Source organism: Ambystoma mexicanum, chromosome 6p (assembly GCF_040938575.1).
Source record: "Ambystoma mexicanum isolate Mex_15411 chromosome 6p, UKY_AmexF1_1, whole genome shotgun sequence".
Lineage (NCBI taxonomy): Eukaryota > Metazoa > Chordata > Amphibia > Caudata > Ambystomatidae > Ambystoma > Ambystoma mexicanum.
The window spans coordinates 24,853,974-25,142,331 of NC_090935.1; the positions used below are offsets into that span (position 1 = coordinate 24,853,974).

At 47.4% G+C, this 288,358-nt stretch overlaps 1 protein-coding gene across 1 annotated transcript; it reads right to left on the reverse strand.

Moving 5' to 3' along the window:
• Positions 1 to 16,249: 16,249 nt before the first annotated feature.
• LOC138511164 (sphingomyelin phosphodiesterase 5-like) lies at positions 16,250 to 213,725 on the reverse strand. Its single transcript, XM_069626670.1, has 8 exons — positions 213,614 to 213,725; positions 125,151 to 126,578; positions 94,649 to 94,721; positions 92,582 to 92,722; positions 49,603 to 49,692; positions 34,851 to 34,914; positions 33,434 to 33,587; positions 16,250 to 16,847 (listed from the first exon to the last, which is right to left on the reverse strand). The coding sequence occupies exons 2-8, from the start codon at positions 126,345 to 126,347 to the stop codon at positions 16,746 to 16,748; spliced, it is 1,821 nt and encodes a 606-aa protein (XP_069482771.1). The 5' UTR covers positions 126,348 to 126,578; positions 213,614 to 213,725; the 3' UTR covers positions 16,250 to 16,745.
• Between the last annotated feature and the right edge of the window lie 74,633 nt (positions 213,726 to 288,358).

The window sequence follows — 288,358 nt, forward strand, 5'->3', positions numbered from 1 at the left end:
TCTGCAATCCCAGATGGTCATCCTTTGGGGCCTCTAGAGTGACGTTATGCGCCATTTACTGCCTGCAGCCTGGCTAGCTGCAATCCCAGACGGTCATCCTTCGGGTCATCTTGGGTGATGCGGGCTATCTGCAATCCCAGACAATCATCCTTCGGGTCTTCTTGGGTGATGTTGTGCGCCCTTTACTGCCTGCAGCTGGGCTATCTGCAGTCCTAGACAGTCATCCTTCAGGTCTTCTTGGGCGATGTATGCGCCCTTTACTGCTTGCAGCTGGGCTATCTACAATTCCAGATGGTCATCCTTCAGGTCTTCTTGGGAATGTAATGCTCCTTTTACTGCTTGCAGCCTGGCTATCTACAATGACAGACGGTCATCCTTCGGGTCTTCTTGAGTGATGTTATGCGCCCTTTACTGTTTGCAGCTGGGCTATCTGCAATCCTAGACGGTCATCCTTTGGGTCTTCCTGGGTGATCTTATGCACCCTTTACTGCTTGCAGCTGGGCTACCTGCAATCCCAGATGGTCATCCTTTGGGTCTTCCTGGGTGATCTTATGCGCCCTTTACTGCCTGCAGATGGGCTATCTGCAATCCTAGACGGTCATCCTTCAGGTCTTCTTGGGTGATGTATGCGCCCTTTATTGCTTGCAGCTGGGCTATCTGCAATTCCAGACGGTCATCCTTCGGGTCTTCTTTAGTGACGTTATGCACCCTTTACAGCTTGCAGCCTGGCTATCTCCAATCCCAGATGGTCATCCTTTGGGTCTTCCTGGGTGATCTTATGCGCCCTTTACTGCTTGCATCTGGGCTATCTGCAATCCCTGTTGGTCATCCTTCGGGTCTTCTTGAGTGATGTTACGCGCCCTTTACTGCTTGCAGCTGGGCTACCTGCAATCCTAGGTGGTCATCCTTCGGGTTTTCTTGGGTGATGTTATGCACCCTTCACTACTTGCAGCTGGGATATCTGCAATCCCAGACGGTCATCCTTCGGGTCTTCTTGGGAGACGATATGCCCCTTTACTACTTGCAGCTGGGATATCTGCAATCCCAGATGGTCATCCTTCGGGTCTTCTTTGGTGATGTATGTGCCCTTCACTGCTTGCAGCTGGGCTATCTGCAATCCCAGACGGTCATCCTTCGGGTCTTCTTGCGTTATGTTATGCGCCCTTTACTGCTTGCAGCTGGGCTACCTGTAATCCCAGACGGTCATCCTTTGGGTCTTCCTGGGTGATCTTATGCACCCTTTACTGCTTGCAGCTGGGCTATCTTCAATCCCAGACAGTCATCCTTCAGGTCTTCTCGAGTGATGTTATGCACCCTTCACTGCTTGCAGCCTGGCTATCTGCAATCCCAGATGGTCATCCTTCCGGTCTTCTTGGGTGATGTTGTGCACCCTTTACTGCTTAGAGCTGGGATATCTGCAATCCCAGATGGTCATTCTTCGGGTCTTCTTGGGTGATGTATGTGCCCTTTACTGCTTGCAGCTGGGCTATCTACAATCCCAGACGGGCATCCTTCCGGTCTTCTTGGGTGATGTTATGCGCCCTTTACTGCTTGCAGCCTGGCTATCTGCAATCCCAGATGGTCATCCTTTGGGGCCTCTAGAGTGACGTTATGCGCCATTTACTGCCTGCAGCCTGGCTAGCTGCAATCCCAGACGGTCATCCTTCGGTTCATCTTGGGTGATGCGGGCTATCTGCAATCCCAGACAATCATCCTTCGGGTCTTCTTGGGTGATGTTGTGCGCCCTTTACTGCCTGCAGCTGGGCTATCTGCAGTCCTAGACAGTCATCCTTCAGGTCTTCTTGGGCGATGTATGCGCCCTTTACTGCTTGCAGCTGGGCTATCTACAATTCCAGACGGTCATCCTTCAGGTCTTCTTGGGAATGTAATGCTCCTTTTACTGCTTGCAGCCTGGCTATCTACAATGACAGACGGTCATCCTTCGGGTCTTCTTGAGTGATGTTATGCGCCCTTTACTGTTTGCAGCTGGGCTATCTGCAATCCTAGACGGTCATCCTTTGGGTCTTCCTGGGTGATCTTATGCACCCTTTACTGCTTGCAGCTGGGCTACCTGCAATCCCAGATGGTCATCCTTCGGGTCTTCTTGAGTGATGTTATGCGCCCTTTACTGCTTGCAGCCTAGCTATCTGCAATCCCACATGGTCATCCTTCGGGTCTTCTTGGGTGATGGTATGCACCCTTTACTGCTTGCAACCTGGCTATCTGCAATCACAGACGGTCATTCTTCGGGTCTTCTTGGGTGATGTTATGTGCCCTTTACTGCTTGCAGCTGGGCTATCTGCAATCCCAGGCGGTCATCCTTCGGCCCTTCCTGGGTGATGTTATGTGCCCTTTACTGCTTGCAGCCTGGCTATCTGCAATCCCAGACGGTCATCCTTCGGGTCTTCTTGGCTGATGTTATGCAGCGGGCTATCTGCAATCGCAGACGGTCATTCTTCGGGTCTTCTTGGGTGATGTTATGTGCCCTTTACTGCTTGCAGCTGGGCTATCTGCAATCCCAGGCGGTCATCCTTCGGCCCTTCCTGGGTGATGTTATGCACCCTTTTACTGCTTGCATCTGGGCTATCTGCAATCCCAGACGGTTATCCTTCGGGTCTTCTTGGGTGATGTTATGCACCCTTTACTGCTTGCAGCCTGGCTATCTGCAATCCCAGACGGTTATCCTTCGGGTCTTCTTGGGTGATGTTATGCGCCCTTTACTGCTTGCAGCTGGGCTATCTGCAATCCCAGACAGTCATCCTACGGATCTTCTTGGGTGATGTATGCGCCCCTTACTACTTGCAGCTGGGCTATCTGCAATCCTAGACGGTCATCCTTCAGGTCTTCTTGGGTGATGTATGCGCCCTTTATTGCTTGCAGCTGGGCTATCTGCAATTCCAGACGGTCATCCTTCGGGTCTTCCTGGTGATCTTATGCGCCCTTTACTGCTTGCATCTGGGCTATCTGCAATCCCTGTTGGTCATCCTTCGGGTCTTCTTGAGTGATGTTACGCGCCCTTTACTGCTTGCAACTGGGCTACCTGCAATCCTAGGTGGTCATCCTTCGGGTTTTCTTGGGTGATGTTATGCACCCTTCACTACTTGCAGCTGGGATATCTGCAATCCCAGATGGTCATCCTTCGGGTCTTCTTGGGTGATGTATGTGCCCTTCACTGCTTGCAGCTGGGCTATCTGCAATCCCAGACGGTCATCCTTCGGGCCTTCTTGTGTGATGTTATGCTCCTTTTGCTGCTTGCAGCTGGGCTATCTGCAATCCCAGATGGTCATCCTTCCGGTCTTCTTGGGGAATGCTATGTTCCTTTTAATGCTTGCAACCTGGCTATCTGCAATGACAGACGGTCATCCTTCGGGTCTTCTTGAGTGATGTTATGCGCCCTTTACTGCTTGCAGCTGGGCTACCTGCAATCCTAGGTGGTCATCCTTCGGGCTTTCTTGGGTGATGTTATGCACCCTTCACTACTTGCAGCTGGGATATCTGCAATCCCAGACTGTCATCCTTCGGGTCTTCTTGGGAGATGATATGCCCCTTTACTACTTGCAGCTGGGATATCTGCAATCCCAGATGGTCATCCTTCGGGTCTTCTTGGGTGATGTATGTGCCCTTCACTGCTTGCAGCTGGGCTATCTGCAATCCCACACGGTCATCCTTCGGGTTTCTTGCGTTATGTTATGCGCCCTTTACTGCTTGCAGCTGGGCTACCTGTAATCCCAGACGGTCATCCTTTGGGTCTTCCTGGGTGATCTTATGCACCCTTTACTGCTTGCAGCTGGGCTATCTCCAATCCCAGACAGTCATCCTTCAGGTCTTCTTGGGTGATGTTATGCGGGCTATCTACAATCCCAGACGGTCATCCTTCGGGTCTTCTTGGGTGATGTATGTGCCCTTTACTGCTTGCAGCTGGGCTATCTACAATCCCAGAAGGGCATCCTTCCGGTCTTCTTGGGTGATGTTATGCGCCCTTTACTGCTTGCAGGCTGGCTATCTGCAATCCCAGATCCAGATGGTCATCCTTTGGGGCTTCTAGAGTGATGTTATGCGCCATTTACTGCCTGCAGCCTGGCTAGCTGCAATCCCAGACGGTCATCCTTCGGGTCTTCTTGGGTGATGTTGTGCGCCCTTTACTGCCTGCAGCTGGGCTATCTGCAGTCCTAGACAGTCATCCTTCAGGTCTTCTTGGGCGATGTATGCGCCCTTTACTGCTTGCAGCTGGCCTATCTACAATTCCAGACGGTCATCCTTCGGGTCTTCTTGAGGGATGTTATGCGCCCTTTACTGCTTGCAGCTTGGCTATCTGCAATCCCTGGTGGTCATCCGTCCGGTCTTCTTCGGTGATGTTATGCTCCTTTTGCTGCTTGCACGAGGGCTATCTGCAATCCAAGACGGTCATCCGCCCGGTCTTCTTGGGGAATGTTATGCTCCTTTTACAGCTTGCAACCTGGCTATCTGCAATGACAGAGGGTCATCCTTCAGGTCTTCTTGGGAGATGATATGCCCCTTTACTACTTGCAGCTGGGATATCTGCAATCCCAGACGGTCATACTTCGGGTCTTCTTGGGTGATCTTATGCACCCTTTAGTGCTTGCATCTGGGCTATCTGCAATCCCAGACGGTCATCCTTCAGGTTTTCTTGAGTGATGTTATGCACCCTTTACTACTTGCAGCCCGGCTATCTGCAATCCCAGACTGTCATCCTTCGGGTCTTCTTGGGAGATGATATGCCCCTTTACTGCTTGCAGCTGGGCTATCTGCTATCCCAGACGGTCATCCTTCGGGTCTTCTTGGGTGATGTTATGCACCCTTTACTACTTGCAGCCCGGCTATCTGCAATCCCAGACTGTCATCCTTTGGGTCTTCTTGGGCAATGTTGTGCTCCTTTTACTGCTTGCAGCCTGGCTATCTACAATGAGAGACGGTCATCCTACGGGTCTTCTTGAGTGATGTTATGCGCCCTTTACTGCTTGCAGCTGGGCTACCTGCAATCCCAGACGGTCATCCTTTGGGTCTTCCTGGGTGACGTTATGCGCCCTTCACTGCTTGCAGCCTGTCTATCTGCAATCCCAGATGGTCATCCTTCCGGTCTTCCTGGGTGATCTTATGCACCCTTTACTACTTGAAGCTGGGATATCTGCAATCCCAGATGGTCATTCTTCGGGTCTTCTTGGGTGATGTACGCACCCGTTACTGCTTGCAGCTGGGCTATCTGTATTTCCAGACGGTAATCCTTCGGGTCTTCTTGGGAATGTAATGCTCCTTTTACTGCTTGAAGCCTGGCTATCTGCACTCCCAGACGGTCATCCTTCGGGTCTTCGTGTGATCTTATGCACCCTTTACTGCTTGCAGCTGGTCTATTTGCAATCCTAGACGGTCATCCTTCGGGTCTTCTTGAGTGATGTTATGCACCCTTTTCTGCTTGCAGCCTGGCTATCTGCAATCCCAGATGGTCATCCTTAGGGGCTTCTGAAGTGATGTTATGCACCATTTACTGCTTGCAGCCTGGCTATCTGCAATCCTAGACTGTCATCCTTCGGGTCTTCTTGGGTGATGTTATGCTCCTTTTGCTGCTTGCAGCTGGGCAATCTGCAATCCCAGATGGTCATCCTTTGGGTCTTCTTGGGTGATGTATGCACCCTTTACTGCTTGCAGCTGGGCTATCTGCAATCCCAGGCAGTCATCAATCGGGCCTTCTTGGGTGATGTTATGCGCCCTTTGCTTAGTTTCTTGAGGAAAGACTCTCTGGCCTCCTGATGATGGCTTAAGTCCCGGAGGAAATCCTGTCCAAATTCCTCGCTCAAGTCTTCACGCGTGCTTGTCGAGTACCGATGATGCACCCCGGGGCCCACAGGGACGATCCCTCAAGAATCATTTTCAAGAAAGAGGGCTGTCAACACCGGGGCAGATCCACTATTGGCATGGTGGGTATCCCCAGTGGGAGAGTGGTTCTTGGTTTTTTGGAGGGAAGAGCTTGATTAAAATCTACTTCAGTTTATTTTGAGAGACACTCAGTCCTCCTCGGACCTCCATAGAAGTCGTTGCAAGCTCCAGCTGTGTAGGGAGAGTAGCCAACTCGTTTGGCTGTGGGGCTCGATTTAAAGGGCCACTTTGGAGAAGGAGCAGAGAAGGGTCAAGATTTTCCAGAAGATCAGCATCAGATAAGTCCCCCCAACCATTAGTTGGGAGTTTGGCAGCTTTGTCACCAGAGATGATCTGACCCATAGGAGCCGAGTTGACCATATTCATCTTTTCTCCAGAGTAGCAGGTTGGAGACTTGTAAGCCCCCTTCACCAAGAAAAACACATTTTTCTCTCTGTGTCAAGTGTTTCCAAGTGCCAAAATGCTGAAATAGTTTGGAGAAAATGCACTAAATGCAAAGGAAAGACTGTGTTCAGTGGGTTCAGAGCAAGATGCATTGAATGCATATCTCCAAATGTTAAAAAAGAGCACAGGAACAAAGAATATTGTTTTTGCTTCATGTGTGTATCAGCTAATTTCCGGAAAGCAGCAGAGGTGTAACACAGATGTCACAAGTGTAACCCAAACTACACTCAGGGATAAAAGTTCAACCTAATAGCCTGACCTTCGACTCAAGCCCGGAAAAATAATTTGTGTTTTATAATGTTTTAGGACACTCCTGTTCATTTGAACCCCACTTTGTTGTAATAAGGGATTGACACTGCATTTTTTCAGAGAGCATCATATGTGAGGCTTGTGATCTAAAAAGCGATTTTGTTGATAGATGGAAAATCATAAAAACATACTGGGCAAAAGCCTAACATGATTCTGAGATTTAAAAAAACTAAGGGCCTCATCACAAGTTCAGTGGTACATCGGCACAATTACTGATAGGCGCAAATATCATTACCGTCGGGCCGTGCAACGCAATTAGCGCCATATTGCAAGCTGGCGCGCACACTCCCCTGACACCAATAGTAACGCTATCACTGCCCAGCGGTAATTGTACCAGAATAAGGGCTACCACCAAGGTAGCGGCACTACTAGCACTACCGTCGTCAAACCCGGTGCCATTAACCCTGGCAGAAATTGCGCCATTGCCAGAATGGGAAGCATCGCGGTGGCCATTTTTAAAACATACTCTATTGAATATCAAAACAACCAGCAGCCATCCGGTCCTGTAAACCTGCAGAAATGTCACAGAAGAGGCTAAGAGGCAAGGGGGTTGAAATGTAGTGAGGGGGAGCTTGTGATCCTCACAGATGAGGTGGTGGCCCACTGTGAGGAGCTGTATGGAATCAGGAGGAGGAAGACCAGTGGCCAGCGGCAGACATCAATCTGGAACACCATTGCCCTGAAGGTGTCAGCAGTTGCCAGTGTACCCCGTGATGGTGAAGACTGCAGCAAACTGTGGAACGACCTGAGGGTAAGGGTGCAGAGACTGCTGTCCTAACACCACTGTGAGTCCCTGGTGATAGGAGGAGTCACTGTCGAGCCAATGTCCCTCACGGCCTGGTAGGAGGTATGCAGCACAGTGCTGGACCTAGATGGGATTGAGGGAGTCGGAAGTGTGGCGGTGGGAGCCAGCAGCCAGGGGATCAGGGTCCCCCAACAATTGCATGCACAAATGACAACCCAGCATCAGAAGCCCCAGTGGAAATGGACACAAGTCATCAAACCCCGAAGTTCAGCCTGCCGACAGAGCAGGGTGACGGTGTGGTGTCACAGCAGCGGGAAGGCCATGCAAGAGAACAAGACAAATGCCATGCGCACCACACCCCTACTGGCGCATCCTGTACCAGTGAGATTGAGGCACGTGAATGACCATGCAGCTTTCACCCCAGCAAGAAGCCATCCCAGTAGGGCTGCCCCATGAGGGAATGGCTAACAAGCCACAGGAGAGTACACGTCCCACACACCGACATGTGCCCAGCCTGCCAATCACTGTGCAACACAATACAGCCATCAGCCCTGCTGGCAGCGCAGCACTGCCCCATGGAGCCATGACAGTGCCATGGAACAAGCCCCTCCCCCCACCCACCTTGTCAGTGCCACCCGTGGAGGGGATGTGGGGCCATGAAGGGCCACAAGCATGCATGTCAGACATAAGCTGGGCCATCATGGACACCCTGCCCTACACAAACAAGCCCAATGAAGGCGTACACACGATCATCGCCTAGGAGTACAGACTGCCATGCAACGCCTGCAACCAGCAAGGCCAAGCCTGCCTGTGGTACTGCAGGCTCTACGTAAACACCAGAAGTCACCAGGAGCAGTGCAGACCAAGCTGCACCCACACCTGCGGCTGTATGCATGGACACAGATCCAACAGCAGCTGCAAGTGCCACTGAGGAGTCACAGGGGGACACCAGCCAGACTCTATACCCGGCCAAGGCCTACACTTCCCAGGAAGCCCTTCACACTAACAGCCTATGGCAACACCAGAGTCAGATGAGGACACTCTTTACTATGGCTCATGCAGTCCGACTCACAACATGGTGCTGAAAAGGCTGGACGACATGGAGCGCAGGCAGCAGGAGATGGAGGCCATTGGGCACACTCACTCCGCCCACCTGCAGGCCATCAGAGAGCATCCAGGTGGCCACCCGCAGGGTTGTGCAGCAAATGCTGCAGAACAGGACAGATGAGTGCCAACACCTCTGGCCTGACACTATGCACAACGTGTCAGAGCGATGACGGAGGATGTCTCTGCCATAGATTAAGCCATCCAAGAGGGCAATGAGTTTCAGCGGCATCATAACCTGGTGACAAGCTCCATCCCATCTACCTCCACAACACCCACAGAGGGGTCACAGCAGGGTACGCGGCAGCAACAGTCCTAGTACCTTCTTCATTCAAAGTCACCAGGGGCTGGAAAGGGGGCGGGGAGGAGAAGAGGCCCTGACTGTAAATGACTCCGGCATACTGGCCGCCATGAGTGGCCATGCTGGGGAGTTGGTGGTGGGAGTGGGGATAGTGTGCTGGGGAGTTGGCAGTGGGAGCGGGGATAGTGTGCTGGGGAGTTGGTGGTGGGAGGGGAGGGGGATAGTTGGGGCACTTCATTCCATAATAAGCATAAACATTCATCAATGTGTGAACATTCATGATTATTTTTGTTGTTTTTATTGATTTGGTTGGTGTCACACAGTGGTGTATGGATTGTGCCATGTGAAGGTGTCAAAAAAAATTGTCCATCAGTCCCGGGCATGCCAATCTCCCATCCCTCACGTCATCCATGTCGATGCGTGCATTTGCCTCGGCTACAGGCACTGCATCCTCATTCTCTGGGGGTGGCATGTCCACGTCAGGGGGAAGCAAAACATTTCTCTTCAGGCAGATATTGTGCAACATTGCACACACAAGCACAATTTTGCCAACTTTTTCTGGAGCGTTCATCAAGGCTCCACTAGGGCGGTCGAGGCAGCGGAAACGTGCCTTCAGGAGGCCAGATGTACGCTCAATGCACACACAGGTCCGGGTGTGAGCGTGGTTGAAGGCATTCTCTTCTGCCGTTTGTGGCTCACGCACATGGTTCATTAGCCAGGGCAGCTGTGGGTATCCGGAGTCACCTGCATGGGTGGAGGCACAGTGTCAGGTGTAGGGCACGACTTACCCATTATCAGTTCATTGGAATACTTGTGCATGCAGATGGACCTTCTTTTCACAGCATGTGTCTATTCTATGTCTGTGCAAGCAGTGTCACTCATGCCATGCATAGTTTGTGCTTCACATTAACCCTGTTCCCTTGCAACATATGTTACATACAGTGTCTGTCGGGGACATGTACAGCAGACATGGTGGCTGTGTCCTTACACTGTGCATGTGGCATGCCTGGTTCCCCATGGCCCCTTCCTGGGCATCCGGCAGCAACGGGTGAGCATTGTCATCTGGCCGCACATGGGTGCATGGCTGTGGCACCGTCAGGGATGTTGTTCTGTGTGGTATTTTGACCATTTGTCTGCATTGCTTTGGTGGGTGCATGTGGCTTTGTGGTACATGTAGTCATGTTGCTATATTTGGTTGATACTGTATGTGTACTGCTGCTTCTTCATGCCAGTCCAACATGTGCATGCTCCCTGGTCTGTACTGTGACGATGGTGCGGAGGAGGTGCAGTTCAGATTTCACATTCACTTGTCATGCCAACCTTTGTGTAGTCATTCACACGCACCCCTTCCCCATTTGGGCATGTGCTTCTCGGTACAAGTATACCGACTTTTCCACTCATCCACTATTCAGGTCCATTGTCCTCTGTGCCTCTCCATGTATCCTTGCAGTGTGCTGTTCCATAAGACCATGGCATCGTGGGTGGAACCAGGATAGCGGGCACATCAGTGGGTGATTATGAGGTTGTGGTATCGGGCCACCTGCACCTTCAGGGATTGCTAGTGCTTGCCGTTTCGGTACACTGCTTTGTGGGTCTGGGGGCCCACCAGCGCAACATGGGTACAGTTCAGGGCAGCCATCACATATGGCATTTGAGCTGTGCCTTCATGGCATTAGGCTGGGCTGGAGTGGTAGGCAGTGGGATGTGGCATTGCACTTGCCGCAGGAGGGCTTTGAGCACCTGGCCCAGCACTGCCCAGAATGTGGGCTGTGCCGTGCCATGCCATGCAACATGGCCACAGAGTGCAGGAAGGTGCCAGTGCCTAGAAATTGTTGGACAGAGACTAGCTTCAGCAGTGGGGGCACAGCGGTCCAGATGTTGATCCTGTTCCCTATGTCGCCCTGTATTCTGGTGAGCATCTCTAGTAGGGTCTCCCTGTTGAGGCGGTACAGGGTGACCAACTGGCTGTCAGGGAGGGTCCAGGCTGAGGGCCTGACCCTGGGGATTGGTGCACGCCTGCATGGGCTCTACTCCTCCTCCTGCTCCTCCCTACCCCCCTGTACTCCCTGTGCCCTGTCCTGGTTGTTCTGCCTCCCTATTTCCAGGCACAGCATAGGCAGCTGCCTGTCCCAGCTCACAGTGGCTAGTGGCAGCATGGTGTTGGAAACAGTGTTTGGGGTACGGGGTGTGCCTTATGTAGCCCTCTGGGGTGGGTTGGGAGCACCTGTGGCTTCATTCCAGGCACCTGTGCTCATTTACCTCCGGCTGGAAGCTGGGGGTAACTGCGCGTGTTTTTGGCGGTATTAGCACCGGTTTTCAGCGCTAATACCACCAGACATGGACTTGTGATGCCGCTGTGTATGTGGTACGTGTGACCGGCTGTAATTGCGCTGACTGATTTTACAGTCTTCAGTATTTGCACCGGCTCATGATACGGCAGAGTGATATTGGTGGCACTAATTCCGTTACCGTCATTTTTAAGGGTTACTGCCAGACTTGTGCTGAGGCCCTAAATCTGGTGAAAAAATCATGTAAGCTCACTTTTTGTACTCAAAAATCACTATTTTTCACTTTTCAGTGAAAATAAAAGCTTGCAGTAAATTCATACATTTGACGATTTTTACAAAAAAGTTGTTTAAAAGCCCTAGACCTGAGGCCAGAGAAATAACGATGCTCTCTGAAAACATCCACCCCTCAATATTTTTAAACAAATTGAGGTTCAAGTGAACTGGGGTGTCAAAAAACATTGAAAAAGCAGATCTTTCTTTTTGGGCTTGATTCGAAGGTCAGGATGTTCGAGAGTCACCTTTTGTTTCTGAGTGATGTTTGTGCATCGCATGTGCTGCCGTACATTATAACTGAGACAAAAAAAATACACCCAGTGGTTAATAGCCATCGATAATCACGAGACTGAAGGCTAGCAGGGAGCTGAAACACTAAATACCCACCGATTATCATCTTGAAAGATTTATAGCTTTTCAGTGGACATTTAGTGTTTCAGCTCCCTGCTGGCTGGCCGTCAAAAAATTGTCGGCTATTAACCCACGAGTGCATTTCTTTGTTTTAAATGTGTTTTGCAGCACTGATGTTAAAAGTGTCATTTGCTGTAGCCTTTCAGGTTTTCAGAGACTATCGTATGTGATACTTGCTCCCCAGGAGTCGAGCATCATGTTTGAGAAAAGTGACATCTTGGCAAATGGGTCATGTATGGCACATTTGGCACAATATTGCTAATTTTCATGGCAAGGCAAAATATAGTTTTGTGCATTTCCGATGGTGTTAGTGCATCTCAGAACCCACCACCGGTGTAGATGGAGTGTCCTACTTATTTATCTAAACAATCTATACAACTTTCTTTCAAAACCTTACATTTCCAGTCTGAGGCCTTATTGCTCGGGTCACTGTTGACGACGGATTCTGAAACCGACATCTGTGGACACCAGTGCACCTGAATTTAGCATATTTGCAGCTTTACTGAAGATACTAGCCAATATATGCAGCACTTTGGAACTTATGAAGAAGATTTGACAAGCAAGGCAGCTTTTTGAAAGAAAAGTGACATCTTGGCAAATGTGCCAGTGTAGGTGCCCTCAGTGGACCACAACCAAATGACCAGTCTGACCGGGCAACCGAGACAGTCTCCAATGGGATCATATATTAAATAAGGGAGAGGCAGAGAGGGATTCTATAGGAGGGACATGCAAGTAGCTCCAAGGAATTGTACAGGTGTTGAGTGGGAGAGTTTGAAGGACCTATATAAGTACTGCATGAGTGCTCATATAGGAGCTACAAAGGAAGATGCATTGGAGACAGCTCAAGTAGGCTGCATGGGAGAGGCTTCCAAGAGACACAGGGGAGAAGTGCAAGCACATTCTATGGACGCTGCATGGGAGAGGCATACAGGAGCCACACGGGAGAGGTGCCAGCACATTCTATGGAGGCTGCATGGGAGAGGCTTACAGGAGCCACACGGGAGAGGTGCAAGCACATTCCATGGAAGCTGCATGGGAGAGGCATACAGGAGCCGCACAGGAGAGGTGCGAGCACATTCTATGGATCCTGCAAGGGAGAGGCATACAGGAACCACACGGGAGAGGTGCAAGCACATTCTATGGGGGCTGCATGGGAGAGGCTTACAGGAGCCACACGGGAGATGGGAGAGGCTTACAGGAGCCACACGGGAGAGGTGCCAGCACATTCTATGGGGGCTGCATGGGAGAGGCATACAGGAGCCACAGAGGAGAGGTGCGATCACATTCTATGGAAACTGCATGGGAGAGTCATACATGAGCCACGCGGGAGAGGTGCAAGGCTATTCTATGGAAGCTGCATGGGAGAGGCATACAGGAGCCACACGGCAGAGGTGCCAGCACATTCTATGGACGCTGCATGGGAGAGGCATACAGGAGCCACACAGGAGAGGTGCAAGTACATTCTATGGAGGCTGCATGGGAGAGGCAAAGAGGAGCCGCACGGGAGAGGTGCCAGCACATTCTATGGAGGCTGCATGGGAGAGGCAAAGAGGAACCGCACGGGAGAGGTGCCAGCACATTCTATGGAAGCTGCATGGGAGAGGCATACAGGAGCAACACGGGAGAGGTGCAAGCACTTTCCATGGAGGCTGCATGGGAGAGGCATACAGGAGCCACACGGGAGAGGTGCAAGTACATTCTATGGAAGCTGCATGGGAGAGGCAAAGAGGAGCCGCACGGGAGAGGTGCCAGCACATTCTATGGAGGCTGCATGGGAGAGGCTTACAGGAGCCACACGGGAGAGGTGCCAGCACATTCTATGGAAGCTGCATGGGAGAGGCATACAGGAGCCACACGGGAGAGGTGCCAGCACATTCTATGGAAGCTGCATGGGAGAGGCATACAGGAGCCACACGGGAGAGGTGCCAGCACATTCTATGGAAGCTGCATGGGAGAGGCATAGAGGAGCCACACGGGAGAGGTGCCAGCACATTCTATGGAAGCTGCATGGGAGAGGCATACAGGAGCCACATGGGAGAGGTGCCAGCACATTCTATGGAGGCTGCATGGGAGAGGCATACAGGAGCCACACGGGAGAGGTGCCAGCACATTCTATGGAAACTGCATGGGAGAGGCATACAGGAGCCACCCGGGAGAGGTACCAGCACATCCTATGGAAGCTGCATGGGAGAGGCATACAGGAGCCACACGGGAGAGTTGCAAGCACATTCTATGGATCCTGCATGGGAGAGGCATACAGGAGCCACACGGGAGATTTGCAAGCACATTCTGTGGAGGCTGCATGGGAGAGGCATACAGGAGCCACATGGGAGAGGTGCAAGCACATTCTATGGAGGCTGCATGGGAGAGGCATACAGGAGCCACACGGGAGCTGTGCCAGCACATTCTATGGAAGCTGCATGGGAGAGGCATACAGGAGCCACATGGGAGAGTTGCAAGCACATTCTGTGGAGGCTGCATGGGAGAGGCATACAGGAGCCACATGGGAGAGGTGCAAGCACATTCTGTGGAGGCTGCATGGGAGAGGCATACAGGAGCCACATGGGAGAGGTGCAAGCACATTCTATGGATCCTGCATGGGAGAGGCATACAGGAGCCACACGGGAGAGGTGCAAGCACATTCTATGGACGCTACATGGGAGAGGCATACAGGAGCCACACAGGAGAGGTGCGAGCACATTCTATGGACGCTGCATGGGAGAGGCATACAGGAGCCACACAGGAGAGGTGCGAGCACATTCTGTGGAGGCTGCATGGGAGAGGCATACGAGAGCCACATGGGAGAGGTGACAGAACATTCTGTGGAGGCTGCATGGAAGAGGCATACAGGAGCCACATGGGAGAGGTGCAAGCACATTCTGTGGAGGCTGCATGGGAGAGGCATACAGGAGCCACACGGGAGAGGTGCAAGCACATTCTATGGAGGCTGCATGGGAGAGGCATACAGGAGCCACACGGGAGAGGTGCAAGCACATTCTGTGGAGGCTGCATGGGAGAGGCATACAGGAGCCACATGGGAGAGGTGCAAGCACATTCTATGGAGGCTGCCTGGGAGAGGCTTACAGGAGCCACACGGTCGAGGTCAGAGCACATTCTATGGACGCTGCATGGGAGAGGCATACAGGAGCCACACAGGAGAGGTGCGAGCACATTCTATGGAGGCTGCATGGGAGAGGCTTACAGGAGCCACACAGGAGAGGTGTGAGCACATTCTATGGAGGCTGCCTGGGAGAGGCTTACAGGAGCCACACAGGAGAGATGCGAGCGCATTCTATGGAGGCTGCCTGGGAGAGGCATACAGGAGCCACACAGGAGAGGTGCGAGCACATTCTGTGGAGGCTGCATGGGAGAGGCATACAGGAGCCACACGGGAGAGGTGCCAGCACATTCTCTGGATGTTGCATGGGAGAGGCCTACAGGAGCCACACGGGAGAGGTGCCAGCACATTCTATGGGGGCTGCATGGGCGAGGCACACAGGAGAGGTGCAAGCACATTCTATGGAGGCTGCATGGGAGAGGCATACAGGAGCCACACGGGAGAGGTGCCAGCACATTCTATGGAGGCTGCATGGGAGAGGCATACAGGAGCCACACGGGAGAGGTGCCAGCACATTCTATAGAGGCTGCATGGGAGAGGCATACAGGAGCCACACGGGAGAGGTGCCAGCACATTCTATGGAGGCTGCATGGGGGAGGCATACAGGAGCCACACGGGAGAGGTGCCAGCACATTCTATGGAGGCTGCATGGGATAGGCATAGAGGAGCCACACGGGAGAGGTGCAAGCACATTCTGTGGAGGCTGCATGGGAGAGGCATACAGGAGCCGCACGGGAGAGGTGCCAGCACATTCTATGGAGGCTGCATGGGATAGGCATAGAGGAGCCACACGGGAGAGGTGCAAGCACATTCTGTGGAGGCTGCATGGGAGAGGCATACAGGAATTATGCAGATGATACATAGGAGAGGCTTAAAGCAATTAAGCAGGAGACCGAGCGACTCAAAGGAACTCTAAAGAAGACACATGAGAGAGGCTTGAAGGAATTTGTAAAGGAGACTCATGGGGAAAATTGTGGTGGCATTCTGTATAAGAGACATGGGGAGGCTCGAAGGAGCTCTATATGGGACCCACGAATGAGAGGGTGGAGGTGATAGGCCAGAGACCCAAAGGAGATCTATAGATCTAGCAAGGAGGCTCTGATTATCTGTGGGTGGCACTGCGGAGGCTCTGCTGGCATTCATTTGCAGCAGCTCGTCTCCAATATGGAGTTGCTTTTGGGAAGGCACATGTGGGAATCTACCAGAGACGTGGTCCATCAAATAGAATACATGCAAACCTCTGCACTGGGGGGAGGTGTAGTCGCAGCTCATCCAGTATTCCCAAATGGCAGGGCTTTGGGGCAGGAGGTTCCCCTCTGTGCTCCAGACATGAACGCCCCCGCTGTTAGTGATACAACACGTGATTTGCGCGATTAGTCACATTTTTTATTTTATTTTTTATTGTTGCATTTATGGTTTACAAAAAACCTTCCACTAAATAATCAGAAAAATACAAGACAAAAAAATTCACATAAATACATAGAATTAAAACAGCCACATTTGATAGCACCTCTTCATCGTCACCCCATAGTCAAAGATAGCAAAGTTAATGGCTCTACAATGTCAGATATGCAGACACCAGAACATGAACTGGAATGTACATTTTCCCCAAATTCCACCTGCACAGAACTGTGACCATAACACCATGTCTGGAGTTCCGCCCCTTTCCAACAGGGGGCACCCTTCACCAAATCACCCATCAAGTCCTCCCATCCAGCAAGGAGTCAGAAGGGCCTGGTGTCATCACAACACATGTATGACCGCTTCCACATAGACTCCTTTCTCGTCCTCCATTCTTCAGTGGGTCCCTTACCCAGGCAAAGACATGGAGTGGCTCTCTTATGCTCCTGCCGAAGACTCCTAGACCCCCTCAGGTGGACAGGATACGAACAAACGAAGCCCCACTGCCACATGGTCAGTCAGTCCAGCCAGGTGAGTGATGAAGGTGAATTCCTCAACCTCCTGCAGAGAGAAGGAGCAGTAGAACAGTGCTGAAAAAACACTTCATAAAGCAGGCGAATTAACATACAGCTCAGACCTAAGACAACGGTAAATGGACACGGGGAAGACAATATGGGGCAAACCAGATGCATAGGATACATAGAGCATAGCCAAGACCAGGGTATTTAGGAGCAAATAAAATCAGATGCAGGAGGATGAGTAGAGGGTTGCCATATGCAGGATGGGAGAAAGCATACCAGACCCATGAGGTGAGGTCAGACCAGATCAGGGGGAAAGGAAGAGGGCACACTAGATCCAGGAGGATGAGGTGAGTCAAGACCAGACCCATGAGGTGAGGTCAGACCAGATCAGGGGGAAAGGAAGAGGGCACACTAGATCCAGGAGGATGAGATGAGTCAAGACCAGACCCATGAGGTGAGGTCAGATCAGGGGAAAAAGGAGAGGCCAGGTTAGATCCAGGAGAAAAAGGAGAGAGCAGACCAGATCCAGGAGCAAAAGGAGAGAGCAGACCAGATCCAGGAGCAAAAGGAGAGGCCAGACCAGATCAAGGAGCAAAAGGAGAGGCCAGACCAGATCAAGGAGCAAATGAAGGAGGTAGAACCGATCCAGGAAGAAAAGGAGATGGCAGACAAGGACACAGGAGGAAAAAGAAAAGGGCAGGCCAGATCCATGAGGTGAGGTCAGACCAGATCAGGGGGAAAGGAAGGGAGCAGACTAGAGTCAGGAGGAAATGGAGAGAGCAGATCAGATCCAGGAGGAAAAGGAGTGGCCAGACCAGATCCAGGAGGAAAATGAGAGGCCAGACCAGATCCATGAGCAAAAGAAAGGGATACAACAGATCCAGGGGTAAAAAGAAAAGGGCAGACCAGATCCATGAGGTTGAGGTAAGGCAAGACCAGACCCATGTGGTGTGGTCAGACCAGATCCAGGAGGAAAATGAGAGGCCAGACAAGATCCAGGAGGAAAAGGAGAGAGCAGACCAGATCCAGGAGGAAAAGGAGAGAGCAGACCAGATCCAGGAGGAAAAGGAGTGGCCAGACCAGATCCAGGAGGAAAAGGAGAGAGCAGACCAGACCCAGGAGTAAAAGGAGAGAGCAGACCAGACCCAGGAGTAAAAGGAGTGGCCAGACCAGATCCAGGAGGAAAAGGAGAGAGCAGACCAGACCCAGGAGTAAAAGGAGAGGCCAGACCAGATCCAGGAGGAAAAGGAGAGAGCAGACCAGACCCAGGAGTAAAAGGAGAGGCCAGACCAGATCCAGGAGCAAAAGAAGGGGGTAGAACAGATCTAGGAGGAAAAAGAAAAGGGCAGACCAGATCCATGAGGATGAGGTAGGGCAAGACCAGAACCACGTGGTGAGGTCAGAACAGATCCAGGAGGAAAAGGAGAGGCCAGACCAATCCAGGAGCCAAAGGAGAGGAGAGGAAAATGAAAACAGACCAGATCTTGTAGGAGGATGTCTGGGCAGCCTGACCAAAGACAATGAGGAGTTGGCAGCCCAGATCCATGAGAATGAGGTGAGGACTGACCGTGGTCCTGGAGAATTCATAAAGTAGTTACTAAAGCAGAGGCTAGCGCATTGCAGTTGCAGTTTAGTAAGAACCCTGCATGATAATATTGCTCGAAACCAAGAGTAGATCCTGCCAGAGGAAGATACTCGTGTGTAAACTAACAAATGATTCATTAATGAGCCTCTCCTCTATAAACATAAAGGACGTACGTTAGAGCACAGGGGGAGGAAGTAAAACAGAAAGCAAACCAACTGCTGAGCTATTGCAACAAAAATACAAGCATAGGCCAATAAAAAAAAAAGATAGATGCAGATAAACTTACATTGCACCTGTTCTAGGTGCTTAAAACCCCAACTACAAACAAAGGCATCCATCTCACGTCATCTCAAGAACTCGGATACCATTCCATTAAATGCACCATTTTGAGCCTCAGGTGATGCTCGACCCATCAATGAACTGGTTATTACTGCAGCCTGAGCACTCCGGAAACTTGTTCCCTAACCGAGCCCAATTGCTTGATTTTACTCCTGCTTCCCACCATACCTGTGGAATGGGGGGCCCTCAGATTCATGGTTTGGGCCCCAGGTCACCGGCCTGCTAGGGCCCAAGAGGGGAAAGAGGAGTCACTCTGACCTAACCTGTGACCGCAGTGTTGGGTCTCTTCAGATCTATCAGGCCAGGGAGTCTCACCCAGTGGCGGACCCAAGGCTGGTCGTCCTGTGTTTTAGTAAGCACTCCTTTCCTGGTTTGTGACGTCCATTTGGCCCACCTTATATCCAATACCATGGCGTTTTAAAAGTCCATTCCACCACCTTCATGGCAAACGTGTTCGATCACTCAATGCTAGTGGCAAGACTAACTGAGCACGCACACCTTTCCAGTCCTTTAACACTCTGGATTTCCTCTTCTCTAGGTCCCAGGAGTATGAGGGTAGCAATGGGTGTTGCCAGGTCCACCGTGGCTAAAGTCACCTGTGTGGTCCCTAAGGGATCGTGCGTCTCCCCGACACTGTTCAACATTTACACCATGCCCCTACTTGCGCTCCTCAATGACCTGGGTGCCCAGTTCACCAACTATGCAGATGACACTCAGGTCATACTGAAATTGTCCAACTGTTACAATCGGGACTCTCATTCCATCAATCAAATGTATGAGTTTGTCAAGGAATGGATGGTGACAAACTCCCTTGCTCTTAACACTGAAAAACAGAGCTTTTCATGCTTGCTTCCAGACAGAGGCTAAACAAACTTGCCCCAGACTATGAAAGCTTCCCGATTGCTGGTAGTAACATCAGAGTAGCCAAAAGCATTAACACCCTGGGCGTTATCCTAGACGCAGAGCTCACCATGAAACCTCAGGTTGCTCAAATACGGGCATCATGTAGGTATGTCCCCAAACTTCTTAACCAGATCCGCCCTTTTCTCTCTTTGAGCAAAAGATCACTGTCGGCTACAGCCTTAGTTAACTCACTCCTTGATTACTGCAACAGTCTATTGTTGGGTACCTCAAAAAATAACATTAAGGCACTCCAGGCTACCTAAACTGGTGCTGTTCGGGCATTCCACAGCCTATTCAAGAGTGACCATATCACCAAGGCAAGAAGGGACTTGCACTGGTTACCTGTGAAACATTGTGTTACTCAAACTACTATCCCTCACGTTCAAGTGCCAGAATCGTGACGCACCTCAGTATCTAGTAAACCGGCTTCTCCCTCTCCCTTTGAGACGCAAATTACGATCTTACGACTCACAAACTGGTGCGACCAAGATTCATATTGACAGATTCAGTGGAACCAGCTTTGATGTTCAAGCCCCCTTAGCCTGGAATAAGCTTTCCCTGGATCCAAGGCTGGACATTTCTCTCAAGGACTTTAAGACATATATCAAGTCCCTCCTGTTTAACCTGAAACCTGACTAAAACATACTGTCCTCCGCCTTCCCCCATCTGTAACTCATTGTTTGTTCGTCTTGTTTCTTATCTTTTGTGTGCGACCTGAGGCCGCTGGGCGAGTGGCGCGGTACACACATTAAAATAAATAAATATGCTTAGAAATGCAGAATGCTGTCACTTTGTCACCAGAACTCCTCTTTCCTTATGAATAGTTTTGTTTAATATTTTTCCACACAATGAAAGAAATGGTGATCAGCATTTCCAGATAAAGCACGCACATGAAGAAAAGGTTATCAGCATTTCCAGATAAAGCACGCACATGAAGAAAAGGTGATCAGCATATCCGGATAAAGCACGCACATGAAGAGGGGATCAGCATATCCAGATAAAGCACGCACATGAAGAAAAGGTGATCAGCATATCCGGATAAAGCACGCACATGAAGAGGGGATCAGCATATCCAGATAAAGCACACACATGAAGAAAAGGTGCTCAGCATATCCAGATAAAGCACACAGTTGAAGAAAAAGTGATCTGCATATCCATATAAAGCACACACAGGAAGAAAAGGTGATCAGCATATCCAGATAAAGCACACACATGAAGAAAAGGTGATCAGCATATCCAGATAAAGCACACACATGAAGAAAAGGTGATCAATATATCCAAATAAAGCACGCACATGAAGAAAAGGTGATCAGCATATCCAGATAAAGCACATACATGAAGAAAAGGTGATCAGCATATCCAGATAAAGCACGCACATGCAGAAAAGGTGATCAGCACATCCAATTAAAGCACGCACATGAAGAAAAGGTGATCCGCATATCCAATTAAAGCACACACATGAAGAGGGGATCAGCATATCCAGATAAAGCACGCACATGCAGAAAAGGTGATCAGCACATCCAATTAAAGCACACACATGAAGAAAAGGTGATAAGCATATCCAGATAAAGCACGCATATGAAGAAAAGGTGATCAGCATATCCAAATAAAGCACGCACACGAAAAGGTGATCAGCATATCCAAATAAAGCACGCACACGAAAAGGTGATCAGCATATCCAGATAAAGCATATACATGAAGAAAAGGTGATCAGCATATCCAGATAAAGCACGCACATGAAGAAAAGGTGATCAGTATATCCAGATAAAGCACGCACATGAAGAAAAGGTGCTCAGCATATCCAGATAAAGCACATACATGAAGAAAAGGAGATCAGCATATCCAGATAAAGCACATACATGAAGAAAAGGAGATCAGCATATCCAGATAAAGCACATACATGAAGAAAAGGTGATCAGCATATCGAGATAAAGCACATACATGAAGAAAAGGTGATCAGCATATCCAGATAAAGCACGCACATGAAGAAAAGGTGATCAGCATATCCAATTAAAGCACGCACATGCAGAAAAGGTGATCAGCACATCCAATTAAAGCACACACATGAAGATAAGGTGATAAGCATATCCAAATAAAGCACGCACACGAAAAGGCGATCAGCATATCCAGATAAAGCACACACACAAAGAAAAGGTGATCAGCATATCCAAATAAAGCACGCACACGAAAAGGTGATCAGCATATCCAAATAAAGCACGCACACGAAAAGGTGATCAGCATATCCAGATAAAGCATATACATGAAGAAAAGGTGATCAGCATATCCAGATAAAGCACATACATGAAGAAAAGGAGATCAGCATATCCAGATAAAGCACATACATGAAGAAAAGGAGATCAGCATATCCAGATAAAGCACATACATGAAGAAAAGGTGATCAGCATATCCAGATAAAGCACATACATGAAGAAAAGGAGATCAGCATATCCAGATAAAGCACATACATGAAGAAAAGGTGATCAGCATATCCAGATAAAGCACACACATGAACTAAAGATGCAGGAACTACAATCCTTTTGTTGTAAATATACCAGCAGATTAACATGGGGATTATGGAGAGAAGGCCAACGACGAGCCTAATAAGAAGTGTGTTTCATATAGTTAACCAAGATTGAGGCTCTAGTATAAAAGGACAAGTTACTCTCTTACCTGGTAAGGTTCTTTCGATGTGATGGTCCGACGACGTATTCCATTTCTATGACCGTAATCACCACAGCTGTGCTGCATCGGAAAATCTTTCGGCGTCTGCATCCTGCGTCGATTACGTCGATACGCCATCCTCGAGGACCTCCTCCGACGGCCGACGTCACCCGATGTTATAAGTAGGACGCACGTAGCCTCAGTTATCGTTTTTTACCAGAACGTGTGGCACCAATCTTCTACCAGTATGCCCAGAGAAAGCCTTGCGGAAACGTAAACTGCAAATCGCATAAGAAATTCTGTAGCGGGGAGGGAAGGGAGGGAGCGATATGGAATACGTCGTCGGACCATAACATCGAAAGAACATTACCAGGTTTTTCGAGGGGATTGGGTCCTCCAACGTATTCCATATCTATGACAGACTCCCAAAGCAGTAACAACGTAAGGAGGTGGGAAAAAAATTTAGAATATACAAATTTAGAATGCCCAATCAAATTGCAGAGTAAAGGACCGCCTTGCCAAAGGCCACATCTGACCCATAGATGGAATCTAGGGAGTAGTGACGTACAAAAGTATGGACCGAAGCCCAAGTGGCTGCGTCACAGATGTTACGAATAGGAACACCCCTCTGCAGGGCAGTAGAGGCAGCCATGCCCCTAGTGTAATGGGCCCGTAAGCCTACCGGAGGATCCTTACCTGCCAAGCGGTAACATTCAGAAATTGCCAAGATAATCCATTAAGACAACGTCTGCTTAGTAACAGCTTGTCCCAAACGCCTTCCAGCGTAACCAATAAAGAGCCGATCGTCCACCCTGACCCGGGACATGCATGAAAAGTAGAAGCTTAAAGCTCTCCTAGGATCCAGCCTATGGAGCCTCTCCTCTTCCTTACCAGGATGTGGAGGAGGATAAAATGCCGGAAGAATAACCTTCTGGCTCAAATGAAATTCCAACACCACCTTCGGAAGAAAAGAAGGACGAACTCCAAGGACAACCCTGTCCTTATGAAACACAGTGAAGGGTGGCTTAACTGAAAGGGTCTGTAACTCACTCACTCTGCGAGCGGAAGTGACCGCAACTAAAAATAATGTTTTAAGAGTTAACAGTCTCAAAGGACAAGAATGTAAAGGCTCAAATGGAGCACCCATTAGAAACTTGAGAACAAGGTTCCGGTCCCAACCGGGCACCTGGAAAGGTGATGGAGGGAACACATTAGTGAGCCCTTTCAGAAACTGAGAAATTAAAGGGATTTTAAAATAAGAACACTCCTCAGACGAGGGCTTAAATATAGACACCGCCGCCAGGTAACCTTTAATGGTACCCACTTGCAGGCCCTTGTGGGCCAAAGAAAGCAACGACAGGAATGTTACATGAAAAAGGATCCACATTCTGAACCCTGCACCAGTAGCAGAACTTTCTCCAACGGCAACGGTACAGGGACTTCTTTGCCGGCCGTCTGGCCGAAAGCAACACCTCCATCACGTCTTCAGGGAGGTCCCAATCCACATACCTCAACCTTTCAGAAGCCAAGCGTGAAGGTTGAGGGATCTGACCTCTGGATGGAGAACCTGACCCCCCTCCCGTGAGAGCAGATCATCTCGGTAGGGAAGACGACGTGGAGGGCAGATGGACAAGTCGAGAAGGTCCACGTCTTCCCGGACCAAGCCGGAGCAATGAGGATCATCTGGGAACCGAACCTCCGCAGCACTTGCAGAATGACGGGGACTGGAGGAAACGCGTACAGCAGCGGGAAGGACCACTCCACCACAAACGCGTCTCCTAAGGCTCCTCTTGGAGGAAATTCCCGCGAGCAGAACCTTTCGCACTTCCGGTTGACACTGGAGGTGAAGAGATCCACTTGAGGGGTCCCCCAAAGGACAAAGATCTCCAGGAGAATCTCCTGAGCCAGCTCCCACCCGTGAGAGATCGCGCTCTGCCTGCTCAGAGCGTCCGCCGTCTCGTTTTCGTCTCCGGCCAGATGGACCGCCGAGATCGAAACTTCCTGCTGGATGGCCCAGAACCAGAGCTGCATCACCTCCCTGCACAGAGGAAGTGACCCTGCCCCCCCCCATTCTTGTTGAGGTAGTGCATGGCCACTGTGTTGTCCGTCAGAATCAGGACATTCTTTCCTCACACAGACGGCAGAAAAGCCTTCAGGGCAAGCCTGCCGGCCCTCAGCTCCAACAGATTGATATGGAGTCTGGACTCCGACGGAGACCAACGACTGCTGACTGTCAACTCGTTGGCATGAGCTCCCCATCCCGTGAGGATCACAAAGTTCCACAGGCTTCTCAGGATTTACTCGTCACAAGTTCACAGTACCTTAGTTCACAAAGCTCCTTCGGCTTATCCGAGTCCCCTTTCCCGAACTCATAGCCCTCTGGTTCACCTTCTTTAATGGGTTTCTCAGGTTACCTCTGCCCAAGTTCAAACTCTGCTAATTTCACACCAATGTTCAGCTTGTCAAGTTGCACTTTTCAAAACACAAATAGTTGGAACACGCGGGGCTACGGTACATTTAGATTACAAAAAATAAGAGACTACCTATTCAGGAAGATGGACATCCTGGTATTTCAGGAGACCTGGCGGGTAAAGCCAATTGAAATCAAGAGCTTCACCCCACACTGTTTACCAGCCAGCCAAAAATCACTGGGTAGACTGTCAGGAGGGCTTTTGTTAGCTTTTAAAAATAGCTCAATAAAAAGGTAGTCACCCCGATATTTAAAGATGAAGTGGGTATCCTGGCCTGTAAAATCCATCTTAACTTAGATATCTTCAATCCAGTAGTAGTATTAATAACTATTTACTGGAACCCCGCCTCTTCCACACTCAAAGCATTTCTGGCCATCCTAGAAATGCTATTGACAAAAGTAAAATCAGAAAGGGGAAGTGCCAACATAATAGTGGCTGGGGACTTCAACTCAGAGTGTGTTCAGCGATCAAACGGGAAAGAGAAACTTGTAACAAGGAAACTATCAAAAAGAGGACAAAAATGGTTGACCTTCATGAACTTTTGTGATTTAAAAATGTTAAACGGGAGCTGGGAGGGGGACACAGGTCCTATTATGACATGGCAGCGAGGTAACTCATCAGCCATTTTGGATTATATTTTTGTTAGTCCAGGCCTCTTATCTTGAGCATCCACATTGGAGGTAAAACAGGAGGGCGGCAGTGACCACTCTCGCCTTTTTTAGATCTATCAGTAGCCACTCAGGTGATGCACAAGCAAAAGCTGACTGGAGACAAGGGAAGAATCAGATTAGTAAAATATGGGTATGGAGGCATGAAGTTAAACAGAGAATTAAAAGGAATGTCAAGCTCTAACTTATTAGAACTGTGTCGGCCAGACAACTATGTTGACTTTATATGGTCAACCATCTCCCCCGAAATGCCATCTATGGGATTTAGGCAAAACATCTACACGGTTTTGATGAAGAATCGTGGTTAAAAAAACTAGCAGTAACAAGGGATTTACGCAGGTTAAAGTTGTTAGATGTGAGCCAAGAGACGTATAAAAAGGAAGCAAAAGCCATAAGAAATAATTATAAGCACTGGACCAGAAACCACAGGATGGTTCGGTCGCAAAAAGACTGGGAGTTAATGCTAAAGCTTTTAGCTGAGACGAACTCGAGAAGCTTCCAGACGGTCATGGGACACACTTCCTTGTGCAACCGAGTACCGTAAAATGAATGGGCAGAACATCTCTCCTGTATCTTTAAGAAGCCTCGAGATGACGTGACAATCATGCCATCGAATAGTGACTGGAAATTGAACCTGGATGAACCAATTGAACCTGGATGAAGAAGAGATTATGGACATATTCTTTAAATCTTCAACAACTAAATGTAACGCTCACCTGATTCTCGCAGAGGCGCCGGTCTTGACTGGGCGACTACCGTATCTTCAAAGGTGATGTGCAGCACCCGGTTGGCTCTTTGGGCTGGACCTCTGTGCACTGTATGCCTGACGTGTAGAGTAAGATGTCTGCAGATAGAAAATATGGGGGTTAATGAACTGGGGTTATTGGGGTGTCCCTATCTCTTTCCTCTTCTCCTCTCCTGTAGACCCCCAAAGGTTAACGCTCTCACCTTAGGTAAGTGAATGCCGAGCTCTCCATCTGCCTCGGGGCAGGGTGCTGTAACCAGTTTCCTCACTGGATAGGTAGCGCAGGCCTCTTGACTTCAGAGGACTGCTGTCCGTCGTTTACTGCACGAACGGTAAGTTTCGAGTAACTCAAATGTCTTTAAAGTCTTTAATAATGATGTCTCTTGTTTTGCAGGGTTCCGGCGATGGCGGATGACGGGCTGAAGTGAGTTGGAGATGGAGCCCGTGTGAGGAATAGAAGCGCCTGGAAGCACGTAAGTAAGCGCTTGTTGCCAGCTTCACGATGCGCTCTAACTGTCTTTTTATTTTGCAGGTACAAGTTCGGAGCGGCTGCAGGGTGCCGGAATACCCACTGGGTTAGATGTGGAAAGGAGTATTGGCACGTGAGTATTAAAGTTCCCCAATGTCTTTAAACGCACCTTGTTTTGTCTTTCAGATGCGGGATGCAGCGCCGACGGCCTCCGGAGCGTGCGAAGAGTTGGTAAGCTTTTGTCTTTCAGATGCCGGAATGCAGTGTGAAGACCTCCGGAGCGCACGAAGAGTAGGTAAGCCTTTGCCTTTCAGATGCCGGAATGCTAACCTGTTCTTTCTTGTCTTTATAGGTGTTGCTGAAGACTGGATTCAGGATGGTAAGCCTTTTCCTTTCAGATGCCGGAATGCTAACCTGTTCTTTCTTGTCTTTATAGGTGTTGCTGAAGACTGGAGTCAGGATGGTAAGCCTTTTTCCTTAGGCCCAGGACCGGATGCAGAAGACACGATGAGCGTTCTGCTGCAGAGGGTGCAGAATAACGCAAAGCAAGATTCATCCACCGGGTGTGGTTTAAATAGCCTCCTGTAGTGCTTAGGTGTCTCCTTCCACAGCCACGCCTAGGTAAGAAAAGAGTTCCTGGTAAGAAAAGAGTTCCTGCCTTCCAGAAGAGTTCCAGTGTTCTGAATCTAGGGAGTGGCTCCAGCCCCACCCAACAGGAAAAGTAGTTCCAAACAGAAGAGGATCAGAGGCTCAACTGGCAGGCAAGTAAGCAGCATGGTCTGCTGCAGGTAAGTCCACCCAAGCATTATGAGCCCGGCGCTTCCAGCGCTGGGACTGGGCATATTTATGAGCCTGGTGCCACTGGCGCCAGGACTGGGTCCAAAAGGTCCCAATTGGGACTGGTTGGCACTCGGAACCTGGGTTATGGATCTGCTTCCAAGGGAGTTGGGAAAACCCTGACCTTTTGGAAGCAGAGATCATGACACTAAAGCTGCTGGCCATAGTGGTCTTACATACCAGGTTCTCAAGAACGAAGCAGAGTTTTGGGCGAGGTTCTTGAAGCAACTATTTGAGGAGATTCTAAGGGTAAAACAATGTCCTCCCTCTTGGAAAATAGCTTTGGTTATGCCATTCTTCAAGGGGGGGCGATAGGATGATAATTCCTATCGCCCTCCGTGACATTGAGAGTAAGATCTTTATGAAGCTGTTAGTAAAAGAGCTCCTAACCTGGGTGGATCAGGTGGGAGCTATGTCCCGCTTTCAAACAGGGTTCAGGAGTGGGCTGTCCACCTCGCTAAATGGGTTGATCTTGAATTTGGTGAGTGAATCGACTACGGGAAAGCGAGTCATGCCATTATATGGCGCTTGGATTGATCTATCTAAAGCATTCGACCAGATTGATCGATCTAAATTGTGGACCAAGCTTAGGATAAAGGGCATTCCAGAAGTTTTGAAAACTGGTCTTTGAATGGTCAGGTCATACCACGAGTAGAAGATTTGATATACTTGGGTTAAAAGATCTACGCAAGCCCGGTAATGATTAATGTGGAGCTTGATATCTTAAACAAAGCTCAGATACGGATACCGCACATGAAAAAGATCAATACTAGGTATCCTGCCCGTGATAAAATATTATACAGCAACGATAGTGACGGTCCTTTTGTACGGCCTAGAGGCCAAAACACATAAATTGGTCCAAAATAGAAGGCAAAATATGGAAGAAGCCTTAAATCTGCCCTCGAGTACCCCGGATTGGAATTTGCAGTTCGAACTAGGCCTAAAATCATTAAGGTGTCTAGCGGATTGGAAATTAGTTTCACTCTACAGAGAGATTATAAGCCCAAGGCCAGGTTCTCTGTATAAGGATATAAGAGCGCATCTAACTACTGCAAAATCCCGAATCCTGGCGGAGTTAGAAGAGAGAGTAAGAACTACCTTAGCTAAAACAGTATTAGATACAGAAACCTTAATTACCAACCCTCTGAAGGTAAAACGTGATTTAGAACACTTGGATTGGATAGAAACTATAGCCAGAGTACGAAGTTCAATCCCACATAAAACATTCTTGATAGCTGAAGAAAATCTAGGCTATCTCCCTCGTTACTTGGAAAAATATCCTGATCACAAGATCAGGAATAATTTCCTATGGATAAGATTGAACCTCTTACCTACTGGCGAGATCCTAGATATACGTAAGCAGGGGGAGAAATTGTGTCACTCCAACAAACCAGTCGCTTCGTCACTTACTAATGGAGTACGAAGTGACTTGGGCCCTGAGATTGGACTAGCTAAGAAGATTTGTCTATAGGGAGGAAGGAATCTTATCAGCCCACCTTTGGTACAGAATGATTTCAGGACACGAAGTACTCCTTACATCAGCAGTGGTAGAAATACTTAAGGCACAGAATTTCCTTACTTAGACCTGTTGGGAAGAGGACAGCAGTTGGCTAAACTCAAGTTGTTTAATTAAACAAAAGGTAACACTTACCTGAGGCCGAGGAACCTTGGTACTAGCCCCAAAAGAAGAGATAGCATGATGTCAACAGGGGGATTAGTTACTAGATGGATATGAAAAATATGAACATTCTAGGATTGAAGTTGATATTTTTTTTTACACAAATTCGATGCATTGTATATATTGAAAGTTTTTATTTGGAAAGTCTTTATTTTTTAGTATGGAAGTTGTGAATGTTTAAAGATTTTGTAAAGGTTTAAACTTTTCTTTCTTTAAGCCAAATACAAATAAAAAAAACCCACAAAGAGTTCACCTTGCTTCTGTAGGGGTTCCATTCCCCATATTCAATGGAACACAAAAGTTCCACTTGCAAAACCATGACAGTTCAACGGGTTCCCTTCGGGGTCCCCTTCCCCATTCTCAGTAGCTCCCTCTTTGCTTATTTCACTTTAGTTTGTCATGCAGTTCACTTGTTCAATGGGGCTCTCTTAGTCGTGACGCAGTGGTCAGACCGCACGCTCCACACACTACAGGTAGCGCAACCAGGTGCCCAGGGCTTAAGCTGTGCCCTCTTGTTAAAGTATGTTAGCCAAAATAAGATTCTCTTTCAACATTTAACTTTCTTTATAAATAACTGTTTCTTCATATTTTCTTTACTGGGTTTCTGTGGTTCTCCTGGGTCACTCCCCTGCCTGGAAACCTTCCCAGTATATAAATCTTTATGGTGGGGTCTCTGCAGCCCTCCTGGATAACTCTCCCACCTGGGGTCCACCCCAATGCTTAATACATTTTTTGCTGGATCTCTATGGGTTCCCTGCGTCACTCCCCTGCATAGAAACCTTCCCAGTATAACATTCTTTATGGTTGGGTCTCTGCAGCCCTCCTGGATCACACTCCCACCTGGTGGTCACCCCAATGCTTAATTATTCTTTATAGTGTTTCTTGGGGATTTTGCTCACACTTCATCTCTTCATATAGCTCACCTTTTCTAAATGTCTTCCTCCTTGGCACAGAGGCAGTTTACTTTAAAGTACATTTCACATGGAGACTTTCGAAAAACGTCTCTTCCTTTCTTTGAAGGAACGCGACCACTTCCATACAATGTATACTTTCAACTGGATAGAATAGAAGTGTTCCCTTAGCACTCGCAATCCAAGTCCCACAGGGTTTTTTAACCTCTCACATGCACTGGCTCTCCTTTGAAGACTTTCCTTTCTATTGCGTTTGCCACAAACATTGTGACATGCCTCTAGGGGTTCTTCCTCTACCCCTCAGGCACTCCAGCACAGTCACAGTGCCCCAGGAGGCAGAGCACTCCTTTTGGCGGGTGGAAGAAAGGCCCCTCAGCTGGCTTTCTCCTTCTGCCTTGCCTCTGTCCAAAGGAGCTTCAGCTCCTAAACCACACCTGCCAGGACCAACAGCCTTCCTAGTGCCCAGGGTGTGGGAGCTTTACAGCCTGCAGCACTGCATTCACAGGCACCGGCTCCCGTCAGAGCCTCGCCTCCTTTCAGCTTCTCTTCTGGCTTCACAACCACATCTACTTCTGTCACTACCAGGACTGCTACGGATGTTTTCTCTCACCCTTTTATACACATTGGTGAGCATACTTACTTTCAATTGACTGACCTTGACTGCCCTTGTTATTGGGGCAGCTCCATTGAGTATGCTGGTGTGCCTCTGTTTGCATCTTCTTCGTCCCAGTACCATAGTGCTGTTTCACATAAGTAGTGTGTATTCCTCCTGACTCCCTCTTCTTCGTCACAGTACTATAGTGGTGTTTTCCAAAGGCAGTATGCATTACAGTATGCATTACTCTTGGCACCCTCTTCTTCTTCAAAGTACTTTGGGAAACCTCAGGGAAAACAACGGGATATGACCTTTTCTCGGTCATCTGAGAGAGGGTCCTATGGGGGGTGAATGGCAGAATGCTCTCAGAATTCTCACAAAGGTTACTTGCGCCTAGCCTTTTACATTTTTAGTTCACAAAAGAAATCTAGATTGGTGGTTGACTAATACATTTTTATTGGTTGAGTACCTAAAGTAGCGCCCTTAGTAAAAATGTGCCAACAAACTCCATTTGGAGGCATGTGAAATTGTGAAATTGTTTTGCCCTATCCCAGGCTTTTTCAAGGCACAGTTTTGAATAGGTGTACAATATTGTGTGTGCTATTCCATTAGCCCAGTCCTGCACATAATTCACACAATATCAACCAATCAACCACCAATCTAGATGTCTTTTGCGAACTAAACATTTAAAAGGCTAGGTGTAAGTAACCTTCCAAACCCTTTTTCCCTTGTTGCTCAGCTGACCTCAGATTGACAGGGCAGACACCCAATGCGCTCTGGTCAATCGATACTGTGGGAGGGCTTTGATAGCTCAGGGCAACCAATTAGAAACAGGGTGGATAAGGGGGCATGAACTATGGGGCGTCTTTTGTGATGGAGCATGGAGGATCAGAGAGGTCCCAAGTTTGAACATCTGTGATCTTAGAATATTTTTTAATGAAATCTTGTTTTCTAAGTTGCGTTGGGTCCAGTGCTGTCTTCTCAGATTGTGGCCTGAATGGCACACGAGTAGCGAGTGCCCTGGAACAGGGGACTAGGTGGTGGCTCATCCCACCCCCATGCAGACTGCAAACCGGGTGCAGAGGTGCCCACTCCTACGGGAAATGGCTTTGGCAAGTGTGATGCCATGCTGGGATACTAAACACCATTATGACAAAGCGTTTGATCAGTGCAGCCAAGAGAGAAAAATAGGCAGCTCCTAACAAGGAAATCACAGAGGCAGACCCTCGTGATTCACACTTTCTACGAGCACCCTGTTCCATGTTTTTAGGGAAACGGATACTGTGAGGGGTCAGAAGTGCGATGTGGGCAGGTAGAAAGTTTTTTCACAAGTAGCTATTGTATTAAATAATGAGGATGTGTTAAACTCCCCTCTTCCCCCTAAAGAGGATTTCCCTGCCTATTAAACTAAGAATAAAAGAAAACACTAATAAAAGGAATCTGTCGCTCACACTTTTACATACAACAAATTCATTCAGGTATCATCTGGCCATTCAAGTTCAACAAAATAACAGTTCTATTCAAACATAAACTTTGTAACCATGTATCCTTGTAACCAGGGGCAAATCCCCTTTACCGGGATAAATGCAGGATTCTCCACATCAAAGTTCCAATCAAGAAAGTTCTTTTCAATAGCCAAATTCTATTTCAAACACAACACAAAGTTCTTCTCACTCAAAAAGTCTTTCACTTGGCACTTGAATTGTCTTATGATTAAACACAATTTATCACTCTTTAAAAGGATTGTCTAAAGCTTCCACAAGTTCTTGCTCAATAAACCAAAAAGACTGTCTTCACACTTCCGGTAAATATCTCAATATAACTTATTTTCTCTGAAGAACAACTGCATTCATACTTCTCCTTCATAAACAACGTTTTATCAGGATGGTTTTTACCACAGTTCATCACAACACATTAGTGTACTTACCACTTTCTTTCCACCAGAACCTTCTACCACAATGTAGTACTTCAATATCGTCTTCCTGGTCCACTAATCTGCCAGGACTAACCACCAATAGGCCCTTACTTGGTATATTTCCAGGATAAAACTCCTACCACTACTACAAGTACTCTGTTCTGTGATGAGGCTTGCTTCCATCTTTAGAAAGGTCTTTCAATTTCAACAACATTGAAGGATTACTTGAGATATCCCCACTACCCTTAGTTTCCCAGCACCTGAAATGATTACTTGAGATATTCCCTCCACTCGTGGATTCTCAGTACCTGGAATAATTCCTTGAGATATCCCCTTAACCCCTAAACACCCAGTACCTACAGTGATTCCTAGACACACCCTACCTCCAAGCCCTGAATTCCCAGTATTTGGAATGATTCCTAGTACCTGGAATGATTCCTTGGGAGATCCTGTCCAACCCTGAATCCCCAGTACCTGAAATTATTCCTTGAGAGATCCCCTCCACCCCTGTCATCCCCCACGCCCCCCCAAGTGATTCCTCGAGACACACCCCAAACCCTGAACTCCTGGTACTTGGAATAATTCGAGAAATCCTCTCCACCCCTGGACTCCCAGTACCTGGAATAATTCCTTGAGATATCCCCTACACTCATGAATTCCCAGTACCTGGAATGATTCCTTGAGAGATCCCCTCCAACCCTGAATCCCCAGTACCTGAAATGATTCCTTGAGAGAACCCCTCCACTCATGCATTCCCAGTACCTGAAATGATTCTGTGAGACATCCCCTGGACTCACAGTACCTGGAATAATTCCTTGAGAGATCCTCCCTCTGTCTTTTATTACTTACAGATTTTAAACTCGACCGTTGACCACCTCGATGCAAGATGTAATCGATTCTTCGTCCTGTCCATGGAGCTCCAGTGTCTGACTCATCTGAGGTCCCATCAGGGTAAATGGGGGGTGCAATGCATTTCCTTCTGCCCTCTTCTTTCTCCAAAGTCCTAACCAACCGAATACAGAGAAAAGAAAGGACATGTGAAATAACTATGAGTGAGCCTCACTTGCAGAGCACGGAGGGCACGAAGCGACGGCAGGGTGACCACTGAAATGGAAAGGTCTGGAATGACTTGCATCCTCTGCAAATCCTTCATACCCCTCTCTGGGTCGGTTAGAGGCCACCCTCAATAAGAGCGCATATGCAAAATGCAGTCCTACATGCATCTTTCATAAGCAGAGCTGCTTTACCATGACTAGTAATCTGGTGGCATGTTCCAAGAAGATCATATTCAGGAACCAAACGGGCACTGTTAGGGTTCTCCGAGATACAGAGAACATTTTGCAGGCGCAGTGGGAGGTAGTTTTCAGATGAGATTGGATCTTTGAACATTAAGGCTTCCCACAGCCTCCCAGCCCCATCGGGTGGCATGAAGACACCCAGTCCAAGCCCTGCTTAATTACCCCCAATGCAATACCTATGGCTTGCACTGCAAAGCACCTGCGGCCTACGTACCATCACTCAATGGCCTAACGTCAAAAGCACCAGCAAGAGCTGAACCAGTCTCTGGCTTCCACCCCTCCCGGCAAGTCGCACGTGAGACATCATCAGGCGGACTTCTCCGCACTGTGGGCGCTTGTCTAATAATCCACAAATTCATGTTGGCTTCAACCTTTCCTTGATCAGGGATCCCCCCGTACACTTCATTTCTGACCTCGTCCCGTCTCCACCCGCTCAGACTGCTAAGTGTTGCTGTCAGCCCAATTTGGAAACAGGTTAATTAATGCCAGGTATGTGCATAGGCTTAACATGATTAGTCTACCACCCAGCAACGCCGACCAGTTGCTAATGTCGACCAGAAATTAACTATCAGTTGAACCGGTCTATACTTGCAGGCCGACCAGAAGACCCACCGATATCATTGCACAGAAGCAGTCGGAAGGTCTGACTGTCCAACTCCTTCACACATCCAGTCACTCACACACCGCAGAGCTAGGCGGCCACCAAACAGCAGACTTCCACCTAAACTAACCAACAGCACCAGGCTTCAGCCAGCTTCCGGCTGTGATTGAAGCCGAACAAAGTCCACCTGTAGACCGGCTCAGCACCAGCCATGCCCTAGTGCACGAGTATCAGCCTTCACACCTGAAATTTCTGACTGGCCTCATAAATCCTTTGCTTGACACCCTAAGAGTTGCTATGCAGCTACTTTCATTACAAGTTGACCACTGGTTTTCAATTGCAACCCCTGCTGTGAAGAATGAGTTACCTTTGGAGACTTTGCGCAGAGTTCACAGCATCGTCGTATAACATCTGTGGCTGGAGGAGAGTACCTGTGAGGAAAAAGCCAGAAGTCACATGTAGGAACAAGGTGACACATAACTGACCAGCCCTTCTCCAGAGCACAAACAACTCTTGCAACCCTTTCCTTTCTGCTTCTTTAATCCATGCAAAACCTGATGGCCTCCTTGAGGGTGCATGCGATCACAGTTGAGTGCAGCAGAAATTCAATGCTAAATGTGGCTATAATAGCATTATAGCTCACCACTGACGGCAGTAACTTTCAGTAATAGCCCCCCCCCCCCCCCCAAGTAATAAACGGGGGAGGTCATTAGCCATCAATGGAGCCAAAGACAGGAGGGCTATAATGCTATTAGAACATTCCACCAATTGGGGAAGAATGTTCTTTTTGAAAACAAGGAGCAACAAAGCAGGAATGCTAGAATAGTGAGAGGAACGACTTCCGCCAGGTTTCACGTGACTGTGGACCAGTCATACAACCTTGAGCTGTGCCTGAAGCTGTGAGCTGTGCCTAAAGAAGAGGCTTGTAGGTTTACCAGCTGCCTTCCCTTCCAGTTGAAATATTGCCACTCAGAGGGCATGGATATCCATCTCTCACTCTCTGCAACATAAAGCAGAGCTCTGCATACCAGCAACGAGTGTACTGCGATTACATTAACGCATACAACAAGGGTCCACAAATGCACTAGAGTTGAACGGCACCACACTGTCAAGACCCCTCAACCAGCAGTGCCACACAACAAGAGGGACAGGGGTACAAACAGTGACAATGATCCCAACAAACTGTAACAGGAATGACAAAGATCTGCACACAGGGATTAGGCAATGGCAGTCCCCGAACCCCACAGCACACCACACAGTAACTCACAGCTGCGACATGAAGACCATCAGCCAGCACAACCCTTGGGGGCAAAGATAAAAGAAAAAACAGGAACAGTAAAATGTACAGTGGAGCAATGAGAGGCACATTACTATCCCCAGAATCATAAATACTAGATAGAAAGCGCTTTGGCACCCTTGGTAGGCACTGTGCTGACTTTAGGCAGATTCATGCCCACCTGTACATTGCGTAGGCTGGCGTGTTCTGCTGGCAACTACCAATGGCAGGGGGCAGGAGGGAGAACTGAACAGCAGGTATAAGCAGACCCCTAGGGCCCTCTGGGGATCCTTGCTTATCGAGGAGATCCCCATGCCAAAGCCTAAGGCGGATAATGCTCCTACGGAAGGAGTTTGCCCCACAAATGACTGATCTCTTGATTAGGTGATGGACCATGAGCGATGGTGGGCGATGGGCACTGCAGCTTCCGACTCCAGTTGGCCCCGTTTACATGAACAGAAATGCTACTAGTTACTCCTTACCCATTGATAAACTGCCCTGTATGATGGGATGTGGTCTTCCATGCTGATGCATGGCCAGGTGCATAACCAGCGACCGATAGCCTGGCAGTTTGCATGGATTTGCGTCCACCATTTTGAGGCACCGCCCGATATGTCTGCACTCGTGCTACTGCGTTCAGTGGCCAGTAGTGGCTGGTCCAGAACATCCATTCTTCTGCTAAGAGTCTGCTCTTTTAGACACAACAACGAATAGTCAAACCCATGTTGGCTGCGGCCATTTAGAAAGTCCCATTTATACTGGATAAGGGGAGCGTCTCACCAGGTCTCTGCCCCCCTTGAAGGATCCAAATAGGGAGATACCCGGCCTGATCGCAACCACCTCATTGCACCATCACAAAGCCGCACAGCGGTGGGACATCTCACATGGGCTCTACAGACCTCAAGGCACATCATAGGGTGACATCTTGCTTAGTCATTACTACTCCCAAATACACGGGAGAATGCAACATCTCGTCTAGTCATTGGCCCATTGGTTTTTAGAGGTACGATAACATTAGTTGCTCTCAATGTGGTCTCATGATAGACTCTAACAATCGCATCAGCCGTCTCCAGCCTTGCTACCTCCCCCACAAAGGGGGGGGGGACCAGGCTGATTACCTAGGTTATGGCCCATTGAACACAATCACACCCTAACCTGCCCTAACCTCCCCCTTGTATTTTTATTATTATGTTATTTATCTTGCGTGGACTTAGCTTCACGAAGCAACGGAGTGCTTTACAGGGGTATACAACAATACAGGTACATAACAGAGCGCTTCACAGAGCAACAGTGCAGATACATAATGAAGTGCTTTTCAGAGGTAACAAAAGAACAGATATACAGCATGGGGTTAGATGCAGAGGGGAACAGAGGAGGGGTACAGATGCACCGGGTGGCAGGGAGGAGAGGGGTGAGTGGCATCTAGTGAGGCAGGTGGCGCGAGGGGAGATGTGATAGCCTAGGTGTTGAGGAGGAGAGATTCCTAGAAGAGATAGGAATGGAGTTATTTTCCGAATTGTAGGAGCCCGTCTGATACGGATGGGGAGGAGGTGCCATAGTCATTGGGCGTAGGCATAGAAGGCTTGATTTCTGGTCCTTTCCTTTTTGCAACAGCGGATTTCAAGTCTGCATGTGTCCTGGCTTCTGGTGGAGCGCTGTCCACTCGAGATGCTGAGTTTCTCAGCGAGGTAACTGGGTGACTTGAGGGCAACTGCCTTATAGATGATGCAGCAAGACTTGAATTTGTGTGCACAGTAGGAGCCAGTGAAGGTTGATGAGGGCCGGGGTGATCTGGTCGTATCTGCATAGACCCTTGATGAGGCATGCAGGCGCATGTATGACACTTCTCAAGAGCACAAGGGAGGATGAGGAGGCCTTCGAGGAGGGCATTGCCCCCATACAGGTGGCATAGTACCAGTGCATGAACTGTGGATTTAAAGCTGTCCAGAGGGAGGAAGGGCTTGGCTTTACGCAGGAGGGAGAGCGGATACCAGGCTGTCTGAGTTTTCTTAGGTGTGTTTGCCTTGAAGGAGAGGTGTTTGTCGATATATAACCCAAGGGACTTGGCGCAGGAAATTAGTTTAGGTGTGAAGCCCCCAGAGGTCATTGTTTATAGCCAGGTCTGTATGTCTTGGTGTTCGGTGTTGTTGGTGAGGAATAGGCATTTGGTCTTGGAGTGGTAGAGCTTCAAGTATGCAATGGACATCCAAGACTGGATCAGCGAGTGGCAGGTTTTGAGCCTATGGATGTCCTTGATCGAGTCGATCTTGAGATATAGCTGTGTCTCATCGGGGTATTGGTGGATGTGGATATTGTGTGTGGCTAGGAGGGCTCCCAGTGGCTCCATATTTATATTGAAGATCACTGGGGAGAGGATGGAACCCTGCAGGACTCCACAGGTGATGGGTAGCATTGACGATCTAGAGGAGTCCATCTGAAGTAACTGCTGGCGGTTGGTGAGGTAGAATTGAACCAGCGTAGGACAAGGTTGCTGATCCCTATGCGCCAATGTATGGTGTCTAAGCGCCTGGTGGTCTACTGTGTCGATGGCGGCTGAGAGGACAAGTACAACCAGAAGGCAGAGATGGGCGTGGTCAAGGATGTTGAGGGCGTAGTCGACCCCCTGTATGGTTACTGTCTCCGTGCTGCATTTGGGTCTGAACCCGGATTTATAGGTTTGGAAGAGATTGTTGGTGTCGATGTGTTGCTGCAGTTCTGCAGCTACCGCTTTCTCGATAATACCTACGAAAGAAAGATGGGTGATGGTGCGATAGTTACCGAGGTTGTCAGGATCCAGAGTGGGTTTATTTAGTAGAGGGAGGATTTGTCCGTCCTGTTTTTAGGTTACATGGGAAGGTGCTGTAAGGAACTCTTGGTGGCAACAGTAAAGACAGACACGTAATCACAGTTCAAGGGTATTTATTAAACTGTATATGCGGGTTGGAAAAATGCCTAATCTAAACCTAAATCTAAGATTGGAGCAAGCTAGGACCATCAGATAAAAAGGCAGTCCTAGTGGTTTCTTGTCAAATAAAAGGGCCTATACTAAGAAAAACCTATTGCCAATCCTTATGCAAAATACAAACAAAGAGTGTGGGATAGGGTTCACAGGAAAGAAAGAAATGATCACAAATAATGTCAGGATGCGGTAGTTGTGGGTCTCCCTTCCCCATGTTTTGAGCACAGGACAAGGCGGGACTCCGGAGCACAGCACACGCTCAAGCTTTCCCAGCACGAGCCAAAAGTTCCGCTCTCAAGTATCAGGACCTTCGGTGGTTAGTCTCTTTTCTACAAAAAGTCTCTTGCCTCTGAGGAGCTGATATACTCCAAAAATAAGAAACAAAAGTTCCTTTCTGCTTGCATGCTGAGTGATGTCTTTTCACCCCTGGATTCTCCTCTTCTGTGCTCATCCCTTCTCGACTGTTTGCCTCCCTCCGTCGGCTTTTCAACACAATCTTCTCTGTAATGTTCACGAATCTTAATATCTTTTTAAACAATTCTCTGTGGACATCCCTCTGCCGGGTTCACTCTTGTCAACACACTATTTACTGTGACTTCTGTCTCTGCCCCCTTTCCTCCGTCGGGTTCACTCTTGCCAGCTTTTGCAATTCACACAGTGCAGGATTCACTTTCCTTAGCTTTACCTTAATTTGCTGGTCAAAGACTTTCGATTGTATGGATGATTTTGCTAGACTCCCATATGACCACTTTCACCCTCTTCTCGTGCCGTTCCCAAGGACTTCTGGTAATGGTAGTTTCAACAATAAGGTAATCGCCCAGAGTTTCTCAAGTGAACACCCACGTGGTGTCTGACTCCTCTGTAGCTGGTTTTCCCCTCTCATATCAAAGCAACAGTTTTTGTACTTTCTTCAACGACCCGTTTGCTACTTTTGTTCAACACAGTTTGGTTTCTCATCGGCTCTCTCCTCGACTCACCGGCTGTGATGGACCGCTGGCTTTTCTCGTCTCTGCAGTCAAAGCAGGTACCACGGTGGCAAGCACCATCTCTCGGCTAGGTTATCACTGGAGGAGGGCCCTGTGTACTGTTGACATCTGCTGCAACACGTGCTGACTATTGTTCGCGGTCTTAGGATTCCTTCTGTGGAGGTTTCACAGGCCTTGATCAGAAAGGATAAGGTCACTTCTCTCCTCGTCACCCTCTCGGTTCACGCCGTCTTGCTCCTCTTGAACTACGGTGCTGAGTTAGCTCTCTCGTTGTGCGGTCTGCTTTGCTCATATCGTGCTCTCGTGCTCCACCTTTTATCCCTGTGGGGAAGGGTAAGGGACGTCAGGGTGTATGATTCTGGTCAATTGCCTGCCTTTGCCTGACCCTTGTGGTAGGACATGTCAGGTAAAAGGCTCTGGTGTTTGTCCGTCATCTTTCGTGGTGTGCGAAAATGTTTGTGCTAGAAAAGGGGTAGAGCGGAAAGTGTTCGAGTATCCTACGAGATAGGATGGGGACAAGGTATAAGAAGGGGGATACCGCATCTCACCCGTCGGTGTCCCACTTCCACTCCCCGAGGACCCCCCCATCCAGGTGATCCTCCCTCACTGGTCCACCCCCAGGAACTGGACCCAATAGCGATGGCTGTGTCCTGGCCACCTGGATGACAGATCCCCGGGGACTAGTCAAGGAGACACCTTCAGGTTTCTCACACCCCCTTCTTCCATGCGATGTAGCCACATTTGTTTCACAGGGGAACCAGGAAAGAAAATCTCCATTTCCCTGGTCTTTTCCTTTTCGGTGTTCCACGGTGAAACAACAGGTTTGTAGGTCTAGAAACCATTGCATGACTCGAGGGTTGGAGTCTTTGCGTTGGCTAATCCAAACTAGGGGTGAGTGAACTGTGATAAGTTTGAACTTTCGTCCTAATAGGGAGTATCTAAGATGGATTATGGCCCACTGGATGGCGAGGGCCTCTAATTCCATTGCGGAGTAATTTTTTTTCACATGTGAACAGTTTGCGGTTGGTGAATAATATGGGATGTTCCAATCCATCGCAAACGTGGGATAAGACTGCTCCTAACCCTGTAAATTAGGCATCGGATTGTAAGATGAATTTCATAGAAAAGTCGACTTCTTTAGGCTCGGGTTCCGATACAGAGTCTGTTTCAGGGTGTTATAGCATATCTCATTCTCGTCATTCCAATGAAGTCTCTGTGGTTCAGCATTTTTAAGTGTATCTGTTAGCCGGGCTGTTTTATCCGAAAAGTTGGGGATAAACCTACAGTACTATCCTATGTGCCCGACAAATGCGCTAAGATCTCCTTTGGTCTTGGGTGTTGGTGTATCTAAGACGGCTTTTACCTTGTCATGTTGAGGCTGCACATTCCCATTCCCTATGAAGAAGCCGGCTCACTGGGCCAATCTGCCCTAACTGGATTTGCAGTTAGGCCGGCAGTTGAGGACTCATGATGGTATAAAGATCTAGGACAGTGAGCACAATGTTTAGTTTTACGCTGGAAGAGGGAGGTCTGCTACACCCAATATAAGGCGAAGCCTCACCATTGGAGAAGGTCTTGGAAGGTTGCAGGTTCAGGCAGAGCTTCCGCATGTGTAGTGTTCATGTTTGCATTATCTTCCATTATTTCGTGACTCTTTCCAAGGGTCTACAAAAGACTGGAGCAGGCACTTCACCCATATGGGGAGTTGGGGTTTTGAAAGAAATCAGCACCAGCAAATCTGGGTTTTTAATTGCATAACCTACCCACCTATTCACATGCTTCTGCCTGGCATGCGGCTATCAAAGACACTGCAACTGCAGCACCATACGTGCAGCCACTGCATGTGTGCAACATGGTGCCTTTCTTAGAACAGCAAGGCTTTAAACTGGGCAGACCTCTCTGAAGGGTATTTCACAATTAGAGGTACATATCACTCCGTTTAAGGCTCTTTGGTGTGGTCTTGATGTGCTTTGGGAGTATTGAAGCCCGAAAGGTTCTTTCTATCAAATACTCTCAAACATATAGTGAGTAATGTGAATAAGGGCAGAAACCAAGTTGCATGTGAGCATCTGGACCTTCTGCTCCATCCTCAATAGCCTGAGCTTTTGTTCAAGAGATCTGCAAAGCCCCTCCGCCTCTCCCCCCTGCCCCAACCCCCAACTCCCTGGAGATGAACTCCAGTGCGGGACAGAGCGTAAAGAGCCCTCACCTGGATGACACCATCCTGGAGAACTTAAGGCACTGAAAAAGGTTGTCTAGTGTGACAAATCGAGAAAATCTGTCCCTCCCCCCAAACGGGAAGCCCCCCTGTGAGGCTTGGGAGGTGAGCCCGCTCCGCCACACCATACCTAGGGGTTATTGCAAGTGGGCCCTCACTGGGAGAGACTCCTCCTTTGGGGACAAGGATTCCCATTCCTGTGAGGAACTCCCTTCACCAGTAGACCTAATGGCATGCATGGGATTATAAAATCTGGTCAAACAAATTCTGCGTCCAAGAAGATTCTGAAGGGTATTATTCTTCGTGAGAAAAAGAAAATATCTTTCATGAAAACTGACCAACTTACTGAGAGGAAGAAACGTGTCATATACGGAAGGGGAACGAGCTCAGAGAGCAGTACGTCTCCACGCAGGGGAAGCACCTTGCTGATGTTAGTCTGAGAAGAGGTGGAGCAATCATGGGACGCGAAACCCACAAAATCCAAACTTGCTGTCAGGCAAGTGAACAAACACTTAACTGTCACTGTACTGTAAAGATGGAGAGAAGAATCATTAGTGGTGGCTTTACCCGGGAAGCGTCCGGGTGGGTAGCGGACCCGCGTAATAACACAGAAACATTTGTAGGGACGCTGCCGCAGAGGATGTGGCTCCCTGGTGAGATAACGAAGTGTATAGAAGAATTGCGAGGACTGCAGGCGAGGGACGCCAAGAATGCAGACTCACAAGCACTATGAAGAACTGGAACTGCTGCCATACCTGTAAGAAGTTGAGGTAGGTTTAGGCTCTAGGAATTAAACCTGCCTGTGCTAAGCTCCATTTGCATTGTGGGGACAGAAACACAACAAAATCTAATTATGAATTTGTCGCATAGAGAACTCACAAATCCTGAAATGAAAGTACTCAATAAGGGACATTCCTTCTCACCATCGAGCAAGAACAACTTTGTGGATATTCAGATTGATTTATTCAAATTCACAAGATGCCTTAAACTTAAGTAATTCTTTGCTACCAAGACATCGGTATACAAACCACCGTAAACACCACCAAAACCAAGCTCACTTACCATCAAAGATGTTGAAGATGCTTGCAGAAAACAACAAGAGCAAACAAGAATGTTTACAAGAACTGGGCATTCAGAATGTAGCAATGACAATTCCTGAACTAAAAACCAAATCGAAATTTACGCCGCAACTCTTCGCGGAAAACTATATAGACACCTTTCACCAAGCAGTAATCAATGACTTGCACAGATTGGAAGACCAACAAACCCATAGAACAGAGACCAAGGGCAATCTAACTAATGAAGAACAGACTGTACTCAGGAACTTACGAGAGGAAACAAACCTCATAATCAAAGAAGCCGATAAAGGCGGAAATATAGTTTTAATGGATAAAGAGGATTACCTCAAAATGGCCCTTAACCACCTGGAAACACCCGGAAACTACCTCAAATTGGACAGCAATCCACAGGCAAAGATTCTTAAAGAACATCAGGAACTGCTAACCAATTACAAAACAGCAGGGCTCATAACAGATGAAGAATACAACTACCTCAAGACAGATCACCCAATTATGCCAAACATTTATTTCCTGCCAAAAGTCCATAAAGCCTTCGATACCATTCCAGAGGGCAGACCAATCATGAGCTGTATTGGAGGGATCATGGAAACACTGGCAAGGTAAATTAACAATGTTATACAAGCACTGGTTACAAAAATACCAAGCTACTTGAGAGACACAATGCACGCTTTGGAGATACTTGCCAATATCAAATGGGAACCCCACTTCCTAATGGCCACTCTTGATGTTAAGGCCCTATATACATCAATCGATCATGAACTTGCCATAACTAGCATGGGGTTTCTCCTAAAACATGAGTCAGCCTCGCACCTAGATCAGGTGGAAATGACCAAAGCCTTCCTCAAATTCTCTCTCACAAACAATATATTCATTTTTAATGGTGAATACTTCAAGCAAACCAAGGGGATCGCAATGGGAGCCAGCTATGCTCCAGCTCTAGCTAACTGCTTTATGCACTCCTATGAACTTAAACATGCAATGAAAGAAGACAAGTACACTAAGCTCATTGTCAATTGGGCAAGATTCATTGATGACATTATCCTAATATGGAAAGGAACCAAAGACGAGCTGAAAGAATACATGGACTACCTCAACACCAATGGCTTTGGTATTGAGCTAACTAGCCACACCAGCAAGGTTCAAATTGACTTCCTGGATCTCACGATTAAGATAGAAGAGAACAAAATCACAACCAGAACCTACCGTAAACCAACGGAAGTGAACTCCACACTGCATGCACAGAGTTGTCACAGAAAAAGTGTTATACGCAACATTCCCAAAGGGGAATACATTCGGGCAAGAAGAAATTGCAATACAGATAAATCTTTCACAGAAGAATGCGACCTACTAGATCGAAGATTCAGATGTCGGGGCTACTCTCCCCAAAACCTGGCAGATGCAAGAAAACAAGCCTGCCAGCTAGAAAGATCACCTCTGCTCACACCCAAACCCAGAAGACAAGATGACAATCCCATGATCAGATTCGTAACGAGATATAACAAAGACAGCTATGCACTCCAAAAAATCTTGACCAAGCACTGGGGACTACTCCGCATGGATGAACATATCAAGCCACTACTAGAAACATATCCTAGTAAGTCATACAGCAGAGCACCAACTCTAAGGAACTTGCTGAGCCCCTCCTTCCTTTCAGACAAACGCATCATAGCACAGGATTGGCTCAGTAAACTTAAACCAATTGGTTTCACGAGATGCGGGACTTGCTCAATGTGCAAGTATGCAACCCAGACCAAATGTGCCAAATTTTCAGGCTGCCCAATGTTTAACATCACTGAGCACATCAACTGTAAAAGTACATGTGGGATATATGCAAAAATCTGTGTTTGCAATAAAATATACATAGGCAGCAACATCCGAGAAACACGCTTCAGGATAAGAGAACATATTAACAGCATATATTCACAAGATCCCAAACTACCATTGGCAAACCACTGGCAGAAGAATCATCAAATGGACAACAAGAGTGGCATTAGGTTCATCGGACTCAAGACTGTCCGGTTGGGCCCCAGAGGAGGAGACAGAATCCAAAAACGGAGACAAGAGGAAGCACGTTTGATTTGTCACTTCAGATGTGTTAAAAATGGCCTGAATAAAGAGCATGACCTGAATGTTTTTCTGTAACCTCCTATTCTCTCATCTCTCCCCATTCTTTTCCCCCCTGGGAACTATGACTTGATACTCTCTGGGCAACCCCTGCCTAGCACACGATTATGCTACACACACCGCGCATAGGTTCACACCCATCATTCAGAGATTAGACAAATGCCGCTTAGACATAACCACCAGAGTTGCATCACCCAACCACCATCATTAGTGGAAGCCATTCCATGGCACCTTGGGCCCTCATCGCGATCTTGGGACAACCATCCCAGCCAGGGATTCATCAACACAGGCTATATTTACACATAGCCTCACCACCCATGGTTCTCCCCATCACGATCCCCTTGTTCATCGCTACCTGCTCCACACAGGGCACTAGGGAAGCCATCAGCTTCCCACAATACACACATACCACTCAAACACTGTAGTGTCCCTCACTGATCCACGACGCATGCGCGATCCTTAATCCTGATGCACACGCGCTGCAATCAGCCCAGAGACACTACGCAATCGCGCATGCGCGATTAGCCACCATACGTGACTCAACGTTAACGCGGACTATTCTTAATTGCGGCTCCCTGAGTGGTATGGCAGATCAGCACAGTACCGCTCAGAACGCCGGACAGAACACACAGGTAAGCCCCACCGTCCGCCCGTATTGATAGCATGCGGCCGTATTCCATAGGACCGGCAGCTATTAACAGCTCCGTATTTCGCTATCCTTTTAACCCGGCAGAGAAACACACACGAGCTCTGCATAATGCCGGTGGTGTGATTTCAATGCCGCATTAGCAACAGCAGACACTGTAACGGCTGGAAACACACAAGAGCTCTTCAAGAAAAGCCCTTGATGTCTTTTCCACACCGCCAATGGGACTTGGCCCCAGCCAGCAACACCAGCCTGGGGCACCCTGTAGACACGCTACAATCACGCTAAGGGAGAGCCACTCGGGCACACCGATTTAGTGCCCAGCCATGCCTCTAAATGGAACTATCCAACCGATTCATCAAATCTTCTTTTCACCTCTCCCTCCAGGGCCCAACAGGAGCCAGGACTGCCATAAGGACAGTCCTTAATACAACAGAACCCCACTGAGGGCACACAGCAATCAGTACATGGTAAGAGGCAATCCACCTCATCCCTATTACCAAATACCATAATCCAACATTTTGCTGACTTTTCTCTCTTCTTCCTCCCCGCTTTTCTTTCAAATTGAAAACCAATTCCTCAATTTCAACACATCAATGTGTTTTGATGTTATGTACTTAACCTGCCACTATTTTTCCACATCACTTAAACACCACAAATGAATGTACTACTACTTGTCACCTAATTGTCACGAACCACATATCACTTGGCACTCTTGAACATTGCTCAGCCTTGAGAAAGACCCTTTGGGTCGAAACACGTGTCGGCTGACCAAACTTGCACAGCAAGTCTCAAACAGTGTTTCTTAAAACACAAATATTTCTTATGAATGAACCACACAAGAAAACACCAATAAAAAACGAATTTTTTCGTACTAACCGCAGTGTTGGAAATAATTATTTTGGATAATCCAAACAAGATACCCGGGAGTAAAAAGACCTTTTTTTCCGCCATACCTGTAAGAATCCCAGGACCATTCCCATAAAAGAGAGAAGGTAACGGGGGACCAGGCAGGCACGAGAAGAATCACGAGGAAAGTAACACAGAACAAATGACACATCCCAGTACCAAAGAAGAGTTACTATATGTGAGCTGTGATGAAATAAGTGTAATGCTGAGTGAAGGAGAAATGGATACAAAAGAATAACCATTGTCAAAGGTGAAGAGCGATAGTTGATGAAAGGAACTAGAGCATTCCTTGGAGGGGAGGAAAGTAGAGACAGTACATTTACCAAATGTGAACTTTGACAAAACAAAGAAGGAAAGATGAAAGTTCCCAGAAGGGACGCGCATGAAAGAGAGAAACCTTAAAAAGGTGAATACAAGAGAGATATAAATAGGTCCTCAAAGAAGGGGACAACCCATGGAACATATTCCTATCCGGAAAAGAAAGGAAAGCGGGTGGGATACCCAAAGCAAAAGGGACTGAAATAAAGAAAAGAGAAGATCAAGAGTTAAGGCATACATAGCCGATACAACCAAACACACACAGTAAGGACTTGCCTAAAGGGGATATAAGCAGTGTACAGTCAAAGAAAAGAGCTGCTAAAGAAAAGAAAATATAATCACGAGAACCGGTGCTGGGAGCACAATGCAACAGAAGGGAATCCTTCTCCTGACTTTATTTTGTTAGGTTAAGTGATGGGGTCAGATAATAATAGTTTTGGGCAGTGGACGTTGATAGTTATTCCTTAGGTAGGGAACATCCGAAAGCCATAGGGATAGCTATGCCTTTCTGACTATTATTTAATTCAACTTGGCTAAAATGTCCTTAAGGAGTCTGCGTCGTCCTTCTGACCAGTCACACTAGCTAAAGAGCTGTTCATGAGTATCAGCATGTCACACCCACGAGGTGTATATATTAAAACGAGCTTCCAGGCAAGGAGAACATTCATTAACTCAGAGGGTTGAATATGTGGACATTGGACTCTCAGAGTCGATAATCACCTTGGACAAGGGTCTGCAACCAGTGGCTTGCCAAACATTCGAGCCCATCATTTCAATGATCCTTCATCATGGACTAAGCTGGCTAGGGCGGCGTGCCAAATGTTAAAGACACTGGTCCAAGGAGGAGAGGTAACCCGGATAAACTTGATGGTAACTAGCTGCCACTGAAGCCGTCTCCTCAGCCCCCAACTCTACCAGACTTTTTCTCTTCAGATAACCATCAACTGTCTTCACAGTCCCCAAAATAGCCTCCTCAGTTATGGGCAATCAGCCCATGACTTGATCTCCTCCACTCCTAGCTCTGTCTTCTCAGGTCCCCACCCCTGGCTCGGTTGCCTCTGGCCACCCAGGGCTTGTACTTGTCAGGCAGCTTCATAGCCGGTTTCCTGTTGCAGTCTCTAATTCAGTCTCAGTCTGCACCATTTGGTATCCCTCCGTTCTGTGCAATTGGGTATGAAGTCCCTGGTCTCCTGGGTGGTACTTCAGCATCTCTCACCCTATAGGGAGACACTGTCTCCCAAGGCAGACACTGCTTGCTTGCATCAGTGTCTCCACACTCTAATTTGTCTGACCAGGAGGCCCATGGCTCCAACTCCTCCACCCCCCCTGCCAGGAGGCCCTTTGCTCCATGTCCCCTTACCCAGAGGCCCCTGGCTCCACCTCCCCATCCTGGAAGTGCTATAACTCTGACTTTTCCAAATGTTACTTAGATTGGACCCCTCCAGTGCCTCCAGTCCCCTCCATCACCATTCTGAAAGCTCCAGGCCCCATACACCATCGGAGGTCCATGGCTCTGCCCCCCCCATTCGAAGCCCCCGGCTCCATCTTGCCCCCAGGAGGCCCTTGGCTCTATCGTCCCTCCAGTAGGCCCTTTGTTCCACATCCCCTTACTTTGAGGCATCTGGCTCCACTTCCCCTTACCCAGAGGCCCCTGGCTCCCCGTCCCCTTACCCAGAGGCCCCTGGCTCCATATCCCCATCCTGGAAGTGCTATAACTCGGACTCTTCCCAATGTTACTTTGCTCGGTCCTCTCCAGTGCCTCACCCAACTCGATCAACATTCTGAAAGCCCCAGAGCCCCATACACCATTGGAGGCCCATGGCTCTGCCCCCCCCTCCATTTGATGCACCTGGCTATTTCTCCCCTGCGCCCCCGCTTTGGAGGCCCTTGGATGCAGCCCCGCTTCTGTTACCCCTGCCTCAGTCTCTGGCTTCCTCCCCTTGCCTAGAAGCCCCTGGTTCTGCAACCTCCTCTCCCTAGAAAAGCTTAGCTCTACCAACAACCCCCCCCCCTTAGAGGCCTGTGACTCCACCCCCCCCCCTTTTCCATGTCTCAGTGCCCCGCTCTCTGGCTTCATCACCCTGACTGGAGGCCCCCGCCTCAGCACCTTCCCTTTGGAGGCCACTGGCTCCACCCCTTAACCCCCGCTCTGCTATGTTTATGAATCGGCATCTATCATGTTATGGTATTTGATATTTGCACAGCACCTACTGCCATTATTATAGACTTGTAGGACCTGGTTTGTAGGTCTGAAACCCTATGTTATAATGTGAGCTTTTGCTCCAGCTGGGTGTGTGAATGTGATGTGTCATCATCTGTGGAATGTGAAAGCTGTGGAGTTCTGCGGGTGACTGTTGGGCTTATCAGGTGGTTAGAGTGTGAGTGGGGTGTGGGGAAGCCCAGTGTTTCTCCTTCCTGTCTTGTCTACCATGTTCCCCACGATCCTATTGTACTGGTGAAGGTGCAGGACCTGGTCAATAAAGTAGCAGTAAACTTATCAGGAGTCACTAGAGTCTTACTTTACCACACCCTACACTACTGACACAAGGTACAAATGCACTGACTATGACGCAAACCCCATGCACTAGACTGTGCTGGACTCACCAATGGCCCATTCCTTGTCCTTCTTGGGTCCCACGCGGCATGGGTCCTCGTAGCTGCTGAAGATCTCGTGCTTTTGCTCCAGGTGGTCATCTGTGAAGACAGAAGGGAAGAGACATGAGTGGGAAAAGATCAGGTGGAGAGATGGAGGATTAAGCGACGGCATCATGTACAAAGAAATAAACTGAATACCATTAAATGAGTTAATAACAGTCACTATTACACTGCTTAGAAGTGGGAGTAACCAGCAAGAAAGGCAACGTGTTTTATTATGACTATTGCAGAGAATGTGGAGACTGTGGGATAGTGTGGCAGACACTAGTGGAAGCACCCTAGGCATGCAGAAGGCACCCCAATGGATGGACACAGCACATAGTGAATCCACACTCATAAACCTCTTCACATAGGTTAGTTACAAGACCAGTAATAATCAGGCAGAGAGATGTGGAGCTCGGTGCACAGTCTGAGCCAGTGTTCCTCAGTAAAGAGCCAAGATCAGTAATAAGGCAGAGAGATGCGGAGCTCAGTGCACAGTCTGAGCCACAGTGTTCCTCAGTAAAGAGCCAAGACCCGTAATAATCAGGCAGAGAGATGCGGAGCTTGGTACGCAGTCTGAGCCAGAGTGTTCCTCAGTAAAGAGCCAAGACCAGTAATAATCAGGCAGAGAGATGTGGAGCTCAGTGCACAGTCTGAGCCACAGTGTTCCTCAGTAAAGAGCCATGACCCGTAATAATCAGGCAGAGAGATGTGGAGCTCGGTGCACAGTCTGAGCCAGAGTGTCCTCAGTAAAGAGCCAAGATGCATAATAATTGGGCAGAGAGATGGGGAGCTCAGTGCACAGTCTGAGCCAGAGTGTCCTCAGTAAAGAGCCAAGATGCATAATAATTGGGCGGAGAGATGGGGAGCTCAGTGCACAGTCTGAGCCAGAGTGTCCTCAGTAAAGAGCCAAGATGCATAATAATCAGGCAGAGAGATGTGGAGCTCGGTGCACAGTCTGAGCCAGAGTGTCCTCAGTAAAGAGCCAAGACCAGTAATCAGGCAGAGAGATGTGGAGCTCGGTGCACAGTCTGAGCCAGAGTGTCCTCAGTAAAGAGCCAAGATGCATAATAATCAGGCAGAGAGATGTGGAGCTCGGTGCACAGTCTGAGCCAGAGTGTTCCTCAGTAAAGAGCCAAGACCAGTAATCAGGCAGAGAGATGTGGAGCTCGGTGCACAGTCTGAGCCAGAGTGTCCTCAGTAAAGAGCCAAGATGCATAATAATTGGGCAGAGAGATGGGGAGCTCAGTGCACAGTCTGAGCCAGAGTGTTCCTCAGTAAAGAGCCAAGACCAGTAATCAGGCAGAGAGATGTGGAGCTCGGTGCACAGTCTGAGCCAGAGTGTTCCTCAGTAAAGTGCCATGACCCGTAATAATCATGCAGAGAGATGTGGAGCTCGGTGCACAGTCTGAGCTAGAGTGTTCCTCAGTAAAGAGCCAAGACAAGTAATCAGGTAGAGATGTGGAGCTCAGTCCAAAGTCCGAGCCAGTGTCCCTCTGCCGTTATCCGTGTGGGGAAGTGTGATGGAAGTCAGGTGTGTGTAGTTATCAGTAATTGCCCGACTCTGCCCGACCCTTGTGTTGAGACATGTCAGGTATATGGCTCTGGTGTTAGTCTGTTGTCGCTCACGATGAACTTTGTGAGAGAAAGTGTTTGCGGCAGCAAAGTGGCTGGGGGGTTTCATTTCAAGGTATGCTACCTGGTATGATGGGGAAAGTGTGTCATAAGGATACCGTGTCTGAAACTTCGTTGTGTCCCACTTCCACTCCCCGAAGACCCCTCATCCAGGTCATCATCCCGCACTGGGCACCCCCAGGAACTGGATCCAGTAGCGATGGCCGTGTCCTGGCCACCTGGATGACATATCCCCGGGGACTAGCCAGGAAGACAGTCAGATTTCTCACACCTCTCTCTCCTGATCCTTCACTTCACTCTTCCTTATCTCCTTCTGATTGTGACATATTCTTTACTGTTAAAGTTCTTCTTTACATTCCTCTCTTCATCCATCTATGTCCCCCCTTCTCTCATTCTTCCACTTGCTCTGCTTCCCCTCCCTTTACTTCTTTCATTTCTCTTACTAACCGTGATGTCACTAATCTCATCTATAGAGCTCATCCTTCTCCGTCCTCCTACATCCCACCCCTTCCTCACTTATTCGTATGGTCTTTCCTTGTCCTATATCTTACAACACTCTTCAATCTCTCTCTTTCTTACTCTTCTTTTCCCACCTCAAGCAGTCATTCTCCCAATTCTAAAGAAGCCAACACTTGACTCCTCAATCCAGTCTAACCACCGCCCTCTCTACCCCTAACCACCGCCCTCTCTCCCCCCAACCACCGCCCTCTCTCCCACTAACCTTTCCAAACTTCTTGAACGTGATGTCCACTCAACTTTCCATCTTATCATTGTGATGCTGGAAAGGCTGTGGTATGTTTGTGGAATCAGGTAATTGTGACACGTTTTTGTGAATGGGCATTTTATGGTGTGGAGGAGTTTGGTAGAAGTGCTGCTACGTATGTTACGTTTGTGCATAATGGTAGGTGCCCACATGGGCGCATGCATGCATCTATATGTTGTGGTGGGTGTGCAAAGGGCTGCAGTGTTGTGTGCATGGCCAAAGGTGTGCTGGGTGCGCCTCAGGAAGTTTGTGAATGCTGCAATCGTGCATTGAGTGGCAGAAGTTTGTGGTGGAGGGGCTTTGGATTGAAATGGAATGTGTAGTGAGAGTGTACCAGTAAATATGGAGTGCTGTACAGAAATGAAAGTGTGCAATGCAGAGGTTTTCTATGTGATTGTTGCATGCGCGTTTGAAAATATGACAGCACCCGATGGGGGAGTGCTGCAAACATGCCCTTGCAAAGGGAAGAATTATTGTGTGTGATTTACTGGGCCGTGGCACTCACTGCAGATGGGAAAGCGCACATGCCGCAGTCTGCCATTATGAACGTGGACACGGAAATGGAATTGTGGGAAATAGGCAACTAGGTGTTTAGGGTGTGGTTGACAGGAAGGGGCGGTACCACTTTGTCCCAATACTGTGTCGTGAAGTTGGGTGACATGGAGAGATGCAGTGCTCATCGTCGGTGACACCTTTGTGTGCCATCTGCACAGGTGGTGTAAGGCGTTGCTGGGAATTTCAGGTTGGAAGGAGTGGACGCTTTCAGGAGCTGTCAGGGTGACTGGAGTTTCGGCAGGATGGTTCGCCTTTGCAGATATGTGGCGTCCGTCACGAACATTGACTTTGTTGTGCTGCACTAAGGAAGTCTACTTTTGGGTCGTGTGGATGTTTAATCCGTCACTTGAAGAGGTTGCTGAACGCAGTGATGCGGTTATTTCCTACTGCCAAGGTCATTTTCTCATGCATAACACCAAGATGAGTTTGGGCCCATGACGGTGTAATTTGTCTGCAGCCAGAGGTCGGAAGGTGTGTTATAAACAGAATTATGCGTGAATTCATGCAGAATGCTGGCATGTTATCGACCCACTATGAGATTACGAGGTCGCAAAATATGCAGTGGTTCCGTAGAAATGGCATTTATTTGAGCGTCATTGGCAATGCCCTTTTCTTTTACACTGTGCAAGAAGCATTGACCAGATTGTGGTAAAATGTGAGTAGAGGGAAACAAAGTCATATAAAGAGAAAAAACAAAGTTACTCGCACGCATGTACAAAAACAAAAAAAGAAAAAAGAAAACCTTTAAACATTTACGCTGGAAGACACAATCGCCTACCCAGCTTCATATTGATTACTCCGACACCAACCCCCCCTGACCCCTCTATCACGAAAAGATAGCGGATTCTGCAGCAGTTTCAGGATAGCACGTGCCACATCCTGGGTGGCCACGTGAATGTATGCGGATGGAGAAATTGTGCATGCTTTTATGGAACTTTGTAGTGGACGTTTCTGTGGAATGGCACGACACTTGTGCTGTAAATGTGTAACGGTACATTTGAAGTGTTGTGACAGTGTCGGATGAGGGAGGCTTCGATGCAGTTGGTTGATGCGTGTGTGCCTATTTACGCATAACCCAATGAGGGAGTATTGCAGAGAACATAGTGCGAAGGCAAGAAGGAGTGCTCCAGCTTTTTCGGGGCGAGACCCTCGCAGTGCTTTGGGAGGCGCACGTGCCACAATGTGTCCTTCGCACCCTGTTGGCCAATTGACATGGCACTGTGGGGATTATCCAATTAGGTACTGTGGGTGTGGTTAACAGGAAGGGGCGGTGCAACTGTTGGAGATTGTACACCGGGTACGGAGGATGGCTGGCATGATGAAACGCATTGTGTTGAGTTTAGGTGATTTCTTTGTCATACCTTTGCGCAACTGTGCCCTGGAAAGACACTTGGACGGCAATTTTGGTTTGGAACGAGTGGCCGCATTTTCGAAAGCTGTATATGACTGCAATTTCGCCGATATGCATGCTCCTAGAGAAAACATAGCCACTTTGCAGCACTAGATGTGATCGTCATCGACTGATACGCCATGCATATGGGTTACCTGCCTTGCTTACATTTGTTGTGCACACTGAGGAGATTTCTGGATGCCGTGAAGATGCTTTTTCCCACCGTCAAGGTCCTTTAAATGCTCTATAATATCAGAAAGATTATGGCCCACTGCTCATGGCTGTTCTGAGCTAGACGCAGGAAGGAGTGTCATCAACAGAAGCATGTATACTTTTGTGTCCGCTCGTGCAATGTTCTTATGCAACACTGATGTCGTGAGCTCTGGAAATGCAGAGTTTTTCCAAATAAATTGCATTTTGTTGTCACCCATAGACAATGCAGTTTTGTTTGCCCGTCTACATGATGCGGTGAAGAGTTCAGTGTAGTAATGCGAAAACAGTACAGCAAATAACAACTGATGAAAAGGTGTTTCTCTAGAAGAATGAAAAACAAAAAATAAAGTAACAGGCTCTTTTAAGGGCCGCCCTTTGTCACAAACTCCCCCTCCCATGGTTGCAAGTTATTCGTCCACGCCTGCATGCAGCATGAAAGGCACATCCAGGGATTTTGTGGGTGGCGGCCATGGAAGTGGGTCTGTGGGGATTGTCCAATGAGGTGCGTAGGGTGCATGGCAATAGAAAGAAGGACTCCTGCTTCACTGGGGCCCGCCCATCACCGTACTTGGAGAACCGCACATGCCACAATCGGTGCTTCTGACCATGCTGGCCTATGTAAATGGGACTGTAGGGATTGTCCTATCACATGGTCATGGCGTGCGTCACAGGGAAGCGTGCCAATAGGAAGCAGGACTCCTCCACCTTTACTGGGGTGCGGCCCTCACGCAACTTGGAGAAAGGCACGTGTGACACTGTGTGCTTCTCACCATGCTGGCCAATGGAAATGGGACTATGGCCTTTGACCAATCAGATCATGAGGGTGAACGCCATAGGAAAGACCACGAATAGGGAGAAGGACCACTCCACGCAGTAATTGGGGAAAGGCACGTGCCGCATGCTGCACTTCTCACCATGGTGGCCAATGTAAATGGGACTGTGGGGAATGTCCAATCAGGTTCTCAGGGTGTGCGTCACAGGAAAGGGTGCCAAGCATTTCTCCCATTACTTTGGATACTGCGGCTGGCAAACATGGCAAGACACAGTTTTCATCGTGGGTGATGCCTTTGTGGAAGATCTATTCTTGTATGCCCTGAAAGGAGGTTTCAGTGGCAATTTCAGTGTGGAGGGAGTGGAAGCTTTGTGGTGCAGTGTCAAAGCGTGCTGTTTCGGCAGAGTGCTTGTAGAATGTCGGCGCTTGGTGTCTTCGGCAACTGTACATGTTGTGGTTGTGCACTTTGGAGCCTTCTTTTTGGGGTTGCTGCCTGTTCCAGTGTGTACCGTCAACTGAAGATTATGGTGAAAGCAGTGCAGCGCATTTTTCCTACAGCCAAGGGGCTTTTCTCATGCCTACCCCCCGAGAATAGTGTGGAAGTATTCCAATCAGTCCTGTCGCCAGCCAGAGGTCGGAAGGGGACTGAGCATGTCCGACTTCTTGAGTGCTGCTGGGATGTTCTCCTGTGAGAATGAGAATATTGGTTCTCGATATATACACCTTTTCAAGGCAAATGGCATGTCTTTGTCGACCAGTGGCAATGAAATTTTGTTTGACAATGTACGGGCTGCACTGAAGACCCTATTGTAAGAAAGTGATCTGACGCTGCAAACACAATTTTACCTGTAGAAACCGCAAAAAAAAAAGTGTTTGTTTGGAAGCACTTACAAAAAAACCCCCAAAGGTTCTTTTGAGAGCTGCCACAATTTACAACATCCCCTACCTTAGTTGACAGTTATTTCCAGACTCCTGCGCGCGCACAGCAGGAAAATGCTGCGAATATCGCGAAAGTTGCAGGGTGGCACGTGTCAGCTAAGGTTTCTGGGTGTGGTGTGTACGCACACTGTGGTATGTAGAGGGTGCAGTTATGGCTGTGTGTTTCACGAGGCACAGCGTGCGACTTGTAGGGGAGTTTGAAATACATTGCGTGAAAGTGAATGGAAAACACTGTGCAGTGGCAGCTCATTGTGGAATCTCTCATGTGGATGTGTAGTGCTATGGAGTGCCGACAATGAAGTGACAAATTTTGGTTTGGCTGTGTCTCACTTTGGTGAGATGCAAAAATGCAGTTTTTATTGCAGTTCATTGTGGAGGGAAAATTGCACAGCATGTGACACGAGTCACATGCTGTGCCGTTTGCGATGTAAGAGGCACTTGCCCAGGTGCTGCGTTTGTTTCCAATATCTTGCACAACTTTGTACCACATTATGCATACACTGATGTTGCTGCGTCATTTTTTATTTGGTCCGCAAATGGGAGAAAGCGCAGTACATTACGATGCAGTGCATTTGTGCCTTTGCACGACATGTGCCAATGGCGTTCTTCACACATGGGAATATCAAATTTCACAGCACGAATAGTTTTCCCCAGCTATACCGTTCATCTTACTATGCCTGCCATCCTGATTTCTGTACACCCAATCCAAATTGTGTGGTGCCCTTCTTGAAAGTACTGAAACACTTTGGAAGTAAGTGTTGTGCGCCGACACTCTTGAAAACGCTCTGCTACACGTAAAGAAATCTCTTTCTACAGCGACCTCCTTTCTAACACCTTGCACTACAGTGTTTTGCACAGTGGCACGTCTCCCGCCCTGCATCCGTTTGTTGCCACTTGCATTGTTCACCTGTAAAAGGTGCTTTCCTCATTTCTTTTTTCCCTTTCCCAGTTCATGTCCACTTATTATGGTCTTCTGACACATGCCACAGAAGGAACGGCAGGAAAAGCCTGGTACAGAAGGGGGAGCACCTGTATGGATACCATAAGGGACGTGACGAGAGACAGATTTATTGGGTGGCACTCACCTACATAGTGCCAGTAATTGCAATGCTCGTGGAAGGAGCCTTCCCATGCACTTCTAAGCTAAGTACCTTCCCTCTGTAGAGTAGCGCTGTGTAGTCCATGCACAATACAATGCCATTTGCCGGGTACAGGTCTGTAGCGCGCCATATGGTTTGCAAGGGTGCCTTAGAGCTCTGCTGCCCTACAGGAGTGCCCCTCTTGTTTCCCGCAGCACATGTGCCAAATTGTTTACATTAATCTACCCTACGTAGCTGTTGGAAGGGCGGTAGCTTGCCCACTGGTCCCTTGTGCTTTCATTTCAGGTGTCGTCACATGCAGTACAAACACTTCTTGCTACGCCATTACTCTTAAGGGTAGCATTCACGGAGCTGCATACATTGTGGAATACAAGAATGTTCACACCAACGCGAAACACAGTTCATTACGTGGAGCAGGAAGACATATAATCTGTCCAACCCATGCAGGTACCTTATTTTTCTAACCACTACTAGTTTGCGATCTGCATATTCTGCTGTTTGCTTATTTGCTTTTATATGCACTAGTATGTGCGTGACCAAGCTGCACCAGCTTTGCAAATTTTGCAGACTCACTACAAACTGTCCAAACTGCAGTTACTGGTTTCCTTCAACTGTACGGCCCCCAGGCGACCTTTTCACACTTTCCGTCACACTGCTCAATGCAGACAGGATGTGTGTTTTACGGGTGATGGAAAGGCAAGCAGCACATTCATCAAATGAATGCGACATTTAACACGCCCACGTGACACTGTTGGTGGTTGTTCTTTTTTTACCAGTGGCCGTCATACAGTCAGGCCTACTTTAGGCACACAATGGTAGGATTGCTAAGCCACCCACGTAGTCTGCAGCCGTACTTGCCATGCGGTAGCCTACTGTATGAATCAGTAGGGCTGGCCACAGGGGCGGTGTTATCAGCACACAGTGCAGTACCTATGCATGGGTATAGATGTGGAACGGATACACGCACGCTTTTACAACTATTTAAAAGTGCATTGGAAGATGCGGACACTAATGGAGTCCTACGAATACTTGCAGTGTGATTGCACCTGCTCGGCGTATGTGCAGTCTCCCTACGAAATGTACATATTGTTCATCTGTAGTCATCTCGGCCACTACTGTGCGGCACAGATTTATCATGCAATATTAACACAAAAAGAAAACTTACTGAAAGACTCACCAACATTTGTCATGTGCATCTGTAATTGGTAACATACACCAACACTATTCGGAAAAGGAAGGGGTAGCACAAATGGATACATACACCAGACAATTTGGCCTTTCCACACATTTACCGTGAGGGCAGCCAAGGTATCAGTAACAAACCATGGTTAACGGGACGCTATGGTTCGATTGCATTACCAAACAGCTATCATCTTTACAGAAAACACTATGCTAAAGCAACATTCCGGTTGCAGTGCCCTACTAAAAACCTATGAAATTCACAAACAAAAACATTGTTAAAGGGACGTTATGTTTAAGTTTCACTACTAAAAAAACCTATGGAATTCCATGGAAAAACGTTACTACAGGGACGTTAGGGTTACAGGTAAAACCGAAAAAACCACGAAATTCGCCTGTTATGGGGAGGTACACAATCATAACTCGCGCTACCAACGTGTACTGCTAAAACTAAGATGACATCACAAAAGAAAAATGTGCGAAACAAGCAAACGTATTACAATGGAGATGCAAGTGCATAATACATGGCAATTGTCAAATGTAAAATATATATATATATATATATATATATATATATATATATATATATATATATATATATATATATATATATATATATATATATATATGATACATTACTCACCGTAATCGTATTTCTGATGCTTGTATCTGCTTAGATTTACATGCTGTGCATAGGCCGACATCTAGTGGAAGCTGCGGAGTATTACAGTTTGTTTTTCGAAAGTTGAAAATGGGCGTCGACACAGGCGTGCCAGTAATACTATCCCTAGTGTGACGTCCACTGTACCCAAGATCCCTCACGCGTGTAGGATCCTCAGATTGTATTTTTTCTGACATGAGGAAGCATGAGGAGTAGCGTGAGTACAGATAATCCAAGCAGATAGACAGAAAGGTAAGACTACAAGTAATCATGCGCCTTCTCTCGGAGGGGAGGAAGGGTGGGTCGCATGTGAATCTAAGCAGATACAAGCATCAGAAATACGATTACGGTGAGTAATGTATCCCTTCTGAGGCTTGTGGAATCTGCTTAGATCACATGCTGTGCATAGATTAGCGAGCAGTACCAGAAGAAGGAGGTGGGATGTGAGAAGGGTCATGAGCAAACAGGTGTCTTAGAACCGCTTGTCCCACTTGTGTATCCGTCTTGGAATGAGTGTCAATGCAGTAATGCTGAGTAAAAGTGTGAATAGAGCTCCAAGTAGCTGCTTTGCAAATGGTGTCGAGGGGAACATTTGCAATGAAAGCCAGAGTGGCACCAATGCCTCTAGTAGAGTGGGCCCTTGGCGTAAAAGGCAGAGTCTTTTCAGAAAGAGAGTAACACAGCTGTATACAGTTGATAATCCACTTCGAGATAGCGCCCTTAGAGACGCGATCCCCCTCTCTGCCTGTAGCTACGGAGACAAACAGTTGATCTGTTTTCCTTAGCGGTCTGGTTTTATTTACATAGTATAGGACCGCCCTACGCACATCTAGGGTGTGTAGTTTCACCTCAGCCGAGCTTTGCGGGTTTTGGAAGAAAGCCGGAAGCTCGATGGACTGGTTTACATGGAACTTGGATATGAATTTAGGTGAGAACCTAGGGTGTGTGCGTAAAACCAGTTTGTCCTTGTGGATAGTAAAGAAAGGATCCTGCACTGACAGAGCCTGAATTTCACTGACCCTTCTTATGGAGGTAATGGCTACTAAGAAGGCCGTTTTATAAGTCAGGTGTTTGAGACTACTTTTATGCATGGGTTCGAATGGGGGTCCCATGAGCTTAGCTAGCACCACGTTGAGGTCCCATCCTGGCGGTGGGTTCGAAATAGGAGGGTGAAGTCTCTTTACTCCTTCCATGAAGGCTTTAACCACTGGTACTTTCCACCACGAGACCTTGTTATGGGATGTGGTGTAAGCCGAGAGGGCTGCCAGGTGTACTTTCAGCGAGTTAAAAACCAACCCTGCATCCAGCAGGTGGAGCATGTATGTCACAACGTTGGAAGGAGTGCAATCAACCGGGTTGATTTGTTTATTCTGGCACCAGATAACGAATCTTTTCCACTTATCAAAGTAACAGTGCCTTGTATTTGGTTTCCTGGATTCCTTTAGAATGTCCATACACCTCTGTGGTAATTTGAGATGTCCAAACTCTATGACCTCAGGAGCCATGCTGCTAGGTTCATAGAGTTGGGTTCCTGATGCACTGTTTGACCCTGTTGCTGGGACAGTAGGTTGTACCAGGCTGGGAGTCTGATGGGCTCGCACACCGCCATCCTGCGTAGGTGTGGAAACCATGGTTGTCTCGCCCACATGGGAGCAACTAGGATGAGCGTCATCGATTCCTTGTTCATCTTGTACACCACCTTCCTGATGAGAGGAGTTGGTGGAAAAGCGTACGCAAACATCCCTGACCAGTTCATCCACAGGGCATTCCCTTGGGAGTCCGGCTGGGGGAACCTGGATGCAAATCCTGGGCATTGTTTGTTTTTGCTTGTGGCGAATAGGTCTATAGTGGGGAAACCCCACTGAGAGAAGAGATCTTCTACTACGTCTCTGTGAAGGACCCATTCGTGTTCTTCTGGGAGGGAGTCTCTGCTTAGAGCATCCGCTAGGGAATTGAGCTCCCCTGGAACATGTTGTGATGACAGGAAGATGTTCCGTCTGAGTGCCCATATCCATATTTTCTGGGCAAGCTTGGACAGATTTGGCGAACGAGTCCCCCCTTGCTTGTTCAGATAGAACATGGCTGTCGTGCTGTCCGTCCTGATCTGCACCGACAAGTTCAGTAGATGGGGCTCGAACGCCTTTAGCGCTCGGAATACTGCCAGAAGCTCTAGCAGATTGATGTGGTTCTTGGCTACTGAGTGAGACCAGAGACCCTGAGCTGTGTGGTGGAGATGGTGAGCTCCCCACCCAGTCAGGCATGCATCTGTAGTCACCACGGCTTGTACTTCGGGATCGTAAAAGGGTTTCCCCTTTGCGAGATTCTCTCTTGTCCACCAGTGTAGGCTCTGTACGAGTGTTGGCGAAACGACCACTAGATCGTCCCAATGACCACTTGCCTGAGACCACTGTTTCGCCAACCATTCCTGCATGGGACGCATGCGCAGACGCGCGTGGGGGACCAGGTAAATGCATGACGCCATCATGCCCAGTAACCGCATAGCTTTGCGTACTGTTATCTGTTGACCTGACTGATAATGCGGAATTTGCAGAAGTATATTCCGAATTCTCTCTTCCGAAGGGAAGGTCAATCCTTTCCGAGTATCTAGGATAGCTCCTAGAAACTGTTTTGAGGTGCTTGGCACCAGACTTGACTTTTTCTCGTTGATAGAGAAGCCTAATTCGTGGAGGAGGTCGATAGTCCTCTGAATGTTTGACCTGCAAATTCCTGGGGTTTCCCCCGTTATGAGCCAGTCGTCCAGATAAGGGTACACCGGGATTGCCTCCCTGCGTAGGTGTGCAGCCGCCACCGCCAGTACCTTGGTGAATACCCTTGGTGCTGAAGCTATCCCGAAGGGCAGTACCTTGAATTGGTAGTGGCGACTGTCCACCTTGAAGCGCAAGTACTTTCTGTGCGCTGGGAGCATGGAAATATGAAAATAAGCATCTTTCATATCCAAGGTTGCCATGTAATCCCCCTTTTTTAGGAGGGGGATTACCTCTTGTAGCGTGGTCATACGGAATTTTTGGGGCTTGACATACTTGTTGGCAGGCCGTAAGTCCAATACTGGGCGCATTGTCAAATCTTTCTTTGGCACAAGGAAGTAAGTTGAATAGATACCCTTGTTTACCTGGTGTCCTGGGACGAGTTCTATCGCGTCCTTTTCTAGCAGAATGGCGATCTCCTCGAGAAGGATCCTTTGATGCTCTAGGGAGTGCCCTCTTTGTCGTGGAGGATGGTTCCGGGGACGCTGCAGTAGTTCTATACAATATCCTGCGGATACTGTTGACAGCACCCATCTGTCTGAGGTGATCCCTTCCCAAGCCTGGGTGAAGGTGGAAATGCGTCCCCCTACTGGGGTTGCGTGACAAGGGACCCTGAACTGAGCGTCACTGTTTTGGTGGAGGCGTGCCACCTCCCTTGTTGGGGCTGCCTCTGCCTCTTCCACGACCTCTCTTGTTACCCCTGCCGTAACTCTGGGTAGACTGCTGGTTGTTATTCCATTGTGTACCCTGTCCCTGGGCATAGTTGCCTCTTTGTGAATTTTGGCCGCGTGGGCGACGAAAATTACTGTTCCCCCTCTGGTTAGGGGGTTTGTTGGTAAGCTGGCCAAGGGATTTGAGAGTCTCATATTCATCTTTGGCATTTTTAAGTGCGTCTTCGACCGCTTTCCCAAACAATAGGTTGGGTTCCACTGGCTTGTCTATTAAAGAAGCCTGGGTTTCTGTCTTGAATCCCGACTGCCGTAACCACGCATGTCTCTTGATAACAGTACCTTCTGCTATCAATCTCCCTGCGTTGTCAGCGGCGTCGAAAGTTGCTTTTAAAATGCAACCAGACACGGCTCTCCCTTCTGCCGAGATCCGAGCCAGCTGGCCCTTTAACGGTTCTGGAGCAGAGGCAATGAGCGCCGCGACTTCTTCCCATTGATGGCAATTGTAACTAGCCAACAGGGTGGTGGAATTCACAATCCTTGCTTGGTAGGCGGACGTTGAGGCTACCTTCCTGCCAAACCCGTAAAGTTTTTTGCTCTCCTTGTCGGGAGGAGCTTCTGATGAAGATAAGGGCGTGCCAGCCCTTTTTCTAGTGTTGGTAACCACTAGGGAATCTGGTTTAAGATGTCCCCTTATATACAGAGGGTCAGACTGGGCTGCCCGGAAAATCTTTTCAATTCTGGGGTTGACAGCTCTGGTGAGGTTAGGATTCACCAGGGAAGGATCTATTCTTCGTTGGATGGATTTGAGGATAGGGATGGTCTGAGCGACCGGTCTCCTCTCTCCTACAAACTCCTCCGCGAAGTCCCTTTCCTCCTGTACACCGTGGGTGTCGATGTGGAAATGTTCCGCTGCTCGAGCGAGAACCTCGTTAAGGAGGGGCTGGTTATCAACTAGAGAGTCGGTAACTGGGGCTTCGCTTTGTACTGGGGAATCTACTCTGTAAATTTCCTGCTCATTTTCTCCCTCCTCCAGGTCCTCATCCTCTGCATAGTAATCTGTCCCGGTTTGTTCTTCCATAATTTCAAACTCCTGGTCCTCTTCAGGGAAAACTTGTCCCTGGTAACTGGGGAGTGGAGTAGAATATGGAGTGGAGTAAGGCTGAACCTCGAAGGGTTCAGGTCTTTCGAACCGGGGCTTTTTACTTAGCGGGATAGGATCGGAGGAGCCTGAGGGTGTGGCCCCTTGAGGGTTATATGAAAGAAAATGTTCTGGGTTCTTATCATAAAAATCAGCCAAGGAAGACATCCTAGACATAACCCTGTCTATATCTTCACTGGACCATTCCCTGGAACAGGGTATTACTTTAGTAGGTGATGATTTATGGGACTTTTCAAGGGTAGACTTGTGTTTGCTTGTCTGCCTAGGGTGAGAGGATGGCTTTACAGGAGTGGAAGGCTGTGCTTTCCGCCGTTTCCCCCCCTCCCCGTGCGTGGAAAAATGTTTTCCCTGTCCCTTGGAGGCCCCAGAGACTTTCGACGCCTGGCGCCGAGGGTCTGGAGAGGTATCTGTGTGCTTTGGGTGTGGGGCCTCACTGGTGTTAACCGCGGTCTCGGTATCTTGGAGCGCGGCCTGGGGGTGGAAGTCGTCTTCGTCTCCCGACGATCGAACTTCCGTTAATGTGTGTAGCGAGGCACTCTTGGCAAGAGTGGATGATTGCCTTGCGTCGTGAGGTGATCTCGATCGAGAGCGCCCAGAGGACACCGAGTCGGACCGTTCTTTTTGTGCCTCTTTCCGGGAAGTCGACGTCGTCGAGGTCCGGTTGGTCTTAGTGTGTTTAGTGTGTGTTAGGTGTGCAGCGCTTGCGTCGCCGGGGGTCTTCCCCATAGCCGCCCTGCCGGACGACCTTCCGAGGTCGGGGACCTGCGCTCGCCGGCTGTCTTTCGACGCCATAATGCCCTCGCCGTCCGAAAGTACGGCGTCGCTGCCATCGCTGAAGGCGCCCTCCGCTGCCATGGCCTCCTGCCTGGCGTGGTGGGCCCAACGCTTTGTCGAACGGTCCTTAAGTGTCTTAGGTTTAAACCTACTACACGCTCTGCAGTTCGTTTCGGGGTGATCCCTCGGCAAGCAGAGATTGCACGTGGCGTGCCTGTCGACCCAAGGGTATTTGCGATTGCACTTGGGGCAGGATTGAAAAGGGGTACCCTCCATACGCACCTTAAGGCAGCGGGCTGCTAAGTGTAGGAATATATAAAATGTAACTATATATCAAGAGTGAAGAGTATGTACCACCCCCCACTCTCCCTACTTGTAAGGGCCGAGGCCAGCGGCCTACTAGGCCCGGGCCGAGGCCAGCAGCCTTCCGAGGCCCAGATCCGTCGTGCAGCAGTCGACGGTCAATGACTTCTCCAGCCGTCGTCGAGGTCGAGGGTCGACGTTGGGGAGGGGAATGAATAAGAATTATAATTATAATAACAGCAAAAGTATGGCTAAGGCCAGGGAACTCCGCAAGATGCTTCCGACCAGTATGGCGGAAAAAAACAATCTGAGGATCCTACACGCGTGAGGGATCTTGGGTACAGTGGACGTCACACTAGGGATAGTATTACTGGCACGCCTGTGTCGACGCCCATTTTCAACTTTCGAAAAACAAACTGTAATACTCCGCAGCTTCCACTAGATGTCGGCCTATGCACAGCATGTGAATCTAAGCAGATTCCACAAGCCTCAGAAATATATATATATATATATATATATATTTTACATGGTTAAGTTGGTGTTTCCATAGGAAGAGCATTTTTTGGGTGGCTTATAACTTCGCACCCTATGGACGAATCCTCACCAAACTTTGCAAAAAAAGTATATGACCCACTCTGAATTATTTTGCAAAGTTTGGAGAGGTTTGGTCCAGGGGGGCAAAGTTATAGGGGAGGGCCCAAAACTTTTGTTTTTTCCCATAGACATAATGGGAAAAAACTTTGCGCACGTCTACAGCCCAAACCGCTGGACGGATTTACGCCAAATTTGTGGCAGGAGCGGGGTCTTGGTCCCTAAAGCGTGCTTTTGCAAATTTGGTGTAAATCCGTCCAGTAGTTTTTTTTAAATGACCAAAATGTAAGGCAACAATATTAGTGATATCTCCGTCCGCTTCGCGGACGGACTTCCCGGTTTGCTCCGCGGACAGCGCCCCGACTGGCCGAGCGGCTTGCGCGATGTCCGCGGACATGCGACGTGTTCGCTGATTCGACGGCGTGGAGCGCGTCAGATTTTCTGTGGCGCCCGCCATTTTGAATTCGCCGTCGACCGCGGACAGCGTGGTGAAAGTTGGATTAAAGATTGTATTTAGTGGAGTGTGTTGGTGTGTAAGAGGGTTTTTGGGAGGCTGGGGGAGTATGAGATAGGTGCAATGTTGTATTTTTTATGTGCTAGACGATTTAGTTGTGTTTGCTTTGTCTGCGGACAACACGACTGTTCTAAAATGTTTGTAAATAAACAGAATGGATTTGGTGTCAAGTTGAAAGTTTTCTAAGAAGACTCGTGGGGTCCTGGAATGTTCGCGGAGGGTGTCTTGAAGACGTTGTCTGTATTGTTCATTGTCAAGCTGAAAGTGTTCTAAGAACACTTGCGGTGTCCTGAAATGTTCGCACATAAAGAAAATGGGGGTGTCCTGAGGACGCTGTCCGTATCGTCTTCTGGCAAGTTGAATGTGTTCTAGGACCTTCCTTGTGTCCGCGGGCATTAAAATGGTTGCAATGCTTGAATCTATGGTTGTGATATGCTGCGGTGGTTGTGGCCAAGGTATAGAATGTTGGGTGCATGGCCATTTGGCCATGCACCCAAGACTCTATGCCCTGGCTACAACCGCCGCAGCATATCACAACCATATGCCATGCACCCAAGAGTCTATGCCCTGGCCAGAAGCACCGCAGCATTTCACACTCATACTGGCTTATAACTTTGACTCAAAAACAAATTTATAAGGAACAATGTTATAAGCCAGTAAGGGTGTGATATGTTGCGATGGTTGTATATACTTACTATTTGGTTTAGTAACGGGAGTCCATGTTTTTCTTGTTCATTTCTGTGATAAAAGAAAATAGCATGTTAGTATTAGTATTTTATAAAGACTAATTACGTTGTACAATCAACATTTTCTTCTTTTTTTTACCGTCATATTTAGTAGATGACAAACCAGAGTACTGTGCAATTTGCTCAGTTTCTGTGTTTGTTGCTAAAATCATTGGGTCTGTGGGAGAAAAAAAAATCCATGTTGGATTAAAAAAAAAAGCTTTTTCTTTTATGCTACAGTGTTTGTTTGTTTGTTTTCAGTGTTTACTTGTTGTTTCTGCCTAATGCTTTATACATTGGATTGTTTCAGTTTTTGGGAGCAGTAAGATATTAGGTATTTCTTTGGATATTGTAAAATTTTGGAGCTGTTAGATACCGGTAGGCATATTCTAACTGTTTATTTTTTGATATAATTTTGTGGTATTGATTTATCTGTGTGGATATTTCAAAATTTTTGGACAGTTAGATACCAATTGGTGTATTCTAACCGTCTATTTTTTGCTCTATTTGAGTGGTATTAATTTATCTGATTAGTTGTTGTAGCATCTTTTAGCAGTTAGATAGCTTTTGGAATATTGTGACAGTTTATATTTTTTTTACTACAAGTGTACTTAAGGTTCAAGTACAGTTTAGTTATCAAATTTGGGTTTTAAGAACATTAAATAAGCGTTTGTAAGATTTGCTGGTAATCTCTGCTATAGAGTAATGGTACTATCCTTACATTGAAACCATCCACATTTCTTTTTTTATATATGCAGTGTAGTGCCCTGAATTGGTTGTGGCTCCTGCGTGGTAGATTATACGTATTGTTGTGAAGGTTTTCCTACCAAGTGATATTTGAGCATGTGTGAATCTAGTCAGCTTGCAGTTGTTTTTGGTACCATCTGCATTGTAACGTAGAAGCATTAGTATTACGTATTTACTATGTGTTTGTATTAGTAACGTGGCGCGATTATCTGAATTGCAGGTCGAACATAATCTACCATGGTTTGCATTTTGTACAAGTTGCTGAAATGGAACGGATTCACAATTAGGTATTGGTATATACACAAAGCGCTCATTGGGGATTTGTTCTTCTGTCACATTGTTGCAGAGAGTGCATGTGTGTTTCCACATGTATGAAATCTGGAAGATTTCATTTATAGGTATGTTTTTGTTTTCCAGTACTAATAGTAAGTACATTAGAAATTCTTGTGGATCTTCCTGCGAGTTTATAGTGAATTTCACCATTCCAGCACAGTAGTGTAATTCTTGTCTTATTCCATGAACACTATACGGGTTGTCAGGATTGTTTTTTGCGTTTCTATGAAGTACTAACATTTGCATACACAATGGGTCTCTAAAGTGTAAGAAAATGTTGTCAACAATTGGTGGTAATTGAAATAGAATATTGATTGCTACATTTGCATAGCAACTTACACCAATTTCATTTATAAGTTGAAATGGACCAGGTAGTTCTGTATCGGAGTGATTTTTTTTTAGTTTGTCTTCCTTCTTTGACGAAGTACTTGGTTTACTTTCCCTAATTGGTTCTTTTTTGCTTGTGGTACTTGATGAAGTTTTAGTTTTTTAGTCTCTTTGGAGAATTTGCAGTGACATCCTGTTGCATTTTTGTTTGATTTAGTTTTCTTTTAGAACATTTTCCTTTTTGTGGAACAGGATATGTTTCTAGATGGGGGGTGTATAGTGAACGAAGTCTATTGTATTCTAAAATGCAAGGAATATCAGCGTTTATTTTACTTGCATCCAAGTTGATTAGTAATAGACCGTCAAGTGTACGGAAGCGTGATAGTGCTACGTAGCTCATGCCTTCTTTAAAGACTGTTACCAATATCTATCATTGCTTTGTCTAGGGTAAGACCTTGTGATTTATGAATGGTGACTGCGTATGCAAGAGTTAGAGAAAATTGTTCTCTGCGTACATACATGTCTTTGAAGAGAAGAAATCGAGCTGTTGAGAGTCTTATTCTTTTTACTTCTGAAAGTTTGTCAAAGAGAATATTGACAAATTGAATTTTGTTCTAACGTGGGTATGTTTGAAAGCCAACAACTGTACCCAGTGGTCCATTAACTAGTCCTTGGTCCACATCAAGGTTACGTTTCAGCATTACTCTGCAATTTAAGGATAATTTTAATATCTTTTCCAAGACTGCTGTGTTTGAGATTGATTTTTCTAAACTATTTAGTCTTGTTGTGGCTTGGTCACACATGGGTAGTGTCATTTCATGTACATCTAGTTTGTCTGTGGTGCTAATTTCCATTATTGGTTGCACTTCTTTACTTAACATTATTTCATTGAATTTGAAACAGCTTTCAAGAGTTGGCATTAAGGCCATACAATTGACATTTGTGTGGGCTAATTGTTCCATAACATCTGTAGCACATGCATTAACACCATAAAGTGCATGACTGTGCCGGGTTTTCAATATTGCTTCTGCTTCTTTAGAAAGTATACCAACTCTGATATTTTTTAAGATGTTGACATAAGTGAGATCTGCAGATTGGCGCATGTTTTCTGTTAATTCTCTGTATTGGAAATGTTGCCAAAGGTTGACAATTCCAGTGCTTCCAACAGTTTTATGGCAGAGTTTGTGTCCTAATGTTTTAAAAATAGGCTCACCTTTTACTGGTGTCAATTGAAGAAGATCTCCGAAAACAATAATGTGTTTTCCTGCAAAGAGCTCTTCATAGTTTGTTTTGAGTACTTCTTGTAATCTGAGGTGAATCAAAGCCACCATGCGGATTTCATCTATTAGTAGCATTTTCATTTGTTTCAATACTCTGCGTAGTTCCATTGCAGCTTCTGCAGAAAGTTTGTAATAATCTAATTTGTTTTGGTGTTCTACTGGCAGTAGTAGTAATCGGTGTAAAGTGACTCGACCTATGTTGTAGGCAGCTAAACCTGTGGGGGCAGTGACAACAGCTGACAGTTTGTTGTTTGTCAATTGTTGAAGGAACGTACTGATGATTTTGATTAGGAATGTTTTGCCAGAACCAGCTTCACCACTGACGTACAATAGTATAGGTTTGTAATTTTGACAGGTGCATTCTTTGTTTTCATGTTGTACACCATGTGTAATTTCTTTTGTTACTTCTTGAAAAATGCTACATTGCTCATTGTTTAGCTTTGATTGTAGTATAGTTAAGTCTTCTTTATCTTGATACTGACACATGGTGTTTTCTACTTCTATCATTGCTAATTCTGCCTCAATTGTTATTAGTGGTTCTCCCAGTGGTTCTTGGCTTCCTGTGACATAAGGTTGACTACTGTCAGGAGTGTCCTTATCTAGTTGAGCCTGGAGTTCTTCTTCGTGTTGCTGTTCATTGTGCAACATTGTTTTGTACTGTGCAAAGTTTACATCAGTTATACTGCTTTCATTTGCTTTGAAAGCGTCTTCATTTAAGTCATAGTTATCTAGTATTTCTTCTTCTTTTCTCCATGGTTTAAAGAGTTGTAGCAGGGACATGTAATATACTTCTTTACGTTGAGGAGTCTTAAATGACAATTTGATATGATTAATTAAATTTGGTTTGGTGAGTTTTACTAAGCTGCCTTCCCAGTTTGTCACTTTGTATTTACGGTTTTGTTAATCAGGTTTTACATTATTTTTGTATGTGTAGTTTTGGGCTATGTGGTATAGACACATGGTTTCCAAAGTGGTACCCCTGTTTGGGTAGTATGTGTCCAATAAATTGTTTTTTAAAATGTCTTGGCTGTTGGGATCATGTTTGGCTATTGTTTCTATATCTTCGTATGATTTTAGAACTCTTTCTAGATTTAGCTGGGCCAAGACTTGGCCATACTATATTTGCAGATTTACCATACAATTCAGTACCAGTTAATCGATCAGCTGCTTCATAGGATCCACATTCTCTATGGGAAAGCATTTTTATGCCCAAGCTGTACAATTTGAGACACTGTTTTATCTGATGACAGGTCATTCCAGAGGTCTTGGAGCTCTGTCTTTTCTGATTTGGTTAAGTATGCAAGTATGCTGTGACATATTGTGCAACTGCAGTAGAATTGTCTGCAATGTACTGCACATCTAGGTTTGCATTCCATAAGTGGGCAATGATTGCATTGTAATCATCGATATATTTTTCGTCTTTTCTTTTTATGCAATATGTATTCTTAGGTGATTTACCTTTAACACTATGTCTAACTGAAGACATGAGGTTTTTCGCACCTGTATTTGTAACTGGTCTAGGGAAACCAAATCGGCATTTGGTGTAGCATTTTCCTTTGTTTTTGTATTTGCAACGACAGTTTGCCACATTTGTGTCTTTGGATTTGTAAAATTTTTACATGAAGATCACTATTTGTGGATTCTGATGGAATTTCACAAGTGACATTTTTCAATAAACTGTAAAACAGTGGCACCACTGTCTTGACCAAATTTAGGAGCATCTTTAATCCATAAAAGCATGTGGACATGAGGTGCTCCTCTGGCTTGGTATTCTTTTATCCAAAAGAAGTGTTGCACTTCTCTAAGGTGAGGAAGAGTTTTATTACAAATAAAATGTGGCATAGCAATGAAGCGATGGTGAAAATATCTTGAAACATTAACAGGATCCTGAGAACAAAGTTCTCCAGGTGTTACTATATCTATGTTTGTTTTGCTTTCGTTTGATATGCGTAGCAAAGCATGTAAATCTTCCCATGCATATTCTGTGCAACTTAATGTAACAAACCAAGTGGGTGGGCCAAGGTTTCTGATCATACAACGTACATCTCCATGACGTCGAAACCAGTACTCTTTAGTACCACGCATATTTGCTAATAGATTTGTAAGATTTGCTTGTAAAACCTCATCTTTTTTTCGCACTTATTGTAATAATTGTGTAGCTGTCATATTTTGAAAGTGTGATCCTGATTTTAATATGTGTGCAACTCTGTAACAAAGTTGCTAGTTCACTTTCAAAGACTAGGTGGAATATGTATTCCACATTTTGTCGAAATCTGGGATCTTCAGAATACATTCGTAATGAGCGATATTCTGATGCTGATATTTGAACAGGTCTATCATCGTATCTTCCTCCTTTACCAGTAGGAAAGAGTAGAGGAAAAGCACATGCTTCTATACTTTTTTCCCATATGCTGATTGGTGATCCTTTAGTTTGACGCATTTGGTACGTTTCCAGTTTCTATGGTGTCATTAGAGTGCAATGGATGAATTGTAGAATTGTAGAATGGTCTAATGTGTTTGATATTGTAGCAGGATCTAGGAGCTCAAATTGACTAGCTTCTTGTGTCTCTTGAATTATTTCAGTTGTATCTTTCAAGTTTTCTTCAATATTAATTTCTTTGTAATATTCATTATTCTCTTTAAGATATTGCAGGGTTTCTCTAACTTTATGTAAATCTACCAGTTGTTAACAAATTTGTTTGTCTTTTGTAGGTACTCCATTTACCAAGATAATTAAACATTGTTGCATTGGACGTTGCACTCCTAGAGTGTGCACATTTTCTTTTAGATCTAAATGGTAAATACACTACTTTTCCACAAATACCTTTCACTAATTCAGAGGGAGGTAATTTTGCAGTTTTTGGTTGAAGGCGTATTATTGTTTGAAATGGGTGCACTGTTTGAATTATGATGCTCTCATAAATTAAGTTGTTGAAGGGGTTTTGGTAGTGGATATAATTCCAAGTTATTTGTGATAGCACGTGAAGGAGCTTGGTTGTTGTCAAGTTTTGTAGTGCAGTAACTGCAAAGTATTATGGGTCAGTTATTTCGTATTTGTTTTCTGCTATAAGGTAGAGAGCTAATTCAAACCATTTAGAATCTTCATTGTCTTCTATTTTGTATGATAGGTCTATAGTTTTTGTGTTACTTTTATAAAAAGTTCTGCGGCAACATACACACACGTGGTTTGGTACTTCAGCTGAAGTACTTTCAAATTTTAGTATTTCTTTTTTGTATGTGTGTAGTGAAAGGTTGCCATGTGCAGATGTGTTACGAAGTTGGTTTACAGCTAATTCATCTTGAAAGTGGGTTTCACTACCGAAATATTTTGTTTGGATATAGTCGATTTCTTTTAGTATGTCTTTTGCTGTACCATGTAGAAGAATGTTATTTAAATTGGCTAGTGCTAAAGCAGGACTTTTAGCATAGTACAGTTTATAAACTAGATTTCTTATACTTGCATGGTGTGTTGATATCCTTTTGATATCATGGAAGGTTGTTTTGCAAGTAGGTCCTGATATGCAGGCCAACGAATGTCCTTGCAGTCCTGTGAGCTTGCGTACTGGACAAGCATCCATGTTTTGCAGTAGTTTAATTTTGATTTTGTCTTTGCTTTTCACATATTGATTGAGGAATTGGCGTAAAGACTTGAACTTTTTTTGGGAATGTTACACATTGACGTGCATGGCCATTTGTAAACTAGATGTTCTGATTCAGTTGAATGGAGGGGTAAATCTATGTTTTCAGGGCATATTTTTGTAAGGAGTACTTCTTGTTCCATTATGGTATTGTTAACTTTTCCATAACCGCGACCACTGCTATGTATGGCAATTGTATTTGTTTGCTTTTGGTTGTACGCTTCTTCATTAAAGTATGGTTCTGTGCTTGTAGTGTGACTCCATTCACCTCCACAGATATTTAAGAAGTTATTTCTGTTGACATTTTGTTTATTGAGAAGTCTTTTTTGTAATTTAGTTATTAGTTTTGTTAGGGGTTTCATTCTGTTTAACACTAAAATAAATAACTCTTTTGAGAAGAATTGCACTGCACTGAGGAGGCAAAGTTTTTGTACTAGAAACTTCTTCTGTTTCATTACATGACTGTATTAGCTGTTGTGTTTCAACTTTTTTTTACGAATTCTGCTATAGATGGATGTTTATGTTGGAGACTTTTCTTTTCATTTGCTCTAATTCTGCGTTCCTTTCTACGGAGTTGCTTTTTGGTAGGCATTATTCACAGTCTGTTGAAAAAAATACAGAAGGTATGGGTTGGGCTATTCTGAAATGCATGTGTGTTGTGTGCATGAGTGTTTGAGATGATAAAGATGTATGTAATGGTGTGTGATTGTGCATTGGGAAGTACAACTACTGGGGATGGGTATTCTTGAATTAATGTGTTACTAAACTGGGGTTCAGATGACAGAAAAAAGTAAGCCAGTGGTGTGGAGAAGTGTAAATAGTATATCTAAAGCTATACAATTAAAACAGTTGTTTGTTCTATAACATCTAAATTCTAGCGGCTGAGTTGGGTAATTTGTGTGTCGAAAAATAGGAAGTTGTGGGCCATTCTGCCAGTAAATCACTGTTTAAAACGGGGGGATTTTTGGTCAGAATGGTGCAGAATCTCTATTTTTAGGCACAGAAATAGCATGATTTAACTTTACAGTGTGTTTGATTAATAATTCAAATATCATGGTAACATTCTACTTACTTTTTTTCTAAAATGAGCAGTTTGCTTCTTAGTTGTTCTTGTATTTCAAATTCGGCTGTTTCTTTTCTGGAGAATGGTCTTCACTGCAATTGTAAAAGAAAGAAATTTGTATTTTGGTTTGTATGTAGCACTGTTTTTAATTTGACAGATTTTTTTAAATTGAAATGTTCAGCGCCTTCTTTAAAACCATTAAAATTATCTCATGACTAACTGTAGGAAAGAAAATATCTTTAGTATGGCTTGTGAAATTCATAATGTACAATTGTATACCACTATTCTTGTAACTAAGCTTTTCCACGTAATAGTGAGTCAATGTCATAGCCTGCTTTTCCACGTAATAGTGAGTGAATGTCATAGCGTGCTTGTCCTATATAAATGTAAGTAATTATATAGATTAAAAAATTAAAACCAATGTGTTTGTACAAATGTTATTGAGATGTGATCATAGAGTGTGCATGTAATTTTGTTTGATTATATGTAGTCTATATATTTTATTTCAAAAATGTTAGTTTAATATTATTTGCGTTTGTGTGTGTGTGTGTGTGTATGAAGAAATTAAACGGTATAAAGGTTTGTAAGTCACAGTTCATTTTAGGACAATGAAAAAATGATCGTAGATTCATTTTACAGATTATACAAGGTAAAAGTCGGATAGGAAATGTGTTCATGTACTGTATAGAAAATATGCATACCTGTAGTTTGTGTTCATGCATATGGATATGGGAGAAGCTGCAAGTAGAAATCTTGGAGACTTGTATAGTATTTCTCGTAGATCGTGCTTGCCAATGGTATGAGACTTGTACTGCGAGAGATTCACCGTACATTTGCAGTGCTGATCTAGGATGATGCAGTTACATGTAGAGGTCTTGGATTTGATTGGTGGATGGTCATGTGATTTCTTAGGTACATCCAATGAGGGAATGGCACAGAGAGTGAAGTGGAAATGGTAGAAGGGCTGTCCATGTTACGATATGTTCACGGACATGGCGGTAGTTCTAGGACACCGCGTATTACATCCGGGGAATTTGGGGTGGGGAGGCATGCAAATGAGATTGAATGTAGCAAGGGATTGGTCAGTAAAGTTTAGTGAGTGTGTTGTGCTAGGAGAGGTTTTCTCAGAAATTGTTTTTGCTGAGAGAAGAACAGATAGCTATGGCTGAGTGTTTCAAAAAACAGATTGTGTGGATTTTGGGAGACTCGTGGATACATTGGTTGAAGGTGCATGCAGAAAGCTGTGGAGTATCTATAGATATTGGATTCCCACATGTGGAAGTGCACTGGCATGGAGTGCGTGGAATGAAGTGGTTGGACTTGCTACCTTTCTGTGCAACTTTGTAGATAGAGGAACATCCAGACATAATTGTAATTCATTGTGGAGGGAACAGTTTAGGACATGTGTCTGGAATTTCTTTGCAATTTGCAATGAAAGAAGGACTTCAGAAGATCATGGACATGTTTCCAAACTCCAAAGTAATTTTTTCACGGATTGCGCAGACACAAATGTGGCTTTGTTCTTTCTCACGTGGTCCACAAACGGAGAAAGCAAGGCGTAATGTCAATAAGGCTGTTTGTGCCTTCCTAAGAGATTTTGGCATGCCTCTTTTCACAATGAAAATATTATGTTTCATAGTGCATACATTTTTCGCAGAGACGGAGTCCATCTTACTTATGCTGGCAATCAGATTTTTCTGAGAAATATACAAAATGCATTGCGACCTTTTTTTTAGAAATACAGCATTCATTTTGAAGTAGGTGTTAAGTATTTGTAATTTTTGACATACAAACACCTCCCAAAGGCTCTTTTCAGAGCCACCACTTCCTCCCAGAGAAAAATGCAATGGTTACAGTAGGGAAGCACCCCAATTTTTTTTATGTTCGCGAACTGTCCGCGGACTTTTAAGAAATACAAAGGGCCCTGCTTTATTTATCTTCACTTCTATTTTTTAACTGTGAAAGGCGGCTCTAAAAAGAGCCTTATTTTATTTTTTATTTTTGTTATTTTGTATTTTTTTTGGTTTTTTATACACGACACTAGGAGAGGAGGGGTAAGGAGGGTAAAGGGGGGACACCAACCACAGGGATAAGAAAGGGCGAGCTGAGAGAGGAAGATGTAGTGTGGGTTTTATTTGGGTAGTGAGCAGGTCTTCTCGTGCTCTGAGACGATAGTCTCAAAATCACTCCGAAGTCGCTCCCCCCTGCAGAGTACTGTGTCACAGTACATACATACAACTGTGACCCTCGAAAGGTAAGGGTCATCAGAATTCTGTATGGCCTGTGAGGCAGCTTGAGGAAGACGCTGACCCACAGAGGTGTTCCTTGTGGTGACAGGATCAGAAACGCAGGATGAAGTAGAGGCAATCAACCTACTATGCTCTTCGCAAGGTACAACCTTGCGAATGGCCCCAGTGTGGAATGAGTTGAGGTGTCGCTTCATGGTAGTGGTCCCAAAGCTATACGAACGATGCCTCCCGCGACTGTGTACCATTTTGCACTCATTGCAGGTGACACGGTTCGCACGAGCCTTAGGACCATTCCCATGAACGGTAAACAACCGCCACACCCAAGAATCACGCCGAGTGCAGGTAGTAGGGTTTTCCTCTACCTCATCCTCGTCATCCTCTTCTTCCTCCACTGTATTCTCACTCCTGTTCCCCTCTTCAGGCCCTTGGGTAGATGGTGGTGGTGGACGGGGTGGGATTGGTGCTGAGGCAGATGTAGCACCAGGTGGCAATAGTGGAGCCATGGATGTCATCGGCTTGGAGATGGAAATCTCAAAATCTGCAAAGTATGCAGCAAAATGTAGTGTGCTCTGTGGAATAGCCAGAAACACAATGAGAATGAGCTCTAGGGCGTGGTCTTTTATAGGGGTGCTTGTACGCGGTTCGCGGACATGCGTGCCGTCCGAAAGACAGATCGAACACCAAAAAAGGTTAAAAAAGTCACAAAACTATGTGGAAACTTAGAATTAGTATGTGGGATTTGTGGTATGGTGAGTTTTTAATGAGAAATATTGTGGATTACTTGGAAAAAAGGCCTCAGGTATGGGAATATAATGAAGGGGTGAAGCTCGTCGAGTGCAAGTGCTCTCAGCAACGGCATGTGGTGCCTCCATCAACTATGCAGTATTAACATTTCACAAACACACCACAATCCCAATGGTCTGCAGTCACAGTGAACCGGAAAGAACGCACAGACCTGCTGGTGTGGTCAGGCAGTTGCATGCAGATAAAGTGCAAATGCCTGCCGATGCTAAAGAGTATTCGGAATCAGATGTAATAAGCTAAAGTGCAAGCGCGGGGAATTGGTAGATGGGAAGCAGCAAACTCTGTAAAGTGCAAATGCATATCCAAGAATAAAGCAGCATTCAATAAATCATGATGATAAAGTGCTGAAGTTATCAGCAATAGCTCAGGTCAATGCTTGAAGCGATGTGTAATGAAGGTGCTCATCACATACAGCAAATAAAGTGCAAGTGCTGGCAGCAATATCAGAACTGCGAGAGTAGTTCCATCTTCCTAGAACGCGACATAAGGTGGGCATTCATGAGGTTATAAGGATAAAGTGCTGAAGTTATCAGCAATAGCTCAGGTCAATGCTTGAAGCGATGTGTAATGAAGGTGCTCATCACATACAGCAAATAAAGTGCAAGTGCTGGCAGCAATATCAGAACTGCGAGAGTAGTTCCATCTTCCTAGAACACGACATAAGGTGGGCATTCATGAGGTTATAAGGATAAAGTGCTGAAGTTATCAGCAATAGCTCAGGTCAATGCTTGAAGCGATGTGTAATGAAGGTGCTCATCACATACAGCAAATAAAGTGCAAGTGCTGGCAGCAATATCAGAACTGCGAGAGTAGTTCCATCTTCCTAGAACACGACATAAGGTGGGCATTCATGAGGTTATAAGGATAAAGTGCTGAAGTTATCAGCAATAGCTCAGGTCAATGCTTGAAGCGATGTGCAATGAAGGTGCTCATCACATACAGCAAATAAAGTGCAAGTGCTGGCAGCAATATCAGAACTGCGAGAGTAGTTCCATCTTCCTAGAACGCGACATAAGGTGGGCATTCATGAGGTTATAAGGATAAAGTGCTGTTAGTCACAATATTACATGTCAATGCGTGAAATGACATGTAATGAACGTTTTCATAACATGACACACAATAATATATGAGTCCATCTACACCATGAGGCCCTGAACAATCCCAAGACACAGGGCTATTTGGGAAAATGGAAAATGATCAGAGTGCTTAGTGGGAAATGTATAGAAGGCCTGTAGTATTTAAAGTAGGCACATTTCACCAAGCTGTGGAGATGTTAGGAATGTAATCCATAGATGTGTTCCAGAGCCAGAGACCACAGAAGAAGCATGACCCGCCTGCTAGGATCTACAGCCCAGAAGCATTCCAGAGCCAGAGACCACAGAGAGGTGTGACTAGCCTGCAAGGAGCTACAGCCCAGAAGCATTCCAGAGCCAGAGACCACAGAGAGGTGTGACTAGCCTGCAAGGAGCTACAGCCCAGAAGCATTCCAGAGCCAGAGACCACAGATAAGTGTGACTAGCCTGCAAGGAGATACAGCGCAGAAGCATTCCAGAACAAGAGACCACAGAGAGGTGTGACTAGCCTGCAAGGAGCTACAGCCCAGAAGCATTCCAGAGCCAGAGACCACAGAGAGGTGTGACTAGCCTGCAAGGAGCTACAGCGCAGAAGCATGCCAGAGACCAGAGAGAGGTGTGACTAGCCTGCTAGGAGCTACAGCCCAAATGCATGCCAGAGCCAGAGACCACAGATAAGTGTGACTAGCCTGCAAGGAGCTACAGCCCAGAAGCATTCCAGAGCCAGAGAACACAGATAAGTGTGACTAGTCTGCAAGGAGCTACAGCCCAGAAGCATTCCAGAACCAAAGACCACAGAGAGGTGTGACTAGCCTGCAAGGAGCTACAGCGCAGAAGCATTCCAGAGCCAGAGACCACAGAGAGGTGTGACTAGCCTGCAAGGAGCTACAGCCCAGAAGCATTCCAGAGCCAGAGACCACAGAGAGGTGTGACTAGTCTGCAAGGAGCTACAGCCCAGAAGCATTCCAGAGCCAGAGACCACAGATAAGTGTGACTAGCCTGCAAGGAGCTACAGCCCAGAAGCATTCCAGAGCCAGAGACCACAGAGAGGTGTGACTAGCCTGCAAGGAGCTACAGCCCAGAAGCATTCCAGAGCCAGAGACCACAGAGAGGTGTGACTAGCCTGCAAGGAGCTACAGCGCAGAAGCATTCCAGAGCCAGAGACCAGAGAGAGGTGTGACTAGCCTGCTAGGAGCTACAGCCCAAATGCATTCCAGAGCCAGAGAACACAGATAAGTGTGACTAGTCTGCAAGGAGCTACAGCCCAGAAGCATTCCAGAACAAGAGACCACAGAGAGGTGTGACTAGCCTGCAAGGAGCTACAGCCCAGAAGCATTCCAGAGCCAGAGACCACAGAAGAAGCATGACCCGCCTGCTAGGATCTACAGCCCAGAAGCATTCCAGAGCCAGAGACCACAGATAAGTGTGACTAGCCTGCAAGGAGATACAGCGCAGAAGCATTCCAGAACAAGAGACCACAGAGAGGTGTGACTAGCCTGCAAGGAGCTACAGCCCAGAAGCATTCCAGAGCCAGAGACCACAGAGAGGTGTGACTAGTCTGCAAGGAGCTACAGCCCAGAAGCATTCCAGAGCCAGAGACCACAGAGAGGTGTGACTAGCCTGCAAGGAGCTACAGCCCAGAAGCATTCCAGAGCCAGAGACCACAGAGAGGTGCGACTAGTCTGCAAGGAGCTACAGCCCAGAAGCATTCCAGAGCCAGAGACCACAGATAAGTGTGACTAGCCTGCAAGGAGATACAGCGCAGAAGCATTCCAGAACAAGAGACCACAGAGAGGTGTGACTAGCCTGCAAGGAGCTACAGCCCAGAAGCATTCCAGAGCCAGAGACCACAGAGAGGTGCGACTAGCCTGCAAGGAGCTACAGCGCAGAAGCATTCCAGAGCCAGAGACCAGAGAGAGGTGTGACTAGCCTGCTAGGAGCTACAGCCCAAATGCATTCCAGAGCCAGAGAACACAGATAAGTGTGACTAGTCTGCAAGGAGCTACAGCCCAGAAGCATTCCAGAACCAAAGACCACAGAGAGGTGTGACTAGCCTGCAAGGAGCTACAGCGCAGAAGCATTCCAGAGCCAGAGACCACAGAGAGGTGTGACTAGCCTGCTAGGAGCTACAGCCCAGAAGCATTCCAGAGCCAGAGAGCACAGATAAGTGTGACTAGCCTGCAAGGAGCCACAGCCCAGAAGCATTCCAGAGCCAGAGAACACAGATAAGTTTGACTAGTCTGCAAGGAGCTACAGCCCAGAAGCATTCCAGAACAAGAGACCACAGATAAGTGTGACTAGCCTTCTAGGAGCTACAGCAAAGAAGTATGCCACCAGAGAGATGTGTGACTAGCCTGCTAGGATTTACAGCCGAGAAGCATGCCAGAGACCACAGATAAGAAGCGTGACTAGCCTGCAAGGAGCTACAGCTAAGAAGCATGCCAGAGCGAGAGACCACAGAGAGGTGTGCATAGCCTGCTAGATCTACAGTCCAGAAGCAGTCCAGAGCCACAGACCACAGAGAGGTGGGACTAGCTGTGATGCTGGAAACGCACTGGAGGGACAGGGCCTCTGTATTCTTGTCCTTTATTGCTTTTATTGTGTATTCTGTTGTGTTTTCCATGCAGGAGTTCATGTGGGACTCCTGGAGGTGCAGCAACAGACCCTTCAGATACCCTTATAGCACCCATGGCGAGTACAACCCTGTACTCCTAGTGTATGGGCCTCATTACGAGTTTGGAGGTAGCCACGCCCTTAGTAAGGGCATGGCTGTCTCCAAACTCGGGTCCGGGTTCCCTGAATGGGGAAATACCGGGCCATTCCGACTTTGGAGGGCCCGGTATTTCCCCATTCAGGGAACCCAGACCATCCCCACTCCCATTTGAGCCCCCATAGGGCTCAATGGGAATGGGGAACATGCTAACAACGGGCCCGTTAATGACGTCCAGAGCGGGTCCCGCAAGGGGACCTCGTAATAGGGCAGTATGGGGTTAACGGCTCTGGTGCCTTTACCAGCACCGTTAACCGCTTTCCGCCCACCTCGTAATGAGGCCCTATGTTTTTGGGCACCTGTGTGTGGCACACAGAGTAGGGTATGGGCTGGTGGCCGCTCCTTGCTGAATTGACAACAGTCATGAGCATCCTCCATTTTGGGATGCCCAGGCCCTGCCAATGGAATCCGTTGATTCCTGATGGAGACAAGAGGGCCCCATGGCCTCTTGCCGTCCATCGCCGGTTTCCTTGTTTTCCCGAAGTCCCGGGAAGCCCTGCCTCTGTCCCTTCCCCCTGACTCGCTGTTGGGTGGAAGTTCCATATATGGTAGTGTGGGGGAAGTGCCGACCAGATTGGCTGGAGCCTTCCCAATGACCGTATGTTGTGGGTACGCCCATGGGGTGGGACCTGGGTGAATGGAGTAAGTGATGAATATGCATTTCTTGTTGTGGATGTCTAGTATCTGGTGTGTGACACAGACTGAGACAGCCCTGCCCGAAACTGGTATGAATGCAGTGTGGAGTGTTGAATGGCTGGGTACGTGTCCCAGTACACATTACTTGTTGTGAGTGTCTGGAGAGAAGTGAATGGCCTAAATGCACTATGCACCCAATTGGCTGCATGCCTGCAAGAATGCCCTGAGTGATTGGCTGCCTGAGTGTGACCCAGCAGAATGAATGAAATACCAACTAGTAGATCTGGTGGCCTCTCACTGCTAGAATTCGTTCAGAAGCTGAAGTTGAAACTGATGATTAACCTTGAAGCCCTGCTGGAAGAGAAGAATTGCTGTTGCTCTACTTCGTCGATCTGAAAGCTGTTGTGTCTCCAACAACTGCTCCAAGAGAGGACCTGGCTAGGAGACCTCTCCCCGAGGTACGAGGGACCATCGTTCACCAGCTGATCTTTGCCAAAGCTCTGTGGTAGACAGACCTACGAAAGGCTGCCAACCGGAGACGGGGACCGCCGCAGAATAACGAAGAGAAGCGCCCGGACATTAAAGTCCATCATCGTCGACGACTGCCATCACCGACCGGAGCTGCAGTGCTCCCTTTGCCTAAGAACATTTGATCCAAGGACGCTCTCGCCTGCACCGTCGACCACTGCTGGGCCAAAGTTCTTCATAGACTCTTTGCGGTCCCGAACTATCGTCGCCGAGGTGGCCGCACGCTTCTTCACAGGACATCAACGACCGATCGTCAACGAGCACCGCCAGGAACAGAGCTGCCGCCTCTCCGACATTGTTCACCCTTTTCCTCGTGGGATCTTGATGATCCGTGGCTCCTGCCTTAAAGGGAGCTTGTCAAGAAGGATCCGTCGACGACCCGACATTGAACTCTGCTATTCCAGGTACATTGGGGTGGTAGAACTATTTAGAAGGAAATAAGACTCTTGTGAACAATATATATGGACTGGGCTTGTACGATATAGCTTTATTTACAGGTTGCCCAGGTGGGGGGGGATCTCCACACAGAACTGTGTCTAGGTAAACAGGGCCAGTATTCTGCCAATTGTTCTAAACCAACCTGCTTTCCTCCTAGGTCTATTGTTGGTTCCTTTTATAATTGATTTGTGTGACATTTGACCACCGTACAGTTGATGCACTTTAATGAAATCTGATAGTAAATGTAGTACCACGTAGAACTGTAGATATTTGCCATTGTAGATGAACTGAGCACAAAGTGAGTTATTGTGATTGTGTATATAACCTTAAGCCTTAATTATATAAAGACTGTGTTTTCACTAATACAGTGTGTGGACATTCCTTTGTGGGTGCTTGGGGGCTACACTGTACTTAAGAACCAGCCTGCATCACCTCCTGAGAAGCTAGGCCTTGATTGCTTGACCATAGCTACCCCATAGAGAATATCGGCTGGGGTCCTCTATGCCTCTCCTCTGCTATATAGAGAGATACCCACCTCCAGTCTTTACACTAGCCTGCTAGGATCTACAGCCAAGAAGCATGCCAGAGACAGAGACCACAGGGAAGTGTTAATAGCATGCAATGAGCTACAGCCAACAAGCTTTCCAGAGCCAGAGAAGTGTGACTAGCCTTCTAGGAGCTACAGCAAAGAAGAATGCCAGAGCCAGACACCAGAGAAATGTGTGGCTAGCCTGCTAGGATCTACAGCCCAAAAGCATTCCAGAGCCAGAGACCACAGAGAAGAATTGTGACTAGTCTGCTAGGTTCTACAGCCCAGGCAAATTCCAGAGCCAGAGACAACAAAGAAGTGGGACTACCTGCTATGAGCTACAGCCAAGGAGCATGCCAGAGACCACAGATAAGAAGTGTGACTACTCTGCCAGGAGCTATACCCCGGAGCATTCCAGAGTCAGAGACCAAATAGATGAAGCATGACTAGCCTGCTAGGAGTTACAGCCTCGAGGCATTCCAGAGCCAGAGCCTACAGAGAAGAAGTGTGACTAGACTGCTAGGAGCTTTAGCCCAGGGCATTCCAGAGACACAGAGATGAAATGTGACTAGACTGCTAAGAGCTAGAACCCAGATGCATTCCAGAGCCTGAGACCACAGAGAAGAAATGTGGCTAGCTTGCTAGGAGCTACAGCCCAGACACAGTCCAGAACCAGAGACCATAGAGAAAAAAAAAGAATAGCCTGCTAGGCGCTACAACCAAGAAGCATTGCAGAGCCAGAAACAACTGCGAAGTAGAGTGACTAGCCTGCTAAGAGCTATAGGCCAGAAGTATTCCAGAGGCAGACAACCAAGAAAAAGTGTGATTTGCATTCTAGGAGAAATAGCCCAGAAGTATTCTAAAGTCAGAGACCGCAGAGAAGGTGTGACTAGCCTGCTAGGAGCTACAGCCCAGAGGCATCCCAGAACCAGAGACCACAGAGAAGAAGTGTGACTAGCGTGCTCATCCGCCTCCAACTCCCTCAGTGTCAGCCGCTTCTCCAAGCAACGAGTTGGTGGTAGATCTCTCTCCTCGGCAGGAGCCTCCCTCTGGAACAGCCTTCCTTCCTCCCTGAACTTGAGGAGAACGATATCCGGTTCCGGAAGCACCTCAAAACCTTCCTCTTTGCTTCTGCGTTCTCTCCCCCCCTCCCCTGCTAATTCCTGGCTAAATCTTCACTGGCTACCTGGCCACTCTTTCTGACCTGGGCCCAGACACTGCCACTTGCACACCTGCACTGCCTCACTGGCAACCCTCGCATCTGAGGACGGTATTCTGTATCCCTACAGTCCCCCTACCAGCAGTTATGCCTGCTCTTACCTTGCACTTGCCACCATCCGGCTGTTGTATTCATCTACGTATTCTACTATCCCATGTACTGCACTGTCACCGCCCCTTCCCCCATGCACTTTTCCCCTTCCCATGCACTTTGCAATCTGAATGACAGTAGGATCGTTGTCTGTTCTTCCCACTGTTCCCCCCTCCCTGCCTCGTCACGCCTCGAAACACTTGTGTATAGGCATGTTATAAATGCCATATCATATATCATATCATATAGCCCAGATACATTCCAGAGACAGCGACAACAGAGATGTGTGACTAGCCTGCTAGGAGCTACAGCCCAGAAGCATTCCAGAGCCAGAGACCACAGAGAAAAGTGCGACTAGCGGGAAAGGAGCTACAGTCCAGAAGCATTCAAGAGCCAGAGACAACAGTGAAGTGTGATTAGCCTGCAAGGAGCTACAGCCAAGAGGCATCCCAGAACCAGAGAACACAGAGAAAAAGTGTGACTAGCGTGCTAAGAACTACAGCCCAGAAGCATTCCAGAGCCAGGGATCACAGAGAAGAAGTGGGACTCGCCTGCTAGGAGCTACATCCCAGAGACATCCTAGAACCAGAAAAGAAGTGTGACTAGAGTGCTTGGAGATACAGCCCAGAAACCTTCCAGACCTAGAGACCACTGAGAAGTAGCAGTGTGATCCTGGTGGTAGCTCTAAAATTGCTGCAGTTGAGGAAGAGAAAAGCTTTGCAGTCTTGTTGTCGATGGAATCTGGCCGATGCTGAAAACTTGAAGAGTTTGAAGAATGAAGAATGTGTGTCTGACTCGGGCTCAGAGAGAAGGCCTGCAGCCTGAAAAGGATACAGTTTTTGGGAAGAAAAGCCTATGCAAGGAGTCCCCTAAAGCAAACGGGCATCTTCTTGACAAAGCACGAGGCTTAGTAGACGCGTGATGGGGCACTGTAAATACCCCGACACAGAGATAACTGAAGGACACATCTAGGGTGTCACAACCCTCATTTCTGGTTGGTCAGGCTAGGGATTTGACCTTTGTCTAGATGGAGGATAAGATGAACTTGCTACGGTTTCTTGTGCGCTTTAGATGGAATCTCCCAGGTCCCGTAGGAAGTCTTCCAACCCTCTCCGGAGGTAAATAAAGTGCGAATTAAGGCTGGTGTCTCACGTCGTCTGTTGTGTCATCACCATGACACGGGTTACTTTGCTCTTTTGAAAGTTGTTTTTTTAAAAGGAGACATTTTCCCTCACACAATAATGTGATGAATCTGAGGTCGTCATCCTTTCTCCTCTGGGGGGAGGGTGGGAGGGCAGACCTTGCCCAGGGGGCAGAAGCGGTGAATACACAGTCCAATAATCCACTTTGGGGCAGTGCACAGTGGGAGGATCACCCGGGAAGGGAAGCCCCTTGTGGGATTAGGGCCGATCATCTTCAGGAGACGCGGTATAACCCCGCTGAAAGTCCTTCAACCCCTTTTCAGGAATTAAATTGCCCTCTTATCTGCCCTTAAGAAATCATACAGCCCATAAAACGCAGACCCAACATGAAGGTACGTGGGCTGGTGGGAACTAACAGGAGGTCTGGGGAAGATGGGACAAGCATGAAAAGGACCGAAGAAGGGTCCCAGAACATTTTGGTCTAACACACAGAGGTACAGAAAACCAAGGGGTAGTCACCCCAATCAATAATGAATCTATGGCAAATGAAAGCATGACAAGCAAAGGCAAGATAAAAGAAACGTTAGCTTGGCAGGAGAGTGAACCAGGCTATTGTGGACAGCAATTGCGAGTCTGGGACTAGCACCCAAATAGAAAGCTGGAACCAAGACTGAGAAAGGTGCTGTAGCATTGTTTTTTATGAGAAGAGACTAGAAAGACATTTGTCCTTTTTGAAGTCTAGTGGAATGGAGCAACCCCCTAATATTGGAACATTATTTCTTGAATATTGTTTTTGAATCCTTTGGAAGTCCTACTGCTGAGAACGTTTATGGTGCCTGATGAACACCATTTTCTTTAGAGTGCTATCATCCCTGCACCATTTTGTCAGTTTATAGAGTGAGGGACAGAAATAGGTTTTGGGAATAGAACTGGGACAGACCTTTTACTTTTGGACATCCTGACTGTGTTCATTAGTTTGTGTGGGGTATGGAACTCCATCTTAGATTTAGGGATAGAGAGGCTGCTAGGAATGGTATTCATATTACAAGCTTATTCTCCGCTCTATCCTCCCCACTGAATGCATGCCATGTGTCTGCAGGTGTAAGGTCATGAATGGAATGCATGCTGTGTCTCTGCAGGTGTGGGGTCATGAATGGAATGCATGCCGTGTGTCTGCAGGTGCGAGGTCATGAATGGAATGCATGCCGTGTGTCTGCAGGTGTGAGGTCATGAATGGAACGCATGCCGTGTGTCTGCAGGTGTGAGGTCATGAATGGAACGCATGCCGTGTGTCTGCAGGTGTGAGGTCATGAATGGAATGCATGCCGTGTGTCTGCAGGTGTGAGGTCATGAATGGAATGCATGCCGTGTGTCTGCAGGTGTGAGGTCATGAATGGAATGCATGCCGTGTGTCTGCAGGTGTGAGGTCATGAATGGAATGCATGCCATGTGTCTGCAGGTGTGAGGTCATGAATGGAATGCATGCCATGTGTCTGCAGGTGTGAGGTCATGAATGGAATGCCAGGAGAGTGACTGACTGGAATGCTGCGTGTATGAGATTCCATCCGGGGCAGTAGATGATGTAGCCTGGGTGGTGGAAGCCAGTGGGCTTCCCTAGTACTGTTCTTCCTATCTCCTTGTGATGAAACCTGATTAAAGTAACCTGAAGATCACAGCTGACTACATGAGTATGCTTAAGAAGTACCCTGACAACTGGACATAACAGAGGACCTTTTCACAACCTTTCTTGATCAATAAATGTATATACCCAAAAACATGCCACCATTGTGAGGTACCAGAAGGAATGCTAGGGCTCAATACTGTAAGAAACCTGAAGGGGTCTCCCTGGCTAATCCCCGGGGTCTGCCATCCAGGTGGCCAGGACACGGCCATCGCTGTTGGAGCCAGTTCCTGGGGGTGGACCAGTGAGGGAGGATCACCTGTTTTGAGCGAAAAGTAGTCAACGGCTAAGTTGAACTTTGAAAGGTTTAAAAGGAACTATTGATGAAAGAGGGGGGAAACAAGCAACAGAGGAGTCTGGCACCACAGTGATTACCCGATGGTAGAAACTACCATAACCATAAGCCCTAAAGAGGCGAAAAAGGTCAAAGTGGTCACACAGGGTCTTGTAAAATCCTCTGTACCCCCGAAAGTCTTTGACCTACAGATGATTGCGAAGCTAAGGGAAATGAATCCCACTTGGTGAAATGTGAAAGACAGGGAGATGAATCCTGATTGGTGAAACAAAGCGGATGAACAGTGTGTTACAAAGATTAGCAAGAGTGAACCCGGAGGACCGATGCCAATGAAAAGGGGCAAAGTCTAAAATCCCAAAGAACAGCGTGTTGACAAGAGTGAACCCAGCAGACTGATGTCCACAGTGAACTGTTTAGTAAAAGTTGGCCAAAGCGAACCCGGCAGAATGATGCTTACAAAAAGGAGCGAAGCCTGAAGTCCATATGAACAGTGTTGACAGGAGCGAGCCCGACCGAGGGACATCCACAGTGAATTTTTTTAAAAGACTTTAAGACTTGTGAAAGTGAGAAAAGCCGTAGTGAACCCGAAGGAGGGAGGCGAACGTCTGAAAGGGGTCCGAGCCCAAAAGAGGAAGATCCAGGGGTGGAAAGTTATCACCCAAAGTTCATTGGAAAAGGAAGTGTTTTGTTGATTTGTGGTATAGGATTTGTGAAGGGTCTGCGCCCGGAAGAGGAGGACAAAGGGGTGAAACCATCACCCAAAGTATATGTGGAACAGAACTTTGTGTTTGTTGAAGACATCAGGCCCTCAAAGGCAAATGACCCTTTACTTGAAAAGAGACTTAACCATCGAAGAACCCGATGGCTGGTCTGCAACTGTCGGCTCGTGCTGGGAAAGCTCAAGCGTGTGCTGTGCTCCAAAGTCCCACCTTCTCCCGTGCTGAAAACATGGGAAGGGAGACTCCTGGCAATCACATCCTGACTTCTTATTTGTGAACACTTCTTTCTTTATTTAAACCTCATCCCACACTTTTTCTGTAATTAGTTGTAAGGAATTGGCAATCATGTTTTTTTAGTATTGGCCTTTTTATTTTGACACAACGCCACTAGGGCTGCCTTATTTTTCATTTGATGGTCGAAGCTTGCTCCCATCTTAGATTTAGGTTTTTCCACCCTGCATTTACAGTTTAATATACACCCTTTAACTGTGATAACTTGTGTCTGTCTTTACTGTTGCCACCAGAGGTTCCTTACACTACCTAGACTTTAAATGTTGTTGTAAAGCCACTGTGTTTTATTGTTGGGTGGAGAACGGGATACACTTGTAAGGTGCAAATTACTTTGTTTGTGTATTTTTCATTTAAAGGCAGCAAAACGGTTATCTCACCATTTGAGTTGTGGTGAAACGTTGAGAAATCTGGTGTTCCTGAACTTATATGTGTCCTATCACTTTTGCTTTCATTTTTACAAAGCTGTGCTAAGAACCGCCACATATGAGATATTTCATGCCTCCACTTCCCTGATCATACACAGAGCAAGAGGAACTGAGAAGGAAAACTCCAGATGTTTTTATGGCCCAAGAGTGAGAACCTTGCAGGATAGTCTCTCCTCTTCAGCCCCTGAGGCTCATGGGTGGCGGTGCAGTAGCCCTTGACCATTCCTGGGGAGCGGCATGCCAGGCTCCTGAACACTGCCCTCTCGGAAATGCACATCTTCAGAGAAAGTGGTCTTACAGGCAAAAGAGTGGGCAGAGGAAAGGTAAATGGTTTAATATTTACTACAGTTTCACATATAAGGCGCTTGGCCGTGCTACAATCCATCATGCACCTTATACAGCAGGGATGAGGATACAGGAGCAGGCTATCCACTCTGTAGGGAAGGAATGGTATCAAAGCAAGACCGACAAGTGATCACAGTTCAAGAGAGTTTATTTAACTGTAAAATGGATCAGATAAATGCCTAATCTAAACCTAAATCTAAGATGGGAGCAAGCTACGACCATGAAATAATAATAATACAGTCCTAGTGGAGTCTAGTGAAATGGAAAGGGCCTATACATTTTTAGCACGGGACAAGGCGGGACTCTAGCACAGCAAACTCCTGGGTTTTTCTAGCACAAGCTTACAGTTCCCTTTCCCAATAGCAGGGCCTTCTGTGCCCAAGTCTCTTCTCATGCAAAGTCTCCTGCTTCAGAGGGCCCAATATGCCAACAAAACAAAAGTTCCTTCTGTTAATCTTCACGACAGGTGATAACCCTTCACCCTTCGATCGCCCTCAGCTGGGCTCCAGTCCTTCTCTCAGTTGTCAGCCTCCCTCAGTCGGGCTCAGACCAACCACTCACTGTGGACATCCCTCAGTCGGGTTCATACTTGTCGTTACAATGTAGTTCACTTTGCTTCTTCACAATGTGGGATTCACTTCCCTTAGCTTTTCTCTTGACGTCCCTCAGTCGGGCTCACTACCGCCTTTCAATAACAATCTCCTTATTTGTATATTGCAAAGTCTCAATGGGCCTCATTATGACTCCGGCAGTAGCTGTGCCAGGAAAAACGGCAATTGGGACTTACTGGGGCATTACAGCCCCGGCGGTCCTGTAAATTCCCCATTGCCGGGCGCCGAAAATAATTACTCCCCATTCCCATTCGAGTCTCATTGGACCGATGAGAACCATCGCACCATTCTCCAGCTGCGATTCCCAGTTTATGTTTCCTTTGTCGGAGGCTTTGCGGGTCTGGGTTGGCAAGGGCAACTCCCCCCTTGACATCCTTTCAGGTCTCGCCGCCTTTCTCCTCCGTTTGAACTGCCGTCCTGGAAAAGCAGCTTCCTCGTGCGTTTGGCCTTGCTCAGAGTGTGCTCTTGTGCTCCTCCTTTTATCCCTATGGGGAAGGGAAAGGGCAGTCAGGTGTGTGTAGTTGTCGGACTCTGCCTGACCCTTTTGCTGGGACATCTCAGGTAAACGGCTCTGGTATTAGTCAATTGTCGCTCATGGTGTGAGTAAGGGTTCGCGTTGGAAAGGGGGGGGCGGGAGATTTTCTAAGTATCCCACTAAGCAGGATGGGGAAAAGGTGTCATAAGGAAGGAAATCCCTTGTTTCACCCTCCAGTGTCCTATTTCCACTCCCCGAAGACCGCTCATCGAGGTGATCCTCGACGCTGGTACACCCCCAGGAACTGGATCCAATAGCGATGGCTGTGTCTTGCCCACCTGGATGACACATCCTCTGGGACTAGCGGGTGAAACACCTTCAGGTTTCTCCCAACTCTTACTACAGTTATTTGCTTTTAATTAGCACCCTGGGGAGAGGTGATGGGTAATGAGCCCATTGGCTGGAAGGTGGCCTGTATAACCCCAGGCTGCCATTTTTTCCACCGTGTCCTCTCGTTTTGTACGCCGTACCCCGGTCGTTGATGCCCCTTCCTACTCCCAAGTTGCCACCTCCTCAGGCCACACACCCCGCTCACCATGCCATCTGGGACTCCGGTCCTTCACTGCCACCTCCGTTGCCCCAAGATGACCGTCAAGAACAGACAAATAGGACCTATGCTGCCTTTTTCCATTTTACGTAGTGGCCAAATAGATTTGTATGCACTTGATTTCCATTGGCAACTGGGAGGGCGACCAAGGGTGCTAATAGTATTAAGGCCTTTGATGGTGGACGGACTTGGCTGCTATCGGCCCCGAGATCTCATTGAGACACTTTGCTTAGCTCAGACCTGCCAGGCCGATTACTAGCCAAGTTTGCTCACCTCTCAAGCCGTAACTCTTGAGCACCCAGAGTGGAAGTTTGACTCTCCAGATTCTAATCCGGATAAAAGGCATTTGAAGCATGGCTCTCTGGTGTAACTGTGGATTACGATGGCTCTTAGGGACTTGGAACCCATCCAAACTTCAACATATTGTAGACCGTCACCAGAAGGTCTCCATAACACTTGGAGTTTTGGGTGCAGCTGGGTGTTGTGAGAATACATTAACCCAGCCAGGGTGTCCCGGGCAGGAGAGGGCATGTATGGGCCCCGTATGCCATGGTGGGTACAGTGAAATGGGATGGTAAGAAAAATGTTTTAAGCCTTGTGCCATCAAAACCCATCAAATTCCCCAGTCAGTGTATTGAAATACAGTGATAAACCGGTGATTCACTGTATCCAAGTCCGTCGACTGGTCATTTAAGAACAATGGGACTAGTATGAAGCAGCTTCTTCTGACTGTTTAGGAGGATGGATTCTGCGCCCCGCCGGAGTCTAGGCTGGAATTAGTCATTTAACTCGAGACGGGCACAGCGTCGATGACTGGCAGCAGCTGCCAATACTGGTGTGCCGCACTTGGCAGAGGTTGGTCTGATGATTGCCAGATAATCTGGATTATTTATTATTAAGGAGGGGCGCGTCATCGGCATGCTTGAAGGTGCAACAGAGAAGCGCCCCCACCCCAAACCTATAGATGTTACACACACAAGGTGAATAACTGCTTTAACGCCATGAAGCTCACAGCAATTTCGACAAATCCATCATGCACCCAGTCCTCAGATGCCCTGGAGGTCCACAGACAGAGCCACTTGCATGATGTGCCCCAGGCAGACCGAGCAGGGATTGCTAGCGGCGGCTCGGGTTCCACAAAGGGAGGATACCTGTGTCTGTAGACCAGATAAAAATCCTCATGGCCAATAATGAAACAAAGAGGAGTGCTTACTCCCTAGCTCCCCTGAACGGAGCCCATCTCCCCTCAGTAACAGGTTGGGAAGCCTTCGCCTAGAGGACATCTTTCTCTGTTTATTGGCCCTCTTAAGACACATGACAAGGACTCGCCCTTCACAGATCTGCGACCACCACTCCACTGAAAGCCTATGGCAGGTTCTCAAGGCCCAGATTTGAATCACCTATACACAGCAAACATATGAAGGGTTACATCAAAGATCAGATACATTCCTGCAACAAAGACTTAAAATGGTAGGTTTAATCCCCACTACTGGACGGGCCAACGGTGGCTGTAGTAACGGCATAGCGCTCAAGCAGACCTCAACATGTACGTCTTGAGTTCAGGAGCTAGAAATACACACCTGCAAAGAAATCAAGGGGTCTCATGGGATTTGTTCTTCCCGTCCAGGATGCCCTTTCCAGTGTGGGACATCTAGTCTTGTAATTATAAAGCTAGAAGCAAAAGTACAAGTGCCAGACTATGAAGAAAAACCCTGAAATCGGTGGCCACTTAAGTTTTCCACACCTGCACACAGGATTGCAAGCCACAATCAGCCGGAATCAGGATGTGTAGAAGCACCATCTTCCTGGCTCCCTGTATACCAGGATCTTGGGAGGACTCCCCGAGTGCTAGTAAGGAAGCTTCTACTAAAGGCACAAACCACCAAACATCAGTATCCCAAGGAAGTTTAAAAGGAACTGACCTGGTGAACAGTTATCAAAGTTGAAGTCTCCACAAAGAACATCAAAGGCAACGAGATCACTACTGGCTGTATTCTTCTCTTGGAACTCGCTGATCCACGTCATCAGTGTGCTGAGCTGCGCGCAGCGGATATGGCCGTCAGCTGGGGGACAACAGCAAGCAATACAGTGATTGGTAAGGTAAGGAGCTGCACGCAGCGGATATGGCCATCAGCTGGGGGACAAGAGCAAGCAATACAGTGATTGGTAAGGTAAAGAGCTGCCCTGAATGGACATGTCCATCAGCTGGGGGACAAGAGCAAGAGATAGTGATTGGTAAGGTAAGGAGCTGCACGCAGATGATATGGCCATCAGCTGGGAGACTAGAGCATGCAAGACAGTGATTGTTAAGGAGCTGCACGCAGCGCATATGGCCATCAGCTGGGGGACAAGAGCATGCGATACAGCGATTGGTAAGGGCAGCTTGCAGTGGATAGGGCCATCAGCTGGGGGACAAGAGGAAGTGATACACCAATTGGTAAGGTAAGGATCTGCTCGCAGCAGATATGGCCATCAGCTGAGGGAGAAGAACAAGAAATACAGTGATTGGTAAGGAGCTGCCCTGAGCATATATGGCCATCAGCTGGGGGACAAGAGCAAGCGATCCAGCGATTGGTAAGATAAGGAGCTGCCCTGCATGGGAGCAAGAGATGCAGGGAACGGAAGTATACTACATTGCACGTAGCCGTTATTGCAGTCAGCTGGGAGACACTCAATGGATAGGTTGGTTACCTAGGCAACAAGATCAAGAGAAGCAAGGATTGGTCGGGTGCAGAGCTACGCATATTGGCTTCGGCCATGAACAGTGACACAGGAGCCAATAACCCCATGCTTGAGGCTTTCCACTCAAACCACCACTTCTTCCATTTCCTCCTTGGTGCCACCTGTGCTTCTCCTTTGCCCAACTACCCACTTCATGCTCCATTTGTTCACCCACTCAGTCTTACACTCCACCCACGTCTTGCACAACTCAACCACTCACCCCACACTCCCCTTCATTTAGTGAGCCTACAGATTCCACTTCAGTTTATTACTCGTTGTTGCCACCCACCCAATGGACCGCACTCACAGCACACCTCGAAGCTCACTCTCTACAGACTCCCCCCGCATCGCACTCTTCCATTCCACTAGCTGTACCGGATTCCATACTCACTCAAGATCTCACTGAAACCACTTCAGAAACATGGCCACCATCCAGACTGCTCAACCCATCTCACCTCTCTCTCCACCACAATCCAAACATCCAATTCCTTCCACTACTCATTCCTTAACCTTGTCTACCACTTACTCCACCAACCCACACCTCTCCCAACTCAATCTGCTCTCTCCTTCCTCCTGCGTAACCATTTATCCCACTCACTCAAACATCAGTCACTCACTGCCCATTCCACTTTTGCTTTCACACATTCTCATTCACTCTCAAAGTATCTTTCAGTTAATCCTTGCAAAATGACTATTTGAAACACTCACAAACATGCAACCGAATATGTGCCGTACCCAATGCCAGGCCAGCAAACCAAAACAAATGAAAAAAGCATGAATTCCTCTCATTTCAACCCTGACTGCTCTACACCGTAGCATCATGGCCCACACAGACCACATCACACGAGCTAGCACGCGAGAATCCCAAAACCCTACAGCAAGTCAATCTACCCACAGGCTGAGATGTGGTAAAAGTGAATGTGTGAAGATTCCAAGAGGCGGGGTTTGGAAACAGCTAGTCAGGAAGTGAAAGAGCCCTCTGCTGACTTCTCTGAGCACTTATCCAATCAACCAATAGAGTCATTCCAAGCACTAGAACATAGTTACAACGTGCATGTGATTCCAAGCCTTCGATTGGCCCGGCTGCCTTCATCTCCACCAGCTTGCTGGCTGATGCCGGGATGAAGAAGGAGAGGTGCACATAAGCACAGCTGGAACCCCCGAACATCAATTGGGGCATTACACCAGAACTTGCTGACCAAGAATAACCCTGTCCGATAAGAATAGGGGTGTAATGCTTTAAGACTTTCTCAGGGACAGACACATACCTTCAGGTGCATGCAGGTGGGTGCAGTTCATGTATCCCACAATTCTCTTTCCACAAATGACGCCAACAAGCACCTAATGAACAAAGAAAATGATTGAATGAATAGACTTGTGGTACAGCACAGCTCTACAAACTGAAATCACTGCAAGGCACTTGGTTGGGGAGTGGCTGTAACAGTCGGGCCAAAGGAATTCTTAGCTTTGGGCGGGGGGGTGGAGGGCTTCAGAGGGAACAACTTCATACAGAGGATGAGCCTTGGTTTATTCTGGGGGTGAGTCAAGTTCCATTTTCACTAACCAAGCAGCTGACTATACAAGCTTTGCATTTGAGTTCAGAGCTATGGTCCTAGCATCACCGATTAGGTCTGTGCGACTAGACATGTTTTGCGTGCGGGTTTAGGGCTGGTGTCCTAGCATCACTGATTAGGCCTGCGCAACTAGGCAAGCTTTGCGTTTGGGTTTAGGGCTAGGGTCCTAGCATCACTGATTAGGCCTGCGCGAATAGGCAAGCTTTGCGTTTGGGTTTAGGGCTAGGGTCCTAGCATCACTGATTAGGCCTGCGCGACTAGGCAAGCTTTGCGTTTGGGTTTAGGGCTGGGGTTCTAGCATCACTGATTAGGCCTGCGCGACTAGGCAAGCTTTGCGTTCGGGTGCAGGGCTGGGGTTCTAGCATCACTGATTAGGCCTGCGCAACTAGGCAAGCTTTGCATTTGGGTTTAGGGCTAGGGTCCTAGCATCACTGATTAGGCCTGCGCGACTAGGCAAGCTTTGCGTTCGGGTGCAGGGCTGGGGTTCTAGCATCACCGATTAGGCCTGCGAGACTAGGCAAGCTTTGCGTTCGGGTGCAGGGCTGGGGTCCTAGCATCGCCCATTAGGCACGCTTTGCATTCGGGTGCAGGGATGGGGGTCCTAGCATCGCCGATTAGGCCCTACGCTGTTCTAGTGGAAAACCAATAAATAGAGAAGTAAGTCCAAAAGTCCTTGAGCTAAACAGGGACCAGCCCCTCCACGGAGGGCGTACACTACCATCAGAGACTCAGGAACCAAACCTTAAATAAAGCAGAAACTAAAACTCCCCCATTCATAAAGTGTACTGTGCTAATTATTGCAATTATGTACTTGATGACTAGTGTAAGGGTGAAGAAATAGACTTGGGACAACAAAGTAGCACGCTTGTTGGTATAGACTTATATTGGACTGAAAATGAGCAAGAACCCTACCTGCCCCTATAACTAAGAGGGGTTTTCCCTGCCTCAACCAAAACTAAGGATAGCAACAGAATGTCCGTCCAAAACAAATAGACCACTGTCCTGCATCCCAAACAGATTTCCGTCCCTCGCACCTCAAAACAAAACTATAAAGCAGGCAACACCCTGACTCCAAAAGGGTGGCTCTCTTCAACGGGATGATTTTAGGGCAGCTCAGGAATGATGGGGGGATATCAGCTACAAGAACAAGATAATAGAGGCAAAAAAGTACTTCCGAGACCGCCAGGGGGCGCGGAACATGACGGACCTGTGAGCTCGTGCTCCGTCAGCACTGCGGGGCCTTGTGTGCTTCGAGGATCCCCGGCCGGGATTTTAAAGCAGCCCCACAGGAGACCTCTGTCCCCGGATAAAAGGGGAAGCCCCACTCGCCCAGCAGCCCGAGCCGCCAGCCTTCCTAGGCGCAACCACGGAGAGAGTCGCCTGGAGCGCGAAAGACACTGCCCGCCGAACGCGAGCAGCGCCTACAGCACAGGAACCGCCAGCGGCGTGGGAACTACCCCCCCCTACAATCACCACAATACCAGGGAAGCCGGGGCGCTGGGGGAGGCACCCCCTCGTCCACAGCCCGGAGAGAGACACCAGGGGCCAGATACCAGAACGCTGGGGGGAGAAAGACGAGGCCGCTCCGGACCCGTCCCTAACGAGAGAGGACGGGACTGCCCTGCGCCGATCCAGGCGCTCCCCAGCAGGCGCCCCGCGTGAAAGCCTGGGCGCCTGGACCACAGAGGACCCAGAGAAAGTCGGGCCGCACACGTGAGGGACCGCGCTCCCACTGCTCTCGAGCCCCACGGAGTGGCCCGGCCCGAAATCAGCCGCCGATACAAGGTGAGGAGCCGAAGAGGGGGGGGGGGAAGCAGGTTGGTGTTGGCATTGTGGCCGCGGCACCCTACAACAAGAAGGGGCCGTGATCCCCGTCCTGAGCTTCTAGAACATTCCAGGGGGACCCTGCATAGCGGTGCCATCTCCCGGGTGCCTGCCCTACTCCCGATCCTGGAGCAGACCCCACTCTCCGGTGCTATCAGTTCTCTCCAGCGGTTTCGCCGGAGAGGAAGGAACTCTCGGGATCTCCTCGGATCCAGCCATAACGGGGACAGGGCAGCTCCCGCCGAATCGGGAAGCCGATGAACACCATGCTTGGGAGTAATGGCAGACCATGAGAGAAAGGGCCGGGTCGAGATGATCAGAATTGGCTCACTCAACGTCAAAGGGCTTAACTCCCCAACTAAGCGCTCTCTTCTAGGGCGAGAAATGAAGAACGCGGGGACAGACATCCTCTTTGTGCAGGAGACCAGATTGGTGAAGGGTGAGGAGAGGGCCATCCCCGGATCGCATGTGGGCCAGGTATGTTGGGCATCCAGTGCCACTAAAAAGGCAGGGGTTGGAATCCTGATCCACAGGCACCAAAAACTAACAGAGGTTTCCCATGGGGAGAGGGAGGATCCTGATGGTATCCGGTAATCTCCACAACTCAGGAGTCTCCTTGGTATCCATTTACTGTCCCAATGTAGGCCACAAGGAATTCATCCACGAGGCCATGGGAGAGGTGATGCGCAGGGCGGAAGGTCTCCTGGTACTGGGTGGGGACCTCAACATGTGGGCGGACCGGGATTTGGACCATAGCGGGGGGGCCACCCAACCCCAGGCGGCGTGGGGGGAGGCCCGGAATGGGGGCTCAGAGACCTGATATGGGAAAGGGGACGTGGACATTTGGAGGGAACGTCACCCAAGAGCAAAGGGGTACACCTTTTACTCAGCAGCCCATGGGACAAGGACAAGAATAGATTATCTGTTCACAGGTCACCAGTTCATGAGTAGAATAGACGCGTGTGATATTCGCCCTGTCAGTTGGTCAGACCATGATATGGTCTGGGCCGGACCTAAGCATCTCTGGCTTAAAGACCAGGGAATCTTTGTGGAAATGCAACGACTTTCCGCTCAGGGAGGCAGTCTTTAGAGAAGAAATGTCCTCGGCTATCAGAGAATATTTCGAGCTAAATGACACGGGCGAAGTGGATCGGGATATCTTATGGGAGGCAGCGGAGGCAACTTGGAGGGGTAGGCTGATAAGTGAAGGAGCCTCCAAGAAAAGAGAAAGGAACCTTCTAGCTCACAGATTGAGGTCGGATATACTCTCCCTAGAAAGATCTGAGGGTAAGGGGGAAGGAGAAAAAGAGAGGGATCTAGGCCTGGCGAGGGAAAAGAGACAGGAACTCAGGGATCTAGAATTGGGCTAAATAGTAGCGGGACTCAACACCTGCGTCGGAGGTACTACGAGAGGGGGAACAAGGCCGATGCTATGCTGGCGGCCAAACTCAGAGGTCAGAGAGCGGACAGGTGGGTCCAACAAATCGGGGATGATGTAGAGGGGAAATGTAAGGATCCGGAAGACAGAGAAATGCTAGTTTTCACGAGAATCTATACGGAAGAGAGGGGGTAGTGGAGAGGGAAGATGGGAGGCATACCTCAATGGGGTCTCACTCCCGACCCTTGGAATGTTGGAATCCGCGGCCCTAGATGTCCCTATAACAGAGGAGGAGGTGCTGAAAGCAATATCAGGGCTGAAGCTGGGTAGGGCCCGGGGGAGGATGGATTCACCGCAGGCTTCTACAAGGCTTTCTCGGGTTTGCTGGCGGGTTTCCTAGCGGGTCTATTTTCAAACATAATGCAGACAGGGAAGGCACCACCGTCATTTGGCAAGGCACTAATCACGGTGATCCCGAAGGAGGGGAAGGACCCTACGGACTGCCGCTCCTATAGACCTATCTCCCTCCTTAACGTGGACGCGAAGCTGTTCACGAGAATTGTTGCCACGAGGCTGGACGGCCATCTGCCGAACCTAATCCACTCAGACCAGGTGGGGTTTATACAGGGAAGACAGGGAGCAGACACCCTGCGCAAAACTCTGCATCTCATGCGGGTCGCGGCTCCGATGGGTGAGAACCCAGTCTTTGTGTCCATAGATGCCGAGAAAGCATTTGATCGGGTCGACTGGGGGTTCCTACATGGTGTCCTAGAAAAGCTGGGCTTTGGAGTGGGGATCAGACGGGCCGTCAAAGCCCTATACACATCACCTTCGGCCAGAATGACTGTCAATGGTCGCCTGTCTCGCATATTTGGCCTCCAGAGGGGGGACGAGGCAGGGCTGTCCCCTTTCCCCACTCCCCTTTGCCATGACCATGGAGATTCTCGCAGAATACCTCAGAGGTTCTTCCATGGTGCGGGGCATAGTGGTGGGAGACTGTACCTTTAAACTCGGCCTGTACGCAGACGACATCCTGCTCCACCTGAGGGAACCCACGCGTTCAGTCCCGGCGGCCCTTCAGATCATCGACCAGTTTGGCAGGTTCTCAGGCTTTAAAGTTAATGTCGGCAAGTCCGTGATCTTCCCATTTGCCGCGGATGCCGATAGGTGCTTACCTGAATTGCCCCCTTTGGGCCTTCAGGTCTGCGTCGATGGGATAAAATACCTGGGGATCAACATCGTAAGACCCAATGAGGACCTGAGCCTGGCAAACTATCCCCCTCCGTTTGAGAAATTGTTCAGGGAGATGGAGGGTTGGGGGAAGGGACAAATCCCATGGATAGGTAGAATAAATGCGATAAAAATGAACCTGCTCCCCAGAGTGCTCTACCTCTTCCAGATGCTCCCATTGGAGGCCCCGGTGGCATACCTCGGAGAGGCCAAGAGGCACATGCTGAAGTTTATTTGGCATGGCCAGAAGCCCAGAATAGGGTACGAGACCCTCACCCATCCCAAAGAAAGGGGAGGTGTGATCTCGACACGTACCACAGGGCCGCCCAGCTCAGGGTTTTGGCCCCCCACCTTAGAGAAGACCCCAACAAACAGTGGGTCTACATTGAAAACTCGTTCCTGAGCCCAGTTACGGTGGGTGAATGGTTGTGGGTCCCACTTAAGAAACTTCCGAGAAGAATTTAAGACCACCCCATTATGGAAACTATGTGGAAGGCACTAGCAGGGATGGGACAGAAGGATGGAGTCACCACATGGCTCTCCCCACTCACTCACATATGGTCCACATCAGTACTGGAAGAGATTCCGGGACACGAACATTACCAGTCCTGGTTCGAAGCGGGGTTTTGTAGGGTTGGCCAACTGGTGAGGGTTAACTCTTTCATACCGATCCAGGAACTAGAGGAGGCGCTGGGTATCGGCAGACTTTCGCCACTCCTATACCTTAGACTCAAGGGCATTCTAATGAACCCAAAACTGAAGGAACGCTTACAGAGGGGCTCACCCCAGTGGAAAAAATACTGGACTCCCATGCAGAAACGAAGGGCCTCATCTCACTCCTGTACACTGCCCTCCTGGCTCCCCGAGAGGGAACCACTGGAGCCTCAGAAGAAAATGGGAGAGGGATCTAGGCTGCACCATAGGGGATTGTCTCTGGGGAAGCTCTGCACTAGGGCCTTCAAGATGTCGATTTCATGCCAATATAAGTCCCACGCTGTCAAGCTCCTCCACAGGTGGCAGTACGACCCGATTACTCTTCCCAGGATGTTCCCAGATGTAGCCCCAGTGTGCTGGCATGGGTGTGGGGAAAAAGCCATTTACTGGCATATGTGGTGGACCTGTCACAAAGTCCAGACTTATTGGTCCGAGGGGCTTAGTTGGATCAGGGATGCGGGGGAGGGGGGACTACCCGTTGGACCCCATACTGGTGATTTTTGGCCTGCAACATAGAGATGAGCACTGTGAAAAGGTACCGGCCTTGACACACGCCCTACTGCTGGCTGGTAGAGCGGCTCGGGCCAGGACCTGGAAAAGACAAACACTCCCAACGAAGAGGGAATGGGTTACAGTGGCCAACGACATTTACTTCATGGACAAACTAACGGCCGCAATACATGGCTCTAGTGTACAGATTGAAACCGACTGGCTGGCATTCATGGAGGTGTTTGTGAACTTGGAGGACAAGTCTCCAGGGTAATAGGACACCTCCACCCGGCCCATAACTACCTTGTGCATGGATCCCTATGCATGGGCATTTGAAGAGTCGATTATACATAGTTGGCCCCGGGCCTGGCTGGTGCTGCCCAGAGAGAAGAATCGCAAATTGTGGACTCTGAGTTCCCGAGGCGGGGGGAAGGGACGGGGGGGGGGGGGGGGGAGTGTTAAAGCCTTGTGTTTCTATCAAGTTTTGAAGTCATTATGGGCATGTGCCCAATGTATACTACATGCATAAGTTAGCTTTTTCTCGTTCTTGAAAAACCAAAATTGAATTAAAAAAAAAAAGTACTTCTATTATACACAGAGAATTCCACCAGTAACTCTTCAACATCCTAAAATCCATAGAGAAACCTAGTGTAATCACACCACCCTTCACACCGACCCAAGAAGAGTGTGACAATACACAGATAGCCTTCTTCAACAAAGTGTCCAAGGCTAGGGCCATAATAACCAAATATCCCAAACCAGCAAAAAGACACAAACTACCCTCCTGACTGAGGCAAATGCCAAAAGCAGGGAAGCCTTTAATTTCATGGAAATCACCCCCCGAGGACATGATAAAAGTACTCGCCACTATGAGACCAACAACCTGTACGGAGAATATTCTGCCACCCAAAATAATTCTGGAGTACCCAGACATCTTTTCACCTACTTTGACAAAAATCATCAATACATCTTTTAAAGATCAGGCACTACCAGTTGCCATTAAAGAGTTACGGTAACACCTCTGGTTAAGACACCCAACCTAGACTAAACAGACCCTAATAACCTCAGGCCCATTACCAACTGTAACTTCATCTTAAAGATCATGGACAAGATAGTTACTATGCAACTTCAGTCCCACGTAGAAGCATTTGAATCCTTACACCACCACCAATCAGCATTCCGTCCAGCCCATAGTACCATGACCGCCATGTTCGAGCTCCTAATAAGGCGAGGGCAGGCCTTTTCATTCTCTTGGATCTAAGTGCAGCATTCGATCTGCTGGACCACAATCTACTCTAAATAGCACTTGAAAAAACAGCCAACTGCTCGGCAGAAGCAATTGAGTGGATAACGTCCTTTTTATAAAATAGGTTCTCCCGGGTGCAATGTAGAGAAAAATTCCTGCTGGAAAAAGTACATTCTATGCAGCTGCCCACAAGGGGCCAGTATGTCACCTCTACTTTTCAATCTTTACCTAAGATACTTGTGCCTAGTCCTAGACCACATCAACACTTTCTTCACTAACTACGCTGATGATACTCAGCAGGTGATTGAACTTAGTGGGGACTACAAGAAAGACAGCCAACATCTATCCAGGATCTACAGCACTGTGGAACTGTGGATGGACACTAACTGGATGCGTCTGAACGGAAACAAACAGAGCTTATGCTACTTGGCTCACACTCTGCCAGAGCTAAATTATCTAAAGCATATAGCTCGTTCCAGATAAAAGAGACACAAATACAAGTTTTGAGCCAAGTCAAAACACTGGGCATGATGCTTGATCCGCCACTATAGACCGAAGCCCAAGCTCAATGCAAAAAGAAAACCTGTGCATATTACATTAGACTACTAAAAGCCAGTAGGCCCCATCTGAAGGTAATTGTGCCATCATAGCAAGGGCCACAATACCATCACGCCTGGACTACGGCAATGCACTATTGTCAGGGTCCAACAAACAATGCCTCCATAGTTATCAAGTCGTTAAGAATAACCAGTGAGGAAAATCAAGCAAAAAGCCCGATCAGAACATATCAGCAACTCCAGAAGAGAGTTACACGGGTTAAAGATTGAGAGTAGGATTCAATTTAAGGTGCTGACATTGGTGCACAGATGCATCAATGGGAAGGAACCAACCTACTTAAAATCCAAAATCTACCTGTAAGTACCTGGCAGAATACTTACCTCTTCTGACCAAGGCAAAATCGCAGTGGCCCCACACAAGCGCAAATCTGGTTCAGGGAAATCCTTCCCTGTTCTTGCGGCTGGCCTGTGGAACTCCCTCCCTGCACACATAAGAATGGAAGCAAACTACCCATGTTTCCGTAAACCTGCGAAAACCTACATCTTTAAATAACTTGCTCTCCCTCGGACGTCACTCTATACCTGTATGTCCTGTCTTGTGTTCATGACTTAATCTTTGTCTGTACCCGTGTCCATGTCTCTGCGCCATGAGGCTTGCGAGCTACCGGTGCAATATGAATAATTAAATAATAAATAAAATATCCTTCTTCCCCTGGCCGTCACTAGGCCCCTATTTGTTGTTCCACACAGATGGGGAGGAGGTCTCTCTTATCAAGACCTTCTCAAACGATTTACTTATATTCCAAACACAAGATTGGGAAGGTGTCTCCCCCTTCCCCAAGCCGTTCTCAGGCTCTCTTACAATAGTATCAATATTGTCTAGATTTCTACCAAAGGATTTATCTTCCTTCCTCTGATCTTCTCACAACTTGTGCCAAAGGATCTCTTCTTCCCCTGTCCTTTTCTCGACTTTGGTTAGAGTATCTTTCTCTCTGTTTGTTGTTCTTCTGTTTGCCAAAGGATACCTTTCTCACCCCTTGGTCTTCTCTTCTCGTTATGTGGATTCCAGACCCCATTCTCAGCATTGTAATGTCTCTTACTTAAGTCCGGTTCACTATCCTGCCAGGCATTATCTTGCATGTACAACTCCCTCAGCTTCTTAGTATTTGGGTGCCAGACCCCCTTCTTTGATTCATAGTGTCCTTTAATCAGGCCCAGTTCACTATCCTGCCAGGCCTCTCTTCGGGTCTGTCTGGGGTGTTCCCTCACCCAAAATGTCCTGGTTTGATCTCGGTTTAGTCCCACTGGGACGAGGAAGATGGTTCTACACTTCCTCCCAAACAGTCTCTGGGGTCTCCCAGTGCCTTCCCGGTCCCGATCTGCGTAACTTCCAACTTGGTCTGCAGGGGTTCCGTTCCTCGACAATATTGGTAAACTTCTCAGGCCTCTGGCTTCCCTTGGGGTCTCACGGTCTGCTCTCAGGGGCTCTGTCACTCTGGCTTCTCCCTGCACATTGGGTCTTGTCTTGACCACTCGGATGGCGTTCTTCCTGCCACCAGACATCGGGTTCCCCAGCCTTCGGGTAAGTCTTGGCTCTTCCTTACCTTCTTGGTCCCCGCCTTCCCCCTCCAGGCGTTCAGGTCTGCAGTGTGTCCTCTCTGCGTGGCTTCGCTCCACAGCTTAATGCTCTTCTGGGGCAGTACTGACACTGAGGGGAGACCGTCATCAGTTTGTATGGCAGATTGACTCTCGAGTCTCGGAGAGCGAGCATGTTTGTCTTGCTTTCGTGTAGGGCTCTTCATTACCCTGCTCTTCCTCCCGTCAGTAATTTTGTATTCATCCATCCTCACTCTTCCTCAACACAGTATTGGCTCCCTGATAGTTACCTCAGACATAGCAACCCTGTCTAAGAAAAGAAAGAGGAGACCGAGGGTGAGGGTGCTTGGTTCCTATCAATGTTGTTGGGTGAGCAGTGCAGGGCGGCATGGTAGTTAACATACTGCATTCTCCTCGGATTGCCTTCCCTTCTCCCGGGGATTGGGTCCCCTCGTATGGACTCCTTTTGGTATTGCTATTTTATTTCTATCGAGCTCGTACACAAGTGTTTCAGAGCGCGACAAGGCAAGGGAGGGGAACAGGGGAGAACAAAACAGTGATCTTACTAGGCCCTGTGACATTGAGAACGCGCATGTGCATGGGAGAGGGGGAGGGGGAAAAGTGCATGGAAGGGGGAGAAGTGGAAAGTGCGAAGCAGAGGAGAAACAGATAAGTAACAATAAATAAATAATAAAGGCAACAAACAGTGGTAGTGCAGCCAGCAATTTGCAACGGCTATGTTTAAGGCAGCAGATAGGGTAGGTCTGGTACGTGCAGGAAGAGAAAGGGGGGGGCTGTATGGGTACAGATCCAGACCCCAGTGCAAGGGGTGGCCCGGTGGCAAGGTGAGCAGGTACCTGGGCCCGGAGCACAGAGGGTGGCCATGTGCACGGTGCCAAGAGAGAACAGATCAGCAGGGGAGAGGGAGAGCAAAGGCAGAAGAAAAGAGGAAGGTCTTGAGGTGCTTCCAGGACTGGAGATGGTTCACCTCAAGTTTTAGAGTGGCAGGGAGGCTGTTACAGAGGGAGGCCCCAGCCGAAGACAGATCTACCCCCAGCTCGTTTCTTTGAAAAACGACTGACCCTGAGGGAGTTGGAGGTAGAGGAGAAAAGAGCTCCAGAGGGGAGGTATTTGCGGAGGGATAGCTGAAGGTATTTTGGACCCAGGCCCCAGAAAGCCTTGTGGACAATGCAGAGGGTTTTGAATTTAATCCTTGCATCCACTGGGACCCAATGGAGAGATTTCAGAGCTGGAGAGATACGATCCCAGGGCTTGAGGCCAAGGACAAGTCTTGCAGTCCTGTTCTGGATTAGTTGCAGAGGTCGGAGAATAGAGGCAGGTAGATTTAGAAAGAGGCTGTTACGATAGTCTAAGCTAGAGAGAACCAGAGCTTGGGATACCATGAGCTTCTGGGTGAAGGAGAGGAAAGGCAGAGTACCTCTGAGGAGGTGCAGTAGGAAATAGACTTTTTAAGAGACCTCAGAGATGTGGGCGGAGAAGGAAAGGCTGGAGTCAAAGATGACCCTGAGGTTCTTAGCCTCGCAGGTGGGGGTAGGAGGAGGGCCAAGGGAGGCCAACAAGAGAGTGAGGGGAAAGGATGGTGAAGGTGTGCCGATGAGGAGGATCTCCGTCTTGCTGGCATTCAGACAAAGATGATTGGCGGCACACCACTCTTGAATGGCAGTTAGGGAACCGGAGATGGGAGAGGAGGTGGCAGAGGGCAGCCTGAAAATGAGTTGAGTGTCATCGGCGTAGCACTGGAAATTTGAGCAGAAAGTGGCAATGCAGTGTTTGAGAGTTTCCAGGTATTGGCTGAAAAGCCAGGGCAAGAGGTTAGACCCCTGGGGAACACCACAGGTAAAGAGTAAGATAGATGAAAGGAAGGACCCAAGTTGGACCTGGGAGGGTCGATCTGAGAGGAAAGTACTCCTTCCGCTGAGTACCACCCCTAGGGGGACTATCGGGTAGTGGCGTCACCTCTCTAGCCCCACGTGAAGGGGCCCCCCTCCCGGGGGGAAGTGACAACACCAAAGGATTCATCACACTAGCTCAATTCTTGCTACGAATGTTTTGCTTCATCACTAACCACGCTAGGTTTGCAAATACATTTTTAAAAAATAACCATCAGGCAGTCAGATCTGCGAAAAACAAAGGAACCACATATTCAGATAAGAAGGAACCATACCATTATGGAAAATAGGACACTGCAAGATGAGGAGGGATAACCATGCGTTCAGGAGGAGGAGAAATAAAAAACACATATTTAGGAGAAGGAGATTAAACCACCACACCTTCAGGAGGGTGAGAAATACGCACACACCTTCAGGAGGGTGAGAAATACCCACACACTTTCAGGGGGGCGAGTAATACCCACACACCTTCAGGAGGCTGAACCACCACACCTTCAGGAGAGTTATGAAGAAGATCACTTTACTGGAGGAGTAAGAACTACCATATATTCAGCAGCAGCAGGTTAAACCACCACACCTTTAGGAGGGCGAGGAATAACCACATCTTCAGGAGGAGAAAGAACCACCACATATTATTGAGGAGGAGGAGGTTAAACCACCACACCTTCAGGAGGGTGAGGAAGAAGCATGCCTTCACAACAAGGAAGAATCACCACATATTCAGGAGGATGAGGTTCAACCACCACACGTTAAGGGGTGAGTAATAAGCCCATCATCAGGAGAAGGAAGAAGCAAACCTTCAAGAGGAGGAAGAGTCACCACACCATCAGTAGGAGAAGTTGAAAAAAGAACCACACCTTCAGCAGAAAGTGGAGATGGGAAGAGCCACCTCACTTTCAAGAGGAGCAGTGGGGGGAAGGAGGGACGGGATAGACACTGTGCCCTCAGAAGTTGGAACTGTCATGTATGTTAGCTGAGCTGGAAGAAAATAGATTCATGAGGCCTGAGCATTTCCACAAACCGTGCAGTCCTGTTAAATATTTAGGATTTCTATGGAACTTAGATAGGTATACAATATATTGCAGACAGCAATTCAGTAAAATGAGGCCAGTTTTTGTATTTGAATTGTATTTATGTGATGAGCTGTAAGGACCTCATGGTGGCAACAGTAAAGACAGACACAAGTAATCACAGTTCAAGGGTGTTTATTGAACTTTATAATGGGTGAGAAAAACGCCTAATCTAAACCTAAATCTAAGATGGGAGCAAGCATCGCACATCAAATAATAAGGGAGTCCTAGTGGTGTCTTGACAAATAAAAAGGGCCTATACTAAAATAACCTATTGCCAATTCTTACCTCCAAGTTACAGAATAGTGTGAGATAATGTACAAAATAGTGTGGGATAATGTTCACAAGAAAAGAAAGAAGTGTTCATATCCTCAGGAGGATAGCGTAGGGGCAACGTGCTCGCCTTGGAAGCAAGACGAGACAGAGCAACACAGGTTTGATCCCCAGGACCGCGTTTAGAACCTTCTGGGTATTAAGCGCGTTATAAATAACCTATCATAACATATATCATAAATTATAAGTCAGGATGGGATGGTTGGGATCTCCCTTCCCCACATTTTTAGCAGGGGACAAGGCGGGACACCTGAGCACAGCACTCTCCTGGAATTAAAGATATTCGTGCTTCAATCCTTCTCTCAGTGTTGGCTTCTCTCTGTTGGGTTAATTATGGCCTTTCATTTATAAAGTAACATTCAAGAGTCGCAATGTCTTTTCAACAATCCTTCTCTGCGGGCATCCCTTGGTCGGGTTCACTCTTGTCAACACAATGTTCTCAGGTGTATTATGCTTCACCCTGATTCGCAGGCATCAGTCCGCCAGGTTCACACTTGCCTTATTTCACAATATTAACAATCTTACCAAAAAGGGGGGGTTCCCTTCCCCTTGCTTTCTGTTGGAAACCCTCTACCTAAAACCAGATTTCAGTTCCCAGCCGGGCTACACACAGTTTACTAACACATTATTCTGCTCCTCAATGTGTCAAAACTTGCGCGTGTACAAAGGATTTTACTCGACCCTTGTATGGCTACTTTGACCTCTTGCATCGGCCCTCCTAGGGCTTTCTGGTATTGGTAGTTTCAACAAATCGGTCCAGATCAGAGTATTTCGAATGAACACCCATGTGGCGTCAGACCACTTTGCATCTGGACCTCAACTGGGCTTTCATTAAAGTTCAACTCGCACAAGTTCTTTGTTCAAATGTTGCCACTTGTAACCTTCGGCTCAACACAGTCCGGCTTACTATCAGTTCCCTCGAACTCACTGGCAGTGTTGAATTTGTTGTAGTTTCTTGTCTCGGGAGTCAAGGACGGCACCACGGTAGCAAGTGCTTCTCCCCACTTTGGCTATCAGCGCGGGTGGACCCCCTGTACCATTGACACCTGTCACACCACACTGCAGCTGTACTTCCCGGTCTTGTGATTCCCCTTTCGGAGGCTTCGTGGGTTGATTTGAAAAGGTCAAGGGCGATTCCCTTTCAGGTCTCGCCGCCTTTATCCTCCACTTGAACTGCCGGTCTGGAATAACTGCCTCCTCATGTGTTTGGCCTTGCTCATAGTGTTCTCTTGTGTCCCGCCTTTTATCCCTGTGGGGAAGATAATGGGCCGTCGGGTGTGCATGGTTACTGTCAATTGCCTGACCCTTGTGTTGGGACATGTCAGGTAAACAGCACAGGTGTTAATGCATTGTATGTCACAGTGTAAGTAAGTATTCTTGTTGGAAAAAGAAGGGGTAGAGTTTCTAGATATCCGATGGGGGAAGGATGGGGAAAAGTGTTACATGGAATGAAGTACAGTGACTCACCCGACAGTGTCCCACTTCCACTCCCCAAAGACCCCCATCCAGGTGATCCTCCCCTACTGGTCCACCCCCAGGAACTGGATCCAATAGCGATGGCCGTGTCCTGGCCACCTGGACGACAGATCTCCAGGGACTAGCGGGTGAGACACCTTCAGGTTTCTCACAGTGCACATATGAATGATTAATCCTTTCCTGTCTGGGATTTGAGTCAGGTTATCATTTGTTTATGGTGCACAAGAGAACACTGTAAATATAAGTTCTAGGCTGGGATCCAGTGGCTGTTTTGCAGTCCTGTAAAAGGGAGTGCTGTTCAAGATCATGGAGTTCAGGGAGTGTCTGTCAAGGGCATCACAGAATGCTATCAGGGGCCTAGATGAGGATCTAACTGAATAGCGGTCTCCTTTCTGGTCAATGGAGGAGAATGGAGGGGCTCTTTTTTGCTCCTCTTTCTGGCCTGGATTTTCGCAGAACTAAAATTGGATTTTTGATTCAGAGGCTCAAAATAATTCTCCCTTTAGCTTTTTGCGAGAACTATCCTTTTTCATTGCACTGTATGTGGAAGCACCAAGCACCTAACAGCAGCAACTGGAACCCATTGAACTATCGTATTTAGATTTGGCTTCTGTTTGCATCATGGTTAATTCAATTGACACCACATTTCTGATAAGGCTTTTGTTATAGCCATTAGAGAGCATGATGATTTTTGTAGGTGGCCTTTCAATTGGATTTCATCATTTGAGGACCTTTGGGGATTTCTTTTTTGGGATTGTAGAACTCCAGTTTCAGGGTGTCAGAGTTCAACTCTCTACTGTTACAGAGGAGTGCTGTGAGTAGCAGAGATATCATGTTGAGACAGGGAAGAGGTCTTAAAAAGGCAAAGAATCGTAAGAGAGAATTCAATTAACGGGTTATTATTATGCATGAGGCATTTCAGTGAGAGCCAATTAGTATTAAAATTGCCATTAAGAAGTTTTTCACTAAAGGAGGCATTCCTAATAAAGCTTTACATAGAGGACATTCTCCTTAAGGAGGACGCAGGAGTAATAACATGTTGTAGAGACATTATATTGTAACAGTAATATGAAAAGCTGCTTGAGAAACAGCCGTAGTGAATATCGCACCACGGACAAATTGAGAAGTCACTGGAGATGTGTTGCATGCCAGAAATGTGTAAGATTTGAATGTGTAAACAGCGGGTCACCAACTTAGTTTTGTCTCAAGGGCAGCTTAGTGTGTTGGAAAGTTGATTTGCCCAAAGAAGACTAATTTCTGTTTTGTGTCCATTTACTTCACCTTGGTTAAAAGAAAGGGTTCTGTGTTTGAATTGCAAGGCACGTTTGCTCTAAATAAAAAAAAAAAAAAATTGAGATTTGTTTTAACCCCCTATCCACCCGACCCAATATCATTTACATTTTGGTCCTGAGCAATTATTGACAGTCCATGTGAATAATAAGTGACATGAAGAACTTCCTGGAAGTACTGAACACAATGTGTGTATTAATGACATGTTCCTGGTTCATACAGACATCGGATTGGCCAAGGTATGAAGGCCCAATGGGATGTCCTGCATAGATACTCGCCAAACCTTGTTACATAAGCCAAAGTGAGAAGTGTTTACACTCTCAGGCCTGTGAATGGGAAATGTATTTGTATTGGCACAATGGAAAAAGGGGGGAAAAAGTATTTCTATTTATAGGTACAACGTCAGCTCAGTGTATTTTGCCATGAAGTTGAATGAAAAGTATAAAATGAAGGGGTAATGGATATCGCTTCACATGTACACATTGTGCTCTCTCAGTAGATCTCACCGGAGAAACCTTGGGCGTTTACTCCACCAAATATGTTGCAACGTTTATGAAAAGAGTGGTCTCACATTCAGGGGAAGAGTGATCACACTTACAGAAGTGGTAGCAACCATTTAGAAAAGGAAGGCCAGACCTGCAACATCAGAGAAAAGGGTAAACCCCTGCTCAGAGAAGGAGGAAGTGGAACCGAGGAGGAGGAGGAGGAGGAGGAAGGAGGAGGAGGAGGAGAGTGAACCACACCTTCAGACGAGGAGGAAGCTGGACCACATCTGCAGAGAGCTGCATCTCTAGCAATTTCTGGAACTTTCAGTAGCATTTGCTCTGCGTGGGAAAGCCTCACATTCGTACCCCCGATTACCGTGTGATGTTCAGGCACTTGTGGTGTCCCATGTTAATTCCGAGATCTCAGTTTAGGGTAGTTTGCCTGGCTCCCCCTTATCCCTTTTGAGCTGGTCCTCCGGGTCTCAGCCAGACCCATTGCAGGAGCCAGGAACTTTGAGATTTTAGATCCATTCCTATGCCAACTCCTTTGGTTACCATTAAAGCACTGCATGGACTCCAATCTGGCACGCTTCACTTACAAGGCAACGCGCCATGGTGCTATAGTTTATTTAGGCAATAAAAACATATTTGCAATTGTGATGGTGATCTGCGGAGAAGAGATCTACTCAAAAGATCTACTCAGTCTAGAGGTTCAAAAGTCTAAACAAATCTATTCCTCTTTCGTTTCTTTGTGGAATAACGTTCATTTTGATCCAGTCCTGATTTTCTCCTCTTTGTAAGAAGCTTAATGTCAGCTTTTGGACCCAGGGGGGTTTCACTTTCATGAGATCTATTGGAGGAAGATGGGGGATGGTGGGGCATCCTAAATGAGGTGAGGGGGCGGGGGGGGGGGGGGTAAAAGCCACTTTATTCACAGTTCTCTTCCCTACTTTTCTTTTTGATAATACTTTGCATTTTAAATTGTTGCAATGCTTGCACAGATTTTGTAATAGTGCTCTGGGGCTATTCCGATTGCACCCGATAAACAACGGTAGGAAAAGTAAAGAAAGGAGAAACCCCACCATCAGGGGAGGAGGAATAACCCGGTTTCAAAAGCTTTCAGAAAAGCCAAAACCATTCCTTCAGAGACAGACCAAATCCTCCGACAAGGGAGCACATTGTATCAGCAGAGCACGGAAACATGCAGACATCAGTATGTCACAAACCCTCAGCGCGCCACAGTCTCCATCTTAAATGCAGAATATGTGCCACCTCCATCCTTCATCAGTTTTACAATGGGTTATGATCGAATACAGCAGAGGAGACCAAAAGGCAAAAAGACAAATGAGGGGGGAGTTGTGAAAAACGTGCACAGAGTAGCAAATGACGAACACACACAGCAGTAGGAATACCAAGAAAATACCACCAGAACACAACCAAATACAGGGCAATGACTGTACTGCTAGTGTGGTCACCCACCAGCCCACATGCATAGAACACTGGGGGCAGGGGCCTGCAGCCAATCAACAAGTGATATGAAAGGCTGGGGAAAACTGGTTCCCAAGGTTCCACAGTTAGCCTTTGGTCAACTAAGCATGGTAGACCAAAGTCTGGAAGGTCAATCACGAAGGACAGTCTTGGCCAAGAGAACTAAGAGTAGCTCTTGGAAAATGGATAGTCTTGTGGCTGCCCCCCAACAGAGGCGTGCCTGCTGAGGGTCCACTTCGGTTACACTTTGCACCCAAAGTAAAGAGGCCTATCAAAGTACAGCAGACAGCGGGTCCGATTTAACGAACTCCACGGAAAGTGATCTGTGGGGAATCTTCCTCTCCCAATCAGAACTGATCAAAGTCAGAGCTTCAGTTTCTCCAGTCATGACTCACTAATCTACAGACTTCACTCTTCCGTCATTCACAGCTGGTTCTGGGCTCAACGATCTTCATGGGGTGGCAGGCACACCTGAAGACAGTCCTTCAGCACGCGCATAGTGCACAAACCCTCAGAAGCCTGTGAGATTATAAAATACCACATGACCAACTAGCATTTCTAGGTTGGTGAGATGGGGCAGGCTGTGGACAGCATTCCTGAGAAGAACACGTTGGTGCATAAGTGGTTAGTTCAAGCCAGGCTCTTCAATAGAGTACCAGAACATGCAAATCCAAATGGGAAGTCCATCACCCAACTTGCACCCCTAAATCCCAGACCTTCCTAACTTCAGCCCGTCTGGAGATGAAACGTGGGGCGCATGAATTAACCATCACCCCAAAAAGCCCCTCCTGTTCAAAACCAAATGATAAAGCGGCCTCTGCACACAGCATCATTTCCGCTTCCGGCAAGGAAGAGCTCGCCACTTGTAATGAAAGCGATCATTTCCGCTTCTGGGCAGGAAGAGCTCACTGCCACTTGTAATGAAAGGGATCATTTCAGCTTCCGGCAGGAAGAGCTCGCCACTTGTAATGAAAGCGATCATTTCCGCTTCCGGCCAGGAATAGCTCGCCACTTATGTTAATGTAAATGTTAAAGGACATTTGTACCGCACACTATCACCACCGGAGTGGTCCCCTGGCGCTCTGGCGGTTCTGAAAGAGGAGGGGAGGTTGAGTTAGTGTGAGGAAGCAGGAAAAGTGCAAGAGAGCAGTGATGTACTGTTGGCGGCCTCAGCCCGGTGGGTCCGTTGGCTGGGCCTGGGGTGTTTGCGGCCGGTAGTCGTTGTGTACTGTTGTGTAAGGCTATGTGTGTTTTTTGTTTTGTTGTTGCAGTGTAGTGAAGTTTGTGCGGTTTGCTGTGCTGTAGGTTTTGGCTGTGTCTGGTTTGCAGTTTGAGAGGTGTATGCAGAATGAAAGCGGATGCCTACGATGGCACTGCTTTTGGCCGTGCTCTATTGCAGGTGCAAGCAATCGCTACAAAGCATCAAGATTGCGTGTTCTTCAGAAAATAATTTTTAAAAACGCAGTTCTGCAAATGCATAATCCCACATTTAAGGGGTGGGGAAGCGGAGGTGATTATAAAAGGGAAATCCCTGAGGGAACGCACACACAGATGGATAGGGTGGGTTTAGGACCTTAGATGCTTCCAAATCTCACCAGAGTGCCCGCGTCCCCAGATCAGCCCGCAGGAAGCTTTCTTCTCCTCCTCATCCACCTTACCCTCCCCTCCTCATCCGCCTTACCCTCTCCTCCTCATCCGCCTTACCCTCCCCTCCTCATCCGCCTTGCCCTCCCCTCCCTCATCTGCCTTACCCTCCCCTCCCTCATCCGCCTTACCCTCTCCTCCTCATCCGCCTTACCCTCCCCTCCCTCATCCGCCTTACCCTCTCCTCCCTCATCCGCCTTACCCTCTCCTCCCTCATCCGCCTTACCCTCCCCTCCTCATCCGCCTTACCCTCCCCTCCTCATCCGCCTTACCCTCCCCTCCTCATCCGCCTTACCCTCCCCTCCTCATCCGCCTTACCCTCTCCTCCTCATCCGCCTTACCCTCCCCTCCTCATCCGCCTTACCCCCTCCTCCTCATCCGCCTTACCCTCCCCTCCTCATCCGCCTTACCCTCCCCTCCTCATCCGCCTTACCCTCCCCTCCTCATCCGCCTTACCCTCCCCTCCTCATCCGCCTTACCCTCCCCTCCTCATCCGCCTTACCCTCCCCTCCTCATCCGCCTTACCCTCCCCTCCTCATCCGCCTTACCCTCCCCTCCTCATCCGCCTTACCCTCCCCTCCTCATCCGCCTTACCCTCCCCTCCTCATCCGCCTTACCCTCCCCTCCTCATCCGCCTTACACTCCCCTCCTCATCCGCCTTACACTCCCCTCCTCATCCGCCTTACCCTCTCCTCCTCATCCGCCTTACCCTCTCCTCCTCATCCGCCTTACCCTCCCCTCCTCATCCGCCTTACCCTCCCCTCCTCATCCGCCTTACCCTCCCCTCCTCATCCGCCTTACCCTCCCCTCCTCATCCGCCTTACCCTCCCCTCCTCATCCGCCTTACCCTCCCCTCCTCATCCGCCTCACCCTCCCCTCCTCATCCGCCTCACCCTCCCCTCCTCATCCGCCTCACCCTCTCCTCCTCATCCGCCTCACCCTCCCCTCCTCATCCGCCTCACCCTCCCCTCCTCATCCGCCTCACCCTCCCCTCCTCATCCGCCTTACCCTCTCCTCCTCATCCGCCTTACCCTCCCCTCCTCATCCGCCTTACCCTCTCCTCCTCATCCGCCTTACCCTCCCCTCCTCATCCGCCTTACCCTCCCCTCCTCATCCGCCTTACCCTCCCCTCCTCATCCGCCTTACCCTCTCCTCCTCATCCGCCTCACCCTCCCCTCCTCATCCGCCTCACCCTCCCCTCCTCATCCGCCTCACCCTCCCCTCCTCATCCGCCTCACCCTCTCCTCCTCATCCGCCTTACCCTCCCCTCCTCATCCGCCTTACCCTCTCCTCCTCATCCGCCTTACCCTCCCCTCCTCATCCGCCTTACCCTCCCCTCCTCATCCGCCTTACCCCCTCCTCCTCATCCGCCTTACCCTCCCCTCCTCATCCGCCTTACCCTCCCCTCCTCATCCGCCTTACCCTCCCCTCCTCATCCGCCTTACCCTCTCCTCCGCCTTACCCTCTCCTCCTCATCCGCCTTACCCTCTCCTCCTCATCCGCCTTACAATGTAGAACGATTATTTTACAAACCCATATAGTGCCTAGAGGGCATGACGTGGCATTCGGGCATTCTTCAGCGACCCAGGTTGGTGGAGGGTGAGACACAGGTCATGACAGTATTTACCCTGTGACCCTGAACGCCACAATCCGCTCTCCAAACACATGTGGCGGTCAGGGTCACAGTTACCAGCTCGAGTGGGCAGAGAGCGGGATACAGGTCAGGGCAGACCTTACTAGCCCACGCGGGTGTAAGGCCGTGTGTGGAGGTCAGGGTCACAGTTACCAGCTCGAGTGGGCTACAGGTCAAGGCAGTCCTTACCAGCCCCCGCGGGTGGAAGGCCGTGTGTGGAGGTTAGGGCAGCGTGTATCCGGCAATGTGAGTGGAGGGCAAAGCATGGCGCTCAAGGCAGTCATTGCAAGCTACAACATTGAGAAGGGGCTGAACTTGTAGCATAGGGGATAAACACCAGCAGTAGTGCTTAGAGTAACTAATTATACAGGACACTTAAAAACCTAAATAACAAACATTGATGGGGTGCCTACAGGTTGTTATAGGCAGCTGTTCATGTTACACTTGGGAGGATGAATTGCTGGGTCGACCCTGCTAGGACTGAAGCTGGAGGCCTGCAAGTCTCTCAATGAGCGTTCTCAGTGGCTGCCACTGCGTGGAGGCCTGTGGATGAGTAGACAAGACCAGAGGGCAACGGTGAGAGGTATATACCGCTTGAACCAGGCATTGAACAGAAGGGTGCACTCAAACTGAAACAGAAAGCTGAACCTATTCTGAGAAAAATGTGCATGTCTGAAATCCACAGGCAACATCTGCAACCACAAGCAGCTTCTTAGTAAAGAGGAAGTCAGAAAACAGACCATTATAAACCTATGGGGCCCTCAGGATAGCCCTGGGGGCTGAGAAAAGAGGACCTTCCACCATACCCAAAGCCAGATAACCCATACCTGTGTGTACATTTCTTGTAACACTATTTTAATGTTAAAGGTTTTTATACCGCGCACAGTTGCCACCTGCGTGGGCTCTAGGCGCTCAGGCGGATCTGTAATGCAAGGAGGGAGGGAGGGAAGCTGGCACCATGTGTTGTTGTGCGAGAATATGTGTGGTTTGTTTTGTTGTTACAGTGTTGAGAAGTATGTGCGGGTTGTGGTGCTGTAGAGCAATGTTTGTGTTAGGTTCAGAGTTTGAAAGGTGTTTGAAGAAGAGTGAATTTGTAGTATGGACTATTGGTGAAGGTCCTCAAAATCCATCTAATTGCTTTACACCTCCTACCCCAGGAATCCATGATATGATATGGCATTTGTCACGCGCCTATACACAAGTGTTTCCATCCAGATGCGTCACCCTCACACCCCACAAGAATCGTCCTGGTGCATCACATTTCACATATGTGAAACATGGCCAGCCAACACAATCTGCCCATATGTGAAACATGGCTAGCTAAAAGAATTTGCCTAGATGTAAAATATGGCTAACTACACAATTGTCCTAGATGTGGAATATGCTAACTACCACAATTCCTCTAGATGTGAAATATACTAACACAGTTTGCCTAGATGTGAAATATGGCTAACTACACAATTGTCCTAGATGTGGAATATGCTAACTACCACAATTCCTCTAGATGTGAAATAAACTAACACAGTTCGCCTAGATGTAAAATATGGCTAACTGACACAATTGTCCTAGATGTGGAATATGCTAACTACCACAATTCCTCTAGATGTGAAATATACTAACACAGTTTGCCTAGATGTAAAATATGGCTAACTACACAATTGTCCTAGATGTGGAATATGCTAACTACCACAATTCCTCTAGATGTGAAATAAACTAACACAGTTCGCCTAGATGTAAAATATGGCTAACTGACACAATTGTCCTAGATGTGGAATATGCTAACTACCACAATTCCTCTAGATGTGAAATATACTAACACAGTTCGCCTAGATGTAAAATATGGCTAACTGACACAATATGCCTAGATGTGAAATATACTAACACAATTCGTCTAGATGGGAAATATGGCTAACTACACAATTTGCCTAGATGTGAAATATACTAACACAGTTCGCCTAGATGTGAGGCACTAACACAGTTGGGCAAGAAGAGGGATATGGTTACCATATGACTGTGGCTACATGCATGAGGCTATAAGCTAGTAGGTGGTGAGAGTAATAAGAGCGGTGGGGGTTGGTTTAGGGGGAGCAGCAATGACTGCGCCCTGCCCGAGCCACACTTACCTTGCCAGTCATTGTTGGCTGATGGCTGCAGGCTTCACCGGCGAACACTGGAAAACAGTGAACGGAGCTGCTCCTTCAGGAACAGCCCTTTGCCCTTGGGCTCTAACCCAACGGGGCTGCCCAGGCAGGAAGGCTGCCTTGAGAGGTGTGTCAGAAAGGGGCTGCAGGGAGTGAGGCTGCTAGAGAGCCCGTCTAGGATGGTCGCAAGTCTGTGAGCTCCCAAACACCCTTGAACACTCAGACAGAATCCTGATCAACGTGTACCGCTTAAGTCGTACATTGAGTGCCGCGTGGTGTAGTCAGCCCTGAGAGACATCCAAGAGCAATCTGAGGAGTCTGTGTGTGAAAATAGTGACGTCTGAACCGGTGGCGAGGAGTGTTGGAAGAGGCACTCCCACGAGTGCACTCGAGGCAACTTCATTGACCACGACTGCAGGATTTTCAGTGACGGCGGAACAGACCAGGTGGGACCCAGATGAGACACGCACAAGGACAGGCTGCATCTCCCTCTGGGGCTGAGAGAGGCCCCTTTTGGCCTGGGAGGCAACGCGTGAATAGACACTCGAGGCCAGGCTATCTGGATAGTGGTTGTTCTTTAAAAAAACAAATAATCAAAAAGCAACACAAACAGCCCCCAAACATTGTGATAAGGAAGAGTGCGGGCAGTGAGGGGCTACTAAATAACAACGGAGCACAAAATGGCTGAGAACTGGCAATTGGTCTGAAGGCATAAGCCACGGGAAAACTTGTTGGAAGCAATATTGAACGTTCTGGCTTCTTAACTCATTTTAGTAATTTGTGTGGAACAATTTAGTAATATTGACTCTAATTTAGAGCAGTTAATAACTAACCCAACGAAAGCTAAAAAGAAATTGCAGGACTATGATTGGCGTACTACTATTGACTGCTTTCACACATACAAATCTATGCTTTATTTAGCACACGAACACAAGAGAAGAGGGTCTCTTTCTCCAATACTTACCATCTTCCTGAATCGAAACCATCGGCATGTCCTGTTAAGATTGCGTTGGAATATTCTCCCAACAATGGACACTAAACTTCGTTGGAAACAAACTACGGTGGAAAATAGCCTTTGTAGATTTTGTCAGTCTGTTCCCGAAACGGCTAAACACCTTATTTTGTTTTGTTCGCAACTCAACACCCTTATAGACTCTTCTTTGAGTGCATTGAAGGTTTTGTACTTGGGTTTTCGTACTGAGTTGGTATGGCAACGTTGCTTGTGTATTCAAAGTACGCGAGAGGGATTGGCACGGTCTGGTTTTATATGCAACCTTCAATTGGATCATCCCAGATGAATTGTAAGAGGATATATATATATATGCCATTCTTGTTATGTGCCACTATCTTATTCTACCTTAGATTCAGCTTACCCTACATGATTATTGCTTATGGTTGTTTATTTATGTTTTGCTATATATCCTACTGTGTATAAGATATTTGTATGTATGTATTGTAAAACATTTTTTACTAATTCTTCTTTACTATTTGTAAAGATTTAATAAAACCATATACAATTAAAAAAATATTTTTTAAAAAAGCACTACATATGTTACAATTATTATAAGTGAAAAATTGATTCTCTCTTGTTTTGCAACACATTCCACCACACAACCACACAACCACACAACCACACAACCACACGTGGATTCAAATCATGTTGCTGTGAACACTGGCGAACAGTGCTCTCTTTTTAGAATTGAAAACAGCGCAATTTATTGTCCGTTTAGACACTTTTTCAACCGTGTAAAATGCAGAGCAAAGAAAGCAAATAAAACTAAAAGAAACTCCATAGGTGATTAGAATTAGATTGGGCAAGTCTTCTCTCTCTTTACCCTAACCCCAGATAAGCGGACCGCCAGCGCTACCTAGGCATACAAATTCCCAGGGTTTAGTTAGAAAGTTGGAGGGCAAGGTTTAATTAGACTACATATCTAGTAGAAATGTTGAAACCAGTTTTGAATTTTAAACCTGTGATAATTGTTGTGTGATACAACTGGATATTGGAGAACGAGGCATCCAGAGAGGGCCAAATATACGTTTTACTCCTCGGTTCACAATTCCGCCTCTCTCCTATACTATTTTTTTTTTTATATCGGATACGCTGGTGGGCGGGATTGTCGGATCGTGCACCGGTGTTGCTGGCTATGGAAATACCTGGTTGTGTGGGTGGGAGACCGCCTTGAATGAAGAGCGCAGGTCTAACTGATGGAGTCTTTCGTGATGGGCTCTCCAAAGTAATGAATACTTTTTGAGTTCTATATGGGGTCGGTAGAGTGGCATGTGGCACAGTGGGAGTCTTTTAAATGTGTGATCAGAAAAGAGAGAGTGCATATCGAGGGATGCAGGGATATTGAAGTTGATTCGTAGACAATTAGCCGGAGCTAAAGCACGCATGCACCATTTACAGAGGGCGGTGTCAACACCATCAATGACAGAGCAGGCTGAGATCAAGGTACAGCTACAGACGTATGTGGAGCTAGCACATAGGGAAGTGAAATTCCTGATGGGGGAAAAAAAAGCAGTGAGGCACTATGGGGAGGGGCAACGCCCTAGTAAGCTACTGGTGAAGGTCTCGGTAGGATAGCTTAAGGGAAATGTCCTTGCCTTGGAAGCCAGACGACATGGAGCAACACAGGTTCGATTCCCCCAGACCGCGCTTAGAAACCTCAGGGTATTAAGCATGTTATAAATAACCTATCATATCATATCTTATCAAGGCCGCAAAGATAGACAAACTTGGGGAAGATAAATATGGGGTTGAGATTATCCAGGATTTCTGTGCATTCTCTGGTCAATTGAATTCCTCTCAGTTACGCGTGCCACACAGGAGATTAATCAATATTTAGATCAAGTAGCACTATATGGTGCTCTGATTAGGAGACGGGGTGGCTAGGCCGCACCATAACACTGGAGGAGGCCAATCCCTACCATCAGGTAACGCCCCAGGCCCAGACGGGTATACGGCTGAATTTTACAAACACTTTGCTAAGGAATTGGCTCCCCACTTATTGGAGTTATACCATCAAAGTTTGAGGTACGGTCACCTGCCGGGCCCCCCGAGGGAGGCTGTAGTGGTGGTGCTGCTGAAACCAGACAAGGAAGAAAATAACTGCTCCTCGTACCGTCCCATATCCCTTATCAATCTGGATAATAAGATTCTGGCTAAGATACTAGCCTTTAGGTTGCCACCGTTGATGCTTGGATCAGTGAAGGTGGACCACTCAGGATTTGTATCAGGGCGCTCTACCTCCTATGGGCTTCGCAGGATGTTTGGGCTACTGTCCGCGGTGCAGCAAAATGACTATTGTGGGAGCATTGCTGGACGCCACGAAAGCATTTGATTTAGTGGAGTGGCCCTTCATGTTTACTATTTTGCGCAGAATGGGAATGGGGGAGCACTTTGTTTCCTTGGTGTCGCTGATTTACACATCTCCTAATGCCAGGATTTAGTGACTGGTCAATTCACTATAGCCATACCATTAGAGAGGGGCACGAGACAGGGGTTCCCCCTCTCACCTTTCTTATTTGCACTGGCTATAGAACCGCAGGCTGAAATAACCAGCGGAAGCCATCTCCACAGAGCAATACAGCTGTGTTCACACAGGCTAATGGTCTCCCTTTACGCGGATGACAGGGTGCTTTACACCATGGACCCACAGTGCAACCTGGATGTAATAATGGAAGATGTGATGCTGTTTGGGGACTTCTCTGGGTTACGGATTAGGGCTAAAAAAATTGGTTTCCTTTCCTCTAACAGACAGGACTGAGCACTTTATCGGCAGGTGGGGCTTTCAGTGGCACGGGACACTCACACGATACCCAGGGATAAACATAGCACAGACTCAAGGGGAGTTGTGTATCCGTAATTATCAGCACGTGATGGAGCCAGCAAAGGCAGCAATGGACAAATGGATGAACCTGTGAACCTGTGGTTCAACCTGTATGGGAGAATATCCCTGGTCAAAATGACGTTGCTACCACGTTTCCTATATGAGTTTCCCAATATCCCCCTGGAGCCACCCAGGGAGTATTTCAAGGAGGTAAAATCAGCAAGATTACGGTTTATATGGGCAGGAAAACAGGCTAGGGTATCATGGGAGAAATTCGTAGCGCCCCTAGATGAGTGTGGACTGGCGCTCCCACCACCTCGAAACATATCATATGGTTGCACAGGCGGGGCTTCTCCTTTACTGGTTCGGATAAGATAGACAGGAGACATGTGGAGATAGAAAGGGCTCTGGCGACTCCCTTCCTTTTGAGGTCAGTCATACGGACGGCACCCGACAGAGCCTATAGGATGACAAATATGGTGTAATTGAATGGCAGGGCATGGACTCGTATAGAACAAAAAACCAAAGGGGAAATAATATAGTCACCAGAGCTACCGGTCACTTACATACCAGGGAGCCCGCCGACCAGCGAGAGAAGCTATGTGTGCTGCATGAAACGTGTGAAGATAGCATGCTTTCGGGATCTTTTCCTAGATGGTCAGTTCCTAGCGTTAGAAGTGATGAAGACTAAAGGGGAACTCACACCCCTAGATATATTCTTATCTTTTAGGTTGAGAGTATCATTAAAACAGATGATCACAGCCTTCCTCGGGGAGCCCAACGTGGCCCCGTTTCTAGACAAAATGCTTAAAGGGGGTCAAAATGGTAAGGTGGTGTCTACTCTATATAGTATAAGCCTAGATTCCAGAAAGAAGTGGGTGGCCGCCCTCTAAGAAAAAATAGGAAAATTCATTGGGGTGCGCGATACCTGATGAAGCATGGAATTGCTGCTGTAGGGAAAGGAGGGGGATATCCCTCAACGCCAAAACGGATCCTCTTTAAGTAGTTACATCAGTTTTATTCAATGCCAGCCCTGCCACACTAAAGTTTCGCACATAATTCACAGAGCTGCGCAAGATGTGTTGCCACACCAGCTGACTTTATAGATCTGGCATGCGATTGCCTGGTGCCCTCGCTCGTCTGGGGGAGGTCTTTGAGGCACCAAGTGACATAATGGCTAAGAGAATAGATTCTGACCCGGTTACTAGGCCACACTAGGCACATTCCAGGGAGAGCGAGGAAGTTAACCGGATTACTTTTGCTTCTGGTCAAGAGGCGGGTGGCAATGATGTGGGGTGGTACCCGGCCCCTGAGTGCGAAAATGTGGTATATTGTAATGAAACGGAATATGGTAGATCAAAACATCCCCCAACAAAACCCAGGGATATCTGGGGACCACACGTTAACTATTTTATCACTCAAGCACCATGAGGAGGAGTAAAGGGACTATAGAATATTGAGAGAGGAGCAGCGTCACATTATCAAACTCTACGTCCTTGAGACTCTTAACACTAATTGGAACAAATAATTTGTTGTACTCTGTAAATAGCCACTGCATAACAAGAAGGGAGAGAGGGTTGAACTACTGTGACACCTGTGGAGTTGGGGTCTCTTTATTGTGGGTTGACTAGTTATGATTGTTATTGTAAAATGCTAATTATCAAAGTTTATACAAAAAAGCCACTGGTGGATGGAAGGTGGTCAAAAATAGAAAAGCTGCTAATAGCGGCCAAGATTTTAGCCTCAGTAAAAGGAAGTGTGTCTGCCTCTGCCATGGAGCCCGAAAACACCAGCGGAATAGACCAAGCCTCTCGTCAGGTTATTCACAGAAAGCACCAGCAGAATAGACCAGGCTTCTGGTCAGGTCATTCACAGAAAGCACCAGCGGAATAGACCAGGCCTCTATCGTCAGGTCATTCACAGAAAGCACCAGCGGAATAGAACAGGCCTCTCGTCAGGTTATTCACAGAAAGCACCGGCAGAATAGACCAGGCCTCTCTCTTCAGGTTATTCACAGAAAGCACCAGGTCTCTCGTCGAGTCATTCACAGAAAGCACCAGCGGAATAGAGAAGGCCTCATCAGGTTATTCACAGAAAGCACCAGCGGAATAGACTAGGCCTTTCGTCAGGTCATTCACAGAAAGCACCAGCGGAATAGACCAGGCCTCTCGTCAGGTCATTCACAGAAAGCCCCAGCGGAATAGACCAGGCCTCTCGTCAGGTCATTCACAGAAAGCACCAGTGGAATAGACCAGGCCTCTCGTCAGGTTATTCACAGAAAGCACCAGCGGAATAGACCAGGCCTCTCGTCAGATTATTCACAGAAAGCACCAGCGGAATAGACCAGGCCTCTCGTCAGGTTATTCACAGAAAGCACCAGCGGAATAGACCAGGCCTCTCGTCAGGTTATTCACAGAAAGCACCAGCGGAATAGACCAGGCCCCTCGTCAGGTTATTCACAGAAAGCACCAGCGGAATAGACCAGGCCTCTCGTCAGGTTATTCACAGAAAGCACCAGCGGAATAGACCAGGTCTCTCGTCAGATTATTCACAGAAAGCACCAGCGGAATAGACCAGGCCTCTCGCCAAGTTATTCACAGAAAGCACCAGCGGAATAGACCAGGCCTCTCGTCAGGTTATTCACAGAAAGCACCAGCGGAATAGACCAGGCCTCTCGTCAGGTTATTCACAGAAAGCACCAGCGGAATAGACCAGGCCTCTCGTCAGGTTATTCACAGAAAGCACCAGCGGAATAGACCAGGCCCCTCATCAGGTTATTCACAGAAAGTTAAAATCCAGAGAGATATTCCAAATGCCTCAGCAGCCATGGGCTGTATAGCAGGAACAACAAAAAACTGAGCAACCCACCTAAGATTGAAAAAGGTAGACAATGTGTAATACATGATCGATTTATAAGTCACAGTTATAGACTAATGGTATTTCTGATCAAATTATATACATCAACGCACAGACAATAAAATGACATTACATTTTTTTGTAAAAGAAATGGGCGGCAAGCCCAATCAGCGTCTCGCGGGGCGGGCGACAGCGAGATCAGGAAGGGATAATCGCAAGGCAAACAAAAGGCGATTTCCCTGCAGAAGATAACATTTTTACAAATAAACAGGGCCAATCACAAAGCTCTACGGGAGGGACAGGGGAGGGGGCACACTGGAAACGAGGAAGCAGCTACCGGGGGAAGCACACAAGTGCTCAAGAGAGCCCAAACTCAGAAAAATGCACACAAGTGCTTGCAAATTCGCTCGCTCAGCAACCTAAACTGGATTCAGCCGCAGCTAAAAAAAGGTTTGCACGTATAAGCCTAGTTTTCAAAACGTGTCAACTGAAGACTTTCCTCAGAAGGCACGTGCACACCCTTCTGGGATCCGGTTCAGGGGAGTCAAGAGGAAGTGGAACAGGAAGTAGACCCTCGGTGACCCGGTTAGGCCCGCCTGTAAGCCCGCCTCTTCGCAGGAGCAAGGCCTTCACATACAAGATTAGTGGAAAATCCCAAACATTCAGAAGTGCACCTAGCTATTAAAACAAAGAAAAATGAGAAAAATGTGAAAAACAGAATGTTTGCATGCAAAGGGACTCCTAATGTCTATAAAAAGTGTTTGCGGGCTGTCATATGTAGCGTGCTGTCACATTTAGCGTAGCCAACTCTTTCCAAGCCATACTGACCTTAACCAGAGCCTAACACTCCAAACCTTACCTGGCGTTCAGAGGCACAGCTCCAATGGGTCCGACACTGCCTAATCACCCATGGGTGAATAATCTGATTTCCCTTACAATTACCCCCCCTCTACACACTGGCAATGCCCCCACTGCAGCAACACCATCAGTGATCGTCCAGTACCTGCACACAGAGCAGTCCCTTGGCAGCCAAGGCATCCTCTCCACTTCCGTTGGGGAAATACCGGTACTTGACCGCCAGGATGGGATAGCGGCTGGCCAGAAAGAGGCCACTGTTGAAGAACTTGAAGTCTGAGCAGCAACCAAGAGGTCCATACACACCAACATCATAGAGGACGTGTTCGAAGACTGGGCTGAGCAGCGTGCACAGCCGTCGAGCTGCCCTTTTGTCAAACACTTCTTGGAGGCAGATGAAGTCGGCACCTTCTGGGATGAGCGAAGAGATCTCACAGCGGATACCACGGTCTGCACCAGCATTGCCAGTGCTCCATGCATCAACCATTGCGCGATTCTCAGTAGGAATGGCCGGCCTGGCAGACAGGTGGGTCCCCAAGCCACTGGGACTCCCGGGGGCAATCCTGGATGCACCAATGTTCTCCTCCAGTTGGTTAATGTCCTGTGTGGCCTTCCCTGCACTGGAATCACCCTCATCTGCCACATCAATAGTGATGACCAAAGGATCAACAGTTTGAGTCACTCCCTCACTCCCCATGAAGAACTGGTCCTTGGCACTCTCATCATTGCCGCGAGAGTGCACATCGGCATCTGGGATCCGCAGAGTACTGTCAGAGTAACTCTGGTTAAGGGTGCCATACAGAGCTGCGTGCGGCCTTTCATGGTTCAGTATGCCTTTCTTGAGTGATTCCGCGTTTGGTTGGGCCTTCTCCCTGGTGACCCCTTGTACAATGTTCTTGCCTATTGCAGCTGACCGCCTTTGGGTGTGGCACAGGTTGCTAAATCTGGCCAGACCATCTGGTAAGAGGCAGAGATTGGCACTGACAAAGATGAATGGCTTGCCCTTCTCCTGGCTGGACCATTCCTTCGGAATACCTTGGGTTTGGTTCTGTTGGTAAGTGAAAGGCCTGCGGATAGCCTGTAATGGAACCCACATAAGAAAGCCCAGCAGGGCGATAGGCATGGATAGAATAAGCAGTAAAAGGAACGCTGCTGAGCACAGAAAAGCCTGCAAGGGATGGAGGGAGCAGCACTGGGTCTGCCTCTGCTTCTTCTCCAGGGAGGTCTCCATGAAGGACGAAAGGAAGCGCTCCAGAAACCAATAACAAGGGAAGATGAGGGCCCAAGAAACACTGTGCAGGCCATGAAGACAACTGTTCTGAAACGCTGACTGTCTGAGAACCATGGCTTCAACCCCAAGCCTTGTTGAGCTTCTGAGCAAGATTCATCCAGAGAGTCCCGATGATGAGAGCCACTGCTGACTTCTAGGAACTCTGAGGGGGCAACAGAAGAACAGTCTCCTCTTCAATGCTCTCCGACAGTATAGTGCCACAGTCGCAGTGGTGGAATCGCCGCTATAGTTCTCGGAGAAGTCACACATCATGTTTAAGGTGGGGCACATGGACTGTTCTTTTTCCTATTTTCAAAGACAAAAGAGAAAAAAAATACAGTGAGCAATATCCTCATGCCATGGCAAACCACTCTATCCTTGCAGGAGGGAATTCAAACAGACACACACACATCTATTCAGGCTCCACACCTTTACTACGCATGCACAGATACAGCCTGTCCTACTACAGCAGAACCACCAAGTACACAAGCACAGGAACAGCCAGTCTTCTAGCTGCAGAACAACCCAACCACAAAAGAACAACCCAAGTACATAAGCACAGAAACAACCAGTCTTCCCACTGCAGAACAACACAACCACAAAAGAACAACCCAAGTACAGGAACAGACAGTCTTCCCACTGCAGAACAAACCAACCACAAAATAACAACCCAAGTACACAAGCACAGGAACAGCCAGTCTTCTGGCTGCAGAACATCCCAACCACAAAAGAACAACCCAAGTACACAAGCACAGAAAACAGCCAGTCTTCTGACTGCAGAACAACCCAACCACAAAAGAACAACCCAAGTACACAAGCACAGAAACAGCCAGTCTTCTGACTGCAGAACAACCCAACCACAAAAGAACAACCCATGTACATAAGCACAGAAACAGCCAGTCATCCCACTGCAGAACAACACAACCACAAAAGAACAACCCAAGTACACAAGCACAGGAACAGCCAGTTTTCTGGCTGCAGAACAACCCAACCAATAAAGAACAACCCAAGTACAGGAACAGACAGTCTTCCCACTGGAGAACAAACCAACCACAAAAGAACAACCCAAGTACACAAGCACAGGAACAACCAGTCTTCCCACTGCAGAACAACCCAACCAATAAAGAACAACCCAAGTACACAAGCACAGGAACAGCCAGTCTTCCCACTACATAACAACACAACCACAAAAGAACAACCCAAGTACACAAGCACAGGAACAGCCAGTCTTCCCACTGCAGAACAACCCAACCAATAAAGAACAACCCAAGTACAGGAACAGACAGTCTTCCCACTCCAGAACAAACCAACCACAAAAGAACAACCCAAGTACACAAGCACAGGAACAGCCAGTCTTCTGGCTGCAGAACAACCCAACCACAAAAGAACAACCCAAGTACACAAGCACAGAAACAGCCAGTCTTCCCACTACACAACAACACAACCACAAAAGAACAACCCAAGTACACAAGCACAGGAACAGCCAGTCTTCCCACTGCAGAACAACCCAACCAATAAAGAAAAACCCAAGTATAGGAACAGCCAGTCTTCTGACTGCAGAACAACCAAACAACAAAAGAACACCACAAGCACAGGAGCAGCTAGTCTTCCCACTGCAGAAAAACCCAACCACAAAAGAACAACCCAAGTACACAAGTACAGGACCAGCCAGTCTTACCACAATAAGATAACTGCCAATTGGGTTTATGGGCTGGTGAGGAAGAAAAAAGGGCCATCTACCAGGAAGAAGGGGTGAAAGGGCAGAAGTAGAGAAATTAGGTGTACTGCAAGCACTGCAACACTGCTTTGCAGTTTAGAATAATACAGTGTGGAGGTTTGAGACACCACGGAGGGCCAGTCCAGTGGCAAGTACCAAGTCAATAACATGCAATGGAGATCGGTGACCTACCTGGTGTGAGTGTTATGCAAGATCAGCTGTTAGAACTGTGGAGTGCAGATAGCGAAGGGGGAGCAAGACACTACATGCTCTTGACATTGCTTGTTAGTTTATTTTAATATTTGTAATGCGCACCAGACCCAGAGGTATCAGGGTGCAGGAAGCAAAAAGGATATTTTCAGCTCGGTTGCATTGCTGTGCAGTAGAAATATAAAGTAGTAATATACATGTAAATGCAGAGGTTCTTTTATGCAGAGAATGCACAAAAGATTATGATATATGAGTTATATACAAGTGTCAGATTTTTACAATATGAATACAAGAGAATGCTGGTGTCAGGTTTGCGCAATGTGTGTACAGGAATGGCCGGTTGCTGATTAGCAGTCATTTTCCTTAATCCAATGGATGTATTTGAGCCTGAAGTGTCGGTACGTTTGGGTGACTTAGGGCAGGTGGAAGGGAGTTCCAGTGTTGGGCGGCTTCACCTGAAAGCTGGAGCCGCCTCTAGTTTTGGGGCGTTTGCATCTGGGCCCTTTGAGGAGGTTAGAGTTAACAGACCTAGCGGGACAGCTGGGGGTGTATCTCTGACATCTGTCCATGAGGTATCGTGGGGCGGAATTATTAAGGCACTTGTGTGTAAGTGAGGCTACATTTAGTGATATTTTGTCTTTAGTGGTGAGCCAGTTATTGCCTCTCCTTATGTTGGAATTTTTGGGGCTGCTCTCAAGAGCGTCATTTTGTAAAATCTGGATTTAATCTGTAATATATTTGTTGGCTCCCAGGTAAAGGCATTAAAATAGTCCCGTTTTGACAAAACAAGGGCTCTGGCCAGGGTGGTGAATCTGTTGGTGGAGAGGAAGGGTTTGGCTGCTCTAATTAATTTACATGTGTAAGCTATAGATGAGGCCATAGAGCTGACCGGTTTGTGGAATGAGAGCGTGTGGTCTATCTAAAAGCCTAGCGTTTAAACTTCCTTGGCTACCTTGATGATGTTTCCGTCAATAATGAAGCTCGAGTAGTTATGACCGGGTTTATTGATGTTGGGGGCGGCGCCTAGGATGATGAGCTCAGTCTTGTCATCATTCAGGCATAGACCGTGGGAGGCCATCCATGCCTGGATGATGAGGTACACCCTGTCCACCAAGGCCAAATCCTTGTCATAATCTCCCGTCAGCGGTATGGGGATCTGGGTATCATCAGCATAGTTGGTGTGGGTGATACCAAGACCATCGAGATCATCGAAAAGGGGCTTTGTGAAGATGTTGTACAAAGTGGGGGAGACACAAGACCACTGGGGCACCCCGCAGATGATGGGTATGGGGTCGGCTGATGCAGAAGTGGAAAATAAACGCATAGTTCTGTTGTTAAGCAACGATTGTATCCAACCTATCGCTTCCTGTAAGTGGACTGCCGAGTCTAGGTGGTTGCAGTGTATTTTGTGATCTACCAGATCGAATGCCGCGGATAGATCGAGGAGTAGTAATAAGGCGGCCATTATCTCTGAGGGTGTCGATTTGTGCCTTGAGGTCAATCAGTGCTGTTTCAGTCCCATGTTGAGGTCTGAAGCCAGACTGGCGGACTCCCAAGAGGTGGTTCTGTTCTAGGTATTGTTGTATTTGAAAGTAGGCTACCTTGTCTAGGATTTTTAGAAGGAAGGGAACAGTGGTGATGGGTCTGTAGTTAGTCGGTATAGCGGGGTCCAGTGATTGTTTTTTGAGTAGTGGGAGAACCCAAGACTCTTTGAGGTTGCTGGGGATAGTTCCCGTGGAGAATGAAGAGTTGATGAGTTTGGAAATGAAGGGTGAGAAGTCTCTTGCTGCGTCTTCGATGATTTGCGAGGGGCAGGGATCACCTTGGCAGTTTAGGACTTTCTCGCCCTCAAGGGTAGATACTTTGGAGACGCTGAAGCGATGAGGGGGTTTGGGAGCAGGCGGGGGTTGGTAGTGTGGGGAAGATTTTCTTTTTTATTCGCCATCTTGATCTGTAGGGTTGCAACTTTAGGGTGTTTTGGATGCTAGTGCACCTTATCTTTCACGCAAGTCTCTGGGATTGGGATGGAAGTTTCCAGTTCTTTAAGGATGGTAAACAATTCTTTTATACTGGAGTTAGATTGGGAGATTCTCTGGTTATAGGAGTCTTGTTTGGCCAGTTTTATTTCTTTCTTGTAGCGGGTGGTTACCTCAATGAGATTCGTCTTATTGTTTTCTGACGGAGAGCGTCTCCATATCTGTTTTTCGATTCCGAGTGTTTTTAGGTGTGGGGAGAACCATGTGTTCAGGTTTACGTTTTCTTAGTTTCAGTGGGGCGATGGAGTCTAGTGCTGAAGTCATTATTTTGTTATATTTGTCTACGAAGGTATGGGGGTCAGTAGAGTCAGTAAGTGAATTCAGGGTGGAAAGAATGAGGGGGATGAGTTTTTCGGCTGCAATATTCTTTTTCTTTCTAGTGGGGATGGCTGGGGCTAGGATGTTATTGGGGGGAGTCGGAGTTAAGGCCTCAATGGAGAAGGTGAGGAGGTGGTGGTCTGACCATGGCAGAGGGGTGATGGCGGTGATGGAGGCCGAGCAGTTGTAGTCTGCCACCCAGTCGAGGGCCCTTCCTTTACTGTGTGTGGGAAGAGTCACTTTTTGGTTGAAGCCTTGTTCTGCCAGAGTATCGGCAATTAGTGCAGCATGTTGGTCTTTGGTGTCTTTAAACCCTAGGTTGAATTCTCCTAAGAGAATGCTCTGGATGGTATTTTTTAGGTTGTTGGCGAGGATGGTTGTAAGGTCCTCTTCGAAAGATCCCAGTGGACCGGGGGGTCTGTAGAGAAGGTGGATGGTGAGGGTTTGGGAGTTGGCAATGGGCATTTTGGCTGCGAGTGATTCGGAAGAGTCGGGTTTGTCGACTGGTGCGAATCTCATGTTGAGTTTTGGCTATGATGGCGAGGCCTCCGCCTCGGGATTCGGTTCTGTCAGCTCTAAGGATACTGAAGTCTTTTGGGACAGCTAGCATGAGGGCAGAGCCTGCAGCGGTGTGGAGCCAGGATTCGGTTATGGCTAGAAGTACAATTTTTCTGATTGAATGAGGTCAGCTACTTCGGTGGCATGGGCTACTATGGACCGGGCATTTATTAGGGCACCTCTGATGTGTGGAACGCTGGCCTTAAGGGCTGTTACCGGGGGAGCCGGGTTGTGGGTAGGGAGAGTTGTGGCTAGATTGTGCGTGAGGTCATTGTCGGGTGCGGCGATGGACCTTGGTAACCTATAGATTTTTGTTTTGGATTGGGAGGCGGAAGTTCGTATATTTTAGGGAGTCTGGCGCATAATCTGAGGTTTCTTGTGGTGAAGTTACACTGGCTAGCTGATTTGGGCAGATTTAAAATGTTGGTTTGAGGAAGCGTCAGCATAATAGGTGGAGTGAACGCTGTGAGGGTGGGTGTGGCGTATGAGCTTGTCAGGTGGAGTAGGTAAAGGATGGTTCTCAGTAGAGCTGTGTAAATGCATCATGTGGGGGTGCTAAGCTATTATGCGCTCGTGAATCTGGGGAGACTCGGGTTGAGCGATTAGGTGGGGCAGATGGTCATAGTCGTGGAGATGTACATGAATAGTATTTTCCAGGTGAGCAAGTGTAGATAGCAGTGGGTGTCAGGGGTCAGGTGTATGGTGTGACCACAACAGGGGTCACAAGTACGGAGGCAGTACGGAACTGGGCATGAGCAAAAGATGCAGATCAGCAGAGACTCGGGTAATGAATAGGCTAGTCAGGTCTCAGGTGACCAGCACAGACAGCACAATGGATCTGGAAGAGCCAGTCCGGTAATGCGATGAGCTGGTCTGAACAGGGGCACGCCGCGTGGTTTGGTGGGCTAATCAGGCATTGCAGTGTGATTCAGCGGCAGGTCAGGGCAGGCAGTATGAATACATGGCTGGATCCAGGCAATGTAGGAGGTTCAAGCAGACAGGATGATGCCGGGCAGTGTGAGTAAGTAAGCCAATCGGGCAGCACAGTATAATGCAGCAGGCAAATTAGTGCAATCGATACATATAACACGGCCAGTCGGGCAATGTGGGAGATTGGGCCAATAAATGCAGAGTGAGGAGATGGGCAGATCGGACAGTTTACTGCGATGCAACAGGCATGTTAATGCAGACAGTGTATATACAGCGGCAGGCGGCTATGGCAATCCAATATAGTGGAGCAGGCAGATTCAGTGCATCAGGCACAAACAAGTGATGGCATAGTTAGCGCGGCCAATCGGGCAGTGCTGGTAATCAAGACAGTCCAGTGCAGGTGAGCAGGCAGATATGTAGTTTAGTACAATGAAATGGGCACATTCAGCAGGCAGAACCAATAGGGCAGAGAGATACCTTATGGCGAGTAGGTTAAGTCAAGAGTACCGAGAGGTGCAAATTACCGTAACAATGGTAGTGTTCAGCTGGTCCACCAAGGGGTCATGGTGGGAGTTCGAGGAGCGGGACTCGACCACAGGCGACTGTAGTTCTCGTGTTGCATCAGTGATTACATTGCACAGTTAAGTTGGTTCCTTAATGGGACGGAGATGGGTATGAAATTGAGCAGGGGGACGTTGCCAAGCGCCGGTTGCACTCGGTCAGCTCAGTCAGAGCCTTCTTTCCAGGGCCTTACTTCCGTGGGCCGGCTCTCGCCTACCAGCGAATCAGGATGGCGTTAAGTGTGGAGCAGTGACCAATTTGCTCGCACCCAAGAGCCTTGTGCAATTGGATTGGATTGAAATTGGATCCTAAATAGGATTGGGCAAGATGATTGAAATGTGGTGGCCATCTTTGTGTGAGAAGCACCAATGTCTCGGAATGAGAGCATGACAGAGATTTATCTGTGCAAGTTCCACGAGATTATATCAAATGGACAAATTGCAGTGATAGCTGCATCGGTGTACAGGGGGCTTAGATGCATTGAGCCACCAGATAGAGAAGACTTAGAAAGAGGACATCAAAGGTAGAGTAGGGGTCCCAGAACAAGATGTGGGGAGGGACAAGATCATACAGAGAAGCATCAGAGCATGGCACGGTCTGAATGCAGAGCAGGCCTTAAGAAAGGTGAGAGGCAGAGACCATACAGTGGAGGATGGTCTACTGGAACGAGCAGCCTAGGAGTGCAAACCGTTGGGGGAACATAGAAAGAAGGTGGTCCAAGCCCCATTATAGAAGAAGGAGGAGGAGGAGGATAAAGCACGGAAGGGACCCGTAGACATGCAAAACACCAGTCCTTTGATGAAGAGGGTCACAAAGAGAGACTGTGATAAGTGCGGAAGTGTCAATAAGGGGAAAATTTACATTAACAACTTTCAAGGAAGGAAAGGGTTACGAGAAGTAGGAATGATGCACTTAGAAATGCCACCTAATTAAAAAGGAGCTTCAAGGAAAAGCATTCAGAAAAAGCAGCATTGAAATAAGATGAAGACCAGGGTGAAGAGTGTTCAAGATGAAAAGGAGACCTGTACCAGAGGCATTCCATGGAGTGTCAGCCACGAGTGTGATGACAAAACCAAGAGGCGGTGAATTAAGACTAATACATTGTGGGAGCAATAATCTGTGACGCCGATGACTTGTATATTGGGAACAGTTGTCATAACAGGCAAACCGTAATACGACCCAGAAGCCCTTAAAAAGCAGAAACCCAACTGTTTCTTGGGTATTATAGTCACAAGGAGATGGCAACGGAGTGGGAGATGCAACAAAAGCTTATAAGGCAATACAACCTTTTTTTTTTTTTAAACCTTTTTTTATTAATCTTGACAACTCACAGAAAATACACAGGGAGCCACATGACTCCAGCAGCAATAACAACAACAATACACATACATCATTACCAGTATGCCATGAACATCTTATGGAAGCGAGCCGGAGCTTCGGATAGCACATAGAACATTGGCACTTGAGACAAGGAGACCAAGGTCACAGAGTGGTCTCATTATGGGGAACAATCTGGAGAAGAATGAGCAGTGTTTGAAGGAGAAGCCATGGCAGTCATGTAATCACAAAACCTTCGCCAGATGTCTCTTGGCCTTGTGTGTGGGTGCTGCATTGCACACCAGGCTTCTTCCGTGTCGTGTGCCCATGTAGTTGTTCTAAGCCACTGTGCTTATGTGGGTGCCTTGGGCCGGAGCCAACATAATAATATACAGCGGACCGCCAGCAACATACAGAGCCCCGCCAGTTTCTTCGAGTCATGTCCCAACTGGGGGAAGTCATGGAAGAGACAATGCAGTGAGGTGGGGGTAATGGTGTGCTCCAATATATCCGATAACGTGGAGCAGATGTCAGACCAGAATTGGGTCAGGCACGGGCAGTGCCTGAGCATATGAATGTAGGTTGCCTGATCCGAGCGGCACCTGGGCAGTAGGGAGGGGATTCGCTGAATATACGATGTGGTCTCTCAGGTGTATGATGATACCTCTGCAGTACCTTGAATGGTATTAACTTAAATTTCGAGTTATAAGACTCATCATGGGTGCGAGCGCACATTCGGGACCATCTCTCGTCAGTGATCTCAACCTCCAGGTCCTCCTCCCAGCTGCGCCTCAATTTTGTAAAGGGTGGGGCCGCTCTAACCTGCAACTGGGAATAAAGCCTTGACACCTTGCCCCTGAAGGAGGAGTAGGAGCAAAGTTCTGCAACTATGGGTTCATCAGGAGGTAGTGTGGGGAAGTCCAGATATCTCGATTTGAGGTTCCTTCGGAGGGAGGAGTATTGCAGCCATGTGTTACGCTCACCTGGACCCCCCCACAGGGGTGTCGATCGGACCCGGACGGCTGCGGTCTCCTTCAACATGATGCGTAGTGCAGAGATGACGGTCTGGACTGGCCCGCCTAGTCTTGTCTGCTGGACCCGAAGAAGTATTTTCCTGCAAGTGGAGACACGGATTAACCACCTGTGGGTTTTAGTGATAGCCTCCCAACTGTTCTCGCTCTCCCCCACTAATCACCTCCGATATCCCCTTAGTAACCTCACCTTATGTTTGTAAAAGATGAGCTCTCCATCCTGCGTGTCTTGCAGGGGCGCGTAGATACCAGTTACTTCACTGGTTTGAAGGCGTTGGGAGAGTTCCGGTAAGTATTGACTCGAAGTCCCTGGCGGGATTGGTAAGTATCAAGTTCAAAGAGTTTAATGTGCCCGATGTTCACTCTTGTCCCCTTCCTTCCTTAAGTTGCAACTGAGTTCGTGAGAAGAAGGTCTCGTAGCTGCTGCTGGCGTTCAGGTAAGAGTCTGTGTTACCCAACGATGTCCGGTAACTATTGTATGCGTTAACGTGTTGTTTTTCTCCCTCTTTACAGATGCGGCATATGAAAATGTGGAGAGTTATGGAATAATACCGCCGGTGGTAAATCAGGTAAGTCTATGGTGGTAAGAGGTTGTATTTGTTGATTCCCTTGGCTCACCTTGTTTTTTCTTGTGTCCCCTAGGTGCCGGATTACGGCGAAGAAATGATGGAGACAGTGCCGGATCGAAAGATGCTGTGAGAACTGGTAAGTATGGCGCCGTGCTGGAGCTGGCGAAGCGACGCGTGCAGGACTGATGTACTTTCCAGGTCCGGAGATGAATTGGTTCCGGAATTAGGTGAGGAATTTGAAAGAAGTTTGTTTTCTAACCTTGTCCTTTTCCTTCTTTATTCTAGGAGCTCCGGATTCGAGGCGGGCGTGGCAGAAGACTGGATGCTGGCTGCAGGCACGCGGGCGTGGCAGAAGACTGGATGCAGGCACGGTGAGCGTCGTCACGCTGCTGGATGCAGAATAATGCGAAGCATGTGCTGCTGTTCGGGTGTGGTTTAATTAGCCTCCAAAGTAGTTCCAGGTAAGACGTTCCCTAGAGGCACGCCCAAGTAAAAAATAGTCCCTGAAACAAAATAGTCCCATCCAGGCCTCATGTGGGCTTGGACTCTTTTGCAGCATGGTCTGCATCAGGTATATAAAGTCTAGGAGCCTGGCGCCTATGGTGCCAGGACTGATTTCTATGATGAGCCTGGGCTGAACCCAGACAGCCCCTAGCTGGGGCTGCTGAGGTTTAAACAAAATGTCTGGATGCCTGCTCCCGGAGGTGAGGGTCTTGGTCCTGATGCCTGGGGGTAGGCATCATGACACCATGCTGTGGGCCGACGCCTGAGGGAAGGGGGGAGTTCAGTCCACTCAATAAAGTTGCCCTGTGTGTATATATCGTGGAGCGTCAGGAAGCCAGCATCTGACCAGCGGGTAACGATGGATTGTGGAACGGATGGGACAGCAGGGAGGAAATTCCATAACGGCAGGTCCCCATGGAATGGGTGATGTGCATAAACCACCAGGGCCCACAGCTTGGCTAATGCTAACAATGTACTAGCTACGGGTTCTGCAAAGTCGGGGTCGGGATGTAAGGGTTTAAGGAGAAGGGAGCCAATCACCCGGTCAGATACTGTCAGTTTCTCCAATCAAACATGCGGGTGGGTGGGGGGGGAGTCAGTGGTACTGAACCAATGAGATGCAAATTGGATTGAGTTCCACCCAGTATCTAGTGAAATCTGGGGCGTTAAACCCACCTATTTCCTTAGGGGTGGTCAGCGTAGAGAGTCTGATTCGGACTGCGCCCGAGTGCCAGAGGAAGGTGTTACAGATTTGACGTAGTGATTTGAAGAACGCGTCGCCTGGCCATATGGGCAGATTGCTAAAACAAAGAAGCTGAGGTAATACCACCATTTTAAGTATTCCAATCCTGCCTGCAAGCGAAATGAGGAGCCTAGTCCAGCTGGACATTTTTTTCGTGGCCAGGTTCTTCAGTTCTGGTAATTGTCCTTGCGCAGCTGTGACGTGTGTCGGGGGACCGCCACCCCCAGGTAAGTGATGCTAGATTGAGACCAGGTGAATCCTCACAGGTCAAATTGGGGTTGTGTGGAATTCGTAAGTGGGAACAACACAGATTTGGAGCAGTTAACCTTCAATCCAGAGATATCGCCAAATCGGGCAACATCCTCAAGGATAGGGGCAAGGTTGGTACCAGGAGAGCGGATGTACAGAAGAGCGTCATCTGCGTAGAGGGAAATTATATCGGATTGACGCCTGTGTGGTGGGGTTGACCCTGCTGATCACGTTAAAGAGACTCCTTAAATTTAGGGATGTGGATCTGCCCGGGACAAATCCTGCCTGGTCAGGGTGGATAATGTGGGGCATGATCGGGGCTAAGTGGTTGGCCAGAAGTTTAGCGAATACAATGAGAGGGGGGCGGTATGAGCCACACTGGGTAAGGGGCTTGCCAGGTTTGAGGAGGACTGTTAATGCCTCGCGAAGGGAAGGAGGAAGTATACCCCTATCACATGACTCCTCCCATAGGGCCAGGAGGTGCGGGAACAAGAGTAACTTGTATTGCTTGTAAAACTCCATGGGCAGCCCATCCGGGCCAGGTGCTTTTCCCGGACGCTAACGACTCAATGACCTCAGTGAGCTCGTTAGTGGTAATGGGGCGTTCCAGAGAGCAGCCAGCCTCCTCGGATAGGACTGAGAGAGGGAGATTATCCAGGTAGGCGTTGATTTCTGGTATAGGGGGGCCATCGACCTCCGGGTACAGAGAGGTGTAGAACGATAGAAACTCAGAATTAATATCCTGAGGGGAAGTGGCCAATGAGCCATCATATCTTGATATAGCTCGGATATTGGGGGCGCCAAGCTCACAACGGAGCAGTCTTGCCAGCATACGGCCCGGGCGCTCACCCTCACCATATTTTCTTACTGAATGGGGAGAGTCCACGAATTTGACCTCTCGTTCCGCCAAGCAGGGAAACTTGTCTAGTTCCGAGCCTAGTGCTGACAGAGTGGTTGGGGAGTGGTCTTGAGCATATTGGGTCTCGAGATTAGCTAGGGTTGATTCAGTAACAGATGTCTGCACGGATTCCCTTTAGGATGCCAAATCCCTTGGACATGGCGATACCTCTTGTATATGCTTTAAAGGATTCCCAGAGTACGGCTTGTGTTGGCACAGAGTCTGCGTTGACCTCAAAACTCCTCAATGGAGGATTCCAGTTCGGTGGTGAAAACCTGATCTAGAAGAGTATGGAGACCCAACCTCCATTGTCTCGTCCTTTCGGCATCCGGGCCCCAGTTCAGTGAAATAAGTATTGGCGACCGATCAACGTTCTGGGAAGGATAGCCTGGTGAGATATGGATTTGACTAGCATATCGGTTATGAGCCACCGGTCTATTTGAGAATGGGAATCATGGACTGAGGAATAAAATGAGTATGTGCGGGAGTTGGGGTACATTAGCCGCCATGCGTCTACTAATGCCAAACTCGGGAGCGCAGTGAGTATGGTATAGGCTGCTTTGGAGAGTTGGAGAGGTCGAGAGCCCGACTTGTCCAGGGTGACATCCAATATTGTATTAAAATCACCGCCCCATATAGTCGGGATTCGGGGGTAGCTTTCAGGACCGAGACTAGGTGTAGATAGAAATCGGGTTCGTCAACATTCGGGCCATAGATGTTCAGGATGGCTACCTCCTGGCGTTGTAGTGTACCAATGGTCAATACATACCTACCCAGAGGGTCAACAATTGAATGGCTACACACAAATTTCAGGCTTCTGTGAATTAAAGTGAGCATGCCGCGGCTCTGCGTGGAATAGTTAGTGTAATACCTATGGAGACCCCATTGTTTGGCAAATCGTTCACATTGTTTAGAGCGAGCATGGGTTTCTTGTAGGCATAATATTTTAACTCCATGGCGTTCTGCATGCAGTTGCATCTGCCGCATCTTTTTGTAGTTGCCCAGGCCGCGGACATTCCAGCTCATAAACATCAGGTCGTTATTCGCCATTTGTGTGGTGGTGTTGTCTGGGATTCTGGACAGAGACTTCCAAGCAACAGGAAGACGGTCATTCTGGGTGTAAGTGGAACCCTGCCAATGTATTCAAGATGTGCTACTGTAGCGGACGCGGCGTACCCGGTGGTTGTCAAGAGTTTTTTTTAAAAACATAACATTCCCCCCTCGACCCTCCACCTACATCCCTCCCCCAATCAGAGAGACGAAACCCCAACAAACCCATAACAACAACAATTCACTCGGCATCTGCGCCTGAGGGGCTGTTAGTTAGCCTGGCGATGGCGCGCCGGACTGGGGAGCGTGTAAGGAGGTTGTACAATACAGCAACATTTAACCAAAGTGTTCAATGCAGCGGGAGGACACAGAGCATCGGTCCAGGAGAAAGAGAGCAGCTGAAACAAGGATCTTTAACGGTGGACCCCAGAGCACTGATATAAGTGCATAATATCGGCCCGGGGTGGCTCAGGGCCATCCAGGATCACAGTGACAAATCACTGGGGGGAGGTCTGGGGACGGCTGTAGGATAGCTTCCCAACTGGGACTGCATCTGGGTGTCAAACCGCTCTAAGCGCCATGAGTCTGTGCGACACATGAGGCCACATTGCTGAGGATCAATGGAGCAACAAAACTAACTAGTAATCAAAACATTTCCATTGAAGTGTAAGGGTCAACCAGGAAAGTGTTCATCAACGAATTTCGATGCCTCCTCCAAGATAGTGAAGAAGTGTGTTTGATTCAAGTGTTAGATCCTCAACTCCTCAGGGAAGGGCATGGAGTATTTGACTCCTAAATCACGTTGTCTCTTTTTCACATCCATGAAGGTTCTGCGCTCCTGTTGCACAGCGACAGAGAAATCAGGGTAGAGATGTATCCTCGCCGAGCCCAGACGTAGTTCCCCCTTGGTCCTGGCCGCACGTAGGAGGGCATCTCGGTCCCGAAAGTTCAGGATCCTGGCTATGATGGGAGGAGGCGCCCCGGTCTAGGTTTGGCAGTAAGAGATCGGTGTGCCCTTTCAACAGCAAACTGTGCGGAGAGCTTCGGTGTATCCAGGAGTGTTAAAAGGATACGTTCTACATAGTCCTCCATGGGCTCTTTAATGTTGTCCTCGGGGACGCCAACAATATGTTACGTCTAGATCGGGACTCGAGGTCGTCATTCTTCTTCTCCACTGCTGAGACTCGGTTGGTGAGTGCGGAGATTGTAGCCCGGAGAGCACCAAGATCATCTTCAGCTGCACCGACCCTAGTCTCGACCTCAGCGACTCGGCCGTCAGTTCTTTCGATATGGGCTTTTATGGAAGAGATGGTGCCGTTCATGTCGTCCAATTTAGCATGCAGCGTGGTAAATTCTTCACGCATGTATTCCATCATCTTCTGTGAGTCATCGGAGGTCGAGGGTGTTGGGACAGTGGGGGCGTTCTCCGGGGGCTCAGGCAGCAGTCTGGACAGTGTCTTGGCAAACATGTTTAGCGAGCCCTGCTTCTTTCCAGCCCTGGCTTCCTTTGTCATGGTGCCGGTAAGTAAGGTACCGTGGGTGGCGTCAGCGATCAAGGGGAGCAGGTTTTAAGATGACTGCTCGAGTGGGGGAAAGCCAGGAGCGTGATGATGAGGCTCAGCTGAAGTAGTGTCTGTGGAGCAACCCCCGGCACTCCAATGCTCCAATGTATCTGCCGGCGTCCGTAGGGTACGTATGTTATCACACCACTGTGGGTCCGGTGTATTCAGGAGCAGCGTGATCAGAGAAGCTCAAGGGAGGGCAACCCCACTCGAGATGATGGCAGTAGGGGGCTCCTGGGGCATGGTGCAGTGAAGCAAAACGCATAAGTAATGCAGTTCTGTGGTGAGCTATGAGTAGAGTTGGCCCGGGTGTCTGGAGTAGAGGGGTCGCCTCCAGGCAGGGATTGCAGGTATTATCCAGGTGGAAATAGCAGCCAGAGCGGGTGCAGAGGCAGCCCGAGGGGGCCAATGTCCACCCCACGTGTCCACGGGGTCCCGAGGAATCCACACCAGCAGTAGGTGCAGTCGGTCGGCGGCTGGTGGAGTCCCGCTTGTAGGAGCAGAGTCTATGCCTGCAGTAAGGAAGCTCAGGGATGGCCGTCAAGCGTTACCACCATGATGGGGTGTGTAGCAGGTTTTACACTCAGGTAAGGTGTAGCACAGCGGGCCCCCGAGACTGCAACAGGTGTCAGGAGGCAGAGGGGGTGAGCTGGGGTCTCCAGAGGTGACAGCGCTACGCCGCGTAGGCAGGCCACCGTGTGCGACCCCACGGCTCTCAGGGCGGGGGAGCACCAACCCAGTGAGCGGCGCCAGTGGCCGCAGGACGGCTAGATCAGGCCGTAGTATGATCTCAGGCGCGGGTGAGGTTAATGGTGGCCCGGATAGAAGGCCAGGATTATCCGAGGTACCACCCCCCGCACCCATCTACCTTGTCGTGGGTACGACTGATGGTCTATAGGGGGGGCGGCGGAAGAGGACAGGCAGGCGACGTGAAGCTGTGGGGGTCTGCAACGATGCCTCTGCCCTCCGAGGTGCGAGACCCCACAGCGGGAGAGTCCAGCGTCCAGGCGTCACAGCAGCCCGCAGGAGGGAACAGTCGCAGGCTTCAGTAGGATGCGTGGGGATCTCCGGGAGGGTGATGCTGGATGTTGCTGGAGCGTAGGGCGACCCCGGGAGCCAGCGGGCGCGGGTCGCCGAAGAGGGCTCTGGGGCCATTCCCCCCCAGCGGCCTGTCGCACCGCGCGCTCAATTGGGGGGGGGGGAAGAGCCGCAGTCATTGGAGCCGCGGCACGGCTCGGGACGAGCTCACTCAGTCCCGGTGAGAGCAAGGGGGCACAGCACAGTTTCTGGAAGACAGCGGGGTCCCGAAATCTGCAGGGCCGCAGCGGATGTGATCTCGAAGGGGTACCGTCGGCTTGAGGCAGGATAGCCGCATCTAAGGAGTCTTTAGCAGGGTTTGAACACTCTCCCTGCCCGGAGCTTTGTGGTTAGGCGGCCATCTTATTTCGGCGCAACAACGCCCCTTTCAGGGCAATACAACTTCAATACAACTTCTACAGGAAACAGATTTCGAGAAATAATTGCAAGAGAAATCAAGGAGCAAGAAACTGGAAGACATGATCAAGACACGGATAGCTGCAGAGATGACTACCTTCAAAGACTTTGCACCAGTTACTCAGAACAAAGCATGCAACATCTGCAACTGCAGTGAAGATTAACTGAAGAGATCGAGGACCTGTGTGTGAGAACTAAGTGTGCAACATCCTTAGATGAGTAGAGGTAGCTAACTGTATAAACTGAGAACCAAGCATGAAACGTCTCAAGAATTGGACTGAAGGCTAGCTAGCGGGACTGAGAACCAAGCATGCAACATCCCAAGAACTGCACTGAAGACTAGTTAGCAAGACTGAGAACCAGAGACTGAGAACCAGGCATGCATAATCCTGAGACCTGTACTGAAGACTAGCTGGAGAGAGTGAGAACCAGTGACTGAGAACCAAGCATGCAACGTCCCAAGAACTGTACTGAAGACTAGCCAGAGAGACTAAGAACCAAGCATGCGACCAGTGTCTGAGAACCAAGTGTGCAACATCCTTAGATGAGTAGAGGTAGCTAACTGTACAAAATGAGAACCAAGCATGAAACGTCCAAGAACTGGATTGAAGACTAGCTAGCGGGACTGAGAACCAGTGACTGAGAACCAAGCATGCAACATCTGCAACTCCAGTGAAGATTAACTGAAGAGACGGAGGAACAGTGTCTGAGAGCCAAGTGTGCAACATCCCAAGAACTGAAGACTAGCCTGCAAGATTGAAAACAAGAGACTGAGAACCAAGCATGCAACATCCTGAGTACTGTACTGAAGACGATCCGGAGAAACTGAGAACCAGGCATGCACCATCCCAAGAACTGTACTGAAGACTAGCTGGAGAGACTGAGAACCAGTGACGGAGGTGGCCAACTGCACAAAATTAGACCCACATATTTTACATCCTGAGAAGTGTACTGAAGACTAGCTGGAGAGACTGAGTACCAGAGACTGAAAACCAAGTGTGCACCATCTTGACAACTGTAGAGATTGAGAACCAGAGACTGAGAATCAAGCATGCAACATCCAGAGAACTGTACTGAAGACTAGCTGGAGAGACGGAGTACCAGAGACTGAAAACAAGGTGTGCACCATCTTGACAACTGTAGAGATTCAGAACCAGTAACTGAGAACCAAGTGTGCCACATCCATAGACGTTTAAAGGTGGCTAAAGGAATACACTGAGAACCAACCATGACATGTTGAGAGAACTGCAGTGAAGATTAATTACAGAGACTGATAACCAATGACTGATAACCAATGACTGAGAACCAATGACTGAAACATGTAGTGAAGACCAACTGCAGAGAATGAAAACCAAGCATACATCATTCTGAGAACTTTAGGAGGCGACTAACTGCACAGAATGAGCACCAGTGACTGAGAACCAAGCATGCAACATCCCGGGAACTGGAGAGGGGACCAACCGCAGAGACGGAAAAGCAGTGACTGAGAACCAGTGGCTGAGAACAAACCATGCTACATCCTGAGAACTTTAGGAGGCGACTAACTGCACAAAATGAGCACCAGTGACTGAGAACCAAGCACGCAACATCCTGAGAAATGTAGGGGGGATTAACCTCGGGGAGAACCATTGAATGAGAAGCAAGCATGCAATGTGCATGGTTCTATGCAGGAGGTGGCAGGGATATATATAAGAGAGATATACGAGGTACGATTAGAGTTTGCTGTTGTATGCTTCTAAGTGGCTCAAAGTGATGACATGTAGATTAAGTGGACTTAACATTCCCAAGGAAATAAATGATCCATTATCTTCCATGAAGGTTGGCCCTCTTGTGTTACGGATGCCTTACTTCAATTCCATGGGGCACCAGGAAAGACCATGGCAACCTCCAGATTGGCTGAAGATACAAAAAGAGGTCAAAGCGACCTGAGAACCCCCTGTTTCTGGCAGGCAGGCAGGGAACGTCGAGTCTCTACTATCCTCTACAGCGACCGGTCATCAGAGCTGGAGAGTCTCACTGCTCTCCTTGACAACTGCTTCTAATAAGACTGGCCTACACAAATAGCTGTTATCTCAGACTTTTGGAATTCCGTGTGGCAAGAATACACAATCCAGTTAGGTGGAGCAATGTTCTGTAACATGGATTGGAGTGGGGGGGGTGATATGCCGGGCGGGACAGACTGGCACCCTTCGCTCATGCTACGTTACTATGTTTTTACTGCTGCCTTAAGCAGGGATGGACAATTGGGGTGGGGGGCATGGCCACCCTTATAAAAATGCTCCCCCCTCACCCCACCGGCCCGTTCAGTTATGTGTGTTTTTTTGATGTGCCCCCTCCCCCCACCCCACGATTTCCAATGTGGCCACCTTAATAAAAAAAATGTCTGGGGAACCACAGGCCATAGGCAAGCAGACTGATGGATTCTAAGACAAGAGGCACTCTGCAGGTAAAACCTTTACTTCGGTTCAGGATACAGGTATACGATAAAGTGTAAGGAAAGTAAGTTACATAGAGGAGAACATCCACCAGCCCCCTTACTCTGGGCCAGGCTCTCTTCAACCGACACGCACAGGAACCCAGGAGAGGGAACATTCCAGGCACACTGCATTCACTCCGGTAGACCAGGGTACAACACAGACGCTCTGTACAGGGCGTTTACGACAGTTAACCCACCATATAGGACTGGGAGACAAGCACTCAATTCACAAGCCAGCAAACCTGAAACCAATGCACCCAAAGAGCATCCCCGCCCAGCCTGCCCAAGAGGACAGAAGAGGTATGACACACAACTGAAGGTACCCACCCCAAAATACACAGAAGAGAAGGTGTGACACAACTGAAGGTACCCACCCCAAAATACACAGAAGAGAAGGTGTGACACACAACTGAAGGTACCCACCCCAAAATACACAGAAGAGAAGGTGTGACACAGAACTGAAGGTACCCACCCTAAAATACACAGAAGAGAGAAGAGGTGTGATACACAACTGAAGGTAACCCCCCAAAATACACAGAAGAGAGAAGAGGCGTGACAGAGAACTGAAGGTACCCACCCCAGAATACACAGAAGAGCGAAGAGGTGTGACACAGAACTCAAGGTACCCACCCCAAAATGGACTCAGACAAAATAAATAGTGAGTGCACAGCTTGCGCACCTTACATCCTTCTAACGACAGGATTCGGGAGGGATTGTATGTCAGAATGTTGAATTTGCCATGTCTGCAACTTCCTGAAAAATTTGCAAAAGTGCCCTTTTTTGTCCCCTTTATGTTAGTAAAACATGTTATACTGCACCATGTCACTGCCAGAGCACTCTCAGAGCACACTTGGCGCATGCTATTGTGGAAAGTGTTCAAGGACAGCAACACTGTCTTTGGCTAAGCAGTAGAGATAACTTTAAGCCTTGCCCAGTGCCAGGGTGCCATCTTAAAGCCATGCCAAAAGAAGCACAGAGAGCAAAGCCCTTCCCCCCCTATTCCCACAGCCCTGCAAGGCCAGGCTCTACAGGTGGGAAAGCTGAAAGTAAATATGGGAAGTGTGGGGTTTCAAACATGGCTGCCCTGGCAGGTAAAGTGGCAGACCAGCCTTCTTGGAAGTACCCGAGGCCAGGTAGCATGATCGAACCTTCCCAGGGATGGGCATAGTGGTGTGTGATGCAGCAATTCTCTTAGTCATCAAATTATTGAGAGTGAAAGAATAATGCATGTTGGGACCTGTAGTCCAACCTCCCACTAGGAGAGACATCAGCCAAGTTAGAGTATCTGACGACGAGAGATGGCCAGCTAATGGAGGACAGTGACATCCAGGAATCTTTCCGAGCGTTAATCCTGAAATCTCTACAGTGCTAGAATCACTGAAGATGAAGTACACAGCGGTCAAGTCTTGGAACTTCTGCCATACGTTAAGATAGAGCCCATGGCATGACCACCTGTCGACACCGGAGGAGCATGGAAGTCTGTGACAAACACCGTAAGTACACCAAATAATGATAGTTTGACAGGGTGTGGTCCCTCCTCAGCCTGGAGTGGGAGCGCTACCAGGATTAACTCCAGAGCCAGTCCAATGCCAGAGGCTGGGTGTTGTCACTAACTGCACACTCACCTCAGGCCTGCCAGCCCAATGCCAGCAGCCTTACCCACGTTTATGTTCATTGTGTTTATATAGCGCTTTAAGCCAAAGCGCTTTACATTATAACAAGGATACAATAAAGATGAAAACAGTAGAAGCAAATTACAAAAATGAATCAAACCAGTAAAACAGTAAGTAGAACAATTTGACAATGAAGAAACGAGAAACAAAGGGGTCAAGAAGTGGAGGGAAGTGGAAGACAGGAAGAGGAATAGACTGAGGGTGAACGAGGAGGAGAGGGGACTAAGAGGAACGGAGCAGGAAGAGAAAGGTAGGAAGGGGAAGGTATAAACAGGAGTGAGAAAGGTGGGAGGGGATAGGAGTGTCAGGTTGGGGAGTGGGGTAGAAGAGATTTCAAGGAAACACGAAAGGAGGAATAGGTGGGATGGAACGGATAGAGAGAGGTAGGGAGTTCAAGTGTAAAGGGGCAAGGAGCTGAAAGGAACTGAAATGAGAGGAGGCGGATGGGGGAACAGAGAGAAGGAAGAGATCAGCAGATCAGAGAGAGCGGAAGGGAGTGTAGAATGAAATGAGAGGAGATATATCGGGGAGCAAGATTGTGAAGAGATTTGAAGACAAGACAGAGGAAGTGGAATTTAAGTTGGGAGTGAAAGGAAAGACAGACAAGATGAGAAAGTGAGGAGGAGATAGAGTTGTGAGGAGAGAGAAGACAGAGGCTACGGATGGCAGAGTGGTAGAGGGATTTGAGGGGGGCGAGATGGAAAGCAGGGAGTCCAAAGACGAGAGAAGATGACGGAGGAGATTAAACGTTTAGTGGCATGGAAGGTGAGAAAGGAGCAGACTTTACGAATATTGAAAAGGTGTTAGCGACATGCGCGAGAAGTAAGAGAAGTATGGTGGGTAAAGGAGAGGGAGGAGTCAAAGTAAATGCCTAGATTACGAGCGTGGGCAGAGAAAGGAAGATTAGGTGGGAAAATGAAAGAAAAGGAGGGGGGAAAGAGTGCTGGAGGGGAAGAATAAGACTTCAGTCGTGTCTGTGTTGAGAGAGAGAATGTGGGATGACATCCAGTTTTAAATGGCAGTAAGACAAGAAGAGAGATTAAGATGGAGGTCAGGAGTGAAGGAAGTAAAGGAGAGGAAAAGCTGGGTGTCATCGGCGTAGAAATGCCAAAGGAAGAGATGATAGGGGCGAGAAGGGAGGTGTAAAGAGAATAGAAAAGGGCCAATGACAGAGCCTTGGGGTACAACGTAGTCCAAGGGAAGAGTAGAGGAGGTATGACCGCCCCAGGAGACGGTAAAAGAGCGATAGGAAAGGTAGGAGGAGAGCCAGTTGAGAACAGAGCCTTTGAAACCAAAAGAGGAAGGAGTGTTGAGAAGTAAGGGGTGATCAACGGTATCAAAGGCAGCACAGAGGTCAAGGAGGACGACTGAGGACTGCTTAGAGTAGAGAGCGGTGAGGAGGGAGTTGAGAACATGAGTGAGAGCAGTCTCAGAAGAGTTTCTTGGGCGAAAGCCAGATTGAAAGGGGGGGAAGGAGCGAAAGGTTAGAGACAAAAGCAGAGAGCTGAGAATAGACTAAGTGTTCAAGCATTTTAGAAAGGAACGGAAGAAGCGAGATTGGACGGAAGTTGGATGCAAGATGGGGATTAGCAGAAGGTTTCTTCTGAATAGGGATGATAGTAGCATGCAAGGCAGAGGGGAAGGTAGCAGAGGAGAGACATATTGAAGAAGGAGGTTAAATAAGGAATGAGAATAGGGTAAATCTTAGGAATAAGGAGGGGATCAGAAGGGGCAGCAGTAGGATGAGATTTGGACAGGAGAAGGGAAACATCAGAGGGAGTGACAGGAGAGAAGTCAGAGAAGTCAGTCATACAAGCTGAGGGGAGTGGGGCAAGAGGGGAGTGTAATAAGGGGAGCAATTTATGTTTTGGCGAAGAGAAAGAATTTGAGGAGAAGAAGTCAGCGAAATCAGAAGGAGAGAGGGAAGAAGTAGCTGAGGGTCAGGAGTGGGTGGAGAGAGAAGATGAGAAAGGGTTTGAAAGATATGATGAGGATGTGCCAGCAGCCAGCAAGCAGCCAAAGAGACAGGGCCGAGGGAACGAGCTGCGATGCCCCAGCTAGACCCACCCGCTTGAGGCTGCAACCCAGGGAAACACAATGCCCGCTCAAATCAGGGTGCTGAGCACCCAGCAGGGTTTACACGCTCACCAACATTACATGCCCCGGAGTGGGTGCCCCCTCACTAACTACAACATTGAATATTGCTGGGAGACCAGCTGACTCATGCAAAAAAGGGGCAGGGGGCGAAAGACCCCTTTGAAGGTTTCCTTCTTTGTAACACCACCAGGGAACAGGCAAAACCAGCGCTTGACCCGAGAAACCAGCAGAGGCAGCAAGCCAATGGTGAGGAAAGGGAGGGGGGACAGGAAGCAGAAGCTACAGGGTGTGGGGTCAGGCCAGTGGCGGTAAAGTGGGACCAAGACCCGAGGTAGAGGAAAGATGCAGCAGATGAGAGAGTGGGCTTTGAGTGTGTGAGCAAGAGAGGAGTGGGTGTTGGGTCTACAGTCTAGTCATTGTTTTTTCAATGATTTTGCATCTGTGTGTATTGTGAGTATATGGCGTGTCGATGTGGATATCTTCATTATGCCTCTGCATCTGTTGGGTTCATCCAATGGAGGCAAAGGGTCCCGTCTGGGGTTACTGTGGGTAAAAGGGGTCTGGGGCTTATGCGTTGGAAGAGGAGTTACCCTGCTTCAATAGAGCACCATTGAACATCTCTACATGGCCTTTACTTTTGGGATGGAAAACAACAAACTATGAGGCTTCAAACCACAACCCAGTGAGAAAGCCCTTCTCTGCTTGCTCGGACCAGCACTAATAGACCTCGTTCTCTAAGACAATGGTTTCAGGACACCACTCACTTAGCCAACGAGAACCCCAACATGCGCGGCAACTGGAGATTCCACGTGCAACTCACAATGTTCAAAGCAACCTTATATCAACCCCTGCTGGGTTAGGCACCAGGCTTCATGGGAGAAACTTGAGCACTTAATCACTGCCTTCACACACAGTGCCAGACTGTACTAGTATGCACCAGCGGGCACGTCACACCCTCATGCAGTCCCATGGAATGGTGCAGGGCGATGACCCTCGTGCAGTCCCATGGAATGGTACAGGTTGATGGAAAAAGGATAGCCATAGCACGCAGGATCACAAAGAGGAACATTCAGTTCTTGAGAACTGTTGTCCAAAGTTACTTGATCTTATGCACAACAGGAGCAGCACGTTACATGGGGTCTGGCACACTTTTACCCCTAGCACACTGCATACACAGACCTTGTGACCAATGAGGCATTTATAGACCATATCCAATCATAGCTCTAAGACAGTGCAAACAGGGACACAGACCCAGCCTCCGGGTTACCCGTGGACTCCATGGATGGAAGTCAATCAAGAGGTGGTATCGGGTGGGCAGTGGACTGTTTACAGCAAGCATGATTGCCATCAAATTTAGTACGGGCCCGTAATTAATTCCCCAGAAGATGATGGGCAAAGGTTTATTTTACTTAACCACCAGACAAAGGCTCCCCACTGCACACCTCAGGTGCAACTGCCACGTTAATATGCAAGCTTTAGAACACAGACTGTTTAACTACAATAACCTAGAATGCCACTGGATCCTTGGCAGTGTCTAAAGGCTACCACCAAACCAAAATGCCAGCCTCAAGAAAACGCCTTCGAAATATACTGCACAGGCTCATGCCCAAACAACACTCTGCATACTGTGACGAATCACTGCAATTCCTCCCTCTGTGAGGCTGGGGACGTGGGTGAACACGCTCTGCAATACCCTCCCTAGGGGTCAAAGCAAGCAGGACATCCCCCTGTGGGGACAAGGACTCCCGTTCCTGTAAGGAACTCCCTAAACAGTATCCGATAATTACCTCTTCAACTATATGAGAAACCTGAAGGTGTCTCGCCCGCTAGTCCCTGGGGATCTGTCATCCAGGTGGCCAGGATGCAGCATTCCCTTTTGGATCCAATTCCTGGGGGTGGACCAGTGTGGGAGAATCACCTGGATGGGAGGTTTTCGGGGAGTGGAAGTGGGACACCGGATAGCGAGACATGGTATCCCCTTCCCTGTAACACCTGTACCCATCCTACCAGGTAGGATACATAGGGACTCAACCTCCACCCTTTTCCGACACAAACACTTCCCCCACGGACAACTCACTTTGAGCAAAAACAGACTAACACCCAAGCCGTATACCCGACATGTCCAAATACAATGGTCAGACAATTACTGATCATTACACACACCCGACTTCCATCACACTTCCCCACACGGATAAAAGGCAGAGCACGAAAGCACACTCAGAGGGAAGCAGCAGTTCCAAGATGGCAGTTTAATACAAGGCAGAAGACAGGAAGACCGAAGAGGATTTCCAGGAGGGAAGTACTCTTGACCTTTACAACGAAAGATAGCATCTTTCATGAGCATTCGAGAACAGGAAACGTAAGACCTTGAATTAAAGCTGAAGTATTCTGCATTGTGTGTCAGAGGTACCCGGGGCTCTCCCATGTTGATAGTCAAGGTGGGGAGAAGCGTTTGCCGCTGTGGTGCTGTCCTTGGCTCCTACAACAAAGCAGCACCAGTGAAGTCAGCACAGCCGGTCAGTTGGGAAAACTGATACCAGACCGGTCTGTGTGGAAACCGAGATTTCAAACGGCAACATTATATAAAGAAGATTATTAAAATAGCAGATGAGTGAATGAACTTTGAAGCTAAAATACGATACCATCGACAGAGTGGTCCGGCATCACGTGGGTGCTCATTCAAAAGTCTCTGTTAGGTATCCAACCGAAAGGGTGAAACGTTAAAAGATAATTGTGAAATTGAAGATGTCCTGCAACGGGTCAAGCCAAACCCTGTGCACATTAGAAAGTAAAATCGACACTAGTCCGAGCCCGGCTGAGGGACACTAATTGTGTTGAAAGAATCTCTGTCCAGTTTAGGGAGATCCGGGATGAACAGTGAGTCACCCGAAAAAGAATAGCCTACGAATATTTTGTGATAAAGTGAAAGGTGAAAGAGGCCCGGGCCCAGCAGAGGGAAGCCTGTGCCGAACTTTATGCTAAAAGGATCTGAGCCCGGCTGAGGCGGATCCGGGGGAGAGTGACTCAACCGATGTGAATACTTGTGAAAATATGAAAAACAAAATAACTTGTTTATTTTTTTGCATCAGGCCCTTTGAGTGAAGAGGCTGAGAAGCAAGGAGACTTACACTTCAAAAGCCCTGATACTGAAGATTGAACTGTGGTCTTGTGCTAAAGAAGCCAGAGACTGTGCTAAGCTCGATAGAACCGCCTTATCCCGTGCTGAAAACATGGGAAGGGAGGCCAACGGCCTTAAAACCTGATATAATTTTGAACAGGTCTTTCTTTTTTCATGCCATTGTCCCTCACACTGTTTGTACTTAGAGGTAAGGATTGGCAATCCTTTTTTTAGTATAGGCCCTTTTATTTTGACAAGACAGCACTATGATGGCGTTATTATCATTTGATGGTCGTAGCTTGCACTCATCAGTAGATTTAGGTTTAAATAATAGTTTATCACACCCTTGTTAAAGTTCAATAAATACCCTTGAACTGTGGTCGGTCTTACTGTTGATGCCATGCCTTCCCTTACACCATGCCCCGCAAGGACTTATACACCAAATGAACAAATATGTGCTATTGTGAAGCTGAAATTGTAAGTATTCCTTTAAGGAAAGAACTTCATAGTACTGAGCCAAAAATGATGACTAACTAAGACACAGGGCTTCTAGAATGTGCAGCGTCATAAGAAAGAGAGAGAAGCCGTCAGCAGTGGTGTCGCAACAAAAAGACAGCGGTAGACAGGAGTTCCTGTCAAGCATGCGGATACCACTACGAGGAGGAAGCCGCAAAGCAAACCAAGTACGGGGATACTGAGCACCCATCAGGAGGAACGCAACTGAGAACAGGAGGATGCAAGAGGAAAGAGGCTGCAGGTTTCACGGTTTATCTTCCTTTTCAAGAGGTTCTTCTTACATAGACTCATTCTTGTTACAGCTTCCATTTCCCTTTAAGATTCAATATATCAGGTACATTTTTGCCTCACACATTTCACCAAGTGAATGTACATTTCACCACAAGGTTCAGACTTCGCTTTATAATGCATATAAAGACGGTGTTAATATGTTATCTGTATATCCACTATGGATTTGTACTGAGATTTATACATTTCAATTACATTTATACATTTCAATTACATTTTTTACATCTCTATCTTGACTATAACTACATCCAGTTGGACCTGAACATTTTTGCATTGTTATGGAATTTCTTATAAGATTATCTTGAACCAATGCTTACTTTAGTTTTGCCCAATTCATATGAACAAACTTAACAGTTCCCAGAACTTAGTGTCAACTGGTTTTTCCGGTGATATGGTGTGCAGAGGACACAAGGCCTCTTTAGGTTGAGACCTTCCTTCTGTCTTGGTTCTTTAGAACCTCTGTGTCAGGGTTGTTCTGTTCGTCTGCACCCAAGTAACTAAATACTTTATGGAATGCTTCTCAATTTTTAACTACTTGTAGTGTGCGGATTACGTGCCCTTTTTTTTAACATTCATACTCATCCCAGTCAATATAATGGGACTATCAGTAAGAGAAGTTACTGAGAATCAGGATAACACTATTCCTATTCAAACCAGTCAAGATAACCAAGAAATAGCCTGAAGAATAATAGGAGGAAAAGAGGATCGTTATCAGAGTAATCCTACTAGTCACAGTCGAGAAAACAAAGATACAGTGGTGAGAACAAGAGGAAAAAAGGGGAATCGTTACTAAACTATCCCTACTCATCTCAGTAAATATATTGGTAGCATAATCGAGAGTCAAAGAGTTGGCGGCAAACCCCTCTAAGAGTAATCAGACTTACGATAGTAAAATAAGCAACAGACGTTGCACATTCGCTCCAGGCCCTAATAAGTCAATCAGATGTTCAAAGGTGACTCTCAGGGGTTTGGGCGATTATACTTTCCTTTCTATATAAGGAAATGGTATCAATGAGTCGATACCCCCGACCTGGAGGGCAGCCCACGTAATGGCAATCTACACAATGGGCCCCAAAACTGAATCTAAAAACTACTGTCCAATCTCAGTTCTCGATGCACACAGTAAGACATTTGCTTCTGTCCTGCTGGGATACCTTGAGGCTTGGGCAAGGGAGGTAGGTAGATTAAAAACGCCCTGGACAGAGTTGAGAAGGTGGCATGGTACAAACCTAAATAGGCTTGTCCCGAAATGTCTGCAGGAATCAGTCTGGAAGGGTAGATGTTGCAACATCTATGTGGCATCAATGGACTAGAAATCTGCGTCAGGGCTTGTGTGTCGGAGACACCGTTGGTCTGCGCATTGAAAATGGGGGATCCAGCTGGTATTCTAAGACTTATTATAGGTCTCTATGAACAAGTAAGGTTGGATCGTGAGGGTTCCATCTCAAAGGTGATTGAAACTGAAAGGGGACTAAGGCATGGGTGCATTTATGCCCCCTGCCTCTTTAACCCCCACTTGTCGATATTGATGAGGCGATTGAACTACTGGTGTTTGCACTCCTAAAGTTTTCAAATATCAGACCGCTTTGGATTACATACGCTGATGGTCTCCTGGTGTTTAATCGACCACTAATAGGCTTACAGCGTTTGATCACAGCCTTTTCCTCATATGCAGAAGGGAACTCTAATCAGTCTAAGACAAAGTTACTTCCTATATACACAACCTTTGGGCAGTCACGTTTATTTGGAAATTAGGGCAGGAAAAGCTACAGCTGGTTGAGAATCTTATATACTTGAGGTTTCTGTTTGTCATGTTTCCAAATAAAAAATTAATAAAGCAACACCTCACTTTTAAAATAAATGCCCAAGCAATACAGACGTTCAAGTTAAGATCAAAATACTGTAGATTATCTATCAAACTCCTCTTAAAGTACAATGAGGGTAAGGTCATCCCTAAGGAGACCTACAGTCTTGAAGGTCTGGAAACCTGGGTATTGGAGTGTGTTGATCAACTGTGGGGCTTTCTCTGGAGAAAGGTCAAGTGCATTCCAAATGCAGTTCCCACGGCCACAATCAGGTTCAAGCGGAGGATTAGCGCGATGGGGTTTCGTGTTCGGTGGACAATTCTCGAGTCGTCTTGTAAGCTCCTAAACCCATGGAGAATACCCTGTATAAGGACCTCGGTGCAGTGATGCAGTCGGGTATTAAGCCTGCAGTTTCACCGGTAAATGTTTAAAAATACTGTCCGATTCTGATATTAAATTGGAGGTCCTGTTACAAGATCCAGGAAGGGTGACAGAACTCTAGTTTGTGAATGACTGGTGTTGAACTGTCAATGGTTTTAACAACTTCAAGTCCTTGGGTCACATTATACATGAGAATAAAGCTCTTGGTGTTTGAATATCCAAGTAGATATGTAACCTTTGAGTTCTTGCGATTTAGGTGGAACCTGTATCTAACAAGAGAGGTACAGGACCCCCAACGCAGCCAGAGATCCACAAACAACTAAAGAAAACACCAACTGACAAACTTGGAATGCTGATTAGTAAACAAGAACCTTATGACCACATTAGAACCAATGCAAGGGGAAGGTTCCACGTGACATCCATCAACTCAAAGCAGGTCACATTACAACAATTACATTCTTAGCATTTCTTTTCTGCTTTGTATTGTTAAGGTTGCATTTGCTTTTAACCATTATACAATTTAAATAAAAGAAGAAAGCAACAGAGAATTAGAGAGAAGATGGATAACCCTACCCTCGGAGAAGGGAAGAACAAAGATTGGATATAGAATCAAGAAGAAAATAATCAGCCAGTGATACGCACTGAAGAGAGGAGAAATGTCAGTATCAACTGAAGAGGGTCACATATCGAGAAGAAGGAGAAGAGCAGTAAAGTATTAAGAGAACTGCGTGACCTAATTAAAGAAGAAGTCACAAAGAACTATTTGAAGATTAGTTATTGAGCATAACCCGAGAGAAGGAAGACATTCTCCTGTCTTTAGTTATTATCGATAGTGGTTGGGTCAGTTAGCGTTAGTTTGGGACAGTGGACAGATTCTTCGAAGACACTCATTGACAAGTTTGTGTTAGGTAGGGAAAACCCCACAGAAATAGGGAATATAAGCATCAACCCTTTTTCTTTAAAAAACACACACTGTGAAATGTCTTATTAGAGTCTGTGTCCTTCTTCCGAGCCCGCCGCATATCCCAGCAGAGTGACCCACAACCCTCAAAGCAAGGCCCAGGTAGTAGAGACAAACTCAAACATTCCTAAATTGTCCAAGGGAACTCACCTGTGTAAATGAGAATGCTTATGTGCAGAATCAAAGGTACGAGTGAGTGAACTTCTGCACCCTTATCACAGAGCGCAGAAACCCGCTGAAATGGAAAGCCGGTCTGTCAAGGTCTTTTGTGATGTCAGAAGCATGGGCTGACACGAGCAGACACAGGTTTCCTCTGAGAAGCAAGGGAATGTTTCCTTGGATAGATTAGAGCATTTTTTGTTTCTTAAATTATTATCTTGAGTGGTAGGCACGTGTAATGCTTCTGCACTATTCCAGTCAATGCAGGGATACTCATGAGATTATGTCACAAGTGCTATTTTTTTAAAATACAATTTTATATTTATAATTTGATCATGTGATGAAGTTGGAGTCCCGGTCCCATTCAAGGACCTGGAGCTGTGCTGCACCCCAGAATGCTGGTCTTCTAATGGTGTCTTAGTAAGAGAGTGACAAGCTAACCGTAGGCGGTACAAGGTGGGGTTGCAGAGTTACCCCTGTAGTCTATGCCCGCTTGTCAGGTTAAAATCGGGCCTCCCCGGAGAATGGTGGCTTCTTCAGAGATCCAGACGCCTATTCCCAAGATCCTACAGCCCAACAGTATATCAGATAATTTGCTGGGATCTCCCTATCATGATGGATAGAAGCAGAACCCTATGGGTCATGAAACCAAGATCCACGGTTTCAAATGTGGCTAAACATGCAACAGCCAGAGTCACCATACCCTATGGAGTTTGGTATGCCAGAAGAGACCCTATCAGACAAGTTACTAGGAGAACACGGCCGTGTCTCAGGCACAGCAAGAAGGAGACAGCAGAGGCAAGTTACACTGCGTTTGTAGCTCAAAAAGGTAAATGAAACACTGGCTTCCCATCAGAGCTACATAACGGAGCCTCTGCTCCCCATCGTCCTCCTCCCAACCGTTCTCTGGGCTCACACTGCTCAGTGCCCACAAGAATGCTAACCGCACACTCGTGGGCGCTCAAACACGTCACAGGCCCCGACATGTGCCCAGCTGATGAGAGCAGAAGGAGACCATCACAGCCTGTCAACCACAGACCGCCCGAGACCCACAAGGTTCTCTGCATGCCCTGCGGTCACTGCGAGGCCACATGCTGCCCCAACACGCTAGGACCTTGAGACGTTTTGCGGCTGACAACCGGTTTGGCCCCCAACACCAGCCCTCCCCTATGACAATTTCTAAACTGCAACTATAACAGCTATTATTGATAGAAAACATTCCTAAATCTCTATTAACCAACAACAACAATACTCATTTTAACTGTACGAACCTAGTTGGTAATACTTCAACATTTGCAATGAACTCCTCTCATCTATCACATAACCCTTCCAGTTCTCTGGCATTCTCCTATTCCTGGGTTGTACTCCAATTGTTGTGCTTTCGCCCTCCTGGCAATCACCTTCATTTTCTTATTGATCATTTACATTCTGTCCCAAATCCACCAATACTTAATCCACCTAATCTTTACTCCTGTAGGATAACTTCACAAGCCTATTCAAATTCCATATAATGCCATTTTCCACGGTCACAGCATTAGAACATTTCTCATTGACCTTAGAGGGATCTGAAAATGTGGACGACCCTTTCTTATGCCACACACCTTTCTTTATCCTTTCAACATCAACAATTCTCACTTCGTTATTAAGATATGTCATAGACCCTTGCGTCATGGTCGATCTTGTTTTATCATGGCTATGGCTATATCCTTTTCTATCTTCACATTTGCCTCATCAATAATGCCTGCAGGAGTAACTTAATTCACCCACACTGGATTAAGTATAGAGTTCACTTCTCCATCCCTCATGTGTCTAAACGGGGAAACTCCAGATATCACACTCCATAGAACTGTAGCTATTGCTTTCGAATTACTTGTTCCATGCTGCCGTAATCACTTGGTTAAAACATTCTATGAGACCATTACTCTGTAGGTGATACACTGCAGTGTACTTCCATCTAATCCCCTTGCTCTTAGAAGATCACTAACTAGAGAACCTATGTGGATCATTATCATTTATAATTCCCATAATCCCCTTAACATCCCTAAGAGCTGAAAACTCACATTGTCTTCCGCAGAGCAATCAAGATACTACTCTTGACTTAACCGGCACCACCACCACACTACACCTGTATACAACACACTCCATTATCTGCCCATGTATTAAGTACTATGAATATATCTAATCTGAATGTACCCAGAAGGCCATTGTGATTCCTCATGTAACTAAGCTCTGTACATGTAACAGCGCCTCTATGCCCACAGGCTGTTTGCGCTAATTAAATTAAAATAATTACTTTCGGATAACCGCCCCTTTCAAACACTGCTGCCAATTTTTCAATGACCCAGAGGCGTTGCTAGTGGGGGGCTGATAGGGCTATAGCCTGGGGTCTTTTGGTTGTAGCCCCGGATAAAAACTCAGGGTTTACAACCAAAAAGGCTAGTTAGCCCCCAGTCCCAACAGTCCCAAAAGTAGCCTAGCCCCGGATCTTTTCCAGACCTAGCAACACCCATGCTTTCTTCCCTGTCACATAATTATTCTGACTTCCGCTTACTTGTAAGATTGATCAGCTGGAACATTTAAAAACATCTTTCCATTTACCCCATCAACATATGGTCCTACTATGTCTATTCCCAACTGTTGCGATATCCCTTCTTGCAGAGGCATTGGAGATAAAGGTTGATTGTTCGTTTTCTTCCCCTTGCCGGAATTTCAGCATTCTCTTACTTTGCATTCTATTATTACACCCATCTCTGGCCACCAATATTTCTCTCTGGTATTTCTCTTTGTGCATGTTATTCCTGTATGAACTTCATGTGCGCCGTGACGAATCACGGGATCGCGTCACTTCTCCCCAGAGCAAAGTCCCTCCCTGTGAGGCAAGGCAGGCGAGCCCGCTATGCAACATTTGCACTATGGGTGATGGAAAGTGGGACCTCACAGGGAGAGACTCTTGTTCTGTCCACAAACTCTCTACACCCTCTCCTGAGGAGACAATAAGAATATTGGCGAATCAATACCGTCCCTCCAAACCAGTCACTATGGAGTAGACAGTGGTTGACAGCCAATAAAACGGAGACGAAGAAAATAGGGTGAAGCGTGACGAGAGGCAAAAGACTGAGCCCACGCTACCCATCCACATAAAAACCAAGGAAGGACCAATAGAAGATCTAGTCGGTGAATGCAAAGCTGCCTGTTGTGGAGCGGGCAAGCCGGACCAAGAAGAGAGAGGCGTTCAGAAGTAGAAGGCCAAACTGAAGGCCTGGACACGTGGCTTGACCCAGACAGGATGGACCAAGTGGTCCTTGCACAACAGCAACACCATTACAGGGACGGCTCCAGGGATCCGCAGAAGAAAGAATGCGGAAGAGGAAGTTCACGTAGATTATGTCAGGATGGACAAACCTGACCCTGCGGAAAGAACCAGTGAAACCTATCCTGTATGAAAGAGGTAACGGGACCGGCGTGAGACCTGGGTGGAGAAAGAAGATTACCAAGGTACCACTCATACTTATCCCAATACTAGTGAGTGGTATGAAGTTAAAGATTACAAAGGGACCAACCATCCTCGTTCCAGTGCTAGTGAATGTTGGAAGATTAATGAAGAGAGACCAATCATACTCGTCCCAGTACAAGTGAATGGTGTGACATTAACAAAGGCTAGCCAAGAAGTAACCATATTCACACCATTGCTTGTTAAAATTGGGAGGAGAAATTAAAGCCTCAAGAGAACAACGGTGCAGGAAATAAAATATACGAAACACAGAGGGAGAGAAAAGTGTAAAGGGACCAGTGATCCACAGATACTGGAAGAATTGTGTGTGAAACTATACCCACAGTACAGGGGAGGATTCCAAGTACTTCCAAAGTCGACAAGGAACAGAGAGACATTTATAGGTTTGGAGGAGAGCCAAGACCAGCATCTCAGGCCACGAAAACCTGGACTTGAACAACGAACTGTACCAATAGTAAGAAAGGGGAAGTCCCCAGAGGGTTAAGAGGCCCTTTGAAGAACTCCAGAAACTTGTACAAAAAAATTTCAAAAAGCCATCCCAAGAAAGGCTTGTTGAAGCTGTACAAGCCTGTCCAGGAGAAAGGAGTCATTCTCCTGGACCCCCAGTTTCTTTTAACCTTTTCTGAAAATTGGTAGGGATAGAATAGGGTAGTTTGGGTCGAAGGACAGATTATTACTTTGGACAATTGCATGGAACACGAACACCCGAATAAAGATTTGCGATAGGTAGGGCAAACACCATACTATTGGGCATAGGTAGACCTTTTTCTGTATTATTTAAAAAAAAGCTAATTGTGGCAATGCCACCGGTCACCCCGTCTACTTCTTCTGACCTACCACAGAGCGTGAAATTAGTGCATCAATTAAGGTTTTGGGTGGAATCAATTTCTGGCCTCTGTGAGGAATCCGAGGATGTCGTCCCTTCTCGAGCTCTCCCATGGGGCCAGGGTGGTGCATCCACAGTACAGGAGTCCCCCTGGGGGTGGTGCACCGAGGGAGGATCAGATGGGGGAAGGAATCCCCCTATGAGATTGGGGATGACCATTCTCAAAGAATGCAGTATCACCCTGCTTCAACACACCCAACCCCTTCTCCAATACTAAACCCTCCTTCCCCCTTTCTACATAGTCAATGTGTTCTGTTGTCAAGTCAGCCAATTTAATATACTCGACAAGACTGAAATAGTAGGAGACAAAGTATCATGCATATGGTTTCAAAACTGGTCTTGTGAAGATGAAGACCGGGAGTCTGAAGATCAATCCAGAGAACCAGAGTGAGCGGTCTAGCTTCCCACGGCATGTGATTGTCCCAAAACAGTACAGCAGTCTAGCGCAGGAGCCCAAAGGCAACTCAGCTGGGACGCTAGAGGAGAGCTATCCAGCTAACAGGCGAGCAGAACGTAGAAGGAGAACCCAAACGTGATCCAGGACAGAAGGACTACCCAGGCTGCTGCCAAGCCAAACTTCTGGGAGCCCCAGGCCGGGCCCTAGTGAAGCACGAGAGAAAAAGAGAAAAAGAGAAAAAGAGAAAAAGAGAAAAAGAGAAAAAGAGAAAAAGAGAAAAAGAGAAAAAGAGCACAACTGGGAAGAGTCAGACATATGCAGACCCCCTGCAGATCCCACCAGTTAAACTAATGCTACCGGAGCCTCGAGAAGGGACGCATCTGCTCGGGAAATGCTGGTACCTACACGGAAGAGACAAACAGGTACGCAGGTTACCTGAGAGGTGAAAGCAGAAGCTGGAATGAGAGGGTCTGGGATCCTGAGCCATATGGAAGACAAGGTATAAGAGGTTCTGTGACCACAAGAATAACCAAGATAAATAAACAGGAATCGTATGTTTGGAAGGAGAGTGAACCAAAAAGATATGATAACGATTTGAGAGTCTGTGACGCACACCCATGTAAGAAATCGAGAATAAGAGGGTCTCGGACACGGATGGTAAAGGAAGCAAACATCACATAGCCGTATGCTTAGCAGGGGAGTAAACCAAGCGGATACAGCGTTTGTGCCGTATCTGACAACTTGGCACCGATTCCCTGGAGGGAAGCCTCTTTTACGTGGCCAGGGAAAGGCAGAAGCTACCCAACTCTAACCCTGGGGTGGCTACCTGCGGGAGGACCACGTGGAAGAGTCCAAGCTCAAGGGAGACAGAAAGTCTGATTCAAGAAAACCCTTCGGTCATACGTTTTAGTGACAACCATGTGCCTTAGCAACTTTCCAACATGTCCTATTGTAATATCCATACCGCTTTCCCAGGTTTTTCTATCCCAAAACCTTATTTATGCCTGCCCCTTTTTTAGTACTGAGACGAGGAAAAGAAACCGAGTAATGAGGGTTACTAGGCAGGTTAAACTTACGCTGCATTCTAATCATTGGAAATCATTGAGAAAGACCAGTCATTTAAAAAAACACACAGGTGGAGAAGACCTAAGGCAAGCAGGCTGCAGAGCGCACAGCAGAGGCCAACGGCCACGGTGTGCAGAAGAGCCAGTGCATGAGATGTTCACCGCTTTACTACTGCGGGCTACTGAGGACAGAGAAAACGGGAAGGGAACAACTCACTGGACGCACATCCAGGCAATCGACCAAGAGCGAAGATGCTAGAGAAACACGAGGAACATTGAAAACGCCATCCACAACCGGTAAGCCCAGGGAGAGTGACTGGGTTATCAGGGTGCTTCTGAACGAATGCTGTGACACACATACTACGCAAGAGAGCCTTACTGATATGAACATTGTTAAAAAAACAAGCCGAAGTAAAGGCAGGGGCCTCAATTCTGACACAAACACTGTAAAAGGAATAAGACTAAGTAAAGGCACAGATGTTATTACTCAAACGAACATTGTTGAGGGAAAGAGCCCAAGTAAAGGCACAGATGTTATTACCAATACAAACATTGTTGAGGGAAAGAGCCCAAGTAAAGGCAATACAATTATTACGAATATTGTTGCGAGAAAGAGCCTAAACAAAAGGCAGTGAAATAATTGAAAATACAGACAGTTTTTAAAGTAAAAGCCTACATCAAGCCAGTGAAAGTAAGAAAGGGTAGCTGATCCAATATTGGATAATTGTTATAAGCTTTGAAAAGAGCAGAGAAGCCCTGGCAGGTTAGTGAAACAAGCAACCAGTAGGCCTCGGACTCACAACCAAAAAAGAAAATGAGGATACCCTGGAAGGTGAGTAAACCAGGGGTAAAGAAGACAAAGGACAAAAGTGAAGGTCCATACCCCTTTTCCAGGCAACAAGGAACCATAACCTGGCAGGAGAGTATACCAGGGAAGAAAGAGGGATTGATCAATTTCAGGGGCCAGAACCACCAAGTGTGAAAGTGTATCAGACAAGGGACGACTCATACCCATTTTAGGATTCCAGAGACAATGCAAGAAGCTACATAGAAAGGGATGAGCCTTATCCCTTTAAAGTACCAAGAGAAGAAACCAAACTGTGGAACCCCAGAGGAAAGTGAACAAATCTGAAGTTGTGGGATAGCGGCAGAGGGGGTGAGCCATACCCCTTGAAAGAGGCAAGAAAGAGAGAGAAAGTGGCAACGTGGATAGAAAAGAAACCTCAAGGAAAGGAGCATCATCTTGGGAAACATTGGAACATTATTGGGTGCACCAGAAGCACCAAACTGACTCAAAGAAACCCAGAGAAACATGGGGGAAGGGAGAACACCGGTTGTCTTGGTGGAACAAGATTTCCTTTTCTTTTGTGCACCTTAGAACTATATGTTCAAGGATAAGTTATACCTCTATAGCTCGGAGAAGTCCCCATTCCCACCTTAGATTCAGTTTAGCATGAACCCTCCCCACACTCCTCTCTTGCAGAGCCAAGCAAGCGCATGGAGACTACCCCTGGGTGGGAGCGGTATGTGGTACTAATCAACATAACATGTAGGGGTCAGTTTAGAGTTTTTGACAACAGGGCAGAAATGCTTTATTTGTTAGAAATCCCGACACAGACGTTCGTCAGCTTTATTGATGCAGGGAAACCAGTCAGACCTTGGGACAGCTAGGATTCCTCAAAACCCTCCTATTATTCTGACAAGAAATGGTTATAACCAGAAAAGGAACATAACACGGTGTCTGACTCTTACCCTTGAACCCTTGCATGCTACACTTCGAGACCCCCACCCATATAAGAAGTCAGAAGTCAAGAATAAGAGAACCTGGGGCCCAGACTATATATAAAAGAAGCAACCAAGGAAGGGTTGTATGCTTCGCAGTGGAGTAAACCTAGCCGCGACAATGCTACACTGCGAGTCTGGGCCCCGCACCCATATGAGAGACCAAAGTTTAAAGTAATGAAGAATAAGAGGGTCTAGGACCCTGTGAAAGTAAGAGACAGTCCGTGAGAGGACACTTGCTTGGCAGGAGAGTGAACCAAGCAGTTTAGAATGCTGCAAGTCAGAGACATGAACCCACACGGGAGGTTCAGAATAAGAGGGTGATGTAATAGAAGGAATCCTACACTTGATAGGCAAGTGGGCCAAGTTGGTGGGATAAAGAAATGTGACTCTTAGAAGCATATCCTTGTGAATTGTCCAGTGACATTTACCCAAGAGGACAAGGAGCCCATGTGGAAGGAAAGTAATACAAGAAGAAATCTAGGGGAAAGGAGCACAACCCTACCTTTGAAGTCTTATATTTGTGAACATTCTATTTTCATCAGTCGTGATTACCAGAGAGACTGGGAACTTTGTTGGTTGGAACTTCCACAAACACTTTACAAGGGGAAGAGATCATCCGTGCACGGTTGCTTTAAGTTATTAGTGTTAGGGACAGAGGTAGATTTTGAGACACGATAGACAGACCTTTTAGTTTTTGACCTCCTGACAATTTTACTCGTTTTCTTTGGGGTAGGGTAACCCCCTCTTACCTTTAGGGATGGAAAGGAATGTTTCTAGATCAATAAAAGTCAGAACCCAAAAATATGTCACCATTGTGTTTCTCTTCCACTTCCCAATATGCTCTCATGTTTCAGGCAATTAACCCTTCTTTGGCCAGCCATTTCTCACGTTCCATTGCCCCTCTTACAAGGTATTGCCATTGTTTGCTGCATTCAGCCATCTATTCGCCAGAACCTCCAACACTCTAGATGTCGGTCCTCCAGAGGGCGATTCCACTAACAGCGCATTGAGACTATAATAATGGTAAAAGGTGCTGTATAAATGACAAGTACAATACAATACTCTTATCAATGACTATATCATCAGGTATCACATATATCACATAATCAACAATGGATTCATCATTCCCTGGTAGTTGTGATCTAGACACAACATCTGCAATACTGGTTTTAATATTTCTCATTGTAACCATATTCCATTTATCTTAATGAAAATCTGCCAATTCTAACAAACATCCACTAAAGGTTTGTGATCTGTGCAAATGGTGACTGGTCTACCGCATATACATTTCCAGGAATATTCTACAACCCAATCACACGCAAGCAGTTGTTTCAATGTCAGAGTAACTTGCTTCAGTCTCACTAACTGCTCTTGATGCATACCATACGATTATTTCCATGCCTTCCACTATTTGAGATAAAACAGCACCTAAACTTTTCACACTCGTGTCAGTGGTCACAATCGAAGGGAATTTAGGAGAATAACCTCCTTTTCTGGAAGAATTGCAAGTGCCTTTCACGCTCTCCATTGCTTCTTCACATTGTTTGTTTCATTTGAATACAATGCACTTCTTAGTCAATTCCCTCAAAGGATAAATGAAATTCCCTCAAAGGATGAGTGATATCTGTGAACCCCTTCACAAACCTGCTGTACATTTTTGGAAGACCTAAAAAGGATCTCATTTCTTGCACTAATCTAGGGGGTGGTGCTTCTTTTATGGCCCTCGTGGCATACTGTGAGGGGGTTCGAAATGAGAGCTGGGCACAAAGCTGTGGTATTCGCAAAGTCAGACATTTTATTAAACAAAAATGGATTGGAAAACGCCTCTCTAACCCTGTTCTAAGGAGGATTGTCCCTTCCTACAAAGCTAGAACTAAAGATCAGTCTGTGTCAAGTATTCAGTAACTTAAAAGCCGCCCTTGCGTCCAAAACGCCCTAAGCAGACCCGCACATTGTAACAAAACAAAGGGTGCAAGGAAATGTCTCGGACTTCAGGTTAGTAAAAAAGTGTTCACAACCAAAATTATAAGGATGATGTCAACAAAAAGTGTTCTCCAAGGAAAGACCCTTGGATCCAGAGGGTGGTCCCCTTCCCCGGGATTTTAGGTAGGATGGCGAGAGCATTTCGTCATCCAACAGTTCCTTTGGGTCTTCACTGGACTCACCAAGTTATCATTCAAGCAATGAATTTCATGGCAGTCTTTCTTGTGTTTCTCTAGCCAACAGTTTCTTTGTATTTTCACTAGACTTTCTTTTACTCTTCTTATAACTCCCCTGCTAGGAATCCTATGGGTTTTTCAGATCCCCTGGCAGACCCCCCGGCCAGGTATCTTCCCACATCGTCAGCTGCCTGGTGTAACCCCCTGCCAGGACTTCTTATTTGCTTCTCTGTTCCTTTCACTATACCACAGTAGTATAAACCCTGAGGTACTCGGTATATTTGCCTATGGTAACACTTGCTTCAGGTGTCCCCCACATTGGCATTGAACGCATCTCTACTTGCTTGGGGTTTGTTGCTGCACTTTCTCTTGTCTTTATTCAAATATTATTTTTTGGGTATGGAATTGGTATTGGGTTTCGTCTGCAGTCAAACCAATATTGAAAATTGTTCATATTAGCAATCTCATACCGTTCATTCACTCAGTTGAAGGTGTGCTGGTACGGCCCGGGGTCTCAATGGCTTTCTGTAGACTCACTGGTCATTCTGAGCGTCCCAGACTCTTGCCAGGTCTCTAAGATGAAGCTTCTTCCCTGGTTCAGCTTCTTACACTGTGCAGACGTTGCCTCAGAGTTTCCTGTGGCTCTGCGATCACTCGCTGGCTTTTCTCCATTGCCTGGACCGTAGAACACTGCCTTCCTGCATGACCGTACCTCCAGGAGCTCCTCTGCGGCTCCCAGCATTTCCAGGGCCCTTCACGTGTGTCTGTTGCGTCTCTCCTCGCCACACCGATATGTGTCTCACATTCGCGAGCCACTACCGGCATTTGCATGTCTTCTCTCACACTGCTTTCTCCTGTGCGGTTCTACCCTGCATTGCCCTTTTCATTAGTACGGATGCCATTTTTAAAGCCCAGCACACTTTATCCAGTAAAACAACTAGTCTGCATGTTAGGTTTCGGGCTTCTCTTGGTTAACATAAACTCCCCCCTCCTCGTCTCAGTAACTGAGGATTTATGGGAATTGAAGTCCAAAGATTTTACTTGATTTCTTGGAAGATGTTTAAAAATGTCACAAAGGCGCATAAAAAAATAGAAGATGTTATGTGTGAGTTGTGAGTGTTTGAATTATACATGGGGGTTGGTCTACAATGATTTAGAGGAAAGTGCTCTGACCTTTACTATGTGGGGAGATCTTTTAGGTGACAATAAGCCATTAGAAACTTGGGTATTATAGGGTCTTCCTCAGGGGAAAGCGGAAAATACAGTGTCTCATCCGATGGAGTTACCAACTCTGCCTGATAGCCGTCCCCTCCTATGTGACCCTCCCTCAGATAGCTTCCCCCAGGGTTAAGATTAGGTGGTGCTGCCATCCCCTGCCCACATGGGAGGAGGCCACCACCAGAGAATCCGGGATGACGCCACTGGACTCCTCACAATACCCATTGATAATATATGTCCAAGGTGCTCCACTTACGGCCTTCTGAAATCACACTTGCTTAATTCAATAGCGAGAGCTCTCTTTTGGATGGTTCCAGGACTTTACCCAGTCTATCATCGTGTTCTTCCCGATCTTTCCCATAGATCAAAAAGTCGTCTTGATACTAATGCTCCAGTTATTCCTTTACAACGGGTGCATCATTATTCTTTGGAAAACTGCAGATCCCAGATCAAAAAGTATTTCTACAGTAACGGAATAATCCAAAAGGTGTTATGAATGTAATGAGATGTTTGATGTCCACTGTGATGGGAATCCGATGATATGCAGTCAATGTCTAGCATAGTTCAAATGTGTGCACCTCTAATGCAATATGATGGGAAGACGGAACTTGTCGACAGTAATATTCTTATTCAGATCTCTTCAATTTACACAAATCCTTAATTTGCTAGTTTTCTTCTGGGCGACCAGTATAGGGCTGGTCCACTCAGCAGATTCTACTGGTTCAATTATTCCTTGCAGTACCAGTTGTTTTGTTCTTGTTTGACTTTCTCTCTAGCCGCTATGGGCAGATTTCTTTCTTTGTGATTAATCAGTTTAGCTCCTTCGTTTAAACAGAGTTTGTGGGTATAACCTGCTAGTCTGCCGATTTCTCATCCAAATACTTCAGATTATTTATATTCATTGGATTGATTCCCAACACTTGCACTTTACTATTAGGATGTGCAAGGCCACTTGGTATCTCCATCCCAAAACATTCCCACATTTTTCAGCAATATATCTTTTAACCAGAGATGTTCTGTGTTTAAACTCCACAATGTCCTATCATGTGGTTTCTTGATCCTTCCAACCCTCAGGGATTTTGTAGGTCTGATTAGTGAATATTTTGTAATCCGTCTTCTGCCCTGCAATTCTTTCCATTTTTTCCTCAGTAATTATGGTGCACGGAGAACAGCTCTCTACCATTATTTTAACGATGTGCCCTTCAATTTTAATTTTGCAGTTTGAGCATTTCAAATTGTCATTGTCCGTAAACTTTTCGAATGCTCATCATATGTTCCTCTTCTGAATCTTCACTCTCTTGTATACATACAGCTACTGTCCCTTTTTCCTACAGACTATTGCAAAACGTCTTTTTGTGCCACACTATGCACATTGTTTATTCAGGGCTGGACCTTTCTGTGAATTTACATAATGTCCTCCTTTAACACATCTAAAGCATTTGATTTTGTCTGCCTGTTCTGTATTTGAAGTCATGTGCCCGAATCTCTCGTCACACTTGTTTGCCCCAAAATAAATGATAAGAGACAAGAAGAGGGAAATGTGAAGGCACCATGAAGCAAGACACAGGCAACAGACTCAATGTTCCAAATACGTCTATTAAATTAAATGTCAGGATAGTGTAAGGCCTAACTTGCCCTATGGTAAGGTGGGATTTCACTACCTAAGGAAAATAAGGATAGTCCAGTCAGTAAGTTCAACTTAAAAATCGGTGTCCAAAACCTATACTTGCTCTCACAACTAAAGCTAAACAACTGGAAGGGATGTCAGCAGCAAAAGAAATAGTGTTCCAAACAAAGTTCTGAGCGTCTTCCAGCTCTTGCTTGCGGTTCAACCCCTTCCCCAAGGCTAAACAGTGCCACACAAAAAGAGCTCGGGGTTCCCTCAACACAGCCAGTTCTCTTGACTTTCAATGAGTGTTCAAAACCAACTTTGCAGCCCTTCAGGCACTTCAACAGTTAATGTAGCTTTCTTTTGTCAATACTTGATAGGTACAACATCTTCAGTAGTTCAACTTTCCTTGGTTCACTCCAAGTAGGGGAGTTACTCGGTATAGGCACAGTTGTTGGACCACACGGTCCACCAACTACAGGTCATGCAACCGATAGCCCTTGGCACTTTGTTATTTTCACTTGCTCTTATTGGCCTTCCTTGCTAACACAGGCTCCCTCTTTGAACCAGTGTCAATTGTCCAGTTACAGTTCTTTTTATCGTTGATAGCTTGTTGCCTCTGCCACAACGTTCACACCATTCACTTCGTGGGGTGCTTTCCTTGTCACCACCTTGCTTTTGCACTTCACAACACTGCTCAACATTTGCCGTTCACTAGTCTCCCAAGCCTTGTTGCTGGCTTTCATTTGATTCATACGTTCACATTGTCAATCAGTGCCTTTTGCTTGCTTCCACTATATTCGAAAATGCACCAGTGCAGTGCTTTCATGTACTTTGTGTAACTTTTCCTTGGTTCGGTATTCAATAATGCACAAGAAACACACTTTGCAGCTTGTTCAGCATTCACAAAGCTTTCCTTCGTTCTCCCAACACTTATCAGGAGTTCTATCTGCTCGGCATCTCCTTTTGCCCAAGCCAAGCCCTGGAGCACTCCGGTGTGACTATTCCCTTTCCGTCACTCGCCGGTCTCCTGCCGCTCCTCCTGGCGTTTTCGGCTTTCTCCTCTGTGGCTTCTTGCTCCTAGTTCACTCACCAGGAGATCTGATGAGCAGTGCTCGCACTTCTGAATCTTCCTGCGGCTTTTGGTGGCTCCCTGGAGCCTTCAGTGTCCCCCAGCTCTGGCAGGAGACACACGACACTGGATTCTGCAAGGCTCCCGACCACCTCACAGCCGCCTCGAGCGGCTGTGTCTTTATTGCTCTCCTGCAGTGCTCAGTGACGTAATCCACCGGTGTCTTCAGCCTGCTCTGTACCGGGTTGCCACGTTTCTCCCAGGCAGCTCTCCCGCCCCAGGCAGCTCTCTCTTTGCCATTTGCTCGTTTCTCTTTATATACGCAACACTAAGGAAGAGATGGAATGTGCGTTTTTTCGGTACCTGTCACCAAGATAGCTGTCCCTACAATAGACTCTAGCTGACCTTGGAGTGGGTGTCTCGCCCTAGCTAGCGGTGGCGAGACGCCTATTTAGGTGAGGAATAAAGGGAGACATCTTGCCCGTTCTAGATACTTCATCAATGCATTGTATGTATCTAAAATATATTCCCAGTAAAAAAAGTAGAAAAATAGTATGACTGCAATGTTACTTCGATTGTATTTATTACTGTCCATCCTACTCTTGTAAACAACTCAATATCAGAGACTTAATTATACTGCTGATGCTAGTTGAGTAGTGGATGTGCGAGTATCCAACTGGCACAAAAATAGAAATTCTTATAGTCTGGGGAGGTATGCTATTGTCATTCAGCACCTCCTCAGCAGTCAGTCCTGATTATTCTTCACAAACTTTTACAAGAGTAGGCTGGGCAGTAACGAATAAAATCAAAGTAACCCACCGGTCCAGCCTTTCTACTAGTTTATTTTTTCACTGTGAATATATTTTAGATATATACAAGGCATTGGTGAAGTATCTGGACAGGGCCAGATTTCTCCCTTTATCCCTCACCTAGATAGGCAGCTCACCACCGCTGGCTAGGGTGAGACACCCACACTAAGGACAGCTAGAGTCTTTTGAAGGGACAGGTAACGAAAATCGCACAATATCCTCTCTTCTTTTGTGTTGTACATATTTGTTTGGACGTCAGAGAGGAAAATATATGGTTTGCCCAATTGGCTTTTAGTGTTTAGAGGGTCTCTTTACATACACCTGTAGCCTTTCAGCTGGCTGCAGGTGTAAGACCTTTGCCTGTCCCCAATTAGTGGGACATGTCTGGCCATGGTAGCAGTGTTTTACAGTCCTCTTCACCTCTGTACCATACTGGTGCACACCAATAGAAGTGTGCACTACTCCTAGTTGCCACTTCTTCGTCGTCCCAGTCCCAACGGCATATGAATAGGGGACAGTGTGTGTGAAAGAGGGGCAGACTGAAAATAAACTACATGGGGAGGGCAAGGTGCATTTTGTTAAGTGAAATGGGGATAACATGTTTTGTCTCACGACACCATCTCCCCAGTCCCCAAGGATTACGTGCCTGACTCTGCCTGATCGCTTTAGAGGGACAGAGCCATTGCAAGTCAGTAGAGGTAATCTCTTCCTGGCCTCATTCCTCATCTTCCTCGGCTCAGTAGTGGTGTCAATGTGAAGTGGGGCGGAATTATGGGAGTTGTAGTTTCCCATAAAATATGCAAGAATAGGGGTAAGAGGGGTTAGGGAAAAAGGGGGATACCATGTCTCACCATCAGGTTCCCTCCGACCCCCCACAGACTCAGAGAACCGTCCACCCAGGTGACCTTCCCTCGCATATACATCCCCGGGGTCAGGATCCAAAAGCAATGGCCGTTCCCTGGCCCCAGAGAAGAGGTTCCAAGGGGAGTAGATAGGCAGATGCCCTCAGGTTCCTCACAGCTGTTGCAGCATTTATGTGTTGGGTGTCTTGTTCCACTGTGGATTTGTTTTTTTACTCCTTTGTGCAATTCTTTCTTGCAGAGTGGGATCCCTGCACTTGCACAATCGTTGTTGTACCACTGGGTTATTCGTGTGTATTATTCGTTGATCTCGGTTCAATTAATCTGGACCAATTCCCATTCCGAATTTGCACTGAGACGCTAATGTTTTTCACGCAGATTCGTATTCTTCCCCTCCTTCCTCAGTCTTCGCAAGTGCTGTGTCAAACACTATATCCATCTCCCAGTTCTCCTGCTGTTAACGGTGGTAACTCAATTTCTCCTTCTACGCCGCGATTTTTTTTATTGTCCACCATGGCTAAATAGTTTGTCCAGTAGTCCCTCCATACTTTCCATGGTATTGTTGGGTCCCCAGAAGTGGGTAGGAAACTCTGTGGTGAATGAATAGTAATATTCTGCATTTTCCATGATTTAGTCTACATGGTTGTAGTAACTTACGCATTCCAGTATCTGGCATGGTCAATGATGGGGGGCTTATCGCACATGCAATCAGTGCTCCAGCTTGTCGCCGATTATGTTATGTCTCAGGCACAACAGGAAGGAGACAACAGAGGCTTGGAGGTAAGTTACGCTGTGTGGATTGCCTCAAAGGTAAGTGAAATACTGGCTACCCAACAGACCTACATACCAGAGTTCCTGCCCCTTAACATCCTCCTCCCAACCATCTTCCGGGCTCGTGCCACCCTGCACGTCGCTCAACGCCCCTGATGGCGCAAGGCATGAGAGCAACTGGGGCCATCACAGCCCGGCGACCACAGGATGCCCCCAGACTTGCTAGGATCTCGGAACGCCCTGCAGCCACCACCCGCTCTGGCCTCCCAACACTACAAACACCATACTTGGAAGACTAACCCAACAACATTTCCAGCAGCTGGGACCTGAACCCCTCTCAGCGTATATTGGGAGGTCTGCCAGGACGGTAGCCAGAGCCAGACATGCACCAGTTGGGGAGGGGGAGGCAGTGACCGTTGACAAGGTCCCATTTCCTGTCTCTTCTCCACGATCCTGCCTTCCTATGTGTAGTAGAACTTGCTTCAACCCATGCCTTCAGAAGAATGTTCTGGTTAAGTCTTCTCTCTGTGCAAAACTCACTGGAAAAAGGGGCATCAAGACAAAGAGACCACCCGCAGAACAGCAGTGCCTCATGCGTCGATACAGCACAGAAGAAGACTACACAAAAGGAAGAACATTAGAGCCTAGCCAGGCCACAGGATGACACTCCTCAGCCTCGCCACCTAGATGCAACATGGAGGGGAGGTTCCAGGCTTCCAGCCCAGGAGGACCTAGTGAGCCTACACAGCTTGCCTAGGTACCATGCAGCCTTCCCCGGTCTTGTCGGTCAGAGCCACTACACAAACATTGGCTAACATATTCCACCCACAAATAAGGGAGCGGGAAGCGCTCCAGCGGACTACACGTACCTTGGGGGGGTGTCCACATTGTCGGCCCCTAACACAAACGCTACCACTTAGCATTGTGGACCAGCGTCACTGTAACACAGCAGCCAAAGTTGCAAACTGATGCAGAAATTGACACACTGTCTATAACTTCCGTCCTTGTAACCGCTCCAGGGCGGGGAAAATCGGCCAAGATTAGCCAGGGTCAGCAAACCGATCAGAGAATGGGAGAGGCAACAGGAAGCAGGGCTGTTCGGTGAGGTCAGAGGGGAAGGTAGCAGACCAAGCAGGAGGAAGGACAGTGGATTGGAGCATGAAGGTGATTTTTGGAAAAGGTGAGACATTGTTTGGTAAGGGCAAATGTTACTAATGATTGAGGGTGCATGCATGAGTAGCAAGTGGGAATGTTACAGGGAGTGTATGGAGGGGAAGGGGTGTGCAACGAGTGTGATTGGAGACAAAGTGGGGTGGAGCGGTAGTAGTGTGGAAGAGGGAGTAATAAAACCAAAAAGTGGATGTAAGTAGTAGTAGGAGTGAGACCTTGGAGGGATAGAGGAGGAAGACGTAGGAAGGGTAGAGCTGGGAGCAGGAGAGTAGAGCGAGTATATGATATGATATGAAATTTGTAACGCGCCTATACACAAGTGTTTCAAGGGAGAGAAACACGAGGGCATGAGAAGAAGATGGAGTCAGACAGACGGTCTGAAAGGCCAGGCCCCATCAGAGAGCTAGTATTTTATGGCTACTTCAGAATGTCCCTGAGGGAGTCGAGATAGAAAAGGACATTGCCATTAGGGTTTCCCAACCCGCCGGTAAGGGGCAACAGTCTCTTCATACTAACCCAGAGACTAGGGACACCTGGGTTAGGGTGCAAAACACTATTTCTGGGGGAGGGAGGGAGGGACTGCCATACTGCCCTTCTTAGAAACAAGTGCAGTGAAGGATTGGAGGAGGCTGAGGAAAGGAAAGAAATAAAGCAAGGCTTAGCTGCAAGGAGGATGTTGGAATTGGAAGAGGGTGGGTGGGAATTGACAGGAGGTGGAAACGTTGTCTGAGCAGGTTATGGAACTGAAGTAGTGAGTGGGAGAGTTGAAGGAGGAGGTGTCAGTATTGCTGGAAGAGGTCAGTAGAGTCAGGGAGAAGGTCAGGAGGCTTTTGGAAAGTTGAAGCAGGAGGTTTGCAGGATTTAAAAGGAGGCAAGTGACGTCAGGGAGGTGTGTTGGAGGACGTAGGAAGTTTCATGAAAGAACTTCCCATTCGCCAAGAACAAAAAGCGACCTTATGCCGCCTTCAGCCAATAATATAACAATATGCCCAGAAAGGGAACCACCGCCAAAAAACACAAAAGGAACCCGTGTCAGACGCAATGCACACCGCCACCCAACGAGCCACGGTTCACAGTTCAACGCTCCACTCAGCTCATTGCCCCCACCCACAGCGCAGAGCGGTGCTTCATCGCAAGGCCACACAGCACGGCACCCTTTGCTCACTGTCCTGCACTGCAATGGGCGTGACGCCAATGCTCCCGTGAATGCAGCACGCCCAGCACGACGTAGTCCAAGGTAAGACTCAACAAGAACAGCCAAACCCATGGACTGGCTTACACCCAGTGCTTTAAGTGGGTGAGACATTGAGTGTGGCGTGGCCTAAAACATGAAGGCGTGGCCTAAACTAACAGGGGTGGTCTCATCTACATAACTAAGCCCATACTACCACACTGCTGGTACTATCAAAATGTGTGGTCCTGGGCAAATCATTTAATTGCACTGTTGAGGGTGAGGCTTTTTAAAAAAGAAAGTTGACTGCTTTTAATATAAAATATAAGCAATCCTTGCATTCGGGGATGGGGGGGAGGGGTCTACCAACAACTTTTGTACTCCGTGGACTCAAATTGAATTGCGCCTAGCCCTGAACTAAATGTGCCTAGCCCTGAACGGATTGCGCCTAGCCCTGAACGGATTGCGCCTAGCCCTGAACGGATTGCGCCTAGCCCTGAAATAAATGTGCCTAGCCCTGAACTAAATGTGCCTAGTCCTAAATTGATTGCGCCTAGCCCTGAATTGACTACGCCTAGAACTAAATGTGCCTACTGATTGCGCCTAGCCCCAAACTGACTGCGCCTAGCCCCAAACTAATCGCGCCTAGCCCCAAACTAATCGCGCCTAGCCCTGAATTGACCTTGCCTAGCCCAAAACTGATTGTGCAACCCAAACCCAGCAGATGTTACCAACAACCTACTACTACGGCCACTAAGACTAACCTGTTACCCGGCCTTACTAACATCACTCCAACACTTAGCAATCCCAAAGTTCCCAATGATGTACTGAGCCACACTACACAATCCCCATTACACAACCCCCAAATGACACTCAGACTGCCAATGTCAGCAAAACTACCATCAAGGGTGGTCTCAACGCTAGATCACTCCTAGCACATGCCCTTGACATATCTGACCTCAGAACTACCAACCTCCTAGCGGTCACAGAAACCTGGCTGCGCCCTGCAGCAGGCCCTACGCTCTCTCTAGCCATACCAGAAGGGATCACCATCTACAGAAAATATAGAACCACCAAGAAAGGAGTTGGAGTTGCCCTAATCCCTAAATCTGACCTTTCCAGCAGACAGACAATCTCATGACCAAGCTTTTCCTTGTGGGGAACTTCTCTCTAACAAACTATCCTACCCCAATACCGCAACTACCACCATGCACATCATATACCGACCACCGGGACCATTGCAAACCTTTAACGAGGATATAACAACCATCTACTCAAAGCATCAACTTAGGCGACTTTAATCTTGGCCTCTGTGACAGCCTAGATCCCAACACCACAACCGTTCAAAACACAATGTCTGCTCTTGGACTTACTCAACGTATTGCACAAGCTACTCATGACAAAGGTTGCATTCCTAGACTAGCTTGCCGGCCTTAATATATCAGCCAGCATTGTAGCTAATTCCCCTTGCCCCTGGTCAGACCACAACATCACCACATTCACCATCGCCAGACAAACCCAACACAAACCTGTTCCACACTTAACCCCAGCTACTCTTGCAAGAAACACGTGCAACATGAAACACACTAAGCTTCTTGTTGGGCGAATTCTCTTAAAAGGCTAATTTCCCTTACCTATAGAGTCCCCCAGCAGCTTTGCTGGCTTTCAAGGGTTTATTTATTTCTCCTGCCAAGAGTGAGACTCATTTTCCCACTCTTGGGCATATGTTTGATGTGTGTTTGGCTATTTTTGTGCTTATGGGCTATTGAGTTTTTCTCACTCCATAGGTGTCATTTTATTTATGTGTGTTACACAGCACCCTCAGTGCAGTAACACAGGGGTGTCATAGTGACCCCCAAACAGACTCCATACCCTGGGACTGACTACTGTCTCCCAGGGCATGCATAGTTACCATTGACTTTGCTAGTCAATAGTTATGAACAAAACCAGTATAAACCATCTTACTATGGAGGTACTGGGAAGGGTTAATAGTTTTTCCCTGGTGTTCATTTTCGAGAGGGTACTGTCCAGTCCCTGTCTCCAAAGTTTCTGGCTGGTGGCAGTGGTTACTACCATAAATATTCGACCGCATATATTTTCCTATGGGATTTGCCCCATTGTTCGAGGCTACCACTTTTTATAATAGCCTTTAACAAACCGCCGGATCATTTTATTATGAACTTTACTCCAGTGTTTTTTTTGCCAGATTTTTAATAATATTTCTTTCTTGTGTCTTTCTCTGTAATCCAAACCAAGGTTGGGACCCTTTGTTTATCCTTTTGGCGGGCTTCTGGACAGAAGCCCTCCTTCAGGCGCCAGTGAGTCTGGGGTAGACAGGATGTGTGGGAGGGGGAATAGGCACCCTGGAAAGGGTTGCCTAAGCAACCCAAGTCACACTCTGCCCTGATAGGCTGGGAGGTTATCCCACCAGGATAACCACCCCGCTGTGTGAGTGACAGCTAGGCTTTATGAATGGGGGTTTTTCTGCATAAAAGCAGGGACCTGCGGACTGGAAGACAGACGTCGCCACTGGACCTAAGAAATCTGAAGAGGAGAGAAGCCGAAGACATCTGCAACGACTGAACCACCAGTAAAGCCCTGCTGCAGATCCTCACCCCTTTTCTCCAACGACAAGAGACGATCTTCACCTGCAAGAGCCTTCTTCCCTTGAGCTGGTGGGACCAACCAGTTCGCCAATCGCCTTCCAGGACCTGCCTTGGTCGAATCGCCAGTGCCATACACTAGGAGACCGGATAGCCAGGCACCCGTCCACCACAACTGCGATTTAAAGGAGCATAACTTTTATTCCGTTTTGGCACCACCGCGGCCGGCTTCTTCCCTGGGCAGTGCAGTGACTTGAACCTTCCTCCACGGCGAGTGCCTCTCTTCCTCTGCTGATCTCCTAAATTGCAGGAACTGCCAGGAACTACCGCCACTGCAGGAGCCTTTTCCACTTTCAAGGTACATTGTTCCGCCAGGCCTCCCGTTTCGTTGGGTACTGCTAAAGGTGTTTTAAATCCTTTACTTACCTTCTGGGCTGGCTGTCCCCATCGTGTAACATTATCTTTTTACCTTCTGCACCCTCCTTTTCAAATTGTTAAACAAAGACTTGACTGCAGCTACTAGAACCGTTTGATCCTGGGCTCAATGCCTTGTACCACTGACTCTGGCACAGGCCTATTGACTATGGCTAAATCTGTTACAACTGCCTTCTCTAGATTGCTTTAATCAAGAAATGTGTTGGGGCACCTAAACTCTTATAACCACCTTTCCTTCCCCTTTACATATTGTTGAAGTGCCATTTTGCTCGGTTTTCACCCAAGTATTGCTTATGCTAGTATTACCTTGCCTAACTTGTTCACAATCCAACTGGGAAGTGTTGCTGGTGTGTTTAGGAGTCTAACCCTGTATAACTTGACCTTTCCCTCCCTCTGAAGAAATTGTTAGAGTGACATTTCTGCATGGTTTACACTGTGCCATTTTGCTCAGTTTTCACTCTTGCTCAAACTTGTCTACAATTTAAATAGGGAGTTGTGTATACTTTTCTTGAATGTTTAAACTTGCTTTAATGATAGTGATTTGTGAGGGGAGTTGAGTGTGTAAAATGAATATATATATATATTCTTTTTGATACAAACCTTTGGTCAGTGTTTCCTTGTCCCCTAGTACTGTTGTCCTATTGTGTAATCTCTGAATACTGCTCATCTCCCTCTTCAGATACGTCTGGCTGCTCAGCCACAGCTATCAACTAAATCTGTTTAGTACAGACTGATACCAAATGGGATTTATTGCTCTCACCTGTAGTCCTAATCTTCTGTACTGTTCCCTAAGGGAACTGCATAGGATTCTGCCTAACACTTCTCTCTCTATTAGTCCCAATCACTGAAGGTACCTACTCCCATGCCACCCAGTCAGCCATGGTAGATCTCTACAACACCACCATCCTCCAAGCCATTGACAAAATTGCCCCACTCAAACTCTGCAAACCAAAACAGACAGCTAACTTGAACTCCTGGTTCACACCTGACCTCAAGAATCTTAGGTCAAATAAACGCACCACTGAATCAACAGGGATCTATTCATCTCCTCCGCTAAAAAATACAAACAAGCAATACCGCTAGCTAAAAAAGTTACATACAATGAGCGCATAGCAAATGCCAAATCCAGCAGTAATGAACTATTCACCATCCTGAGGGAACTTGAGCCTCCCACTAGCGCACACGATACCCGTCAGAAAGAGGAAACCTGGTGTGCCAACATACAGCATGCACTCCTCGACAAAATAGCTAAGCACCAAAATAAAATCACAAACAAAAAAGACAAGTAAACAATGCCAGCCATTAACATTGACCCACCAATCACGAGAGAGCCATCACCCCCTCCTTTCGAATTTAGACCAGTCTCCACTACTGTGGTCATCAAAATCATTTGTAGCCTAAAACCGTCAAGGTTTCAAGGCGACATATGCCCTGCCCCCATCATAAAAGACTGTTACAGAACTCACCCCATTCATCACCTCTCATCAATAATTCTCTCTCACAAGGTACAGTCCCTAAGAATCTGAAAGAAGCATGGGTCCTCCCGCTTCTATAAAAACCATCCCTTGACCCCAGCATCCCTACTAATTACCGTCCCATCACGACCGTCCCCTTCCTCCTGAAAATCCTTGACCGCACCGCCTACCTCCAGATTCAGGAACACCTGGAAAATAACAATCTACTGGGCCTATGCCAATCAGGTTTCCGACCTAGACACGGGACAGAAATGGCACTCCTTGACCTAAAAAAAACAAATGGACACCATAATTGACAACGGAAACCTAGCCATACTACTTCTCCTAGACCTCTCTGCAGCATTTGAGTTAGTAAATCATAAAATACTATGCCACCACCTGGACAGTGCTGCACACTTCTCACCCAATGCCACTGCCTGGATAAGATCATTCCTCTCTGAGCGTACCATGAGAGTTTTCTCAAACCTAGCTAACGCCACCACCGCCCCATTCCCTGCAGGGTTCCTCAAGGATCTTGCGTGTCACCAACACTTTACAACGTATTCACACAGCTGCTATTCGACCGCCTTGATGAACATCGAGTATCATACACTACCTTAGCTAATGCACTCATCAAATCCAGATTGGACTACTGTAATGCCCTATATGCGGGATCTAACAAGTATATCCTTAACAAACTCCAAACTCTCCAAAATAACACTCTTAGAGTAGCCTTAAACTTACCCAACATAGCCAATGTCTCCACCGCCAGAAGGAACATCCACTGGCTAAAAGTTAAAGACAGGATCACCCTCAAAACTCTCTCGCTCACCTCCAAATGCCTCAACAATATAACTCCACCATACCTAGCAAACAGAATCAACAAAAGAATCTCGAATCGCCCCACAAGAATGTCCAACGCCTTCACCTTGCTGGTGCCTAGATACAAAAAAAGCACAGCTGGCGGCACCAGTTTTCCAGTCACAGCTGCCCAAACCTGGAACAAACTCCCCTTAGAACTCAGAAAGGACCAACCTTACCCAAGTTTCAGGCGCAAGGTTCTCTCATGGATACGATCTAATGACATCTAATGTGATCCTCCTCTTTAAGAGAACCACTTGTCCTGATCGACACCTTCCTGACTATGCCCTTGCTAACCTGTCCCCGAGGGACCCCGACCTCCACTTTTAGTATCCAGCTACCTCACTGGACCCCACTTGGACTACATCCTGTGGCTGACTCCCACTCAGCTCTCTCTTGCTTCCTACTCCTGGCACTCAACTGCTCAAGTACACCCAAACTGTAATGTTGCTGTATGGTCCCACCGCCTATCTCTTTTTCCTCCAACACCCGGCTCCAACTGTATAAGCACGTGCAGACTATAATGTTGTTGAACTGTTCCCACTGCTTATTTCTATGTGTGTCACTGTAACCAAGTTCTCAAGTATCCTTGTAATGTTCGCGCCCGGCTACCTACGGGTTTGGTTTCGCGCTATATCAAATAAACAAACAAACAAACCAGGCGGCCGATAAGCAAATTCTAATTCACCTAACTGGAGACTACAACACCGACTCCATCATCCTCAATGACATTTACCAGATGATCCAATCATGGATGGCCCAACATGAACTTTGTGTAAATGACGACAAAACGGAGCTACTCCTGGTAGGCACCCAAACACACCTTAAAAAACTTAAACCCAAATACAAACACTTCACAATAGATGGAAATACCATTACCATCTCGAAAGAAGTTAAAACGCTGGCTGTGTACTTGGATTCCTCCTTAACCTTCTAAAGACAAGTCAATTCCATCATCTCTTCCGCAGCCTACACAGCCAAACTCGTTAAAGGCTGCAGACCCTACTCATCCGCAGACAGCTGCCTACCCTTAGCAAGAGCCCTCATTCTGTCCAAACTCGACTATTGCAATATCCTCCTGGCCAGCACTGCGACTACCAGCATTAAAAAACTACAGGTCACTCAAAACGACACCCTACGAGCAGCACTAAACATACCAAGAAGAAAACATCTCTCTGAAATCTGACGCAAAGTGCGCTGGCTACCGGTTCAGGACCGGATCATATTCAAAACAATGGCAATCATACACAAATGCATCACTAACATAGCTCCTAAATATCTTACCCACCTGCTAACTCCAAACCAAAACATCAAGACCAAACGCTCCACTTCAGCCTTCTCTCTGTCCCGAAATACAAAAGAACTAAGGCTGGGGGGGACGCAGCTTCCCAGTTGTGGCAGCCAAAAGCTGGAACACCCTACCTATAAACATTAGATGTGACCCTTCGCACACCTCATTCCGCAGAAAAAGTAAAGCCTGGTTCCTCACCTCCAATGTGTAGCCTCTGTGCCTTAGTGCTCACAGTCTCATCCTGCACAATCTGCGGCGCTAGATCATTTGCTTATTATTTAGGTTAATAAGGATGCACATGTAAATATTACTGATTATGTACCGACAGGAAAAATATCTATATAAACATCTTATGTCTGTAAAGATTTGTAATATTATTTATGCCAAACCATTGTTTTCTATGGTTGCCTATGGTAACCCTGTAATGTGTATTACCTGCTCCCCAGTGCCCAGATACCTACGGGTTTGGCGCGTGCTTCAAATGCTAAAATAAATAAATAGAACTGCAGGGGGAGGCAAAGTACTTTAGACACAATAGTCTGGCACAAAGGATCTAGCACCCCAGGGTGCAAGACCTGGAAAAGAGACAAGGAATCTGGCAAAAATAATCCAGCACCCCAGGGTGCAAGACCTGGAAAAGAGACCATGAATCTGGTGCAAATAATCCGACACCCCAGGGTGATAAACCTGGAAAAGAGACCATGAATCTGGCAAAAATAATCCGACACCCCAGGGTGCAAAATCTGGAAAAAGAGACCATGAATCGGTGCAAATAATCCAACACCCCAGGGTGCAAGACCTGGAAAAAGAGACCATGAATCTGGCACAAAAATTCTGGCACCACGGAGTGCAAGACTTGTAAAAAAAACACTATGAATCTGGTGCAAATAATCTGGCATGCCAGGGTGCAAGACCCGGAAAAGAGACCATGAATCTAGCACAAATAATCCGGCACAGGAGGGTGCAAGACCTGGAAAGAGAGACCATGAATCTTGCGCAAATAATCTGGCAAGACAGGGTACAGGAGCTGGGAGAGACCAGTATGCAGTACACCGCCTCTTGCACCAAAGGGACCCTATTGAGAGGGGGGGGGTCAAGAGTCTTGTCCACCAAATCCAGCACACAAAGTTCTAAGACCTGAGAGGGACCCAAGAGTTTGGTACACTATACCCAGCACACAAAGGTTCAAGACCCGTGAGGGACCTAAGAGTTTGGTACACTATACCCAGCACACAAAGGTTCAAGACCCGTGAGGGACCCAAGAGTTTGGTACTCTATACCCAGCACACAAAGGTTCAAGAGCCAGGAGGGCACCCAAGAGTTTGGTACACTATACCCAGCACACAAAGGTTCAAGACCCGTGAGGGACCCAAGAATATGGTACACTATACCCAGCACACAAAGGTTCAAGAGCCGGCAGGAACCCAAGAGTTTGGTACTCTATACCCAGCACACAAAGGTTCAAGAGCCGGCAGGAACCCAAAAGTTTGGTACACTATACCCAGCACACAAAGGTTCAAGACCCATGAGGGACCCAAGAGTTTGGTACTCTATACCCAGCACACAAAGGTTCAAGAGCCGGCAGGAACCCAAGAGTTTGGTACACTATACCCAGCACACAAAGGTTCAAGACCCGTGAGGGACCCAAGAGTTTGGTACACTATACCCAGCACACAAAGGTTCAAGACCCGTGAGGGACCCAAGAGTTTGGTACTCTATACCCAGCACACAAAGGTTCAAGAGCCAGGAGGGCACCCAAGAGTTTGGTACACTATACCAAGTACCAAAGGCAAAGACTCAGAGGGCCTCGAGACTTGGTGCACCAAGTACATCGCCAAAGGGCAATAGACTTGGAAGGGACCCAAGGTTCAGTAAACAGAACCCAGCACAGTTCTGTGATTGGATCGTGCAGGGGCAAAGGGTATAAGACATCACCCCCCTTTCCTGGGCCAGCCTACCTTATTCCCGCACTGGCACAGAGCGGCCAATGTGTCAGAGAAAACAACCAAAAAAAGAGGCAGGTGCACCACCCTCTCACCTGATGCTACCACTCCACCATCAGGAAACAACTCATACATCATAGCTCCTGGGTGCCCCGTCTCACCCAGAGCATCAACCCAGAAGGCAAGAGCAAGGATACAGAGAGAGGCTGACTTTGCCAGACTTGCCACTCCTGGGTGCCCCGTCTCACCCAGAGCATCATGCAACAATTCAGCAACCCAGACGGCAAGAGCAAGGATACAGAGAGAGGCTGACTTTGCCAGACTTGCCACTCCTGGGTGCCCCGTCTCACCCAGAGCATCATGCAACAATTCAGCAACCCAGACGGCAAGAGCAAGGATACAGAGAGAGGCTGACTTTGCCAGACTTGCCACTCCTGGGTGCCCCGTCTCACCCAGAGCATCATGCAACAATTCAGCAACCCAGAAGGCAAGAGCAAGGATACAGAGAGAGGCTGACTTTGCCAGACTTGCCACTCCTGGGTGCCCCGTCTCACCCAGAGCATCATGCAACAATTCAGCAACCCAGACGGCAAGAGCAAGGATACAGAGAGAGGCTGACTTTGCCAGACTTGCCACTCCTGGGTGCCCCGTCTCACCCAGAGCATCATGCAACAATTCAGCAACCCAGACGGCAAGAGCAAGGATACAGAGAGAGGCTGACTTTGCCAGACTTGCCACTCCTGGGTGCCCCGTCTCACCCAGAGCATCATGCAACAATTCAGCAACCCAGAAGGCAAGAGCAAGGATACAGAGAGAGGCTGACTTTGCCAGACTTGCCACTCCTGGGTGCCCCGTCTCACCCAGAGCATCATGCAACAATTCAGCAACCCAGAAGGCAAGAGCAAGGATACAGAGAGAGGCTGACTTTGCCAGACTTGCCACTCCTGGGTGCCCCGTCTCACCCAGAGCATCATGCAACAATTCAGCAACCCAGAAGGCAAGAGCAAGGATACAGAGAGAGGCTGACTTTGCCAGACTTGCCACTCCTGGGTGCCCCGTCTCACCCAGAGCATCATGCAACAATTCAGCAACCCAGAAGGCAAGAGCAAGGATACAGAGAGAGGCTGACTGGTCTACAACCCTAGACCAGGTTTACAGAGCAACCGAGGCATTTACAAATTGGCTGATCCTATGCGGACAATTGCCATTTTGCCCGATTTTCAGGGAGTTGCACATCCCGTTTAAATTCCTCAGCTGCTCTTGGCATGAGACAGAGGAAGGGTAATGTACCATTGCTGTTCTTGTCGCAGAGGGCACACAGAGCAGCTGTGCAGTTGTGGGAGTGAGTGTGGGGTACTACCTTTGACATTTCCTTAAGCCCCCTCACCAACTTGCATAAACGTTGCAAATGTAAGAACCATTTCAGTAAAGAACCCACTGCAGAGAGAGTATCCAGCAGCCTCTGTCTCCTCCTTGCCTCACTTCCGAAGTGTAAATAGCCGTTAATGGGTGAGGCGGTAGTTCCCCTGCCCCCCCCCTCCCACCCTGTGGGGAACAGCTCACCCCTTGCACACATGCTAAAAATGAGAACCCCCCCCCCTTCTCCTTGAAAGGACAGCCCTTAATATCAGGATGAATAGAGCATGGCTGCTTTTCCAGGGGTGCCATCCTTTATCTGTGGCACAAGTCAAGGCCTTCCCTCGAGACCCTTAACTAGCCAGGGCCAGAGAGGATTGCAGCCTTATTGGAAAGTCCATCATATCGTCCACCAGCAAACGCAGCCCCCCCCCCCTCCCCCGTCTTTCCCTGACAACACACTGCTGTTCACCACACTGCAGCCGTCTCGCCTGCCTGTGCCACCTCCCTTTTAGGCCATGGTGCTGCACTTTGTGTGGAATCCAGGCTACACCTTCCAGCTTTTCTACTCCTTGTTTCATTGTGAAGAACCCCCTGCAGACTTGCAGCATCACTCGGATTCTGAAGGCCTGGTGCCGTGTTCAAACCGGTGGGCTGTGGCCGTTGGTAGCAGGGAGGGGGCGAGGGGGCCATTTAGGACTGGGTGAGAAGAGTCTGGGCGTGTGGGAGACAGTAGGGTAGAAGAGCACTGGGAAAAATGAGAAGGGATTCTACCCCCCTGCCCTGAACAATCCGTGATAAACGCCTCGTCAGGTCCTACCATCGACAGGCAAAGGTCCCAGCAGGCCTCTGAGCATAGCACGTTAGAGTAAGGTTTAGCCTCGCGGTCCTCAGATATCAAATCCCCCCCTAGAAGGGCACCACAGGCCTAGCCGTTAGCACATCAACACTAACCCCGCCACGACTAAGCTCCCCCTAGCCCTGCCGCACGCTTCCATGCCAGCTGCTTACCAGACCCAAAGCGCTGTAGCATACGAGATCTTCTGCAAAACATACTCCCCAAGTGTCTCTGCCAAACCCATGGAAAGCAGATTGATACCTAGGAAACGTGTGCTTCTGCCCAGCACCAGTCAACACAACAGGTTTCACATGTGCCTTTCTCACTGTCAAACTAACCAGCCTTTCCCCCCCCCCCTTACAGAACCAAGCCCAGCGAGGCCATCAATAGTAGCAGTCAGGCACTACACAAGACCACTTGCATCACATGATGCAACATTCCCACAAAAGCCACGTCCTAAGTCAAAGGGTGCATGCACTCAGAAGCCAGGACAGCCTTTGCGTATGGCATAGCTGTGGCACCGAGTTCCAGGTGGCAAAGCACAAAGAGTGTGCCATGTTGCCATGTGCAAGCAAAGAATGGAGGCTCTGCAGGAAAACGGCGTCAGTATAGCCGGCAATTCCGACTCGCAGGACATCCTGGCTGCGACCCCGCGCGTCCTTACTCGGCAAGTTCGACACAAGCAAAAAGGAGGACGCCATCTTGTGGAGTCAAGGAGATGGTCGACAGGCAATGCAAATGGTTGACTGGAGTTACCATTTCACCATTATACACTTGGAGCTGCCTAAGTGCTGCACAGTGGGGGGGGGGCGTGCACGCTTCCTTGCTCGGGCGCCCACCCTTTGGAATGAGCCCCCCACACACCTGCGATCAGAACCGTCCTACAATACCTTCAGGGAACACCTTAAAGCCTACCTTTTCCATTGGCTTTCACTACGGTACCAAACCCTGTGTAACTAGCGCCTAGATACCAGAGAGCTTTGTGCGCCAATCATGAATGTACAAAATAAACAGTCGCACAAGCCTGGTGCTTGCCCAGGGCTCTACAAAGGGCTGAAGATCAGCTGGGATGGCTACAGAGCGGGGAAGTTCATTCCTGGAAAGGTGCCTGTGCCCGGCCAGCCCAGTGATCCTAAGAGGGCCGGGCGAGGGGGTCCCTCCACCTGCACATGGGTCATCCATATATAGGCACCCATTCTCGGCCTCACATGTTGCTTAACCTGTGTAACCAGTGCCTCGATGCCTGCGGGTTTACAGCTCTTTACAAATGAAGGGGGGGGAGAAAGCAAGGCTCCTATGATGGTTGCACAGTAGTTTCCTTGCACAGAAAACCTACACAGGTGCGTGAAGTTCCTTCGACCAGTAGATGAGGCCAGGAAAGGCCTTGTTCTGGTTCCCATTGGCCGCCAGAGAGAAGTAGCGATTCTGTTCAGAAACATACCAGAGACGCAAAAGAGCGGTTCAAAGTTCTCGTCAAGACACCGACTGAAAAAACGATTTTATTCAAAAACTTGTTGGTGTATCTTAAAATGGTTTTTCAATGTGGGGAGTTTGGGAGTCATGTCTCACCTGTACTTAATCATGGAGGCGCATCTTAAGGGGTGCGTGCTTATAAACTAGCCAGTGGATCCCCAACGATCACAGCAGCGGGGGTTTGTGAGAACTTTCAAATAAAAAGGTTACGAGAGGGGGCTGGTTAGGCAAACATATCGGCAGCAAAACGTGAATATCTCTATATAAAGATAGAGGGGGGGCTTAAAAGTCACTAAAGTCCTTTAAAGCAGATCTTCAAGAACCTTAGGTTTCTCAAACAGAGCTCTCTAAACCTGCTACTTACCCGATACCCTCTAGAGTCTTCTGCTTTACAAAGCTACTTACCTGGGAGTGCATTCCTTATTCTCTTTAGATTCTACCAAGATATAGTGTGTGGACCTTCTTTCATTTGGGATAGGGGAAAAGGGCGCTCTATCCCTGTGAACCACCCTGTCCCTGGTGACCTATTCCCCACTCCACCTCCTGAGAGTTAGCGGCTACCACTTCAAGAGTTTGACAAAATCCCGACTAGTACCAGAGTCAGGAAGAGAAATCCCAGGACCCAGAGCACAGGACCTTAAGGAAAACCTCCCTACGAAGGAGCCTCAAGGTCAGAGGGAATGGACCTGCTCACTAGAGGAACCACAGGGTTTAGGAAATGGACCTGCTCAGTAGAGGAACCACAGGGTTTAGGAAATGGACCCGCTCAGAAGAGGAACCACAGGGTTTAGGAAATGGACCCGCTCAGAAGAGGAACCACAGGGTTTAGGAAATGGACCCGCTCAGTAGATGAACCACAGGGTTTAGGAAATGGACCCGCTCAGTAGAGGAACCACAGGGTTTAGGAAATGGACCCGCTCAGAAGAGGAACCACAGGGTTTAGGAAATGGACCCGCTCAGAAGAGGAACCACAGGGTTTAGGAAATGGACCCGCTCAGTAGATGAACCACAGGGTTTAGGAAATGGACCCGCTCAGTAGATGAACCACAGGGTTTAGGAAATGGACCCGCTCAGAAGAGGAACCACAGGGTTTAGGAAATGGACCCGCTCAGTAGATGAACCACAGGGTTTAGGAAATGGACCCGCTCAGAAGAGGAACCACAGGGTTTAGGAAATGGACCCGCTCAGAAGAGGAACCACAGGGTTTAGGAAATGGACCCGCTCAGAAGAGGAACCACTGAGAGGGACTAATGGACCCCCTGTTAGGGAGATCATTTGAATGCTTCATCCCCTCTCCCAGTGAGACGCCCAGCACTTTTTGCTGGACTTCTGGACATCTCTTTAATCCTGAATGAGTGCAGCCTCTTCCCACTCATTCATTCTTATGAGTTCTGTCTGTTGGAACTCTGTTCTTTGTATTTTACTTGTACTATGGAGCATACTTTCCGCCATACCTCTTTAAAGGCATCTGTATTTTGCTATTGCAACACAGCTCCTTGTGGGCAGTGTTGCTGGGGACCCTTTGGGTCCTCCCTAGAGATTAGTTTCTATATCCTAGAGTAACTACCGTTCTTAAGGATAGAGAGATACTTGATATCGCTCCTAAAACTTTAAAGTCTGAGAGATGGGCACACACCACCTTTAGTGGGGTGTCAAAGGGATACCTAGTATCCCCCCTTCTCTCTGCCCCTGTGACTGTAGTCACATAGACAGCCTTCTAGTTATGGCTGGTGGTAGTGGACGGGTTCTACCAACTATTGTGTGATTTTCCTACCGCAGACCCCGGTAGTGCACAATAGGGGCAGTAACAAACAGATTTCCGTCCCAAAGGTGACCATCTTATATGTGTATTCAGAGTAAATATACTGTACTTCTACTAAGATTCGCGTGTGCGTGTTGTTACTGATAGAAATATCATTACTGTCAAAAAGCTGTAACAAATCTAACTGCGAGCAACTACAAACTAAGCAGCAGCCTTTGAAAAGTATCCTAAAGTATTCCTAAGTGTTTCTGTTTATTGTGCTACGTAGCAAAGTGATTCTTCTCTAAATATAATGCATATATATTTTTAATATACATTTATGTGTTAGTGTCTTTGATGTGCATTACTAACTAGGTTCAGTGTACTTACCTACAGCTCACATCTTCCTCCTAGGATAAGCCGGACTGCTCTGCCACTCTATCAAGGTTCCTGAGTAAGTACAGAGTGATACTAAGAGTTGGGGATCTACAAACCACTGGGGGAGCTTACTAAAGTCTTACCTCCAGGTAGGTCTTTAGGAAAACTCCATTAACAACACTTAGTAGAGGAACCACTGAGACGAACTAATGGACCACTCAGTAGAGGGTCCACAGGACAGGGAGTAGTGGATCCACTCATATGAGGATCCAATGAGAGACAATAATGGGCCCACTCAGTAGAGGAACCACTGAGAGGAAGTAATGGAACGCTCAGTAGAGGATCCACAGGAGAGGGAGTAGTGGACACACTCATATGAGGAATCAATAAGAGGGAGTAATGGATCCACTCATATGAGGAACCAATGAGAGGGAGTAATGGATCCACTCATATGAGGAACCAATGAGAGGGAGTAATGGATCCACTCATATGAGAAACCAATGAGAGGGAGTAATGGATCCGCTCAGTAGAGGAACCAATGAGAGGGAGTAATGGATCCACGCAGTAGAGGAACCACCGGAGAGACAGTAATGGATACACGCAGTAGAGGAACCACCGGAGAGAGAGTAGTGGATCCACGCAGTAGAGGAACCACCAGAGAGAGAGTAGTGGATCCACGCAGTAGAGGAACCACCAGAGAGAGAGTAGTGGATCCACGCAGTAGAGGAACCACCAGAGAGAGAGTAGTGGATCCACGCAGTAGAGGAACCCCCAGAGAGAGAGTAGTGGATCCACTCACATGAGGAACCAATGAGAGGGAGTAATGGATCCGCTCAGTAGAGGAACCAATGAGAGGGAGTAATGGATCCACACAGTAGAGGAACCAATGAGAGGGAGTAATGGATCCACACAGTAGAGGAACCAATGAGAGACAGTAATGGATACACGCAGTAGAGGAACCACCGGAGAGAGAGTAGTGGATCCACGCAGAAGAGGAACCCCCCAGAGAGAGAGTAGTGGATCCACTCACATGAGGAACCAATGAGAGGGAGTAATGGGCCCACTCAGTAGAGGAACCAATAAGAGGGGGTTATGAACCCACGCAGTAGAGGAACCACAGGCTAGGGGGTAATGGACCCACGCAGTAGAGGAACCACAGGCTAGGGGGTAATGGACCCACGCAGTAGAGGAACCACAGGCTAGGGGGTAATGGACCCACGCAGTAGAGGAACCACAGGCTAGGGGGTAATGGACCCACGCAGTAGAGGAACCACAGGCTAGGGGGTAATGGACCCACGCAGTAGAGGAACCACAGGCTAGGGGGTAATGGACCCACGCAGTAGAGGAACCACAGGCTAGGGGGTAATGGACCCACGCAGTAGAGGAACCACAGGCTAGGGGGTAATGGACCCACGCAGTAGAGGAACCACAGGCTAGGGGGTAATGGACCCACGCAGTAGAGGAACCACAGGCTAGGGGGTAATGGACCCACGCAGTAGAGGAACCACAGGCTAGGGGGTAATGGACCCACGCAGTAGAGGAACCACAGGCTAGGGGGTAATGGGCCCACGCAGTAGAGGAACCACAGGCTAGGGGGTAATGGGCCCACGCAGTAGAGGAACCACAGGCTAGGGGGTAATGGGCCCACGCAGTAGAGGAACCACAGGCTAGGGGGTAATGGGCCCACGCAGTAGAGGAACCACAGGCTAGGGGGTAATGGGCCCACGCAGTAGAGGAACCACAGGCTAGGGGGTAATGGGCCCACGCAGTAGAGGAACCACAGGCTAGGGGGTAATGGGCCCACGCAGTAGAGGAACCACAGGCTAGGGGGTAATGGACCCACGCAGTAGAGGAACCACAGGCTAGGGGGTAATGGGCCCACGCGGTAGAGGAACCACAGGCTAGGGGGTAATGGGCCCACGCGGTAGAGGAACCACAGGCTAGGGGGTAATGGGCCCACGCGGTAGAGGAACCACAGGCTAGGGGGTAATGGGCCCACACGGTAGAGGAACCACAGGCTAGGGGGTAATGGACCCACACGGTAGAGGAACCACAGGCTAGGGGGTAATGGACCCACACGGTAGAGGAACCACAGGCTAGGGGGTAATGGACCCACACGGTAGAGGAACCACAGGCTAGGGGGTAATGGACCCACACGGTAGAGGAACCACAGGCTAAGGGGTAATGGACCCACACGGTAGAGGAACCACAGGCTAGGGGGTGATGGACCCACACGGTAGAGGAACCACAGGAGAGGGAGTAATGGTGCCACGCAGTAGAGGAACCACAGGCTAGGGGGTAATGGACCCACGCAGTAGAGGAACCACAAGCTAGGGGGTAATGGACCCACGCAGTAGAGGAACCACAAGCTAGGGGGTAATGGACCCACGCAGTAGAGGAACCACAAGCTAGGGGGTAATGGACCCACGCAGTAGAGGAACCACAGGAGAGGGGGTGATGGTCCCACTCGGTAGAGTAACAACACCAAGAATAATGGACCCACTCAGTAGAGACTGTGAAGAAGAAGATGGCTGAAGAGGCATGCAGGAGTCCAAGTCAGGCAGGCAAACCAAATGGATTTTGGCAATGTCAGGCAATTAGTCCTATGGGCCTGTACCTGAAACCAATTTGCCGACCCGAGGGGCATAAAAGGCTGCAGCAGGGAGGAGCAGTAGAAAGAAGCTGGAAGGTTGGCAGCAGTAGCAGAAGCAACAGAGCACAAGGATGGCAGTTTGCTAGGAAGTGTGACCACAGAAGGGACGTCGGAGTAGAGGAAGAGCAGATTTCACCTGCAGGCTCCAAGATGGTCCTGTGCTTATAAACCCTGTTTGGCTGTGGCAGTATTGGAAGAGACTGGAAGCAGTAGGCAGTCTTACCAGGTGTTCCTCATTTCTGTGTGCAGAGCTGAAGTTGTGCATTCTCCCAAGGCCTGTGTGCAGAAGCAAACCGAGGGAAACTGGAGAGCAGGGTCGCCCTTGATGAAGCCGGATTGGAGACACCTGTGCAGCAGAGAGGTGTGGGTCCCAAGGGTACCTGTAGCAGGAGAAGAAAGCAAGCTGGGAAGCAGCAGCAGCCCGCAGTCGTAATTAGGAGTCGGAAAAGGAAGCTCCGTACTCCTGGACAACAGAAATACCTTGCAGGTAACTGTAGCCAGCTTTAATTGCACATACATCTGAGCGAGTAGAAATAATTGCAGAAGTGGGAAGTCTTCTTAATAAGGAAAAGGAAACATGCGCTTATGTAAAAAACCTTGCGTGTAGTGAAAACATCCCTTTTCCTTAATATTAGAAATACTTGTTGCCGAGCGGTCGCATGGTTCCTGTGAACACAGAGAACTTTGCCGGTAGCTTAATTGAAGTAGAACCGACTTTCTCCGAAGTGGTACAAGCACCGTTTAGAGAGACACTTCATGAGACTATGTTTCCCGATAGCTTGGAAGCTGAATGCAACCGAAAGGTCGGAGCGCGCCTCACTTTGCAGTGGCAGTTCAAGAGTAAAACAAATACGTGTGTGCCTAATTTCGTTTTCAGTAAGAAATCCACATCTTGTAAGGCTGAAGCAGAAGTCAGAAGTGGTTGAAGTAAGAACAGGCATTACCCAAGCCCATAGAGTGAACTCTATAAAAGTGACTCCGGCTGAATTAAGAACTATAACATCAGTGTTCTGGAGTTGTTGAAGTTGTTGTTACCCAAGAGTCCTCTAAATTAAATGTGACAAGATCATCCAAAGCTGGAAGAGTGGTACAACAGCCTTGGGGTAACCATTGGTTGAAAGGTGTATATGAAGCTGGGGAAGGCAGCTGGGTACTTGTTAAAAGAAGCTGTTTTAACATCTGCATAGCTTTGAATATTTGTAGGGAGAGAAGTGGTCTAAAAACCAGAAGCAGATTTGTGGTAGCTGCAAGACAGAGGCTGCCCTTTCTTGCCGTACAGGAGAGAAGTGTGCCTTGCCAAAATCTAGAGGTCGAAGAAGTCTTGTTGAAGTTGCCTTAAATTGGAGCTGCAGCTGTAGCAGCAAGCTTGCCTTATATCAGAAGTTATAGTAGCAGCAGTAGAACTGCAGTCGTCAATATTCTTGTCAGAATTGTAATAGCTGGAAGTAGAAGCTGAAGCCAACTGTGGGGCAAGGGAGCTGGAAGAAGTAGAAGCTAAAGCCAAAAGTGGGGCAAGGGAGCTGGAAGAAGTAGAAGCTGAAGCCAAACGTGGGGCAAGGGAGCTGGAAGAAGTAGAAGCTGAAGCCAAACGTGTGGCAAGGGAGCTGGAAGAAGCAGAAGCTGGAGCCAACTGTGGGGCAAGGGAGCGGGAAGAAGTAGAAGCTGAAGCCAAAACGTGGGGCAAGGGAGCGGGAAGAAGTAGAAGCTGAAGCCAAACGTGGGGCAAGGAAGCGGGAAGAAGTAGAAGCTGAAGCCAAACGTGGGGCAAGGGAGCAGGAAGAAGTAGAAGCTGAAGCCAAACGTGTGGCAAGGGAGCTGGAAGAAGTAGAAGCTGAAGCCAAACGTGTGGCAAGGGAGCTGGAAGAAGTATAGCTGAAGCCAACTGTGGGGCAAGGGAGCATGCTCACAGATTTACTAGCAGAAGGAAGTTGGTGAAGAGAGAGCAAACCTTAAGCAGAAGCATCCTGACAAACTGTGTATACAAGACACCGCAGAAGTTGATGTAAGCAGAAGTGGTACTTTTGTCTTCAACTTTGCCTATTCTTTCCTGGAAGGAAGTCATCCAGGAAACCCATTGGTGCTATCATTTTCTTTGTGGAACTGTAAAAGGGGAATCTTCATCAAGCAAAGAAGAGACTTTTGCCAGTGGATTTTTTATTTGTGTGAACTTTTGTTTCTTTGGAACTTTAAGACTTTGGTTAAGACTTTCTTTTCCTTGGAGGAAATTGACTTTGGGGCATTCCTGGGGGAGCAGGATCTGCCCAGGACCCCGAGAAGTCAACCAAGGCACTGGGGGTGTGGTAACCTTTCGTTTTATTTTGTTTTCATGTTGCTTGGAACGTTTATGTTGTTTAGTGGGAGGGTTAGTTTTGTGAATGTTGGGAGGCTTACACATAGATCCTAGAATAGCTAGGGGACACCCTGGTAGAGAAGGTTTAGTCAGGGTTTATAATTTCTTGCACAATAAAATGCTGAATTCTGAGAAAACTAAAACACAGTTATGAGTCTCACATTATTGGGGTAATTGACCCACTCCATAGAGGAATCACAGGAGAGGGACTAATGGACCGACTCAGTAGAGGGACCACTGAGTTAGGGGTAATGGGTCCACTCAGTAGAGGAACCATAGGAGAACGAGTAATGGGCCCACTCAGCAGAGGGAGTAATGGACCCACTGAGTAGGGAGAACCATGGTCGAGGGAGTAATGGGCCAACTCAGTAGAGAGAGTAATGGACCCACTCAGTAGAGGGACCACTGAGAGGGAGTAATGGACCCACTCAGGAGAGGTAACGAGGGACACCATCAGAACAAAAACCACAGGAAGAATAAAGAATTGTGGGGCAAACTCACGGGACAGTGCAGAATTAACAGGGGGATCATAGGAATACTGGATGTAGACAGGGAATATCTTACATAATTGGCATTTAGAGCTATGGGAATAGATGGAGGACACAAATGAGCTGCTTCACAGAATCTGAAATTGCATAGATATAGATACAAGAGATGGACTAGCAACAGTGAGGAAGGTGCGCATACCCTGTCATAGATAAGAGACGGATTTGAAATCAGCAGGAATGTGCGCATTCCGTGGCATACATCAGAGACTGATTAGAAAGTACCAGGAAGGCACGCACATCTTGGCATAGATAGAAGGATTAGAAATTACCCAGAAGGGGCGCATACCCTGGCGTAGACAGGAGACGGATTAGAAATGACCAGGAAGGTGCGCATACCCTGGCGTAGACAGGAGACGGATTAGAAATGACCAGGAAGGTGCGCATACCCTGGCGTAGACAGGAGACGGATTAGAAATGACCAGGAAGGTGCGCATACCCTGGTATAGATAGGAGACAGATTAGAATCTACTAGGAAGAGGAAGGTGCGCATACCCTGGCATAGATAGGAAACACATTAGATAATGTGTGGAAGGTTCATAAATCTAGACACAGACTGAGATTAGAAAATAGCCACTCTTTCCACGTGGTGTTGTCACGAGTAGGCAAAGAAACCTGAGTACATTGGGCTGCATCGGAGTCGACAATATTGACATATGAAGGGCTGTAAGTGATGAGTTGCCCAGGATAACATACTTTGGTTAAGTGATGAAGCAAAGATTTGCGCACAGTGTGCAATAGGCCACATGGTTGCTCCGGGCTGTTGTGGTACAGAACTGTACCGTGCAATAAGATGTGTCGAGGATCGCCGTAGTTTATGTTTATATGGGTATGAACCGCAACCCAGCTCTGGAACTGGCTCCCTAGTCCTGTCTCTTGGCCAGTGCATTATTATTTATTTATTTGTAAGGGTTATACATAACCTTTAAAAAAAGCAATTCAATATACAAAAAACAGAACAAAATATATGGAAACAATTCATCTCAACACAAACAATAACAATTGAAGTAAAACAGAATAAAAAGATTATACCTTAAGTCGCATATTTCATAAAGGCTGAGTATACAGATAAATTCATGGTCTAATACTATATCATCTTGTCATGCCGCCGTCTTTTGGTGGTCGCTGGCGGTTATGGAAGGCTTGGCGTTGGCGGCGCCATTAGATTGTTCCGTGTTTTTTCCTTTCACTTCCTGGTTTGACGGTCTAGTTTTTTTCTCTTGTTTCCGTATTTAACCACGCCCTCTCCTGGGCTCTGTGCGTTGCAACTTTGTTTCCTTTTCCTGGTTGCCGTGCTACTTTGTTTTCCGTACCTTTTCCTGTTGCCATTTTCCGCGGAGTTCTATTGCGGTATCCTTTCACTCAGCTTCTCTCCCCTCCTTCCCTTTTTCTGCCTTCCCGTCCTCTCGGTCCTCTTACCTTTCGGGGTTTCTCCTCTCCCTCCTTTCTCCCGGATCTCGTTCCTGGTTCCTGGTGGTGCTTCCATTCCAGTCCCTCGCACTGCTCCTAGTTCAGTATCAGCATCTCCGGACTATCCAGCTTACTGCCGCACCGAGAGACTTACCTTGATTCTCCTGCTCCGGTTTTATCCTGCATTTCCCTGCCTCTCCAGTCATCTATTCCTGCACAGCATCGGTACCAACTACATCCGTAGAGAGGTTTTTTTTAGCGGCTGCTTTTTTCCTCTCGTCTTGGTTTCTGCGGGACGGGGGCCGGCTGCTTCCCTGTTTATCAGGGGATCAGGGTGGCTTCTTCCCGCGGACGGCCGTACCTCTTCACAAAGAAGAAGAAGCCCAAGAACAAGGCCCCCAGACGAGAAGCCGTTCCGAAAGAGACAGGTGAGGAGAAAGGGGAGGTGGACGTTGATTTATCAGATTTGGAGGATAATCCGATCAGATTTGGAGGATAATCCGCTGGTTCCCATCATCCGTGACACTTCTACAACAGCCCACCAGATCAAACATTAATAGTCACTGGAAATTCAAGTCATTTACTCGGTTTCGCATGGTGGTACTAACTTGCAGATATCTCTCAGAAATCTAACTACCGTAATGCCATGAAAGGTCATTCCCATATAACATTTCAAGCCATAGTCTTACAAGATCCACATTATCCCCATTCACAAATTTTAGGAAATAATGGATACGATCATTTCGCAATGAATCACAATAAATTAAAAGATGATGCAAGGTCTCAGACAGCCCAGAGATGCCACAGAACCTACACAATGATGGGGTTTCATTCCCCCTTTCCCGCAGGTCTGTGATTTCCCTAGTCAGCAACACATTACATTTAAAATGCATAAATGAATTGCTCCATCTTTTATCTGGAAATTTCATCAGGTATGGCTCAATGCTACCACCCCTTTTATACCCATATATCAGCTGTTTATATAATTTAGTTCCTACAACATTAGCGCAGGTAGTGTCCCAATCTACTTGCACCGAGTATTTTTTTGCTTTATTTGGAATATAAGCAGCTCACACGTTGCACCAAAAGAAGCTAAATATGCTAAGGATTCCCTTGTTAATTCTTTTAGGAATTCGGAGACACATGTACCAGTTCGTATCCCATTCCCCAAAAAATCATAGATAGGGTCTTTAGAGCTGACAATTTTCTAAATAGACACACTCGGTGCCACATAACCGTACTTCTGATAGAACACAAGCCCAACTCATAGCGCAACGCTTCCAATGGCAAGCACTTGGGTAGACATCTAAACACAGATCTTAGTATCCATGCCTCATATTTATCTAATTCCTCAATTGCCCATTTCGGAAAGAGTTCTAGGCCATGATAGAATTGCGGGATCAATGTGCATTTATAGTATCACAGGGTCGGTACAAAGGAAGATTTCCCATATTTCACATCAATTTTATTTTTAGATGAATAATTTGTACCTTTACCTTTTCATCCAAAAATTGCCTATAATTCAATTTCCTTTTGTTATCAAAAATTGGATACCCCAAATAACGCAATTGTGGTTTCACGCTCTACTAAACCATAGGGGATTACCCCTAGTAACACTGCAATGGAGCCGTAAGATTACAGTTTTCTTTGCATTGATCATGAGAGAATTTGCGGCTGTGTAGTCTCTAAATGCCGTTAGTAAACGTTGCAATCCTCGCGGTGTATGATCGAATAGCATAAAATCATCCGCGTAGGCAGTCCAGGATTCCTTAATTCCCTCGACTGTTGGTGGCACAAAGGCAACAGACTCTAGGTGTAACTTCCCCCAGAGGATACTCCTATCCACCAAGTCAAACGCCATACTTAAGTCTATAGATGCTACATAGACTGGTGCACTACCTTGTTTCCACGTTTTCCACTGCAGAATATTCATTAATAGCCCCCCTGCATTAGTGCCAACCTTTTTACGAAAGCCAAATTGCAACTGGGATAGGATCTTATTTGCCTCTGCCCACTCTTGGATGTGTTTCTCTTCCAGAGAAGATCTTGGAATCCGCATCCAAGAGTGCAATTGGTCTGTAATTTGCGGGTGACGACCTATCGCCTTTTTTTATAAACTGGTACTATATAAGCAATATGCCATGTAGTCGGCATTAGTCGCACATTAACTATGTCGGTATAAAGAATTAATAGACTTTTTGCCCAAACATTTACGTTGCTCTTAAAAATAATATTTGCTAAGCCATTGGGCCCGGCCGCCCTAGAGGAAGATGCCTTACTTAACAGCAATTTAATATCATTTTGTTCAAATGGAAAATCCCATGGATGTTGAATAACCATGTTCAGTAGTGGATTTTTGATCTTAAAGTGGACATAAACGGTACCAAAATGACCCTTCCACTGCTGTTCCGATATTGCACAGGTTTGCATTTGGGTCTCTTGCACGTTGCGATTGCTTATTAAGGCCCAAAAAGATCAGGCGGTGGATCCCTTGAAGCTGCCAACATAACTTCCCCATCCACCCGGTACAACGTTGCTCTATAGGCTTTAATCTGATTCTTCCATTTATTCTCTATTTCTTTCCCCAGGGCCTCTTTCTCGATATGGGGAAGTTGCTGTGTACGCAGATGTCTCAGCTCCCCGAGTCGATTATTTTTTAGTGCTCCGACTACTACATCATAGGTATGAAGATGCTTTGTCTTCCTTAGATTAGTTCTGGATACAGGTACTCTGTTTAATAGTAGCTTGTACATAATGATCAAAACTGAAAACACTATACAGCGTTACTTTTTTCCCCCGAAGGCTCGTATTGTGGAAATCTGATTGATTCTATTCACATTGTCATTATGCCAGGTAATGCGGGTCCCAGATGCGTTAATAGGCATCAGTACATGCCCCATATATCACACCTCCATCCATCCCTTTGAATTTTACCTACAAGATCTTGTGATCACTACAGTTAGTTTTCCTCGTGCACAATGAGCTTACCAGGCCACTTAGAGGGAATGATAGAAAAATATAGTCCATTTTTTATGAGAACTTGCCATTGAACCATGTTGCTGTATATCTACCCTATCCCCCCATAGTTCTCCTGAGTTCATTAATCCCCAGTCTTCAAAAAATTTACCCCACAGTTGTCCCTGGGCAGTCTTGTTAATATGGTCTCCCCTTGTGAGGCAGTATTCTGATCCAAGGATTTGTTTCTCCCTTATACATACAGGTATTTCGACGTTCACGTCCCCCGCGACTATTAACATCACATCTGGGTAGAGTTGGTAGGCTTCTTCTATAATTGCCCCGAGTGGTTCCAAAGAGTCAGTTATATGATTTTTTACATTCCAATAAATATTAACAACCAGAAAATGACTGGAACCCTCACAATTCGTAAGCTTAACAAGGACAGCTAGGCACCATTTTGGTAGTCTAAAGATTTTAATTATTATGGGTCCCCAATCCACCTGTATGGTGATAGCTAGACCCCCACAAGGCCTACCCAGTTTCCCTTGTGTAGCAAGTTCCGAATGAACAACAAAACCGTCTAGAACACAAGGAGTAGTGAGCCAAGTCTCCTGCAAACAGATGAAGATACATTTAGACATCAGGAGACACATTTCTGGAGAAGTTTTTAAAAACCAATGGCCCCTCGTGTTCCAAGACACTAGGGTAAAAGTACCTAGATTATTAACTATTCGGTTTTAGCTGCATAATAGAATCTCGCAGGATCAAAGCTAGCCACCTCAAACTGGGATCATTTGAGTCACCATCATTCTCTTTCCAAACCTTGCCAGTTGACCTCTCAGGCTGTTCCATGCCTCTGCCTTTTAAAACTGGCTGGTCCGAACCTCCATCATTATTTTGCATACCTCTACTATAATTGCAGAGGTCATAGCCAAACCTATAAAATGTTTCTGCCTCCCGTAGTCCAGCTTCATAGATTGCTCTGAAATGGAAGACTATTCTAGTATAGTCATATCTTTCTGTGTGTACATAATCAATCAATTTAATATCCACAGATGAGATGAGACTAAGGTTCGGTATATCATTGAATAGAGCAATGATTCTCCTTCTGTCCAATGAGACAGGCCAACCTAGTGGAAACAAATAATATATTAAAACACTAGGAAGTTCCAGAAAGTGTGGCTGCCGTGTGGCTGCCTCAACTGTATTTCCTTACATGCCCGAGGGTTTATATAGGCATCTTTATTTACGTCCTGCTGGTATAGATCGCTCTGCACTCCATTCTCTGCTTGATAATTCCCTGTCTCAATCTTTCTGCCCATGCTTTCAACATGTCCAACCTCAACTACTTCAATAGTTGCTTGGCTCTGAAACTCAGTTGCTAAAGGCACCTTTGCTCTCTTCTCCATCATTAACTTCATCACTCTCTGCACAGTTTTTTCAACCATGGGTAATTCACCCTCTAGACCAGCGGTATTCAAACTGTGGGTCGCGACTCCCCAGGGGTCCGTGGGTGCATCCCTGGGGGGCCCTGAGAGCTCAGAAAGAAATATTTTTTATAAAAAAACTTTTTTTTTTTTTTTTTTTAGATTGGAAGAAATGGGCTGGGGTGGCTCACATGGTCGGGTTGAAACATGAAACTGTCTCAGGCAACAATGAAAAAGCGGCCCGCAGTTGTAAATGGATATTCATTCCTTTAGTCACAGACTGGGCCTCATTACAACTATGGCGGTACGGTAACAATGGTGCTGTTAAGCTACCGGCACCATTGCTACCGTACCGCCATAGTACGAGTTGTGCTCGCGGGTGTCTGACAGCCCGCCAGGTCTGACCTGGCAGGCCATGCGGTACCCGTGAGCACAGCTCGTCGGATGCTCCGGCACCATTATTAACGGTGCCGGTGCATCCGAGCTCCCCATTCCCATTGAACCCTATGGGGCTCTGATGGGAATGGGGTTCTACCGGTACCGGCACCCGCGAAAGGGCAATTATCAGGTCTGCCCAACTCGGCATGACCCGGTAATTGCCCATTCGCGGGTGGCGAACCCGAATACAACTCCAGCGGCAGCCGTGCCCGTTTTACCGGCACAGCTACCACCAGGGTTGTAATGAGGCCCACTGTTTCAATAGTACCCAAGGGGGTGCTTCGTGTTAAAATGTAAGTACATTGTGATATATTCAGCAACAATGGTCAAAATTACTAACTGCATAGTTAAGTAACTCATAAACCTGGTCCACATTGGCCAAAATGGTGGCCCATTTTGACTGGCCCACACTAGCATTTTACATTTTTGGTACAGGCATTGCCTATAGGCCAGTACGAGCCTGGCGGCTCATCCATAATGGCGAGGGGACACCCACCCAGTGGCCCCTCACCCATTATGGAGGAGCTAAGGAGCCAGCCCAGTGAAACAGTGAGCACTCCCTAGCTGCTTTTTCCAGCTGATGGAGTGCTCCTGGGCTGGCTGAACTGTCAAAGGGAAACACTGTTTCCCTTTGACAGTTCAGTTTAGTTCCCCAGCCACACATGCTCACTGAGCCATGCAAGTGCTGGGGTGTTTTGCTTCGCCAGCATTGCATAGCTCATTGGAAATGCTGGCTGGGGCACTGCATGTCTGTATGTCCGAGGGGGAGCTTGTGCGCCTCCTCGCACATACGGACAGAGCAGCCTGGAGCAGGGCGTTTCAGCACCCACACGCAGGCCAATGCAGAAGGTATGTTTATGTTCATTGTTTTTATTTAAACATGTGTATGGATGCGTGTATGCTTATGTTATGAGTGAGTGTATGGTGATGGATGCTCGTGTGAATGATAGAGTGATTGCTGTATGAATGTGCAGCGCCTTGCATACCCACATAATCATGTTGATTGTGTTAGGCCCAGTGGGGCCCAGGAGACAGGGATGGTAACTTTTTACTGGACATCCATCATAGATGTCCAGTAAAAAATGTCATGCCTGCCCTCTGGGCCCCCCAGCACCATTTGCAAACTGATTGGTTATTTACCCATTTTTTTGTTAAAAGTATGCTCTACAATGCAACATTTCAACCCATTATTTAACGAAAATTCACAGGGGGAAACCCCCCCGAACCTCCCCTTAATGCCCCTCCACTTAAAAAAGATTCACCAGCCGCCACTGGCCCTCAGACTGTGTTGGGAACGGGATGGGGGAACCGAGGGACTATGGTGGGAGCACAATGGGCGGGAACCATGGGATAGTGATGGGAGCAGAGTGGGGAGAGCCCTGGGTGTGTGATGGGGTGGGGAGAGACCAGCGACTGGGTAGGAGTGGGATGAGGGAGCCCAGCGACTTTGATGGGAGCAGGTGACGGCGCGCAATATATACTGTCCATTTGGCATTTCTGGGGGGTCCCGACCTGCCCAAATTTTGCTCAGGGGGGCCCTGGCCAAAAAAGTTTGAAGACCACTGCTCTAGACCTTCCGGGCAAAGTCCGCTATTACCATTGTTTAGTGCATTCCCCCCCCCATCAAACATTTGTTTCATCGCTCTCCATACCATTCTTTCGGTCAGAGTTCATTCTCCTTTATCAGCAGCTAATCCACTGTCTTTCATCTCTACTTCGTGTCCACGTGCCTCAGGCAGCAGTTCTTCCCTCCACACCTCGTTCTGCTCTCCAAGATGTTTAACCCTCGCTGGTCCATAAGACTGGAAACTAGATTTAGCTCCAAATATCTTAGAACAGGATAAGGGTGATAACTTCCTATAGTCAGTCAGTGGGGAGCACAACTGACTTGAACATTGGTATATCTAGATTCATTACATAATCCCCTCTTTCATGCAACACAGCTTCCCCTACATTGTTGCCAGGATGCCTGGTATCTACTAATTCAGTAGATTCAGGATGAATACTGGTGGACTCATTAGTGACCATAGCTTCAGTTTGTACCAATGGTTCCGTCTCTTGCCCCCCTATTTCATTAGCCATTTTTTGGGGGGGAAAGAAGTATAGGAGACTGGCCTTACTCGGAGTACCTTTCTGTGGGCCATTACTCAGATTTGGTCTACCTCCTTGTGTTTTTTCCTTTTTTTTTTCATAGTTTCAGTTAGTGTGCCAGCCGCCACAGTGCCACCCTCCCTATTGCAAATCACATCCTCCTCCCCTGACACATCCAAATGTGTTAGCATATCAATATCATTTACCTCTTCTCCGATCAAATTCTGCCAATTTTTCTTAGACACTCTATTCTGCCCTTTACCAGGCTTCCGCTTTGAGGTGTTGTTTACTCTTTTAGGCGGTCCCTCCTTTTTGTTTTGTTTTTGAGAGGAGGCAAGTACCTCACTGGGAAAGCACCCCCCTTAGTCATGGCATCACTAGCGTCAGGTTGGTATTTGTTCATGGGGACGATACCCAGGATCTTTTTGCAGTGGTCGCAATACCCCATTATCCTGTATGGATTCAGTATATATCCCTTTGTTGACCACCACTTTCGCCTCTGTCGTAATATTATTATTTTTTTTTTATTATTTTATTTTTAAACATTTATTTATTAGCATGTCAACAAATACAAATCACATCGATATGTTACAAGGTTTTTTTTTTAGATTTGAGCAGAAGCATAAACACATCAGTTAACTATATTCCAATAAGTACACAATGCAAAGAAACATAACAACCTAACACACCCCCCTTAGACATACTAAATCCCTTTCAGTGTACGTAAACAACAGTCTCAAAAAAGTATAACCCCCCCTCCTATCAGAAGACATACATAGACGCCAGACTCCACGTAGACAAACACCAAACTAATACACTAAGAAAGAGAGCAAAGAAGAAAGATACGAAAAAGTAGAAAGAAAAGAGAAAGAGGGAAGAGAAGAGAAAGAAAAAAAAGAGAAAAAAAACAAAAAACAATTCCCACTCCTCAATATGATGCATATCTTAGATATTTAGCCATATAAGGCATTAAATGGTCCCCAGCGAGTATCTGTGGATGCTATGAAGCATCAGAAATATACCTACAGAAGGAAGACAATGACGGGGGTGCGGGCCCTCTGGTCTTTACCCCTGTGAAGGGCTCTATGAGAATGGCGCTGGAAATGTCCCTACCTCCTTCTCCCCCAAGTGAAGCTGGGTTGGGAGACCTAAAAATGAATGTAGGTGAAGAATCTATCCTCCTGATTGAATCTGGACAGAATAAGGAGGATGAGATCCGTAATGCGAGTCCGGACGAGCCCCAAAAATTGACTGTGGAAGATGTCTCCTTGCTTCTGACTGCATGATTATGGGTTTGGCCTGAATTTCATGAAGTGTGTACACGACTACTCTACACACACCTGAATGTCAGAGTGTTGATGAATGGGGCCCTGTCCGCGGTGCTTGAAGTGGAGGGAGGGACAAGGCAGGGATGCCCACTCTCCCCGTTACTATTAGCACTCGTAAGCGAACCCCTGGCTGACTTTATGAGGATGCGACACGCAAGGGCGGGTATCCCTATAGCTGGGAGTATGGAATTGATTACGCTGTATGCAGATGATATGTTGTTGGTGAGGAAACCAGAGAAATATCTCCACATAGTATTGGATGCGGTCCAAGCGTTCGGAAGACTATCAGGCCTTCGGCTAAACATAAATAAATCTGAGATGTTTCCATTGACAGAGGGCATGGTGCCGCCAAGCGATCTATGCGGGCTGCGCTGGGCTACCCTGATGGTGCATTACCTGGGGGTAGAAATGGCGCGCATCACTGGTTTGGTTCGCGCCCTCAACTATGACGCCTTAGCTGTGGCGTTATGCACCAAACTGGACCGCTGGAACCACCTGTCAATTTCTCTTATGGGAAGGCTCGCGCTGGTCAAGATGATCATATTGCCCAAACCATTTTATATCTTTGCCGCAGAAACAGTGCTTGTTCTGCCTTTCTGTGGAAGGGGGACGTGCGGGCCAGCTTTCGGCACCTCACGCAACCATATGACCGGTGCGGACTAGCGGTGCCGGACTTTGAAGTGTACTACCTGTCGGCCCAGGCACACTATGCCATGAATTAGGTTGCAGCCACACCACACACCTCATATGTGTATCTGGAGTCACAAGAGAAATAAAGGGCCATACTACTCCACAGGAAAGAGGGGGAATTGTAACCATTTGGACCCTGTACTAGCCACACAGCAAGCATGGGCGAGACCGACACAGCAGCCCAGCAATACTGTGATGTATAGCCCTCACCTGCCACTCTGGGATGAGCCATACCTGGCCCCATCGAAGGATACAACCCTGTCCACACACTGGCGGGAGGCGGGGTTCACATGCACCACGAAAGCCAGTATAGATCCTGGGAGGATATTAAATCCCAGATAAGTGACACCCCGCTCCAGAAACTGCAACATTTTAGACTTCAGTTGGCAATGGCAGCGACACAGGGTGGATTCCAACAAGAACCAGAGTCACATTCATCTCTCAATTATATAGCCTCCTCAGGGGCAAGCAAGAAAACAGCCTCAGCACTGTACAAAATAGTAACAAGGAAAGCGCAGGTACCCGATATCATAGGGGCATGGGAAAAGGATCTAGGGGAGGTATTCACCGACTCTCTCTGGTCATAACTGTGTGCTCTCACAAAACAGGGATCGACAAACACCAGATTCCGACTGATCCACACCCCTGCCCGATTACAGAGAATGTATGCAGCGGCCACAGGGGAACGTCCTAGGTGTGGAAGCTGATTTGATACATATGCTGTGGTCCTGCGGGCAGCTTACTGAATTTTGGAACTGGGTTTGTGCAGCACTTGAGGTAATGGTGGAGCAGCCAGTGGAACGGGAACATGCTATGTGTACTTAAAATGAACACAGCGAAATGCAAACTCATAAATATTGGGCTACTACTGGCTAAGAGTGCCATATTACTGAGGTGTAAGAGAAGGACACCCCCATGATAGAGGAATGGGTGAACGACCAGGAAGAGGTATACACTGGACTGCTCCCTCGGGCCAGCAGACCGAGAGACATTTGAGGAGGTTTCCGTAATTACTTGAACAGTAAAAGTGATGCGGACAGCGGTGCAAGCGGGGAAGAGTAAACGCCACCATGACGTGCCTGTATACTGTTTGAATACTACTACCTGTGTGAACATGCAATGTAGTTTTAATGCTTTATGGTGTCACTGTGCAACTTAAAGACTCTAAAATGTGGTTCGTCTTGGAGATCATGGGTTAAGGTCAGAAAGAAAATATCAGGATGTGCACAGGCTTCTAATATGGTGACAAGGAAGAGACTGACCAAGTGGTGCCATAGTAGTGGCTATAGACTTAGTAAATGAAAACCAAACCCATCCATCCCCAACTCCAAGGAAGGTTTCCTTACCTAAACTAAAGAAACTCTGGTGCTTGGCAGCAAGTATGCGCGAGTCAAAACAACACGGCACTGTCCCAGTCGCAAATGTTCCTCTACATCATTCCAGTCGCTACAACAAAACACCATAAAGACCAGCTATTGTTAGTAATCCAGGAGAACGACCCCCTTCTCCAAGATGCAAAGCATCCAAACGCCTCTCAGGTTGTTCAAAGCAAAAGTTTCAAAAAGGTTCTGGGTTCTCAGTAACACAACAGAAAACAAAATAATCGCAAAGTTCTTGTGGGGCTAGGAGAATGACCCTCTTCTTCTAGCTGGTTCCCCAATGTCTTTCAAGGTTCTGAATAAGGTCTGTAGTTACCTTATAGAGGTTTTCACAATCTCTGAGTTTTGCACATCCATTGCTCCACCCCCAGTGGCATGAAGAAGCAGTTCCTGGAGTCCCTCTCGACTTTCCAGTATCATCCTGTTGTGGATTTAACCTATGAACTGTATGACAAAATGGTTCACAGTTTTCTCTATATTTCTTTATGGTTTACAGTCTCAGAGGATTCTCGCCATCTTGGTCCCCCCCCGCCCCCAAGCGAAAAGAAAACAATGTTTTTTCCATTTCTTAAGGAAGGCAAAAATGAAGGTGATAGCAGAAAAGACGAGACTCTTGGCAGGATCTGGTGTTGACCAATCAGCAATGGGTAACAGACTGATGAGAGAGGATGATTGGAGTTTGGCTCGATGGACCTGCCTGAGATGAGTCTGGGATGTGACCAGGAGGAACTCATCTCTATCAATGATTGCTCTCCTGAGAACTCTGTTCTTGTCAATGATGCTCCAGAAGACCCGATGAAAGGTGTCAGTTTCTTCGGATTGTACTTGAGAAGTCTGGTTTTCCGGAGCCGTACTGACAGACTTTAATCCCAAGGGCCAAGATGAGGGTTAGCTTTGTTACTTTACTGCTCCAAATCTTTGTGCGTGTTCAGCTAATAGTTCTTTACACCATCCTGATGTTATTGGCACCCTCAGAGGCCCTCTGAAGTTTCCCTTGGCCCTCTCCCGAACTATAATAATTCCTGTTACCATGTTCTTGGTGTCAGGAGTTTTCAACGGTTCAGCCTGATTTTTCGTGATGGCCAATCGCCTTTTTCCACTCTCATTATGGTTCACTTCCTGGGTCCTGTACAGCAGGCTGTCGGGAAGCGGACCGGGGACTCTATCTTCCTCGTCTGTATAGATCAGTGTATGTGGTTGTGCGAGTAGCGTTAGCGGTTTTGGCAGAGCTGTTGGACCGCCCGGTCCACCCACTACAGGTCAGGCCACCATGACCCAATCTCCGTCCCTCTGCAGGGCTGGCTGGTATGATGATTTTAAAGCATTTTACGGACAAAATACTTCTGGTTAACCGGGGTGTTCTGCCACTCCTACCCCGTGCTCAGCTTGAGTCTCACCCACCAGTCACCAAGTATCATCTGAAAATGTTTAGTGCTCTGCCTCCATGCGAGACACCTACTCCCTTCTTCGTTTCTGCTCTCTCCACAACCAACAGCTTGTCGTCCTGTGAGACGGCATTATTTGTTCCCTTGAAACACACCCTTCATTTTTCACGATCGAGCTTCTCGAGCCTGCCTCTGGGTTTTCTCTCACCTTTGATCTTGCTCTGGTTCTCGATTTCTTCCTCCACCTTGATTGTGTTCTGTCTCGTTTTCCCTCTCCGGTTCTGATTCTCTCTCTGGTACCATCCTCGGTACCCTTCCGTCCTTTGTTTGTTTCCGACACCCTGATATAGAAGGGCCCGCCCTGATGTACCATCCCTTCCATGGACTACAGCTGTTCTGGTACTTTTCCCGGTCATTTGCATCGTTTGAGTGCTTCTTCATCTCAGTACCTAAAACATCAGGATGGTTCGATGTTAGTTTAAACCCATAAGCGATTCAGGTACCATCGCCGGCTAAGGGGCTGTGCCTCCCAATCACGTCTTTATCCGCAGGGGAAGAGTTCCTCGCCATGAGATCATCCCGCATATTACCACCACTAGGGGGACTATTGGTTAGTGGCCTCGCGTCCCTAGCCTATTGGAGAGGGGTTCTCCTCTGGGGGGGAAGTGACACCATATGAAGGATCATCACACTTCCTATTGGTTAGTGGCCTCGCCTCCCTAGCCTCATGCCGAGGGGTTCTCCTCTGGGGGGGAAGTGACACCATATGAAGGATCATCACACTTCCTATTGGTTAGAAGCCTCACCTCCCCAGCCTCATGCAGAGGGGTTCTCTCCTGGGGAGAAATGACACCATCTGAAGGATCATCACACTTCCTATTGGTTAGCAGCCTCATGCAGAGGGGTTCCCCTCTGGGGGGAAGTGACGCCATCTGAAGGATCATCAGACTTCCTATTGGTTAGCAGCCTCGCCTCCTTAGCCTCATGCAGAGGGGTTCTCCCCTGGGGGGAGGAAGTGATGTTATCTGAAGGATCATCACATTTCCTATTGGTTAGCAGCCCCACCTCCCTAGCCTCATACAGAGGGGATCCCCTCTGGGGGGAAGTGACGCTATCTGAAGGATCACCACACTTCCTATTGGTTAGAAGCCTCACCTCCCCAGCCTCATGCAGAGGGGTTCTCTCCTGGGGAGAAATGACACCATCTGAAGGATCATCACACTTCCTATTGGTTAGCAGCCTCATGCAGAGGGGTTCCCCTCTGGGGGGAAGTGACGCCATCTGAAGGATCATCACGCTTCCTATTGGTTAGCAGCCTCACCTCCCCAGCCTCATGCAGAGGGGATCCCCTGTGGGGAGGAAGTGATGCTATCTGAAGGATCATCACATTTCCTATTGGTTAGCAGCCCCACCTCCCTAGCCTCATGCAGAGGGGATCCCCTCTGGGGGGGAAGTGACGCTATCTGAAGGATCATCACACTTCCTATTGGTTAGCAGCCTCACCTCCCTAGCCTCATGCAGAGGGGTTCTCCTCTGGGGGGGAAGTGACGCTATCTGAAGGATCATCACACTTCCTATTGGTTAGCAGCCTTGCCTCCCCTCATGCAGAGGGGTTCTCCCCTGGGGAGAAGTGACGCCATCAGAAGGATCATCACACTTCCTATTGGTTAGCAGCAGCGTCACCTCCCTAGCCTCATGCAGAGGGGTTCTCCCCTGGGGGGAAGTGACGCCATCTGAAGGATCATCACACTTCCTATTGGTTAGCAGCAGCCTCACCTCCCTAGCCTCATGCAGAGGGGTTCTCCCCTGGGGGGAAGTGACGCCATCTGAAGGATCATCACACTTCCTATTGGTTAGCAGCAGCGTCACCTCCCTAGCCTCATGCAGAGGGGTTCTCCCCTGGGGGGGAAGTGACGCCATCTGAAGGATCATCACACTTCCTATTGGTTAGCAGCAGCCTCACCTCCCTAGCCTCATGCAGAGGGGTTCTCCCCTGGGGGGGAAGTGACGCCATCTGAAGGATCATCACACTTCCTATTGGTTAGTGGCCTCGACTCCCTAGCCTAATGCCGAGGGGTTCTCCTCTGGGGGGAAGTGACGCCATCTGAAGGAGTGTCACACACACACAGCATTATCGGCCGTGTCCAGCACACTAAGCACCAAGGAGCATGAGGTCAAATGCTTTACAAACACAAACATACCATTACAATCTTGTTTGGGAGATGGAGAGGAAAGAGCAGGTTGGGTGACTACATAGTTGTGTGAAGAGACTGGAGTGGGACGAGATTGAGTGCTGGACCTGAACCCCGAAGGTGACATATGATGCGGTCTGTGCAGCGGTATGGACAATGTAGACAAGGCAAGTGCAACCATTTCCCTTTGCTGCATGCCAAGGAAGTCGTTGACAGACAGCACCTTTAAGACATGAAGCCCTCTCCGAGCAAAGTCATGGGCCGGGCGCACTGGACGTTCTGTAGGCCTCCGACACACTTTCAGGGGATGCCTATAGGGCTGTGGGAGGCTTGATCCTCTCTGGCCCAGAAGTTCTTCTGGGAGTTATCCACAGAAACTTAGCCTGTGTCTCCTGAGCACCAGCTCAGTCGCCTGCCTCTTGCTCCTTATAAATACCATAGTTCTGCCCAGCATGTCACCTATCACCTTGCACTCGACTATATTCAACACTAAGTCACCGTGTAGTTCCCCTCTACATATAGATGACCCACAATCATCGCTTCTCACCAGCCTCCCCCGCTCTCCTACTGACAGAAATTTAGGACTCGGAGCTAGATTAGTTAAAAATTATGAGCCCCTTGCCCGCTCCATGACCACCAAACAGAGATTAAAAACCGTGACTACCCGGCCTAGCCACCTCAAACCCACCCCAAAACCTAACCCATCCCATAACTCTAACCCTATACAGCCACATAGTCCCTCTTATCAGGTTAAATCGGAACTAACACAAGACCACCCCCAAACCACAAACACCAAAACCACTGCGAGTCCCCAAATCAAGGGAGCCTTAATCAATGCTAGATCATTAGTAGCCAATGCAACAGAAATTGCAGACCTGATCCTAAAAGAATACCTCGACCTCCTTGCTATTACGGAGACTCGGCTACATCCGGCAGCAGGCCCAATGCTCATGCTTGCAGTCCCAGACAACTACTCCATCTTGAGACAAGACCGACCCAATTCCAGAGGTTGGGGTGTTGCAAGTATACATAAATGTAGTCTTACCATGACAAATGTAACCACTACCAACGTCCTCTCTTGCGAACTACTTTCTGTTAAAGTTCCTCTTACCAATGCCCAAACCCTCGATATCCACTTGATCTATCGCCCTCCAGGCCCAATAGGTACCTTTGATGAGGACATTAACACTATTCTATCTAGCAACCTTAAAAGCTCCACCCAAGTACTCACCCTAGGGGACTATAATATGGGTTACAACGACCCGGAAGACCTAATTGCTAGTAATACACTTAATACCCTCTCCGAATTAGGATTTACCCACAGATGTATGGTACCCACACATGCCAAGGGCAGAATACTCGATTGGGTGGCAGACCATAACTGCCTAGCTAACATCATCGACATCTCACCATTAGCCTGGACTGACCACCATCTGGTATCGTTCATGCTCTCTACCATCCGACCCCCACCCCTGCCGATTAGTAGGGCCCCACCCACACTCACGAGAAACAAGAGAGTATCACTGTGGAGAGACTTATCCCCGAACTTACTCCCCACACTGAACACACTCCCTGACAACCTGAATCCAGAGACTCAGGTCAAAGAATACAACAAAATCATGTCCACCTCGTTGGATCTAATCGCCCCCCTCAAACTTAGACCAAGCAAGCCCAAAACCCACCTGAATAATTGATAACACCATTCCTTAAAAGTTTAAGACAGCAAAAAAGAAACTGTAAAGCCACTTGGAAGAAAATCCTGTCAGTAGCTAACAAATGTAAACTTTCTAAACTAAGTGCCCTTTACAAAAAAGAAATCTACCTTGCAAAACGTACCTCCTTTGACTCCTGCATATCCCAAGCTAAATCAAACATTAAGGAATTATTTTCCATCCTCAAAGAAGTAGAAACCCCTATAGCTCCACCAGATACCTGCACCAAAGATAAAAATTGGTGTTCAGAAATCCAAAATGCCTTAGCCAATAAGATTACTACTCTACAAAACAAAATTTCCAGCAAAAAAGCTTCCCTGAATGACCCTCTCTCGTCCAAACTGCCTGAGAAGCTTACCTCAAGGGAAACTACTCTATTTAACTTCTCTAAAGTCACCTCACTTGAAGTAGAAAAAATTATCTTGTCATTGAAACCGTCGAATTGTCAGGGTGATCTGTGCCCCGCACAGCTCATCAAAGATGCTGCTCGTGATCTCTCCCCTTTCATCAGTGGAGCCTTCTCCACTGGCTCTATCCCTACCAACTTAAAACAATCCTGGGTACTCCCACTTCTAAAAAAAACCACACTCGACCCAGCCACGCCTACTAAATATAGGCCTATAACGACCATACCATTTCTTCTTAAAATACTGGATAAGGTCGCCTATGTACAAATACAGAAGTATTTGGAAGAACATCACCTACTAGGAGCCAGACAATCAGGCTTCCGTCCGCAACATGGGACTGTGACCGCTCTTATTGACCTTAAAGCACAGATCGACCTGCTCAGAGACAACGGCCAAGCCACCTTACACCTCCACCTAGACCTCTCGGCAGCATTCGACTTGATCGACCACTCTGTCCTATGCACGCACCTACACACTTCAGCTCACCTTTCTGTTGAGGCCATTACATGGATTAGATCATTCCTCAACGGCAGAACCATGAGGGTCTTTTCACCCACAGCTGCAACAGAACCCATACCTATCACTTGCAGTGTGCCACAGGGCTCTTGGGTCTCCCCCACACTGTAGAATATATTGACCAAGCCCCTTTTCGATGATTTGGATCATCTCGGTATCACCTACACGAACTATGCAGATGATAACCAAATCCTCCTTCCGCTTTCTGGAGATTATGGGAAGGATTTGGCCTTGGTGAATAGAGTGTATCTCATCATCCAGGCATGGATGGCCACATAGGGACTATGCCTGAATGATGATAAAACGGAACTCATTATCCTTGGTACCACCACCAGCTTAAAGCAACTAGGCCCTGCCTATTGTTCCTTCATGATTGATGGCAACAGCATCAAAGTAGGACAAGAGGTTAAAACACTAGGCTTTTACTTGGACTCCATCTTCTCCTGAAACAGACAGGTGAACTCCTTAGCCTCTTCTACGGCTTACACGTGTAAACTGATCCGTGCAGCCAAACCCTTTCTGTCCGACACCAGTTGCTTGACCCTCGCTAGAGCCCTCATACTGTCCCGCCTGGACTACTGTAACGCTCTCTGTCTTGGGTCGTCTAAAGCCACTACCAACAAACTTCAAACACTTCAGAATAACGCCCTTAGAGCAGCACTGGGTATTTCCAGAAGAGAGCATATTACAGTCTACTGCCAACAGAATAATTGGCTCTCTATCAAAGACAAATTCTCCTAAAAACTACCTCACAAATCCCTCAATAACGCTGCCCCCATCCACCTGATAGATTCCATAGACAGACCTCCCCCGAGACCCACAAGAACAGCCTATAAAGACTGCCTCTCTGTCCCCAACTTTAAACGCTCCACTATAGGGGGTAACAGTTTCCCAGTGAAAGCTGAACTGTGGAACTCTCTACCACCAACTCTCAGAATGGACCTGCCCTATCAGAACTTCCGATCCAAGGTCGTTTCATGGTTGAAAACGTAGGCCGACAAACATATCCATGTGCATAGTCCTCATACTGCTGCCATCTGCACTTATTGTACCGCCTATTGCCTGTACTCACTGCTGCCTATCTGTATATATTCCTGTTATTATTCTCATCTGAGTATGTACATAATTCTTCGTTGTTGTAACTAAGCCTCGCGATGTCGTGTAAATGTTGCGCACTGTTACCTTCGGGTATGCTCGCGCATTACAAATAATACAAACAAACAAACAAACAAACCAGACTGTTCTACCCATGGGCGTAATTTTAGGGGGGGGGGACGGGGGTGTTTGTCCCCCCAACTTTCATGGCACACTATTTTGTCCCCATTCATTTGAATGTGGCACCTTTTCTTCGGAGGTCATGTCCCCCCCAACATTTTCAGCAAAGTTTTTTCCACTGGTTCTGCCCTGCACTCCTCCGCTTGCGCTCTGCCCCTCGCAGCCTCGCGTGTACTGGCACCACTTCAGATGTCTGTACCGCTCGGCAGGCTCTTAGTCCAACAAACATATATATCTCTCTCTCTCTTTCTCTCTCTCTCTCTCAGCAGCAGCACTCACGCAGCACTCCACTGCCATGACATCACGCAAGCAGGCAGGTAGAAAGCACATCGCAGCAGACTGCCGGCATATGCTAGCTGGGGCTCAACACACGGAGCTACCTTCTGAACCATGGTGCCATTCAAGCCATTCGGTGTTGCGGATGAGAAACCCTGCCCCAAGCAAGGCGAAGACACTTCAGGGGTCCGCCGTCTATCCCCCTGGGGGAGGGAATTAAGAGTTGTAACTTACCGGGAGCCCCCGGTCCAGTGGGGCTGAGCAGAGCCCGCCCGGCCACCTGTGCACTTCCTCGTTCCTGCTTCACTCCCTGCTGCCTCTGAAACACTCCCTGTTCCCCGCCCCTTTGCTCCTCTGCCGCCCCCTTGGGTCTGTGGGCGTGGGGCGCACTGGGAGCGGCTGGGGGCCCCCAAGAGGCCCCTGGCGAGCTGGGAGGGGTCAGCGGGCGGCAGCAACCACTCCCATGCACCCGGGGCCTCCCCCAAGCGAGGGCAGAAAGGGGCATGCCGAGGCCAGCTGGGCGGGGGCCGGGTGCCACGTGGCTGACCCTGCCCCAGCCCTCACCCTCCCACTGTGCACTCAGTATACATGCCAAAGAGTGAAGGCGCAGAAAGGCAGCGCGCACCCGATGCATACACGCCCCATTCCATTCCGCAGGTACACGTCCGCTCCGGGTGCATTCTGGGGCGCGTAGTCCTTTATCCAGGACTAGAACCAGCACCGCCACTCTGCCACCTCGCCTGCCTTCACGTGGACGTAGCTCGCAAGCCCTGCTGCTGCTGCTCTGCCACTGCGCTGTGAGCAGTGTGATGGGGCTCTGCAGTGAGCCCCCCCATGCCTGAGAGAGAACGCGGGGCCCCTAATTTACCCATGTGGCAATATCAGGAGTGAGCAGACAGCTGGCACCTTGTGCAGGCTTGGCAGGCTGGCGGATACGGCAGGGTGTGGGAGCACACACTTATGTTAAGTGGCGAAGCCGGGATTTGGGGAGCAGTCTGCGGTTCAGGAACTTGAACACCTCTCTACCCAGATGGAATTCAAAGAAATACTCTTTGTAAAAGGTCTCTCGTTCTGTGGAAGGCATTGTAAAACCATAGGGATTGTGTCTTGCTCACTGAAACCAGCAGAAGTTTCTCGATTGCTTTTATTTTCGCTGTGTGTGCATTGGGGCATATTGCTGAAATTAGCAATGCGCTTTTATTTTAGAGGCTACAGATACGGATCATTTTGAATGATTGCAAATAATAACTGCGTTTATCAAGTTCTGCTTTCTTCTAAATGAGAAGGCAGCCTCATTAATATACCCCCTGAGCCCTGAGTGGAGGGGGTGAGCAGGTCAATACCGGGTGTAGAATAGCAGGGGATCCTATAGCAGAAAGTTGCAAAGGCAACTGAGCAGGTTGAGAGACTGTTGCTGAGATGTTATAAGTTTAGACCTTCCTGTAAATCATATGCCTTCTTTCCTATTCCTGCGGGAACATGTGCTGTAAAATGTGGTGTTTTGTCCTGGGGATGAGTGCGGCTCCTGCGCGTCACTCGCTGTACAAACTTTTGCCCAATAGCAAAAATCAAAGGCTTGCCCCCAAGAATATACGCACAGTAAGGGAGCATATCTTAAAGTGAAAGATACAAATTTAGTCCCCTTAGAAGAAAGAGCACCAGACAAAAGAGCAGTGGCCTTTTTAAAAAAGTAATCAACAACAGAAAAATAACCTGAGAGAGGGCATTTTTCATTCAATACGCTGGCCGAGTATATAGGGTGCTCACCTTTTTAACCCAGCGATATGCAGTGATATAGTCCCTAAAAACGAAATCCCAATACAAGCATCTGCTTTGATGATCATTTTATGCGTCTCATTGTGGTCTGCACTGGAAACTTAACAACCTGGGTGAAATCGTGCTAGCCAAATACAGGGACGCCATTTCAGCAAAATGCCAGAGGTCTCGGAAGTGACCTCACATGACCCTTGACCTCTGATGACATCACCGGAAGTGATGTCATTTGACCCCACCCGAAGTGAAAGCACGGGAAGCGATGGAACATGACTTTTCATCCCTTGAGAAAATGGGAAGTGGCATCACATAGCATTGTTCCTAAGAACACTACGATAAATATGGTCCCGAAAACACTGTAATGGAACAAGAGCTTCCCAGAATTTTAAATCTCTTGGATAAAGGGCACAAATACACACATCATATGTTGAAAGATCTGAGGGAAATCGTGACATTTAACACAGAGAAACTGTCCAAAATGGAGGGTTTCATATTAGCACAAGAAGCCTGTCATAAATTTCACTTAACATGCCCAGAAAGAGCAGCGGCTATTGGAAGTAAGACCTTGCCTCTAGTGACTTCTCACATTACTTTGCTTTCACAAGGTACTCAAACAAGTGATGACCTCTTATTGGCGAATGGAATTCCCACCTCGTTTGCCAACATACTGTCCCTAAACCCATGTTCAGGAGGAACAACACCTTTATCACCTCCTATTGACTTCATAGCAGTTGCTAAACTGCAACACGAGAGACAACTGCAGGTAGAACAAATATTGTTCAATGCAAAGTTAGACCCTCCTGAATGTCTGCAAAATGATCTGGCGGTCCCCGCACTAAATCAAGAAGGTGAATCGCCAGACAGTCCATCGGCTGTTACTGACATTCTGGATGAAGTCGTAGCAACCCCCGTCTCAAATTCTGAGATTCCATAACCCGTGACTACGGCTTCCAATGTCTATTTCACTACTCGTAGAACCAAGGAAGCTTTTCAAAAAGCTGTAAAAAGAAGACACAGAGCAAAGCATAATAAGAAGAAGGTGTCGGACAAAGAATCAACTGTTTGTTCTTCTTTCAATAGCTCGCAAAATGTTCATCTTTTGAACGCTGGTTCCGAGAAAGTTGGTGCAGCTTCAACTGAAGATCATTTTCTTAGCCAACTCAATGACGAAAGTAAAAAGGCATTACACATTAAAACTCAGCAAAAGGTGGAAACTCGTGCTAATATGAATGATGCCATTTCCTCGCACCCTTCAAAACCTACTGCTGTTGTAGAGGTTGAGTTAGGAAAGAATTATGTTTCTCCTGTGATGTCCTTCAACTCGGGCCAAGCTGCACCCTCGACTTTGGTGCAGGCAAATATGAACACATACTTCCTCCCCGTAGAGACTCTTTGCCTGCGGTGACAGCTGCACGGATTGAGAATATTCCAGGGCTTGCTCCACCGCTCCCAATCTCTGTGCATGCAATGAATCGTCCCCCACCATCTCTCTCTCATAATGAAGAAGTCAGACCACAATCATTTACTAACTCTTTATCTCCTTCATTAAAACCTTGAGTTGACTCACTTCCCTGTGCTAACATGCCTATTTGTGACCTCCCAAAAGGACCACATGTCTGGTCTGCACAAGAACATGAGACAGTTAAAGTCGAGAAGCTTGCTTTGTCAATACCTCCTGCATTCCCTCTGGTTATAAATGGTGATACTTTGTTATCATTTCAAGAAATTCCATGCGAAATGCAAACTACCATTGGATGCATTAGCAATTCTCAACTTAATAGTTCAGCACGTATTAATCGCGCTTATCGAATGAACTCCCTCTATAAAATTCCCTCCCTCCGTAACCTTATTTCTCAAGATGTGGAGTGGATTAAGCTTGCAAACATCGATAATAACCGTAGCAATGATGGTATTGTTTTGCCTTGTCGATTCTGTAAACAGTATGCAGAAACTCTTAAACATTTATGTCTGAATGTGAAGAACTGCTTTCACTCCGATGTGTTAATTTTAAGCATTTATTCACGGAATATCGTGTCTTGACATCGGAGAAATTATGGGATTTTTTATTTTATACCAAAAGAAAGGCAGTGAGATATGCCGTTGTAAATTAACTTTATCAATTGAAACTAGCGAGGTATGTCACGCTGAAATGATTGTATAAGAGCTTTGCTCAACTAATGAGAAGGATACTTGAAAAAATTGATTGCCTTATCTTTATTCTATTGATTGCTGTGCTCTTGGTTTATAGTTAATTTTGCCACTTTTTGACAAATACCAGTTATGTCTCACAACTTCATATTTCTACTAGCCCCTGCCATATGCATTAGATATGTGTTTATAATGGGTCATAGAGAATTAGAAAAGCCAATCGCCAACTGGCCATTTCTGTCCTTTTCACAAAATGTATAACAGTTATAAATCTGCAATTGATCAAGCACGTTCCTAATCTCATTATCCATCTTTACACCGTTTGTCATATTTGTCCCATTTTTAGATCAGCCAGAAAACCATCCTAACTGGCCATTTCAGTCTCCAAAGTCCTAGGAAAATGCTCTTTATCTCTTTAAAACCGCCTGGAAATTACATAGAAACATAGCATAAAACGAAATTATTTCTCATTCTAATTGCTGCGAAATGTCTATAAATAAAATCAGTCCTTTAATGTCAATTGGTAGGATCTCTCCCCCTCTGTGGGAGGGGTGCTTCATTTCCCACAGCTGATGACCAGAGTTCCCCTTGGAAGTTGTCAGTTTGTTCTTGGTGTGGAAATCGATATAATATTGTGACCCCAATCGCATTGTTTAAATGTATGTTGGCCTACGCCAAGCTGTCTAAAGAATATTGTGAACATAGGTTCCGCGGCAAGGTCTTGACCTTAATGTATCGTGTAAGCTGCCATCTTGGATCTAGCCGCCATTTTAGGTATTCTTGCAGTGGGGAAGTCACCCCGAATCACAAAATGGAGGCCGAATGACATTGCGAGTAAGACTTCGGCCATGGTGACCTCTGCACACGTGAATGAATAATATGTCCGCAGGCTACTTGTTAGGGTCATGAACTAAGACCCTGTCCTCTGTTTAACCTAGGTGTAAATATGTAACTGTATCAGCGGAACCGATCTAATATATGGAGATTGTATGTTCGACCTGGCTACGAACCCTAGCCATGGTTCCAGAAATGGTTAACTTGTAGGAGGGCTGGCCAATGCAGTACTAAATGTATAAAAACCCAAGCATCCCGATGATCGGTCTCTCCCACTTTCAGTGCGAACCTAACGTTGAAGGTTCGTGTGTTAGTCAGAGGGCCGAATAGCTATTCGCATGTCAATTGACCTTGATAACTTGGTAACTTTGTAACTTTGAAATAAAGCGCTTTATATGGTCCTTTGTAACCTGTGTTGGTGTGTTTCCATTTGGGCTTCCCGGCCTCATGTCAATTTCTCTGTTTCCACAGTTGGCGCCCGAATAGGGACCCTCAAGATTGATGCCGGATCATTGAAGGTTGACGCAGACTATCGAATCGGGATCGGACGGTGTGATTCTGCGGGCCCGACCGATCGAGACGCGATACCTCGGCAGCGCTGCACGATCCGATCCTTGGGCGATAGTCGTGCGGTCTGACACGGCATCTTGACGAGGGTCCAGATCCGAGGCGGGCAGATTTGCCGAAACCACTGAACACAGGTAAAATTTGTTAGTTGAAGTCCTTTGAAAACCGTACGGTCCTCCTTAGGTTTGGTCAGGTGTAGTCGTGACCCGGCTCTTAATTTAACCCTGACAATTTGAATTTGGCGTATTGTATCTGCAGACACAATTATTGGACCAGGTAACACCAATTCTTTGAGAAATGCCTGGGAAATTGTCTAGCTGTTTTAGGGCTCTATTCCGCAGCGATCGACAATCTTTGGAATTTAGCCGTCCGGCACCAGAGGAGGGGTCGCCGGCGTGTACTATGTACTGTAAGTATGGCATTGGTAGTATTGTATTTAATGACATTTGGCACAGACAGACCAGAATTGCCTCCGAATTTCAGTGGCCAATCAATGGTAGTTTTGAGATCCCCCGTATTGAATACTTAGAGTCGATTTTGCTTAAGAAGAAGGCTAGGCCAGCAGCCTTTGATGTGTTACAAAATTGGAAAAAGGAAGCATTACAGCAGCTTAAAAGTAGGGATAAACATGCACGACGTCATAAAACGAATGCCGAAAAGGCATTGTTATATGACAAGGAAAAACGATTTTATGAAACCCAGAAAATGGACAGAGCTTTTTCGCTCGGAGTCCAGAAAATTTACCCTTCTAAAGATTTCCATGTTTCCGAGGAGTTTATTGAGAAAATATTAAACGAACGGAGGCCTGATTCTTCAGCGCCACCTCCGTATGCTCCTGTTGTGGCCGCTCTTCCCGTTCCTGCTATTGCTCCTATCGTTATTCCTACTCCTCTTACACAGCCTACTACCCCTAGTTCCTTAGTTGTCGCTCCTCCGTCTATTTCGTCTGCTACTTTACCTCTTTCCCCTGCACCCATGTTAGGTTCACCTACACTTTCGATTTCGGGGAGTCCTGTGTTTATTAAATCAGATCCTGGTGCAGGGTCGGGGATAGTGACTCGTAGTACTGTTCCTGCGGGCAGGAAACACAAACTATTTGCTTGGGCTAAACATTGCATGGAAAAAGGTGATCAAACTGAGGTATTTTCAACATTATCTAATTTGCACGATTTTCCCGAGAAAAACGTTTTTATTGAAGGACTGGGGATTCATTTAGGTGTAATGTGGGGTAGATTGCAGACTTCGGATCTCCCACAAGGGGTGAGAGATCTGAACGCTTTGGCACTCTCAAGGGATACCGAACAGAAAGTATATGGACATGTTGATAGATTGTTTGAGTTTAGACAGGATTTTGAAAGATTACAAAATGAGGATGATGAGGACGATAGGATATATATGCAGAAACGGTTCCTTTCGTGCCGAAGATCAGCACCCGAGGAAGTACGGATCTGTACTAGAGATGCGGTTCGATGGATCTCGGATTCATCAATACCGCCGGATGAGGTATACGATACATATAGTCAATATACGGTAGAAATGCAAAGGAAGGTAATTCAAGTGATGGTACAGCACTTGCAGGAAGAATGTATAAGAAAGAAGGTTGGTTGCCCCACAGAGTTATTAGGTATTTGTAAAAGAGCTTTTTCGCCTGACACTTCCACAGCTGCTTTAGCGCTTGATTTGGCCTTATTACTCAGTAAGCGGTCGGAGGTCCCTATATCTCAGTTGCCTATGAGAGAGGTCCCTCCGACCCTTGTCCCAAAAGTAGAAATCCCCGCCAACGCGGCGACTGGTGCTCCCGCGGTGGATATCCCAGCACATTACGTATCACAGTTTGTTCACGTCCCGTTTTCTCGACAGGAAGTGAACACGATCAGACAATCAGTCCCTGATATTAGGAAGAACCCGACAGGGTTTTATAAAGAAATCGAATCCGTTTTGCAGTCTTCCGTGTTCACCTTAAGTGACATGGATTTATTGTTTCCAGTGCTTTTACCTGTTGATGTATGGAAGCAGGTACGGACGGTAGATGATGTGCCGGGGTTGGGGGATACATGGGTAAATCTAACTAGAATAGATGGGGAACGACCAGCTGGTGAGAAACCACCCCAGGTAATACTCACTATACCTGATAGAATAGTTGCCAAATTGAAAACTATAATTCCAGAAAAAAGGATTATTTGGGACAAGCTTACGGCCTGTGTCCAAGGAAAAACTGAAGGTACCACTGAATTCTTTAATAGGTTTGAACAGGTGTTCTCCGACTTCAGTGGACAGGATTTGGGTACAGAGTCGGGGAAGAGGTTGTTTGTGGACAAATTTGTGCGTGGATTGTTGCCCGACATCCAGTCACAAATTATGTCCTCAGAGAGCGCTTGGCAGGCAAAATCTCAGTCAGAGGTTTTGCATATGGCTCAGTATTATGAAAATCGGGTTAATAACGAGAAAGAGAAAATCGAAAAAAGAAGGGGTGACCTAAAGACTAAGGTATTGTTGCAGCAAATTGTCAGGCACCCCAGAGGAGGTACGACACAAACTAGAGGTTAGTACATTCCAAGAGGAAATACTCCTCTAAATTCTATTAATATTAATCAGTGTGCTTATTGCCGCCAGGAAGGTCACTGGCGAGCACAGTGCCCTGCCCTCCGTCAGAGGTCAGGAGGCACATTCGGAGGTATGGGTAGGCGACCACGGGGCCGCCCTGGAGCAGGGGGTCCTGATAGAGGTCAGCTTCTACGAGATCCCCAGCAACCTTTTTCACAGGAAAATCAGACTTCGAGTATGGACTCAAGAAATATATTTGATCACCCTTCCGCCGTCTATCTTTCTGAGGAACTTCCCTTTGATGAAGTTCTGCCTTACTAGGATTGCCCGAAGCAGCGTTTGGAACCTTTACCTATTCCCGTTATTCAGAAGGGCCCCTATGTTGAATTATTGGTAGGGAATAGGAAACATCAGTTCTTGATCGACACTGGAGCGCAGAAGTGCTCCATTGACCATTCTCGGGTTCCAAACATTCCCCTGTCAGGGCAAACAAACGTTTCTATAGGGTTCTCTGGTATACCAACTGTTTGTCCGGTCTCTGCGCCGGTATCCGTTTCTTTGGGCCCTTTTACAGACCAGTGCCCTTTTCTTCTTACTTCAAACTGTGGAGAAAACTTGCTGGGGTTGAATTTGCTGAAGAAACTGAATGCAGTGATCCATTGTACCCCTGACGGAATAAGATTGACAGTTTCACCACAGCAACCTTTTAACTCCCAGTACTTGACCCGACCTCTACCTCCCGAGTTCGGTATTGTCCCAGAATGTTTGTGGGCAATAGACGACAATGATGTCGGGATATTGCACGTTGAGCCCGTCAAGATAGTATTGAAACATGGGGTTAAACTGCCGCGCATTCCGCAATATAAAATTTCAGTTGAGGGCGAGCGCGCTTTGAAATGCATTGTCTCCGATTTTGTACATCGTGGAGTGATCAAAGAGATTACAGGTAGCTTATGTAATAGTCCGATCTTACCGGTATATAAGAAAGGCGACAATGCAATTCCGTACCGGTTTATAATAGACCTTCGTGCTATTAACCGGGTAGTGGCCCCACAATTTCCAATAGTGCCAGATGTAACAACAATCTTAACAATGATCCCTGCTACGGCTACGCACTTCAGTGTCGTAGATTTGAAAAATGCCTTCTTTAGTATTCCGATACACAAGGAGAGCAGGTATTTGTTTGCGTTCACCTTGGGGGGACGCTCATTTACATTCACAAGAGCACCTCAAGGGTACACTGAAAGTCCTAGTATATATAGTAGAGCCTTAAAAGAGCAGCTCGATACCCTTGAACTGCCACCTACTTGCACGCTGCTTCAATATGTAGACGATTTGCTCTTAGCTGCAGACTCTGAGAAAGCTTGTAAAGAAGGCACTATATTGTTGCTTGTTCATTTAGCTGAACATGGTCACAAAGCTTCACTTAAGAAATTTCAATATTGTTGCCAGGAGGTTGCCTATTTAGGCTACCTCCTGTCAAAGGAGGGGAGAAGATTGACACCTGAACGAATAAAACACATTTCTGGCATGTCTGTCCCAAAAACACAGAAGGAAGTCAGAGCCCTGATAGGGATGGCGTCCTACTGTAGACTGTGGATCCCGAATTTTGCCCTAGTGGTAAAACCGATGTTGGCTTTGACGAGGAAGGGCATTTCTTTGCTACTGCCATGGGAATCGGAACATCAACGATCATTTGAGCTTCTCAAAGCCGCGCTGTGTTCAGCACCGGTTCTGGGTACACCAAATTACGATAAGGCCTTTGTGTTGTTTGTGCATGAATGTAATGGATGTGCTTTGTCTGTGTTAACGCAGGAACATGGAGGGAAGAATATGCCGTGCGGCTATTATTCCTCCGCCCTTGATCCTGTCGCATGCGCTTTGCCGCGATGTCTGCGCGCTGTTGCTGCTGCTGCTGCGTCTGTAAAACAGAGTGAGGGGATGGTCCTAGGCCACGATTTGATTCTGATGGTACCTCACTCTGTTGATATTCTATTGAATAAAACTCAAACACAACACCTTACTTCTGCCCGGTTGACCAGGTATGAATTAGTTCTATTTGCTCCTCATATCCAAATTAAAAGGTGTTGTGTTCTCAATCCGGCTGAACTTTTGCCTCTCCCGCAAACTTCTGCTTGCGGCGATGATGGATCACATGACTGCCTGTACGCCACCGAACAAGAAACAAAGGGCAGAATAGACCTCTCAGATACTCCTTTGGAGAATGCGGAAGGGGAGCTGTTTTGTGATGGCTCCTGCTTTAAACTTCCGAATGGCACATCTACAGCTGCTTATGCAGTTACTACTTTGAACAAGATCGTAGAAACTAAAAGGATTCCGTATAACTCTGCGCAGGCCGCAGAGATTATAGCGTTGACTTGTGCTTGTGAGCTCTCCCAAGGGCATAGAGTTAATATTTATACGGATAGTCAGTACGCCTTTGGGGTGGCTCACAACTTCGGAAAATTGTGGTCGGAAAGAGGGTTTCTGACCTCACATGGGACCAAGATTCAGCATGGTCCCTTAATAGTACAGTTACTTTCAGCACTCTCACTCCCTAAACAACTAGCGATTATGAAATGTGCAGCTCATCGTAAGGTCATAGATGATGTGGGCAAAGGAAATGCTTTTGCAGACTCGATAGCTAGACAAACAGCTACAGACCTTAGCACAGACATGTATACCTCAAGGGAAGTGAGAGATGGTTGTATAATAGATGAAGGCATTGGGTCTGTGCGAGATATTCAGACTGATGCCTCTGTTGATGAATCTAGGAAATGGGCTGAAGGCATGGGGAAATTGGATGACGAAGGGTGTTGGGTGGACGCATCTCACGGGAAATGGTTGCTTCCTGATTCTTATGTATTAGCAATGGTCACAATGGCACACGGTCCAACACATGTGTGTGCCCAGCAAATTGCGAAGATATTACAGCAGGTTTGGGTGAATGATAAAATTTTGGAAACTGCAAAAAGATACGTTAGGAATTGTATGATTTGCCTACAACACAATGTGGGTAAAGGGACAGTGACTCCAAGGGGAAGTTTCGGGCCCCCCTCTGTCCCCTTTGAAACCATTCACCTTGATTTAATTGAAATGGAACGTTGTAATAACTTGAAATATGTTCTTGTCATCATTTGTGCTTTTAGCAAGTGGGTCGAGGCTTTCCCTGCCAAAGATGCTACCGCCATGACCACCGCAAAGATCTTGGTGAAAGAATATTTTCCTCGATTTGGGCTCCCGAGGATAATCTGGTCGGATAACGGCCCACATTTCATCGCAGCTGTAATATTGCAAATATGTGTTGCCTTAGGGATTGAGAAACGTTTTCATTCAGCTAGGCACCCTCAAAGTGCGGGGTTGGTAGAAAGACACAACGGTATTTTGAAAAACAAACTTGCAAAAACATGTGCTGAGACTAAATTAAAATGGCCAGATGCTTTACCTATTGTATTGTTAGCTATGCGCACCACGCCCCAGACTAGAACTGGGCTTGCTCCATTTGAGGTAGTGATGGGAAGGCCTACTAATATTTGGGGCCTCCCTAAACCTAAAGCCCTGAGGGATGTGGAGAATGTATTGCTTGTAGATTATTGTAATCAATTGACTAAAAACCTGTATTTCATCTACCACCAGGTGAAGGCCGCTTTACCTGTACGGTTTACGGGCCCAGGACACGATATATTGCCCGGCAGCTGGATCCTGGTAAAGGCCTACGAAAGGTCTTCCTGTCTCGCGCCTCGCTGGCGGGGACCCTACCAGGTCTTATTGGTCACCAGGACGGCTGTGCGGGTGGCAGGAAAGAAGAACTGGATACATGCAACACACATCAAGAAGATCCCTCACCCGACGCCACAAGTTACAGAAGAAACAGAACCCCTTGCTGATGCTGCACTTTCTGATCTCGGAGTAGCAAGCAGCGTTGTGAGTGCGTCGGAGAAGTTCTCTGAGCCTGAGGAGCTCGGGGAGCCGTCCATTTTGTCTCCGCACTCCCTTGATCAATCACTTCCGGAAACTCTGGTTTCAAGTTCTGCGACTTCCGTCGCCACCGACGTGACGCTCCCCTCAGGGAGCGACGATATTTTGCTTTTAGATTCGGAAAACTTGGGTACCATCAGGTACAACCTTCGAGCACGAAAATAAAATCGTTGCACGAGTATCGTGCATCTGGAAGAAAAAGGAGTGATTGGAATACTATTGTCTTTCCCTTTTTTGGAACACAGAAAAGGAGGGTTCTGTTGGCTAGGGTTGGGAAGGACTAAGAAGTCGCGCGGCCGAAGTGCCGCCAGCAACGAACATTGGGGCCGTCGATCGGGACAACCATGATGCCTGCCGCCTTCACCGCTGCTCCTCGTATTGAACTATTAGATAAGGAGGTGACCAGTTCGAACAATGGACAATGTGCCCGGGCCCTGAAAACGTACTGTTGTGTTCTTGTTTTGATTATTGTTAGTTTTGCAACTGCTGCCGTGGGACTTTGGTACTTTGAAGAGATTTATCCTTTGAAGCCTCTGTTACCGACCGAAATTGTACCAACTGTTTTGACTCCCTCTGTACACCTTCACACTCTGTCCCCTAGGGACTCTCGGCATAGACAGAAGTATTATAATAACACTCTGATGATAGTGATGAATGCTACGCATGCTATTTTTAATAAGAGTAATTGTTGGATTTGCACGCATTTGCCACAACATGGGAACAAGGGACTGGGATGGTATATACATCCCTTACCTCTAACGACTTCCTGCTATGCCTCTCTTAGAGCACTCTTCTTTGGCCGATGGAATGATAGTATCTCAGGGAACTTCGATGGCACTAATTTGAATGAATTTGAGAGACGTGAATTGACTCCCCTGGGATGCTCGCTTTTCGCAAATAGGAGTAGACCTAATATCGCTTCTATTAGGCCGTCTGATAAACTTTCCTTTCCTTTCCAAAATCTAGTTTCTTTCAAGATGGCTCCGATAGGCAATAAGGATGCCATGCCTCCTTCTTATTCTGTAAATCACAATCCTGATTCTGTCCCTTTCTGTGTACAAAGAAATGGCACTAGGCCAATGGGAGATTTCGAGCCTTGTATACATATTGTAAATTTGACTGGGGAAAATAGGCCTTTGTATGTAGGGGGACCCGTTTATTTTGTTTGTGGTAGTTTAGCTTTTCCCTGGTTGCCCAAGGATTGGCAGGGGACTTGTTATTTAGGGATATTGTTACCAGGTGTATTTATAGCCAGTACCTTAGAGGTATCCAAGGCTCGCCCGCGACGAGATAGTGATGGAGATACCCCCGGACAAGTGTTCGGGGATATAGCCAAATCAGTAGTCCCCTTTTGGGGACAAATAGCAAATTCAGAAAACATTAGGGGATTAGCGAGGGTATTGGAGAAAACGATCAACCGGACCACGGACATACTTTACAATATGACCTTAGAGCAAAAGGCGATAAGATTGGTAGCACTGCAAAATCGAATGGCATTAGATGTCATTTTAGCCGAACGAGGTGGAGTATGTAAATTAGTGGGGTCCGCTTGTTGCGTTTTCGTACCAGATTCTTCACCAACAATATTTAAAGCAATTCAGAACTTACATATTCTTAGTTCTGAAGTCCATATCCCTGTAGGAGACTGGAGCCTTAGTACCTGGTTTTGGGATTCTCTGCGATCTTGGGGGTGGAAGGTGCTTTCTGTCATTTTAGGTATTTTAGGGACTCTGTTATTTCTTTGCTGTTGTTTTCAATGCCTCCCAAGTATATGCGGAATGATGGGGGAATGTTGTGCCCAGGTAATGAGCGCAATAGGGCGAAAGATATACACTCCGAAGACAGCATCTAAAGAGTTCATGTTGCAAGAAGTTCTTACGAACGATCTTATGGCTATTGATATTTCAGACAATGATGCGGAACCTATGAATGATAATGCCTTCAAGTATTTTCGAAAGTATTAGAAAACTATGTTTTAGCACTTGGCATAGGCCAAAAGGAGGGTCTGTGGAAATCGATATAATATTGTGACCCCAATCGCATTGTTTAAATGTATGTTGGCCTACGCCAAGCTGTCTAAAGAATATTGTGAACATAGGTTCCGCGGCAAGGTCTTGACCTTAATGTATCGTGTAAGCTGCCATCTTGGATCTAGCCGCCATTTTAGGTATTCTTGCAGTGGGGAAGTCACCCCGAATCACAAAATGGAGGCCGAATGACATTGCGAGTAAGACTTCGGCCATGGTGACCTCCGCACACGTGAATGAATAATATTGTCACATCGTGGGGCAGATGGCGAGTCTGGGATCGATATCGACGTAGTCTGTCGTAGAGTCTGCCGCCACGTTCCCCTCCCTCTACGTGCCTGCAGGTCTAGTCTTTCTCCGATCGCGTACGCGACCGGGAGCTTTTAGCCTTCAGCTTCCGGGTCGCGTACGCGTTGCAACGCTCCCTGGTTTTTCGCTTGTCGTTGCGTTGCTAGGAAGCCTTCTGTGTATCCTCCGCTCACTCCTGCTGTTTCTTTCTCTCCTTCGCTTTTCCTTCTTCCCGTTCTGCCCTCTTTTACCTAACCCATTCTCTCTCTTCTTGTCCCCTCCTTTCTAATTTTCACTCCTACTTATTGTACTGCCTCTGCCTCCCGCTGCTTAACATTTTGCCTTCCCGTGTACCGACCTAGCCTGCTATTGGACTACTTCTGCCTCCCGCTGCTGTTCAATCTTGCCTTCCCGTGTACCAACCTTGCCTGCTATTGGACTGCCCCTGCCTCCCGTTGTAGTGAACTTTGGATCTTCCTGTGTTCCGACCCTGCCTGTTTTATTGGACTGCCTCTGCCTTCCGTTTTGGTGACTTCGATCCTTCAAGTATACTCCGTCTGTTTACGGACCACCACCTGAACTCTCCCGTAAGGGGTTTTTTGTGCCTTTGGCTTTTTCCCCTCATACGACGGTCGCGGAGGATCTTTCACCGCATTACCTATACGGTATCGCAGTGGCGTCCTTTCGCGGCCGTCCCTATCTTCACAAAAAAAAGGAGAAACCAGGAAACCAGGAAGGAAAGAAGATCAGGAGAAAAGACAGAGGTGAGGAGGAGGGGGAGGGGTTTGAGACTTCCTTTGAAGAAGAGGACATTGCTGACCTTTGTGATAGTTTGCAACGCCCCAATACCAAGATGGCAACTCCCCAACAGATTCAAGAATTAGTAGCCGCTGTACAGAACCTGAACCTGGAGGTTCAGAATTTAAAAAGTGCAAACGCAACATTGCTACAGCGAGTGACAGAAAGAGAACGCCTTTCAACAGATCTACCTCCTCTTCCTTTAGTCTCCGGCAAATTCGATGGGAACCCCAAAAGGGTCAAGGAATTTTTGGATGCGTGTAATCTTCACTTCTCTTTTCGTACACATACTTTTGACTCCGATCATGCCAAAATTGGCTTTATGATTACTCATATGACTGGCAATGCCCTTGCTTGGGCCACCCCCCTAGTGAACCGAACAGATCCAGTGCTGCAAGATTATAACGCCTTCAGGACTTTGTTACAACAAACCTTCTTACGAACCGAGAGTACTTATTTGGCGTCTGAAGATCTGCTGGATATACGCCAGGGCGAGTCAGAATTGCTTACTTACATCACGAACTTCAAACAAGTTGCTTCAGAAGCAGGATGGCAGGAACAAGCGCAGTATGCCATCTTTCGACGGGGGTTGAGAGAGGATCTCAAGGATGAACTGGCCCGTATCGCTCGTCCAACAACGTTTGATGAACTCGTGACTGCTACACTTCGTATTGATTTCCGTTTGGCTGAACGACGCGCGGAGAAAAGGAAATCCAAACCCTATGCGTCTCTTCCTTTGGTTCCCCTTCCTCCCGTCCCTACATCCTCTTCAAGATCCACTCGAGAAGAACCAATGCAGATAGGGACTACTCGTGCTCCACTTACTTCTGAGGAGCGTAAGAGGCGCAGAGAAGGAAACCTGTGCATGTATTGTGGGGCTTCGACTCATCTCCTTAGGGACTGCCCAGATGTCCCTCCAAGACGGTCGGGAAACGGTCGCCCTCGGTGAGTGTCAGGACTAACTTCCGAGGGGCTTCGAATAGTCCATATGTTACTCTTTCAGTCTCTACCCCTGCGATCCCAGAAGATGCTCGCCTTATGATTTTATCAGTAACTCTATTACTGGGTGACTCGGAGATTCAGGCTCAGGCTCTATTGGATTGTGGCGCCGCTGGCAATTTCATGGATACCTACTGGGCCACTCAGAAGTGTGTGCCTCGTATTGCCAAGAAGGAGGATCAGAAGGTGGAGGGGGTCGACGGCGAACCTTTAAGCTCTGGCTTGATAACACACACCACGGAAGTACTAGTGATGTCAGTCCAACAACATACTGAAAAGATATCATTTGACCTTATCCGTGCGGCTCACTTCCCCATCATCCTTGGGATTGGCTGGCTACGAAAACACAACCCCAAAATAGATTGGACAAAGAACCTTCTTAGCTTTCACTCCGCTACCTGCAAGTCTGAGTGCCTGCCTGAACCTAGTTATGAAGTTGTCAAGACATCAAGTTGTTGTGAGACCAGATCTGTTCATTGTTTGCCCACTGATCTTCAGGAATACACTGAGGTAGTCACAGAAAAGATACCTCTGGATTTACCTCCTCACCGTCCTGAAGATTGTGGGATAGATCTCATGCCAGGGGCTCTGGTCCCTTTCTGTCGGATGTTCCCCCTTTCTCTGGAAGAAAGACGCTATCTCAGAGAATACCTGGACAAGAATCTAGCCAATGAACTCATCAGACCTTCAAAGTCTCCGGCAGGGGCCTCGCTATTCTTCATACCAAAGAAAGGGTCACAAGAGCTACGTCCCTGCATTGATTACCGGGGTTTAAATAAAGTAACCATCAAAGACCGGTATCCCATGCCACTTATAACAGAGATAATCCAAGCTGTACATGGGTCCACCATCTTTACAAAACTTGACCTAAGAAACGCATATCACTTACTTCGAGTCCAAGCAGGAGATGAGTGGAAGACTGCCTTTCGGACTCCATACGGTCTATTCGAATATCAGGTAATGCCCTTTGGCTTAGTCAATGCTCCTTCCATATTTCAACGCTTCATGGATCGCCTGTTTTCAGATCTCCTATGCCATACTACCATCGTTTATCTGGATGACATTTTAGTGTTTTCTCGAACACCAGAAGACCACAAGGAACATGTTAGAGAAGTCTTTCAACGTCTCAAAGATAATCATCTTTCCGTCAAACTGAACAAATGTGTTTTTGCTGCATCCTCTATCTCCTATTTGGGATTTATCCTTTCTAGTAAGGGTATCTCGATGGATCCACAGAAGGTCACATCTATTCTAAATTGGCCTTCGCCAAGATCAGTAAAGGAGGTACAGAAGTTCCTAGGATTGGCTAACTTCTATCGGAAGTTCATTCCAAACTTCTCCCAAAGAGTGTTACCCATTACATCTTTACTTAAGAAGTCTTCTATGCCGTTTACTTGGTCTGATGCAGCCGAGGAGAGTTTTCATCTTCTCAAAGAAGACTTTTGCTCTGCTCCCATTCTACGACAACCAAATCAGGATCTCCCCTTTATACTGGAGACTGATGCGTCGGCGATGGCGGTTGGGGCAGTTCTACTTCAAGCTCATGACAATCTCGAATATCCTGTCTCTTATTTTTCAAAAACACTCAACTCTAGTCAAAAGAATTACTCGGTCATCGAACGAGAACTACTTGCCATGAAACTAGCGTGTGTCGAATGGAGACATCTGTTACAAGGAGGCATTTATCCATTTACCATCAGGACTGACCACAAGAATCTACAAGTGTTGAAACAGTTTGAGTGTTATAACACCCGACAAGCAAGATGGGCACACTTTTTTGCCCAGTTCGACTTCAACATCACATACATTCCTGGAGAACAGAACCTGGTGGCGGACGCACTTTCTCGTCGCAGTGATTACCTTACAGAGACAGAGGGCAACCGAGATTTGATGTTTCCGAAAACCAAACAAATCGGAGAACTGTCTACCTTCCTTAAGCAAGTCAGAGATACTTCTAAAGAAAAATTCGAAGGGGATCTCCACCCCATAGATACCAAGTATAACATCAAGGATGGGTTCTATCTAGTAAAAGATAGATTGTATCTACCCACATTTGAACAGAGGAAGAAGGCACTGTTATGGTGTCACGATTCTAAGATTGCAGGACATAGAGGCATCAGAGGTACCCAGGAATATCTTCTAAGGCACTTTTATTGGCCAAATTTAAAGGAGGACGCTAAGAAGTACGTACGGTCCTGTCTTATTTGTCTTCGCAACAAAGTATCTCATCAAAGACCAATAGGATTATTGAAGTCCGATGCCGTTCCTGCAGGACCTTGGTACACCATCTCCACGGATTTCATCGTAGAGTTACCCCGGTCTCAGGGTTGCACTTGTATCATGGTGGTGGTGGACTCTTTTTCCAAACTGGCCCATTTTTCCCCCCTACTTGGCATTCCCTCCGCTGCAGAAATGGCAGAGGTTTTTCTAAAAGATGTATTTCGTCTTCACGGAATACCCGCTAAGATCATTTCGGATCGGGGGAGTCAATATACCTCACGCTTCTGGAAGACCTTTTGTGAAAAATTGGGCATAGAGAGAGCCTTATCTTCGGGTTTTCACCCTCAGACCAATGGTCAAACGGAACGACTTAACGGAACCCTCGAACAGTATCTAAGGTGTTTCATCAACCGACAACAGGATAATTGGGTTCCTCTTTTACCCTTGGCAGAGTTCTCATATAACAATTCCGTTCATTCTGCACTTGGTATAAGTCCTTTCTTTTGCACCTATGGCTATCATCCCCATTCCATTCCACCCATCTCTTTAACCCCCTCACACACACCTTCGGTGGATTCTTCTCTTTCTCACATACAGAAGGTACATGAAGAGGCTAAGTTGAGCCTTCAGGAGGCACAAGATCGTTATGAGATCCAGGCTAACAAACATCGTAGACAGGTTCCAGGGTGGGAAGTAGGATCCCAAGTCATGCTCTCTACCAAATATCTACCCCGGTGGGTTCATCCCTCTAAACTCTCTCCTAAGTTCTTAGGTCCTTACAAGATTACGCACAAGATAAATCCTGTGGCATTTCGTCTCCAACTTCCTGTTAGTCTACGAAGGGTGCATCCAGTATTTCATACTTCCCAATTGAAACCATTTGTAGAAGATACCTGGTCCCGTAAGTCTCAATCCAATCTTCTTCCCACTGATCCTACTCCAGAAGAGTATGAAGTCGCTCAGATATGCGATTCACGGTATCATAGGGGTAGCCTCGAATATTTGGTAAGATGGAAAGGATTTCCCTGTTCAGAAAACACTTGGGAGCCCAAATCCCACATTCACGCCACTCGATTGTTACGCCAGTTCCACCGTTTCCATCCGGGGAAACCGGGGGGAGGATGTTTTCGGAGGGGGCATACTGTCACATCGTGGGGCAGATGGCGAGTCTGGGATCGATATCGACGTAGTCTGTCGTAGAGTCTGCCGCCACGTTCCCCTCCCTCTACGTGCCTGCAGGTCTAGTCTTTCTCCGATCGCGTACGCGACCGGGAGCTTTTAGCCTTCAGCTTCCGGGTCGCGTACGCGTTGCAACGCTCCCTGGTTTTTCGCTTGTCGTTGCGTTGCTAGGAAGCCTTCTGTGTATCCTCCGCTCACTCCTGCTGTTTCTTTCTCTCCTTCGCTTTTCCTTCTTCCCGTTCTGCCCTCTTTTACCTAACCCATTCTCTCTCTTCTTGTCCCCTCCTTTCTAATTTTCACTCCTACTTATTGTACTGCCTCTGCCTCCCGCTGCTTAACATTTTGCCTTCCCGTGTACCGACCTAGCCTGCTATTGGACTACTTCTGCCTCCCGCTGCTGTTCAATCTTGCCTTCCCGTGTACCAACCTTGCCTGCTATTGGACTGCCCCTGCCTCCCGTTGTAGTGAACTTTGGATCTTCCTGTGTTCCGACCCTGCCTGTTTTATTGGACTGCCTCTGCCTTCCGTTTTGGTGACTTCGATCCTTCAAGTATACTCCGTCTGTTTACGGACCACCACCTGAACTCTCCCGTAAGGGGTTTTTTGTGCCTTTGGCTTTTTCCCCTCATACGACGGTCGCGGAGGATCTTTCACCGCATTACCTATACGGTATCGCAGTGGCGTCCTTTCGCGGCCGTCCCTATCTTCACAAAAAAAAGGAGAAACCAGGAAACCAGGAAGGAAAGAAGATCAGGAGAAAAGACAGAGGTGAGGAGGAGGGGGAGGGGTTTGAGACTTCCTTTGAAGAAGAGGACATTGCTGACCTTTGTGATAAATATGTCCGCAGGCTACTTGTTAGGGTCATGAACTAAGACCCTGTCCTCTGTTTAACCTAGGTGTAAATATGTAACTGTATCAGCGGAACCGATCTAATATATGGAGATTGTATGTTCGACCTGGCTACGAACCCTAGCCATGGTTCCAGAAATGGTTAACTTGTAGGAGGGCTGGCCAATGCAGTACTAAATGTATAAAAACCCAAGCATCCCGATGATCGGTCTCTCCCACTTTCAGTGCGAACCTAACGTTGAAGGTTCGTGTGTTAGTCAGAGGGCCGAATAGCTATTCGCATGTCAATTGACCTTGATAACTTGGTAACTTTGTAACTTTGAAATAAAGCGCTTTATATGGTCCTTTGTAACCTGTGTTGGTGTGTTTCCATTTGGGCTTCCCGGCCTCATGTCAATTTCTCTGTTTCCACATTGGTAGTGGGTACAGGAAGTGGCTCACACATCCCAGTCAGGTTTTAGTCACACTTGCTTTCTTTGAAATCCCTGAGCCCCTCCCTTAAAGTCCGGCAGAGCAGGGAATGATGACACCCTAAGTAACATCACATCTGACTGTGGGATGGTTCACTTGTAGGGGAGACTTCCAGTGGGAGCAGGGCTTTTAATTGTGACGTTACCTGCCTTAGCCCAAACTGTATTTTCCGGTATTATGAGCCTCTTCAAAGGTGACTGACGTCTTGTGGGTGGAAACGTAATGTACATTGCTTAGTCAACCACCCCACCCACAGATATTTCCCTGACATTTCAATATAAGCAAAGCTATCCTTTCTCAGTGGCTTTTAAACGTCATTTTTCTTTTTCACACGTGTGCAAGCCGTTTCTGCATCTAATGTTTCAAATCCTGTCTTGTATATCATGGGATTCTTTAATTTCCTCTTTTGAAGTGAGTCTGCATTTATTACTGTTGGTCCATTGACAATGAGGGGTAGGCCCCCCTCCACAGGGTTTTCTGATTTGACATGAATCAAAGAAGAAGCCAAGCTGTTTTTCACCCTTACGCTCCCTTCTTGCCTCCCTCTATGGTGCTCCCAATCTCTCCCATCTTCTCAAACTGCTATTCTAATGCCTATCATATCCCTCTCACTAAGTCTGGTAGGAAAACGTTCAAGAAGGATATCCTGGTCTCCAACCCTGGCTCCTTATCGCTGATACCCACATCAGTGCTTTCTCCAGAAAGACCCTAACCGACATCTCTTTGTCATTCCCTCTCCAGACCTATGCACCCCTCACATAGTCTCGGCTCTCTCTCCTATCTCTTCCTCTCCCATTAATGGTGGTCCTCTTGGCCTCCTTCCACTCCTCCAAGACCATCATCAATGTCTATCAGAATGGCACGTCTTGGTACAGGGCCCTCAGCCCACTCTCCTCCTTTTCGATAGGCGTCTCCCACGTCTTATCAACATCCTTCCTTCTCCCACTTCTCCTACAAGCACCTCTCTAGCTCCTCAGCCACCTCCTTCCACCGTCTCACTGCCTCATTCCTCCTCCTCTATGGCTACTATGCCACCTCCTGCTACCACCTCTGCCCACTCCCGGGTTTCCCACTTCCGCTGGGTGTACCTCAAGTCTGTACCCCACCCTGGAATTCTTTCAAATGTGGCAACCTACTCCACATTGCTACTCTCAACTCTCGCTCTGCTGTCAAACACTCCTCTGATATCTGCTACCTCCTCAAAGAACTTGACCTGGAAGTCATCACTCTCACTGAGACATGGTTCACGGCCAGCTCTGTCACAAGTTTTGACACTCTCCTCCCTGATGGCTACAAGATCCTCTCTGAGGCCAGAACCAACCGTACCAGAGGTTGAGTAGCTCTGATCTTTCCGGAGTGGGTCTCTGCTTCTGTCATTCCTATGCAGGCCTACTCTTCCTTTGAATGCCTGGTCTGCAGGCTCTCTATCTCCGCTGGCCTCTCTCTGACTGTGGCTACCATCTACAGGCCACCTGGCCAGGGTTCCCTCTTTCTCTCAGAGTGGGCCGACCTCTCCTCGCCTCTACCTCTCAACGTCTCCTCCTATGAGACCGCAACATCCACCTGGATGCTTCTAATCCCTCCTCTGGGCTCTTCTAAACCTCTGTGACACTTTCTTGCTCTCTTCATTCCGGCCTCTGGTCCGACACACTCTGCCGAGCACATCTTGGATGTTCTCATCTCCTCAGAAATCCCCCTCTCTAACCCTCTCACCACTCCTCTCCCTTGGACTGACCTTTCTGCTTTCCTCTTACCTGAAACTCTCTGTCCCTCAGGCAAAGCCCACCACAGCACTGCAACCTACCTTCTCAGTCTTTCGGCCCATGAAGCATTTCAGTGGCTGCCTTTGCCTCTACTGTCTCTGCTCCTCCTATTCCTGCAGCTGACCCACACTCTGACACAGCCCTCTCAAACCTGCATCTTTCTATCTCCAACACTCTGGACATCGTTGCCCCTGTCATGAGAATCTATCTGAAGCCTACCTCCAAGTGCAACTCTTGGTATGACTCCTAGCTCGCCACTCTGACATGCAAGTGCAGGGTGGCTGAGAGGAAGTGGAGGGCTTCGGGCGCATCCTCTGACACACTGGCCTGCCGCCCGCTCCAAAGGCAATACAGACACTCTGTTCTGTCCAAGAAGAGAGTCCACATCCAAGCCCATGTCTCTGCGGCCTCAACAACATGAACAAAGTCTTTAAAATGTGCAAGTAGTTGGACAATCCTTCAGCAGTCTCCACCTCTCCTGTTCCCTCCCAAGCCCTCTGTACGGCTCTGGCTTCTCACTTCACCACTAAAACTCAGGACATCCTGTCCTCGCTCTCCTCCTCCTTTCCCTCTACCTCTCTCAGCCCCCCTCTTGCCGCCTCTCCTTCTTCTTCTCCTTTCTCCTCTTTGTCTTGACTACACCTGTCAATGTTTCTAGACAAGTCCGATCTATAATAATAATAATGATTATTAGGCATTTATTTAGCGCTACGAACCCTCAGGTATCTGAGCATGGCTTATTATTACCCACGGTGTGTGGTACTCATTTATCGACCTCGGAAGGATGAAAGGCTGAGTTTGGCCCCGCCGGGATTCGAACCTGCGTTAACAGGCTCTGCACGGATGTCAAAGCGAGCGCTCTACTCGCTGTGCCACTTGACCGATTATGAAAGTGTTGTCCAAACAGGTGCTCCTCTGCTTGTCCAGAACCATCAAGGACCACATTGATACCCTCCCTCCAGCCTTGGCCGATTTCTGAAATCACTCTTTCGCCACTGGATATTTCCTCTCTCTCGTCAAGCACTCCCCTGTGCAACCCTTCCTTTAAGTGCCAGGCTATTATTGAAGTCTATGTAAAAAGGGATGAGTATACTCGTCCTTGGCACTTAAAGGGTTAAAATTCCTTCTGCTAATCATACCTGTCCGGAAAACTAGCGCCAATCTCTATCACTCCTTTCCTGGGCAAACTCCTGGAAAAGCTGGCCATCTCCCAGCTTACTCTCCACATGCAATCTGTTGGTTGTCTCCATGACCATTAGTCTGGCTTCAGAACAAACGTGAAGTTCTGCTCTCTAACCTTGACTCCAGCCTTCCTTCTGTCCACATCCTCCTCGACCTTCCCTCTGCTTCTGACACAGTCAATCACACCATCCTGGTCAATCGACTCCATGAGAACCTAGGCATCACGGATCAGGCCCTGGAGTGGCTGACCTCCTTCTTCCTGGACCAACCCTCCCAGGTCCAACTTGGGTCCTTTCTCTCCACCACCTCTATCTCCACATGTGGAGTTCCACAGGGCTCTAACCTCTCACCCTGGCATTTCAATGTCTACTTGGCTCTTTTGGCCCACCTGATCTGTACCTCCTCCTCCAATTTCCAGTGTTATCCGGATGACACTCACCTTTCCTTCAGGCTCCCCTCAGCCTTCTCTCCTCTCTCTCGCATTCCTGACTGTCTATCCACGATTCAGGATTAGTGTGCCTCCAACGATCTATGCCTTAATGCCAGTAAGATGGAGATCCTTCTCATTGGAACCCCTGCTCCCGCTTTCCCTCTCTCACTCTGGCCGCCCTCCTTGGGCCCTCTTACTTTGCCTACGTGGGAGGCAAAAAAACCTTGGTGTCATCTTGGACTCCACTCTCTCCTTCTCTCCTCATATCGGAGGCGTTTCTAGGAGGGGGCGCACTGAAAGAGCTATAGCTCTGGGTCTTTTGGTTGTAGCCTCAGATAGAAGCTCTGGGGCTGCAACCAAAAGGCTAGCTAGCCCGAGTCCCGACATTAGCATAGCCCCGGATCTTTTCCAGACCTAGCTAGCAACACCCCTGCCTCAAATCACGGACCTTGCCAAGATGGCCCACTACCAGCTGCACTGCCTCAGTGGTATTCTTCCTTTCCTCTCCTTTCCACTGTCTTCAGAGCCCTGTTTTTTTCTAGGCTGGATTACTGCAACAGCCTCTTTCTAAATCTGCCTTCCTCTACTCTCCGACATCTGCAAATCATCCAGAACAGGACTGCAAGACTTATCCGTGGCCTCAAGCCCAGGGACTGTATCTCTCAAGCCCTGAAATATCTCTACTGGCTCCCGGTGACTGCTAGGATCCAGTTCAAGACCCTCTGCACTGTCCACAAGGCTTACTGGGGCCGGGGCCCGCACTACATCGCACTCTCTCTTCCAAAATACCTTCCTTCTCGAGCCCATTCGCTCAGCCACATCCAACTCTCTGATGGTTAGACGCTTCTCCAGGCAGAGAGTGGGGGGTAGATCTCTCTCCTCTGCATGTGCCTCCCTCTGGAATGTCCTCCCTGCCCCTCTCAAACTTGAGCAGACCACCAGAAGCAGCTCAAGACCTTCCTCTTCTCCTCTGCTTGCTCTCTCTTCCTCCCATGCTGACCTACCTGTCTTCTGCACCAACTGGTTGCTTGGCTACCCTCAGAGTCTCACTGGGTACTAGGTTCCTCCATGATCAGTCCCCCCTGCACTGCCTCTGGGCGCCTCAATGCCTACAGGTTCTGTGCATGCTTTACAAATGAAATAAATAAATAAATAAATACTGCGCATTTAGGGAATGTAACTTCAACCCCTAAAGTCCCCTGCCTCCTTGCACTTACCTAGATCTGCACCGCCCTGGCTGCACTTACTCAGAGCATTGCTGCCCTGATTGCACTTCCCCCTTCCCTCTCCCTGGCACTTCGCCCTCTCCCTTCCCCGTGGACTTTGTGTTGGCGCACTTGCGCAATCTGAATGACACAAGGCCTAGTAAGATCGTTTGTCTTGTCCTTCCTCTGTCTTCCCTCCCTTGTCTTGTTGCGTCTAGAAACACTTGAGTACTGATGCGTTACAAATGACATATAATATCAGAGACTATACCAACCATCAGCTTTCACAACCTCCTAATATCAGGGGCTTTGAGACCCTCATATCATCAGGGACAATGCAAGTTTCTAATGTCAGGGCTCTGACAACCTCCTGATATCAGGGATTATGGTCCTCAGCTCCTCCTAATATCAGGGTCCATAACAGCCTCATCGAAAAGGGCTGTGCAACATTCCTAATATCCCAGCCTATGACTCGCTCATAATGTCAGGGTCTCCAAGAGCACTCCTAATATCAGGAGCTACGGCACCTTCCTAATATCAGGGAGTGAGATACACTCCTAATATCAGTGGCTGGGACACACTCCTAATAATATGGGCTGTGGCAACCTCCTAATGTCAGGGAGTGAGATACACTCCTAATATCAGTGGCTGGGACACACTCCTAATAATAGGGGCTGTGGCAACCTCCTAATGTCAGGGAGTGAGAACCACTCCTAATATCAGTGGCTGGGACACATAGGGGCTGTGGCACCCCCCTAATATCAGGGAGTGAGATACACTCCTAATATCGGTGGCTGGAACACACTCCTAATAATAGGGGCTATGGCACCCCCTATTATCAGGGAGTGAGATGCACTCCTAATATCAGTGGCTGGGACACACTCCCAATAATAGGAGCTATTTCACCCTCCTAATATCAGTGGCTGGGACACACTCCCAATAATAGGAGCTATTTCACCCTCCTAATATCAGTGGCTGGGACACACTCCCAATAATAGGAGCTATTTCACCCTCCTAATATCAGTGGCTGGGACACATAGGGGCTATGGCTCCCCCCTAATATCAGGGAGTGAGATACACTCCTAATATCAGTGGCTGGGACACACTCCCAATAATAGGAGCTATTTCACACTTTCATATCAGTGGCTGGGACACAATCTAATTTTAGAGGCTTCACAAGGCTCCTAAGATCAGGAGCTGTGGTACCCTTCTTATATGGTGGGTTATGACAAACTGATAACATCAGGGGATCTGACAGGCGCCAAATATTAGTGGTTATGTCACCCTCTAAATATTATGGTCTCATGCAATCTCCTAATATCCGGATATTACACCCTCCTAATATCGTGGGTTTTGGCACTCTCCAAATATTAGGCGCATATGCAACCTCCTAATATGAGGGGCTATGACACCCTCCAAATAATAGGGGTTATGACACCCTCCAAATAATAGGGGCTCATACAACCTTCTAATATCGGGGGCTATTATTCCCCCCTTATATCAGGGGCTATGATATCTCAAGATCTCTGTAGAGAATAGCATGGCTGGTTTGCACGTGCCATCACGCGAACCTCTGCTCATTGTTATTGTTCAGAGCAGAGGGGCTCGCGTGACGGTGGTGACTTGGCGTCGGAGCAGAGAGAGTCGGGTTGTTGCGGCAGGCTTGTTACAATAAACTTGAGAAGTTATCAAACTTACCGTCTCCGCACCTTCTTACAATCTCCTAACCACCTGGCCCAGAGACCCCTCACAGTAAGACCCTTCTGGGATGAAGGGATTTGACTATGATACCCTCCAAATATTATGGGCAGTGATACCCCCATAATATCTTTTATTTTTATTTGTTATTGTTTGGTCGGCTGATAAAATCAACCTTTCAAATACAGTAAAAACATACAGAGACATGAACAGCATCAATTACATGCAAAATGTTCATATATACAACAATCTAAATGACATAATAATTGTATAAGATGCAACGCATGATTATTTCATCATAAGTTCCGCTTCCGTGTGTTGACTCTATAAGGCAAATCATGTAGTGATTAAAACAAGTCTATTACAAGTTCTATGCAAATGTCCATCTGGTTTATTATTCCTGTCACTGTTTGGGTTCAATGTTAACCGATGATAAGATGAAATCTAGATATTGCGTAATGGCGATTCTAAATGCCAATTGTTCACTAGTAAATATCCTGTGCCATATTTCATCTTCATTCATCGGGACATACAGATGTAACCAATCACTAAAATAGATTTTTCTTGTCATGATTAGTGCTGGGCAAATGACTACCAGATGTTGCAATGTTTCTCGACAGTTCATATCAAGACAGAAACGAAACTGGTGTGACTCTTTAGGCAAAAGCCCCCTCCTTGTTAAAATTTCACCTGTTGGCAAAAGGTTGAATCTGATTCGCAGGTACTGTTGTCTGACATGGGGTGATGGAAACCTTATCAAATAATCCGACATGACTCGAAGTGTTTTTTTACCCAAATAGATGTTCATCATTTAGCTCTATTACAAATCCAATCATATTGGTATAATTTTGTCTTTGCACGATCTGCGTTTGATAGCAAAGCTTCTTTGGATATTGAAGCGTCCGCTAGCGCATCATGTACACAACTTCTCCATTTATATGAGAAAGTCTGCCCTGAGCTGACAAGATGGTACGCTACCGCGCTTAGCATGTTGTTATTCGCAAGGCCCAATGAGCATTTTCGAAATAGGCTACACATCTTCCATGTTAGCTGCACATAAATGAAATCAAGCCCAGTTCAAATCGGATCATGGAAAGTGGGGTGTATTTCGGTAATTTTAGCACATATTTCCAGAACCGTGCTTCGCACAGATCCGAGATGTTGGACATCATTGGGAGTTGATTTCAACTCCATACATACCTGCCTTCTACCTCCTTCTACCACTTAGCCACAAAAACCTGGAACAACATCCCAAAAGAAATAAACACTGAAGATCACCTAAAATTCAGGAAATCACTAAAAACCTGGTTCTACAACACCACAGACTAAACCAGGAAACCAAAACTGGAAAAGGATGAGTAAACAAAAAAGACACGGACATCCCGGACCTGAGAGTAATGCCCACGACACCTGGACGGGTGACACCGGATAGACTGGAACGCAGGCGGTACGCACGGAGACTGAGTCAACTATCCCAGACAATCCCACCAACACCTTCGCCCGCCCCTCAATTAATTACTACCAAGTACCACATGGGTGTGGAATTATCGAGATATTGGCAATCACCCCACCATCTGAGAGGTTGTCATTGGCAGGTGCAATAGCCACAAGAGTATGAATGGAAGATAAGGGGAGCTATGAGAGAGCATGTTAGAGGCGGGGGCTAGAGGAGTAAGGAACCTGTATGCCAGTCAGACCCAGATCAGGACAGAGCCGCAACAGGGGAGACTACGCAAGCCGAGCGCTTCTATTCAGGATAGAGACGCAAACTAACCAACCCCTACTAACAATTTCCCTTTCTGCATACACCTCTCAAACTCCAAACCAAACACAACCAAAACCTACAGCACAACAAACCGCACAAACTTCACTACACTGCAACAACAAAACAAAAAACACACATAGCCTTGCACAACAGTACACGAGGACAACCGACCGCAAACACCCCAGGCCCAGCACACGGACCCACCGGACTGAGGCCGCCAACAGCACATCACTGCTCTCGTGCACTTTTCCTGCTTCCCCCCACTAACTCAACCTCCCCTCCTCTTTCAGAGCCGCCAGAGCACCAAAGGACCACTCCGGTGGTGATAGTGTGCGGTACAAATGTCCTTTAACATTAACATTAACATAATATTAGAGCCTCAGCACCCTCATAACATCAAGGGCTATGATACCCTCCTAACATGAGAGGCTGTGAAACAGTTTTTTTTTTTTTTTTTTTTACTCATTAGGTAAGCAAACAGGTAGACAGATTGGACACGGGTCACACACCCCATTGATCACATATGATAGCAGTTGCTGCATTGGATTACAGCGCATATCAACTTTCTGCGCACAGGGTATTTCTCATGACTTATGTGTTCCCAGATTGTACATTTCTGAAACATTCATGGAATGGTTCCCATATATTCCTTGTCCTACTCGCCGCCGTTACAGTCCTAATATAACCCTCCTCTTTTTCGTTTATATACGTTAGCTCTCTGAGTCATTCCTCACATGTTGGGGCAACTTTCCATTTCTAATTTAACAAAATACACTTTTTCGCAATCGTGCAGCATATATTAAACAATCTACGGATTTTTATGGAAACTTTCCCAAGATCGCCCAACAGGTATTTAAGAGGAAGGATTGTGCGTGGTATCCCAACCAGAACATGCAGCACCTCGACTACCTCCTGCCAAAACTGTGCTACCTTGGGACGATTCCAAAACATGTGAATCCAGTCAGCTCTCCCCATCCACATTTCATACTGTTATCTACCGCTTTTGGAAAAAAACCATGACACTCTAGCAGGTGTATAGAGTAAACGCTTTAAGACCTTAAATTGAACTAAACGTAATCGTGCATTGAGTGCAACATCCTTTGTTAAAAGACGAGCCTCATTATGAGTTAGGCGGTAAGTGGTCAAATTGGCAGTAACTGAGTTACTGCCAATTTTACCACTACGCCAAGTTCTGAGTTTGTGTTTTAAGTGCAGAAAAATTGGCACAATTGGTGGAATTACTGCAGTAGTGATTCCGTTGCGGTAATCTCACAAAAGAGCCCCATTGGGTGCAATGGACCCAAAATAAATGGGGAATTAAGGGAGGTATCATTCTTCGCTCTGATCTTAATGACCTGACCTAAGATCTGATTAATTTGAACATCCCATTCAGGAAAATTTACTTATTAAGTGTGTTACTAAGGTTTTTTTCTGTCAATATACATATTAAGTATATGTATTTATACGAGAAAGTCCAATGAATTGATTGACATTTGATGTACTGATGTATTAATTACTAAGTAAGTATTCTAATTTCTTGTGCCTTCCTGTAAATTTGTGTTAAATGTGTAAAGTTTTAATTTCTTTAAAACTGTATCACATTACAATAAATACATAAAATAAATGGGGAATTACACTGCAACCACCACTTGTAATCAGTGGCGGTAACAGTAAATCCTCAGGGTGATTTTCTGGAGGATTTACCTCCGATTTTCCACCTAACTCTAAATGAGGCTCAATATCTATGCCATTTAGTCCCATCTATAGTCATATTCAGATCTCTTTCCCACTTAAGCTTTGCTGTGTTCCGTATCATCTGAGAGGCCTGTACAGTTTTATACAACCTCGGCACTTGACGCCTCACTGTGTCCCTCAGCGCTATCACATCTATACAGGCACATGACTTCGGTTCCTGGGGGAACGACGGCCATCTCCGGCGCACTGCTGCCCTTATTCGAAAACACTGTAACAATGTTATGGGGTTCAGCCCCAATTTCGCCTTAAATTCCTCTTGCATAACGAATCATCCACCTGGAAAGAGGTCACACAACACCATTGTTTTGCACGGGTCCCATGATGTCTGTATGTCCGGGTCATACATAGGAGGAAGTCTTGGACAGCTCCAAAGTCTATTGATAGCCTTTGGATAGCTCTTGTTATTCCCAAGCATTTAAACACTCAGGCCCATGCGTTAGCTGTCGTGCACACCGGCTCAATAGTACAAGAGTCTGTGCACTGATCATCCAGAATGACAGCTCTAAGGTCTGTCGGGGCCGCCCCATATCGCTCCAATGCTCGATGCGATGGACCGGGTCCGGTACATACCAGTATCCTGCGAATTGTGCTTGGGCAACCAGGTAATATAATTGAAAGTCTGGAGCCGGCAGGCCCCTTCGTTTATATGGTTCAGCTAGCCCCTCCTAGCTCATACGGGGTGCACTGCTCCCCCATACACATTGTGCTGCCATAGAAGGCAGCTTTACAAAGAACCCTCTCCCAAGCCAAATCGGTATAGATGCACAGTGGTATAAAAGTTTGGGCACTACCACCATCTTCAGTAGGGACAATCTACCATATGGGGAAATCAGGAATCTAGCCCATAACTCTAATTTAAATGCCAAAGGGTTGAGGTATGCCTTGCGATTATCTTCATTCACCATCACTCCTAGATATTTAAAACTAGTTGTAGCCCATCTAAGTCCCTTGGGGTGAGCCAGTATAGTGGTACCATTGGTGAGTGGGAACAATTTGGAGTTGGTGGCATTAGCTTTATATCTGAGTAATGTGTGAATCTGGCCACTTCCTCCATAATCGGCCCTAGGTTCTCATTAGGGTTGCGTATATACAAACAACAATGTATCATCTGCATACAGGGAGATAATATGCGGGGGGCCTGCTATGTGTATCCCTCTATGTGCGTGACGCTCCCTCACCAGTCGAGCCAATGGCTCTATCGTGAGTGCAAACAACAACAGGGAAAAGGGGCAACCCTGTTGAGTTCCACGTGCCAATGTAAATGTCTGAGATAAAGCCCTGTTACTTCAGACCCTGGCTGTCGAGTTCATATAGATCAGTCTCACAAACCCAAAAAAATTATTCCCTGTGCTGAAATGCTTAAGTACCCCAAATAGATAATTCCAGGATACAGAATAGAAAGCCTTTTCGGCATCAAGTGGTGCTGCTATGCCGGGGATCTGTGTTAATTTGTGACATTATACCAAAAAGGAGCCGCAGATTAAGGGCTGTGGAACGTGTGGGGATGAAGCCCGATTGGTCCGAGTGTACAAGGTAGGTCATGTACGGAAGGAGACTATTCGCCAACACTTTAGCGTATATCTTGGCATCAGTATTAATTAGTGACAGTGGGCGGTAGGAAGCGACTTCAACAGGCGGTCTACCTGATATAACTGCCGCAGTGAGCATAGGACATCAGGGTCTCGTTATATGTTTTATACAATTCAATAGCGAGTCCATCGGGACCAAGCGCTTTACCAGAGATATCGAGGCAATAGCTTCCACTATTTCTTCGACAGTGAGAGGAACATCCAATGCCTCACAGGGCCTCTGTGAGAAGACCCAGGAGGGCAATCCCTTCCAAGTATAATTCTACTTCCTCCTCCGTACAGGTGTCAGCATTTGCATACAGCGTCCAATAGAATTATAGAAACTCATTATTAATCTCCTCAGTGGATGTCAAAAACCCACCCGCGGCCCCTTCAATTCCGGTGATGGGCATCACCCCCCCCCTCTGGCCCCTAAACACTACCTCCAAGAACCGTCCAGGTCGATCTTCCTCTCTGTATCGGCGTGCCTGGGAAGGTTTTGCCATATAGTGTATCTCCCGATTCGCTAAATCATGGAATTTTAACTAGTTACCGTTAATTACTCCCAGGAGCGCCTTATTTGCGGTTATACCATATTCGTTCTCTAACTTGCCTAATTCCCACTTCACCTCCGCCAGCTCCCGCCTGGTGGCCTCCAGCACCCCAGATGTAACCTCATTCGTCTTAAAGAATCCTTCAATCTTCACCCGTAAATCCTCTACCAGTGTACCGTCCATTAACACATGGTACGCGGCATCATCCTTAGAAAGCAGGGACGTGGCGAATTACCAAGTTCCAATGAGATTGCTACTGGTGAATGGTCCAACAAAGTGCAGGGTCAAATTCTGCTGCCGCGAGAGATGTGTTGCCCATGTTGCGGAGAGTAGCCAGAAATCGATCTGTGACATAGCGTTGCCGACAATAGTATAGTATGTGCACTCGGCTGCCCTCGGATGCTCGTCCCTCCAGACATCAACCAACCCCAGTTGTCCCATTACCTGCTTGATCATTTGCAACAGACAACCCGTGTTGTGTAGTGCTTGACTGGTCCCTGTGGAGATCTAAGATCGTATTAAAATCACCACCCCATATAATAGGGGCATCTGTCACCCTCACCAGAATCTCAGGCACCTGGCTATAAAACCCTGGGTCGTCAATATTCGGGCCATAGGTATTGACTAGTATAACTCTTTCACCCGATATTTCCCCCTTCACTATAAAATACCGGCTCTCAGGGTCCACCTATACCTCTTCTGTCTGAAAGCACAATGATCGATGCACTTGAGACCAAAAGGATGTATAACATCTCTGCTGCCCCCATTTGGGTGCGTACCTGTCATGTAGCGGCCCCAGTGCATGCGTTTCTTGCAACATTGCTATTTTGGGAGAAAGACGGTCCAAATATGCTATGGCCTTACTAGCTTTAATAGGATTATTTAGGCCCCGAACATTCCATGTTATCAGTCCTTCTACTTCACCTGGCATTTAGTTGCGCATAGAAACAATAATCCTGCATATTTCTCTGTGTACCAATTGGAATGCAGTATAATCCACGTCGAAATACCCACCCGTCACCATCCCTCCCCCTCCTCCCTCTCCCCCTGACCCTATCCCAATTACACCTCTTAACCCGGACACAAAGTCAAGTCGACCCCACACCCTGACGTCAGCATACCCAACCTGATGACTACATCACGCCCCATCCACATCCTCTCCCCCAACCTGATGATGTGTACCCATAACAACAGTGGATTTCTCTGGGGGTGGGAGGGCATGGCGAACAGCAAAAACAAGCCTAGTACAGTCTTGCGACCGTGCCCGAGCCAAATTCAAACATTTGTTCTGTGTTCCTTTGCTCAATCAGATTATACATTTTGAAACATTTAAGAACCTGGGAACTAGAATTGTGTACTTAAGTTCACCCTCATCCACCTGGGCAGGGCTTTGGTTATTCCTGTGATCTTGTGGTGTGAGTGGAATCGATAACCCCACATAGGCAATGGCGTCCGATGGATTTTCAAAAAAATGGGCGGGGCATTGGTTTTGACTAGGAGACACTCGTAGTCTGAGGGCCCCTGTTCTAAACACTCTTTATTTTATCTGACAAATGTATATCTAAAGTAACACTGGAATAACATATTGTTAAGAACATTGCTTTTCAATCTTGAAACTAAAAAAGTCTATGTTCCCTTTTGATCTGTGTTTTATACTAACACCTTTCCAATAAGTGCTGTATTCTGAACATATTTGGAATTGGAAAGTTTTAATATTGCAATTTGAGTTGTAGGACCCATATATGATGTCATGTAATTAATGATGTTCTGCAAACTATATAGAGATTCAGAGTTATCTGATCATTTTCACAGTGGATTGTTATTTGTGTGGTGGTTTTTATCACCAGTGCTATTAGATCAAGAGCACGCGGCCCATCTTTAAAGGGTGGTAGGCAGTGTGGGCTTATGTAGGCATGACGTCTGTGTTACAGGTTTTTTTTATCTACGTAGGCTATAACTGCGCGGTTGTGTAGGAAGCTAAAGGTGTGGTGATCTTTGGCATGCTGCCATGCATATATTGAATGTGTGTTATGACGCAAGATTGTTTTATTTACTTTTGCAGAGGGTGGATCATATCTGCACAGTCACTTAGTGAGCTAAAGGCCTGAGGCTCCTTGGGATATAGGCTACACAAGATTGAAGAGTTATTTAAAACCTGAAGGCACAGCTTCTGTGGTGAGGCCGGGGCAAATAGTGGAATGATCTGGTGCATAGGGGATTCCGTGACACGTTGGTAAGTTGCACAAATTCATATGCCAATGTTCGGCCTAGGTCATCAAGATGATGGTTTCCAGAAAGTGTGCATGAGGGTTGTGAGGGAGAGAGAGTATACAGCAATCACTATGTCAAGTTCTACTTTTCGATTGTTCTAGTAAAGGCTTGTAAATAATGGTCAACATTAAGTCCGTGTTGGATCTAAAGGCTTTACAGTGGACTCAGGAATTATTTCAACCCCTTGTGTTGGCCATTGCTTTTTTTGATTGCTTTTATGTTAATGGCTGCAGCTGCTAGCAGAAGGCAATATATATGTGAAGTGTGACTGGTTTATCGTACACGTGTGTGCTGCTTCTATCTTATAGTCTTCAAAGATGGCCTCAAGAACTTCAACTCACACAGTTGAAGGCTTTTATGCTTTTAATAGTCACTGGGCTCACTAAGGGCTATTCCGCTCTCTCTCATCTTGTGTGGTGCCTTTCCTGGCCCAATCCACCTGGGGTATGTGATGAATCCAATGGCGTCATCACAGCTTCCCCAGCGGGAACTCCTCTCATGTGGCCAGGGGACGGCTGCCGGTACCTGATCCTGACTCTGGGGGCGGATATATGAGGGAGGATCACATGGAGGTAGATAACCTCTGGGGAGATGTCATGGCTCCATTGGATGGGGGGAAGTTACCACAGTTTACCCATATGGAAAAACCCCTTACACCCAATACCCTGATGACCTTTTGTCATGTCTCTGGTCCCGGCTTCAAGGAAGGTGAGGAAACCTTTATCCAACACTCTTTTTGCCAAGCTCCCATCCATGACCCAAGGGATAAAAGCTTCAAGAGAAACTTTTTTTGTTCTAACTTCCCTTCAAGAAGAACTGATTTGTCATCTGAAATCATTAAGAGAAACCTCCCATAAACTGTACATCAAGCCCCATCTATGGACTTCGATTCCCATAACCACCTAATTACTGGGATGAGTAGGATGAGCGAGTCGATGCAAACCACTGAGGGCCTCAAGCTCGTTGAACATACCAGTTGTTTGGGAAAAGGATAGGTATGCAGGAGCTTTAACAATAGCAGACATATTGTGAACCGGACACAAAAGTGAAAAAAGGAATAATAAATGAGAGATATGACTGCTTAATAAAGAATCTAGGTGAGTATATCTAATAATCAATGGAATCATAATTGCCCACTGCATTTCAACACCACTATTTATGATTCAAATATACATAACACAACTAAAATGTACTTATTTTTTTCTTATTCTCTTTCATATTCTTTTTCTATTCAGTATCTCTCCTGATGAACCACGTGCACAAAACGTGGGGAAACACGGGTAGAGAGGAAATAAACATCAGTATGTGAATTAATGAATGAAAAAGGAAATTACATGTAAAAAATAAAATATCACTAAAGAAGTAATCTTGTTGATGTGACGTATATTGTTTTTACCCGAAGCGCATTCCACATAAGTGTTTTCTAAAAAGAGAAATTTAATAAAATATTGCAGCAGCCGCAATATACACTTAAGGGTGCAGCATCCAGGTAAATTAATAGTTAATTTTTGCATTCAGAAATCGCCGAAATAGGAAGCAAAAGTCGGCAAGGACTGCAACAAGTTAAACAAAAATATTGTGAACCGGAGCACAGCGGAAGACGTCGAATCATCCAGAGAGGCAGGAGAACGTATGATACACAGGCCGGTGTGGTGAGGCAGAGAAGCTTGACAGCAGAGAAGGGAAGCCATGCTGTGTGAGCAGGAAGTGCTGTGGAGACGCCAGGAGTCGAGAGAGTATTCCAGGGCAGCTACCAGAGCCTGACCAGAAGCAGGTGTGCATATGCAAAAAAAAAGCCTTGCGGAAAGCCAGAGAGACATCAGAGGAACCCATGGTGTGCAGCTAATGGCAGACGAATGCTGTATAAGCGCGAAAGGGACTGAAAACCCTGTGAAGCCTGATGAGTTTGCCCAGAGTAGGTGGGGACCCTAGGCATTTTGGCGACCACTCCAACGAGTAACTGAATACTGTACAGCCACAGAGGCAGAACGAAGCAGAACTGTGTTTACAAGTGAAAAGGGCAGACAGCCAAACAAGACCCCAATATGAGCTTATGGATTGGAGATGTGGGGAGGGGCCTAAAACAGATATACCAAGCCAAAGGGGTTATGTGTATTTGTGAAAGTAAAGATAAACTTTGAAGCTCTAAAGAGAGGTCCTGGCAAAAGAAGCACACCAGGCATTTAGAAGTATAAGAGAAACCCTGGCAGGAGAGTACACCAGGCAGTTGGTAGAGACAGTATTTTGAACCAAGAGGAAACTTGTGTTAAAGAAAGACTGCTAAAGGCAGAGAACTTTTTACCTAACAGGATATTGTGGGATAAGGAACTTTTAGATGAGAAATACATTATTCAAGCATTGAAGAATCCAGGGGAAGCGAGTCACACACTGGAGTCAAGGTTTTTCCACATTGAATAACATTTACGGTGGAGCTATTCTATTTTCATTCATCAGGTTGAAGGCATTTCCCTTATCACTTTATTTTGTTGTTTGTAGTGTGAGGGTCAAGATAGAACGTTTGGGCACAAGGACAGCTTTTGATTTCTGACATCCTGACACAGACAGTTCCTTAGTTTCTGATTTATAGGTCGGGAATTCCTCTTAGAGTAGGGGCAGAGAAGCATTTTCCCAACCCATATGATTTAATAAAAGTCTTTAATCAAAAACATGACAACTTTGTGTTGAGCTTTCATTTCTGACCCCTCACAGGTCCCTCGACCTAGGATTGCCACTAGAGATGTCTAACTCCTACAATCGAAGAAGCGGTCTGCCTGATTGTGATTGCCTAAAGGTAAACGTCTTCTCTCTCTATTTTCCACTGGGAACAATCCAGGTGGTCCCTGATCTAAAGTCCCCAAAGGTAGTATAGGGGTTGGTGCCTTCCAGACACTCAGGACCCACTTAGTACTTTCTTTCCACACCCTGGCATCCCTATGTCGCTCTCCCTTCCTCCTCCGACTCTCTGTCCTGCTACTACACCCACTGCCTTTCCTCTCTATCCCCCACACTTTCTTTTCTATCCTTCCATTGTTGCTCTCTCTACTACCTACCTCTATTCTCTGATCTTACTCTTGAAAACCCTCTCCCGCTTCCACAGCAATACTACTGCTCTCCCCTTCACTGACACCTTCTCTAACATTCAAGCTCTTGCTTCCAGTCACCTTATCATTCATGCCCTACACTCTCTCCATTCCTTCCACTCACCCCCCTTAAATGAGGTTATTTGAGATAGACGTTTAGGGTAAATCAGGTGAATAGTTAGCAATCCTAGATAGGATAGGTCACCTAGGAAAGGGTAGGACAAAAAGAAAAAGAAAGTGCAAATCGCTCGTACACCTGGAAGGAAGCAGTATTAGAGATCCAACATCTGGTAGGCAGTCATTCAACAGAGAAGACCTTCTATGCAGCGGGCGACCACTTCATCGCGCTGAAGCAGGGAATCTACAACCTAAAAGATGTGGTAGCTGATATGGTGCACATCATCCAAGAAAACTTAGAAACCCTACAAGATGACCAACACGCTGTTGTCAAACTTCTGAAGGTCACTGACGTCTTAGACACACTGTCTACAGGGGTTCCAGATTGGATGACCAGAGCATAGCTAGTCCAAATGCTGGAAATTAACCTATGTTAAGAGGCTCAGGCACAAGCCATTTCAGAGTCAACATATACTATACTCTGCTGAGTGTCTTCAAAACAATCTTCTCTCAATCACACATGTGAAGAGAAGGCTTCATGTCATGGACAATCCATGGGATTTTGAACATTCCTGTGCCAAAAAGACCAGCTTTAATGTGTTAAACATTACTGTCCTGGGGTACCCTGCATCAGGTGGAAGATCACTGGGTAAAACCTGCCTATTAGTTACTCTACACTCATGCATGGAGACTTTTCTGTTCACCAGTAAGCCTTAGAAGACTGTGTTGGAACACTCCATGTAAAATGCCAGGACATCTCAAAAGTCTGGCCATGTTAGCAGTATTCCAACTCTACAGTTTGTACATTGAGTGCCCTGTGAATGGAAACCTTCAGCAGTAAGGCTTTGCTACTACCTAATGGTTCCTACATTGTGCAGTTCAACGCTTCATTGTATGGTGTGCCTGTGGGAGTTGCAAGCCTAATCACTATCTCTGAGGTGGTAACGTGCTGTGAAATCATCCTACATCCCCCAGTGCAGTCTCTGAAGCTGGGGCCTCTTGAGGTACTGCAGTTGTCAATGAAGCTGGTATATCTCCTGAGCATGCGGATCACCATGACCAGCACCACAGAAATGTTTGCAAAAGCATCAAATAGAGCAATATACTTGGCCAACGCCCTGCTGGAGAAAGCACCCGATTGGCCAAAAGGAGTATAAACCCTACTGGAAAGTTCCTCCCCATCAAATTGGAAAACAATCCTAGGAACCATTATGGACTGGCTGTTGTCATTGAAAAGCATGATGGAATGCATTGGGGGAAATAGGCACATGAATATATCCAATCTTCTATGTCCTTGCAGCTTGCTTCATCCTGATCCTTTTTCGTTTAGTCACAACAACAAACGATAAGAAGATCAAATTTGATGAATCCTGCAGGTTTGTCACTAAACCGTGCCAAAAGTCTCCTCCCAAGTGGCCAGGGAAAGGCAGATGCTTCCTGATCCTGACCTTGGGGATGGTGCGCAGTGGGACGATCACCTGGGAGGAGACAAGGCTCAGGGTGGTGAGGAGATCCCATGACATGAGATGCAGTATTTGTCTCCAAAGGAGAAAAATCCTTGCCCAGTACCAAGGCATGTAATGGCTTATTGCCGTTATGATTTGTCTGATCCACAAATTTAACATCTTAATGTGGATAAAGCTAAGATAAAATCCCTAAACATCCTACACAAGGAAAGCCCGTCTGAGACTTACAAAGTTAGAAATCATCCTAACTCCCAGAGGTACAGTGAAAGGACATCTATAAATAGTGGCTTAAATAAATTGCCTTCTTCCCCATTCCAAGTCAATTTGTGTGATGTTTCCTTAAAAACACTTAGAAAAAATGAACTTGAGTTCAAAAGTAGAAAGCGGACTATAAACCCTGATTTTTTAGTTGAGGACTTCAAGTCCCATCATTCCCTAAGTACTGGGATGAGGTAGAAGGCTCAAGAGCAATGTTGCAGGAGTGGTCAGCTACTTAAGGCAAATGACCCACACCTGAGGGAGGCAGAAAGGTTTAAAAGGCCCCCTCACGTGCAGGCCATTAGGTGGAATAGCATTAGCAGCCACAGCAAATCTATCGGGCAGGCGAGTAGACCCGAAGCCACTCTTTGATGAAATGGACCATCTGGGTATCGCCTACACCAACTACGCAGACGATACCCAGATCCTCCTCCCGCTTTCAGGAGACTACGCCCAGGACCTGGCCTTAGTGAACAGGATATATAGCATCGTTCAGGCATGGATGGCCACACACGGCTTATGCCTGAACGATGATAAAACTGAGCTTATCATCCTAGGCACCACTACCTATATATCCAATCTCAGCCCTGATTATGACAACTTCATTATCGATGGGAACAACATAAAAGTAGCTCACGAAGTAAAAACTCCAGGATTTTACTTAGACGCCACCATGAACTTTACCAAACAAGTTAACTCTGTAGCTTCTGCCACAGCATACACATGCAAACGTATCAGAGCGAGCAAACAATTCCTCTCTACAGACGGTTGCATTACACTTGCCAGAGCCCTGATACTATCCAAATTAGACTATTGCAATGGATTATACATTGGAGCAAATAAACAGACCATCCACAAAATTCAAGTTCTCCAGAACAATGCCTTGAGAGCAGCACTCAAGATTAATAGAAACGAGCATATATCCTCTACAAGAAGAGAATACAAATGGCTCTCCACCATAGACAAAATTCATCTCAAAATCGCCTCCCTCACTCACAAATGTATCAATAACAAAGCTCCGCCCTACCTCATGGAAAGGTTACGTAAAAGAACTTCTTCCAGACCCGCCAGAATAGCCAATGCTAACTGCCTCCAAGTTCCGCGATTCAAACTTGCCACTATAGGAGGAAATAGCTTCCCAGTTAAGGCTGCGCAGTTATGGAACTCCCTCCCCCATGACGTTAGAGAACCTCAGCCCTTCGCTAAATTTAGACAAAACCTCACTAGGTGGCTGAGAGCCAACGACAGCTAACCACTCCACATGCCACATTGTACATAACTGTATATAACTATATATTATGAGACTTTGATTATGCAGGAGCATGCTCCTCGCTCCCTTGTTCTTGATCGCTCCCTGTACATATCTGCTTACTGTAGTATTGCTGATGTCTATGCCCACACTTCCTGCCTTCTTTTTGTACTTGTAATTAGCTGAGCTGATCTGTAACCAAGCTCAGCGTATCTCTGCACCTTCATCTGACTTGCTTTTTCTTATGTATCTGTAACTAAGTGAAGCATATCCTTGTCTGTTTGCGCCCTGATGCCCCAGGGTATGGCGCGCCATACAAATAATAAACTAAACTAAACTATAGCGAACCCTTGTAGAAGTGGGCCTGTTATAAGAGTAAGCCAGATGGAAGTTGTGAAGTTATCCTGACAACAATGCATGGTGTTGAAAGGAGAGCTGAGAAAGTCTAATATTAAGAAGCTGTGTCTCTTTGACTCTTATAAGTTGTGGCAAATCACCCTGATCCAGAATATCATTGATGCTATTTAATGGACTGAAAATATCTATTCAAGGAAGAAGAGGAATCTTTCTTTTGTTGAACATTGATTAGTAGAACTTTCATTTGACAAGGTGAAGGTGCAAAGAACTGTGGTGGGACGTTGTTACAAACCTGGATTTGTGAAACATTGGAACAGAACCCAACTTAAAACCTGGGGAAGGGGAGTTCACCCAGGTTATAAAGAGAGACTGTGATTACATTACAAATGCAATTATTGTTGTTGTGAATTGCCATATATTTTCTAGTGTGAGGGCCAGATATCCTTTTATTAGCGTTTCCTTTAGTTTAATTTAGGCAGGGAAATCCTTGCCAGGGTAGGGATAGGGAGGCGTTTGTTGAAACGTATGCTTTAATAAATTGGCATTTATTGAGAAATCATCTAAAAGTCATTGGCCTCACATTTTTGACCCCTCACACGAAGCACCAGTTCTCTGTACCGGAATGACAATAAAGAACGGTTTGGATCCATTTTTTCAAGCACGAATCTACACATCAACATTTAAGAACTGTGATAATCGATTCTGGTCAACGTTTTTTAAAAAAAGTTATTTTTATTGGAATTTATGGTAATAACATCAGCAAACAACCCTGTCCCACCATGCAACAGCAGTATAAAAATAACATAGCGTACATTCCCCGATGAACATAAGACTTTACCATTCCCCAGTCTGGTTTCAGCGCTGCACTCTGTTCTTGTAGTTTATAAGTAGCCCACTCCCTAGCTAATATTTTCCAGATTTTCTGCAACCAGTCTATCTGTTTTTCCTTCCACCTCTGGTCAAGTAGCAGCCATGCTACAACTACTAATACCATAAATGCTTTTCTTTGCTTTTTAGTTGGCAGATTACTGCCGGCATCTTCTAGGCCACACATCGGTTCCCTTTTACCCACAAGACCAAAGATATCCCCCATCTTTGATGCAGTCACTGTACAAAAAGGTTGAATTTCAGGGCACTCCCACCAAATATGCACCCAGTGCCCCACCCCTTTACACCCTCTTGAATAATCTGACGTGACAGAAGGATACATTGTATGTAGTGACTCTGGCGTAAAGTGCCACTGAATAATAAACATATGCCAGGCCTCTCTGAGTTGCATTGATCATGTCAATGTGGGTATATATACTCCCAATGGTTATATATATTCCCAATGGTCTCTAGAAATCTCATCAGCTAATGTGCCCTTCCATTTGGTCATATACGACCAATGATGCTTTGGGTCAGAGTCTACTAGACATGTGTATAGTGACAAGACCAGATTTTTCGAACCAGAGTGTATCGGAATACATTTTCCGAAGGGAGTCACGTCCAGGTAGGCAGCCTTCTTTAGCGTTGCCTCCAACAAACAATGCCTGAGCTGAACATTTCCCATTTTAGCTCCCTCTTTTAGCCTCATTTGTCATTTACAAATCTCAAACGTCTTAATGTCTGTTCCCAGCATCATGTCCCTTATTTTCAAACAACCATTGCACAAAAGCACCGCCCTTATTTCCCGGTGAAAATTGGGGGTTTCCAAACAAGGGAGGAAAGGTTGAGAGTTTAGAGGATAATGCCCCTTGTACCAACAACGTATCCCAGATATCCAGTACTACTGCAATAATACGGCTTATGCAGCTGTTTTGAGGTCAATCCTGTTTATGCAGCCATAGGACACTTTCCAAGTTCGTTCCCACCACTGCTTTATCCATTTTCACCCACGGCTTAGACCCATCCCCTGATAGCCATTTCCTAATTATTCTCAGGTAAGCCACCTCATTATATTTTACAAAATTAGGTAGTACCACACTGTGATGCGGGAAATGCATCGGAGGGACAGGGCCTCCGTATCCTTGTCCTTTACTGCTTTTCATCGTGTGTTCTGTTGTGTTTTCCGCACAGGAGTTCATGTGGGACTCCTGGCGGTGCAGCTCTCTTTCTTTTGGTTTGGTGAACGGACCCGTGGGATACCCTTATGGCACCCATGGGTGGGGGTACAACCCTGTGCCCCTAGTGTATGTTTTTGGGCACCTGTGGGTGGCCCACAGAGCAGGGTATGGGCTGGTGGCAGCTCCATGCTGAATTTGACAGGTGCGCGGAGTATCCTCCATTTTGGGATACCCCGGCCTTGCCATTGGGATCAGTTGATTCCTGATGGAAAACAAGATGGCCCCGGTGGCCTCTTGCTTTCTATTACCCATTACCTTGTTTTCCCAAAGTACTGGGAAGCCCTGACTCTGTCCCTTCGCCATGACTGGCTGTTGGATGGAAGTGCCATATATGGTGTTGTTGTGAAGGCCCGGCCAGACTAGCTGGAGCCTTCCCGGTGATGTATGTTGTGGGTACCTCCTGTGGGTGGGACCTGGGTGATTAGAGTGTGTGACGAATATGCATTCTGTGTTGTGGGTGTCTAGTATCTGGTGGTTGACACAATGACTGAGACAACCCTGCCCAAAACCGGTATGAATGCAGCTTGGAGTGTTGAATGGCTCGGTACTTGTCCCAATACACATAACATGTTGTGAGTGTCTGGAGAGAAGTGAATAGCTTGAATGCCCGTAGTCGTGATTGGATGCTTGAGTGTGACCCAGCGGAATGAATGGGAGATCAACAGTATATCTGGGGACCTCTCACTGCTAGGAATCGTGTTCAGAAGCTGAAGTCCACTACGACGAGTAACTGGATTAACTGACGCTTGACCTTGAAGCCCTGCTGGACGAGAAGAATTGCTGTTGCTCTCCTTCACAATCTGAAAGCTGCTGTGCCTCCAAGGACTGACCCAGAGAGGACTTGGTAAAGCGCCCTCTTCCCGAGCTACGAGGGACCATCGTGCACAGCTGATCTTTGCCAACGCTCCCTGGTAGACAGACCTACGACAGGCTGCCGACCCGATATGGAGACTGCTGCGGAACTCCCAGGAGAAGCACTCTGACTGTTGTCCGCCACTGTCGACGACCGCCGTCGCCGACCGGAGCCACCGTGCTCCTGTTTGCCTAAGAACTTCATTGATCATGGGACGTTCTCGTCTGCATCGTCACCCGCTTGTCTCCCGCTGGAGAAGGCCCGACCGTCGACGCGCCGAGGAGCATCCACCAGTGGGTTTCCCGCCACCTACAGACCGCAGAGACGACGACGACTCGACGCCCTTGCTGGGCCACAGTTCGTCATCATCCCTTTGCGGTCCAGAACTATTGTCACCAAGGTGCCCCGCACGCCTCTTCCTCGCAGGATGCCAACAGTCTGTCGTCGACGAGCACCACTAGGAACGTAGCTGCCACTTCCCTGCCATAGTTCACCCTGTTCACCGTCGGACGTTCGACGACCAGTGACTTCTGCCTTAAAGGGAGGGCACTCAAGAAGGGCCGTCGATTCCCCGACACCGAACGCCAAGTTCCCCGACACCTCTCGACGATCCGTGGCTCCCGCCTGAAAGGGAGGCACTCAAGAAGGATCGGTCGGTGCATCGTGGGAGAACTCTACTCCACCAGGTACATTGGGGGGGTAAAACCTTAATAGGAAGAAGTAAGACTATTGAACATTTGGACTGGGCTTGTGCTATATATCTTCATTTACAGGTTGCCCAGGTGGGGGGATCTCCACACAGAACTGTGTATAGGTAACGGGGCCAGCATTCTGCCTATTGTTTCAACCATCTTACGTTCCTGCCTATCTCTATTTCTGGTTTACTCGTTATTGATCTGTGTGACATTTTAACCATACAGTTGATGCACTTTAATGAGATTTGATAACATTAGTGGTACCACTCTAGACGTGTATATATTTATCATTATTGACTTCCAAGTACAAAGTGCGTTATTGTGATCGTGTACATAACTTTGAATATTAATTGTATAAAGACTGTGTTTTCAGTAATACAGTGTGTGGACATTCCCTTGTGGGGGTTCGGGGACTACACTGTACTTAAGAACCAGCCCGCATCACCTCCTGAGAAGCTAGGCCTTGATTGCTCGTCCATTGCTACCTTATAGAGAATCTTGGCTGGGGTCTTCTGTGCCTCTCCTCTACCATATAGAGAGCAGAAGAACAGACACCCCCTACCAGTCTTTACACTGGTGGCAGCGGTGGGCTGCTTATGGTTTTAAGACTCAGTGTATAACCGTGCCACTTACAAAATATCTGCACTTTATTCGATTAAGGTTTGGGTGTGTACAAAATAACTGCATTACAAGCAATGGAGTCTATTGCGAATGGTAAATTGACTCGGATGAGCTTAGAGGCTCTCCAGAGTGCTTGTGAAACCAGGGAGTTAGACTTTGTGGATAAGTCTAGGGCTGAGCTGATAGCTGCCCTGGTGGACTACCAGACCGATGGTGAAACTCTTAATGATGGGGGGAATGCAACCAATGAGGACTCTGCCCCTGGGGTTTCTACTGAATCTGTTTCTGGGAATGCCGCCATTCCTGCTGCCTCTGTTCCGAACCCCAGCAATACCTTGGAGCTTGAGTTACTAAGGATGAAATTGGCCTTTGAATATAACAAGTTGGAGATAGATGCTGAGCTTAAGAAGGAGGAGTTGGCTCAACAAGTGGAGCTCAAGAATAGGGATCTTGAACTCAAAGACAAGGACACTGAATGTCAGAGAATCCAGCTAGAGAAAGCTTGAGTGGAGACTTCAGCGAAACCCAGTGAGTGTGTCAGGTCCCCAGCCACTAAATTTATGAAGGATTTGGTTGGTGTGTTTTCGGAGGGTTCTGATATCCTCCAATGGATTGAAGCGTTTGAAATGGCTTGTGCAATTCATGATGTTGACAAAAGAGATTGGGCTAAGTGTTTGCTAAGCAGAGTGCCTCAAACTGGATATGACTGTATTCTGAAGCTGAGTGTGGAAGAACGGGGTCAGTATGAGTGTATGAAATCTGCTTTGATTGCCAAGTTTGGCAAGACACCTAACCAATACCTTAAAAGGTTCAGGGATTTTAAGAAAAGAGAGAATGTGTCTTGGGTCGACTGGGTGAGTGCTGCGCACACGAATATGATGGGGTGGATTGACGGTCACAAGGTGAAAACCTTTGTTGAATTGTCCCACCTATTGTTTTTTGAGCATTTTTCTGAAGCCTGTTCACCAGAGCTGCGTCAGTATGTTGCTGACCAGAACATTTTAGATCCCTTTAAGCTGGCTAGGTTGGCTGACAAGTGGGTCTCCCACCGGGTGTCCCCTAACGACTCCATTGGGAAGGACAAGGACAAAGAAAAGGGGGCCTCTCAGAAAGCTGAGGAGTCCCAAAAGCAGTCACAGTCGAATAAATCTAAACCCTCCTCTCCTAAGACCCAAAAATCTAGTGGGGATAAGTCATCTGTGGGTGGGAATAAGAGTAGTGGTCCACCTGCTGCAAAGCAGGCTCCCGGTGGTTCCAGTACCGTACCCCGTACTCCCGGCACTTGTTGGGACTGTGGGGCTCTGGATCACAAAAGAGGTGACTCCAAGTGTAACGGTAAGGCACTCGGAGTACAGGCTGTCAGCCTGACCTACCCTTATCCCATGTCTGAGGTGGAGACTACCGTCCTCCCCTCCTCTACTGGGATCACTTTTGGTGCTCCCGTAGAGATTTCCTTAGTGTCCCTTGGGGCCTGGGACCAGTACGCGGAAGTACTGGCGGCTATCCCACAGAACACCCGTAGATTTTTGAGAAGTGTCCTCCTGAATGAAGATCCTTCTACTGGTTTGAGAGACACTGGGGCAAGCATGACAGTGGTGGACAGGACCCTGCTCAAGCCAGAGGACTATATAGATGCTCCTCTGAGAACCACCAGGTTAGCTGGTGGGCCTCCCAAATTATCGTCTGTAGCCCGAGTCACACTCGTAATGGGAGACAAGACAGCAAAGCTTCCTGTCCTGGTTCAGGACAATGCCCCTGCTAACATTCTGTTAGGTAATGATCTAGTCGAGTTGGGATTGAGCACGGATGGTCTTCCCATGACTGCTGCTGCGGTCACTAGGTTACAGGTGACACCGGGTCTGGCTGTGAGTCAGGTACCCGAGCCGAAGGTGCGGCCTAAGGCACGACGAAGGAAGAGCAAGAAGGCTACCTCTGTGGAGGGAGCCCCTTCTCTTCCTGCTGTTCCTACAGCACCCATTGGGATCCATGCTCCGGAGGGGCTGGGTCCAGTGGTAAACCCTGTCTCAACTCCTGTTGGAGAAGAGCCAGAAGACTCTCCTGTGGGAGAGGTTCTCAACCCGGAGGATCATCCCGATCTTCAATGCTTGTTGGCTGAAGGGGGACCCTCCCGGGCAGACTTCTGTAAAGGACAGAGAGAGAGTGTCCCTCTCTCGAGGGTCTGAGGAAACAGGCCCTGTCCCAGGCACAAGGCGAAGTGCCTAGGACTTTCCAGATTTACTGGGAGGGTGAGCTCCTTGTTAGTGAGCCCACTAAGCCTGAACCTGGTGCCCTCAAGAGGTTGGTGGTACCCTAGATTTACAGGCCCTTCCTCCTGCAGTTGGCGCATGAGGTGCCCTTGGCTGGTCATCTTGGTACCAAGAAGACTAAGCAGAGGCTTTCTGCCCATTTCTACTGGCCTTGGATGCGAGTAGAAGTGGAGTCCCAATGCAGGACCTGCCCAACTTGTCAGTTGCCTGGCAAGACTGGAGGCAGTGTCATTGCCCCACTGCAGCCATTGCCAGTGGTTGGCACACCGTTTGAGAGGGTGGGCATCGACGTCGTCGGTCCCCTTGACCCTCCCACGTCAGGTGGACATCGGTTCATCCTGGTTTTGGTACATCATGCCACCAGGTACCCTTAGGCTATACCCCTTCGGACTGTTACTGCCAAGGTGGTTGCCCGGGCCCTCCTGGGCAGTTTCACCCGCGTTGGATTCCCCAAGGAGGTTGTCTCTGACCGAGGATCCAACTTCATGTCTAGTTACATGAAAACCATGTGGAAAGAATGTCGGGTAACCTACAAGTTGATCAGAGAAGGTTTGGAAGCCACCCCTCCCGGTCCCGCCAAGCAAGTGGGGGACTATGTGTTAGGCCTCAGACGGAGGATGACACAGATGATAGGACAAGCAACGGCGAATATCAAGGCTAGCCAGGAATTGAACAAATACTGGCATGACCTTAAAGCATCGCAAGTGGAGTGGACCCTGGGACAGGAGGTCCTCGTGATGGAGCCTACCAAGCCTCGGGCATTGGCAGATAAATGGACTGGACCCTTCCGGATAGTCTCCAAGATGGGCGAGGTCAATTATCTGGTTGACATGGGAATCCCAGGGGTAGTCCCTCAGGTATTCCATGTTAATAGGCTCAAGCCGTTCCACAGGCGAGCAGAAGTCTCATGTCTCTTGCTGGCTTCAGAGCAAGAAGAGGATGAGAGTGAGCCCCTTCCTGATTTGCTTCATAGCAACCCTCAGGATGGCTCCGTGGAGGGAGTGCAGCTCTCTCCAGATTTGATAACCGAGCAGCAGACGGCCTGCAGGACTTTGCTCCAGCAGTATGCCTCTCTGTTTTCGCTGACGCCAGGCCTTACACCGTGGTGTAAGCACGAGATTGACACTGGTGACAGCGTGCCTGTCAAGAGGAGGAGCTACCGAATGTCAGATACGGTTAAGAACCACATCCAGGCTGAGGTCGCCAAGATGTTGGATCTGGGTGTTATTGAACCCTCAACCAGTCCCTGGTCCAGTCCAGTGGTCCTTGTCCCCAAGGCAAGTTCCCAGGCCGGTACCAAGGATTGGAGGTTCTGTGTGGACTACCAAGGAGTCAATGCCGTCACCAAAACTGACGCGCACCCACTGCCCCGGGCTGATGAGCTCGTGGACACCATAGGTGCTGCCAAATTTGTGAGCACCTTTGACCTCACCTCAGGCTATTGGCAAATAGCTCTGATGGACCATGCCAAGGAAAAGATGGAGTTCTCCACCCCAGAGGGACTCTGCCAGTTTAGGGTCATGCTTTGAATGCCCCTGCCACCTTCCAGAGATTGGTCAATCATGCTCTCAGTGGGCTGGAAGCCTTTTGTGTGGCTTATTTAGACGACATTGCCGTCTACAGTTCCACTTGGGAAGAGCACTTGACACATCTGGGTAGAGTGTTGCAGGCCTTAAAAAGGGCTAACCTCACTATCAAGGCCACCAAGTGCCAGATAGCTCAGGGGAAAGTCACGTATCTTGGTCATAAGGTAGGAGGGGGTCAAATCCAACCTCTCCCCAGTAAGGTACAGGATGTACAGGACTGGGAGACTCCCACTACTCAAACCCAGGTGAGAGCCTTTTTGGGTCTCACTGGGTACTATCGCAATTTCATGGCGGACTATGGAACCATAGCTGCACCACTGACAGCTCTGACTTCACCCAAGCAGCCTAGGAAGATCAATTGGACTGAAGACTGTCAGAGGGCCTTTAAAGGCTTGAAAGAAAGTCTGTGTCAGGCACCCGTGTTGTGTGCGCCCGACTACAGCCGACCCTTTATCGTCCAGACGGATGCCTGCGACACAGGAATTGGAGCTGTTTTGTCCCAGTTAGATGACAAAGGGAGAGAACATCCTATCATATTCATCAGTAGACAACTCAAGGGTAGAGAACTTAGGTGGGCTACTGTTGAAAAGGAGTGTTTTAGTATAGTTTGGAGTCTTGGCCGTTTTATGCCCTACCTTACGTGGTCTACCTTCAAGGTCCAAACAGATCATAAGCCCCTAAAGTGGCTTATGCAGATGAAGGGTGAGAACCCGAAACTGCTCCGGTGGTCCATTAGCCTGCAAGGGCTAGACTTTATCATAGAGCACAGACCTGGGAAGAGTCACGATAATGCAGATGGCCTTTCCAGAAGGTATGTTGACGGTCTGGATGAAGGTGTCTATCCCGTGGGAGATTAGGCACCCTCCACCTCAGTCTGGGGGGGGGCGACTGTGATGCTGGAAATGCATCGGAGGGACAGGGCCTCCGTATCCTTGTCCTTTACTGCTTTTCAACGTGTGTTCTGTTGTGTTTTCCGCGCAGGAGTTCATGTGGGACTCCTGGCGGTGCAGCTCTCTTTCTTTTGGTTTGGTGAACGGACCCGTGGGATACCCTTATGGCACCCATGGGTGGGGGTACAACCCTGTGCCCCTAATGTATGTTTTTGGGCACCTGTGGGTGGCCCAGAGAGCAGAGTAGGGGCTGGTGGCAGCTCCATGCTGAATTTGACAGGTGCGCGGAGTATCCTCCATTTTGGGATACCCCGGCCCTGTCATTGGGATCAGTTGATTCCTGATGGAAAACAAGATGGCCCCGGTGGCCTCTTACTTTCTATTACCCATTACCTTGTTTTCCCAAAGTCCTGGGAAGCCCTGACTCTGTCCCTTCCCCCTGACTGGCTGTTGGATGGAAGTGCCATATATGGTGTTGTTGTGAAGGCCCGGCCAGACTAGCTGGAGCCTTCCCGGTGATGTATGTTGTGGGTACCTCCTGTGGGTGGGACCTGGGTGAATAGAGTGTGTGACGAATATGCATTCTGTGTTGTGGGTGTCTAGTATCTGGTGGTTGACACAATGACTGAGACAACCCTGCCCGAAACCGGTATGAATGCAGCTTGGAGTGTTGAATGGCTCGGTACTTGTCCCAATACACATAACTTGTTGTGAGTGTCTGGAGAGAAGTGAATGGCCTGAATACCTCGTGTGCCTGATTGGCTGCCTGCATGCATGAATGCCCGTAGTCGTGATTGGATGCTTGAGTGTGACCCAGCGGAAAGAATGGGAGATCAACAGTATATCTGGGGACCTCTCACTGCTAGGAATCGTGTTCAGAAGCTGAAGTCCACTACGACGAGTAACTGGATTAACTGACGCTTGACCTTGAAGCCCTGCTGGACGAGAAGAATTGCTGTTGCTCTTCTTCACAATCTGAAAGCTGCTGTGCCTCCAAGGACTGACCGAGAGAGGACCTGGTAAGGCGCCCTCTTCCCGAGCTACGAGGGACCATCGTGCACAGCTGATCTTTGCCTACGTTCCCTGGTAGACAGACCTACGACAGGCTGCCGACCCGATACGGGGACTGCTGCGGAACTCCAAGGAGAAGCACTCGAACTGTTGTCCGCCACTGTCGACGACCGCTGTCGCTGACTGGAGCCGCCGTGCTCCCATTTGCCTAAGAACTTCATTGATCATCGGACACTCTCGTCTGCATCGTCACCTCGCTGGTCTCCCGCTGGAGAAGGCCCGACCGTCGATGCGCCGAGGAGCATCCACTGGTGGGTTTCCCGCCACCTACAGACCGCAGAGACGCCGACGACTCGACGCCCTTGCTGGGCCAAAGTTCGTCATCATCCCTTTGCGGTCCAGAACTATTGTCACCGAGGTGCCCCGCACGCCTCTTCCTCACAGGACGCCTATGCTCTGTCGTCGACGAGCACCGCTAGGAACGAAGTTGCCACTTCCCTGCCATAGTTCACCCTGTTCACCGTCGGACGTTCGACGACCCGTGACTCCTGCCTTAAAGGGAGGGCACTCAAGAAGGGCCGTCGATTCCCCGACACCTCTCGACGATTCGTGGCTCGCGCCTGAAAGGGAGGCACTCAAGAAGGATCGGTCGGTGCATCGTCGGAGAACTCTACTCCACTAGGTACATTGGGGGGGTGTGGAATTATAGCTCGGAGACAGGTGGATGCTGAAACAATATCTTTAATCACTGGTTGAAGGATAGCATTATGTTTAGGGAATTATTCTCAAGTCCTCCCGGTTAACTTCACCGGTGTCTTGGCCTTCCAACAATATAACGACGTTAGTCCTGGTCTGGTCTTATCTTGAGGTGTCCGGATAGGCCCACCACTCTGGTTCTCCCCTCTCTCCTTTCTCTGTGTCCTGTGGAATGAGAGCAACCCATTAGTTTGGTTTGGCGCCCTTTTATCATAACAGGAGGTTTCAAACCCCCTCCAATCACTGGGAGCCTGGGCTACACCCCTTCTCATTGGTTCCTGGGACGTTGTCCCGCCTCCCTTAAAGGTTGCCGCCATGGGCTGTCGCCCTTCCCCTTTCCCTTGAGGTGGTGAGGGTTCACGTTGGTCATGCAGCCGTGGCCGCGTGGTGTAAGGACGCATCCGGACGATGGGCGTCCTTCTCCAGCCACATGAAGTCCTGGCTCCATCAGAAGGAGCACGGAGGCGGCGATCCGGTCGCTGCTCTCCTGCGTCCCGGCACCACCGCGAGCACGGCTCCCCGTTCCCCGGACCGGAGTGGAACCCAGGTGAGTGTTCGGCGGGCCCGCCGCGGCTGTCCGCAGAGGCTTCTCTCACGGCTTCGCCGCGGATGTCTATAGCGGCTCTTTCCGCAGCGTCGCCGCGGCCGCCAGCAACGCGGCTGTCCGCGGCGGTTTCCTCCTTCTTTGATACACCGGGAAGGGCGGGCATGCCGTCAGGGTGTCCAGCGTCTCCGGGTTCGTGCGGGTTGAGGGCACGCTGCGGCACCACCCGAGGAATGACTCCACAGGGGGGTAAAACCTTAATAGGAAGAAGTAAGACTATTGAACATTTGGACTGGGCTTGGGCTATATATCTTTATTTACAGGTTGCCCAGGTGGGGGGATCTCCACACAGAACTGTGTCTAGGTAACGGGGCCAGCATTCTGCCTATTGTTTCAACCATCTTACGTTCCTGCCTATCTCTATTTCTGGTTTACTCGTTATTAATCTGTGTGACATTTTAACCGTACAGTTGATGCACTTTAATGAGATTTGATAACATTAGTGGTACCACTCTAGACGTGTATATATTTATCATTATTGACTTCCAAGTACAAAGTGCGTTATTGTGATCGTGTACATACCTTTGAATATTAATTATATAAAGACTGTGTTTTCAGTAATACAGTGTGTGGACATTCCCTTGTGGGGGTTTGGGGACTACACTGTACTTAAGAACCAGCCCGCATCACCTCCTGAGAAGCTAGGCCTTGATTGCTCGTCCATTGCTACCTTATAGAGAATCTTGGCTGGGGTCTTCTGTGCCTCTCCTCTACCATATAGAGAGTAGAAGAACAGACACCCCCTACCGGTCTTTACACACCCCACCTCTGTCTTCAGGGGATATCAAGGGACTAATTGCTATTCTAGATTGTAGAATGTTTATTCTGCCCAATGAAAGCCAATATACGTTTTTTCAGGGAACTACAGAATGTATAAGGTAGATGTATGGCTAAGGCCGGGAAAGAGGACACGATTCTGGGAAGAACCACCATCTTTATCATTACTACATGCCCCAACCATGAGATATCAGGAGGGATCCATTTCCCCAGGTCCTCCTTAACCTTCCCTAACAGCCCCGGGTAATTTTTTTCATACATCTTATCGAGATTTGTAGAGAGAGTGACCCCCAGATACTTAACACCCTTTATGGCCCACTAAATGGGGTATGCTGTTGGATAGACATCATATTCGGGTGCAAAGGTCTGGTTAAGGAGCTCAGATTTCTGCATATTTATCTGTAGGCCAGATACTTGTTCAAAGCACCTTAATTCCATAATAAGAGCATCTATCGATGCGTCTCATTGGAAATACATCATTCCTTTGATCAGAGTGTGCAGTTTCTTTTTTTGAAAGGCTTCAGAGATATGCATTCTGTTTCAGAGGCTTTTCTCCATGGCTTGCAATTAAATCCATGTAGATAAAAATCAAGTAACCGGACCTTTGCACGGCCCTCTGCTCTAAATCTGTGTGTAAATGTACACAGGAAAATAAAGCCGTCGTATTTACAAGAATTTCATGCGTAAAAAATCCTCATAAGTACCTTATCTGGAGGCCTGGCCATAGGCCCTGTGACCCCCTATGAAAGTCCATCCCAGCCAATAATGGGCATGGTCTGAGAGTGAGATGGAACCTAAAGAAATGTCCTTCACTTCCCCAATCAATCTATCGGAAACCCATATATAATTGATTCTCGAGAAATAGGTGTATCCATGTTCCTCTCCCAATTTAGTTTGCCACACGTCCCGAAGGGGTAATCCCTCAAACCTAGCATGCAGCCCTTTAGAAGGACCCTGCAGCCCCGTCTGTATCCCTGAGCTCCTATCTACTTGTGGGACCCAGAGCAAAATATAATCCCCAGTTAATATAATATTCCCTTCAGCAAATGACTCTAGCATTGCAGCCACGTCCTTTAAAACCCCATCTTAGCCCACATTAGGCACATATACCGCAGCTATTGTAAACTGTCGTCGCTCGATTTTCAAACAGATAGCGGCCAGCCGGATCCACTTGAGAGTGAGCTACCTGTATATTCATGGATTTCTTTAAAGCAATAAGTACCGCAGCGGTCTTGTCATGTGCATTGTCCTGTAATACATGCGAGTATTGTTTGAACCTTACTGTGGATTTATCCATTTTCTTTATATGCGATTCTTGGAAAAAGCAGGATCTCTGCCTTTTTCCTTTTTATATATGCTTCAAGTTTCTTCCTTTTAATGGGGGTATTCATGCCCCCAACTTTATAGGTTATGAGTTTGAATGAAGCCTATGACAGTCACAAACTCGTAAAATAGCACATTTCCACCAGAGTATTCGTCCCTATATCATGCCACTGCTGTCATCACCCCGCCCCCAAAACTCCTCCCAACCCCATTCACAACAACCCACCTCCCTCACTCCCGAACATGAACACTCCTCCCAGGTTCAGACCAATGAACCTATGATACCCATGAGAACTACTCCAACGGCAGTGGTCTGAAAAACCAACCTGAGACTTGAACTGCGGGAGGCATCCTAAGACATCCATAATGATTCCAATACGCCTTCTAAACCCAGTCAGAGATTTTTCTAGCCCCACGTGGCATTAGGGGAAGTCCTACAACCCCTTTGATAACACGTCCATCCACATGGTGACAATACACAAATGTTATTCCAATACCTACTTGGGCATAGCCGTACATCATCCACCATTATCTTAATACAATCCTCACTGGTTCCCTTGACCAACACCTCCACCTTGAGTTTTCTTTGATATTCCCGACCACTCCCACAATCACCTGCCCTTTGAAGGAGGTTGTTGGGAGAGTCCTTTACCCTCCCCACTTTCTTTATCAAACTACAATTTCGCTCGTCTCTCTTCACTAGTGGTTATTCTGTGCTGTTTCCCATTCAGAGCAAAAAGCATACCAAACGGAAATATCCATTTATACCGTATCTGTCTCTGATTGAGTACTTGAACCACCGGTCCCATTGCATTTTGCTACTGCAAAGTCAACATGCCAGGTCTTGAAAAAACAGAACTTCAGTCCCATTGATGGTAATGTTTCCTTGCGATCTAGCTGCTCTTAATAGGCTTTCTTTCTGGACGTACAATGACAGAGCTTCTAATACATTCCCTCAGCCATGCCCCTGACTCTGACCTCCTGGGAACAACCCGATGAATTCTGTCTATGCCGATATCCTTAGGCGACGTGTCGATAAGTAAATCACCAAAACAGAGCTGCACCGTGACTCTTAGATCCTGATCAGGCACATTTTCCTGTAGACCTTTGATACAAATGTTAGATCTCCTAGATATGTTTTCCAAATCTTCAACTTGAAACTCAAATTCTGAATACTTCTTGTATAATACTCCAGGAGTTTGCTGTTGTGCTTCACATCTTCTGACATTTACGCGCTTGTTCATATCAGCACGTGTACCTAAGCTCGTGACCTCCTCCCGTACCTTCTTCAACGATTGTTTCAGTTAATCTTTTAATGAGGTGAATTGATCTTGAAACGTTACAGTCCTTTTATCCTGGAGGTCCTGAAGGCATTGGACAAGATATTCTTTGCTGAGCGCCATTTGTAACTCTTGTGCACCCAGATGGCCCTCTACCTGTCGCTCCCCAACATGCACACTTGCAGTCACTGCCACTTTCTGTTTCCAACAGCGTTCAATATGACCCTCCAAGGGGGGGCGGGCGTTGAGACTTAGGCTGGGCAGGAGTATCTCTATTCTTCTTAGTCTTGGGCATCTTGCAGGCTTTCCTTTTTTCACTATACCAAGATGACTGCCTGAACCTTAAGCTCCCCGCAGTGCCCCGGGAAACAGGATTAAATCATGCCCTAAATGCCTACAAACCTAAAATTGCCAGCATAATTTATGTTGGGGAACTGGCGAGGAACACTCGGAAGCTGGTCCGAACTTTGGGGACGCCTTCGCTCTCCCGCTGTCGGCTTGTAAGCGGTGGCCCTCCCCCATCCCCCAAACACCAGAAGACTTCGCGCCGGGAGCTGCGGGCCTCCGGACCGCGCAAAGGGAGGAGGGATCTGCCCCTGCCTGCTTGCACAACACACGGCGCAGTACACGCTACCGAGGAGGAGACGGGCGTGTGTGATCGCCGCCTTCGGGGGCCTGCAGCGGGGGGACCTTGCAGAGCGCACCGCTCTACCGCTGGCGGCCTAGGATTCACGGCCTTCCACCTCCCCCCGACATCTCGGGGGAGGTTTCGAGCCAGGTGTTTCACGCTAGGTGACCCCGCCGGGGGAGGAGGGGCCAGGCACCCTGCCCGCGCCCGCCGGAGCAGCAAACAGTGCCCGACACACCATCGCGGGCCTGTGCGGACCCTGATCGGTCCCCCCCCCGGCCACGGGTGCCCTGCCTCCCCGCCACACGGAGGGAGTGGCGTGTGACCACCATTGCAATCAGCTCGGGGCCACCAGGTCCTCCATTAAAGAATTGACCTGGCCTAGGCCGACGCGGGAGCGCGCCTGGGCCCTACTTCAGTAGCTCACGCCCTTGCATCCCACTGCTGCCGTGAGGACGCCGGGGGCCCTTCCTGGGCGGCCCCCCTGGGCGGCCCACGAAAACACCAGAAGCAGGCTCAGGCCGACGCGGGAGCGTGCCTGGGCCCCCACATCTCCTGGCCTACCCGCCTGCCGTGTCTGAGCCCTCGGGAAGGGGCTGCCTTCCTCGCTTGATACACCCTGACCAGGCGGGATTGGTCCTAAACAGACAGGGCTCCGACAACTTGCGGAAGACACTCCATGTGCTTGCCTCACGGGGGGTTTGTGACGAGGGCGCACTCCTGCTGGCCCTCGATGCGGAGAAGGCCTTTGACAGGGTCAGTTGGGCTTTCATGGGGGAGGTTTTCACATCTCTGGGGATGGGCCCAAATTGGGTTGGGTGGATGTCTGCACACTCCTCCCCCTCTGCTAGAGTGGTGGCCAATGGGACAGAGTCAAGAGTGTTCCCCCTCGAGCGCGGCACACGGCAAGGATGCCCTCTGTCCCTGCTAATTTATGCATTGGTAATGGAACCATGGGCGTTCTCAGTCCGCAACGACGCGCCCATCAAGGGAGTGCAGATGGGAGACATGCAATGCAAAATCTGCCTCTTTGCGGACGATGCACCACTCTATGTTACCAGACCATCCCAAACAGTCCCCCGGTTGTTACAGGGCCTCTCGTGCTACGGAGAGCTATAGGGGTACAAAGTTAACCTTGATAAATTTGTGGCGTTTATAGCTGGGAACTTGCCAGACCCGGAATTGTCCTTTGTGAATGGGCTCCCCTTTAGGTGGGAGGAGGAGGGATTCCGGTACTTGGGTGTACAGGTCACACGCAACCTTGAGGGGATATACGCGGCGAACTCCCCCCGCCCCCATTGGTCTGCAATTAGAAGAGATATAGAGAGGTGGACGGGGTTGGGTCTCTCTTGGATGGCACGCCTCAATCTTATAAAAATGGTTCTCCTCCCCAAGTTCTTATTCCTCTTCCAAATACTCCCGGTACTGATCCCCAAGGCATTCTTCACGTAAACGAAGCGAGTCCTCAACTTCCTCTGGTCGGGCAAAAAGTATAGGATCTCCTACGAGGTGCTGACCAGGCCAAAGGAGGATGGGGGGGTGGGGTACCCCGACTTGGAGACATATCACAGAGCATCCCAGTTGAGGGTCTTGGCCGATCACTTCACCCCAGGTACGAAAAAACAATGAGTGGCCATGGATAGTGAGCCCCCAGCGCCTGTCACAATAGAGGAATGGCTTTGGGTTCCAAGAAAGAAGATCCCCAGAAGTGTCCTGAATCACCCAATCTTAAAAGTGCTGTGGTCCCTATGGAGGGAAGGAGGTTACTACCGTTGGTTTACAACCTGGCCCTCTCCGCTGAGCTGTATCTGGGCTCCCCCCTTCCTGGCCAAAATAGCAGAGCCAGCGGCATACCAGAAATGGTTCGAGGCAGGCCTTAGTAAGACTGGCCACCTCTGGGTAGGGGGTTCTTTCCTACTCTTGAAAGACTTGGAGCAGGCCCTGGGAATAGGTACCCTGTCCCCCTTTCACTACCTCCAGCTTACGGGAGTCCTTACCGAACCATCTTGGGGTGACACCCTCAGGAGAGATCTCACAGACTTCGAAAATCTCCTCCTATCCGCGAGGGGCTCTAAGGGGGTAATATCTCGCCTCTATAAGCTTTCCCTGTTCTCTGTCCCCAGAGATCCTCCACCGGCACACACACAATGGGGTAGGGACCTGGGAGAAATAATTGATGATGAAAGGTGGGCGGAAATGTGCAGGCGGGCAATCGCTCCACAGCTTCCCTCCAATATCGCCACCAAGCCCTTAAGGTATTACATCGATGGCACTACCCCCCGCTGAGGATTGCTAGGATGAAGCCAGGATATGACCCACACTGCTGGAAATGCAAGACTGAGAGGGGGGACTATATCCACATGTGGTGGGGATGCCCAGTGGTCCAAAACTACTGGGAAAGGGTATTGGCCTGGATCAAGGGGGTGGACGGGGTTGAGCGGTCTTCCTGCCCTTGGCTCCTCCTCTTTGGAATTGACATCGGGGATGACCAAGAAGGCACTCAAGATCATATGCTGCAGGTCATGCTGGTGGCGGCCAGATGCTGTTTGGCACAAAAATGGAAAAACCCCGGAATGCCCGGGGAAAAAGCGTGGGTGACCAAGGTGCGGGCCATCTACGACATGGAATTTCTTACACATCTACTCAATGAGTCCAAGTCCAATATCGAGGAAATCTGGCTCCCCTTTTTTGACAAATATGGCCGACCGGTTCAATGTTTTGCACCCAAGTCGGGGGATTTCCCCCAGGGGCACCAGGCCATTGCCTACTGACCCGATTGTGGATCCCTTCCAGTTTGGCCCATGACTTTAGCGTGCCAAGTGCACTTTGTGTGGACACTGTTATGCTTTCTAAGAACCCATCAATCTAGCTACAAGCAACTAAGGAGAACTTGAACTGTAGGGGGGTGGAGGAAGGGATGGGGAGGGGGGTGGTGTGTTACGATTGGTTTCTTGTTAATCTATGTTTAAACATGCACTGTACTGTTGTAATACATGCACGAAAATTAATAATACTTGATTTAGAAAAAAAAACTGACTAGCGCACCACCATACAGGATGTCTCACAGCCCTACACCAAGTAACAAAAACACCTCACTGGCAAGTGAGTCTCATGGGGTACATACCCACGGACTTGCCTTAGCCATACTCGCTGCTATCCTGCCAAAATAGCGTGCACAATAGCCATCAGTTTAGATGTGCAGTTCTTTGCACACCAATTATAGCTAGTGACTAAAGCAGTAAGCTACTCTCCTTCACTTCTCTGTGTTCACCCCAAAGCAACCTCACTAGTTCTCCATCTGTCGATTACCAGGTCTGCAAAATGTCCAAACGCCCAGTCAAAACCATTGTTCTATGGATAAATACTTTATATGTCGCTCTATGCTCCCGGTATTGGTCTGCATGCTTATTTCTGCAGCTCAGACAAGTGAGGACACGCTGACACAAAGACAGAGCCAGTGGCACCGTAATGATATTGTCCAAAGAAAGAATAGAGTGGGCACTACGTTGTAAGTTAATTCAGTAATTTAAACTTAGTAAAGTATTTGGTCCTGTCGCCAGATTCCTCCCCGTTGCAAAGGGAGGTATGATATAATGTTACGTTGTCGACTGGTTAAATTGCACCAGTCTGCTGGAAGGACCTTTGTGAATATCTCACTAATTTGCTTTAAGTAAATGTTCAAAATTTTCCAAGAATTCTTCAAAAATAATAATAAGTTCAATTAGTTGTAACCAAAAAATCTTTTATTTAGAAATCTGCATTTGTCTGAGGCCTTTATCAAGCATTATATTGTCCAATGCATTTCGGTCTGTGCTAGACCTTCTTCAGGGACTATTAGTGATCAAAAGATAAAGAATAAAAAATAAAGATCATGTTATCTAATATGTTAATAACAGTATACATTTTCATTTAATCTAATGCAACATTTTACATTGTACTTAAAGTTTGCTCCAAAATGTACCTGTATTAAACGATGCTTCTAATCTTAGGCCTGTTTGTATTCAATTCCTTATTGGAGAATTATCCAACTCTGCTTCACTCAAACATGCTTGTTTATATTTTGTTATATGCCCTTTGTGCAGCTTGCTTCTGTTCTTGATAATCTAAATGATAACCAATGTATACTTTAAATTTCAGCAAATATCTAGTCACAAATGGTTCTATCAACCAGAGTTTCACTTGTTCTCAAAAAGAGTCTTACCTGTAGTAACAACAAGAAAGGGAACATTTCCATGTTTGAACTGCTCAAATTGTAACATGGTTCAGAAAGGGGACGTTGTGTTCCACCCAAACACAGGCCGCAAAATCTACTTGACGAAATTCGCAACATGTGACACTATGAATGTTATATACAGTATCAAGTGCCCATGTGGCAAGTACTACGTGGGACAAACCGCCCGTAAAGCGAAAACAAGATGGAAGGAACATCGTTCAAATATTCGTACAGGAAACATCAAATCTCCAGTAGCAAGACATTTTAGAGAAGCTAATCATCAAATAGCGCAAATTAAATTTCAAATTTTGGATGTATTGGAAGTTACTCAAGGACAGAGAGTTGACATTAACAGACTTCTAAATCAGAAGGAAACCTACTGGATTGAAAAACTCAACTCTATGCATCCGGATGGCCTCAATGAGGAATGTAACTTTGCATGTTTTCTTTAAAGTAAATTTAATGAAATGAAATTACGTTGAAATTAGGTACCAACACATGAATGTGAGTATGCTGTTAATTATTAAATGTCCAAAATATGTATACAAAGTTGAAGTATATAGCAACCAGGAGCATATCAGTAAATAATTGGTTCGTATCATTGGGTGTTCATATTAAGTAAGTTAAAGTGTTGATAGTCGCGTTACATGTACCTGAAACAACATATACAGAACTTCATGTGGAATTACAACAGCAATAATTCATATGAGAAAATAACTAATAATATAACAATTTATGTGTGGCAATTATACCATAATATGGAACATGTGAATTGTAGCTGGTTTTACTTTGTTCAGGAATATAGAGTTAATACTCTAAGAAACCAATTATGTGTGAAACTAAAAAAGATCTAATACCCCAGAAGTTAAACACATCATAAGTTTGTATATGTACATTGGTACACACAAAGGAACAGTCGACATCCAATTGAAGTTTTTTTTTTTCTTTTACATTTCAAAATGGCCGCCGGCACGCGATGACGTCATCACGTTGATGACGTCATCACGTTGCGCGCCGGCGCCATTTTCTGCACTATAAAAGCAGCCCGAGCAACAAGCAACGCGTTTTCACGCGAGCAAGGTGCCCGGCTGCTTCTACATCTGTTTACTACAGGTAAGACTCTTTTTGAGAACAAGTGAAACTCTGGTTGATAGAACCATTTGTGACTAGATATTTGCTGAAATTTAAAGTATACATTGGTTATCATTTAGATTATCAAGAACAGAAGCAAGCTGCACAAAGGGCATATAACAAAATATAAACAAGCATGTTTGAGTGAAGCAGAGTTGGATAATTCTCCAATAAGGAATTGAATACAAACAGGCCTAAGATTAGAAGCATCGTTTAATACAGGTACATTTTGGAGCAAACTTTAAGTACAATGTAAAATGTTGCATTAGATTAAATGAAAATGTATACTGTTATTAACATATTAGATAACATGATCTTTATTTTTTATTCTTTATCTTTTGATCACTAATAGTCCCTGAAGAAGGTCTAGCACAGACCGAAATGCATTGGACAATATAATGCTTGATAAAGGCCTCAGACAAATGCAGATTTCTAAATAAAAGATTTTTTGGTTACAACTAATTGAATTTATTATTATTTTTGAAGAATTCTTGGAAAATTTTGAACATTTACTTAAAGCAAATTAGTGAGATATTCACAAAGGTCCTTCCAGCAGACTGGTGCAATTTAACCAGTCGACAACGTAACACCGTAATGATATTGCCCAGGCTTGCTGGTCCCCAGCTGCCTCACACCTTACTCTTAAAGCAGGCTGTCCACAACGCAGTCTGCGCCTCTGCACTCAGCCAGCCCAAATACGTCTGCCATCCCTCGAGCACAGGCAGCTCACCGAAATACCGGACCCTGCCGGTCGATGAAAGGCACCATCGCCACCCACCACAGACAGCCACAATCCGCTAACCAACCAGAGCCCCCTCTCAGCAATAAGTCAAGTTGGCCACCGCTGGTCCCCACTTGAGCTGCTGCCCATTACAACACCCAGGGTCACACTCCAGTACTCGCCGACAGTTATGCCTGATCTCTCTTCATTATGCACTCCGTAGCAAGCAGAGCCAACGTGAAATTAGAACATGGGTTGTATTTAAATGGAGGCCCAGGGATAGAGCTCTGTACTCACGTCCTCATTCTCCTGGGCACCATCTTGGAATGATTCATGTCAACTTTGTCTTCATTGATTTTGCATTGACTGCATCAGTGAATAGACTTGCATCATCAACTGGAAGTAGTACACATCCCAGCACAGTCTTATAGTCTTACATTTACTAGAGCCAGTTTTTCTCAACAGTAACATTTTATTTCTTTGTTTTATTGATAATGTTTAATTACCAGTGTAGGTCTTTTTTTTTTAATCAACTTTATTTAATAATTATACAAAACATAATACAACTGAGTAACAACAGAATGGGAACAAGCAAAAGATTACTCCATATACTCCATATACATCAGTGCAACAAAATGCAAATTACTACTAAAGTAACGGCTATTCAAAACGAAATCCGAAAACATCCCAGTGTAGGTCTTGAATGGACAACAGCGACTGGTTCATTGCTGAATATTTTTTTTTTGTCTCTTTACTCTAATTTCCATGATGTCTTAGACATACTCACTCATGGGTATGGGGGTCCTGCATTTTAGCTGAGCTGGTATATAATCCATTCATGAGATCTAAGCATTCTCACAAACCATCTTATTGTATTATATAGTTTGAGCATATATGGGACTTAAATAGGTAGGCATTTATTTGCATTTAAATTGTATTTTACAAGTGAATTACTATGCAATCCTTTACGGTGTTGCGAGCAGTCTGGGTTTCGAGCCAGTTTATCATTTGATTATGGTACGCTGTAAGCATAGGTTCTGGGCTGGGATCCAGTGTCTGTTTTGTTTCTGTGAATAGTCCCTGGCGTTCCCGTAAATAACAAAGGTCCGATACACTCCAAGCTATCAGATGCTTCCTAATATGGCAACCAGGCAGGGGCAAGGGCAGATATTGCCACAGGATATGCTTTGCAAACATGTTCATGGAGAGCATGCTGATGAATATTCCTGACCAAGTGAGACAAACAGTAAAGAGGTTGCATAAAGAGCGCTTCTGGGAGGAGTTTATGGAGTGCTGTATAGATCCTAACTGAGTACTGGTGGGGCAGAGCTGAGCTAAAGACCTCAGCAAGCTGGATAGCTGGTTCCAGTTTGCTCTATGGAGAAGGGAGGGGATGCTCCTTGTTCTGTCCTGGATTTTGCAGCACTAAATTTGATTTTTGATGGCAGAGGCTCCAAAAGCCTCTCCTTTTTGAGAGAACTATGCTTTTTCATTGAGCCGTATAAGAACATAACTACAGCAGCTCAAACCCATTGAAGTATCTTATTTGAATTTGGCTTATGTCTGCACCATTGTTATCCAACTAACAGCAACTCTATTGTAAGGCTCTTGCAGTAGTCATTAGAGACCATGAGGGTTTTTCTTGGATGCCTTTTGCATTGGAATTCATATTTGGGGAATTGTGTGTTTTTTAGGGATTGTGCAACTCTGCTTCCTCCCGACTTCTGGCTGCTAGCTCAGCTTTCCGCTCCCTACTATCACACAGGCGTGGTAGGAGGGGTTTACGTGTTTTAGTATCACACTGAGACAGGGAAGGGGTATTGGAAGAGGATTCCATTGAGGCATTACCACTACACACAAGGCATTTTAGTTAGAGCCAATTAGCATTCAAATTGTCTGTAAGAAGCGTTTTTGATTTTATGGTTTCATTAAAAGTAGGTACATGATAGAAGTGCTTTCATTAATAGCCCTTGTTCTATTGAGTGTGCTATGTGTGCTCACAATGATAATAGCAATTATGGATTACCCTTTTCTTCTTCTTGCAGGAGAGTGTGAGAGCATTCATTGATTTATTGAGAATCTGTTCATGAACATGTGAATTTAGTGCGAGGCATCTATATACATGGCTGTATAGCGGCTTACAGTATATTGTGCACGCTCCAATGAGGAATGGGTTGGTAGGAGGTTTAACAGTAGTCTCTTTATCCATGACATGACATGGATGGGTCAGGGTGGCCAGCCCACTGCAAAGGTGTATGGTCCCTCTCTTTGATGCTCAGTGACAGATATTTGCTTTTCTCTACCTCCATTCCTACCACAACCCCTACGGGTATGGTCCGGCACACACTCTTTTGGGTGGAGGAAAGGCTATGCTTGTAGAGGTGATCAGAACACGTAATAAGCTTGCTGCTTTACTGTAACAGTGGCAACCTTTTGAAAATGCCAGTGAAATTATTTTTAATCTGATCGCACAGCCATGAAGAGTCAACATATGACAGAAATCGTGAAGAAGTGAACCATGCAGGAAACCGGAAGTGATCCACCTTACTCTTGTGGGACCAAAAGCGACATTCCAACAACTTAATCTTTTAATCTGGGTGTGATGAGGATTCTCAGGCCCTGATGTTTTCCCGCACACAGTGCCCAAATACAGGACTGGAAGAGTTTTAAACCAAGGCAGCTTTGATTTCTCAGTGTGGCTCCTGAGTGGCGCTCATGAGCCTTGATCGGTTTCAGGCGAATAGAGCATTAAGAAGCACATGCCTTGCGGGGGGGGGGGGGGGGGGGTCTCAAACCCACACACAATCAGGTGTTTACTAGATTATCACAAACCATTGTGTCATGGACACCCACAAGTAGTAGTGGGAGGAAGGCAGAAGAAAACACATGAAAACTGAATGATACCATGGCAGAGCAGATACAAGGGAGCTAGAAGCCAGCAGAGGGAAGGGAGTTTGGTGACAGGTGGGCAGTGCAGAGGTGACAGCAAACAAGAAGGAATGGTGAACAGACATGAATGCGCTGGAAAAGGGACTGAGGTGAGCAAGGAGGAGGAGGTTGAAGGGGCGACAGAGGAAGGAAGAGTTAGAGGTGAAAGAAACAGTATGGGAAGGCGGTGGCGGTCCAGCCCAGAGGTCCACAGTTAAGTGAGGCACTGGGCAGGGAAAGCCGACACTAGTGGAGCTAGACTTGCAGTGTGTCAAGGTACCAGGGCTAGTGCACCCGGAGCCAGAGACTAGTAGGAAGAAAACCTAAAGACCCTCCACCCCCAAAAAAGCGGAGAGCTTTAATTCAGAAAAGTGGTAACGTGGTACACAAGCTGGGAGACACAGCGGGGAAGAACATGGAACTGGGATGCCCACCACAGATAAGGAATAAGAGTTGCTTGTGATCAGAGACTGAACATTCATTCCGGACAGACGGGGAAGCCAAGCACCACTGCCCAGGAGGCTCAACGTTGCCAACAACAGCTATAAGAGGCTTCAGGGGCCAAGTGCCCAGAGACAGGAATTGTTTCATACAATCTCTTCAGCAGAGGTCCATCCGGACCATGACCTCTAAGAAAGTGACGTTTTGAAACTCAAAGCCAAGGTCCTTTGCCAAACAATGATTTTAACTTCCCTTTCACATGTTTCATCAGGTGCCCTTGTACCATGCACACAGTTTTGAGATACCCTTTGTGTTTAAGGTCATACTCCCTCCCCAGAGCGGTGCACAATCAAATCCGCTGTTCACCAAATTTAGTGGTGCAAGTTCTTTGTTGATCCCTCAAATTGTGACGTGTGACAAAGCAGTGCTCCTCGTCTGAGAAGGGCAGGAACCCTCTCTCCCCAGCACTTGCCCAACTCATCTGGAGAAAGACGATGACCGCACCAGGCCACCACGAGGCTCGTCACATATTGCAGCAGCCCCACCTGTTAGGCAACTGCTCCAGGCTTGCGCATCTGCCCCATCACCTACCACGAGACGCTGTGTTACACAGAGCCGCGGACGAGCGGCCTCCTGAAAATTGCTGCCGCCGTCCACTTCCTCAAACCAGCCCCACCGGAACGCGAGAGCCGGCCTTCGTCGGAAGGGCTGCGGCAAAAGGGTCAGGCCTGTCATCGCCTAACGGAGACAATGGGGCCAGGCACCCTGCTCATCTCCTCTCCTGACGGAAAATCATCGGTAAGGTCACACACTTTTCTCGGACACGCTTCACTTGTAACTTATAGCTGAACACCTGTCTTGCTCTACCATAACTCTGTCTCTGCCTACTCAGAGACCCAGAGGATACCGTGACCCTATGATCATCATATATGTACATTGACATGCTAGTTGTGCACCCCTTACTATCTATTGCACCACTGATTATCATTAGTGACTCACTTGCCTTTAATTGCTAAAGTGTAACGCACTATGATCAGCTCCTTGACCTTGCTGCCCCACAGACAGCTGCCCCTTGGCTTAATATCGAGTCACACTCTAAAATCTAAATCCTGCACTCACCAATGTGCATGCCCTCCAGCGCCTACCTTGCATTGCCGCCCATTTCAAATTGTATGCTGCACCCACCTTTGATATTTGTGTGCTGCCCAGTGCCTACCTGCATTGCCGCCCATTTCAAATTGTATGCTGCACCCACCTTTGATATTTGTGTGCTGCCCAGTGCCTTCCTGCATTGCCACCCATTTCAAATTGTATGCTGCACCCACCTTTGATATTTCTTTGCTGCCCAGTGTGAAGGGGCCCCTGAGGGACCCTCGGATGTGGAAACAAGGCTCAATTACCACACACGAACTGATACGCCAGACACAAGGTTGTATTCCCAAAATCTAGGGTTTAATGCAAAACAAATAGTCCCAGTTGGCCAAATGGTCCCATGCCCCGCAACGTGTGTCTAACAGACCTCAGGGGACGCAAGAGATCGAAAATCGTACATCAGTTACATATATACAAAATGAGCATCTTACAATCAGTAATGACACATTCAATGCCGCCCTTAATTCATTCCCTTTGAATTGGAGGCGATGATTGACCATGGTGACGAATATGACACTTTAGTTCACCATATTTAGTAACAGTTTGCAATCTCAAATTTACAGACACCATTCTTTATTTGAGAGAACACAGCGCTTCTGTTTTCATGGGCAAGCTGCGCATAGAGGACTGGCACATTCGAGGCCTTACCATCTCCTGGTTTCGATTGACGCTCTAGAGGTCAGCTTGCTCTCCGGGGCCTCACAGTGCTCACAGAGAAGGGGGGGCCGTAAAGAACATAATTCAAACCCTTTAATATTAGTTTCGTACATTGCTATTCTTTTTATTTTTTTATATAATATGTCGGTTGTTCCATTTATTGTCACTTCTAATATTCTGGACAGTCGTTTTATATTATAAGAGTGTATTGCTTGGCCCCAAAATGGTATAAATGATTTTGCTATGTCTTCTACAATCAACCCGTCTTCAATATTCCGGCGAGGTCGTGACCTGGTCAATTTGGCTATATCTGCTGTTTTTGAAAGAAACCCCCCAGGAAACAGAAAACCTAAATAGCAAGTACCCCCCCGCCCCCAGTTTCTAGGTAACCAAGGATATGCTTTTTCTCCACATATGAAGTACACAGGATCTCCCACATATATTGGTTCCCCTTCTTTATCAAGGCGCGCTATATTCCTGCATCTAGTGAATGTCCCCACCTGAAAAGAGCCCTTTCTCTGTAAACAAAAAGGGACAGAACGTGGATTATAATTTACTGTATAGGAAGGGGGCGTCACATCCTTGTTTCCTTCTGGGTTCATATGAAACGTGATCACAGATGATTTATAAGGCACAGACAATCTATCCTGTGGCATTATTGCTGGTGTAATTAATCGTGTTTTATGGAATATGGAGCAACCCGCCGGTTTCATAATCACTTCCTCTAATTCATTCATGTTTGTTTTGTCTAGTTGACCAGTTTCACTCTCGTTCCATTTCCCATAATATAAGGCACTCGGAGAGGCATAGCATGCAGAGGTCAATGGCGGGGGATGTACATACCATCCTATTCCCTTACCACCATGCTGGGGCAAGTGGGCACAAACCCAACAGTTGTTTTTTCTTAGTATTGAGTGTGTCATGTTCATTATCAATAGTAATGTGTTGTTCCCATACCCTTCCCTATGTCTCTCTTCCATTGGGGACAAGGTATAGGAAATCACATGAACTGGGCTTTCCGTCGTGGAAATGTTCACAACAGGCAAAAGTACCTCTAGAGGGTGCATTTCCTCCAGGTACCATAATACTGATACGGTCAATATTGGGGCTAATATACTCATTATATACATTATTATTGTTAGACCCAGCATACAATTCTTCCGACCATTTCCTTTTTTCACCTTGCTATGTACTGCGTTTAACTCACTATCAGCATTGGTGCAGGAGGGGACGTTTGCTGATTCCGGCATCTTCTCTCATCGTTCTTCTTCTTCCGTCGTGTTCGTCGTGAATATTCTCCTGTCGATGCGCTTGTTGGAATGTTAGAGAGTTCGATAAATGTCTGCAGTCTTTCCATGTCAGTTCTTATCAGCCTGGATTGCTTAGTCGTTTGGCAAGATCTCTGTGCATTCACACATTGATCTAGAGTTTCAGAGCAGTTGCCTTTGTACCATGTGCGCCCCGCTTGTCCGCTCGGGTTCCGGACACATGGATTTAACACTGAGGAGTTGTGTTTGTGGAGCTGTCTGGTTTGCACAACCCTCACGCCACTCTCCTCTAGGCCTCCGGTTCCTACTTCATCCAAGAATAGGAAACAGAGGCAATAAAATCACAAAAAGATGAAGGTGTGATCACTCCTTTTTTCTGCTCCGCAGGTTATACCGATTTGCTCCCGGTATTGTGTGGTCGACAAATAGTGCGGGTGCACTTCCGGTCTCAAGCTTGGAGTCAGCCTGGGGCGCAATGGCAGATGATGATGGGCGCCCAGGCGATGATGCAGGCTGTGGCGCAACAGAAGATGGTGGGCGCCACAGAGGTATACCCTTGGTGTCAGCCAGCAGTGATGCAGAATCTGCTGGACAACGTTGGGGCATTCTTTGCCATTCCTCTTTTATGGCAATCTCATCAGGCTTTGTTTCAGGATCGGGCAGTTTCTGTGGCAAGGAACTGGCAATTGTATTTTTTGTTTCTGGAACCGCTGTCTCTTTCTGGTCGTTCTCCCGCTCAGTCAAAGTATCAAGTGGTGGTGGGACTTTCTTGGCATGCGTGGCATGTATCCACACCTTTTGTCCATCCACCCGTATCGCCGTCTGCGTAGTCAGGAGGATCTGGTAGGGCCCACGCCACCTGTGTGCTAACAATGTTTTCCATTCAAAATGTTTCACTAGCACCCAGTTTCCTGGCTTCAATGCGTGTCCTGGGCCAGTGTATCTTATGGGCAGCGCCTCCTGCACCTGCTGATGAATCAAACGCAGTTTTTGCATTAACAGATTACAAAAAATGCTGAGTACAGGATGTTGCACTTCCCTCAGCCTTTTCGGCTGAGGTGCACACCAAACATTTGCTGGTCTCCCCATGATCATTTTGTACGGGGAGAGCCCAGTTCTCGCCTGCACAGATGTTCGCATACACAGTAGCGCTATTGGCAATGCATCTACCCAACTTAGCTTGCTACCTGCACAGATCTTACTAATCTTGGACTTCAAGATTCCATTGTGGCGTTCAATAAGACCGGCCGACATCAGATGTCTCGAACAATGGAATCGCCTATCGATTTGGAGACCTGCACAAATCTGCAGTATCACTGCACCTACAAAATGCGGACCGTTGTCCGACCATATGACACAGGGCAGACCAAAGCGAGAGAAATACTCCTTCAGCATTACTTTCGCTGTGCTCATGGCAGGGCAGTCTTTTAATAGATACGCTTCCACCCACTTGCTGAACGCACATATGACCACCAGAACATACTTCAAGTTTTGGCATCTCTCCATTTCTATGAAATCAAAATGGATCACCTCAAATGGCATAGAGGGGGTGGGCAAAACTGCCTGTTGGAGTCACCGTTCCCTTCCCCACATTGTGTTGTAGAAACGTGATATAATTCTGTACCAACCTCTCAGTATTCTTTTTTATGAGTGGATTTTCCCAGACTGTAGCTAGATGTTGAATTATTTTCTTTGCACAAATATGGGTGGGGCTGTGAGCCATTGTAACCCTCCAGATCCAATTCTGCAGAGCCCTCAGCCCACCCTTGTATTTCATCGACAGTGGCTTCCGCCTGCATCTCTTTGACAGTGACAATTTCATTCTCTATCATACAGGGTACTTCCTCCAACTGTAATGTTAACATTTTTGTATTCAAATCAGTGGCAGCTTGTTTTGCAATTCTGTCTGCAAATGCGTTTCCCTCTCCCACCTTGCATGTCACCTTTTTATGTGCTTCTGTCACGGCTCGCTCCCTTCGCTCCCGTTCCCGCCACTTGGGGGCATAGTTTGGGGTATATTCCCTACTGGACATTTCCTCTGAATCTTATGCTACAGTGTCCTGATGAATTGGGAGCGCTAAAACCTTATTTCCCAAATTACTTCCCTTCCGGATCCATTCCAGGTTTTTGGCAGCCAGCATGCTACTGCTACTTTAATCAAATGACTATGCTTCCCAGAATGCCTGGCTCACTGCTTCACCTCCTCCCTTGCAGGACAAGGCTGGGTGGAGGATAGGCAACACCTGTGGCTGCAGGTGCAGCAGGCGGCACGCCTGAGGGGTGTGCTCGTTAAGCAGCTTTAAAAACCTCAGTTTGCTTCAGTCCAGCGCTGGTCATTGTTGCAGCGTTCCTGTCGTGACTGGTCCCTTGTTCCTGGTTCCTAGTTTTTGTGCCCAGTTTCTAGTTAGTGTTTCTTGTTCCTTGTCCTGGAATTCGTAATTGTATGCCTAATTGATTTCTGCCTTCTGGAAATCCCTTTCTCCCTTTCTCTGTCTGCAGGCAGCCTTTCTCTGAGCTTTCCTTTTGCTGCAGCCCAATTGCCTGTGTTCACTGTTTCCTAGAAATTGTCCTTTACTACTGAAAGACTTGTTGCATTAATCTTTCTTTTACAGGTTTAGTTTCCTGTCTTTTCACCTTGGATGGGTGGGAAGGTTTCCCTTTTGATATCGTTTTCACTGCTCCTGATCCTTACCTTCTATTGGGATCCATGCCATGTTTTCCTTTACACTTTTGCATTTATTTCCTATTTTATTTATTAGGTGTGGGAAGCTGTTGTAACTAGCTCCTGTGCGATTATCTTTTGTTTTCCACTCTGTACTATTCCTTCTTGCCTCTTGACTTGGGTTTAGGTATTTAGATATCCTCACTCATTGCCTTTACTGCCTTCTGGGTTCTTGTTTGATTTACAGGGTTGTGGGTTAGTACTGACTTTTGAGTGGTCTTTCCGGTCCTCGTGAATACGGACATCCAAGTGGTCTTTCCGGTCTTCGTGAGTACTGGCATTCATGTGGTCATTCCGGTCCTTGTGAGTACTGTTTTCAAATTCTTTATTCAGTACCGTCTAGAGTGTCAGCTCACAGATTCTGTCCCTGCTTGCCCTCTACGTGGGCTTAGCGCTGTCAGTATCTGTAATAGCATAGTGGGTAAGGAGTTTGCTGACTTTCCTTTCAGTCATAAGGAGGTTCTAAGTGCTTACCCTACATTCCTTTTCTTATAGTGGTAGACACGAGTCTTGGGTATTGAATGCACGTTGTTAGATTCAAGGTTGTTTACTGTGTATTTTGTGCACATTTCCCCTGCCATATCCATCGCCTTCTTCCTTTCCTGACAGCTTCACATTTTACTATTGCCAAGTGCTTTGGACACGTAAGTGCAGACAGCAGTCGTACAATCAAAGGGCCATGTTGGATTCTAAACCCGTGTGATGTTAGAAAACCTCTCTCGGCCCACAGTCGGCCAAAATTATGAACCACTCCAAATATTGGCTGTCAGTGTATATTTTCACGCTTATATTTTCAGAAATTTCACAGGCTCTCGTTAAGGCAAGTATTTCCGCTGCTTGGGCGGAGTTCTAAGGAATTCTTTTACTCTCTACAGTGCTTTTTAACGTGGTGATGGCATATGCGGCAGTTGATGTGCCGTCAGGTAATTTAAAGCAGGAACCTTCACAAAACAGTTCTCCATCTGGTTCTTTTAGTGGAGTATCACTCAAATCAATTCTCCCTTTTGTTTCTCCCTCAGTAACCATTAAGCAATCATGGGGGGTGATTCATTTCCACCAAGGTCTTCCGCGGGCATTGGCATCAATTCTGCTGGATTCAAAGCGCTACACATCATAATTTAGATGTGGGGTGCGAACAACACTATTTCATATCTAGTTAATCTAGCAGAGGTGAGGTGTTGCGTCTGCATTCTATTGAGTAGAACGTCTATGGCATGTGGCACCATCAAAATTAAAGTGTGCCCTAATACCATCCCTTCTGTTTATTTCACTGACGCAGCAGTTGCTGCAACATCTCGCAAACATTGTGGTAGTGCGCGCGCTACAGGGTCCAGCGCAGAAGAAAAATAACCGCACAGACTATTTCTTCCACCTTGTTCCTGTGTTAAAACAGATAACGCGCAGCCTTCATTCTCATGCACAAACAACCTAAAAACTTTTCTATATTTTGGCGTGCCCAAAACTGGAGCAGAACACAATACAGTTTTGAGCAAATCAAATGCTTTCTGACATTCTTCATTCCACTGCAACGGCATCACTACACCCTTCTTTGTCAACTCCACCATTGGCTTCACAATTAACGCAAAATTCACAATCCACTGACGACAATAAGAAGTCATGCCAATTATAGCTCCGACTCCTTTCTGTGTCTTTGGAATAGGCATAGCAGAAATGCACTCTATTCTCTCCGGCGTTAGTCTTCTCCCTTCTTTTGAGAGTATTTAACCCAAATAAGCTACCTCCTTCTGACAATACTGTAATTTCTTTAAGCTTGCTTAATGACCATGCGCAGCTAGATGAGTCAATAACAAGACAGTACCTTTTTTACATATCTCTTCCGTGTCCGCAGCAATTAATAGGTTGTCAATGTACTGGAGCAATACACAGCCCGCCGGTAGTTCTAGCATATCTAGCTGTTCTTTTAATGCTCCACTGTATATACTCGGACTTTCAGTGTAGCCTTGTGGACTACATGTGAATGTGAATGATCGTCCTCCTAACGTGAAGGCGAACAAATATCTGCTTTTCTTGTGTACTGGAATGCTGAAGAAAGCATTCTTCAAATCAATAACACTAAAGTATTCTGCCGAAGCAAGAATCATGGTCAAAATTGTGGTAACATCTGGAACTAACGGAAATTGGGGATCTACTGCTTTGTTTAATGCACGCAAATCAATTATAAAACGGTACGGTACCTCATTACCCCCTTTCTTATACACCGGAAGAATGAGGCTGTTACACACACTGCCTGTAATCTCTTCAATCACTTCCAATTTCACCAAATCAGAAACAATACTTTTCAATCCTTTCTCTCCTTCTGCTGAAATTTTATACTGCGGGATGCGCGGTAACGTTACTCCTTCTTTTAAAACAATTTTCACTGGCTCTATCTTCAAGCATCCCACATCATGGTCATTCACTGCCCAAATACAAGTTGGAACCTCACTCAATTCTCCTGTTAAAAGTTTAGTCACAAATTCAGATGTTGGCATATTCTGAGGAGAAATAGTCAAGAATACCCCCATCTGGTGTACAGTGGATATCTGTGCTTAATTTTTTCAATAAATTCAATCCCAGGAGACTTTCCCCACAATTCTCTGTTAAAAGAAATGGACAATGTTAGTGAAAGGCCCTATTGCCACTGCTACTGATTTGGACTCAGGATTTATTACTGGGGTACCTGCGAACCCTACTGAGATATTTTGTCGCCCTGACAGAGGTATGCCTGGAACCAAGTGATGGTCTATCGAGCACTTCTGTGCCCCCGTATCTACGAGGAATCTATGCTCTTCATTCCCGACTTTCATCTCTACGTAGGGTCCTTTCTGATTCACTGGAATGGACACCGGTTCCGACCCCTGCTGTGGGGCTGTCCTATTGGGGTAACAACACATCATCCGAAGTGTAGTCACTGCTATTATTGTAATATGCACCCGACTGAGTATCAAAAATGTTCC

What these genes read in the sequence shown, in the direction of transcription:
- LOC138511164 (XM_069626670.1), bottom strand. Translation starts at nt 126,347, where the DNA reads ATGGTTCTCAGACAGTCAGCGTTTCAGAACAGTTGTCTTCATGGCCTG. An exon ending in CCACCTGCATGCACCTGAAG is followed by an intron (nt 92,723 to 94,648) that starts GTATGTGTCTGT and finishes GTTGTCCCCCAG; the next exon opens with CTGACGGCCATATCCGCTGC. An exon ending in AACGGTCGAGTTTAAAATCT is followed by an intron (nt 16,848 to 33,433) that starts GTAAGTAATAAA and finishes TTCTCTCTGCAG; the next exon opens with GAGGTTGAGGAATTCACCTT.